This window comes from Dipodomys spectabilis, unplaced genomic scaffold, assembly GCF_019054845.1.
Source record: "Dipodomys spectabilis isolate Male_0828 unplaced genomic scaffold, ASM1905484v1 ptg000023l, whole genome shotgun sequence".
In the NCBI taxonomy this organism is placed as follows: Eukaryota; Metazoa; Chordata; class Mammalia; order Rodentia; family Heteromyidae; genus Dipodomys; species Dipodomys spectabilis.
Genome location: NW_024870700.1, coordinates 6,263,606 through 6,551,963, shown reverse-complemented (window position 1 = coordinate 6,551,963; position 288,358 = coordinate 6,263,606). Strand labels below are relative to the sequence as shown.

The 288,358-nt window shown below is 37.6% G+C and overlaps 2 protein-coding genes across 3 annotated transcripts; one reads left to right on the top strand and one right to left on the bottom strand.

Moving 5' to 3' along the window:
• The first annotated feature begins 118,742 nt into the window (after nucleotides 1-118,742).
• On the top strand, nucleotides 118,743-286,761 carry Pdgfd (platelet derived growth factor D). Of its 2 annotated transcripts, none has more exons than XM_042674946.1 (7): nucleotides 118,743-119,073; nucleotides 220,262-220,448; nucleotides 224,381-224,561; nucleotides 261,712-261,774; nucleotides 263,795-263,993; nucleotides 278,457-278,677; nucleotides 284,702-286,761. In XM_042674946.1, exons 1-7 carry the CDS (start codon nucleotides 118,950-118,952, stop codon nucleotides 284,825-284,827), a joined length of 1,101 nt encoding a protein of 366 aa, XP_042530880.1. In that variant the 5' UTR covers nucleotides 118,743-118,949; the 3' UTR covers nucleotides 284,828-286,761. The 2 variants fall into 2 exon arrangements, with proteins under 2 accessions (XP_042530880.1, XP_042530879.1); XM_042674945.1 differs by having other exon boundaries at nucleotides 220,244-220,448.
• Ddi1 (DNA damage inducible 1 homolog 1) lies at nucleotides 198,564-199,763 on the bottom strand. Its single transcript, XM_042674944.1, has one exon. The coding sequence runs from the start codon at nucleotides 199,761-199,763 to the stop codon at nucleotides 198,564-198,566; it is 1,200 nt and encodes a 399-aa protein (XP_042530878.1).
• Nucleotides 286,762-288,358: the final 1,597 nt, after the last annotated feature.

The following is a 288,358-nucleotide window of genomic DNA, read 5'->3' as shown; positions in this document are numbered from 1 at the left end:
ATGAACACTTGGAGTAACTTTAGTTAAGATGGAGCAGAAAGCTTCTTTTTCCCCTAGGTCTCCCCAAATGTTTCATTAAATATTCATTTTAGCACTCTTCTTGCACTGGGGATAGCCTAAAGTTAATCACTCAACAAAACAATTAGTCACACATCTGTGCCTTAAACAATGTTAAAAATATGACATAGACTCATGTGATTCAGAAAAACACATGTGTAAGTATATCATACTAATTATGTTACTAGCAATAAGGATCAATTATTAGACAAAAGGATATACTAAATTTTTATGCTTATAATAGGATCCTGTAGATGATGAGAATTTGAATTTGTAAGAAAAAGATTATTGCCAGAAGTGAAGACAGTATGATTCTCAGTATCAACAAAACATCATAGAACTTAGGGAAATCTACATACAGTGTTACAACACAAAGAGTAAGATTGGGTAATAAGTACTAGGACCAGGAAGCCTCAAATTATGTTTAGCTGAAGTACTCCGCAATGGCTTTGGTTAAAGCCGTAGCAAGAGAAAATAAAATTAGTAATATTTCTTAAATCAAAAGGGTATCTGTGGCCTCTGATGACTACTATTTTATTGAGATAACACAAGCTATAATTTTAAATCTTGTAATTCAATGATGTTTTTCTGTTTATTGAATTTGAGGTATGATAAGTAGCCTGCTAACAACAATTACAGTGGGTAATAACCTCCAGAAAGCTTGAAGCAAGGTTATATTATATGAGCACTTTGTACAATTTATTTCACTCAGGAATGCATGAGAAACCACAAGAATCCTGAAATCTGGTCGTGCAATACACTCCTAGTCCTCCATGAAATTCTTCCAGGTCACTGAGCATCTTCCTAAGTTCCTGAGATAGTCATTTTAGGACTGCTGATTGCTTATGACTATGCTCTGGAAATGCAAGCTCAGTCAGATATCAGACCAAACATGTGAAAGCTTACCAAACACTTGAAATAATGAAACGCAGTAGTGGAAAGATCTCTATGCTAAGTCAGCACAGTACATACTATAAGCTAGAAGCAGTATAACTGCAATGAACCAGAAAAGCAAACCAAGGCCAAGCAGTAGCTACATGGCAAAATTTCATCTTCAGCTCCTTATTGTGCATAGAGATCAGATGCTCTAATTAATTACTATTGAAAAAATGTTCCTAGATCTACTTTCTCTAATGAATTATCCTAGGATGTAACTTTTTTGTCAGTCCTAGGTCTTGGCACATTCCCTAAGCCTCTTTGTGCTCAAGGCTAGAACACTACCACTTGGGTCCCAGCAACACTTCCAGCTTTTTCTGAGAGGTTTATTGCCGATAAGAGTCTCACAAACTTTTCTGCCAGGAGTGGCTTTGAACCATGATCCTTAGACCTCAGGTTCCTGAGAAGTTAGCATTACAGGTATAAGCCACTGGTGGCCAGCAAATGTAACATCTTGATTAACCAATCTGTAAATGTGTCCCAAGTCATTTTTTACCAACTATACAATCTATGGCCCAACCAAAGTTATTTACTTACCAATAACCATCCCTTAGTTGTGAATATGAATGCATATCTACATGTACTAAATATACAAATACACAGAGTTCCCATCTACCACACTTTGATATGCTGCATATTTCATTTATTGGATAAATGAAAATACCAAAGCTTTACTCATGCTTTCCTTTTCTGTATGTGGATAAGGTTTGCTTTGTATTATATAAAGAATTGAAGTTAATCATGAGTTCCATTACTATTTCCACTCATATTGCTTGGATGATGGGAACTCTATTTAAACAAAAGGAGGGCTAGCCTTGAGCTGAAGATCTGAGGGACAGCACCCAGGGCCAGGCCAGGAAGGGATGGTAGGGGAAAAACAAAGGAGAAGGCAACAATGCTTGATAAGAAATGTACTCACTACCTTGCTCATGTAACTGTAACCCCTCTGTACAGTATTTTCACAATAAAAAACTTATTTAAAAAAACAAAAGGAGGATTTTTAGAAGGATTAAGTGAGTGAACAAGTGAGAAATGAAGTAACCATTGGCCTTAGAACATAACAAATATTCCATAAATAGTATGTGAATAAGAATGCGTTATCCTATACAAATCTTGCTTTCATTCAATTAATAAGCAATTGCTGAGCTTATCTATTCTATGTTGATAGGTGCTGTGGTAGGTGCTAGAGATGATTAAATAAATGTATTGATATAAACTGGGTACTGCTGGCTCATGCCTATAATCCTGGCTACTCAGGAGACTTAGATCTGAGAATCATGGTTCAAAGGCAGGCCAGGCAAGAAAGTTTATAAAACTCTTATTTCCAACTAACCACCAGAAAACCAGAATTAGAGCTATGGCTCAAAGTGGTAGAGCACTAGCCTTGAGCAAAAATGTTCAAGGATAGCTCCCTGGCTCCAAGTTCAAGCCTCACAATCAAGAGGAAAAAATACTACAAACACACACATAAATATATGCAATTTTTAAAAATCCAAACCCATGTATGATAGGAAGGAATGGAGGGAAGAAGGGAATTTTTAAACTTCAATATTCTCAATTCTGACTCATCATTACTAGGACAAATAGTGTAAACAGAGTACAATCAAGGAGAGAAAACTCTTATAACATAATAGTTTACATTTCTGAAATTGTTCTGTGAGAAAATATTTGTTATTATTGACACAAACTGCAAGCTATTAGAAATTACAAGTCAACATAAATCTCATCTATTGCTCTGTTCACCCTGTTTCACCCTATTCCAACGGCTACCAGGAATAACATCAAAGAATCTTCTTCCTAGTAGACCATGGAATTAAAGCTCAGCAAACTGAAACATCCAGCGGGTCTCTTTGTTGGACAAAGCCCAATCTGTGAAGTCAGTAAAAATTTCAATGGCTAAAGCTAATGTCTGTGGAAAGTGTGTAAACCTTGAAATCAGGAGAACTTAATGTTAGGGAAAGGCTTCAGATTTCACCCTAAGATTTTGAACAGAGTATGTAGAAAAAAATCATACCAAGACATTTTCTTTAATCATATAATTTTCAAAAAATAGAAAGCTGCTTTTTCTGAGGAGATCAAGATGAGATGGGATCTTTTTAAAAAGAAATCATTAGCAGGTGCCAGCGCCTCATGTCTGTAATCCTAGCTACTCAGTAGGCTGAGATCTGAGGATTGTGGTTCAAAGTCAGACCAATCAGGAATGCCCCTAAGACTCTTATCTCCAATAAACCATTAGAAAACTGGAAGTGGTGCTGTGGCTCAAGTGGTAGATCACTCACCTTGAGCTGAAGAGTGCAGGGACAGCCTGCAGACCCAGAGTTCAAGCCCTACCACCACCAACAACAAAAAAAAAAAAGGAGTCACTACATTTCTCATTATAGGTAAATCTTTTCTGAGTCATCCCATGACAGATGGAACTCAAAACTTTCTATATTTGTGCACAAAAGCAAGCCACTGCTTACTATTCTCCTTTATGGATTCAATTTTTAACAGAACATTGTGTTTAAAAATGTAGTATTTATTAAGATCACATCAAAGCTCAGGTCCTATTATTATCACTGCATATATACATTAACTTATTATATTTACTTTATTTACATAATCTTTTAGTAAAAAAAAAAGGGGGTTCAATTCAATATGTCAATTTATGAGTACAAGGCATCTTGATTAACAATACCCCTTTACTTGTGTAGCTTAAAGTAGTAGATCGTCAGTCATGAGCAAAAGAGCCAAGTAAGACCATTAGGCCCTGTACTGGCATAGAAAGAAAAGAAGTGTTCTGGATTCCAGATTGCTTATATGCTTCAACTAGAAGTATCATCCATCACCTAACTAGGGTCATTTTGCTCTACCCAGATAGGAATCATGGGCAGGCAAAAAGCTCTTCCAGTGTTGAAGATTCTTGGCTCTTAAGTGCCTAAATCACAGGGGCTGCACTGGTATAGCCAGAAGCTTATAGCCCTAGGCTAAGAGCCTACAGTTCCAGCTTTAGATGCAAGCAGCTGTAGTTGTCATGTACCTTTCTCAAAGGGCCACCGGGTGCTGGCTTGAGTAAAATCCATCTGCCTGCTTGGCTGAGGGTCCTTTACTCAAGGCAGCCAGGCTACTAAGGAAGGCTCTAACAGCTGTCAATAGAGTCAAGATATCCCTGGCTACCAATCCTAAGACTAATGAATGGAAAAAAAAGACCTAAAGGGGTGCTTACCAGAAAGATATAACATTAACATTATTTAACAGCATTTGACAGTATTCTAACAGTGCTTAACAGCTGCTTCACTGTCCAAGAAAAAGGTGGGTTCTGCTAATCAATCTCAAAAGCAGTATCTTTGAATCATTCAAAATCTTTGTAGTCCCAATATGTGATGTCTATTAACAGAGTTTATTTTCAATAGATCAGATCTGATGCTATAGTACAGCAATGTGAAAGGAGCTAGAAAATAGTTAAGAAACAAAATGTTTCTACAGATAGCAATAGAAATTATAACTAAAGAAATTCACTAAAATATTATAAATCTCTATGTGTATATATGAAGCAATTACATAAGGGAAAAGAAGAAACCTCAGGCAAAAGTTACTTATCAATAATGTAAGAAATAGTCTAACTGGAATATGTTGTATTTAACCATTCTCACTCCCACGTCTAGTAGTAGTACTAAGTAAATGACTATAATCCACAGAATTCTAAATTTTCATCAACTTCATTCAATTTAAAGAGCTGACCCTATAGAGAAAATATAACACAATAAACAAATAAATAATGCAATCTTCAAAAAGCAGAAACTCCTGCCTTTTCAAATCTCAGTAGCAAATGTGATAACCAGGACTAGAGTCAGGTCTCAGTACTATTACTTGTGAGTTTCATTTTAAAAAGAGCTGTGTGGAATGACCCCCAACAGGATCTCAGTGGAGAGGTCAAACAACAAATTTTCAGTACCACCTCAATATTTCCTCTTCCCACTGATATAACACACACAAACACACACACACGCACACACACACACACACACACACACACAAGCACACACACACACATGCATACACATGCATGCACGCACACAAGACAATGTTTGGAAAACATCACCCAGCCTTCTCCTGCCACTGAAAATGAGGGTGATAAAATACATCGCAGTGCAGATGGGAATGGTGTCAAGGAGAATCTGCCCATAATTTTATCAGAGGAAACAGATGATCCAGAGATAGAGCAGCTAGCTTTTGAACAGCAAAATAAAAATAAATGGGAGGGCAATTATATGTAAGCAAAGGCATCAAGAACTAATAAATCAAAATAAAAGTCAAAAGACAAATGAGGAATCAATCTGGAAGAAAATACAATTCAAACAAGAGTAATCTAATTTTGGCAACTGCTTCATTTAGATAATACTCAAAATATGAATTTTTAAAAATATCACAAAAGAAGAAAGGCAATGTGGAAATAACAAGAGTTGTGAGCAAAAGAAAAAGAAAAAGACTCAGGAAAGAAAACAATATTAGTTCCCATCTAATAAGTTATATATAAAAAGGGAAAACTGAACACTTCCAAAAGTCAAATTACTGATGTGGAAAACACGCTAATCTCAGCAATTTCAGATGCAAACAGAAACTGGGATGATAGCTAAAACAGGATTAAGGATTAAGGATGACTTAAATAATTATTATAGTTTAGAAAATCATGCTGGCATTGTGCTCTACATCTGTAATCCCAGCTACATAGGGGGAAGATTATCAGGATTATAGTTTAAGGCAAGCCTGGGCAAAAAGTTAGTAACATCTCAAATCAACAAAAAAGCCTAATGTGGTGACCTGCACCTGTAATCTAAGCAATTTCAGGAGGCCAAAGGAGAAGGATCTCAGTCTGAAGAGCAGTACTTAAAAAATAACTAAATCAACAAAGGGCTCATTCATAGCTCAAATGGTTCCTGAGTTCAAATCCCATAATCACTAATATGCTTACAGGAAAAATTATCAGAGATGCCCACGGTAACAGTGAAAAATGAAAAGTGAAAAATAAAAGTTAAGAGGACAAGAACATACCAGTTATCGCCACACAATTAGTCCACTTCAGCACAATTTCTAGTTGTTATTAAAATGCAATAATTACATTTTTGGAGAGGAAGTAAAAAAATGTATGATTGCTAACCACTTTTTGTAGCAGGAAGTCTAAATGAGATTAGGCTGAAGTTCAACCAACTTAATGATTTTGATCATCTTTTCTTAAATGCAAGAAGATTCCTTAGAAACATTAAGTTATGTTGGGAGAATTTTGTAAATGAGATTTGCTAGTTCCTTGAGCTTCCTTTTCATTCATAAAATTCCAAAAAGTAGTTTTGGGAGAATCAAAGGATTAACTAACAGAAGCTTCCTCTCCATTTCTCCATCTTTTTCTCTCTACAGTCTCACCTGTGATGGCTTTGAAACTAAAGCTGTATTTCTGGATGGAGGGAAACAGGAAAGAGGACAACCAAAGAAAAGAACCAGAGCAGCTGAGTCACTGTGAGAGAATGGGAATGGAAAGGATCTGCCCTAACACTGTAATCTCAAGTGGAGCCTTACTTTCTTTACCCCCAAGTCAAGAGCTGGGAGCCCTCACTCAGAATGATCTCTATGCTGATGCTGTAAGTAAGGAGGTATATTACCAAGGGCAGTCCTATTGAGGACAAATTGCTTTATGAAATTTTGCAAGCTCTATGAAAAAAATTGCACAATTCTGAGCTCTCCAGAATTTAGGGTTCTATACTGTAGAGATCTGATCATATTTAGCCTACCTTTCCATTTAAATTTGTTTGTTATATCCTGCTATGGTTCCCATTCTTGGAAATCATACTCATTCTTCCCTTGTAGCTTTGACTTTGAAATAGCCTGTCAGTGCTTAGTTATTGCTTCTTCAAGCTGTGTTTACTTAGCTCTGTTTCTTCTAAGTCACTCTCATTATTTCCTTAATCAGGGCTCTAGTGCTTCTGTGAATCACCTTCCTACCAATGTCACCACTGGTAGTAAAATGCCAGAACTCAGGGATAATTATTGTTTTGCATTTATATTCTTATTACTTTGCATTTATATAGCCTCCTTCTTCATATAATGTTTTATTCACAGCAAGTCTTTCCTGGGGATTCTTGTTAAGCATATTAAAGAAATCAGAAAACTGCATAAAGAAATACAGTAAAAAGATCTCATGAATTATTTGATTTTTTAAAATTTTTAGATGAAGAAACAGTCCAAGAAAGGTTGACTGACTGACCTAAAGGGAGAGCCAATAATAAAGAATTATTTTCCTGACTTAGGCACTAAATTAATTTTTGAAGTGAGAAAATGTAAATGCATTAACAAGGGAATTAATTAGTATAACTCACAAACTACAGTAATATCTGTGCGAGTGTGGCTATAATGTGAGGATTAAGATATTCAAATGACATCTGAGGCTAGCCTTTACCTGAATGTATCTACTCTGGGAAGGAGAAGCTTGACAAAAGCCTTCTCCCAGAGAGAGAGAGATATATTCATAGCTCAGGATGGGCAGTCAATGAGAAACTTTCAATCTGAGGATATTCTGAATACAACACTACGGCCTGGGCTGCATATCCTACAGTCTTCAAATTTTGGTTTTACAGACTTCTTTCATATGTTCTATAGAAATAATTGCTATGTACTTTAGTTGCTTAAAAAGCCAAGAGATTTTCATCCACTCTTTGTGCAATTTTCTGAGACATTTTCCTATGGGACAAGCTTGTATTTCCAAATAAAATTACTGAAAGGATAAATTTCTTATTGGAGCTCTGAAGCTGTAAAGATTTTATCCTTGGTATAGAAACATGATGCCAATATAAACATTGACTTTTATGCCCTCCTGTTGTTAAAACCCTTAAACTTTTTCTTGGTTGCCACTTGTAAGATAGAACAGTCCATTTCATTTCTGTATGTAAAAAGCTATTTTGGTCTGTTAAGGCTGTTGTGATCAAATATCAGCACCTAGGAAAGCTATAGACAATATAAATTTATTTCTTACCATCTGGAAACAAAGTTCAAGACCAAGGCATTTGGTGTTAAGAGTTCAGTTTTTCTGTGACACATGACATTAATGTTACATGTCCTCACCTGGTTGAGGGGGTGAGGATATCTGTGCAACCTCTTCTGTAAGACTAATGCCAATAAAAAGGCTACACTTCAATGACCTAATCAACTCTCTCCAGGAAAACCCTATTGCTCACACTTCTGATTCTAATTGTTCTCCACACTACCTTGCTACAATCAAGGATACATCACAGACTACAATTATTACCTGTTCTGGCAGTTTCGGTACTGTTCAAGATTTTAACAAGATTGCTATGAAATCGGATAGCTTCTTACTTGTGAGCATTTAAACTGGTGACAAGTTAAATAGGAGTCACTAGAAATGTTGAACATTTTTAAAATCAAAAGTACAAGCAAATTTTACCTAGGCACAACATGTTCTAAATTAAATTACTGAGATACTGCTTTAGTTTTTTTTTTACTTATTTTTCATTACATAGCTTTCCAGGGTTTATATATTTGAAGATATGTAACTTTCCGGTTTACTAATATAATTTCTATTCAGTGATATGATAGGCAGGCAACGTTAAATAAAACATCTGCAGAGCAGATGTCATCCTTGGCTGATGCTGTTTCACAATGATATGATAAAGGCAATGCACCTGCTGGAAATTCAAATAGCAGCATACATAAGATGGAGGCATGGAGGATTTTGAAAACTTTAAAATAGCACTCTTGCATTTTTATTTTCCTAAGCATACAGTCAACCATCATATTTATCTTGTTTTTACAAAGATGTACATGTTCTTCCAAAGCTGAGTGCATGGAGACAGATGCTCTGCAGTGAACGAATATCGAGGAAATAATAAATTGGAACTGACAAGTGCCTTCAGCCAAAAGTCCAAAGGGAATTCTCATCTTGAAATCATACATAGCAGAAGGAGCCAAAGAAAGAATGAAATGGCAAAAGTGCCAATGTTAATCCAAATATTAAGCTCAAGGGTTGTGTTAGGCCAATCTAATTGAACTAGCAATCGTCTTTCCTTCATTTTGAATTAAAGTATGTTCAAAAAGAGAGGAGATGCTGGAATATTCTCAACTGGATTAGCAGAAACAAGACAGATGAATCAGCAGCATAATGAAGAAATAATGTTGGAGTGACTGGCCTTTGTCCTTATAAGAATTGGCAAACTTATGGATCTTGAAAGGAAATAAACCAACAAAAACAATGTTTCAATAAACAGCATTATGATAGAAACAGTTTAGATAGCTCTGTGTAAAATGAAGGTCCTACTTTTGAGAAACTTGAAACCTAAAAAACACAACAATAACAATATTAAGCCAAGCATGGATGGCTCACACTTATCATCTTAATTTCTCGAAAAGATGAGATCTGAGGATCACACCTCCAAGGCAACCTGGGCAGAAAAGTCTGAGAGATTCTTATCTCCAATTATCAAACATAAACACTGGCCTGAGGCATGGTTCAGGTGGTAGAGTATCAGTTGTGAGGAGAAGCTGAGTAAGAACACAAGGTTCTCACCCCAGTGCCAGAACACGTATACATGATATGCATACATACAGACATGAACAAATTAAATAAGTAAATAAATAACAATAATAATAAACAGAAGTATTAAAAGTAACATGTAACATCATCATCATCAATATCACTGGTGTCATTTATTGGTGTTATTAAAAATTAATATACCAGGAGCTTTATATTCATTCTCTCCTTCAATCCTAGAAATTCTAAAAAATTGTTATTGTCTCTAGTTAACACTGAAGAACATTGAGTCTAGTCTTGTAGCTAGGTGAAATCAGAAAGATTCAATGCCTCTGGGTTATTACTCTGTGTGACTGTTTCTTAAGTTATTCACAATATATTGGGTTAAAATTAACTTACTAATTGTAACAGAAAATGGGTTGAATACATCAACTAACGGAACTGTCCATCAATTGAAATTATAGAAGTACAAAAATCCAGGCCCAACTGACCAGCTTTGCAAGACAGGCAAAATGTCTGTAAAAGATGCATGGAGCAACCATTGCTTGACCAATAATTAGTATTAGAATATTTTGTATAAAAACTGCTTAGCATTTCCTCAGACTCCTGTATTTCTGACCCTGCAATGCTGAATGTTACCACAGCTCATAGAAAGAGTTTATACTATTTGTTCTGACAAAATAAATATCAGCTAAAAATCTTAACTGTCACATAGAAATTACACACAGTGGCATGAATAGATAAATGAACATGTGTTTTGTCAAGAAAGCAGTGGTTAGGGGATGCAATAAATAGTTACTAAAAACCAACCACTTACCTGGAAACTAAAAAATGTTCAATCTGATCTATAATAACTTAGGGTATAAGAACCCTAATTATACAAGCTGAGTTCTATTTTCACTTAGCATATAGAAAACCACAAGAGAACATCAAGAATGATGTCAGTGAGAACAAAACAAAAACATACATTTAATGCACATTACATAGCTGATATCTCAGGAAAAACTGGCAAATACAATATACAATAAACAAATACAAACAAATACAAATACAGCAAGCAAGAAGCCTAGGATTCAAGGACTGATAAACCATTGGCCAAGTATAGAAGGAGCCATTGTAGATGCAGATACAAAACTGAAATTTTCAATCAGCTCTTAAAAGGCTCAAGTATACCCTATGGTGACCCTATGTTTATTATCCCTAGGAGCCTCAAACAAAATGACAATGAACAATTCTCCCACCACTTCTCATATGTACTCTACTAAGTATGCATGAGGATAATCAGAAGCACAGTATGAGACAAATTAAACACATCCCTTCTGTGGACCATTTTTGTACTCATCTAGACTTGACTTGATATATTCTATCTTTTCTTTGTTCTTTTATTTCCATACCTTTATCTAGATGAAGCAAAATCTTTTAATTTTATGTTAAAATAATTTTAAGTGCATTTCCAAATCCTACCAGAAAAACATCATGAAATTCGTTGTAAACTCTTCCGAAATAATGCAATACAGTAGGAAACACATCCTTCTTCATTCTATGAAGTCACTATTACCAAAGTAAATTCTTCACAAGAGATTAAACAGACTACAAATGCCCCTTATGACTATTAGTGTAAAAAATACCTCACAAAAGATAGAAGACCAACCCAGGCTCTAGTGGCTCACTCCTGTAATCCTAGCTACTTAGGAGGTTGAGATCTGAGGATCATGATTCAAAGCCAGCCCAGGCAAAAAAAGTCCCTATGAGACACTTATCCCCTAGTAACCACTCAAAATCCAGAAGTGGTTCTGTGGCTCAAAGTGATAATGCACCAGCCTTAAGCAAAAGATCTCAGGGACAGCATCCAGGCCCTGAGTTCAAGCCCCACAACTGACCAAAAAAAAAAAAAAAAAGATAGGATATCAAATATAACAGGTTCACAGGTAATATACACCATCACTAAATGGTACTGATCACAGGAATGTTTAAATTTAATTTATTGACATAAACTATATTAAAAACATCATATTCATGAAACAAAGTATATAATATCGATTTTCTCAACAGATTCACCAAAAGCAGTTGAAAAATAAGTCAGTTTTATCATTTACAATGTCTACAAGTATGAAAGAAACCTAAATCTGATAAAGATTACTTGTGAAAAAACATACAATAAATGTTACAGTTTATAGTAAAGTTGGAATATTTCTCCCCTAAGATTAGAAACTTGATGAGGATAATGAATTTCTTTAGTATTATAGTGGAGGTTCAGTCCAGTGCAGTGAGGTAAGAAAAACAAAAGGCATATGAAAAAGGGGAATAAAACATTAAAAGTATGGTTATTTCCAAAGAGCATCCTTTCACATTCAGAAATTCCTAAAAAAATCTCCCTGAATTATTATAAGTATTCACAATCCTGTTGTAACTTCAACTTTGTTCTTCATTATGTTGCATTTTAAATCCTTGAGCAAAATGCAATAAAAGTTCTTACCTGCTAAATCCAGAGCTCCTATTATTTCTAGTTTGCTTCTAGTGAAGGATAATTTTCCAGGCCTTGGATCACATATTTCTGCCTTATAAATTTCTAGGTTTTGTTTATAGGATGGTATACATTGTAAATTTTGTAATCATAAGTGTTTTCTGTTCTGTTCTCTTTATAAACTTTTTTGTAATTGAGCATAAATTAATTGCACAAAAGGATTTCATTATGGTATTTGCTCCAATGAATTTTGTTATGGCAGGCAATTCAGTTACTTCTAGACCTACTTGACCAAACCAAAGATTACTTTTAGGATTTGGTACCAGTGGTTCCAGAATATTTTCATTCTAAAATAATCTCACAACTTGGGCATGACCTATTTGGGAGTCTCTTGCTGAAATCCATGTGTTCAGTGGCATCTGCTTACTCTGGCTGTTAGGAACTTAAGTAGTCCTAAGCCTTCTATAAACTTAGAGAGTACTTTTTTTTTTATACCTTTTCAATTATTTTTCTTTTGCCTGTATATTTTTCTTTGCCTGCCTCAGAGGTTTTTCTTCCATTCCTTTTCCTTTTAAAAAACATTATTTTAAGATATTGCAGTCTCACTGTGTTGCTCTGTTACCTGAACTAATTCCTGATTACTGCACTTGAGCCATCATTCTGCATTCCACCCCTCCTCCTGCCTCATCCTCTAGAGTAGCTGAGATTACAGCCCACCCACTAGGCCTGAATGGATTATGCATGCACAGATTGGCAGCAGGCCAGGGATATGAGGGGACTGCAGTTTTGCTCAGTTGTAAAAGGAGTGTTAAAGCTTTGGAGACCTTGAGTTCAAGCCACAGCATCAAAAGCAAACAATTAGAAACGGGTCTACACTGGGTGCCAGTGGCTCACACCTGTAATTCTAGCTACTCAGGAGGCTGGGATCTGAGAATCTCTGTTGGAAGCCAGCCCAGAAAGGAAAGTCCATGAGATCTTTATCTCCAATTAATTACCAAAAAGCTGAATGAAAGTGGAAGTGTGGCTCAAGTGATATAACCTTGAGCAAAAAAACCAGGGATAGTGCCCAGGCCCTGAGTTAAATCTTCATGGCTAACAAAAGGAAAAGGAAAGGCGGGGAAGAGGAAAAGGAGGAGGTGGGGGGGGGGGGGAACAGGAGAGGAGGAAAGGAACCTACAGTCGCTATCCTTCAGCTAAACTGAGATTCTAGAAAAACAGAAAACAATGATGACACTGACCAAGACAAGACGACATTGACCAAGATATATTCTACTCATAAAATACCTTTGTTGAATGGTAATAGCTTTGTATAAGATAAAACAACAACAACAACAACAAACAAAAACAACTTTTAGCCACATTAAAAGAAGAAACAGAGGCCAGTTTTCCAAGGCTGTTCACTCTGCCCTCTCATGGCCATGTCTTTCACCTGTGAAATGAACTAAGACTTAACTGACTGTCCAAATCGAGGAGAGGTCACTCTCCTGAGGGAAGCATCCATGCCTGCAGAGGCTCCCTAACGTCTGTCTGTTGGTTGGTTGGTTCTGTTGTCTGTCTGTCTGTTGGTTGGTTGGTTGGTTCTGTTGTCTGTTGGTTGGTTGGTTGTGTTGTCTGTCTGTCGGTTGGTTGGTTCTGTTGTCTGTCTGTCTGTCGGTTGGTTGGTTGTGTTGTCTGTCTGTCTGTTGGTTGGTTGGTTCTGTTGTCTGTCTGTCTGTTGGTTGGTTGGTTGGTTCTGTTGTCTGTTGGTTGGTTGGTTGTGTTGTCTGTCTGTCTGTTGGTTGGTTGGTTCTGTTGTCTGTCTGTTGGTTGGTTGGTTGTGTTGTCTGTCTGTCTGTTGGTTGGTTGGTTGGTTCTGTTGTCTGTTGGTTGGTTGGTTGTGTTGTCTGTCTGTCTGTTGGTTGGTTGGGTCTGTTGTCTGTCTGTCGGTTGGTTGGTTCTGTTGTCTGTCTGTCTGTTGGTTGGTTGGTTCTGTTGTCTGTCTGTCTGTCGGTTGGTTGGTTGTGTTGTCTGTCTGTCTGTTGGTTGGTTGGTTCTGTTGGTTTTGTGCTTGTGTTTCTGGCCTGGCCTCTGCTTACTTGTGCTAACTTGGCATCTTCAGTCCGGCCTGGCCTTGTCCTTAGCCAGCTGGAATGCCAGCCTGCTGAGGCCATTCCTTCAGACTGCAGACGCAAGGCCCACGGAACAGGAAAAAGGGGTCAAAAACTTACAGTTCCGGGGCAGGGAGCACAGGGTGCGTCAGGAGGTCAAGCAGGGAATGAAACGTTGTCGGGAGTCTCGCGTGGTGTGTCTTCTCGGGCCATGTCTCCTGAGGCGTCAAGTCTCACGAGGGCGTCAAGTCTCGCGAGGCGCAGTCTTGCGTAGTTGGCGCCCAGTAACGGTACCTAGCCAGGAGCACCCGCGGAGAGTGTGTGGGGTCTTGAGTTCTAGACAATGGTAGAATGTTCTGGAAGCCCAGGCAGCAGGGCCAAGAAATGCCCCTAGGTTCGTTATCGCCGTAGCGATGGCACGAGCCGTTTGGGTACTGAACAAAGGTGGAAACACTCTGCTTCTCCCGCGAGGAAGTTAAACTTGTATTCAAAATGGGTGCCGAGGCGAGGGGGGAAGACAAGCTTTTTCTGTTTGTCCGTGCTGCAAGAACCCTCGCTCCCAGGTAGCTCCCTTACTTCCAGACTGCTCATGCCCTCCATATAGAGAGCTAAGCTGTGTGTGTGTGTGTGTGTGTGTGTGTGTGTGTGTGTGTGTGTGTGTGTGTAGGTCCTGGGGCTTTAACTCAAGACCTGGACACTGTCCCTGAGTGGTTTGTCCCCCCCCCCCTTTGGGTTCTTCTGTTTTCGTTTCTGTTTTTGTTTTCTCAAGACTCTACCAGTTGAGCCACAGCCTTGCTTCTGGCTTTCAGGTGGTTCATTGGAGATCAGCATTTCCACAGACTCTTTGTGCCCATAAACTGCTTTGTTGAATGGCAACTTCTGTATACTACTACTTAAAAATAATAAAAGTATTTTTAAGAAAATACAGAGACGCTAGAAGAAAGTATAAGAGTCTTAAAGACTTTCCTATCTGGGTTGGCTTAAAACGGCCATCCTCAGAACTCAGCACTCCTTAGTAGCTAGGATTATAGGCGTGAGCTATTGGTGCCCAACTTTAGAGTTAAGTTTTATATTTTCCTTTCTCATAGGAACATGCATTGCTAGTTGTTGAAGATCTGAGAGAAAAAAAAAAAGAGCAGTTTACTGGATCCAGTTTACTGGATCTTCTATTTAAGTTGCATAAAACTGAGACACTCCCATAGGTGTTGTTCATAGGTAAGTCTTTCATTTTGAGGATTGCTGTGATATATAGAGATTTGTATAAGTGAACATTTTTAAAATACTGTTTTCCAGTGGGCACCAGTGGTTCACACCTGTAATCCTAGCTACTCAGGAGCCTGAGATCTGTGGGCCATGGTTCAAAGTCAGCTCAGATAGAAAAAGTACATGCAGCGTTTATCTCCTGTTAGCTACCAAAAAAACCAGAAATGTAGCTGTGGCTCAAGTGGCAGAGAATTTGCTTTGAGCAAAAAATGCTAAGGGAGAGTCTCAGGCCCTGAGTTCAATCCTTATACCAACACACACACACACACACACACACACAAATATAAATAATATCCACTTAAGATTTTCCATGATTAGTAAGAACATTTTTGTTTTTGTTTTTGTTTTGTAAATAAGCCAGGTAATTACTCTCTGATAAGTAAGACAATAAGATCCAGTGGCCAGTTACTGAGATTCTACAACAGTGGCACACTGAACTTTCTTTTGGGCACTGTCCCTGCACTCTTCAGCTAAAAGCGAGTACACTACCACTTGAGCCACAGTGCCACTTCAGGTTTTCTAGTGGTTTATTGGAGATAAGAGCCTCATGGGCTGGGCGCCCGTGGCTTATGCCTGCAATCCTAGCTACTCAGAAAGCTTAGATCTGAGGATCATGATTCAAAGCCAGCCAGGGCAGGAAAGTCTGTGAGACTCTTATCTCCAATAAACCACTAGAAAACTAGAAGTGGCACTGTGGCTTAGAGCGCTCACCTTGAGCTGAAGAGAAAAAAAAAAAAAAGTCTCACGGACTTTCCTGCCTGGGCTGGCTTTGAACCGAGATCCTAAGGTCTCAACCTCCTGAGTAGCTAGGATTACAGGTGTGAGCCACCCACGCCTGGCTGAACTTTCTTTCAATATGTAAAGAACAGCACTTGTCTTTTAGCTAATGTGGTAAAATATTGCAAGGGAGTCTCTTCTGGAATAGCTGTTTTAATTTATGGCTAATTTCAGGTAAACATGTCCTGTCATCTATAGAATTGAGAAATTTTGGACTGAAACCGTCTGACTGTGCATTCATTTTCTAAACCTCATAAACTGCATTCCAGTACCTAGAAAGAATCTCTTCCTTTTGGCCTTCTAGGCAGTCATCAGTCAGGACCCTTAATTATCGATTTCTTTCTACAATTCCCTTCACTTTGACACATTATTTGAGCCTCACCTGTCATTGGGTGGTCCTGCTACCTCAAAGGCTGTCAAATCTTGAGTAGTTGATATTCCATACCTGTCATACATCTGGGTTTGGATTAGAGCAGATGACCCTTCATTCCTTATTAATATGGTCACAGAGTACCTCTTCTTATCCTTGAACCTGCTATCCTACCACATTACTATTATGGTATTCATTTTTATGATTTCTCCATGGATTTTGAATGTCTTTTGGCACAAGGATTAATTTTTCTTTGGGATACTTATAATAATCAGGTATAATTTTTGAAGAATTGAACCATGATAATCAGTGGTCTGAAAAAGATCTCTAAAGTATTTCCTTTCCCTTATTCTGCCTTCTCTCCCTTCTCTGCACACTAAAAACTTCACATTTTGGTATTTTTGTTTCAATCCATCTCTTTCTTTTGCCAGTATTGGAGTTTAAACTTAGGTCCTAATTTTTACTCACCTGGTGCTCTACCACGTAAGCCACATTTACATCCTGGCTTTTGTCTAGTTACTTTTGGAAATAGAGTCTAACAGCATTCTGTCCAGGATGACTTTGGACCTCAGTCCTCTGGATCACAGCCAGTAGAGGAGCTAAAACTGTATCAGCACCATCAGTGCCTAGCTCTTAGGAGATCTTTAAAAATTGTACAAACATTTTTAAACATCTCAGTAAAACCTAACTAGCCTGCCTTTAAATTCTGGATATTGTACACTCAGAACTATTCATTGTTTTCTATGTATTATCTCATTTTATCTTTACCTGTGTCTTCACATAATTTTCTCACCACATAGGAAATGCACATATAGGGCCAGTGAGTGTCTAACACACTTTTATATGTGTCTCCTTTTAATAAATGGCTAATGATGGATTAACTCATAAAACAAGCCAAAAGAAAGATGAAGAGTATACATGTCATAGAGAAATTAAGTTATATATATATATATATGATATCTTTAGTATAGTGTAAAATACATATATATATATATATAACATATATACATACTCAATGAGTAGTAACAGGATTTGTCAAATGGCATATAGTCATACAATGTCACAAATGAAAGGACCTTATTCTAGTTGTTATCTTTCATTGTACAAATGTGACTATGAAGGTTGTGCCATTGTAAATGACACAACCTTTTGTGTCATTCAGAAAGATATTTCTGAAAAAGCTATAAATCTGGAAATAAAATTCAGGTCTTTTACTTTCTTATTATTTCTTGAACCATACTATTCTGTTTAACAAGTATTATAGTGATCACTAGCATTATTATACTTAACTGTGTATAAAACCCACCAGTGTGTTTTATTAGAACCCTTAAATATCTTCACATAGTCTAGGCATTGCTTTTGCCACTCACTTCACATTAGTTCCTGCTCATAAATGGACAGGTTCTTCAATGTGCATTCCCTATCCAAAAGCAAGATCCACATTCGAAAGTGTTCAAATATATTTGCTGGAAAATCTCACTCAGGAGAATATATTAGCCCAAAATTTACCAGAAGATATTCTTTTTTAAAAAGTTTTTATTTTATTGTAAAGATGCTGTACAGAGGGGTTACAGTTACAAGATTAAGATAATGAGTACATTTGTTGTCGAACATTGTTACACACTCCTTTGTGCTTTCTTCTTATTTTATTTCATGTTTCCCTTCCATTGGTATCGTTCTTATTATACAATGAAAACACAGTATGGGGCATGGTCTGGCTTCTAAATAAAAAGACATTGAAATATTATGCAATCATTTCATTCATATTGATTTCTTTTTCTGAATATTGTCTTTTGTCTGAATTTCATTCTTTAATCTGTCAACTTTCTGAGATCCTTAGTTTTCCAAGTGCCAAATTCAATCTTTTATAGCTGCCAAATTGAACTCAAGCTTTTATAGGTTCTTGCAAACAATTGAGTCCCTGGGTCACATATTTAGTGATAATGTTGATAAGGCTTATGGTTATCTTTGATTGAGTTTCTATATATTGTGTAGTGATTTTGTTGTACACTCTGGAAGAAACATAGCTTATGGCCTTGCTACTCAAATTGTAATACAGACATCAACTATGACAAAAAATAAATCTTATTTAAAATGCAGTGTCAGACTATCTTCCCAGACCTCTTCAATCAAAATTTGTACTTTAAGAAGATCTACTGAGAACTCCTATGCAAACTGAAAGCTGTTACTACTGTAGCAGGGGTTTCTTCCCATAGGCACAAATGTTAACATGCTTGCATTTGCATGTTGTTGAAATGAAAACAATGGAATGATTACAGAAAGAAGGATAGTTTTATGATGTGGTAAATTGAAAATGGTTCAGATTCATTAAATGTGGAAATCACTACTATTAATAGTCATTGTAGTAGCTGGGGGCAGAATAATATTGAAATATCTGGAGATTCTGAATTTAAATTGCTTCCTATATGGCTTTAAATATGCTCATTCATTTGCATATATCATGAGAAAGAGACAGACAGACAGAGACAAAGAACAGTTTAGGAACCATGAGAACCATTTAGGAACCATAGATTGGAACAACTTGATCTGTGCAATAAGTTTATTGAACGAAGTTCTTCCCTGTGGCTTACATAATGCACTCAATGTGGCGAGATTTTAGAGACGCTTTAGGCAAAAAACAGCCAAATATTTATCCCAATCTTGCTTATGTAATTTTTATACAGGCATAGCAGGTAGTAAGTAGAGACATGAAATTGATATAGACTAATGGAAAAAGTTTAGGCACAGTTTTCTGTAATATTTTCATTCAACTAATTGATCTGGAAAATCTTCCAGAGATTAATGGGTTCTGAAAATACAGTGTGAGCATAACAGATAAAACATTTGTGATGACAGAGCTCATCTGACAGGAACTAAAACCTAGTCAAATTTGTTGCTTTCTGTGGTTAGGGTTACTCCTCCGTTGAGACAATTTTATCTATACCATAGAGTTTTAGTGCAGGTTTAGTGGGATTCTGTTAAGTGTTTAGAAATTCAATAAATCTAATTCCAATTACCTTTGTTCTTAAATAAGCAATGGAAGCCACTGAAATTTTATTCATAGGGAAGACTTCTAAGATCAACACCAATATTTGTATTTGTCATCCTCTTCTTACGTATGTAGTTAGTAGGAAACAAATACATTTGTTTCAATTAAACCAAATTTCCTTATCTTCTGCTGCTATGATACACAAAGTTAAGTCTAAATACTCCATTTGCTTACATATCCAGTTTTTTCTTATAAGCAGAGATTCAATCACAGTGGAAATGGTAATAAAATGTGACATATAATTTTGAAGTTTTTATTTTCAAAATAAATTTTGATGTATTTTATAGGTTTACATTTTAGAAAGTTTAATAACAATAAATTGGAAACTATGATCTTGAGAGATTGCTAGTGGCTAGTGGCTCACTCTTATAATGGTATCTACTCAGGAAGACTAGATCCAGAGTATCTTGGTTTGAATCCATCCCAGACAGAGTGTCCATGAAATTCCATCTTCAAATTAATCAGCAAAAGTAGGACTGGAGGCATGGCAAAAGTAGTATAGTGCTGGTCAAGTAAATGTAAGATCCTATGTTCAAACTCTAAGAAAAAAAAGTAGGTTTATGGGTTTATGACCATGCTTCAACACTTGCTAGTTTCATACTCTTTGAATTTAGATTTAGTGTCTTCAGAGATTTTCCAATATTACAGAATTCTTACCAAATTTAAATGTAAAACCTGAATGCTATAGCACAAAACAATAAATGTGTGTGAAGAGGCAATGTAGATTGTTTTCACAAGTTGATAGATATTTTCTTCTGAGTAAAATTGAGTTTTGTTCACCGTACCACATGTGTGCTATTATTTTTATCTATTTCACTCATATATATATTTTTTTATCAAAGCTTTTCACTCATTCTGTGAGTCAATGAACTTGTTGTGTATAAAATAATTGCTTTTTTCTGCATGTAAAGTGATTATATATGACCAGAGGAAAAAAATTACCCATTTGTATATGAAACCTGAAAATTTATTTTCTGCTTGTATTCTCATTGTTGCTCAATGATTTGGAAACCATTTCAGAATGATGATTTAGCTAACAGTTCTCAGAATTGTGAAATTTTTTAAACTAATATTAGCCCACCCTTTCTGAAAATTTTTTTAATTCTAGAAAGGTTCAATTCAACTTGTAAAACATGTGGCAGCATCCCCTGCCAAGTTATGCTATGCTTATAATTTTGTAAATCCTTGAGCCCCATGGCTTTTATGCACTCCTTGAATTCAGCCAGTTTTTGAAATGTTCATGACATCCTGTGGTTCATCTAAGTGTTTTCTTACCTTGCTCTCCATGCTGGCCTCAGAGCTAATATAAGATTGATATTAACCTCCAGTTCTGAAGGAATCAGTAGGATGAGAGACTAGATCAATTCAAAAGCATTCTCTTAGTAGTATATTAAATATAATTATAAGTCAAATTATAAAATATTGATACAAGTGTTACATGAAGAAAGGAAGCTATCTTTGCAGAATATTCCTATATGACAGTTCTATATATGGTTCTAGTCTTACCAAAAATTAAATCTGACTGGCAGGGGGAAAATCACTGAAGCCTTCTATACTTTAGCAAAAATAGCACTCTTGGTGGCTATCACAAAGCACTCACTGAAGATTCTCCTGGGTAATTCCAGATGCCATGTTGGTTGCAAATAAGCAACACTTGTGATTTAAAATATTTTCAACTGTGAACTTAGTATACTCATTTTTATCTTTTAGTTGAATCTGAATTGTTGGAAGAAGAAAGAGGTGAGTTTTCATCTTGTCAGCACAGGGTCAAGCCCAGTAGATTTCCCCTGTGCCTCTCTGCTTTCCTCATTTATTCATTTCCCAACTTTGTTCATTTATAAAATATTTGAGCACCTGTTAAACAGTTAGCACTGAGCTTGTTGCCATCTGCCACATCATAAAGTAGGGACATTTTCCTTTAGTATATTTCCTGAACACTTGCTAAATGAAATAGTATGGTCCTGAGAGGAGAAGTTTTTTGTCCAGTTCATTTATGAACACATATCCATTGACAAAGTTTACCTTAGAGGGGATAGAGAACACTAAATATATGTGCAATATGAGATTATTTACTTTAGGAAATTTGTATTATCCTTCCCTAGAAAAGCCAAAAACAATTACTACATGGAAAATATTTGGCACAGGGTGGTAACAGATGATAGGATAAATGTTACTGACAGTAAAATTTTTCTGTAGGTCCCAAGGGAGGTTCAACTATTGACAGATGTGACAAACAAAATAATGAAAGATTTCTCCTACATTCTCTTCAAACAGTCATCTGATAAGAATGAGAACTATGTCACAAATTAAATATTAAAACTATTAAGTAGACATTTAATGAAAGCTATTGCTTCATGTGGTAAATATGAAGCAAAACAACTATTTCTGGTTTAAATTAGTTTTTGTCAGGATTATTTTCCAGTTAAAAATTGTAAACTCTACAAAATCAAAAATTGCATACATACAACATATGGATCCTTTAGCTAAATAAAATTAACTTCCTAAAGGAAAGGCACAAACCAGGCAATTCTCTGAGATTTAAGAAATCGTCTTAAACTCCTTTCGCATAATTTTTGTTCAATTCTGTTATGAATATGGTGCTATTAAAACAGTAAATGTTTTAAAATTCAGCTCAATGCTTGAATCTGCACGTGTCATGTATTCATTCCCCACTTGATAGCAAATCATTCAAGTGAAAATACATCACCAAAATCCTGAGCAATTTGAATGCAAATTAAATCAATACAATAACTGAGAAGAATTTGCCCTTGGAAATAGTGCAAGTTCAGGCAGTTGTTTAGGATCTTTATTTTGTTTTAGTTTATCTCTACTAGTGTAACTATTCTTAAGGCATTCATTGCAAACTCTATTTTGAAGTGTGAAAAAGCTGGCAGCAAAAAAATAAGTACTTTTAGTCAAGAGATGAATGTAATCAAAAAGATAGGCAATGGATATCAGTTCTCATTCTAAACCAAGCCACGTAGGCTCTCACATTAAAATCATGAAATTCAGTTGTGAAAATAAATGTGAAATACTATTATCTGTGCTCATCATGTATTCATATACCTAAAAATAACTACTGAGTATTATTATAGTTTTAGGAAGTATGTATGGTAGTTACAGAAGTTTTTCAGAATAGTAAGATAGATAATTTTTTAAAAGATGCTATTCTTCAAGTTTGTATCCAAGAGCTGTTGATAAACATTTTCTACAACCAAAATAAACATCTGCAAAGGCCTGGCACTAAGAAATCAAATTCCAAATGTGAGTAGTAACTAAACATTCTTTGAAAAATATTTTACTGGCCTCTACTTTTTAGTATACTAAATACTAAGAATAGCAATTACACTAAAAAATTAAATTTTTGCCTTAGAAGCTTTGAGAATGAGTGACTATTATTGAGACCTGCCATTTACCAGGCAAGTAAACCAGGTAGGCTCGGAAAAGAAAAGAAAGAAAATGGGCAAAACATTTTGGCCATCCAGAACATTCTGGAATCATAGCCAATGGTTAATGTTCTTATGCTGTCACATATTAATAATGCTCCCCATGTATGTATTGCTTTCTGGTCTCCCTTCTCCTCTCTCCCATCTCTTCTCTCTCCCCTCTTTCCCACTGTTCTTCCTATTATCTCCATTTCTTCTGGCTTCATTGACCTCAGATATCTCCTAAAACTAAGTCTAAGATGTGGAAGAATGAAATCTTCCTTGCTATAGTTTTTTCTGTAGTTTTTCTTTCTATCATTGTAGAAATGGTATAAAAAACCAAGGTCATAAAATAAGTTGAAATGTTCTTAGAAAATAGGCTTTCAGGACAATTTTGTTGGAGAGACAAGGAAAAAAAATGAGCCGAGGAAAGAGCCACTCAGACAGTTTAGGGTAATCAAAATCAGAGTCAACACTGATACAGAGAACTTTATCAGAAAAAAAAGAACCTGAGTATATGTGAGATTTACAGAGACTAAAGCATGAACCCAGTCTCCCTGATAAACAAAGCTAACTTACTGAGTTTAGAAAGAATGCAATCTTTCTAGTTTCTTTTGACTAATCTGATAAAAAAAAATACTGTTGTGTTAGTACAATATTTTTTCTTAGAAATATATTCAAGTGCCTTCTATGTAATGTCCACTACAATAATTTCAGACACTAAAGCAGCAGATGGTGTACCAAATTTTAGGTAAATGAGACTTCCCACAGATGTCTTAGAAATCATATTGGTTATAGAGTAATAGCTCTTGAGATCAATTTCCCCTATACTAATTCATTACATAGGTGTTGGGGCTGGGAGAAAGAATACTGCACAGTAACTGCACAGTAACACTTGCTTACTTAAGACCACAGTAAATAAATTGATTTATCTTAGAGAAGCACAAGAATTCTATATAGATCACATAAAAACCATTTTTCTTTCCTGGTTCTTTTTTGACCTGTCCAAAGTTTACTTCAGTTGATAAATTACATTAATTGATAATGAGAAGCAACTGTTGGTTGGAAATATGATCCTATTTATGTAAGTGATAACATATCTATTCATGTTTATACCATCTACATAGATTCTGAGTTCCAGGTAAGTTGAATGTAAGTTTAATATTCTATTTGATATGTATATCCAAAAAAGGAGTTCTATGGAAACAACACATTTCAAAAGTATTGAACAAGCTGAGCACAGGTGACTTACACCTAAAATCCTAGCTATGCAGGGAACTGAAATCTAGAAAGTTGTGATTCAAAGCCAGGCCAGGTAGAAAAGGTCATTTAGACTCTGTCTCTGTAATAACCAGCAAATAACATGAGCTAGAAGCATGGCTCAAGTAGAAAATGAGAGACGCAAGTGTGAGCGCCAGTATACCACCCCCCCCCCCCACACACACACCAGCAAAAAAGTACTTAGCAATATTCCCCAACTTGTTATATTTGGTTAAAAGTAATTCAAATTATGACTTCTATAGATAATTTTCATTTTTGTTTTTCTTTTTTCCAGTCCTCAGGCCTGAACTCAGGGCCTAAGTGCTGTCCAGAGCCTCTCTGTGCTCAAGCTAGTGCTGTCCAGAGCCTCTCTGTGCTCAAGCTAGTGCTGTCCAGAGCCTCTCTGTGCTCAAGCTAGTGCTGTCCAGAGCCTCTCTGTGCTCAAGCTAGTGCTGTCCAGAGCCTCTCTGTGCTCAAGCTAGTGCTGTCCAGAGCCTCTCTGTGCTCAAGCTAGTGCTGTCCAGAGCCTCTCTGTGCTCAAGCTAGTGCTGTCCAGAGCCTCTCTGTGCTCAAGCTAGTGCTCTTCCACTTGAGCTACAGTGAGACAGCTTTTTCTGAGTCATTTATTGGAGATAAGAGCCTCACAGTCATTCCTATCCAGATGATTTCTAACCATAATACTAAGATCTCAGCCTCCTGAGGCTAGGATTACAGACATAAGCTAGGATTACAGTAGCTTGACAGACATAAGCCACCAGTGCCTAGCGGTAGATGTTTCTTCATAAAAATTTCTGCGCAACATAGTAATCATACAAGATGCCCTATATAGGATCAATGGCATACTGGACTCTGGTTGTATTTCCCCTTTCAGCCTTAATACGTAGCTTATTAGAAGGTGATAAGGATTAAGAACAATACTCACTGATATATTTTTTTCATTTATATGGTATATATTTAAGGAGTAAAAGAATCTCAGGCTGTACAAAACTTGAAAAGAGAGGTCAGCCCTGGAATAATACTACATGCTATCTTCCTGTGTCACACCAACCACAAACATCTCCATGTACATTTTTACAAGAAAAAGGTCATACTAAAAGAAAACCCCTAGGGGCTGGGAAGGTGGCTCAGTAGTAGAGTGCTTGCCTTGCATACATGAGGCCCTGAGTTCGATTCCTCAGTGCCACATAAGCAGAAAAAGCCAGAAGTGGCTCTGTGGTTCTAGCGGTAGAGCACTAGCCTTGAGCGGAAGAGCTGAGGCACAGCACCCAGGTCCAGAGTTCAGGCCCCACGACTGACAAAAAGAAAAAAAACCCTTCAGAGTTATATTTCATTTTCTGGATGGAAGGTAGAAATTTTTCACCATCAAATTTTACTTTTAAAACAATACGTGAAACCAGGTGCTGGTGGCTCATGCCTGTAATCATAGCTATTCAGGAGGCTGAAATATGAGGATTGCTGTTTGACGCCATCCAGGGCAGAAAAGTCCCCAGGAGACTCTCATCTCCAATTAACCACTCAAAAATCAGAAGTGGAGCTTGTGGCTCAAATAGTAGAGTGCTAGCCTTATGCATAAAGAGCTTCGGAACAGCTCTTTGGCCTTGAGCTCAAGCCCCATGACCTACAAAAAGTAAAATAAAAAGTATGTGAAACTTCTTAGCAGTAGATTTTTTTCTCTACTTAGTTGTCTCCCAGATCACAGCTATTTGCTGGGCTGTATAGCAGAAAACTTTCCACTTTCATAAGGAAAGGAAGGTTAGTCAACTTCCATTATGGTGACAAAATACCTTAAAATTTATCTTAAAAGGAGAAGTAATTGAGTTTGGCTACAGTTACAGAATTTTCAGTCCATTGTCTCTTGGCCTGTAGATTGTGACATCATGACAGAGTATGTGTGGTTTTCTCCTCAGTGTGTCTAGGCAGAGAGAGAGAGAGAGAGAGAGAGAGAGAGAGAGAGAGAGAGAGAGAGAGAGGGAGAGAGGGAGAGAGAGAGAGGAGAGAAAAGAAAGAAAAAGAAAGAAAGAGAGAGAGAGAGAGAATTGGAAGTCAGACCTACAGGTCCCCATGTCTCCTTGAGGGACACAGCCTCATGACCTAACTCCCATCTACCAGGCTCAACTTCCTAAAGGTTCTGCTATGTCTCAACATTGCCTCACATCAAGCCTTCAGCACATGTATCTTTGGGGTCATTTAAAATAATTACACTTAGACATGATTAATTAAACAGTACTCCAAGCATTCACACAGTGAGGACAAAGGAGTACATTTTTAGGAGAGGATCACAATGGCTCAATAGCTATGTGCAAATGACCATTTAAAATGATGCTATTGAAATGAACTCCAAAATGGAAACAAGGTGGTTTTTTTGTACTATTTACAGTTTTTTTTCTTTTTTCCCTTTGGTTTATTACCTTTTGTTCATTTTTTATTTCTGTACCTTTTGTCTTATATATAGGTATATCTGACTTGGGGGTGGGAAGGGGAATCACAGAAACAGTGGTACAAAGGGTGAAATAATTCAGCAGTAATACTCCCTAGACATTATGTTGGAAATGAACTTTATAACCTAGGAGTAGGGGGTTTGGGAGGAGAAAAAGTAGGAGAAAATGAGGCAGGGGGTAATAAAACTGTTGAAAAAGAAATAGACTCATTATCTGAGTCTATCTCTATATCACTTTTACAGTAAAATTTAAATTAAAAAAGATTAAACTCTTAACATTTTGTATCTACTCATATCTACTGAAGATAATTAACATCTGAAATGAGTCAGGACTTAAGTCAGATTCCTACCTAGGAAAGTAACACAATAAGAATGGATAATAATAAGGAATATGCAGAGAAATAGCTTTTGATTTTTTAGGGCCTCCTAAGGAAGTATGCCCAAAGGTAATATGTCTGAGAAGCTGAATTCCAGGACATCTCCCTGAGCAAACAGAAACATATTTCCTTGGGTTATGCCTGGTAGAATAAAAGACCTTGTCAGCAGGACTCCAGAAGAGGAGGCCTCTTCAATTCTTCATTGAGTTATGTTTCAATTTAGAACCTATCAAAGAAGTTCCATTTTTCAACACCCAGGTAAAAGATTGATGGATCTAGCATTAGAGCTGTTCTGTCTCACCTTTTCCCAAGGTGATTCATTAATTTTATAGGATGTACCAATATTTGTGGCAATTCATAATGTGGCAAGTTGTACCTGAGTAATGTAAGGGAAACTGAGATTCCTGGCATAAAGACAGTGTAGCAAAGAAACCATAAATTAGGGAAGACGATTGGAGAAAACCTATCTTTCCAAAGCATGTAAAGATTCCAGTTGCTGCCTGGTAAATTGTACTAAAATATCCTCACTCATGGCTTGCCAGGAACACAAAAAACAGGTATTTTTGCTACATATCTGTTTTTACTCCTGAATAAATATATGCATGTTGTATCATATGATTGGTTTATCTAATTATTACCATTCTGTTTAATAATGTACTCTTATTTATCATTTTAATTTTTTACCAGTTAATTCTTTCATTTTCTAACTTCAATTAAGAGAGAGAATATATATTACACTATATAATTACTTAAAAATAAAAACAATGATTTTTTTCATCAATACCATTTATGTTAAGAGCAGCATTTAAAAATCATATAGGTACATAGCCACATAAAAGTTTAATGTTTATGAGGAATGTACTATGTCATAAAGCTATAGATTGTATTGGACTTAAAGACAATACAAATTGGGTAAAATTTTAGGAAACAAAGTAAATTTATTTTTTAAATATAAAGGATATAAATGCATACAGATTTAGAAAATAAGAGCACTAAGTACTTATGTTTCAAAACTGATAACTATGTATAAATTCCTCAAAATACCAGCGTTTTTATTTATGTCTGTACTCTATAGTACTCTTATCTTCCCTATAGCCTTGTGGCTGAATACTTGATCTTTTTTTATATATGGCAATGATATATTAATATTTTCTACTAGAAAACTAGGTACCTCAGTTATTTCTCTAGTGTGTCTGTTCTTTGCTTATAAATATTTATCATTTATAAAATTAATCTGAAATTAAAGCATGGATGGGAACAATTTAAAAATATCTTAGGTTACTGCTATGTTGTACTCAACTATGTAATATACCAAAACTTGCTCTTCTATATTGATTTGTTGATGAGTATATGTAAGTAAATATAACTCTTGGTTCATCAGGAAGAAGAATCTATTAGATATACTAGGATTAAATCCAGTATGTTGGGATACAAAACATTAGTAACTTTACACAAGGTATACAAGATAACTATAAAATTGCATCAAACAATAGATTTCTCAAAAGATATTTATCAAAAAGCATGCTAATAATGCTAATAATCACAAATACTGTTAGACTAAGTTCATTAGTAAAAGTAGAAAAGAAGGGGTGGGGAGGATGATGGGAGAGGTAACCCTGTTCAAGATGGGTTATACTCATAGTTGACATGGTTAATTGAAACCATTTGTACAACTACTTAAAGATAATATAAATCAATTATTTAAAGAGTTGTGCAAAATTATTGGGCAATATTAATCAAGCTTTAATCTATCCTGGATTATACTTTAGTTTGTTTTAAGAATATTCATTGTCCGCTTTGTGTTCTTCCTTTACTTAATGGCTTTACTACAATGTTGAATGAAGTTTAGTCTCTCTATACATAAGTTCTTCCTCCTTTACTTAAATTATTAATGCATGCAAAATAACTCATGCATACTCAAGTGTTTCCCAGCATTAGGAACAGTGTCAGTCACTATTGCTGCTATGATTGACAGTTCAGCAATAGTACTTATATTATATAGCTCAAGATTAATTGGCCTTCTTTTTTCCCTTTTGCTTCTTTATCCAAGTTGACTTCACTAGAATTGGCTTCTGCCATTTAATAGGGCTCCAAGCTTTATTCAGATTTTCTCAACCTCCTCTAGCACTAACCAAAGCTCCTTTTAACTTTCAACTGTAATGTTTGCCCTGTGACTTCTTCCTTCCAAGATATCTTGCAAAATATCTGCTTCTAATTACTCATTGTGTTTAAAATAGCTTCCTTGCATGCACTTGGATCTCAATTACCCAGTTTCACGAGGTTTGCTTTTTCTTATGCACATTTAATGGTGGGCAATTATTTTTTGTAAGCAAAAAGTAACTTCCTAATTCTAGTCTGAGGTGAAAGAAATTCATGAATTTCTCTCTTGAGAGAAAAGAAACAAATAAACATAATTAAGCATACTCTGATTGGTGCAGCACAAGAGCATTATACTTTTTAGAAGGCATCAATATTTTGCTATCTTCTCTTGGAGACACAGGAAATCAGTACTCTAAGGCTTTCCTGAAAACTAGGTCGTGAATTTCTACCATTGCCTGGCTTTTCTTTCTTCTAGATCTTGCTTATTTTCTACTACATCTGTTCATTTTGGTGTAATTATGAATATTGCAACCTCTTTGTGAAAGATTTCTATTTGTTATCTTTGCAGCTATTTTGAGGAATAGGGCAGCACAGACTCAGTTTCATTCCATTCAGCCAGATGTTCTGTTGCCTTGGTGATCTGGGACATGCCTAATTTTTTTTTTATCTTATGGCTATGGTTTCATAGAAAAACTGAAAAACATTTCTAAAAGTGTTCATGGAAAAAATTTCAAATCCTTTAGCAAGTTAAAAATGTTATTGCTTTAGAACCTTCAATGACTTAACACTTTTACTGAGATTTTTTTTAAAAAATCATCTTAGGTTAATGCAGAAAAATAAATTTTCAAAAGCTATGCCTAACCATTTGAATCTATGTGGCCCTGAATTTACATAAAGCAAGCTTGAATGTGAGGAAGACTGATTTCAGAAGTGAAAACAAAAACCTGAGGACTCCTTTTCTCTGCAAATACTCGTCTCAAAATAACTAAAATTACTGGGCAACTGAGATTATAAAAGAAGAGAATCCTTTATCTTTCTAAGTGAGAAATCAAGAGGCTACCTAAGTTTTCTCTTTTTTGGGGGGGTGGGGTCTGGTCATGGGGCTTAAACTCTGGGCCTGGGCACTATCCCTCAGCTCTTCAGCTCAAGCCTAGTGCTCTACCAGTTGAGTGTCAGCCCCACTTCCGGCCTTTTTCTTTTTGCTTATGTGGTGCTGAGGAATCGAACCCAGGGCCTCAAGCATGCAAGGCAAGTGCTCTATTACTGAGTCACCTTCCCAGCCCTACATAAGTTTTCTTCTAACTCCATGATTTCTGAATATTCTCAAATGCTAATGTTAAAATTAAATTCACATTGGACTACAAGTATGACTTAAGTGGTAGAGCACCTGCCTTATAAGCTTGAAGTCCTCAGTTCAAACCTCAATACCCTCTCCTAAAACATTAAAGTTAATCAGGCACTCATAACTCATGTCTAAAATCCTAGCTACTCAGGAAGCTGAGATCTAAGGGTCACAGTTCATAGCTAGCCTGGGCAAGAAAGTCTGTGAGACTCTCATCTCCAATAGACTACTCAGAAAAGGCCAGAAATGGTGCTGTGGCTCAGGTGGTAGAGTGCTAACCTTGAGCAAAAAGAAGCTCCAGGACAGTTCCCAGGCTCACAGTTCAATGCCCAGGAACAGCAAAAAACAGTTATAGATTATACCACAGCATGATTTTTTTTTTTTAATTTTTGTCTTGAAAGAAGAGTGGGCTTTCCTTTCAGTGATATTTTCCATGGACATTAAATGTATGTCTAGATTTACACACCTTCCCCAAATCATCCATGAGTGCAGGAAAGGGGAGTAAACCCACTTGCTGTCAGAAATGATAAGCAAACACACAATCCCAAGAACATTCAGTTCTCTAAGTAGACTTGACTACTTTCTGTTTCATCCACAGCTACTAAAAGATTGTGGACTAACAAAAAAGATAAGCTACTCTACAGAAATAAATCTAATTTTTTATAGAATAATGATTGAGCAATAAACTTTCTCAGGTGAAGTAGATGTAACACAACAGAAATTAGTACCATATTGGCCTTTAATACCATATTGGCCTTTACACATTTCTCCTACCCCGTGTGCATCATTCTGCATTTCACTATCAAGATGACCTGATGGGAACACCTGTTTAGATATCCCTTCCCCTGAGAAAAGAAGGAGGAGGTTCAACTTCCTAGATTTATAGTGTAGACCCTAGCTGTGATTTTGGTCCAGTGCTTACTAATTGTTTTTCCTAGTCCATACATCTCATTTACCAAATTCTGTCTTCCATTTCCATTTTTCTATTTGCTAAATCTTACTTTTTTCACTTAGTAGAGGGACATATATCAAAGTCCCACCTTCTTTCCATTAACATAAAAACATTGTTATTTTTATCTTGAAAATTAAAATTAGGGCCAGGCATGATGGGTAATAATTGATTTATATTATCTTTAAGTAGTTGTACAAATGGTTTCAATTCACCATGTCAACTATGTCAAATACAGGGTTACCTGTATTTGTGATTATTAGCATTATTAGCATGCTTTTTGATAAATATCTTTTGAGAAATCTATTGTTTGATGCAATTTTATAGTTATCTTGTATACCTTGTGTAAAGTTACTAATGTTTTGTATCCCAACATACTGTTATCTTTCTTCTGAGATTAATAAATTAGAGGAGCAAAATTTTAATAATAAAACATCTTTCTCTTTGAAGGAGAAACTGGAATTAAAGACAAGTCTGAATTGCAACATGAAATAAGATGGAATATTCAAATAAAAGCAATGGCAATATAAAATATAGACATGAGAAAAATTCATCTTTAATAAGGGAAGTTTCATGCTGTTACCTATCACTCAAAACTAAGCAGACACATGGTTGAGCTGAGCAGTGTAACATGGGCTCCTTTTTTCAATGGGCAATGACTCTAGCATCATCAGGATAAAGTCTACATTATTACCTGTTCTCCAACATTATGACCACTGCTCTAAGATGAAATCTTGGAATATATATATATATATATATATATATATATATATATATATATATATATATCCATTATTCTGTGCACTGAAAAGATAAGCAGACAAGCAATTTGGCTAAAGTGGGTAGAAGGTGAGACAAAAAGCAATGGGAGCATGTAATTGTTTAAGAAAGAATTTCTCTGTGACTTGCCAGTGGGAATAATCTGGGTGAGCCCAGCCACCTGCAGTAAATGCTCATAGTAATATCAAATCAATCTTCATTACACATGCTTTAAGCCTCTGTAGGCTCTTTACTACTGTCACAACAGATGGGCAAGGCAATTTGCTGTTTTAAGGCATGCATGCTTGCATGTTCATATACATGTACATGTAGAGACATGGGTACATTCATACCTACTACAAACAAGGCACCATATGGTGGTGCCTAGTGACATTTGAAATGTTAGGGTATTAACATGCGATATACTTATTTTAGGTATAAAACTCAGCTTTTTGACTTCTAATGAAGACTATTACCATTCTGAAAGTCTGTTTTAGGTGCTGGGAAGGTGGCTCAGTGGTAGAGTGCTTGCCTTGCATGCATGAGGCGCTAGGTTCGATTCCTCAGCATCACATAAGCAGAAAAAGCTGGAAGTGGCGCTGTGGCTCAAGTGGTAGAGCGCTAGCCTTGAGCTGAAGAGCTGAGGGACAGCACCCAGGTCCAGAGTTCAGGCCCACGACTGACAAAAAAAAAACTTTTTCCATAGAAGATACATGCTTACATCTAGTGAGGCAGTATAACACGGCTCCAATGCTAGTCTCTCTTCTATCCCTCAAGCACATCCTTCTTCAAGTTAGGCAAAGGGAACTTACTGAGCCCTCCTAGTAACCATTTGGTAGATAATTTTGTCAGACTAAGGTATGCAGGAGAAGGGAAAATGATAGATTGGCAATTTTGATTACTTTTGCCATGTCTAGGTCATCATAGCAATATGGAACTGGATTCGAACAAGATATTATTTCTTCATAAAATCCTTGTGTTGGCTTAGTATAAATTCACACCATGTTATCAAAATATCTGTCTTCTAACCAATCCAATGCAATTAGGAAAATAATTCCTATTATTCTAGTTTATATGAAAAGTCTTAAATTCTGTGTATTTGGTATTATTTTGGGGCAAAAAGATTCTGGAGCTTGAATTTATCCATATAAATTAATAATGGATTGAAATACAAAAGGCAGGGGCAATTTGTTGCTATAAATATAGCTAATTAGCAGCCTATTTTAGGCTGACTTGAGTCCTCCTTGATGCTGTTCCTAGGAAATTTTCAGATAAAAGGTAAAAAATAATCCAGGGGGGTTCAAGTGCTTTCTGCATGATGCTGAAAATGAATCTGTCTTTGAAGACAAGAATTAAGAGTACAAAGTTAACCTACTTTTGTTCTTTACTACCCCCATGTGACTTATTATTTTTTGTCAGTCATGGGGCTTGAACTCAGTGCCTGGGTACTGTCCCTGAGTGGAGTGGTGACTTTACTACTTTCTGCCACAGATCCCCTTCCAGTTTTTTGATGGTTAATTGGAGATGAGTCTCATGGATATTCTTGTCTATGCTGGCTGTGAACTGTGATCCTTAGATCTCAGAATGTTGAGTAGCTAGGATCATAGACATGAGCCACAGGCACCCAGCATGATTTATCATTTTTATACTGGGGAAAATAGAGGACAAGGCTTTGCATTGTATAATTTAGAATATTTCTAGTGTTTACTGCCTTTTCTCTGACTAGGCTTCTACTTAAGATATGAGGAACAATAGAAAGCTCTATTTTCGAAACTCAGTTTCATGACATTGAGCCAATGAAAATCTGAACCAAAAGGTAGGTAGATTTTTAAGCCATGCTATCCATTGGTTACAACTAATTCCATATCTAATTTCAGATATTCAGCAAATGTGTACAGAAAATTTAGTAAGGATTAACAGAAAACTCACTCATCACCAGTGTTATCCTTTGTCTAGAGTTTGCAAGAACTCTTAGATACTTTCTGGCAAGCAAGGTTTGCTCTAGGCTTATCTTGGTTATCCATATGGCACTTAATTTCAAGAGGTTCATGGCCTGAGGGGACAAGACCTGTACACAGGGCATAGGCACTGTGTGAATTCACAGATGCTACAGTAGGAGGAACAAGGGGTTGTGAGTTGGAGTTGACAATGGTACCATCTGGCCTGGGCTTGGGTAGCCATAGCCTACAGACACTCTCGGTAGGGGAATAGAAACACATAGCATTCTGAATCTAAGACACCATCCCTCTCAAATACGATTTTAGTGTAAAAAGAGGACAGAGGAAAGAAAACAGCCAGGTAAGTTGAATCTTATTATTAACAGATAAAAACCAAATAACTCTTCTGTGGACAAAGACTGGTGTATATTCTGGGAAACTACAGAAAATGGAATAATGTCCCTGTTTCCATGAACCTTATATTCTAGGAAAAAGTGGTAGGAGGCAACCTATAGAATGGTTCTCATGATCTCCACTTCCTGAGATTAATGAGTTTGTGTAATTCCTACCTTCTTGAGTATATGATAGACCCCATCATTTCTAGTAGTAGAATATGGCAAAAGTGATGAGATGTTACTTTAGAGATCAGGTGAATTAAAGCTTGTGAATTCCACTTTCCTTGCTGTCACATTTAATTTCTTTCTTAATCTCTGTGAGAAAAACCAGCTTCTATGTGGTAAGCTGCCCATGTGGCAAGCAACTGGCCAGAGGTCAACCAGAAGTCTTTTGAGTGAGCTTACAATGATTCATCTCCAAGTTATGCTTTGAAATAATCAAAGCTGAACTGCTGGACTCATGATTATAGGCCAGAGACTGATGAATTAGAGCCATCCAGAGCAAAGCCTTGATCCTAACCCACAGAGACATTGGCGATAGTGTTAACTTGCTAAGTTTTGGTGTTATTTGTTACACAAGCATATGTAACTAAAATGAAAGAAAAATTAATCCTTTTCTCTGCTATATATACGTGTGATAACTTGGAAAAACAATTATGATAAAGAGGACCATTTAGTCCACTATTACACATATCACTACACATAATACTTTTTCATGATGTTTGCTATAAAGAAGAATAAGGAGTAGTTGTGAAAACAACATCAGAAGTATATTATGTGTTTCTGATTTTAATTTAGTTTTGGTGTTTAAATTCAGGTCTTCACACTTGCTAGGCACGTGCTTGACCTACATTTTTTGCCCCTTTGTCTTTAATTTTTGGATAGAATATCCAATTTTTGCCAGTTGTGGAAAATGATATTCCTACCTTTATCTCTCATATGTCTGGGATGATAGACTTGTATTACTCTCCCAACTTCTTTGTGAAGATGTTGATTCACTACTTTTGTACCTGGATTTATCTTGTACTAGTTTTCTGCATCTCTGGTTGTTGTAGAGCTGGGATTACAGACATGTGTTTATCCATCAGCTCAACCATGTGTCTGCTTAGTTTTGAGTGATAGGTAACAGCATGAAACTTCTCTTAATAAAGATGAATTTTTCTCATGTCTATATTTTATATTGCCATTGCTTTTATTTGAATATTCCATCTTATTTCATGTTGCAATTCAGACTTGTCTTTAATTCCAGTTTCTCCTTCAAAGAGAAAGATGTTTTATTATTAAAATTTTGCTCCTCTAATTTATTAATCTCAGAAGAAAGATAACAAATAAATTAATCACTAATTTGAATTTTAGCACTTATAAGATCTATGTGAAGAAGAAAACTCATGGCAGCAATGCAGTCTCAACAGTCTTCCTTAGACCATATCTTCCTGAGAGTATTGTATTAAAAATACATATTTTGAATATTAAGAATATGTTTGAATAATCTTGGAAATCTTTAGATACTTGAAAAGTCACATCTAATGTTAACATGCCTTCTAGAGATAATTAATAATACAAAAAGACTATAGGTAAGCTTTTCATTTTAACATATTCCTGTAATGCTCACTAATTGCTAGGCAGAAGCCAGAATATCTGAAGTTCAAGGCCAGCCTGGGCAAAATTACTGAAACATTGTCTCAAAAATAAAACAAAGAGCTGAGAGTTGCTAAAGTGATACCAAAACCCTAGGTTCCATCCTTAGCAGTAGCAAAATAAAAAGCATGCTATTAAAGTTATTTTATTGTTATTTAGTTATTATTTAGGAGCAAAGAATAAATTGACCTGCAACCCCAGTTAAGTGTAAAGAAAACTAGAACTGAATAAACAGGTAAGATCTGAATATATTAGCAAATAAGACCAGCTTTTAGATATTAAATTTCCTTTAGGAAGAGTAGATAGAATAAGAATAGTTCCCAAGTCTGGTGATTTAAGCTAAATACAAAGTCACCTTGACTCACTGTCAAGCATATTGAACAGATCCGTGCCAGCCTGACCTTATCCAGTTGGAAGTCTTTCAAAACTATGCTATTCAAACTATAGCTACAGCATTCCAGAGAAACAAATGAACACATAGAAAGCCGACCAATCCTGCCTTAGATTGATAATGATAGATCATATACATACAACATATCCTGTTCCAGATGAAAGTGCATGCATTTTGATATGAAAGTAGAATGACTGGTGTGATAAAAATATAAGATTAATGCCTAAGCAATTATTTCACAAAGAGATGATAAAAGATCCATTCAAATGGGAAGAATGCTAACCATGAGATATAAGCATCTTTGAGACACATATAAATTACAACTAAAAGTAAAAACTTTCCTGTCCAGAGTTAACATTTATAATGTGATTATTTTGTAGATAGACAGGTAGATGGTTAGATAGGCACAGACACCTATACAGAGAGGTGCTTGATGGTATATTTGTTTCAAACTAGAAAAAGTCTTCCACATGGCTGTTGACATGATGTCTTGATTATTCTCCTTGTTCTTACTCTCTTAGTAGTCCTCAAACAAACTAAGTGTATCTTGTGTGTTTCAAAGCATGTGCACTTCACTTCCTGGAAGTCAGGAAGTTAGACCTGCCTCGGTCTAACCTTTCTAATGTACTGCTCCCCAGCCTTCATCCTGATTCTTACCAGGGCTAAACACATTTTTATCTTTGTGTATTTGCACTAGCATTTCCCTCTGCTTTAAATGTTCTCTCTGATTTATGTGGCTAGCCTTCTGCTCAATCAAATCACAGTTAAACATCTTTAAATAAACATGAACAATAATAGTAGCAAATACTTTGGTAGCATATCTAGCACCATTCTAAATACTTTGTATATATTAACTCATTAAATATTATTAGCATCCCCACAAGTGGATTATATGGTTACAAGCTCAATTTTTACAGATAGTAAGCCCCAAAGGTGCTAAGAAAACTGCTCAAGGTCAAATACTATTAACTAATGGAGATAAATTTAACCTCATGCCTGTAGTCCATTATTTTAGCCACTTCCCTTAAAAAAATGCCACCTAGTTACGCTTTGCCATGTCACTCTATTTAATTTTCTTGGGAACACCAATCACTACCTGATATTTTTCATATCTTTATATTTTATCTATCTCTATTTCTGTACTTTTTTCAAGTTTTTCTTTCTTTCCCTAACTATATGTTCTCTGAAGCAAAGTGCACTTCTCACTTTTGCAGAGGATCTGGGGCTGGGAGCAGTGTCTGGCATGTAGAAAGTTCCATCAAGCATTTGCTGAGGAATTAATTTGTGACCTAATGGGCATGTTCTTATCTGGATGTCAGATCCGCTCTCCATTCACCTCAGGGGGTTCAGAGTCCTCTTCCATTAGTTCACACAGAAGGGATCAAGTCTGATGATTCATCCTGACCCAGCTGAGGAGAGGCCAATTTATACATTGGAATGACAATTTCTTAATTCACTATGAGGAATGTTCCTGTCAGCCAGAGTGAACCTTCACTGCTTGTTAGGAAAGCTTCTGCAGGAAAGCAAATTAAGATGAGAAGGTTGCTTAGCTAATATGAAATCAAAACAAAGGAAATCTGAAGACTTCACAAGGTGTTTTAATCAAGCAATGGAAGCTTGATGAACCACACTACCCAAAGAGTAGGCATTCTTATCTCTACTCAAGACCACAGCAGCTCTTTTTTTTTTTGGCCGTTCCTGGGGCCTGAACTCTGGGCCTGGGCACTGTCCCTCAGCTGTTCAGCTCAAGGCTAGTGCTCTACCACTTGAGCCACAGAACCACTTCCAGCTTTTTCTGCTTATGTGGTGCTGAGGAATCGAACCCAGGGCCTCATGCATGCAAGGCAAGCACTCTACCACTGAGCCACCTTCCCAGCCCCACAGCAACTCTTAACCCTTCCAGAGGACCTATATATTCTCACTACCTTTATGGAAATTTGTATTTATTATCTGACTCCAAGACTCCTTTAAATTTAAGCATGAAGAGGAAACCTACTTCCAATGCCATTTCCAAAAGATACCATCTTATCCCCTATGGTCCTTGTACAAGGCTGACTTGGTCCCAAATGTGTGCATTCAGTCTCAGTAAATAAATAGTGTTTTGTTAAATCTCAGCATCTTCATGAGTATAGTATTTATCTCATAAGCACTGTTATTAGGATTAAATGTAATAATTCTTATAAAGTACTTTCCCACAGTAATGGACATTTTTAAACATTCATAAAATATTAAACATTATTAATTATTATTTCTCCAATGGCCAAACGCTGTGTCCATATAATATAAATGCTTCTAAATACACTAAATATCATAATTATATGATACTTTTATCACCTACTTTTGAAAGAAAATGTAAACTTTTAAAGGGGATTGTAGATAACACATTTTTTTAATGACCAGAATAGAACCTCATTACAAATCTGCCTCCCAAGCAGTGGGAAAGTTTCTCAATTCTACTGGCCAAATGTCTTAGTATCATGCAAGTACTGAGACTATTACTCCTAAAAGTTATTTTATATTTTTTCAGCAAATAAAAATGAAATTCCTATAATCAAATATAATTATGATAAATATACTATCCTCTCCTTTTGGAAAATCACAAGGCATATTGACACATTGGGGGAAGGAAAAATTTTTTTGTCAAGAAATCAAATTGAATCTATCTTGTTTACTAATATTATTTGACAAAGGTTATGGGCCCAACATACACATTTATTTTTAATTTCATGTCTATTATCTTACAAAAATACCGTGCTGTACTTGTACTGAACAGTATGTTCTATAAACATTCTTCTAGGGAAAGAGCTTAGAATAGCTTCTTTCCACATTGAAATATATACAGAAATTGATAAATGTCTCTGCCATGATTTCTGATGATTAAATCTTACCCTTGGCCCCAGTTGTACAGTAGATGGAGGCAAGTAGAATAATGACCGTTCCTCCTCAATAATAATTATCACTGAACAGCCTTTAGAACCTGTGACTGTTATTTAATTTTGCAGAGGAACTTTGAGTCTCTAATTAAGCATAAGGACTTTACAACAAAGGAGATACTTGTTATAGATTATCTAGTTGGACCCAATCTAATCACTTGAAACTTTAAATGAAGGACCTGCCCTGGGTGGATTCACAGCCATGAAGGATGTCACACAAAGAAGACTTGGCCTCCTCTGTTGGCTTTGAAGCTGGTAAAGGAGGTCATGAGTCAAGGAATGCAGCAGCTTTTAGAAGCTGGAAACAGCCCTCTGCAGACTGCCAGGAGGAGCACAGAGGTTTAGATCATAAGCCACAAGAAGTGAGTTTTGCCAACAACTCAAATGAACAAAGAAACAGATCCTCCCTGGAATCTATATGGAAGGCAATGCAGCCAAACAACACCTCATTCACCTTATTTGAACCTCCTGAAGCCTGTGTCAACATCATAAACTACAGAACTCAGATCATAAAATTGGCTATTTTAAGCATGTGGATTTGTAATAATTTGTTGAAGGAACAATAAGAAATGTGTGTAGTTATCAACAAATAATCTTTCTGAGAATTTAATTCATGGCTGAGTCTTCCCTGTGCACTTGGCACATGCACGTATAGATCCATGTAGTTCTTACAACTAATGTAAGTGCTCTTAATATCCCCATTTGTGAACCGGAAACTGCGGCACAGAGAGGTTTGTCAATCAGCCCAGGATCACATATAGTGAATACGGTGCAGAGCTGAAATTCAAATGTAGGCCCTGCCTCAACTCAGGGCTCTGGTTCAAAGTGACCAGTAAGGGTCACTTAGAGAACTTGCAGCAGCCTAGACTTCTTCAATACTGTTGACTATTCCATTAAATTAAATTGTAAGTCTCTTATGTATTCTCCCACTTAACTAAAATGAAATCTTCTGTTGAACTTTGGTGATGCAAGTTTGCAGATGAAGATGAACATACATTGTACTAATTTTACTAGCCTAATTTTAATTTTATGCACAAATAAATTTATGTATCAAAATGGCAGAACCTGGATACCTAAGAAATATTCTTTGCAATGTTTTAAGACCTTCATTCATCATTCATAAAATATAGAACCTGTTTAGTCCTCTAGTTATATAATATTTCTGTACTGTTAACTCAGACAACTTATTGACTAATTAATTGCAGGCTTGTTGTGTACTCAGTATTTTGGTAAAGGAAAGGGAAATACAAAAATATGTAAGACATAGCTCTCACACCTATATGAGTTTCAAAAGATAAAACTTATTAAATACATTTTTATGAAATTCTCAACTTGTAGCAATCCACTGCTGAACAAGAGCACTTGAGTATTTTATAGCTCATAATTGAATTAATTAGAAGACCATTTAACTCTATTTTTTCAACTTTGGAAGTGAATGCAGTAAATAAAGTTTATATTAACAAAGACTAAAAGACGGAGGTACATACTGAATGTGTATGTGCTCATTTGCACATATTTATACATATTTAAATATCACACATCCATACATATGCCAATAATTCACACACACACACACACACACACACACACACACATACACACACACACATATTTCCTTTCTTTTCAGCTCATGTCACAATATGCCTTCTGATCCTTAAATGGCCACCAAATACATACAACACAACCTATTCAAACTAAATACACACATAAACAATTCAAAGTGTGGTTCCTTCCAAATATTTAGGATGGCAAGTCTTAAAATGCCTGCATGACTAGCCCTTTATAACCAGGAAATAAGCTTACTTTAATATATAAACAAACCTTTTAAAAATGATCTCAGGAAACATAAGAAACGAGTATGCTGTTGACAAAGCCCTTTCTCTTTCCCTTTGACATGACTCGGCCAGTAGTTTATGAGCCAGCAAGGCACCACCTTTCTTCTCTACCAGCCTGCCATTCTTGAGCTTTATGGGTCTGCCTATCCCCTCTAGCCTTTAGCATCAACAGTTTTGTTTTGTTTGTTTGGAATTCCAATTTATAGTCCAGTAAGAGTTCCCCTCCACAAAATTAAGGAGTGTATGGAAACTTTCCTACTTCCCCAAGCTCTCTGAGCTGGTTTCAGCAAAATCATTTTCTGAAAAATTAAATAAATTTGCAACACAAAAGGAAGAAAAATCAAGGATTATCACACAAAAATAAGACTGTGAACCCTCATAAGAAATTTCTCTGATGATGTTTATTTGATTCCTGATCTAGCACCTCTTAACCAAGTTCACATACCCCTCTCTTCCCCACTCCAATCTCAATTAGCAAGACTTCTACAGTCCCTCACCTTACCTATCCCACCCCACTCTACATTCTGTGGACTTATTGAGAGATCGTAAATACATTGTTTAGTGAAGTAAACTTGGTTCCATTCTTGCTCCATCCAGAGCCCTTAGATTTACAGAGACCTATATTTGTTTCAAAGGACCTGTTTCTCACTTAGGGAACTAATCTATAATTAAAGATACTTGTTCAAATCAAATCTTCTTCCACTAAAGATAAGATTACAGCATTTAGGTACTACATAGAGATACAGTCTTATCTTTGGCTGTTTTTTTTCAACAAATTATTTTTAGTGTCTAATTATTGTTGCAAATGGACTTGCAGAATGGCAACAATTTCCATCTTCCTCTAGAATTATAAGCCTTTCCAGTTGCTGGCTGTCTTCTCCTGCAGACTGTGTTGACAATTTCCAATAAATAAAGACCTGTTGTCTTTCTGACTGGCAGCTTTCCATTTGCACAAAACTCCATAATAGACTACACAAAGGAATTTGTAGTCTTGAAAGTCAGGATCCAAGCGTCATCCTCTCAGGTTCATTTTGAGAGTACCCTTCTTGGTTTCTTTTTCTTGCCTCAGGAGTGTAAACAATTGCATGAGAAGGAGTCAAGAGACATTGGCACTAAGACAGAAGAAGGCACCCACGTTTGATATTCCATATCCCTATAAGAATCCTATGTTCTTCTTGGAGAGCTGACTTTTTTATCATCATATTATTATTGTTACTTTGCCACCAGCAATATGCCTTGTCCTAATGCTTGTCTGATTTTATTACAGTTTCTCCAACTTTTGTTAGGTTGATGGTTTTGTTGTGCATTTTTATAACATGACTTTTAGCCTATTATTGTGTTTCATGTAGATTCCTTATGGGTCTTGATTTTACTACATTGCAAAACACAACAGTTAAAACTCTGTTTAAAAAGTGGAGAATTTTAATTGGTGTGTTTTACATTGCTTAGATTACTCACAAAGTCTGTCTACTGATTTTACTCATACTTTGTTATATGTACACCAAAATATTTCATTTATTTTGGTATTGTTGTAAAAGATGAAGTTTTACATTTTTAAGTTCCAATTTCTTCTTTGTGCACAACCGTCAGTGAGCTAATGATCTAAGGACAGATACTGATCAAGTTGGTTTCGTTGTGACCTCAGCTTTTGATGGATTCATGAATACTCACAAATTTGTTCTTTTGGTTATTGATTCATTTTGTCTGTTTTGTTTTATTACACTAAAAGCTAATTATTTGTTTTCTAAGGCTTCCAAAATAAAATGCTACAATTGAAGTAGCTGAAAAAATCAGAAGTTCAAGACATAGGTGTTGGCAGATGTAATGTCTCTTGAAACCTTCCTAAATGGCTTGCAGATACTAACCCACTGAGTCTTCACGGACTCTTCTCTGTGCTTGAATACATACCTGCTCTCTGTCCATGCATCCAGATTTCCCCCTGTTTAAGGACATTGGTCAAATTGGATTAAGGCCAGTTATGTCTCCTCATTCTAAACTTAATCACCACTCTAACTGCCTTATCTCCACATATAGGCCTGAGATGCTTCAAATGAGGAGTTCAACATAATGAGACAATTTGATTCAGTTCTCACTGGTAGGGGTGCGCTGGTTCCAGGTTTCTACATATCCAAGTAAAAACTGAATGTAGATAACAGTTTAATTTTCTTGATGCATGAAGCCAGATTTCTGCAGAAATTTGCTGCATGCATTTTACTTCCATCACCAGCACGAGATAGTGGTGGCCATTTTACAGTTTAGTATTTATTAGTTTTAATTTTGTTTCCTTAGATTTGAAAAGATATCCTTTAAAAGTAAAAGCTGTCATGCAGAATATTGAATGACTTGAACCTGGTTTGTATAGGTAAACAGATGAGAAATGTTTTTGTTTTATTACATCTATGGGATTAAACTGAATTTTTTTTAGTTTACTCAGAAAATATGCATGTTTTTAATTGCAAACAGAATGTTGTTGTTTTATGAAGCAAATTGGAAAACAAATGCCAATGGGAAATGGAATATTCTGTGGCTTTCCTTACAAAATTCTAAGTTGAACTAGACAAAGATACCTTGAGTAGTAAACACAGTGGCAGACTGTTTTTCATCTTCATTTTCAGAATAATTTATCACCAATCACATAAAAGCCATTTAGGAAGGCTTTATAACTTGATTAAATCTGATCCTATTCTCATTTATCCTGATATGTATACTAAGTCAGGTCCAAATTTATCAGACAGGAGGTTAATCACAGTGACTCATGACCATTTGGGAGAAAATATCATACAACCATTTAGGTTTATATACTCTTTAAGTTAATTCTGTAATAAGTGGAATTTTAGGAATTCATAAGAAGACACTAAAAATATTTGTATGTTTACTATCCAAGTAAAAATGGTCAAGCTTGAGAGTGAGGGGAAAAATTTAAGAGGAAAATTAATCAAAGAAATTACAAATGTGAAATGGATATTCATAATAAAACTGTGACAGCTGAAAACAGAAAGAAAGCCAAAGAGAATTGTCTTGTTTCTAACATATTTATAAGATGATTTCTTTTCTTTTTTGGGGGGAGGAGGGGGGTCCGATCGTGGGGCTTGAACTCTGGGCTTGGGCGCTGTCCCTCAGCTCTTCAGCCCAAGGCGAGCGCTCTACCACTTAAGCTACAGCACCATTTCCGGCTTTTTGGTGGTTTATTGGAGATAGGGTCTCAAGGTCTTTCCTGCCCAGGCTGGCTTTGAACCTCGATCCTCACATCTCAGCCTCCTGAGTAGCTAGGATTACAGGAGTGAGCTGCCAGCACCCGACTTTATAAGATGATTTCTTTGTTGCTTTGTATGTCCCTCCTCCACGGTATAACCCCTGTTTTCACTGTATTTGATGTTGGTATATGTGGAGGGGAAGGGGAAAAAATCGTTTAAATAGAGATACAGGTGGACCCATTGCAACAATGAGATGTACAAGTTGTTATGTCGAAACGAACTTTACAAATTTGTTGAGGGGGGAATGGGGGAGAAGGACTGGGGAGGGAGGCGGGAGAGGATGGGAAGGGATGGGAAGGAGAAACAAAGGAGGAGGCTACAATGCTTGATAAGAAATGTATTCACTACCTTGCCCATGTAATTGTAACCCCTCTGTATGGTATTTTCACAATTAAAAAAAAAATTCAAAGCATCTAAAAAAAAAGAGAATTGTCTGTGCTGTGTGTCAGAAAGGAAAGTTTATGAGACTGAGAATGAAGGACAATGTCAAAAAAATAAAATTTGGGTTTTGTGCAAATTTGAAAAAGAAATAAATAATAAAGAATTTTTAGTACTTTTTCTGAGGATTGATCATTGTTTCTCAACTGTATTCTAGAGGGGACCTTAAGTAGAGCTTTTAGGAGTTTTTCACTTGTTCTTATTTGTTTGATATTTACTGTAGCTTCAAGCAGATATTGAATCATTATTCTCATTGATTGTAAGCCTGTTATTGTAATTATCATTATTATATTTTACCTTCTTGCATTGTTTTCTGGGAATAAACCATTCCCTAGAGACAGCTGTAGCATAAATTTCTTGGCAATAGGAATCACTTTAGTGTCTAGTATAATAACAAATACAAATAATTTCTCCCAAAATATATGATATTAAATTGAACTAGCCATCAACTCACAATTTTAGAATGTCAAGGGGCCTCTCAGGCCACAGTTGATAATTTTATTTTATGCAAGACTTTTTTTTTTGGGGGGGGGTGTCATTCCTAGGACTTGAACTCAGGGCCTGGGCCCCAAGCCTCTCTGTGCTCAAGGCTAGCACTCTACCACTTGAACCACAGCACCACTTCCTACAATTTTATTTTATTCTTGAGAATATAGCTGCAGTTCTTCAAATCAAGCAGATATTTCTCATGCCTTGTCTTTATAATCTAAAGCAATTGTAAGTACATGCAAAAAAAATGCTTTTTTACACATAATGGTATCTGGTTGGTTCAATAAATAGCCTTGTGAAATTGGCTGAACCATAATAGGTATTATTTCTATTTTATTTTAAGAAAAGTTAGGCTCTGAAAGCAGAGCCATTTTTGATCACATAGCTGAACTGGATTAGCACCCCGGTGCTTGAGTTCATGACTCTCTTATTTCTCATACAGTATACTGCTTGAATATTAAGTAATGAATAATTAACACTCATTCTTTAACATTAAAAGCCTAAAATTCAGTAAAATGTTCTATTTAATGAACAGGATAACAATTTAAGTCACTTGAGACAGATTAAGAATATGTTACATATTAAAATGTGATCCACTTTACCACCATATAAACAAATCTTACTATGCAGATTTTTTATTTACTTAGCCTATTTAGTGTTAAAGTATACTTCGTCTCTTGGCAAAAATCAAAATATTATATATCCATCAGTAGTAGATTAAGATGGACTAATTAAGAAAGCTACAAATTTCTGAACAATATCAGTTTTTTACATAATAATATTCAAGGAGTTAAAGCCTAAAATATATAAAGCCTAAAATTTATTTTTAACTTAGTTCAGCTAATATTTTACATTTGTTTAAGCTCAGTGTTCCCCAGTTGAAAAGAATATAACAAGAATCTAGGACAAGTAAAAAGGTGACAGGAAGAAAGCTGTTCAACCAGCTATCTTTAAAAAAGTCTCAGAGTTCACCATCTATAAAAGATGAACTCATTCTTTAGCAGCTACACTACACTCTTAGAGTGACATGTGTTAAGCACCCATGTATAACAATGTATAAGAAATATTTTATTACATCATTCTTGGAGCTCATTTTCATCTTGTTTCCCTGAGTTTCTTTACCACAACTGTAAGACCATGAAGAAATATTGAAATTTCATAATTTTTAAGGGAAAGATAATTTTGTGTATTATATGCCTGTGTGTGTATTTTAATTTCCCAGTCATCTGTCAATATCAGAATTGTTCAAGCATCACAATAGCCTCCTTATATGTTGACACTAGCAGGAATTTTTGCATGAAGTAGAAGGGATTCAAAATACCAATAGTAAGGCCATACCTGAGCGCTCACACAGAGAGTCCGGGACGAAGGAGCCAGACGCAGCGGGCGAGCGGATTCTACTCAACACCAGCAGGAACCGACAAGGAGCGGACAACTTCATCCTGCACTTTGCAGACCAGAGACGACCCAGGATCCAAGACTCGGCGTGAGTAGAAGCCCCACTTCCTCACTCCTTCCCAGGGAGCAGAGGAGGGAAGGCCACCCCTCCCCCCACCCAGCACCGGTGATCTCCATCTTGGATACCGACAAAGCTCGGAGGAGCGGCTAGCTCCAGCTCAGGCCTTGGAATAAAACGAGTCATTTAGCAGGTCACAAGAACTTAACGGCGAAGTGACCTCACAGACTCAGTTCCATCCAGGGAAAAGTCACCCAGCTCAGGCGCCAGCCATTGGAGTGGCTCTCCTCACCGGGTAACCAGAGCCAGAGGCTGCCCCTCCCTCTAGCAGCCACCACAATCAATTGAAAAACAGAAACGCTGAGAATGGCTCCAGGCTGGGTGCTGTGAGTTTTTTTTTACAAAATAGCCCCAGGGAAAAGCTACTGTTTGTTGAAAGGCCTCAACTCTACCCAGAACCTAGCCTCATCACTGCATCCCCCTCTTTTGTGATTCTCAAAGCAGATCACCCTCCCAGTAAACTAACCTGGGAGGGGAATCTCAAAATCTTGGGTAAAGCAGAGCATTTTTCTGCCTGTTCCAACAAACTGACTTAAGAAACCAATCAAGCCACAGGACCTCAAGCTGACCAGAGACTCCAACCACACTCTGGTTACAGACAAAAGGGAGATACAGGACTCTTCCCACCCCTCCCACCCCCCCCCAAAAAAAAATCAAAGACCTTTTTTTTTCTTCTTCTTCTTCTTTTCTTTTTTTTTGTTTTGTTTTTTTTTTTCGTTTTTTGTTACCTTATATATATAAAAATTTTTTTTTGCTTTTCTAAAACTTTTATTAATCTTTAATTTTTGCCTCTTCTGAAAAAATAATTGTTTTCCATTAACTTTTTTTTTCTTTCTTTTCTCCTCTTATAATTTTTATTTTAGGAGTACGTGAATGTGTGTTTTCCTTTCTTTTCTTGTCTTCTTTCTCTTTTTCTTTCATTCTTAATTATCTTTTTGTTTTTTGTCTAGCTCTACTGAACTTCTGATCTTTTCTTCTCACTTTCCTATCCATTCCATCTTTTCCTCTTTGTTCTTCTTTATGTGACTTAACTCTTGCCCTGCACATCCTCAGATAAACCCGTAGTTAACCAGTAGACCCTACCCCCCATTGTGTACACACTTAATCCACAAACTTATTACTCAAATCAAAACCTCTGAGACTTAAATTCATTAATAGCAGTACTACCTCTTTATACCTATATAATATTTTAAGCATTTTTTTTAAGTTTTTCACATCTCCTCTATGTCCCTTCCTTTCTCTCAACATATTAATATTCCTCTATAAATAGATGGTCTTTTAATCTCTAAAATAACATTAATTTTTACTTTTCTATTTTTTTTTCTGGTCTCTTTTCATTCCCCTTTCCCTTTCTTCTTTTTCTCTCTCTCTCTACTTGCATCCTACCCAACCTATTTCCTGCACTGTGATTAGGACATAGTTAACTCTCCCTGTGCCTCCCCACACCAATCTATTCCTATTTTTTACCCACATCTCTCCCTAACCCTAATAATTTCTGGTTTTCCAAATTCTTCTCTGCGGTTCGAAGTCCTTTAACATATAGTTGTTTGATGTCGAATAGATGTATCTGTTGAACTAGATTGTATCTGTAGACTATTGACTGTACAAATGCAAACGTTGGTTGATGGTTGCCTTAAGATAGTGTTCTAGCACAAAACTGGTGCTATCTTCATCTCAAATGGGCAGAGTAAGCCGGAAAAACACAAGAAAAATGGCAAATTCGGGTATCTCAATTCCCAATCTTGATAATCAAGGGTTAGAACAGATAATGAATAATCCAGAGGAGAGTTCCCAAACAGCTCTACAAACACTGCTGGCAAACATGATAAATGAAAAGTTTGACAATGTACAAAGGACTCTGTATGAGCGTGACAGGGAGGGAGAGGAGGCATCCCAGAAGTTTATACAGGAATATCATAAGCGTGAGGAAGCTACTCAAAAACTGATACAGGATTTGCGTGAACAACTTGAGAATACTCAAAGAGAAAGGGAGGAATGGCATGAGCAGGCTGAGAACACTCAAAGAGATCTGCAGGAATCCCACGAACGGGAGGAAGCTAATCAAAGAGTAATACAGGAATTGAGAGACCAGGTAGAGAACACACAAAGATCACTAAAGGCATTCATGGAATCCATTAGCAAAGAGCTGAAGGAAGTCAGGGAGACCACAAAAGGAATGCTGAATGGAACCCAACAGAAGGAATGGGAGCCCAAAGAAACCATAACCAATCAACTAAGTGATTTGAGGACAAACACTGAACACCAAATTAAGGAAGTAAAGAAATTCATACAAGACCTAAAACAGAGCTTCAACAAAGAACTTGAAGCCATCAAAGCTGACCAACTAGAAGGAAAAGAGATAAAAAACAAAGTAGAGAGTCTTGACAGCAGGTTAGACCATGCAGAAGATCGAATCTCAGGGATTGAAGACAGCCTAGATATTATAGAGAAAGAACATACAACCATCCAAGACAAGTCCAAGAAATATGATAGATCTATCCAACACCTGGAAGACACCATCAGAAGGCCTAATCTAAGGATAATGGGTGTAGAGGAGCACCTAGAAACAGAAGTTAATGGTCTAGGAAATTTGTTTAACAGGATCCTAGCAGAGAACTTCCCAAACATGCAAAAAGATAGGCCTGTCCAGATACAAGAAGCCTTTAGAACCCCAAATAGACCAGACCAGAATAGGACATCCCACCGCCACATTATAATCCACACAGGATCAACTCAGAACAAGGAAAAGATCCTTAAAGCTGTCAGAGAGAAAAGGGTAATCACTTATAAAGGGAAACCAATTAGAATCACCTCAGATTTCTCAGCAGAGACAATCAAAGCAAGAAGAGCCTGGAACGATGTATGCCATGCCCTAAAAACAAACAACTATCAACCAAGAATACTGTACCCAGCTAAACTCTCCTTCATAACCGAAGGCCAAATAAAAACCTTCCACAGCAAAGAAAAATTGAAACAATACGTCTCCACCAAACCAGCCCTACAAAAGATTCTTAAAGATGTCCTACACATAGAAAACCAACAAGACCGCAATAAAGGCCAAGAAACTGCACCCAAACTGAGAATCCAAGAACCATAGGAAGAACCCAGTTTTCGCAGCCCCCAAGAAGGTAGATAACATGGCAGGAACTCCCAAATACCTCTCAGTCCTATCTCTTAATGTTAACGGACTGAACTCTCCAATTAAGCGACATAGACTGTCTAGTTGGATTAAAAAACAAGACCCTTCTATCTGCTGCCTTCAGGAGTCACATCTTGCCCGTAAAAACAAACACATTTTCAATGTTAAAGGCTGGAACAAAATCTACCAAGCAAACGGACCGCATAAACAGGCGGGAGTTGCAATCCTAATATCAGATAAAATAGACTTCAAATTAAAATTCGTGAAAAGAGATAAAGAAGGTCACTACATACTAATTAAAGGAACTCTCCTTCAGGAGGATATTACAATTCTAAATATCTATTCGCCAAACAATGGAGCACCCAAATTTATCAAAGAAACACTACTTTCCCTCAAATCCCATATAGATCCAAAGACATTAATTGTTGGGGATTTTAACACACCACTCTCCCCACTAGATAGATCAACTCGGCAAAAACTCAACAGAGAAACCGCAGATCTAAACAGCTGCATAGATCAACTAGACTTAACAGACATTTACCGAACATTTCATCCAGCAGCATCAGAATACACGTTTTTCTAAGCAGCACATGGAACGTTTTCTAAAATAGACCACATTTTAGGCCACAAAGCAAACTTGTCTAAATTCAGAAACATTGAAGTTATACCTTGCATTCTCTCTGACCACAAGGGAATAAAATTAGAACTCAACACCAAAAGCCACCAAAGAAAGTCCGGTATCACATGGAGGCTGAACAACACACTGCTGAATCATGAGTGGGTCATGGAAGAGATTAGAAAGGAAATTCAAATGTTCATGCTATTCAACAAAAATGAACACACAAAATACCAGCTCCTCTGGGACACAGCAAAGGCAGTACTCAGAGGCAAGTTTATAGCTCTGAGCTCCTACATCAACAAATTGGAGAGATCTGAAACTAGCAATTTAATGACGCATCTAAACCTCCTTGAAAAAGAGCAGCAAGATAAACCCCAATCCAGTAGACGGAAAGAAATAATCAAAATTAAATCAGAATTAAATGAATTAGAATCAAAAAAAACTATAGAAAGAATCAACAAAACAAAGAGTTGGTTCTTCGAAAAACTTAACAAAATTGACAGACCCTTAGCAAATCTTATCAGAAAAAGAAGAGAACACACCCAAATTAATAAACTCAGAGATGAGAATGGAAACATCACCACGGAAACAACCAAAATTCAGAACATTATAAGGGAATACTTCTCAAAACTGTATGCTAATAAGTTTGAGAACTTGACAGAAATGGACCTCTTCCTAGCAAATATTGACATGCCAAAACTAAATCAAGATGAGTTAAACTATCTTAACAGGCCCATATCAAGCATTGAAATAGAAACAGCAATAAGAGACCTCCCAGCTAAGAAAAGTCCAGGACCAGATGGTTTTACAGCAGAATTTTACAAGGCCTTCAAAGCAGAGCTCACACCAATTCTCCTCCAACTCTTCAATGAAATTGAAAGAGAAAGCTCACTACCGAACACATTCTATGAAGCCATCATAACCCTCATCCCAAAACCAGGCAGGGACTCATCAAAGAAAGAGAACTATAGACCCATTTCTTTGATGAACATTGATGCAAAACTTCTCAACAAAATTTTGGCCAACCGACTTCAACAATTCATCCAAAAAATCATACACCACGATCAAACAGGATTCATTTCAGGGATGCAAAGCTGGTTCAATATACGCAAATCAATTAATATTATTCATCACATCAACAGGAGCAAGAATAAGAACCACATGGTTATCTCAATAGACGCAGAAAAAGCATTCGACAAGATCCAACACCCCTTCCTGATGAAGGTTTTGGAAAAATTAGGAATCCATGGAACATTCCTCAATACAATAAAGGCTGTATATGACAAACCTACAGCCAGCATTATACTCAATGGTGAAAAACTAAAGCCATTTCCTCTTAACTCAGGAACAAGACAAGGATGCCCACTCTCTCCACTTCTCTTCAATCTAGTATTAGAATGCCTAGCCACAGCAATAAGACAAGATGCAGACATAAAGGGGATCCAAATAGGGAAAGAAGAAATAAAACTCTCCCTCTTTGCAGATGACATGATCTTGTATTTAAAGAATCCCATAGACTCCACTCCCAAATTACTCAAGCTGATTCAAAACTTTGGCAAAGTAGCAGGTTATAAAATTAACCCCCAAAAATCCATGGCTTTTCTGTATGCCAACAATGAGAAAAGTGTGGCTGAAATTAGGAAAGCAACTCCATTTGTAATAGCCCCACAAAAAATAAAATACCTAGGAATTAACTTAACTAAAGAAGTGAAGGACCTCTATGATGAAAACTTTAAAATCTTGAAAAAGGAAATCAACACAGAACTTAAAAAATGGCAAAACCTCCCATGCTCCTGGATTGGAAAGATTAACATCGTGAAAATGGCAATACTTCCCAAGGCTATCTACAAATTCAACGCAATACCTATCAAAATTCCACCCTCATTCTTCAAGGAAATAGAAGAGGCAATCCAAAAATTCATATGGAACAATAAAAGACCCCGAATAGCAAAAACGCTCCTCAACGGAAAGAACACTGCTGGAGGAATATCACTACCAAATTTCAAACTCTACTATAAAGCCATAGTAATCAAAACAGCTTGGTATTGGCATAAGAACAGACCTCAGGACCAATGGAATAGAATTGAAAACCCAGAAATGAACCTACAGACCTATAGCCATCTAATCTTCGATAAGGGAGCTAAAACAATAGAATGGAAGACAGACAGCCTCTTCAGTAAATGGTGCTGGCAAAACTGGTTAACTACATGTAGAAAACTAAAGCTAGATCCTTATATATCACCCTGCACCAGAATCAACTCCAAATGGATCAAAGACCTTGAACTCAAAGCAGACACTCTGAAAACATTACAGGATGGAATAGGAGAAACCTTGGGTCTCCTCGGCTCAGGCCGAAATTTTCTGAATAGAGACCCGGAAACACAACAAATCAAAGAAAGGTTGGACAAATGGGATTGTATAAGGTTGCAGAGCTTCTGCAGGGCAAATGACATAGCTAGCAAGATCAATAGAAAGCCCACGGATTGGGAGAAGATCTTTACTAGCCATACAACGGACAAGGGTCTCATATCTAAAATATACTTGGAACTCAAAAAATTAAACCACCCAACAACAAATCCTCAAAGAAACAACTGCCCAATAAGTAAGTGGGCGAAAGACCTAAAGAGAAGCTTCTCTGAAGAAGAAAGAAGGATGGCCAATAGACACATGAAGAAATGTTCAACATCCCTAGCCATAAAAGAAATGCAAATCAAAACAACATTGAGATATCACCTCACTCCAGTTAGAACAGCAAAAATCAAGAACTCTAACAACAACAGATGCTGGAGGGGATGTGGACAGAAAGGAACCTTACTTCATTGTTGGTGGGAATGTAAACTTGCTCAACCACTTTGGAAAGCAGTATGGAGGTTCCTCAAAAGACTCCTTATAGAGCTCCCCTATGACCCAGCAATCCCACTTTTGGGCATTTACCCAAATGACCACAAACAAGGCCACACTAAAGCTACCAGCACAACTGCAGCATTATTTACCATAGCTAAGATATGGAACCAACCCAGATGCCCCTCAGTAGATGAATGGATCAAGAAGATGTGGTATATATACACAATGGAATTCTATGCCTCCATCAGAAAGAATGACATTGCCCCATTTGTTAGGAAATGGAAAGGCTTGGAAAAAATTATATTAAGTGAAGTAAGCCAGGCCCAAAGAAACATAGGTCCCATGGTTTCCCTTATTTGCAATATCTAGTATAGGTATGAGGCAAGCGGAAAAAGTCAGAGAATGTGATGTTAGGAAAACGAACCCTCAAATATGTATTTTAATGTTTTTGTTTCTTTCATGCATGTGTTTCTAACGCATTTATAATATTATTTCTTTGTTGCTTTGTATGTCCCTCCCCCACAGTGTAACCCCCGCTTTCACTATATTTGATGTCAGTATAACATGTGGAGGAGACGGGGACAAACAAGTCGTTTAAGGATTCAGGTGGACCTGTTGCAACAATGAGAAGTACAAAATGTCATGTTAAAACCAGCTTTACAATGTCGGTGGGGGGGGGGAGGGGGGGTATGATTGGGTGGGGGGGAGGGGGGAGGCTGGGAAGGGAGGTGAAGGGTAAACAAAGGAGGAGGCTGCAATGCTTGGTAAGAAATGTATGCATTTTCCTGCCCATGTAATTGTAACCCCTCTGTACAGTATGTTCTCAATTAAAATAAAATAAAATTAAAAAAAAATACCAATAGTAATTTCTAACACTCCATATATATTTTTTTTTATGTCTGGTAAGCTTTTTTTTATTGTGAAAATACTGTACAGAGGGGTTATAATTACATGGGCAAGATAATGAGTACATTTCTTATCAAGCATTGTAGCCTCCTCCTTTGTTTCCCCTTCCCATCTCTTCCTATCCTCCCCCCCCAATACTCCCCCCCCCCAAAGTTGTAAAGTTCGTTTTCGACATAACGACTTGTACATCTCATTGTTGCAATGAGTCCACCTGTATCCCTATTTAAACGATTTGTTTTTCCCCTTCCCCTCCACAAATTATACTGACATCAAATACAGTGAAAGCAGGGGTTATACTGCGGGGGAGGGACATACAAAGCAACAAAGAAATAATCTTATGAATAATAATCTTATTAGGTTAATGAGATTTCCTTAGGTTTGTCTTAGGGTTTCCAAATTTAAAAGAGATGAAGAGGGAAAACAAAGAAATACAGAAGAAGGAAGGGAATATTCCTTAAGAAATATTTTTATGATTGGAAAAGAGGAAAGTCAAAAGTATTTTTGACTTTATAACAGTAATCCAGTCTTTCAGAGGACTTGATTCCATTAGATTCCATTAGTTAGGGTGGGAATACAGTTAGGAGCCAGGCACCAGTGTATCATGCCTATAATCTTAAGTTACTCAGGAGGCTGAGATCTGAGAATCACAGTTTGGAGCCAGCCTGGGCAGGAAGGTTCAAGAGACTCTTATCTCCAATAAACTACATAGAAAAAAAAATACAGATAGTGGCTCTGTGGCTCAAGTGTTAGAGAGCTAGCCTTGAGCACAAAAAGACTCAGGGACAGTGCCAAGGCCCTCAGTTCAAGCCCCAGGACCAGCAAAAAAGTAATTACACATTTTATTTCTTCACTGTTCCTTTTGAGCTCTTCAGTGCATTTGAATTATTATGAAACAACCTATCTTGTGTTCTGCTATACTTTCTTAGTCTAGACTAATGGAATGATTGCTTCCCTTTTCCACCTCAGGTTAATATTATAGATGTTTTCTGTTATTTTTTTTAAATGTAGATGCTTCAAGTTCCTGAAGAGAATCTAGCAGCATGAAAAAGCAATTACTGTACTTCACTTCATGTTTTCCAGTAAATATGTGTCTTTATAAGCCTTAAGAATGAGGCATTCACCTAACAGCTAGTGGCCCACCACAGAGCAAGATTAGTACACTGAGAAGAAAATGTCTCTAGTAATCCGAGCTACTCAAGAGACTGAGATTTGAAGGTAGTGGTTCCAAGCAATCCTGAGAGAAATGTGGGCCTTGGAGACTACAAGCTTGATTGAGGTTGTAGATAAGAACAAAGACTCTATCAGGAATTAGACTAGAGACCATTCATGTTCCAATCTAGTAAAGAACTGGTCGACATTTTCTCCACATTCTAAGATTTAGAAAGAGGCAAACTCTTTCCAACTATGGAATAGTTCATCTGACAGGAAATTCCAAGGCAATCTAGCATTCAGGTTGTGGCATGGATCTTTGCTGGTGCTTTTAGCCAAGTTTACGTTGAGGATTTGAAACAGAATTTGAGCAGAAAGACTTGAAAACCTTGGAGTTTCATCAGAAAATGTTGAATGAAGTCAGGGCTAGAAAAAGAGTAGTTGTAGAAGAGATTAGAACCTTTGAAAGGAATCCAGGTACTTGAAGAAATTATTATTTTTAAGTAAGTAGTTATGCAAAAGAGATGACATTTAACAAAGCAGTTTATTAATACAATGCATCTTGATCAGTGTTACCCCTTCAACATTCTCATCACCCTTCAATCCACCTTTTCCTTATTTTCATTAATTTTATGGTATATACAATAAATTCTTGACTGCATTCTCCTCCCCTTCCATTCCCCTGCTCATTCGTCTACCCTTCTCTCTTGGTCCCCCCCCCCCACCTCTAGTATATACCTACCCGTTTCTTCATACTATTTTGTTGGGCTTTGACCTAGTCTTTCCAAAAGATTATACTATTTGAGTCTGTTATACTTCAGTTAATTCATTTGTAACAACTTGCATACCATCCAATGTGTTTACTTAGAGATTTATAGGTACATTCTGCCACCACAAATGGGGGAAACCAAGCAAGCCCTGTTTCTCTGAGTCTGGCTTACTTCACTTAATATATACTTTTTTCAGGTCTCCCCATTTCCTTATGAATGGTACAAGATCATTCTAATGATGAGTAAGGTTCCATGGTTTATCTATACCTCATTTTCTTGATTCATCATCCATTGGGAGCATTTGAGCTAATTTCATATCTTAGCTATGGTGAATAGTGCTGTGATGAACATGGTTTGCAGATGGCCCTACTGTAACCTTCTTTGTGTTCTATTGGATAAATGCCCAGGTGTAGTATTACTGGGTAATTGGTTAAGAAAGATGCCTTTTTGACATTTTAGGAATTGGCCAGGTCCCTCTCTTCTAGAAGTTCAAAAGTATGAAAGAGTACATTCATTTGGAAGATTTCCTTTTAATAGAACCAGCCCTATTAACACTATGTCTTTAGATTAGTGAAATTGACTTGGGACTTCTAACCTTAAGGATTGTGTTAAGTTCCCATTGTTTTCAGTCACAAAATGCATTTTAATTTGTTATAGCGACAAAAGAAATTAATACAACCATTTATACCTGTTTCTTTCACCATCCTGTATCCTAATTTTAAGAAAATAATTCTATGAACACTTAGTTGTATATAAATAAACTAATGGACATCAGTGATATCTTTTTACAGATGCAAATAATTTTATATAAAGGGAAATCTCCTCTTAAATAGCTCAGCTTAGAATATCAGCTTAGAAAGTCCTATACTTACAAACATACCACTGAACTCTAATTGACATTTTTCATACCTTATGATTTGGATAAGTTAACTTTCCTTAAAGCAAAACATATGCCTGAGCTTCTTCAAATCTCACAGGCACGACCTCTGCTTCCTGCCACCTGCCCAGCTTCCCATCCTTAACTGGATGATAAATTCTTGGTGAGCATATGTCTATAGTACATTGGAACCAATCTAGGGATTAAACAGCTGGTGTCAGTTCCTGGTTGTACTGCCACAAGGCTCATAGTTCTGAGATCATCTACAATCACATCTAGTACAAGACTGACAATAGCTACTGTAGGAATATCTGAAAATTAAATGAGATGATGGGGGATTAAATATCATGCAATCAATGCTCTTAATAATAATCAGTAATTGTACCTACATAATACCATGTCTTTGTCTAGGTTCACATTTCACACTCGTATATATCTATAATTGTATCTTCACAAGACCTCTGCAATATAAGCAAATAGATTGAACTACTTCCCTCACTTAGCAGTTAAAGAAACTGACGTTTAAGATAGTATTTTATCTAAGAGCTGATGAATAGCAACACAGGGACTTGACTTGAGATCCTGACTCTAGATGCCATGATGTCTCATTTTAGGGCTGGCAGAGAGCCCATTTTTACAAGTGAAGAAGAGCAGAAAATCTTTCTATAGTTTAGTACATCATGTGATAATAGAACCACATTAATAATTAAGGCTACAATATCAGATCTACAGTTACTACTTTCTTAGAGAATATGGGTCATGAGGAGACAAGGAAACACATGGAACAGGAGACATGACTCCCAGTTGCATAGACAATGAAAAGACACATTGAGTAGCAGGAATACATAAAGATGTGTCCAAACATGTATCTGCTGTACTGAAGCATCTGCTCTGGCAAGCATTTCATGGTCATATTTCCACAACACTATTTTTGCTTTTACAGTATTGTAGTCATTCTAGGTTTTAATTTTAAATGGTTTTTAATTTAGCTTAACTAGGTACTCAACACTAAATTAATACTTAAGGCACTTCTGTTGGAATCACAATGGAGCTACCTACGAATAATATTTAATTATTTTTATGGCAGTATTTCAAAAGTGAGCTAATGGGTTTACATAAATATTTGACTGATCTTCATTATCTTGACAAATATGAAAGGAAACTTAAGAGGTATTTGTATTTCCCAGGAGGTATTCCTATCTGATATGTGAATGGCTAAATAGAATACATTTGGAAAACAGGCTTTCATGCTCTTACTAATACATTTGCCATTTTTGCTAATTCATTGGCGATTAGCCACTTCAGCAGAACATGCACTGTATCTTTCTCTGTACTATTTGTCTCTGACTTTTATGTATGTACAGAAGGTAGCAGGGTCAGATGTACACTTTCATATATTAACATGGAAATTGGCTGCCTCAGGACCTAACTCAAATGCCATCACTTCCATTGTTGTCAGCAATCAAGTATTTTTAATGTTCAATTATTCAGATATAATTACACATACTTGTATAAATAAGATAGAATGAGGACTGGAGGCATAGCTCAATGATAAGAAGAGCCTGCATAGCTAGTGTGATCCAGTACTGTCAAAAACAAAACTTTTTAATCAACTCTAGCTGGGTACCAGGGATCATGCTTATATATTGATAGTTATATTTCTTGTCACTGAAGAAGGCTTCAGTAATAAGTAGTCATCTGGCCAAAGCTCAAGAATTGTACTTAAGCTAATAAAACAGTGAAGCCAAGCCTGAGCTTCAGGATCCTTCACTTGGACGATTTTCTTTCATGGCCTTGGGAAAGCCCCACAAGATACTCACATTGCGAGTAGTTTGTAAAGATTTTCCAAAGTATGATATTTGTCAGGGACCAGTCTCTTTTTGTAATGTCATTTCCTTTCCATCAGACCTTCCCTTGTATCCAGAGGCCTTGGAGTGGCAGTGGCAATTTTATGACATGGATAAGAGAAAGTCAAGATAGTGAGAGATTTAATTATGATAAGAGAGATAAAAATGTGAATTTCAGCCAGATGCAGCAGAAACCTTATCACCTATGCTCAGTTGGAATTCTGATACAAAGATAAGGAAGGAACAAGGCTGTTTCAACAAAGGTTTTCAAAACTGGACAATTATCCTAAAAATTATATTACCTCACCAGTAATGAGCTCTGAGGAGGAAAAATGTTTTCAAATTATTAATAGTTCAATTCACCTAGTGCCAAATTTTATTGCTTATCATCTATCAAACATGATATTATAATACTGTTGTCAATTATCTTTTACAGAATACAGATCTAAGTAACAAGAAAAATATTAAATTGCTGTGAAATTAAAATTAAAATTGCTATGAAAATTAAAATATATATGATACATATCATATTTATAACAAGTTTAAAATCCCATGACTTCATTGTGACATTTGTGTTGTGTTATCACTGTTGTCATTTTTAATTTCTTTATGATATTAAATATTCATTTCTGTACTTTAATAAGATAGGGGTAGAATGGGAGCTGGTGGCATCTATAGCTGAGTAGAAATAACCCTGGTTTGAATGATCAGTACAATGAGTAAATGAATCATTTTAAAGAGCTGGTAAATAGAGGCAGAAATAGAGAATAAGACAATTTTCTAGTCTATCAAGGGCCTATGCCTCAGGGAAATTCCAATGAGATATCAATCAGGTCATCATCGGAAGCCTGTATGTCACCCTTCCATTTATTTTATGAGTCTATTTAGTGAATTAAAATTTCCTGCTAAATGTGGAGTTTAGGTCAATAGAAACCATGCTGTTTTCTAAAAATAGTACTTTAAGAACTTTTTTTTAATAGAATCCACAAACGAAGGCCTAGAAGGTTTAAAATAATATTCAGAGAGAGTACACGGGATAACTTTCCACATAAAGATATGCCTTCTAAGAACTGATGTTTTATGTAACCTAAAAAAAGGAATTTGTACTAGGGAGAGCACTCCATGTTAATCAAGTGATGCATAGTAAGGTTTCATTGTCAAATGTAAATCAAGAGCTTTCTAAGCCCCTCTCAGCATAGTATTACATGAAAGCATGATCTAATCTTTTGTGCACATAACATGTGTCATGAGGATGAGAAGAGATGAGCTTAAATCCAAAGGAAGCCCTTAAAAAACAGTACATTAATTTTAAGGAATCAAAACAATTATATAGGCAAATATTATGTCAAGTATTTTACAGAATTTGTGCTAACTCCAGGAAAGCAAAATGTTCCTTTAATTTTCATAAAAGTCATTCAATATTTCACTTAGGTAGGCAATACAGGCATGAAATCTAATATTTTAATGCAAACTCTGGGAAGTTTCTTTGCACTGCTTTAGGCAAAGTTTCACAATTTATGAATTAGATTGTATTTGATAAAAAATCACTGTTTTAATGCCTAAATATTCAGACTGAACATTTTTAGACTATCATCCTAATAACCAGACTATACTACAAAATTTCCCATTTGTATTGGTTGACCTCTGTGTACCAAGTATAGTAGTACATTTTATATTTATAATCTCATAATTTCTTCCATGTATTATTTTTACCAATTTTACAAATGACAATATAAACCTGTAAATATTAAATAATGAGGCCAAAGACACATAAGCAATATTGAATAGAGCCGGGATTCAAGACAAGGCTGTTTGTTCTTTACCAAAACCTACTTTGGGTAGCTGCAGTACGGTGATGGGCACATCTTTGTCCTGACAGACAGAGGAATCAGTCTTGAGCCTGCACTTAGCCTTTTAGTACATGTCAACATAACCTCTTACAGACCATGTGACTCCAGATGAGAAAAGGTAAGCAAGTTATCGAGAGTGCATCTGCATAACCAGATAAAAGTAACTACAAACTAAAACACATTCATGCGGATAACCTGTATGAAAACTGGACTGGAAAAAGAACTGGACTTCTTGTAAAAGTTCAAATACATCTTAGAACACTTCCAAAAGCTAAATCTCCAATCCTGGTCTCTCTCCTCAAGTTTAGAATCCCATTTTTCAACTTTTCTCTAGATATCTTCCTCTGAATATTCAAAAGCACACTGTAATATAACTTGCTTATTCATACTTATAGGAACTTTTATTTTAACATTCAGACATACAAACCTGAGTGGAACTCATTATTCTGGAGGAATTGTGTATTTTTTACAGACAAATTTGCATAAAATATCATGATCTTAAAAATATAGCCCTTATTGTTACTTTCTATTTTAATTTGTTAAATATGTATTCATTCCTTGATAAGGATTTTATGTTTTATTTTCAAATATGACTTTCCTCATAGAGCAGACTGTATTGAACAGAGGTAGCAAAGATGCCATCTTTCATTCTCTGTGTTCTTTTTATAATTTTGCCCTATCTCTAGAAATCTGGAACAGTCTTAACTCACTTAAAAATCTATTAGTCATCCAGGTGCTGGTGACTCATTCTTGTAATTCTAGTTACTCCAGAGGCTGAAATCTGAGGATCACAGTTCAAAGCCAGTCCAGAAAGAAGAGCCCATGAAAGTCTTTTCTCCAATTTACCTCTGGAAAACTGGAAATGATGGTGTGGCTCAAAGTGGTAGAGTACTAGCCTTGAGCAAAAGAGCTCAGGGACAGTATTCAGGCCCTGAGTTCAAGCCCCACAACTGACAAAACAAAGAAATCTATTAGTGACTAAAGTCACTAAGTGACATTATAGGTTATATTAGAAAAGATGACACAGCTTCCATTGTTCTCAGTAAAACACTTGGAAAGGAGCCTAAGCCACTAGGCAAACAGTAGACTCCTAAAGCTGCCATTCCATGAGGAAGCCAGCGACCCCTGTATCAGGATGCCCATCATGCTGAAGCCCTGGGACTGGAGGCTGGGGTTGCCAGTTGATACAGCTCCCTGTTATCTATGCCTACTCCTATCTAGATGCAAAATGATGAGTAAGCCCAGCAGTACCACTCAACCAAGTCTTTCCAAATACTGATTCACACAAACTGTCAGAGACAATGAAATGATTGTTTATAGCTCTGCTTTGTATATGTGCCAACAATTTGTATTTCTAGATGTTCCAGAAGTGAAAAGCAAAAACACCTGGGACATGGGATGTGACTAAACTTTGGGAAGAATTTTACTTATCTAAACAGCATTCTTTTCCTTCCCTTATTCCCTTTTCCTCCTTCTTTTCTATTGTTGTTATTGGTCATGAGGTTTGAGGCTGTCCCTGCGCTCTTCAGCTCAAGGCGAACGCTCTACCACTTGAGCCACAGAGCCACTTCCGGTTTTCTGGTGGTTTTTTGGAGATAAGAGTCTCAGGGACTTTCCTGCCCAGTCTGGCTTTGAACCTCGATCCTCATATCTCTGCCTCCTGAGTAGCTAGGATTACAGTCGTGAGTCACTGGGGCCCAGCTCTTCTTTTCTATTTTCTGTTCTCTTTTTTTCTCAAAAATGTGGCTTTTTTGCACAGACATCTTGTTTACACAGAGCAATAAATTATTTTATTAATAAAATCTTAATTATGTCATTGTATCTTTATTAATGAATTTTATTAATATTTGTATTGTTTATTGCCTATTGATTGCAATAATGAAAAGGGAAGATGAAGCTTGGTAGCATTTCCTGGGCAGCTACAAAGAGCCTAGGAAAAACAAATAATCATTGACTTCTCTTCCTTTCGTGTGAATTTTCAGATGAAGAATCAGAGACCATGACAGATAATTAGTTCTCCAAATTCTCACAATGACAGAATGACCAGTATCTACACAACTCTCCATATCTTGCTCTTTGCCTCTCCATCAAGTCTACAACAAAGTAGGTGACTCATTGCAAATGTGCCTTAACTCTCTCACATGAAAAACTATCTGATGTATTAACTGCCTGAATTTTATACTGTTTCTTATATGGTATACTTCAGGTATATTTGTCTCACTAAATTATGTCTACAAGGATAAAAGATTATGCACATTACATTTTCTGTCTATTATCTCATAAACTTTTGAAAACTATATTCATTCATCCATTCAGTATATGTTTGATGGTATGAAAATAATTCTGAAATGCTGTCAGAAAATTAGTATTCTTAATCATAAAGACATTTTCTTAAGGTTTTGAGTTTGGTTATACCTCATTTCTTTCTGAACTTTTGGATTAAATTCAGTTATGCAATACTGAGAATATAATTGGTGATTTTTGGATATGGACAAAATGAAAAGGCCATGCTTACTTCTGGACTAAGAAGAATGAGCAATGAACCCACATAGCATACACTAACTGACAAAACAGATGAAATAGGGCTGGGGACTTGGCTCAAGTACTAAAGCATTTCTGCCTAACAAAATACATGAGCTAGCAGACCAGATTAGGATGGATGCCACAAGCTAAATGCAGACTCTCTGAATTTCAGCTGCTCTGTCCCTCCCTACACTTGAGTGTTGCTCTCTTTTCTTTCTCTCTCATCCAACTCTTGTTGCCAAGCACCTTGTTTCGAACTTAGCAAGATGCAGAGATTTGCTGGGGTTCTTTCCAGTGTCCTATTCTCCAGTGCAGACTCTGAATATCAGCTCAATCAGACCATTTTATTCAAGGATAATATCACAAGTTGATCTAGCATCAACTTTATACACACAAAATTTAAAGACTACTGCTTGTTCTGGTAAATCTGTGGCTTACAAATTCCACCCATCTTATAACTAACTTCAGCCCATCTAATTCTTCCTTCTTTTTTCCCCAGACAGGCACATAACTGCTGTAAGTAGATTTAATTATTAGTTTTTAAACCTGCTTGGAAATTTCAATATATATTATTTTTTACCATGAAAGAAAGATCTATAAATATAGTTACCTTTCACAGACAATAACTAGATGATTTGATTTAACATGTCTGTGCCCAGTTCTGAAGAGGATGTATGAGTCTGTGTAAATTGCTCAAGCAAACTATGTTCAGAGCAGCTATTATCTCTATTGAAAAGACCTATCCTAAGTAAAGAGAAGTAATGTTCTCTTAGGGTCAAAGAAAGGGAAAGTAAGGGACTCATAAGACTAGAAATGTAAATGAGCTTGGAAAAAGTGTTTCAAGATAGAACCCGAACAATCCATTTTAAAACTTGCTTTTTCCTTCTCCTGTTATCCATGATGAACTGTGCTCAACTATAAACAACTATAAAACTGAACCAAGTTTATGAAGTAAATGTTTCCAGTTGTTTTATAGCCTGGCGTATGGAATGGTAACCTAGAAAGAATAAAAAAATTAAAAAGTCACTTTCAAAATAGCTTCTACTTTTGCCTGCAGCCACGTGCTGGACGGATATACAGGGAGAGTGTTCAAACATAATAGAGTCACTGCAGTGAGTTCAAAAGAGAAATCAGAGTTCTGGGCTTCTAAGGAACTGGAATTTATGGAGCACAGTGGCTGAGAAATTACAAAATGGTTTCAGAAAACTTTCATAGGAGTGCTCCTGGAGTTTTCAGCCAAACACTGAAATACATATCCTTAGGGAAATATTTAATCAGGAAAAGAATGTACAGGAGGGAGAAATAGGATCACAGTTCAAGGATAGCCTGGGGTAAAAGGTAACAAGATCCTATCTGAAAGACCAAGCTAAGATTTGTGAGTCAAATCTCTAATCCTAGCCAAGGGGGAATGTTGGTAGTCAAGTACAGTATAAATGCATGAGACTCTATCCAAAAAATAACTAAAGCCAAAAGCATTGGGGACACTGTTTGTGTGGTAGAACACTTGCCCAGTAAGCACAAGGTCTTGAGTTGAAACACTAGTGCTGTGAAAATGCATGCGCATACATATTTATATAAAGCAAAATAATGTACATTAGAAATAAATACAGATATGATAAGCTGTGTGGAAAAGGGTCTTTATATCCAAGGAGCATATCATCATAATAAATCTACATGCAGCTCAAACTTTCTCGTATTCTATCCAGTATGTTCTTGAATTCATCTCAATGTAATATGTTATCACATTTTTTCTGAAAGGATGAACTGAACTGAACTGAACTTTCCAGGTATATCTGCTTCCTTGTGTCATCAAAGAGAAGTAGTAGCCATTAGCAGGTTGTGAGAGATGGGAAAAGGACAATTTGTGCCTGGCTGTATGTAACTCATGGTCAGTCTAAACAATGACATAATTCTTCAGAACTTCAATTTTTCTCCTTTCTTAAAAGCAGAAGATTCTAATACAAATAATCTTGCACAGTTTTGATAAACAAAAAATAAATAAATTATTTGCAAAAAAGTGTGTTGATAGAGGAAGAGTATATTTCTATGAACAGATAAGGAAAATTTATTGTATTAACAAGGCTACTGAAGGAAAAAATGGAAACTAAAATTAATGTTAATTTCTCTAGTAAAACAAACTCTTTTGGAGGGGATGGGTGTCAGCAAGAGGGGCAGCCAAGAGAGAGGGTAAAAGAGGGTGAAGAGGATTGAGGGTACATTGTATGCAAGTATGAAAATAGAGCATGGAAACCTTGAAACTGTCCTAAGAAGAGGATGTGAAGGAGACTAATGGAGGGCTGAGATTGAACAGGGCATATTCTTGTGTGTATTCTTGTGTGAAGTGTCATCTTCTAACTTGGGTCCTTTCCCCTGTTGAATTCCATTCTGGCTAGATCCATCTCAATCTCTTACACCTTCCTATTACAACACTGTGTTGTCTTTTGATCCATCATAAACAAACATTATCTAGTATATTTCAATTATGCAATAGTAAGGAAACACTATCCTAGACAGAAGAAAAGTGATTGGTATTCTTGCCATCATATTTGCTAACCTGATTCAACTTCATTAGGTCAGACTATTCTAAAGATAAATGCAAATTCATTTTTACTTGCCTCACAATTTAAAAATCTGTCTGTGATATAATCAAATAAGCTCTGATCAAGACAGAGTTTTAGATATTCAACTTGATTTTATTTCAGAAAATAGAGATCCATGAATACTATAAGCAGATATTCAGTGCTTGTGTTTTAATACTTTGCGGAGAAAACTACTTAACTTTATTGATGAAAATGTGCAGATTTTACAAAATGAAGAGAAAAAGAGAAAAAATCAAGTGATTTTCAGTGGGTCAATTTTACATCAAATTGCTTAAAGGACAGTAAACAATCTATTTCAGTTACTTCAAGCAGTAAATAAAGGCACACCTGGTGCTGTCTCTAAGCCAATTCATTCTAGTTAACAGGTGTGAATTAACATTTGCTGTTATTGATTTCCCAATGGGAGTCCTTATTCCCCATTTTCCAGCTTTCCAACCAAATGATGGAAATTTACTATTTCTGTAAAGGTAATAAGCATTTCTTTGTATATTGCACCTTCTTCAACTGAAATGCATATAGTCCTATCATAGGTTCTCCCTAAAACCTATGCTAGTTCTAAAAAGCACTGAATTGCAAGTCTTCCTTTAATTTAGAAAAACCTACTACAATGTTATATAATGCTCTTGACCAATTACCGACTTCATCAGAATAAAACTTAACAATATACTGTTCAAAATTACTTTTTTTTAACTTTTCGTAGTATAAATGTCAGCAAGAATCAATTCATCGAATGTTGACTTAAAAGCATTATATAATTTAGTTGAGTGTTGAGTTGCCTTTGGGGATGACGAACGATTTTAAATTCACTAATTAGTAGCATGGGAATATCAAAGATGCATTTAAGCCTGTTCTTTTTTCAGTAAGTAAAGAAAGGTGGTGTGTGTGTGTGTGTGTGTGTGTGTGTGTGTGTGTGTGTGTGTGTGTGTGTGTGTTAAGAAGCAACAGAAAAAGAGAACCACAAAGATACAAAATTTATAACTAGAGCTATAGCTATAACCCTTGTCTTCACAGTATATGATTATGGAAAGAAGAGCTTTTCATTCTTTTATTATAAACAGCAAAGTCTTCATCTTCCATAGGCCATAATTATGTATGGTAGCTAGTATTAGATTAGAAACAAGATGTCACAATCTCAAGATTGAGATCTCTTAAAATAAAGATTTAATTTCTATACACAATTCCTCACATAGTGCAAAGTGTGACTTTTTCTTACATACATTCACTGACAAAGTATGGCTTAATGTCTTAAAGCAAGATAGATACCAAGTTAATACCTCGAGTTTTATCAATCAAGTTTTTACTTCATCAGTTCTGCATTCTATGATGAGAGAAAAATTTGCTCAAACAAATCAAAGTTTTATACTGAGAAAAGAAATACATCACATAGACAGTTTGATAATTCAACACAATATATCTTCTCAGAGAGTTAAACATGGAAGTGTCAGATGATCTAGCAATTCATTTTCTAGCTGTTTACCCAAATGAATTGAAGCTAAGGCTCAAACAGAAAATTTTAAACCTATGCCCATAGCAACACTACTCACAATAACTAAAAGCAGAAATGATGCAACTGCCTATGAAATTATGACTGGATTAACAAAAATTGGTAAACACATATAATTAAGAGTGTTACTCAGAGCTGGGTGGTGATGGCTCATGCCTATAATCCTAGCTACTCAGGAGGCTGAGATCTGAAGATCGCGGTTCAAAGCCAGCCCGGGCAGGAAAGTCTGTGAGACTCTTATCTCCAATAAACCACTCGAAAACTGGAAGTGGCCTTGTGACTCAAGCGGTTGAACGCTCGCCTTGAGCTGAAGAGCACAGGGACAGCGCCCAAGCCCCACGACTGATTTAAAAAAAAAAAAAGAAGAGTGTTACTCAGCCTTAAAAAGTTAAAAATCAGATACATGCTCCGATATATATGAACTATGAAATCACAATAACTGACATGAGCTAGGCACAAAAGTATTGTAAATACATTGACTAATACCACTTGTATGGAGTACCTTGAAAAACCAAAATTCACAGAGACCTATTGTTGTAAAAAGTAATTCTGAGAACTGGAATTGGAAAGAATATAAGTTATAATTCAATAGATGCAGATTTTCTATTTAGGAAAGTGAAAGAGTTCTGGAAATGGGTATTTGAAATGATTGCACAACAATATGAAAATAACAATATGAATATAATTAATTCTACTTAGTTGCATATTTGACATAATTAAAATGGTAAATTTTGTTTTATATATATTGACATAATAAAGAAAAACTCAAAATCATTTTAAGAAGTCATATATAGTGAGTGTGATTTATTTCAAATAAAACCTTTAAGTAAGAGACCAACTTTAATCTCAAATCAAATCAGATAAATGACGTCTACATTTTGAGTAGCACCCTGAAACTACTATATCTAGAAGTCAAGGAAATGAATAACAATCCAGAGGAAATTCTATTCAAGGACAAAGGAATTAGTTTTAGTTGGAAAGTCCCATTAGAGACCAAAATATGTCCGATAAATGTGACATGCCATGAATTGGGTCAGTAATATTGTCACTACATTTTCATAAAAACAACTGGTTTCAATCCTGTTTTTTAAAATCTGATCCAATCTGATCAAATATAATCGCTTCTTCTGAGTTTTTAACATTAATATTCTCCCTGTTTTCTCTTAATATTTTATTATACCTCGTAATTTTAGACAGAAGTTTTAGAGGGATAGTCTTACAAAAAGATATTGGCCACATTATTATTCTTAAAGTCTAATTTTGTTGGAATAACATAATGAAGATGTCCGCAGAATCCTCAGGTATGCAAGGTGGTAATGGGGAGAATTCAGATAGTAAGACAGGTGGAGGTAACTTCTAGAGAACTGTCATTTTCCTAACATAGGACTATTCCTTTTTCCTTTTGGTCTCTTCAGTTTTCGCCTGAGTGTTGATGGTAAGACACGAAGTCAGTATTCCAATTTCTTGCCATAGGCAATGAGGTGAACAAATCTACACACTAAGCCTAGCAGAGGGAGAATAGAGAGAAAGGGAGTCTGAAAAAGGATATACTATCCCAAAGCACCAACTTTGGCCTGTGTACCTCTAGATTTCTTTTTATAGTTGAGTCATGGTTGGATTTGTGTAACATATACTCAAACCCAGTCCTAAGCCAGTTCCGGATCCTTTAAATTAGAATTTTAAATTCCACTAAGATTTTGGCAGGTTTTTAAAAATGCAATTCCAGATCAAGAAAAGGGACTGTAAAACAAAGCTTTTGGTGAAAGGCCAAAATTAAAGACTCTAGACACTTTAAAAATAAGCTAATGAAGACTCAGTAATGTAAGATTATTACAATGAAGAACTCAAAACACCATAACAAAAGTAACAGATTATCAAAACTTGTACAAATAATGGTGCCCAGGGCAGGAGGGGACAGGAAGAAAAACCAGAACCTCTAGAATCAGATGACTACCATCTACATGACCAACCTCACACCTAGAGGGGGCTTGGTCCCCCTTGCCCACTTGGTGTCCCTTCAGTGTCCTGTGAGCACTTGAGGCTGACTGGGAGTGTCTGCTGTTGGCTTACTTCCAAGTCCCTTATCTGAGAAACTTCACCTAACTGCTCCACGTGGAAAGGAAGATTCAAGCGGACAGTGGTGTGTAACGGAATGCCTTCAGAATGAGTGATTTCCTGAAATAACAGCGATGGAATAAGCACTGGGATTCTCTTTGGCAGGCAGCCCATCATCTTCCTCTGGCTGGACAGGCCAGGCTTTTATTGCCTCCACTAAGGAGGTCCACTGAGAAGGAAACATAATGACCAAAAGAAACTTACACTACTTTTGGTAGAATAAATATTGTACATCCACATAAACACATATCCTCTGGTCTAGGATAAAACTTTAGGGGAACATAATTTTCTCTAGTTAATCTATTCTTTAGTTAAAACATAGCATTTACTAGGTAAGAAGGCAGTCTCCAGAAAATCCAAAGATTGTTAAAGTATACAATGTAGTATTGCACTCTGCAATCAATTACTAATAATGTCATGCTCTTTAATTGAAGGGGAGTTCAAGAAATGTTTGAATCTCTCATTACAGTCAGGAATGTTTCCCTGATTAGTGTAAAGGCCTACTGCTAGTCATAATCGTAAAGGCATACCAAGCTCTACAGCAGACATATATAACTTGTTTAGAATGGTTGGGACTTTTGGTGACAAAGCTTTGATGACCAAGGAAAGACTGTATTGAGTGTACTGATACACTACTGAGGTTGCACTTTCAAGCACCTTGAAGACATCCTTAGCAGTCACAAGGCTTTTTGCTAAAGAGTTTCTGATAGAACCATTGTTGGAATTCCGTTTCCTAAAGAAGGCTCTGTTGTGGAATTTCAAGGAATGCATCTAATTTTAAAGTCTTTCCAGGTGTCATTTTCCTGAGCAACATAATATGGTTGGATCTTACAGACATAGTTGATTAGGTTTATATTCTTAGAACATTCTGGTTTTCTGTCTCTATCTCTATCATTCACTCTGTCATTCTTTCTCTCCCTCTTTTCTTCTCCCTCTTTTCTTCTCTCTCTCTGTTTTTCTCTTTCACTCACTCTCTCTCTCTGTCTCCTCATCCCTCCCTCTTCATCTCTCTCTCTCTTTTCTGTGCACACTGATGTGCATGTTCAAACATGGATGCTCTTTCTTACTCTTGTTCAATATTGGAAGAACATAAGAGGAACACAGAAAATGTTCTCCAAACAAATAAATCATTAAAAATAAACTTGCCAGGATGGATATAACCTTCCTTCTTGATTCAGAAAAATGCTTGGGGCAGAATTTATTTCTCTCTTCACAAATGTTCTATTCTGGACTCATATCTCAGCCCTTACTTAAACCCTTGCATTGGTACTTTTTCATAACAAAATATTTACTATCATATATCTATCTTTTTCTGGACATATCCAGATTGTTTCTATCTTAGAAGCATCTTCCATTGGTGTTAGAAACTAGCTAGAGAAAAGTTTTTCTCTGGCTGCTCTGACTTTTTATGCTCCAGATTCTTGTAAGATCAGCTCTTCTTCCAGCTTTTGAGTCTTCATTACCCAATAAAAACCTAATCCCTTGCAATCTGGTTTTCACCTCCACATGTGCTAAAACTATGTTTTCAAATGTCACCAAATGAAACAGCTGGTCTCAAATCTCAACATAAACCCTTCTCCTCCCTCAGCTCCACTAACAGCACACCGTCCTTCTCTCCTGTTCCAAGACTGATAATCTCACTGCAATCTCTAACTCCACTTTCTCTTCTAAGTCCTTAGGCATATGTATTTTCCAAGTTTAAACACCACTTCTCTTTTATATGGCTTTCTCTTGGTGATTTTATAGTCTGTGAAGATTCTAGTCATTCCCTGGACATGGAAGATACCAGCACAACTTTATGTATCTTCATCCCTCTCCAAGGCTCAGGGTATACATGACTGGCTCTATCTAGAAAACTTCATAATGAATATTTCAAATTTAGTGTGTCCCCAACTTTATCAACAGCTCTTTCAATGTCCTTAAAATACCCCTCAAATACATGTTTCTGTGACTTCTATCTTAATGAAATTAGGCATGCTTTTTATCAGCAGCTTAAAATCTTGCAGGTATAATTACAACTCTCACTGTTTGAGGGAGCCATGAATGCCAATAAATTGATTGCTTCTCAAGCATAATCATATATGTACCTGCTTTATAAAATCTCATTCCTATCATTTTTCACCTGCTTTATAAAATCTCATTCCTATCATTTTTCATGTTTTCAACTTCTCCTTACTCCCTTGCAATACAACAAAACAACCTACACCCAGATCAGAGATTGGCTTGCATAGGGCACCCCCAAAAAGCATAATTCTAGAAAGTATTGGAGCATATTCCATCTAACCACAGTGACTATAAGAGTTTAAGATTATATAAAATAACACTTACTGAAAAATTTTGTAACTTACTCATCTGCTCAGGGTATCAACTAAAGCATGAGTAGGAAAGAATTGATATAAACTATTATCAATTAAAGGAAACTACCTACTTCAGACGATAAACAGGACTTAACACTCTAAAGTATATGAGAACAGAAAATACAAAGAATAGTCAGTAGAGATGAATCAGAGCACCCAGAAGAGTGATCCATCTGGAAGAGCCCTCCAACAGCAAACATCCAGGCATTGGTGGGAAGAAGTCAGGTGTGGCCCATTAGATGGTGCAGGCATTTAAGAAGGTGCTGCATGGTAGACCTCACTGGAAATTCACTCTCTGGTGTTTCAAGAAGTAGTGTACTGGAAGATTCCAGTCTCTCTTTAAGAGGCCTGCTGGTATTGAGCTTAACTTGAACCATAAAGAGCCCTGTCTCTCCTCTGGTGTCTTTACAGCACCCTCTGCTGATGAAGCAGGACAGGGAGGGGTACTATGGAGCTGAGAGGGATGAGTTATTCCTGACATACACAGCAATAGAAAGATTAGATTCAGACCAACTTAGTACCAGAGTGTGGACACCTTAATTAGTTTAACTTGTGCATAAATAAGACAGTCCCCAAGCTGATTCTGAACAAGAGAGATGCTGAGTATGCTATATATGCTAGGCTCCTAACACAATCATGATAGGTATTAGTCTTTATAAAACGTTTTTGTTTGGGTGGACTATGGAAGAGAAATTCAGAAATGTGAAGTCACTTGATGGTCATACAGGAAGTGACACCAAAGCCATTAATCATCTGATTATAGCACATTATGGAAAAATCTTCACTAGGCAAAGATGTAAAATTCTTTAATTAACATTTTAAATGTAACTGATGAATATTGTGTTTTAGTGATTCACGTCAAATGAATTGATTAATGTTTTAGGCGTTTGAAAAAATATAAGGCATAACACAAACAGGCCACAAAAGCCTAGCAAAACTTGTTTAAATGCTAAAACACAAAATCTATGGAATTATGTAAAGGAATAAAGATTTTAGTAAATGAATATATTGGTTATCAACTGGATTATATAATTTGCTTCTGTCTTTTTCAGAGCATTACAACTCTCAGTGAATAGCTAGTTGATTCCAAAGAGTAAAATTAGTTCTATTGAGGGCATTATTCGTATGCATATGTCAAATTTCCAAATTTCCAAAGAGTATAATTGAAACAAATGAGTATTTGTATCTAGCTTTTTAGTAATTCTAGTAAGGTATTTTACTACTGTTTAGGCAGAAATTGTTTCCTAGATCAGTTTGAAAAGTTTATGTGTAGCTAGTTAAAAGCCACCGTTGAAATTATTTCATTATTTTCTGTAAATTAGAATCAATAATTAAGGTGAGTGTTGCCTTTTGATAAAATGAGTTATCAAAGAAATTCTATTGATTAAAATATTAAGCTGAAATCCATTGCTACTTACATAAAATATGCTGAGAACCTCATTGAGAATATAAGGAACATGTTGCTCCCATATTTTCCATTAATAAGCCTGAACATGTGGGAACTACAAGGAGGATACATACACACACACACACACACACACACACACACACACACACACACACAATCTTTATGCTCTGGAACATTCGTGAAAAAATAATCTATAATTTGAAAAAATCAAAGGAATTGTGGTAAATGTTAGATATATGAATAAGCAGACAAAACAAATCATCAATGTTTTATTTTCTCATGTCATTTTATATTGAAATACAATCTTCAGTGAAAGAATCGAAATCTAAGAATTATCATGTTACTCTTTTCCATTTATGGTTGCAGAATATAAGTAGAATTTAATAAAATAGAATTTGAATATTTCTGAATTCAAAGACACAGTTCTGTCACATAGCCCCATTTTTGTTTGTAATATATTTGTGTGTATGCATTTCTTCAAGGCAAACCACGTGTATTTTAAGTTACATGATCAAGACATGTTAACAAGTTACTTTAGGAGATAGGAAATAATTGACAAGCTTTTATGAAGGTCAAAACAAAAGCAAGTTATAGAGTGATACCGTGTGTATAAACTATCTTAGATTTCAAACAAGCAAATAACATTAACATAAGGTAATAACATATTTCACATGCTTTACTTTATTTAATAATCAATTGCTTTTGATATATCTCATATTTCCTCTTCATCTCATTACTTAATTTTTAAAACCTAATTGCATCTCTAAAAATATCAATTTTGCACTCTTTTCAAGTTAAATTAACTGTGTATCACTGGTTATATTTTCAGAAATGCAAAACACAGTTGTAATTATTGCTGTGGTGTGTGTGGTGGTAATTTATTTTGTCAAGACTTTTAATCTTAACTTTTAGCCTATATTTCTCTAAGAATTTTGTCAATTTCCTCTATAATTCTCTTTCAATAGCACATATATATGAACATATATATTTCATATACACAATACATATGTCATATATACATCCAATACATTGCATTATACATATACATTATTATTTTGGGGGGGGGTCTGGTCGTGGGGCCTAAACTCTGGGCCTGGGCGCTGTCGCTCTACCACTTGAGCCACAGGACCACCTCCAGCTTTTTTCTTTTTGCTTATGTGGTGCTGGGGAATTAAACCCAGGGCCTCATGCATGCAAGGCAAACTCTCTACCACCTTCCCAGCCCTTATACATATATATTATATGCATATGTAATGACCATGTAGTGGATATATATGTAAATATGTACACACACAAATAGACATATACATGGAGAAAGAGAGAAAAATGGATTATATGACTTACAAAAATCTTTTATTAGCTGGGCACCAATGGCTCAATGCAATCCAAGCTACTCAGGATCGTGGTTTAGAGACAACCCAAGGAGAAAAGTCTGTGAGACTCTTATGACCAATAAACTATTCAGAAAAAGTCGGAAAGTCTATGAGACTCTTTTGTCCAATAAACTACTCAGAAAAAGCTGGAAGTGGTGCTGTAGCTCAAGTGGTAGAGAGGTAGCCTTGAGCCAAAGAAGCTCAGGGACAGCACACCGGCTCAGAGTTCAAGCCCCAGGACTAGCTAATAAAAAAAGTCTTTAATTGATGTCTATCCATAGAATTTTCAGCATTGTTAAGTTACATTTTTATTCAGAAGATCTTTCAAAAGTGAAAAAACCTGATAGAAAATAACCAAGTTGGAATAAGGATAATTAAACTGGTAAAAGAATTAAGTGGGAAAAAAGGCTATTTATGGCTGGGCGATGCTGCCTCACACCTGTAATCCTAGCTACTCAGGAGGCTGAGATCTGAGGATCGCAGTTCAAAGCCAGCCCAGGCAGGAAAGTCTGTGAAACTCTTATCTCCAATAAACCACCAGAAAACTGAAGTGGTGCTGTGGCTCAAGTGGTAGAGCACTCACCTTGAGCTGAAGAGCTAAGGGACAGCGCCCAGGCCCAGAATTCAAGCCCCAGGACAAAAAAAAAAGGCTATTTATACATTTTAAATTTAATCTTCTATTTTCTTATTCAATTTAATAGCTGGATGTCAAATTAAAAGATACAATTCCTTCTTCCAAAAGTATAGTTGCAGTAAAAATTGCATCAATAGCAGCAATCTGGAAACAATTGCTGCAGTGTGGTACATTAGGACCCTGAGGACCGCAGCTTGTGGGTGTGTAATTGAGAATTGGCATAAGCTCTTCCTTCTTTTTTTTTTTTGTCCAGTCGTGGGGCCTGAACTCTGGGCCTGAACACTTTCCCTCAGCTCCTCAGCTCAAGGCTAGCGCTCTACCACTTGAGTCACAGCGCCACTTCCGGTTTTTTTCTTTTTTTTGCTTATGTGGTGCTGAGGAATCAAACCCAGGGCCTCAAGCATGCAAGGCAAGCGCTTTACCACTGAGCCACCTTCCCAGCCCCAAAGCTCTTCCTTCTTAGGTAGACATCAAGGCATAATCCACAGAGGAGTAAAGGCAACAAGGCATACTATCACATATTTTGTTACTGTGCTTATGTGTTCTTTGGATGCTTAGAAGAAAGGCTTCAGTTGCGGATTTGTAGAGGAGAAGGAAAAGGACTACAGAGGCCAGATTATGAAGTCTAAGGCACCAAGCTTCATAGTTTGCACTTTGTGTTTTGTTATGATTAACTATCATATAGTTTAGATAGTTGAGATGAACATTTTATTTTCAGTTAGTTATTTATTGCCAGTTGTATTTTTAATTCTTATACCAAAAAATGGTTAGTGAATGAAAGAATTTTCTCAGTGACTGATGTTTCATTAGCCAGGCGTTACTCTGAAAGTGGTCTCATAGCTATGATTTGTTCACTGTGGTGGACATACTTTAGTTTTACAAGGCGTATTTGTTCATGGTGGCATTTCCATACATGCAAACAACTCATCCTCTCTATTACTCTCTCTGGCCACTCTCCCCCTTAAAATAATTTCAGCAGTTCCCATTGTTCTATTTTCACACATACAAATAAACTATTGATATAGTATTTTATCACAAAGTGTATACTGTAATGCACATTATAAAATTATGAGCAGCCAAGTAATTTATAACAATAAAAGAGAAACATCTTACTTTCCTATTTTCCAAGGATAATTGGTCAACATTGCTTCTCTCAAATTTATCCTGTAGATGTGGGTGAGTCTGCTTATCTATGTCTCTATCTACTTCTCATTAATATAAATTGGCCACAGTTTTTTTTACATAATTTATTAAGGATACATTTTTATACTTTACTCTGAGTCCAAAGGATAGTTATACTATACTAGAATAGAACACTATAATAGTATCATTTCCTCTACCCCAAATATGAATACTTTATTTCTGCCTTTTCTATTTTAAAACTATTTAAATAAACATCACATGCATTAGTATTCACCTACATCTATAAGTTTATAGAAGTTAATTCTGGCTTCCAGCCTACTAAGTTGAAAGTTCTACCTAATTAAAAGTGAGTAGATTGAATTACTGATTGGAATAATGTCTCATGGCTCATAATTATCTGTATTAATTTTAACCTATGTTGATATTTCAAAGTTTAAATAAATCTATTACCATCCAAGTTCAGACCCAACCATTGAATATGCTCTAATTAAGGCAATAATAGGTGACATTGTTACAGCACTTCTGTGCTTATAGATTTTTTTCACACATAAATTTATAAATAGTATCAGAACCAAACAAAAATTTCTTTCAAAAGAAGATTTAAAACATTTTGTGGGTGTTTCTTCTTTTCTTTTAGCAGAGACTAAAAAGCTCATTTTCTCAACTACAGTTGAGTTCATTACAATGAAAGCTCTTACCTCAAATATAAACAAATAGATGCACTGTGGGTTTCATCTACTTTCTTACACAACCACTGGAAAACTGTTGTCTATCATTGTTTAAAAGGTACTCTGTCCGAACTAGAGGAATCAGGGAAAAACATACAATAGCGGGACCCATCAGCTGCACTAGACATTGACCAAAATGAACTAAGCAACTCAATGGCAGCGATGGGAGGGAGGGAACAAGTGGGAAAGAGGGAACAGCTGATGCTATGCCAAACAAAAGAAATGTACATATCACCCAGTGTGGAAGAAATAACTGTATCGCAAAGCTCATAGAACTCATAAATGTTATATACCGTGATAGACAATTTGCTACATGAAAGTTAGAATGTGTTTGTGACTTTAATTAAGCATCACTATCCCCCAATACTGGGAAATGTGGTAAATTATGTAACCACTTAATCACAATAAAAAATTTGAAAAAAAAAGTTACTCTGTCCATAAAGACTTATGAAAGAAGAAAACAAGGAACCTAGCCTTAAAGGTCAGCTATCTGGAAGTAAAATTTGACTTGATCTTGAAGCAGTTGTTCCATTTTGTTTTTGCCCCATTAAAAATATGATTAATTCCGCCTAACTATTCATTAGAATCTAAGTGATTGGAGAACAGGATTTACAAATAATGTATTTCAGTAAAAACAGGCCTGATCTTAATTAGCTATGAAGTATCCAGAAAGCGGGGTGAGCAGCCTGCTGCTATATTATCTTAAATTCAGAGATAAGAACAATGACAGATGAAGTGAAGTGTTAGAGACTTCTGTATGAAACTGTGCTTTCTTACCCTGAAGAAAGCCAGAGCTGGTAAAACCAGAGTTCAAGCTAAGAAAGCAATTGAAGGTATAAAAATGAAGTAGGCTTGCAATAGCATCATTGGTTCAAGTCAGAGTTGTATCCCAAGCACTAAGAATGCAAATCTAAAGTTTACTGCCAAAAGCTTCCTGGCCAAGAGCTGGAGGGCAGTGATGGCAGTTAAGTATAAGAAGAGGGCTAAGAATGTGGCTTACTGGTAGAGTGCTTGCCTTGCATGCATGAAGCCCTGGGTTTGATTCCTTAGTACCACATAAACAGAAAAGGCCAGAAGTGGTGCTGTGGCTCAAGTAGTAGAGTGGTAGCCTTGAGCAAAAGCAGCTCAGGGACAGCACCCAGGCCCTGAGTTCAAGCCCCAGGACTGGCCAAAAAAATGGATAAAAAGATATCTGAAGGCAACAGGAGGCATTAGAATTTAAGTTTACAGTTCAGAAGAAATTCCCCAAATTCTACTCCCATAGCTGAGGAGTCATCCACATAGAGGTCAGGAGAAGACTGGTGGGTTTATGTTTTGTTTTTATATCTGTAACAAATTAAAGGTGAGAGGGGATGGAAGAGTGAGAGATGCTAAAGGAGCAGGGCACAGACCAAATTCAATCATAAGTACACATGATACCAGGACAAAAACTAAAACAAGGGTTAGCAGAAGAAATTCAAGGGAGTCACAGATTTGATGGTCAGGAGATTCAACAGATCATCTTAGAATTCATTATATCAGATAGGGCATCTTAAAGGAGAGTAACTCTAAATATGTTTACATTGAATTCTTTAAATTACATCTCATTGTTTATAATTTTCTAATGAAGGAGGGAAACTTAGATAAAACTTGAAAAGTATTGTCTTCCCAAGGCAGATTACATGCAGGACTTCACTAGGAGATACCAGGAAAAACCTCTCATCCCAAGAAGTTAAGATTGAGTGTGAGATAGTGCAGTGAAAAGTGTTGTGAAGACGAAGGAAGAGAAAAAACAGTGTCTAGGGCTGGGAAGGTGGCTCAGTGGTAGAGCGCTTGCCTTGCATGCCTGAGGCCCTGGGTTCGATTCCTCAGCACCACATAAGCAGAAAAAAGAAAGCCAGAAGTAGCCCTGTGGCTCAAGTGGTAGAGCGCTAGCCTTGAGCTGAAGAGCTGAGGGACAGTGCCCAGGCCCAGAGTTCAGGCACCACGACCAGACCCCCCCCCCCAAAAAAAAAAAAAAACAGTGTCTAGACTTGGGATACTGTATGGTCTTTTTGTTTATTCTGAAAGCAAGGTGATTCCTCTCATACTTTCATTATCTTCTGTGGTTTGTAAAATTTCCACTAAGGGCAGCAAACAGTTTAATTTTCATAATAAGATTAGTTATAAACAAGTATGGAAATAAATATTACCAAATGCAATACATGTTTTAATGAACATGAAATGCACATACATGTATTTTATTTGAACATTTCAATAAGTTGTGATAAATTCCCATTTCATTGTCCTCACTATAGTCCCAATACACAACACTTTGATCACCTCAAATTCCTTATGTCCCTTTCTACCCTTAACTCCTAACAATCATCAATTTGCCTCTGTCACTATAGTCTGGTGCCTGGTTGTGCAGTTTAATTAAGTGCCATCATACCACCAAATAGGAGATAACCTTTCATTTACATGTTGTTTTGTTTGCACCCAACATAATGTTTCTAAGATGTATTCATATAATTGCGAGTATCCGTAGGTTAGAACAGAGTGTGCTGAATGAAACTAGCAGAGATCAATTCAACAAATAGCAAACAATTTATACCAGTGTGTGATTTCATAATTAATGAATATGCTTTGGCTGGAGTGCATATCAGCTACTTCAACTTGAACAAGAAATCTTGACAGTTTATTCCTATAATTCTACCCAAATAAAGCAGTATGTATGTATATGAGAAGGTAATTGAACTTCAGAGGAGAACTTGCTTTTTCTAGGTGAAGACTTTAATAGACTGAGAGTCGTTTGTAACCTTTCAAAATAATAACATTTATATGATACAAGTGGAATAGAAACATATTTCATAAAATATTTTGAATACTATATGATATTTTTATATTTGATATTATTTTTATTATTTCTGATACTTTGAAGTTATATGTAAACATAAGTGTACATTGACAATATAAAGAAATTCTATAACACACATATAGAAATTGGTTCTCTAGTCCCCAGACATTTCCTCTGTATAACACAGAGCAACTGTGACTTCACAGTGTCAGACATTTGGGAAGAGGGCATTATTTGTTGAAATCATAGGTAAACTTGAGTCATCAAATAACCCTTCAGAAATTTGTACCATAACATTCTGAAAGAAATAATTATGCCATACATACTCACTGAATTAACTTCCAGTCATTGACAAGACATTTGTAAAAGACAGCACTGTGAAGCCTGTATCCACTCTGGATATGTAAACGGTGACTGGGTGTGTGACAAACACTTGAGTCACTATGCACTTACTCCACCTGCTTCCCCCGAGTGAAGCATTGACATTCTCTGTGCTTCTGTACATATTTAGAATCTACATAGACACAGATGTGCACGTAGATTCCAAATATATGTATGTGTGTCTATGTATAGTTTAAATATATACAGATATTTTTGAATGAAATGAATATTTCAAGGAAACTGAGCTTGGTTAGTTTTGTACCTAAACAAACAATCCCACACTTTCACATTAGTCAAGGCTACATAATTGGCCTAAGGAAGAAAAACAAAATTTGTAGAGTTCAAATAATTACCCTGATAAAATGTCAAGGAATGGGCTTTTACTGAAGGTAACTTCCAAACCAAAACCAAAACTAAACAAGTTTAGATAGGAAGTTGCAAGGTGATATATGATCGCTGAATGGTTCATTAGTGCTGCCTAACTCAGTCAAACATTTATGGCTAATTTTCACTGGAAACCTGCCTCTTGACATTGAAAATATGTTTCCTAGAGGAAAGAGTGAAAGTCAAATTATGCTATAAATTATTATAAAAATGGCTTATAATGGCTTATATATTCTCCTGTGCAACAGGAGAATGCCCAAAGAAATGAAAGGAATGGTTCAAAGCTAAGCTGATCTGCATTCCAAATGAAGCAGACTCCTATGATCCTTGGATTTTGGTGGAATAATGAAATAAGAAAGCCCACTGCACATTTCACCTTCTCACTGTTTTGTCTGACATGCCAGTTCTCTAATCCCTGCCATCCTATACTGGCTTCATTATACATTGGCTCTTTAGGATAGAAACTACATTATTCGAATGCTACAGCTTTACTTTCAGATCAAAGTATATTCAAAATATACTAAGAACACTTCTTTGGGTATTATTGCTTAAATCTGGACAAAGGTCAACATATCAAAAGGAGAAAGAAAGAGAGATTACATTTCTGAAAATGTTATCTTGTACTTTCAGCAAAATAGAAATTTCTCTAGAAATGCTTATTGCACAAATTACTCTTTTCACTATAGTAGTATCTGAATAAAATTCCCTAAGGTATGGAAGAAGCATAGTGTTTTCACTTCTATTCATTTACCAGCAGCAAGCATCAACTTTAAGTACCTTCCAAATTTATGTAATTACAATACCAAAATTTCATAATCTGTTCCCATCTCTGAAGAAAATACAGTTAATGAATGGTATAGATTGAGAGTCTCCTGCCTCATTTGAAAATGGCATATCAAAAAAATAAATTATCAACTATTTCTTACTGAAATCAGAGAAATGAAGGCGAAGGTTCTATAATTCAAGCCTTACTAATCAAATTGCTAGAAACATGCAAGTTTTCTTTTTTAGTTGTTTGGCTATATCAGGCTTTTTTCTAGAAAGTTCTCACAGTATTAACAATCTGTTCTTGGTTTTTCATATCTATATGAATTGATATTTTTATTCCTATAGGTTTATTTTGATTACACCATTATAATTAAATAATAATTTTATTATCTTTACCTAGTTGTACAAAGGAATTTCGACTCAACATGCCAATTCATGAATACAGTACATTTTTATCAGTGTCATTCTTTGTATCATTTCCCCTCCTCATCTATCTCAAACCTACGTATCCCATAAAGCTTCTTATCACTATCAGTTAAGAATATATTTTTTTAATTTTTTTTTTAAATACTGAGTTTATTTCCCATGTATATTTTGTACCCCACCATCTTCACATCTGACCATCACTTCTACTAGGCCCACCATAGCATTCCACACATACTTAAGTCCAAGCACAGGGTGGAGCTCCGTCTTTAAAAACTAAACAGGCATTTTGGACAACAGGTTCTTGGCAGTGGGAGCCTGAACAACATTTACAGTTAAGAATTTAAAATAAAATTAGTATCTTTGTATATGAGTTCAGAAATAGCAAGGTAAGAGATGAAAATGTGCTCCACCTACACAAATGTATGACATGTTGATATAGACAAATGAAAGTTATTTTTCCAGAGGGTACATGAAAAACATAGATACTTTAATATTATCAACATAGAATGAGAAGTGAAACAATGAGAATGCATTTGACAGATTAAACTAGAACTTTGAGAAATATATGCTAAATAATTGTTTCACTATGTAAGTTAATTGCCTCAGATATTTCACTATAGTTACGTAAAACTGATGGATACAGTTGTCTTACATGTTACTATTCATTGTTTTTTTTCTATTCATCCTAGGAGGAACATCTTAGGAATTATCATTTCAGAGGTCGTGATTTCCTTTATATATAAATGATTAAAATAAGACGATGTGTACAGAGCAATTCTCCGGGTGTCCGTGGGACAACCCTTCCTATTCCTCTAACTATAAAAATATACTGGTGATAACATCCCGAGACAAGAGGAACAGGACAGAGTAGCTTCGGCAAGCCCGTGGTTGTCATTTAGCTCAGCAATTATGGTTCCTCTGGGTAACTAGTTTATAGGGTCCCTCCATTGCAGTTTTAAGTGGGATATAGGCAGTAGAGTCTCCACCCTGAGCACTTTTCGGGGTCTGAAGGTCAGTTTACAATAAACCTTAGACGACTTTTGTCCCCTGCTGCCTATCTAATTTACAGATGCATTTCATGTAGCTGTGCGTGTAATACCACATCTTACCAAACTCATCCAGTGTACTATGGATCTACTCTTCTCTCTCTCTCTCTTTCTCCCTTCTCTGGGGAAATCAGGCTTCCTATATTGTGAGCAACTGTGCACATGGGCCAACAGAAAAGATACTATGTAAGTGTATCACCGAATCTTCAGATGAATACATTCCTAACCTGCTTTACAGGTCTGCAATGAGATTTAGTAGATAGCACACTGTCTACAAAAAATTTTTACATGGAATGAAATTGTTTTTATTGTAATACAAGGAGAATAAAAGGAATAATATGATATAATATATATGCATTTCAATATGTAAACACTTTTCTATGGCTTCATTGGACCTACTGAAGTAGTCAAAAATTTGACTTTACCTGTGACTTCAAATTTATACTGTTTCAATTGTGTCCTCAAATACTACCAAAAGCATTTTCATCGATGTTGTGACTTTCCAAAATTACAATTTATAGGACAATAATACAAAGACACAATTTCTTTTTATTGTGATTAAGTGATTACATAAATTTCACAAATTTCATAATCATGAGATAGTGATACTTAGTTAAAGTCACAAATACATTCTAACCTTCATGGGGCAAATTGCCTTTAACATGGTCTATAAAGTTGGGGAATTCTATGAGCTTTAGCAACACAGCCATTTCTTCCACATTGGGTGATATGTACATTTCTTTCCTTTTGCTTGGTGTTACCTGTCCCCCTATCCCTCTCATTCCCTCCCTCCCATCGCTGCCTTGAGTTGCTTAGTTCATTTTGATCAGTGTCCAGTACAGCTGATGGGTCCCACTGTTCTATGTTTTCCCCTGTTTCCCTCTGTTTCTTTTGAAATACATAATAACTGTATCTCTGGAATATATTTGTGACATAAGATTGTTTTAATTCTTGCAGAATTGTAATGCAGGCATAAAAAAGTAACTGTTATAAAAAGAGGGTATTAAGTCTAGAAAGACCAAACACTGATCTAGAGAATTATTACAAAAAGAGGACATTGAGTCTAATGGAATCTGAGCACTAGTCTAGAGAAAAGTCTGAAAGCTACACAGAATGTTGAGTCAACTAGATTGGATATTAAGCTCAGCAATTCTCCGCTAAAATGAGGAAAATCTAGCTATGTATCAGGAAAAGCTAAGAAATTCCTGCCAGTAATGTAAGTTCCTTTTAACATAGTAACCTTACACATTATATCTTGATTTCTGTAGTCTCTGACATGAAATATCATTACTGTCCTTCAATATTTTTAAATGTTGTTTTCGTTCTTTCTTTGTCTCACTACGTAGTCAACAATTGGCCTACAACTTGCTATGTAGCTCAGACTGGCTTCAAATTCATGATCCTCCTGCTTCTGTCTCCTAAATGCTAAAATTATAATTATAAACCACCATGCCTGGTTCTTTATTACTTTTTAATTACTGAAGCTCAATATATAATAAATGTTAACTCTACCTTTTCTCTGTCCATGTCCATCAGATAATCTAGCAATCCATAGAAAAATGAAAAAGAAGTCATATGACATTAATTCTTAAGACATTCTGAAAGAATGTGATTCGGGTCTGGGAAAGTTTCTTCATTTTCCTTAGATGAAAACCTGTCAATGTACTTTGCAGTCATCCCAGTGGAACTGACTTCAATACAATCGTATAAACCAGTACTTTAATCCCATTTATTTTCTACCTTATTATTTAGACAATATATGAATGTCAATGTCTAGTGTTACTATGTTTTATTAAACAATGCAATTACATGTGTCACAATAATTATATTGACATTAACTAGTAAAGTAAGAAATTGTAATCCCCACAATTGTTACGATAGCATTACTAAAATGTGCACAGACTTTTGGTCTGTATTAACAATAGCAAAACCACAGGAAGGAAAGAGATGAGAAGGGAAGATATGTTATTTAATGCAAAGCCAATTATTTTGAAAGGATGATGACTCTGGTGGTTTTTGGCTGGTCAATAGTGCTGAGTATTAAAAACCCTGGGGTCATTTGCTGAAAAGCCTCCTTATTTTTAGAGTCATATTATGTGGAGGTTAAAACTCTAAAACTCGAACCTGTAAAACTTGCACCCTGTAAAACTTGCACCCTGTATTCAAAAGCAGAAAATTCAAAGCCATCTCTCATTATACCAGATTGGCGTCACAGGATAGTAACAGTTTCCATTCTTCTTTTCTTTTAAATAACTTTTCTTTCCTGCAGTGTTTTTACAGATGAGAATATTGAACTTACCCTACTGCCTTGAGCTGCTCCACACCCTCACACATTATCAAGATTTTATTTTCTTTTATGATCATTCTAGTAAAAGCAGTATTCATGGAACTCTGTTAGCTTTTCCTCTGTAGTTGGAATTGTGAAAGTTGACATTTGCATATCTTAGTTGAACCAGAACTTTGCTCAGGCCCATACTATCCCTTTCTTTCCCAATGTTAGCAAATGTTTTATTCACTGATGTGTTCTCATAGATGGTGGATAAGATATTTGCTGAATTAATTTAAGATTAAACTATGTTCAAACTTTCCTTCTTTTTTATTTTGCCAGTCATGGGGCCAGAACTCAGGACCTGGGCGCTGTCCCTCAGCTCTTCAGTTCAAGGCTAGCGCTCTACCACTTGAGCCACAGTGTCACTTCTGGCTTTTTCTGCTTATGTGGTGCTGAGGAATTGAACCCAGAGCCTCATGCATGCAAGGCAAACGCTCTACCACTGAGCCACCTTCCCAGCCCCCTTTAGTTTCTCTCTCTCTCCCTCCCTCCCTCCCTTCCTTCCTCCTTCCTTCCTTTTTCTTTCCTTCTTTCTTCCTTTCTTGGAGTTAGATTCAGGGCCTGGGCACTCTCCCTGACCTTATTTTTTTTTTTTGCTCAAGGCTATCACTCTACTATTTGAGCCACGACTTCACTTCTGGCTTGATAGCTAATTAGTGATAAGCGTCTCATGGACTTAAGTGACTGGTTTGGCTTCAAACCACAATCCTCAGATTTCAGCCTTCTGATTATAGGCATTTTTCTTGGTAATTAAGGAAAGAGACTACAATTTTTATGGAGTTTTTCCAAGGCCATTTGCAAATCAGTAAATAGGTCAAGATATATTCCAGGTCTGTTCAGCTCAAATCCATTTTTTAGCTCTTCTATCTTACTGGACATATCCATTCCAGTCCTATGCCTCTGTATACTATGCTGTTGTGTCACTACAGAGAAGCCATCAGAATCCACTTCCAAAAGCTGGCAAGCCTTCTTCCTTCAATTACTTACAGGTTGTTTTTATTTCTGGTTGAGGGAGTATGCTTGTCTTGCACGCACAGAAAGCTAGAAGTGCCAGAAAATTAATATTCTTGGAAGTAACCATCAAATTAATGATATGTGAGGAGCTGAAGAAAAAGAAATATACTGACATTTCTACCCTTTCATAAATAACTCTGGAGTATATTTCATCCCATCTTCTAGTTGTCCCCTGTGAGATTGACTGAGCATAGAGTAACCTAGCAGATAATACTCAACCCACTTATTGACCTTATCCTCTTCTCTGACAATTTGTGCAGCCACTATCTGATATTTCCAGGAATTGTATCCCAAATTCACTACTCATACCAAACTTTTCTCAGAACCTACTGGTGGAGAATTTAACTTGAGACAATCATAGTGACCCCTTGGATTTCTCATGGTCATAGCTCAGTAACTGGTCCTTGGACTTGCTGAGTTTAAGTCAAATCTGGATTAATAGCTGTGGATTCTTCCACCATGATCCATCAGGATGTGTTTTTTCTTTACCACTTTTGTTATCAATATCTCCCATTAGCTATGGAGAGCTCTTAAGTGCTTCAGGTATCTCAAGATCTACTCATGTCACAATGCAATAATGGTATTCATTAAGAGGCAAAAGTATGCTCATTCTTTTGGTTGTTGTTGATTGTGGGGCTTGAACTCAGGGTCCAAGTGTTGTCCCTGAGCCTCTTTGTGCTTAAGGCTAACACTCTATGACTTGAGCCACAACATCACTTCCAGTTTCTGAGTGGTTAATTGGAGATAATAGTCTGACAGGGTCTTTTCTGCCCAAGCTGGCTTTGAACCACAATCCTTAGATCTCAGCCTCCTGGGTAGCTAGGACTACAGATGTGAGCCACCAGCCCCTGGCTATATTCTAATTTTTCTTTTCTTTTTTTTGGCTGGTCGTGGGGCTTGAATTCAGCTTGGGCGATGTCCCTGCACTCTTCAGCAAAAGGCAAGAGCTCTACTGCTTGAGCCAGAGTGCCACTTCCGGGTTTCTAGTGGGTTTTTTACTGGAGATAAGAGTCTCTCAGCTTTCCTGGCAAGGATGGCTTTGAACCAAGATCCTCAGATCTCAGCCTTCTGAGTAGCTAGGATTACAGGCCTGAGCCACCAGTGCCCAGCTTATTCTAATTTTTAACTGCAACAAAATACTCTGGAACAATTTATCTAAGTATCAAACCTTGAATGCTGTCTGTCAATACAAGCTAATAATGCTCACCTACAAGTGCACTCTCTGAAAACTCCTGCAGCTTATACATTTTAGTACAAATATTATATTTTCATTCACATTTGCAGCACTAATGAAATTTCTAGAGTGTTTTATTTTCTGCTTTGTCATTACCATTCATCTTTCTTGAACTTTATTATTGACCCATAAGAAAGTAATTCTGCTTTTTGGTAGAGCTTATAGATCAGAGAGAGAAATAAACATGAGTAAAATTCAGGGTACATTCAGTTTAATTTTGTGTTGAGGTTTGGGAAATTCAACCCTGCCCTGTTAGGTTCATCTCATGAGTAGCTTGTATATTTTTTAAACAGCCTTTTTATAAGCAATTTTGTTGATAGACAATGAATGTTAAAACAAATAATGTAAAAACTGGAATTTAGAAAAAAAAACCTTTTAATGGGAAAAGGGGTATATTAAATGCAAGTATGAGTCTGTGAATAACCTAAGACAATCATGTTTAATCAGGTTACAGCTGATTTAATTCCTGCAGAGCAGCAGGTCTATTTGTTGGCTGCCTGATCTTAGGAGCTGGCTCAGTGCCTGTACCAAAGGAAGCCCTAAAGTATTTGTTAAACTAATTAATGAATGACCGACAAAAATGTATATATTTTAGTTAAAAACACCATTCTGTTTTAAAAAACACATCCATGTTGACTAGAAGCTGAGGGTAGCAGTGTAGTAGGGTGGCATGGAAACTCAGTGTGTTAATGTCTTATTACATATATATTATTTCTAAAAGGTTTCAAGAAGTAATATACCTTTCTTTTGTGAGAAAAAAAGTGTTCCCATTAATTTTTGACAAAAGGTTTTCAAAAAGATGCAATAAGTGGTCCAACTGTCAACTCAATGACTGCTTTAAATAGGGTCAAGCTCACTGCACACTAAAAGGAAGATCACCAATAAAATTCAACAAACTTAGCCCCACAGCATCTGTCCTGAATGATTTTCTTTACCCTGTTCTTGACTTTGTGCCTCACTCCATCTCCATTTGGCTTTTAACCTGCCTGACCTGGCTACTAGACACTGGAATTGATTCACCCTGGGTTTTCTAATACTCACTAATGCATAAAATGCAGCCCAGAAGTTAAGAGGATGAGAATACAGAGACTGTAGTTACTAATGAAGAAATAAAAATGGCACAGGCCTAGGCATTTTTACTTCAATTCACAGTATATTCAATTCTGCTTTCTTGACGAAGAAATATTGGAACAGATTTTCCAGTCTATCGTAGTTTAAAAGCAATCAAACAAACACCATACCTAAGAAAAGTTGTTATTTATGGCACTAATATTGTTGCTTTTGTTACATTGTTCTATCACTAAAGTTATCTACAGTAGTTTTGAATTTTTCCATGAACTTCAATAGTAAGTTCAACTTCTCAGTGTCTTGCCTGAATTTGTAAAGCTGTGAAGACTTGGAACCCTTAAAACCAAATAATCTAAATAAATGGTAGAGGCAAGTGAAGATGTGAGTGCAGTGCTGAGAAAATAATGCATATTCAATGTATAATTTGAATTAATTTGCTTGAAGTGCTGTCTTTGGGTTTGCATTTTTTCTGAATTCTTTGCCTTGAAAGATAATATTTTTAACAACCTGAATATTTCTATCTATCCAAATCATTTATATATTCCTTTTCCTCCTAGACAAAAATTGTTTTGACAATATCATATTTCCATAAGCCTATTTTGTATATACTCCTTTTGATCTTTTTTTAAAGTAACACCATTTGGAAATAAATTTTCTTCTGTTTAATTAGTAGAAAAAGATTATTAGAACTCATGATTCAAATATAGACAGTGGCAGTCATTTGAATATTTTATTCCAGTTGTCTATTACTAATGAGTTGTGCAGCACTAAAAATAATTAGAGCAAAAGCCCTCCTTGCGTATATTATTGGTGTCTGGTATTGTTCACTGTTAGTAATGATTTAAATAAATAATAATCTTGCTTTTATACTTTTTCTTATATTTATGTGGTTTCTGATTTAGCTTACCTCTTTCTTTAAGACCAAGAAATAATTTTTAAGCAGGGAGTAGAGTATATGTCTCTGATATATAGATTGATTGCCACATGAGGTGGTAATCAAACCTGGTATGGAATTCCCATCTGCTACAATTCATTTTCAGTGTCTTCCATAGACAATATATGTAGGGAAAATATGGGCCAGGTTAGTACAAAAATGCTATCTTGTTGGTGTTTATGCAATAACTTTGGAGAGTTTTGATGGCCCTGACATACCCTATACCATCACTATAAAATCTCAAACTAGATGATATAACCTGAGGAGAGAATGCAAAAAGAAAGATCAGACACACATGTAAGCTGTCTGTTGATATCTTTTCATTATCCTGCAGCTTGCTACTGCCAGCCTGGATCTCCTCAAGGGAGATTTGAAATACTCCTGAGGAAATGGATCATGGCATAGGCAGCAGGCTGCCTTTTCCATGTGTTTTGTGGTAAACATAGAATTTCATTATGGTCCAAGTCATTGCCTGACAAACTTATCCACTTAAGTGAACTTCAGTTTAAATTGTCTCCATGGATCCTCTCTGAAAATGACACTTTGTGGTAAATCGTTTTGATGCTCAAACACATAAAAATCTTTTCTACATTTAGTACTGAATATGAATGTATTTGTACTGAGTACTAGGCACTGTGGGCTCACTTCCAGTCCCAGCTGCTTGGTAGGAGGAGGCAGGAGGATCCCTTGAGTCCGTGAGTTTAAGCACATGCCAGACAACATAGCAATACCTCAGCTCTTCAACTAAAATAATTAACAGGTGTTCAGTATTATCACCTAGGAATTAAAATACTTTTTAAAAACTAGGTCTTCATTATTCATCAGCCTTGAATTACACCTGATTTTAGAATTAACCTCATTGAACTCACAAGTTGTTGTTAGCTGAGTTTAGTAAAATTTCAGTACAAAATGGGATATTTCCCTCATTAATTATTAGTTCTTTTTTTTACTTTTTTATATATTTTTATTGTTAAGATTTTTACAGAGGGGTTACAGTTACATGAGTAAAGTAATGAGTACATTGTCTATTGTGCATTGTTACCCCTCCTTTGTTTTTCCCTACCATCCCATCCCTTGCACCTCTCCAACTCCTCCCCCCCCCCTCGAATTATTAGTTCTTTAACATGGAAATGCTGGTATTTTCATCATTATTCTATTGCCAGATTGCTTTCAGAATCTATTTTCTTAATGATAAATTTCATTTATTTTTGGTTCTGTTTTATTTTCACTGTCTCTTTCCTAAACTATGTTAGGTCTAAAAGCCTCTTAAGATTCTTCAGAAATGGATTAGAAATGGTAGAGTCCTGTCAAGGCTGTTGTTTGAATTGACTTGTACTTACAACAATCACACTGTATGTCACTCAGGCCAGTGGAAGTGCAGAAAGTAGCAGAGCAAATCCCTCACCCAACACCCCATTTTGCATATTGAGACAGAATACAATGACTCAATAAAGCTGGAATCCATAGAGGCAGACTGCTGGCTACACAGTCTGATTCCTCTCATTTTCTATTACCTGCCTCATGCAAGCCATGCTTTTCCTTTTGCTCTCTTCATGATGACTTAGCCTTTAGTGCTTTCATATTTCCCTATTAGCATTCTCTATAGCTATAAATCAGGCTGTTATCTGACAAACTACTGCTCTACACCAAAAAAGCCAAATGCCAGAATTTGCAATACCTCTTCTTATGGATCTATGTAGCTACCTGCTGTTTATCCAGGGCCAGGACTATTATGCTTCCTGGAGTGCATATTGTATCCTCCCTTCAGAGCTCAGATTTCACCTACCTGAGTTCTCCCCATTCCAGGGTACCATATAATTACTAATTTCATCAGAATATTGCATTTTGAGACCATCTAGGTCATCAGTTTGTTGATTTACTGCTGACTTCTTGTTTGAGAAAGCTTTTGACTTTGTCCCAATCCCTTATTTCCTTAAAGATTGCTCAAGCTTGATGCTCAGGAGATGCTGAATTCAAATAGAATGGCTGTGGCAATAAGTCCAAGTCTTGTATCCACAAGGAAACTGGGCACCATTAGTATGGCGACCTGAAAATGAACTAAGGCAAATGAATGGAGTTTTAAGAAGAGTTTTAACTCTTGTAAGAACTAGCACACTGGGATACAACATTTGTTTTTTTTTATGGACTTTGATTTGAAGTCATCTTTAGCTCTGTGATAATTGTGTGACTTTGATAAAAGTCATTTGTTCTGTCAGAGACTCAGTGTTCTTCTTTCTAAAATGAGACAGTTGTCAGTATTTACTTCACCTGGCTAAGGTGAGAATTAAATAGTGATGTCAAATTCCTTGTAAAGTGTTGACACACAGGAAAGACCATTAAAAAAGCATTATGATTACCAGGAAGTGCAACATGTTCTAGCCATCAGCTCTGTACAGTGTTATAGTTAAACAAACACAACTCTCTAGTTCATTGCTGCTGCTAGAACTATCTAGATACTACAAAAACAAATAGAAGGCAATCTGGCATTAGACCATAAATGTCAGACTGATGGTTATCCAGAAACAAGAAGATAAGCAAGTACTCAAAAACGGGAAATAATTATAACTGCTTGAGAATTACTAGGTTATGTTCAACAACCTCATATAAACATAACCCAGACTTGGCAATTGAAACCTGGGAATAAAAGAGCTGGCTTTTCTTAATTCTCAACACATTTTGTTTTGTAGTCATAAGGTCGCTTTTCTTGACGTGCCAAACTTTCTAGAAAAGACTGTCACTTGTCCTAATTTCTAAAGTAGAGGTACATTTCTTTAAGAAACAATTGTAATTTGAGTCACACATTTTTATTAAAACTTCTCTTAGTTATTTTTAATGCTGTACTTTTTCTCTCTCCTTGATTGGTTTATTTAAGTCCTTTCGGAAGAACACATTACCACTGATTTCCTTCAGGGTTCACATCCAAGGATTTCAGCCTCATGAAGTCTTCCCAGGTCTCCTCAACACTTGAGCCTCCTTTATACTCCCATAGTATTTGATCTGTGCTGGCCTTGTGATGAATAACACTTTTGACTGTATGGACCACTGATTTACATGCTTGCTTTAATTCTCTTATCATATGTTATTTGGTGACAGGTTTGTCTTTTCATGCTACATTCAATTTTAAGGCCCCAAACTTTTAGTGAATGCTTTAAATCATGTAAACACTCCAAAAATATTTATTGGATGCATAAAGTTACCAGACTATATATCATCTACATTTTATTTTCTATTAAGGAAGGATTAATCTACTTTCGCCAGTGACGGGACATATACAATACAAGCAGGTACTCAATAAGATAGTTGTTTAATGAGGTTGTACATCCATTGATCAAGAGGGATATATTAGAGGAAGCATCACTTAGGTATGGAGAGAAGAGTCAAAGAATCTAGATGACACATTCTGACAGGCCTTCAAGCAATTGGAGGGCATGCTGAAAGCATCAGTGTGCACAAATTACACATCACTGTGAAACCTAATGAAATGTGTGATAAAATTCTTTCTTAATTTAGTAATGTTTCATTTTGCTCCCTGTTCATTACACATTTACCATTTACCTTCTTAATAAACTTTAACTTACATGCATATTAACTACTGAAATTTTAAATGAAAGTGATTATTCAGAATCATATTAAATTTTACATGCTCTAAAATGCACCATAAAAGTTTATAAGTCAGTGGCTATCAGATTATAAATGTGAGATGTTTACAAGTCAGGCATAATTACAGCAAAAGCTTTTGATGTTTATTTTGCATGAGGTCCTTCAATAATTGAAAAGGAACATATGGCATGACAAATGTATCATGTATGTACAATAAAGTTGCAATTTCCTATAGTGCTCTGAAAATATGTTCATCTCATTAGCCGAGTTATATGGATAACAGAATTAAGCAGAAAACAATTTTGTAGAACCATTGAGCATTATTATTATAACTTACTGAAATACTGGTCCATTTATCCAGCAGTTACCCCATACCTACTATATGGCCTCACAGCAACAAGTGATCCTTTGAAGACATGGGGCGGACAATGTTGGTTCCCAGCGGATTAAAGTTAAAATTCAAAGTTTTTACCATCTGATTCATAAGTGTATGTTATGCTAAATTTTGTTTAGCCTGGGTTGTGTCTTGGAATCACTTGAGTCTAGGTTGGAGCTTACACACGAACATCTCAGCTTCTCAGCTGATACAGATGTGCAGCTATTGCTCAGAATGGTTCTGCTAAAGAGCTTGGCCATCATTCTGACAGGGAATGAGCAACCACTATGAGTTTTTAAACTGCAAGGTGAAGTTCTTATTTGATAAAGTTACAAGTCCTCCATGTTATATATTAATTATTGAGGTTTCAACCCCTTTTAATAAAGAATAACAACTCATGTAGAGTTTGTCAGATTTAATGAAGCAGTTTAGTAAACACTTCAGCCTCCATTCCATATGTATTCCTCAGATACCACAGTCCCACAGCATGCTCCCAAGTACAAATCATTCATTTATGCAGCACTGTTTGTGTGTTCACAATGTGCCAAGCACTATTATATGTGGAATAAAGATGAAAATGAGCCATTACAATTCTACTTGTCAAAGATGTTCTCCATTTATCAGGGAGTAGACACATATGCAGCTGATCAGTGGGAGAAAAAGAAATTCTATATGAACAAAGACAAGAATAACCTACTTTTGGAGGCCAGGGGAGAGTCAGTGATAGAAACTTTAGAGAAAGAAGTTCATTTGCCCCAGGCCTGAAAAGGTGATTGGGGATTGAAGGAACAGAGAGGAGAGGAAGCTTCTTCCAACTTGGAGGAATGGCAAGAAGGACCGTGGGGTGGGGGGAGAGGACAAGGAAGAGGCATGAGAAGATACAGATATTTGAATACATGATGATCTACTAGGAACACAGTGCAGGGTGTGCAGAGTGTAGAGAGTGCAGAAGCAGTGTAGCCTGATTTAAAACAAATAGAAACATATGAATAAGGAGGATTTGGGTAATTGGATTTGAATAGAACGATGACCATAGTTCTCGATAACCTATCTACTTTCTGAAGAGGTAGAATAGTTAAGTGAAAGGCTCCAAGAAAGAGTGATAAGAAAGGAGAAAGCTAATTACCCTGATGTGATCAGGGCTAAGTGCTGAAATATTGTACTATACCATTGAAACATTCAATATAGAATATAGGATGCACTTAAAAATAGAAAAGTATTACTCGGAACGGATGGCTCATGCCAGTAACTCTAACTACTCAGGAAGCTGCGATCTGAGGATCACAGTTCAAAACTAGCCCAGAAAGTCCATGAGACTCTCATATCCCATTAACTACCAGAAATCAGAAGTGAAGTTGTAGCTCAAAACATTAGCTCACTAGGCTATTACCATAAAGAAATAATGCCAGGTGCTGGTAGCTCACACCTATAATCCTAGCTACTCAGATGGCTGAGGTTTGAGGATCGCTATTCAAAGCTAGCTCAGGTAAGAAAGTCCAAGAGACTCTTATCGCCAATAAACTACACAGAAAAAGCCAAAAGTAGCACTGTGGCTCAAATGGTAGAGTGCTAGCCTTGATCACAGAAAGACTCAAAGACAGTGCCCATGCCCTGACTTCAAGCCCCAGGACCAGTAAAAAAGAAAGATAATTGTTTTTGAGGACACAGATATGTTTACTCTGATTTAAATATTATGCAATGTATATGTATGTAAAACATCACATGGTACCCCACAAATTCCACATGTTATATTTTTATAAATCATTAAAAAATAAATTTAAAGTAAAAAAGAAAACAGCCAGGAGCTTGGGAAGGTAGCTCAGTGGTAGAGTGCTTGCCTTGGCATGCATGAGGCCCTGGGTTCAATTCCTCAGCCCCACATAAGCAGAAAAAGCCAGAAGTGGCGCTGTGGCTCAAGTGGTAGAACACTAGCCTGAGCTGAAGAGCTGAGGGATAGCGCCCAGGCCCAGAGTTTAGGCCCCACAACCGACAAAAAAACAAAACAAAACAAAACAAAAACAGCCAGACATGGCTGCACATACCTTTAATCCAGCAATCAAGAGACTAAAGCTGGAGAAGAAGTTTGAGTTCTAGGCCAGGCTGAATCACAGAGGAAAATCCATCTTACTCCTGCCCCTAAAAAGAAAGACAATCCACACCATTTCAGACTCTTAGAATTTTTAATCTCATGCATGAATTAGTTTATATTTAGTTATTCTTGGTATTTAGAAGAAACCTGAACAGATTATTGTGTGGTTATGTTTAAAATCTGAAAATCAAGTTTAAAATTTAGAGTTATGTTCTTTGGGTATGCAGTAGAATGACTCAAGGCAGCAGTTAACATGTCAGTCTACAGTTCCAATTACTATAGATGTTTGCCATAAATCCAGATGGTACACATGCAAATGAAAAATCATTTGTGTTTCACATGAAAAATGAAGAAAATATCAACCTATCCTAATATATACAGTATTGACTTAAAATTAGTATCTAATCTGGAATCAGTAGTTTGTCCCAGCACCAATAAAGTTTTATTGGAACACACTTATTCTCATTCTTTTACATATTGCCAATGATACTTTCATTCTACAGTTGTCAATGATACTCACATGCTAGTGTTGAATATTTGTGGCAGATCATATGAGATACAAACAAAATATTCAGTCTGGTTTTTTTTAATTGTGAAAATACCATTCAGAGGGGTTACAATTACATGGGCAAGGTAATGAGTACATTTCTTATCCAGCATTGTTGCCTCCTCCTTTGTTTCCCCTTCCCATCCCTTCCCATCTCCCCCCACCCCCCCCCGCCCCCCTCCCACCCCGCCAAAGTTGTAAAGTTCGTTTTTTGACATAAGGTCTTGTACATCTCATTGTTGCAATGGGTCCACCTGGATCCCTATTTAAGCAATTTGTTTTTTTCCTTCCCCTCCACAAATTATACCAACACCAAATAAGTGAAAACAGGGGTTATACCGTGGGGGAGGGTCATACAAAACAGCAAAAAAATCATCTTATAAATATATTCGAAAAAATAGCAAGAAAAAAATTTGAGTCCTTATCTTGGGGTTCATTTTGCCTAACATCAACTTATCTGACCGTTTCTGCTTGTCTCAGACATATACTTGTAATTGCAAATAAGGGAAACCATGGGACCTATGTTTCTTTGGGCCTGGATTACTTCACTTAATATAATTTTTTCCAAGTCTTTCCATTTCCTAACATATGGGGTAATGTCATTCTTTCTGATGGAGGCATAGAATTCTATTGTGTATATATACCACATTTTCTTGATCCATTCATCTACTGAGGGGCACAACAAATTCTCAAAAAAACAACTGCCCAATAAATAAGTGGGCTAAAGAGTAACTTCTCTGAAGAGGAAAGAAGGATGGCCAATAGACACATGAAGAAATGCTCAACCTCCCTAGCCATAAAAGAAATGCAAATCAAAACAACATTGAGATACCACCTCACCCCAGTTAGAAGGGACAGCATCAAGAAATCTAATAACAACATATACTGGAGGGCATGTGGACAGAAGGGAACCTTAATGCATTGTTGATGGAAGTGTAAACTTGTTCAACCACTTTGGAAAGTAGTATGGAGGTTCCTCAAAAGACTCCACATAGAGCTCCCCTATGACCCAGCAATTCCACTTTTGGGCATTTACCCAAATGATCACAAACAAGGCCATACTAAAGCTACCAGCACAACGATGTTTATTGCAACATTACTTACCATAGCTAAGATATGGAACCAACACAGTCTGTTTTTTGTTTTGGTTTTGGTTGGTTATGGGGCTTGAACTCTGGGCTTGGGCGCTTTCCCTGAGCTCTTCAGCTCAAGGTGAGCGCTCTACCGCTTGAGAGATAGCACCACTTTCAAGTCTGTTTTTTTAAACAGGGGGAAATAACCTGGCAATTCTTGATCTAACTGCAAGCAATTTTCTTTATAAAGTCTCAATTTAAAAATTCATTAGCTGAGAGAGGTAATGCATTAAGCTATAGTCACTGTTTAAAACATACACATGCAATTTAATGTGACAAGGGCACAAGTTAGGACATCACACATGTGGTCTCAAATCCCAGCTCTGTCACTTATCTGTTGTGCAGGTAACTTGGAAGACTCATATTATTCGCATTAATAAATCCTGCACAGTGTCAGACATTTAGTTGTGAAACTCATTCATCGCACAACTCCAGGGGCAACTTTCATTACACAGTGCATATGAAAGATGACCGTGGAATTATGCAAAGCACAACCTGTGTGGCTCATGTGGTTTTTGCATCTGCTAAGTCAAGCCAGTGATAACATCCTCTTTATTGAAGCGCTGAAAAGAACAAATTATGTAATATAATAAAGTAATTAGCATAGGACCTGACACAGAGTAGGCACTGAGTAAATGAAGTTACCATGGCTGGCGTCTTTTGTAGTACAACTTCAGTTGGACACAAAAGTATCTGGTGGTGGTCTATGTGTTCTAGTTTTTATGCAGTCAGGTGTTGGCTACATGATTAAATTTGGGGAAAGGGTTATAAATGAAAGTAAGTGCAACTTTCATATCATCATATCCATCACCTCTGAAGCTTGAATTTTTCTGTCTTATGGAATAAGGAAGGATGCTCAGGAAAATGCAGAAACCCAAATTTACTATGCAGATGAAGATAACGTGTTTTCAAGGTAACAATGAAGAAACAAAAAGATACACAAAATGTGGGTCGTTGGACAATCTGAAGAATGGGATTTGTAAGCCATAATACATAGAGGAAACCTATACGTGGGAGAAAAATAAACATCTGTTTGTTTAAGCCACTATATTCTATCAGGGTTATTGATACATGCATGTGAAATCAACGCCACGATCACAACAATGAATGACTCCATCATTCCCAAAAGTTTTCTTATGCCTCTTGGAAATCCTCCTCCTATGCCTCCTCTCCTCTCCTCTCACCCCCATTGACAAGTCACAGCTATATTGTATTCTCTTTTGATAAGAGTATTTAAACCATTCATCTACACTAATATAGACTTTCTTATTCATACCAAGAATTAGTACCAGGAATGTTAGTTCATACAGTGGAAGAGGCGAAAATTGAAAGAATGATAATAAATATCGAAGCATAAGTACTGACAGATTAAAGCAGTGTTTTGAGGTACCTGTTTTTAAGTTGTTAAGTGAAACTATTTGGTTAATTATGAACTCATGACGGTAGGATCCATGAATCCCCTGAATTTACAATAGTGCCTTACCTTTTTGGTACATGTATAATACAGTATCATCCAAAGGAAAAAAAGTCGGCAATTTCAGTTATTTCCTAATTATTCACTGAGTTTGGCATGATTGCTAAGGCACTAAGAGACAAAACCAACATCATACTTTAGAAAAGATTGCTTCAAAGAAAGCAAAAAAGTGTTTCCAAGTATAGCAATTTTGAGAGAAGAAAACATCTTTGATCCTCTAAAATATCTGGTGAAGGAGAACAAAAGTAAGAAAGTACTCAAATATTATGAAAACTCTCAGGAGAGGAACATTTTTATTTGACATTGAAGAGCTATCTCTGTTATATCATTTTCAGCTTGAAATCTCCAGCTTAAGAGCAAATAACAAAACAAAATAATGAAGAATGAGCAGAATGAATAATGTGCCAGAGAGAGGGGAAGGGCAAAAGAATGATGGGCAGAAACTAATGAAACCTTATCAGCCTGATTCATGGGGTACCTGATCCCCTGAAGTTCTTGTTCTCATTTTGTTGTGAGTTATAGATTCAACTGAATGCATGTATCATTTGGCCAATGAGAGGCTATGCTAGGAATTGGGGGTAGAATGATAAATATAGCACCATCTGTTAGGATATTTATAGGAGAATTAAGCCATGTAAACACATGAGTAAGAGTCAAAATGAGAAGCACGCACTCCAAGTTCTCAGGACAATTCTAATCTAAGCCAGTTGGATCAATGTAGTTTCCCCTAGTATCCTTTTGTTTTCAAACGTGTCCTTAGGTTGAATGATAAATAGTGTTATGATAGAAGTCTTAGTGGAAACTCTTTTAAAGGACAGAGTATTTAAGTCTACCTGAGGAGTTTGAGAAAGATTTCATACAGAGGAAGCATTTAAGCTGAATATGAAAAGTAACCATGAGCTAGCAAGGTAAGAGCAGGAGTGAGCACTTCAGACAGAAGAATTACTGTGAGCAGAGTTTCAGGGCTGTGAGCAAGTATAACTTATTCAAAGCAGAAAAGAGAGAGGGTGACAGAAAAGGAGGCTTCTAAATGTAATCTTTGCATTAAAATGTTAAGTACATTTAAGGATGCATACAAAAATACTTCATAGAATCCAGGTGAGCTGTTGACTACAGCTTATTAGTAAATTCCATCCTCCCTGGTGACAATCCCATAAACAACATTCTGAGATGAGGTATAGAAACAGGACAAGGCTGGTGACATTGAACCAGTAATTTACAAGAGGATGCCACAAAAGGATGAAGGCTAGAATGTTGAAACACTGGTGACAAGCGAGTTTCAATACAATGACACAGTCGGTCAAAAGCTGGGTAAACAAGGAATTGGAATCATATCGGATAGAAGAGCAGGCTATACCAGAAAGGAAAGGAAGAAACCAAATAAATGGAGCAAGGGAACTCAAACTATAGTCCATGTTAGAATCAGCAAATGTTTACTAAAAGTACAGCCTCTGGAGCTTCATGTCTTGAATTATTATATAGGAAAAATGGTCTGAGTCTCAAGAACCATCTCCATGAGTGGTTGATGTGAAATGAGGAAAAAGCACCACCCATAGTAATGAAACTCAAAGCCCTGTTCAGCCTCTGTGAAGATTCACTTACATTGCTCTTTTCTTATTGTAAGTGCCTTAATTCATATCTTTATTCCTTCCTTTCTCATTCACCTCTTATTCAGAAACGTAGACTTTAAAGGATGCAATACACATACTAGTTTAGCAGATTCCTTAGTCCATTTCTTAGTTTTGTCATGTTACATGGAGAAAAGCCTCTTTATTGTCACAGTGTCATATTTAATGATATCATATGTGCCAGGGCCTCTAAATAGACACCAAAATATAATCAACTAAAGCTGAATGTGGGGAAATTGATAACAGCCTGTGAAAGGTGCTACGTAAGGAAGAGCTTGAGACATTCACTCTTAGCAAAGGAAACCAGTATGGCTAGAACGTTGAGAACATTAGAGGAAATGCTTAAGTGGAGTAGGAAGACAGGATCCAAATGGCATAATATGTTGGACACATTACCAGACTTCAATTTCATTATAAGCAAGAAGGGAAGTCACTGAAGCATTTTAAGCTAAAAGCATGATTCCTGTGCTCTTTACTTCCGTTGCCTTTCTTTTTCCCTTCTAGTTCACTCTGTATGTTTAATTTTGAATAAAATTAGAGTTAAATTGACTATTTTGACAATATTAATTGAGAACATTTTTTCCATTTTGGTTGCTGCTTTGTTACCAAGGAGGCACAGGTCACGTAGAAATAATAAGCCACAATATAGTGCTAAACATATCTTAGAACTTTGTCAGTTTTTACGCCAATAAAAATATGACTCCACCACCCACACCACCACCCACATATTTGAATAACTAACCAACAATGATGCTATTTAAAATCAAAAGGTCAGCCATAGGTCCATATTTTTAGAAATCCCCAGGCTAAATGAAAAAAAAAACAAAAAGTACTTTTCTCTTCAGCCCATAGATTCTATGCTTAGGTTTTACAGAGTTGAATTATTTCTGCCTTTAAATGTAATATGCTCTTGGGAGGGAGAAGTATTTCTTTTGCGATCTATCTTAAACAGAAAGTTCATATTAGAACAAAACAACAGTAGAATCACCTCTATCACAGAGAACTGTTGGAAGCAGGGGAGGAATGGGATGGAAGGAAAATATTTCCAGGAATTCTTTGCATGCTTTCATTAGAAGAATAAACCTTAAGAGACTCTATTATACCAGACGAGAGTCTGAGCCACCAGAACGAGGAGGATAAAAATGAAAATTTGGACTTTGCTCAAGGTTTACTCCCAAGGCTGCTAATAAGTCATCCTGAGAAAGTTTCCAAGACACAGATAAGAGTGGAGAAATATGAGCCCTGCTGCCCTCTTGTAAGAGGCAGCAGAGCACCCGACCCCTGTGGTCATGATGGGCCTCACAACGCCGCCGTCCTCTGTGCCAAAGGGACCATGCCAAGCGTGGGATTTCTGCTCTGTACAGTCCTGGGTCATCGTAGCATTAGAAATACAATGTTAAGTATTTTAAAGAATGCTGCTTTTAATCACTCACCAAATCAGTCACTATTCGCCGAATGGTCAAATCATGGGTCTTAAAAGTATTTTTAAGCTGTGGGCAATAATGCCATAAATATATACATTTGTGTATCTAGGTTTACTTAAACATCAAACATCTATAGTAAAAATACCAGGTGACAGAAATTCTTCAGCTCCATTGTAATCTTATGAGAACATAATTTTATAAGTGGCTCAACTTATTGCTTCTTTTTCTTTATGATTTTTTTCTTATTGGGAGCTTTACGAAGAGGTTACTATTCCATATGTCACGTTATGATTACAGTGCATCTTGCTCAGTGCCATTCCTTCCACCATTCTCCCTCACTTTCTACCCTCATTTGTTCACCCTTTCTCCTTGATTTCCTGTGGCTCCTTTATTGCCCTTCTCCACTCCCCACCCCCCAAACATGTTGCTGCTTAAAAAGCCCTAGAATGCTTTGCCCTGCTGGGACTTGAGCAATCTCTCTTTAAACCTTGACTACAAAATGTAAGTGTTACATTTAAACTCAACTTATAAAGAAAGAGATCATCAGAGTAGGGATATTATTGTCTTCAGTATTAGAATATAAAGATTTCTAGCTGAAAATATTCCCACTCATGTTTAAATAATAGTTGACGTGTGTATATAAATTACAAAAAGTACACTATGGGTTTGAACTTCCTAGGCTGCTGTGGAGTCAAGATTAAATCTATGCGAACCAACCAAAGCACTGTATGTTTAGCACTTAACCAGCTCCACTAACCTAGCAAGAAACACTTTTGACCTTGAGAACACAAAGAACTAGACTAGAGGAAACACCTCCCTGGATATTCTTGTTCTCATAGAACAATTTCATTAACTTTGGAAAATGAGCTCAAGATTTTAAATCCCTTCTGTTGAACAACACAAGATTAAATGCTGCAATAAATGAGTTCACAGCAAGTCATAGGTATAATTATGGTGTTCGATCCTTCTAATGATTTAAAGACAACAGGTTATCCATTATAGATGATGTCTGCATAAGAGCATTGGAATGGGACCAGACAGTCTCCTTCACCACTGTTCTTTTAGCTGGATCCCGAAAGGGAGGAGTATTAATATTTTACTAGAGCTTTGTAGTTCTCAAACTGCTTACACATGCCTAATTATTTGGCGCAGCACAGAAATTTTTACCTAGAATGACTCTTGGACATGGGCAACATACTCAGCTAACGAGTTAAAGGGAAAAAAAGTCAAAACTAGAGCTTATTTCCACAATTCCAACTTTCCAGTTCCTTGGCTCAGATGCTTAGGAATCAACGCATCAGTAGGCTGGTGCTTGGGGGCAGCCTGCCAATACTTGAATGAGTATTGCCTCTGACATCAGGTTCAATTACAGTGTTCATGAACATAAACCAAAAAAATATTCAATCTCACACTGCATTACACTGTCTTCACATGATCTATTTGTAAATCAACACATTTAAAATATATCATTTTTCTGAAATAAACATATAGAAATGATATTGCTCTCCTGTTCTTCATCTCTAAGAAGGACAATGTTCCTCTTCTCCAGAGATGCACAGAATGTTCTGGAAGCTTAAAGTCAGTTCTCACCAGACAACAACTCTATTGGCCCCTTCGGCCTTCACATTTGTGAGCACTAGGTCTTTGTTCTTTGTGAATCAGTCTCAGTCTCTTGTAGCAGGACAGACAGACTAAGGAAGGGAGAGATAACAGGGATCGTGAAAGGTTAATCCTTTCCACACATTTAATTCATATTTGAAATGAGACACAAGACCCTCCATGCATACCCCAGAGTCGATATTGTGTACTGTTAACATTCATACTACACATAAGAATGGATGGATGGAGGGAAATACCAAATCTGAATCTGAGCCCAACTGGTGACAAAAGAGTAAACCAAACATGAGCAAGGAAACTGGGCCTCAAATTTTGCATTTCGTCAAGAAACCTCAGTTACTGTTTTATATGGTTGGCCCGTGAGTCTCTCTTAGGATGAAAATTACATTTACAATAGGACTCATGGCATGAATTATGGGCCTCTTGTTCCATTTAGCACTCTCAGTTTTACTCCTCATACATCTGTCAAAATGAATAGCTTTGCCCAGTGCTGCCCATGTTGAAGAGTTTTAGCTATCTAAGATAAAAAGAGACAAGATGATTTCTGAGAACCCATTCATTTATTGAGAAATTGATTCCATAAAGAAATGACTTGAGCAGAAGTATGGCTGTGATTATTGTTTGTTGGGAATCTTGATGTGGGCAAGTACTTAATGCACTTTCCAGGGACCATCTTCAAAGAACTTTCATTGACAATTTGTTGATTCAGTAACTAAGAATCAATTTATTCTAATCTGTTCCTGATTTACATTAGAATTACAGGCAGCTGAATATAATAGCAGGAAAGAAGTCAAGATATCTTCATAATACACATTTTGATAATCAACATATTTCTATGAACTTAAGTGATTTATAACTTGTGAGATTTGAACTTATCAAAAGCCTGGTGCTTTGTTTCTATGATTTGATTTGGAAGAATGAACTTATCTGAAGCAAATAGCAGTTGCTCCCTTTCATGCCCCTCAACTTCATAGTAAGTTCTAGAAGACTGCACAATTACCTCAGAGTATAATACTAGAATTGTTTATGCAAACTACAGACATGAAGTCTATTAGAAAATACTGTGAGATACATAGCCTTGAAGCTGATATACTTTTTTCCCATTCTGAGAAACTACAGTTTTTAAGATGAAGCTTGTAGTTAGGCAACTCTAACTGAGTTAGGCATAAATAATTTATATTCATCTAAGTTGAATGCCTGATTCTCTGGTATGTTAAGTGCCGCAATTATCAGGACCAGACAAGTGCTTCATTTTCATTTTCTGGAGTGATATTTTTTATGGTTGAATATATATGTGGATATTTCTGCATGATTGCTTACAATGGGCTTACTTGTTCTTCATTTAAATGTGCTAAAAGAAGTTAGCTTAATGCTTTGCTTATTGAAATTTATATAAGTCCTGATGGTGATACTGAATTATGTTGATGTGCTTTATGATTGTTTTATCCTTAATATACTATGGGGAGGAGAATTCAGGTCTTAAGGAAATTCAATTTTGTATAATTAAGTGTTCTTTTTCCCTTTTCCTTTCTTTTATTCAACTGTTTTTCTGACCACCAGAAACATCTTCTTTGAGAAGAAACCTTATAATTGATTTTTTAAAGGAAATAATATGGCTGTGATGAATGGCAAAAACAAAGTTTCCTACTACTTTGGATTTATGTTTTTTGGTTTTTTTTTTAGTGGGTAGTATATTGTGTGCCTTATATTTACTAGATAAGTACTCTATCACTTGAGTCACTTCCAAGTTCTTTTGCTGTTAGTTTATTTTTCTGATAAGATCTCATGATTTTGCCATAAATGCATCTATCTCACAGATATTTGCTAACACATGAGTGGTACACCACACAACATTGTAAATCAAGATCTATTGTACAATACAATTCCAGGTAACAGTGAATTGCAAATTAGCTTGAATAGTACAGTAAATATAAACATAGAAATCACCATCTGACATGGAAATTCTAATTTTGCCATGTATTTGTCTTGGTCAAATCAACTTTAAAATGTCTTCATGTTCAAGGCTGGGAATAGAACTTAGGTATGGAATTATGTAGACATAATCATCTAACAAATAGAAAACACTAAAGACAGTATTTGGAATAAGAAAATTCAAAATAAGCATTTAAGTTTCCATATTCCTTATTTTCTAATGTGTACATTGACCTACTTTATCCCTTCCATTTTTTCAATTCACCAAACTAAAACCGTTATGGTTTTAATGCTCCTCTGTATAATTGCTTTTGTGTGGATATTCAGTGCTTCTTGACCAACACTATAAAATCAAGATCACTCCCAACATTAAGACTAAAGTAAAAGTTCATTGGATATGTGAGCAGTTGAAATTTCCCAAGGAGGATTGCAATGGAAAACCGCAAGCTCCACATGAAATCTTAGGGTTTTTATAGCTACCCGAAATGGGGCAGGGGAAGTACCAGAAGAAAGGTGGATTCTTCTGGCAAGAAGAAAATCACTGCATCAGTGGAATAATGAGCAAGGTAATGATGGTTTCTGCTATGTATTGGCTAAGTGTACCTCAGAGGCAGTGGCAAACCTGTGGGAGGCCTTGCAAATTTCAATTTGCAACTCTTCCTCCACAGAGTATGTAGGAGAAATGGAAAAATAAATGTCATCCATTTGAGCTTTCTAATATGTTTGGCAGGAAGGGATATTAAGTTTGAAAGTAAAGCAATCCATTCCTTCTCTGCATGGCTGTAATCTAATCTCATTCTTTGATCAGCCACATGTGCTGAATTGACCTCATACTCACAAGCCTGCAGTTGCACTCTTATACATCTGAGAATCTCGTTCCATGTTTTACTTTAATATAGTAATTTTCAAAAGAATCATGTTTGGAGCTTTGAAAAACATAAATTCCCCAAACTGCATGCTATTCTGATGCAGAAAGTATCAGAAACTACTAAGGTCCATGGTCTTTCTGTCTTTTGCTTCTAAGGAAGATGCCATTCATGTCTCCCTTTTTATCTAACATTTTCTTTTTAAAAAATTTTTATTGTAAAGATGATGTACAGCGGAGTTACAGTTAAGTAAGTCAAGTTTTGAGAACAGTTCTTTTTGAACCTCTTCCCTCATTTTCTCCCAGTTTTTTCCTTCTTGACTCCCTCCCCTACACGTTGTATAGTTCATTTTCAACTTAGTGTCCCGTGAGTATGAGTGGCCGCATTAGTTCACCCTTTGTCCCAACGTTCTCTAATCTTTTCTCTTAAATTTATCATTCTCCTTTATTTGTAAAAGGCACTATGTGTTCCCTGCCACTCTGCTTTTCTTTTTTTTTTTTTTTTTTTTTTGGGGGGGGGGGTCCGGTCGTGGGGCCTGAACTCTGGGCTTGGGCGCTGTCCAACTGAGGCTCTTCAGTTCAAGGCTAACGCTCTACCACTTGAGTCACAGCGCCACTTCCGGCTTTTTTCTTTTTGCTTATGTGGTGCTGAGGAATTGAACCCAGGACCTCATGCATGCAAGGCAAGCGCTCTACCACTGAGCCACCCTCCCAGCACCTATGCTTTTTTTTATTCTCATAGTTTATGCTAAAAACCTCTTCGTTCAGCTTCTAGAACCACTCTTCCCTGGTTTTCCTCTTGTATTTCAGGCTGCTTCTCAGGCTCTGTTAGTCCTACTTTATCTTCCCAGATTTTTTGGTGTTGACACATACACAATGCTCAATCCTTGGATACCAGTCATTTGCTTTATTTAAAAAATCAATCTCTAAGTGGTCTTACTCATTTAATGGCTCGTGTATCCAACTGCCTACTTTACATCTCCACATTGCTGTCTTAAAAGCATCTCAAACTTTCCCTTCCCTGAACTGTGAATCCAATCCCCCCTCAAAACCCAGTTCTCCTCCATTTCTCTAGTCATTTAGGACAAAATCCTTAGAATTATCTTCTTCTTTTTCTATTGCATTCTCCATCCAAATACCATTGGCATTACTTAATTTTTTATTTCTTTTTTTTTGTTTGGGTTTTTTTTAAACTGTATTTTTTTGTCTTTTCTTTTTTGAACTGGGGATCGAACCCAGGACGTTGCACTTGCTAGGCAAGTGCTTTGCCACTGAGCTATATCCCAGCCCTTAATTTTTTATTTCCAATAGGAACACATGTGTATATACTCAACCACTCTAGTCCAAATCCCCACCCTGTGTCACCTAGATGATCTGCTGTCTTGCATTCATCCCTACAATCCCCACACACTTCTTAAATACTCTCATTGCAGCATCTGGAATGAGCTTGTTAACGTATTTCAATAACAGTCACTCTTCAAAATCAGTGGTTCCTCATTGCACAGCAAAAGCCTAAGTACCATGGGATTCAGGCGCCTCCGAGGATCTGCCCAGCAGTGACCTCTTCCTATTTCTACTACTATTCCATTTATTCCTCCAGTTCCAGCCTCCCCCTCTCTCCCTCTCCCTCTCTCTCTCTCTCCCTCCTCTCTCTCTCTCTATCACACACACACACACACACACACACACACACACACACACACACACACACACGCTGCCTACACCATTACCTGACCATGTTGACATGTTCCCAGAACAGCCACTACCTGGAAAATTATTCTATCTAGTATTTGTATGATTTGTTTCCTTACTTCCTTCAGTTTTCTTAATTTCCCATTTGTCCTATTATTCTCTTTATTCTAAGTTGTAGGCATTATATCAGTGTCAACCTTTATTTTTTAATTTTTTTGTCGGTCGTGGGACTTGAACTCTGGGCCTGGGCGCTGTCCCTCAGCTCTTCAGCTCAAGGTGAGCACTCTACCACTTGAGCCACAGCGCCACTTCCGGTTTTCTGAGTGGTTTATTGAGATAAGAGTTTCCCAGACTTTCCTGCCCAGGCTGGCTTTGAACTGCGATCCTCAGGTATCATCCTCCTGAGTTGCTAAGATTACAGGCCTGAGCCTCTCGCGCCCGGCAACCATTTTTTGAATGCTTGTTTACTAAGTGTTTTGTTTTGCTATGTCTCTAGCATCCAGAGCAGTATCTGACATAGCAAATATATAAATTATGGTTGAATGATTAAATGAACAATCTTTTAATTCCACTCAGTTTACTTACAGTATTTACTTTGTTGTCTCCTTTACATTTCCCAATCTCTTTTTCCCCTAAATAAAAATATCAGATAGTATTAAATGACCAAATAAAATACTCTATTTTCTATTCTGATAAAATTTTACAATAAAAATGGTTCCCTTTATTATTTGTTTTGTGTGACCACATGGTATTTTTCCTATTTTATATATGAAGAAAGTAATATTTGAGCAAGTTGCCTGAAATGATTTACATGAAGTTTTCTCATTCTTAAACATTCTCAGATCCTACTTGTGATGCACCAACCTCCCAAGATTCACTTCATGTACATCTACCTGTGTTGTCAGTAGTGGGTTTAAAAATGTAACCTTATATTTATACTTCACTTAAAGCTTTCTTGAGAATAGGAAGACTGTAAGTACTTCCTATGCCATTTAACTTTAGAGGGCTCTCCATTTCTTTCTTGCATTCATTCTATTTTAGTAGTTAAGCAAATCTCAAATTCCAACTTCATTAAAAACAGTAGCAGATAATCGTGAAAGTCAGCAGAAAATTGGAGAATCTCATTGTTTCAAAATGGACTTATTGGCTTATTAATCTGGCAAGCTTATTTGCATAGTGAAAAGGCACTAACAGCTGTGCCAGGCTTTCCACTGTAAATTTTTGTTGGGTAGATATCTATTGGATAATATAATAAAGATGAAATTTTAAGATGAAACAGACTCAAAAAGACACTGACATCCGTATCTTGATTATATCTTTGTTTTACTTTTAATCATAAATGGGGACATTAATGGGGAAAGTGCTAGAAAATAATGAAAATATCATGATGACTTAATATTTAATAAATTAATGATGTTCTTGCTGAGGCTGAATTCTGACATTGCTCAAATGTCTAATTGTCAATAAATATTTTAATGTTCATGATTCTAAAATAAATATCTTTTTTCCACCATAATTCACCAACAAATCTGCTGAGGATCAATTTTATAAAGCCCTGCCTTCTTCAGAGTCAGCTTGAGCATCACAATATTCTCTCTAAATTTTTATTAGAAAAGGGAGGAGGGTGAGAGACTGGATTATGAAGCACTAAAATTAATTCATTACCTTCCCTAGAGATGAAGATGGATTTTACAGTAATATTGTACTGAAGCCTAACGTCTTTAATATATGATAAGATTTTCATTTTTAATAACTCCCTGTGAAAAGGAAAAAGGTTAAAATTGCCGATTTGTAAAAGAAGAAAATATATAATAATTTTGAAAATAACATATGCATATTCTTGAGGCCATAATTTTTCTAGTATTGAATGTAAAATTTACTGAACTGTAATGCAACTGACAGTGATAAGAAAGAATGAGAAAATGAAAAGTCTAAAAGCAGCTTTAATCATCCAGTGCTCCAAAATAGAAAGAAATCTCATCAGAGTATAAGAAAGAAAATCATGTGCCCAATTTCAAACAAGAGTGTATCATGTAAATTCAGCTTCATATAGCAATAATTCTTTAATGTATTTTGTCAGTTTTACTGTCTTCACCAGCAGTAGCATCATCCAACATACTGAAAAAAATCAATTAAATTATAGATACTTTAGACAAAGCATCAGTACTTTAATCATGAATCTTTCAGTCTCTTCTATGTCTTTATGAAGTCCTGCAAATGGTCAGTTTGAACATACATACCTGTGTGCTGGTAAATAAAAGCTATATAGATAGTAAAGCTGTTGAATCCCTTGAGAAATGATGTCAGTGGTGATATATTAAAAGCTAGCGTCCAATGGATATTAACATAGTTATACATAGCAAAAAAATAGTATTAGGAAATGTCATTAGTTTTCCTTCTTAAAGCATAGTTTATCAGTGTTTTCTCCAAATTCTGATTATAGAATTCTAAGATTCTAGTTTGAGTTCTTTCTAGTTTAGTACCTCTCAAGTTAATACTGACTAAACAGAGATGCTTGAATAAGAAAAGTAACAAGATTTTTTAATATAATGTCCCTGAACCATGAAGTATGTTGATATATATTACAGGTGTCAAATAACAACAAATTATGTAGCATATTTCTTTGAATCACTTGATCACAGAAAAATTTTAAGTATAAAATTTGCATTTTGAAGAATACCCTTTGAGAAACAACCTTTGCAATTAGCTTATTTTTCTTAGTTTCTCCCTTTGCTATGTGTTATTCTAAGTTTATGATATTTTAATACAGATAGCTTGTATGTATCCAACAATGTTGATCTTAAGCTAATAGAATTTTATTTAAGCACAAAGTTATTTGCCTTTTATTATGCAGTGCCATTACACATAGATTTGTGCCATGAGTTGGCAAAGCAGATGAGGCTACAAGGCACATGCTAAATTTGGGGGTAAATATTAGCAGTCAATAACAGCAAAGGTAGAAAAAGGCTAAATGATATTTCTCGCATATTTCTCCTTTATATTGTTATAATACAATGGAAGAGTACATAAACAAAAACTATGAATATTATTAGTGAAAAAGATCAAAACAACCAGTTTTTATAGTTGTAGAACTTATTATAAGCTTAACAGCCTTATGTAATGCCTCTCTCTCTCTTCTCTCTCTCTCTTTCTCTCTCTCTCTCTCACTCTCTTACTCTCTCTCTCCCTCTCTCTCTCTGTCTGTGGTAGGGCTTGAAGCCTGGTCACTGTCCCTGAGCTCTTGGAGATAAGAGTCTCACGGATTTTCCTTTCCAGGTTGGCTTTGAACGGCGAGCCTCAGATCTAAGCCTGAGTAGCTAGGAGTGCAGGCATGAGCCACCAGTGCAGGGCCCATATGTAACCGCACAGTACCAGTTTGACTTTTTATTTCTTCTTTTTACACATTTTTAAATGTATCTCTGCATCACTTATTACAACACCCTAAATTTACTATTTAACAGAGGAACCAGATATTTCATTTGGTTATGTGCAAAGTGATTGAATTGACTAGGAAATATCACTTACAAGTTTCCCAGAGAACAAAATGTATGACTTTACAGAATAACCTTGGAATCTACTCTGGCTGCTCAGAAATTGTTCCTCAGTTTTGTTATAGTGTCAGCAAGTTAGAAAATAAATTATTTTTGAAACAGTATTTTGAAAAGCGATACCAGATATCATTGGGCTTACTATTTCCATATTTTCTGGATAAAATATCACATTTTTATTGACTTCAAAATGAACTTAATAACTTTCATGAGCTTTTAAAAATTAATATTGTGTTAGAAATAATTCCATAAACTTAAATGGATTAGGGGAAATGTATGCATAATCATATCCAATTATGTTGGCCAAATTAAGAAGAAATTTATTTTAGATATTTATTTATATTCTCAACTTTTCACTATCCTTTGTATAGAATTAGGACCAAGTAAGAATGTTTCTGAGCCCTTATGGTTCTACACAGCACTTCTAATAACTGAACACTTGGAAAGATCTAAGAAGTATTTCAAATTCCAAGTTTTGCAACAATAGTCCAAGTCCAAGTTTTGACCATTGTTCCAAAACTAAACAATATTAGTGAGATCCGATTATAGACTCATATAATCCCAAAATTAGGAAGAAATTTTTATGGCCTTTCAAAATTTTCCCTCAATGGAAGGATTTCATTCTGAGGAGTCTTGATATGAATGCAGTTCCTATTATAGCAGTTTTAGAAATTAAAACACAAAGCAGGTCTACCTAAAATGCAATTCTCAGTGTTAAACAGCTTAGGTGTAATTTTTAAGTGTATGTAATTAGAATGTATCTTCTAACAAATCCCTCCCAGTAGTGCTGTATGCACGACAGAGGCAGAGTACATTGCTTACTCTTATCTATGACAGTTTTCAATCTTCAAGTTCTTAATATGATTTTAGTGTCTCCCATCACTAACCCTTCTGTCACTGTCACTCATCACAAGTTCTTAAAACATTGTTATTATAAAGATGATATACAGAGGGGTTACAGTTACGTAAGTCAGGTAAAGAGTACATTTCTGTTTGGACAATGCCACCTCTTCCCTCTTCCAGTTTTTCCCTCCCATCCCCATCCACAAGTTGTATAATTCATTTTCAAAACAGTGTCTAGTGAGTACCTCTGCTGCATTTGTTCACCCTTTGTCTCTCCATTTCTGTGCCCTCCCTTACCCTTCTCAAAACAGATAAACTTGTCTTCACAAGTTCTTAAGGCATGTTGCTGTACAGGTACTTCACTATTCCTGTGCCTTCTTTAGTGTGCACGCTAGCCTTTCCACATTCTCCTTTATGTGGTATCCAGCTAGATTTTAAAGATATGTTGCTTAAGATACTGTCTCTGAAGACACTTAATGACAGATGAATTTAACTTCATTAACTTGAAATAACCTAATTATTTCTTATAATTCTTTCCCACTTAATTTCTTTACCACATTTTAATTGTTTTCCTTTTTTCTGGTCCACTCTTAAGATGTCATCTCCTTGATTATTATACCTGAAGTCAATAAGTTTACATATTTCTTCTTTCAGGCTTCCTGAGAGCTACAAGAATGAGGCTATTGGGTTCATAAATGGCAACTGTTTGAATCAGAGATAGCTTTTCATAGCTTTGAAAGTAGTCTATGCTGAATCATTAAGCACATGATCATAAAATAAATTACAATATTTGAAAGATACTGTATTATACTTTAGAGTTACATGAAAATTATGTAATCATTCAGTATGTAATCCTGAAAAACACGTGTTTTAGTTGACGTATCTAGTCAATATGATCTATCATTTCTGTGCAAATTTATAATTATTAAATGAGAGACTTCTCCTGTTTTAAGAAAGAAATAGCTTGTCACCCTAAAAAGAAAAAAGGTCTAAGAAAGGAATCAGAGCTAACATCTGATGATGTAATCATTCCTACCAGAGGTTTGCTCATTAAAGGTCAAACTGTATTATTCACTTTGTACAACATTTTCAATACTTAGTTTTCTTATACAAACACAATTTGTTCTTTTTAAAGACTTCATACAAGGCTGGGAGTCAAGAAATAAAACAATATTTGGAACACAGAAAATGGATCCAATCTCCAACTATAAAGGTACTCAGTGATAGAAGAGAAATATCACAGGAGTTGAATTCGTTGGAGAGAACTCAAGGATCAGAAATTAATATGGGCTAAATACCCGCTCAAGTTTTAAATAGTGTCTTACTATAAAGTCACTATCAGCTCAAATAAAAAGGAGAATAAATATGTATTGTATAATTCCAAAGAATATAAATATAAGACAAGATTTTCTTTAATGAATTAAAATCTTTCCTCAAAGAAAAGAACATTGTGAAAGACCTGCATATCAATTTCTTGTTTGAGAAAATGGTGAGGTAAAAAAGAACTTGAAATGTAAAAGTGGCTGGCCATAGGCCAATCTTATAAAGATAAAACTGCAGAACTCTGAAGAAGACTGGCTGATGTCCCAGATCAATTAAGGAAGAAACCCTGCAGAATAGGCAACATATTCATCTTTGAAATCCCAAATTTAGATCATGCAGCTCAAGAATGGGTAAATGGAAACAAAAAATACAAGTGAAGAAAAAGTATATAGAGAGATATTCTTTAACACAATGTAAACTTAGAACTCAATCATCTGAATCATCGATTCATTCTAAGATAGGAATGGAAAACTCATGATTTACTGAACTGCTACCTGATTAGCTGATTGGGCCTAATTATTTGTCAAAAGACCAAGCTGATAGTCTCAACTGTAACCAATTCCAAATGATCAGAAGTTGCTGCTCAAAATTTGTGTCACAGTATAGCTTGATGAATTTGAAATTGCTGTGTAGGATTGCAGTATTAATAATAATGGAATAAAAGGATAAATGTGACATGTGCTAAGGCAGTCAATTAAAATATGTAAGATTTAATACAAGAGTATCTGATTATTAAAAGAAAATCATTGGGTGAGTTATTAAAATTGCTATTCAGTTTGTGGATAAGACAATTTAATAATGTATTTTGTAGAAACATCCAATGAAATATTCCATAATAATGACAGTATTGTAAGACTTTCAAGTCTTGTGAAGGTGTTTAGAAAAGTTACAATAATCAGACACCTTATGAATATTCAGTTTTATTATTTGGCATCCAGAATATTCATATATTCTTTCCCTTAATTTTCAAACCAAATTTAATCCAATTCTTTGAAACCAAGTCATTGATTAGACCTAAATCAGTTGATGCTTTGTCTTAAAGAATCAGTTATAATTTTCTTTGTCTAAGTTTACATCACTTTGGTTAATTATATTTAATTTATCTATTTATACCATTAAGACATCTTACCTAGGTTTTTGCATACTTGCTGAATTGCTTTCTTAAAATAAAGAAAAATGAAAGTCAAAGTGTTAGATGGAGTCTGATATTTGAGTGACCACTTCATTATATATTAGATGACTGAGATTTCAAAAATACCTTTTGTTTAAATGTATGCTCAGACTTTCTAACCAACAATGATTTAAAATGTACTTGGTTCTGATTTTAAAAATCATACATGTAGTACATGATGAAGATTATGACTAAAGGAAGGCATGATTTTGAAAGTAAAACGATTCAGAATTCTGAAGATTTAATATAATGCCTCCATTTTATAGAGAAGGATTGAAAATCTACACAAGTTCATCATTGAACAAGCTCAGTAGTCTGGTGGGAGAGTAGTATAGTAGTCTAGTCAGGGAGTCCTGCACAGTGCTCTTATTTCTTAAGCTATATTGCATAGAGATGAACAGCGAGAAATGAAAGAAGCAGGTTTCATGAAATGACAATCGTTTGTCAAGACATATAAGTGAATGATTAGTGCAAGTTTAGCTTTAGAATTAATATTGGAGCCAGGTGCCGGTGGCTCATGCCTGTAATCCTAGCTAGTCAGGAGGCTGAGATCTGAGGATCAAGGTTCAAAGCCAGCCGGGGCAGGAAAGTCCATGAGACTCTTATCTCCAATAAACCACTAGAAAACTGGAAGTGGCCCTATGGCTCAAGTGGTGGAGTGCTGGCCTTGAGCTGAAGAGCTGAGGGGCAGTGCCCAGGCCCTACAACCAACAAAAAAAGAAAAGAAAAAAGAATATTAATATAATAATAATTATTATAATAATGATAATATTGGGGTGAATCACTTGGAGAGAAAGCTGAGGTAGTGAAAGAAGTCAAGGTTATATGAAAATGTAATGAAATACACTTTTCTTGGACTATATTAATATAAGGAAAAGAGAATGTGATAAAGGAAGTTTCATACCCTAATATACACTTTTATCAAATCCTTACTGCAAAATATTTGTTTGGGATAAATGCCATTCATATGTGTACCTTACTATAATTGCTATCACTTCTTTTATTTTTCTAAACAATAGCACTTTTTAAAGTTCTCTAAGTGGTTAAATAAACACTAGTTGATTTGTATTAAATGAAATAGTAATAATATTGTGTTCATGTTCTTCTAACTGACCCATAAATATTTAAAATAAAGAGGCTAACTCGATGTTTTGGTAAGAGATACATATGAAAACTAAACCAGAAAAAAATCCTTCTGTCTTTGTACTAGGTCTTTAACTCACTCAATATATTTTTCTTAAAAGCCTATTATGAGCTGATAGAGTTGACCTACTTTGTAAGTATTATTAATTAATATTGAAAACAAAGTACAGAATAATTAGGCTCGGGTGCCTGATATTTTACTTTATTGTTGAATTTGGATTTCCCTGACACTAAAGGTCAATACTATGTTGATTATATGTGACATATTTTAATTATTCCCTGTTTGAATATTTGATATCATGAATTCACAATGCCTTGAGGGTGCCCAGTATTAATATCTTGAATAATACTACTTTAATATTTTATATAAGAATTAAGATAGTGAAAACAATTTTAACAGTTTGACACTGTTCTAATTATCCAAGATGTGCATATTGTCTGATTTTTTTCTTATAGTTACGTTTCAGAAGGTAGGTATAAAATGTAATGAGCATTTGCAAACTTCTTCAAAATGGTAACATATATTTCAATTACCTTGTACACTGACTCCTCCTACCCCATTTATCTCTGCCTTATCTTGTCTTACTAATATAGTCATGCATTTATTTACTGTGGTCTCTAGTAGACTGTAAACCTCAAGCAATTAAGTTCTGTCTTGGGTAGGGACTAGTAGGAGTGGGGGAGAAAAGGGAGATTATGATCAAAATTCTTCCTATACACATATGGAAGTGGAATAATGAAGCTTGTTGAGAATGTTTGGGAATAAGGAGAGGGGGTGTAGGAGAATGATGGAGGCGAGTCTCATTGAAGTTCTCTGTAAGCATTACGGACAAGTACAAATCCCCCTGTATAACCAAGTGATGCTAATGAAAATGTAAAGAAACGCTCAAAAAGAACCTTTCTCTCTTCTGTCTTATTTTATCCTCAAGATTTTTTAAGAGAAAGGAACAAAAGGAAAGACTCATGCTTAATTAATACTTGCTGAATGAATAAGGGATTAAACACAAACCTAGATTTTCCTCTCCTGCCTCTCTTTGGAGTTGGCAATGTTTTGAAACAATATGATGAATCTGTTTTTTACAGTGGGTTTTTTTCTCAAAATTTTCATTGTAGACTACAGAACTCTCTTATTTTGCCATGTGTGTGCATGCACCTGAAACAATACGCATGAAACTATTTTACTACTGTCAATGAACTCTGATGCTTGAATTTCCAAGCTAGTGGTTTTCATTGTAGTCAGAAAATAGTGCTGGTATTGGAATTGACTCTATGATCCCAAAATATGCATTTCATAAAGCAATTTTAGTCTGTGAGCTCTATGTAGAGATGAGACATATTAATTTTTTAGTGTGTTGATGAAACACATGTCCTACTCAGGGTGGGTGTATAATCAACTTATCAAGGGTATATTTTCCTGAACCCCCCTGCCTGTTCAGCCTGTGGATAGATACCACTTGCCTTTTATATCCTGGACTTTCAGTAGCTCGAAGCCTTTAAAAGGGGTCTGAAATTTTACCTTCTAGATACCATTGGTAAGAAGTAGAGAAATTATGTGAGTTTGTATTTTGATTCAGCTACAGGGCGAACAATGTAATTATTCCACGTACTTCTCACTGCGACCATACAAATTAAAGTCAATGGTCTTAAGTAAAAAGAGTGAGTCTGAAGAGGTCCGAGTTGTGTCCAGAGTGACTCATCTCGAGAGCAGGATTGACTCACTCCTCTTTGCAGATGCAGCTCCTTGTCCCGGGGCGACAGAGGCCTAGAGGTCCTGGAATGCAGGGCCGGCTCTTCTGCTGCGAGAAGGGAGGATCCTAAAAGTGCTGCCCTCTTCCTGTGGGACGGGGAGGTAAGGGAACTCCCGGTTCTCACCCAACTTCTTCACCTGGCCGGACACCCCGCCCCGCCCGGCATTCAAGCCCCTCGGTGCAGGGTGGCGGGTGGAACAGGGAAACCACCCGCGGCTATTGATTATTGGCCTTATCCTACTCATCCTCTCGCCGGCGGTTGGCCGCTACAGCTGTGGGAAGTAGCAAGAAATGCTAGCTTCTCTCTCTCTCAGAAATTACCCTTGGCTCAGCCCAGAGCCCAAAGGAGAGCCCAGAACCAGCTCCTTTGGCCTTGGCATTTGCGATTGCCTTTCTCCATGGTAGGTACAGAGAAACCTTGGCTCGGTCGACTCCGAGGCTCCTCGGGGTACAGTAAACGCGCTCAGCTCCAGACCCCCTCCCAAGCCCCATCCCCACCCAGGCCGGGGCACCTCCCGGGGAGGGCTGGGTTTCGCCCATCTCCCACTGCTCCCGGCCAGCGGGTTCCCTGCTCTCTTTCTGGTCCCACCAGTAGAGCAAAACCCAGGGTGCCGGACGAGTCCTGGCCCGCTGTGCCACTGGGCATGCTCAGTGGCGGAGTAGGTCCCGGGGCCTCGGCCCGCAGGATGCAGAGGTGGCTGCTCCGGGGTGGGAGCGCGGCGCAGCCCCGGGGCCCGCGGCGGCTGGGGCGCTGCCAGCCGCCTCTGCAGCTGTGCTGCGGCGGCCGGCCACCGGAGGGGGCGACCCGACGTCAACCTGTTGTTTGTCCCGTCCCCGTTTATCAGCGCGGCGCCACAAGGAAGTGCGGCACGCACACGCGCTGGAAAGTTCAGCATGCAGGAAGTTCGGAGCGGGCTCGGCGTGTAACCGGGCGGCGGGGCGAGCGCGCGGCGGCGGCGGGCCAGCAGCGGACCCGCGTGTTTTCCCGACAGCCACGCGGTCCCCAGGTCGCTCATCCCAAATGCACCGGCTCATCCTCCTCTGCGCTCTGGTGTGCGCCAACTTCTGCAGCCAGCGGGACGCTGGGGCCACCGCGCAGAGCGCATCCCTCAAGGCTCTGCGCAAGGCCAACCTCCAGCGAGACGGTAAGACAGCCGCCCTTACTTTGTCCCCCAATTAAAAAAACAGCACCTTGGTGGTTGTCACTGCACTTTTCCTCCTCCTTCCTGCCCCCCCCCCTCCTCTTTTCAGTCTTTCACACAAACTCAGACTGAACGCGCTGGGTTGGGGAGGGGAGGTTTTCTGCTGGTCCCCAGTCCTGAGAGTCCCCTCCTTCCAGGGGGACTGAAGCTTAGAGAACCCTCTGCACAATAGGTTGGACGCCAGGACCCCAGCTTCTACGGTTGGCGAAGGTTGCCGCTGCGCCACCCTTTGGTCAGGCTTTTAACCTTTTGGAGGAGCAACTGGCAGAGACCAGGTTGGGGTTAGGTGCCGGAGTTGATAGAGTGATTTATTGTTTAAAATGTATTTTGGCAGGAGTGGGGGAGGAGAATGCTGAGTTTTGGCAATGCAGTTGTATTTGAGCGAGTATATATATTAATAGTTTTAGATGAGTGTGTTGCCTTTTAAGTCTCTTAAGTGACTTTTCCCCATTGGAGTGCTGTAGGGCTTAGACACTCAGGAATCTAGACCAGGCTTCTGGGCTGTTCTCTGTACTGTGGAAGGACCTTCATGGAAGGTTTTTGCAACTGCTTGCCAAGAATACACCTCCTGACACCTCCAGACAGCCTAAGCAAGGTCTCAGGCAGGCTTGTTTGTGTTCCTTTAATCTGGAGGACATCTGGGTCATTGGGTCCAAACACTCAATTGCTTAATTTGCTTCTGGGGCCTCTATCAACATCTGGAGTTGTTTTGGTCTTCATTCCCTGCTGGTCTCCTCAGCAACTGCAACTCTTACTGCAGTGTACCTGGACTTCCCACAGTTTGTGGGTTTGGGGTTTTGCTTTTGTTTTTCTACATTAGATCCTTCTCTCCTGCTTGATTAAAGTTCTAACAGATTCTTCAAGGAGCTCATTAAGCTGTACTTAATGGTTTCACAGTCAAAACTGATAATGTTGGACTGTTGTATGTCTTTCTTGATAGGTTCTTAATTTAGACTTCACTGAAAGACTTTCAGTGTTGGAAGAAATAAATAGAAACTTTGTTATATTTTCTGATGACAGGTAGAGGTTGGATTTCAGCCTGTTCTTGTAATTTGAAATGGTAAACTATGTAGCAGGATAATTCACAGAAACTTTAGAACTGTGTTTTTATATAAAATAGTCCAGCAGTGAATTTTTGATGACCTTCCATGTTAGTTGAAGCATAGATACTTCTTACTAAACTTCAAAAAGGTTTTGGGCTCAAGATCAAACTTTTATTTGTTTTGCTCTATAATGTTTCTTATAGGTACAGATCTTCTCCTGGTAGATTTTCTAAGCTTGTACTTTATATGCCCTTTTTGCTGCATAGAGTAAAATACCCTTCGTGATTTGCATGACTTCACAACCATAATTTTGTAATCCTTAGCCTGCCAAGTATCAGTTACAAGAAGTCAAGGACAGAAAATGCAACCATTGGCCATTAACCCAGGCTTCTGACTTAAACCAAGTAATAACATTTCTGGATTTTTCCCAGTTTTGTCTTTGGGACATATCACCCATTTTAGTTTGTATTGTTAAATCTCTATACATCTACCTAGTATATGTGATAAATGGTTTGTTTCATCAATTTTTTTTAACATACTTCTAGATTTCTTATTTCTTCATATTGTAGATAAAGTTGTTTTGAACTTGCTCAATACACACACATTTTGGTGGGATTGCTCAATATTTTACTGAGTAGAAATCTCCTCTTACACACTAGACTGGGAAGGACAGAAAGGTAGATGCAAAAATCATTTTCCATATAGTAATAATAAATGCTCATAATGGTGGTAGTTTTAGAAAAATTGAAATGACATGGTTTTTCTTAAAGCATGTGCATTCCAAAAGACAGGACAGTCAATGATGTACCCACAGAGGTAAGATTGAGTCCCAGATTTTCCTAAAGAGCTCAGCGACAGTGCCCAGGTCCTCAGTTCAAGTCCAATAATACACATATATACATGCATACATGTTTACATACTACCTTCATATGTACATACATACAAAACAAGATAATTAAAAGAAAGAATGAGGTAAACATGTGTAAGGAATAGTTTCAAGGGTAAGATGAAAAATGAAAATCTCTAAACATTAAGTTGGGACTGTTAGAAGATTTGGTTCTCAGACGTTAAGACAAGATGCCAGTGGTTCACACCTATCCTCCTAGCTACTCAAGAGGCTGAGATGTGAGAGCCTGGAGTTGAAGCCAGCCTGGGTAGACAACTCCTTGAGGTTCTTATCTCCAGATTACCAGCAAAAAAGCCAGAAGTGAAAGTATGTCTCAAGTGGTAGAGAACCACCTGTGGGGGGGGGGGGGAAGCAGGGGAGCCAAGTGAGAGTTGTAAGGCCCCAAGTTCAAGTTCCACTCTAGCCACCAAAAAAGAAGAATGTAGGAGGTGACAACAAAGCATTCTTTGTGTAATACAGTTGCTCCTGATAGCCAGGTTGGTTGTTACCCACTGTTGGGTTGTAGTCAAGAATGGAACAGTATTGGCAGGTGTTCAGTAAAAAGAGCATGAGGGTGAGTGTGTGGGATTCTGTGTAGTCTGACACTAAACACTATGCTTAATGGCTCCAGATCCCCAGAGTAGCTAAGAGATGACATGATATGAAAGCAGTGTTACTGATGTAAATGGAATACCTACTGTCATAGGAGGGTATATGGTGTCATCTCCTACTCTTCTAAAATTTTCCATCATGATGTGTCCTTGCTACAAACTGACATCTCCCAAGAGACCTTTTCATCTGGCAGAATAGCTGAAGGCAGCCCAATAGAGCAAAGTAGTTGAATTTTGCCCTTGCTTCCAGGAGGAAATGAGATCTTCTATAGCTAAGAAAGCTTAAAATATAATAATTTTCAGTAATTAAGTGTTCATCATCATTCTTGTTTCATACTGGTTTTACTTTCTGTCTCTGAGAGAAAAATCTTGATTTAGCAGTAACAGCTACATCTTCTTATTTTAATGCCTTTGCAGTTGTGCTTTGGTGACACTAATTGGCCACAGCAGATGTTACTATTCAGAGTGTGGGTCCAGAAGTGTAAAGGTAGCAACTCAGTGACACTACTATTTACTTATTTTAAATACAATATGGCCAATGTAGGTGATAATATTTAATGGAGGTTCTGTTTTTGGTTGATCCTAGGGATTGAACTCGGGGTCTGTTTCTGAGCTCTTTCACTCAAGGCTAACATTCTACCACTTTGAGCCACAGCTCCACTTCCAGTTTTCTGGTGGTTAATTGGAGATTAACAGATTTTTCCTGCCTGGGCTGGCTTTGAACCACAATCCTCAGATCTCCTGAGTAGCTAGGATTACATGCATGAGCCATCATTATCCATTATTCATCCAGGTTCATTTTGAAGAGAGGGTTTTACCAGGTGTCGGAATGCTGTGTATTACAGGAAACCGTTAGTTTCTGAATTAATGAATGTCATTGAATGACAGTGAGATTTGTCTACAAGATTTTAGCCTTCATTAAATGAAAGTGAAACCACATTATTTCAGAGCAATAAGAGTCAGAGGATGAACAGAACCCCGGAGCCAGTCATCAGTTCTGGCCAGCAAGAACTTAAGCATGCTGTCATACAGGTCTCTGGCTTCACAGCCCACAATTCCAACCTGGGAAGGACATGTGGATCTCTTTCTGCCTTTGTCCTTGAGAGCTGAGTCATAGTGCAAATCATCTCCTTTCTGGAAAATACTCTTGACTCTCCATTGTGAAATTGATCTAGTTAGTGTCAGAAGGCAGTTCTTGAATAATGGGATAAAAGCATTTCTTTTTGTTTAAAATTGGAAAACCTTTTAGTAAAACCAGTTACAAGCTGTTTCCAGCTCATCTGTGCTGACCATTTAAGTGTGACATTGACCTTTCACAAAAGGTCTATCTTACAAACATGAAAGGTAACATAGCAGTTCTTTATCCTGAACTCTGAAACTGAGCTCTAGTGTAGTGGTTATTTATTTATTATTTCCTTCTTCTGTAGTGTCCACCATGTCTTTTGCTAGATGCTTAGTCACCTGGTACAATAGAAAGTTCTGCCATCTTGGAAGATATAGTCCAGTGGACAATATAGAGATAGTTGTCTACAACTATGTAGACCAATGTGATCATTAACAAGAATTGCACTTGACTTCTTGGGTGCTTTGCATAGTGTGAAAATTCTAGACAATATGTCTGTCATCTAGCTACAAGGGAGGCTTAGATCAGAAATACGGTGGTTCCAAGCAAACCCAGGCAAATAGTATCTATCACCCCATCTATGACAGGAAGTATACTTCATGGAACATGGTCCAGGCTACCCCTGAAAAAGTTCAAGACTCTATCTCAAAAATAACCAGAGCAAAAAGTGCTGGAGTTGTGGCGCAAATGGAAGAGCATCTGCATAGCAGGCATGAATATCTGAGGGCAAGCTAAAAAAAAAAAAAAGTAATCTTCTAACTCAGTACACTAGTACCAAGGCTGCTAAACATGTAACTCTAGTTTTCCACCTCTTTGTCAGGAGAACATCCTCATACATTTGTCTGGACTTGTGTTTTAGATACTATGTTGGAGTTCATCACAAGATTTTTCTTTTCTCTTTCTGTGTTGAGGACAGAAGCTAGATCTTTGCCTGTGCTAGGCAACCACTCTACCACTGAGCTATACTCCCAACCCCAATAACAAGGTTTTTCTTTGAAAAAAAAAAATTCTCAGTTGAAGTTGTGAAAGCACAGTGTAGTTTCATGGAGGAAAGATAGTGAGTTACAGGACTCCCAAGGAGCTCCTAACACAGACTAGAGAAACTATCTCCCTGAAGGCAAAAGCCTCTAAACTGAGGCATGACGTTAGAGACCCAGGGAAGAGGAAGTGGAGTTTTCCAGTCGAGATAACAGCAGAGACAACAATAGAGATAACTTGTCAGGATCCGGAGGAGAGAATTCAGGTAAACCAGTTTGCTTAGTGAGCAGCCCAGGAAGAAAAGTGAGGGAATTTATTTTTTTTATTTTTATTTTTTATTGTGAAAAAACTGTACAGAGAGGTTACAATTACATGGGCCAGATAATGAGTACATTTCTTATCAAGCATTGTACCCTCCTCCTTTGTTTCCCCTTCCCATCCCTTCCAAGCCTCCCCTCCTTCCAAACCTCCCCCAACTCCCCCACCAAAGTTGTAAAGTTCATTTTCGACATGACAACTTGTACTTCTCATTGTTGCAACGGGTCCACCTGTATCCTTATTTAAACGACTTGTTTTTCCCCTTCCCCTCCACAAATTATACTGAGATCAAATACAGTGAAAGCAGGGGTTATACTTTGGGGGAGGGACATATAAAGCAACAAAGAAATAATCATATAAATGCGTTAGAAACAAATGCATGAAAGAAAAAAAACATTTAAATACATATCTTAGGGAAAAGTGAGGGAATTTAGTTCTAAATTGTTGGACACAGTGGGAAGCCACTGAAAGATGACATTAGGATGCTGACGTGTCCATTCTGTTTGAAGGCTCAGTGCTGTTGTTCCTGAGGAGAAAGCCAGGCCTGTACTGTTTTATGTCCACTGTGTGAGGAATTTGTGCACAGAGTCATTTCATTTGCAATTTGATAGTGGAGGACTTGAGTAGCTTCCTTAGTGTAGAATTTCCAAACACCCATGTCCAGTGCATCTTGATACTTTTGTGTCTCCTCATCCCAGATGCCTATCTGAAGCTCAGTGTGGTAGACATGCTGTCCTAAGCAGGAGCTGAGCTCACAGTCAAAAGTGTAAAAGGAACCTGTCTAGCGTTAGACAAATATTTTAAATCATGTCACATACCCCCACTACACCATTAATGACATCTAAAAGGGAGGGAGCATTAACTTTTGTAGAGGCACAATTTGAGCAGAAAAACTAAAGACACCGGGGGGGGGGGGGCGGGGGTGGTTAATATATAATAACAAAAGGGGCGAATACAAGATAAACATGAACTAAGAATGGTCTGTCTCCTCATACAATGTTTTAGGGCCAAATGTGAGTCATAAATAAATGAATAAGCCCACAGAATACTTTTCTTTTGAAGAATTTTTTTCTCCCAGAACAAGAATGCCAAATGCTTTTTTTTTTACAAGGTCTGATGATATATGTAATGATCTATCTGACTCACTGTCCTTACCTGGTATACTGATATCAGATGCTAGTATCTGTGTAAGAGGTTAATTCTGATAGATTAATATAGTACTTTGTTATAATTTATAGGTTTGCAGTTTAGAGGGTTTTGTTTAATTAGCAGGTGGGAAATGTTTGGAAGCACAAGTGTGTGAGCTTCTTCTCATCTTCAAGAGTGGTCCTTTCTTACATGTTAAGTTTTTTCACTTGAGTACTATTTTATAGCATATATTTATGAAGAGTGATAGGTTTGAATGTAGTGCTTTGTCTATGTAATGAAGTCAAACATGAATTGAAATCTTATTTATTAGAAATTAATTTATTTATTTTTAATGAACAGAATTATGTACAATGTGTTGAAATAGCTATACATTGTTAGGATTGCTAAGCCAAACTAATGAGCATGTACATTACCTTAAACACTTTTTTAAAACAATGAGAACACTTAAAATGTACTCACTTGGCAATTTTCTTTTTTAAATTTTATTTATTCATTTTTTTTTTTGTCAGTTGTAGGGCTTAAACTCAGTGCCTGGGCACTGTCTCTGTGCTCTTTTTACTCAAGGCTAGTGCTCCACCACTTGGAGGCACAGCCCTACTTTTGGTTTTTGAGTGGTTAATTGGAGATAAGAGTCTCAAGGGGACTTTTCTGCCTAGACTGGTTTCTAAACAAACCGTATTTCTCAGATCTCAGCCTCCTGAGTAGCTAGAATCACAGGTGTGAGCCACTGGTGGCCATATCTTTCAAGACTATGATACCTTGTTATTAACTATAATGATCCTCTTCTGTATATCAAGGTTTTGGTTTTTTTTTCTTTCCTGTTTTTGTTTTATGGCAGTATTGGGGCTTGAACTTAGGGGCTAGGCTCCCTCCCTTAGTTTGTTTTTTGTTTTTGTTTCTTTCACACAAGTCTAGCACTTGTTCACTTGAGCAACAGGTCCACTTTTGGCTTTTTGGTAATTAATTGGAGATAAGAATCTCACTGACTTTCTACTCAGGCTGGCCTTGAACCACGATTCTCAGATCTCAGCCTCATGAGTAGGCAGGGTTACAGACACAAGCCCAGCCCAGGATTCTTGATTATTTTTTAAAATTGAAATCCACGAATTCTCTGAACTCATGGTACTTAGAGAAATTTGCTGGCTGCAAGCTGTGAGTACGGGTGGATTGTACTATGCTGGTTCTGAGAAAGTCTTTTCAGACCAAAAGTGCAAAGATGCTGAAAGATTCTGCGTTCCACTGAAATAATTAACAGGCAATAAAGCAACATCCAGTGTTTCTGGAATTTAGCCGAAGCAACCTCACTATGGAAAGCAATCTAAATAGGCAATAAATTCACTTAAAAGGGAAAATCAGTGTCACGGTGTGTCATGAGCGTCTGGCGGTAGATATAAAAAGACCATGTGTCTTTACTTTCTTTTTGTCATTATTTTTGTATAATCTCATCATATTTGTTTTATGTTTTCTATACCTTAACCAGACTAGAAGCATGAAGACTAGTTCTAGTTTTTCACACCATTCATGTGCTATGAACAGTCAGTTCATGACTTTCCTACCTACTCTTGTACTTCTTGTCCGTGAAAAGCTCAACTAAGATCTAAGCAAGCTGCTAGCTTAGGTTTTTCATTGCGTAAGGTAAAAATAATTCCAATCTATCTCTCTGTGTTGCCAATAAAGTACTATATTACAACCCAGTAAAGAAAGTAATTCATATGTATGTATGTATATGTATATATCCATATATCTATTCTTGCTGGGCACCAAAAGCTCATGCCTATAATCCTACTTAGGAGGTTGATATTTGAAGATCATGGTTTGAAGCCAGCCCAGGAAGGGTCAACTGGTAGAGCACTAGCCTTGAGCACAGAGAGGCTCAGGGACAGCACCCAGGCCCTGAGTTCAAGCCCCAAGACTAGCAAAAAAAAAAAAAATGGTCTTGAGCCATAAAGGAAAGTTTTTATTATATTTCTGATGGATTTAGCCAGGATTAATTTAAGAATGTATGGAGCTATGCCAGAAAATTGGCAATGTTTATAATCCTGTGGAACAACAATTTTAGCCTGAATGGAAAAATAAAAAAAAACTATTATCACCTTTTCAGTAATAACTAATTTGTATTAGTCAAAAGAGTGGTGTACAAAGTTTATATTGGCATTTTGGTTTAGACCCTGTTGGGTTCAAATTCTTTAATAACTTAAATGAAAGCACAGAAAATACTTCAACCAAACCTGCATATTTTAATTGGAAAGAATGGTTAATAGGCTGGTTTAGATACATGAGTTGGTAGACTATTTTATGGAGGGCCAGTATGTATTTTAGGTTTTCAGGACAGATGGTCTCTGTTGTAATTACTCAATTGCACCACTGTAGCATAAAACTACCCACATAAATTGTATAAATTATTTGGATGGTTGTAAGACTTTTTAAAAGCTAATAAAACTTTAATGAAGTCTCTAAGTTTTATTTATACCAACAGACCGTGGACCTGTAGAGCACATTTCACAGAGAATCCACATGTTCTGAAGTTGCAATGCTGGGTTGATTATACCAAGATCAAATTCAGCAGTGACAAGTACGAAGTCTACTTTTTGGCTAGAAGAGCTGCCTAATCATAGCCTCAAGCTCTGTGTTATGATTGATAGGAGAGAGAGAAAGGGGGGGGGGGAGGTAGGTAGGTAAGTAGGTAGGTAGGTAGGTAGGTAGGTAGATAATATGTGTACCTATCATTATCTTCTAGCTGGATTCATCAGGGAGTGATGTGGCTAAATGTTAATAACAAAGTAGCATACACCTGGTATTACCTTTACTTTGTCATAGTCAAGGAAGCAGCAGTGTTCTTGCACTCAAGCATACTGCATACTGGCCAGTCTGTGTTTGAGTATATTGTCCTTTGCATGATTTTGTCTTTCTGTCTTTGTTAGTCTCATGAAGTGATTTCTAAGGTCCACTGCTCTTCTGTCTTCAAACATTTGTCTCCATCCTCTCAGCCAACATTTGAAGATGAAAATGTTAAATTATGCTGGGCACTGTAGCTTATGTCTGAGTGATTGCAGTTTGAAGCCAGCCCAAGCAGGAAAATCTTTAAGATTCCTGTCTCCAATAATCTACCCAAAAAGCTGGAAGTGAAGCTGAGGCTCAAGTGATAGAGTGCCAGCCTTAAGCAAAAAGAAGCTCAGGCATAGTATCTGGGCCCTAAGTTCAAGTCCTAGGACTGGCAAAAGAAAAAAAAAAGATAACTTACCAACTTCTACAAATGAAACATTTTTGGACCAAATAGTATGTTCTAAAAGTAGATATTGAACAGAGAGAAATATTTTCCTTATTTTATTGAGGCTTGTTTATTTTTGTTTCTTTGGCTGGATCCTGTTGGGTCTTCCTGACTGCCTTAGAAATACTGGTATGTTTCCTTAGGCTTGAACTTCCATCTTTCTTCTTAGTCATCTCACTGATCCTCTCTGGAGTACTAATTACTGCTTGTGTACAAATGACACATAAGTCTGAATTTTCTACTCCTGCTCTTGACTGAGTTCTAGACTTATCTTTTCATTGTAGTACTTCTAGTTTGTCATGAGTGGTTCCGCTGGAACAGAGATTCTCCAATATAGTAAATGTAAATGGGAAATTGTTTTATAAATGTTGGGTTTTTACTCACTGGTGAATTCCTTAGTAGTGTTAATCCTTTTCTTCTTGTTGTTTCAGATGCATCATGTTTTTTTTGTTTGTTTGTTTAGTGAATGTTCAGTGAACGTACTGATCAGGCGGTTTCATCCCTGAGTAGGAAATATGCAGCCCGTGAGCTGTATGGGGCAGGTGAAATCATTTGGCACATTACAAGGACAGACCTGTATCTTTCTTATATGCTTCTCATCAGCTGTCCACAGATGTCTGTTTTTATTGATAATCTTGTATGGCCCACTTGAGAATCATGTTATAAATATCCAAATGGTCCTTGGTAGAAAAAAAAAGATTCCCAGTCCCTGCAGGGAATGCTGTATACCCTGCTGCTTATCCCTAGGTGTTGATCCCCATTTTTATCAGGACGCCGATGGTGGGACTTCATCTGTGTAGCTGATATCTTCAGACATATGTATGCTAACCAGTATAGATGATCTGACTGATTTATGGTGGCTAAGCATCCTGCCTATTTCCTTGGCTAGCACAAAGCAGCTCAATAAGGATTCATGAATCAGAAGATCAGTCAGTGTCTTTTTACAACAGATCTTTTGGCCACCAGCACTCTCTCTTGATCAGATTGTAAAGGAAAGGGAGTTGAAACTCTGAGTCTAGAGTGACGGATTTCTGCCTTAACTGTCTGGGTTGTTGTTACATCATTGACAAGATAGGAAATAAAAGAAAAAGAATGAAAAGATTATAGAGATGGAAAATCAGTTTGTGACCCGTTAGGATATGCTGCAATGGCTGTGGAGCAATAAGAGCCCAGAGGTAAAAAGGCATGAGAAACTATGTAGTTATGGAATGCTTTCACAGGAGCATGAAGCAGTCAACTATGTATCCTCATGTTTTTAAAGGAAATAGTATTCGTGATTGTGAGTATACATAATCACTTCTCATATCTCTCCTCTACTTTTAGCATGGCAAAGGGATTTCATATCTATTGGAAACAGTGGCTGGGATGAAAAGATTGGTTATATTTTCTAAAAGTCTTCATTACACAATCCTAAAATGGCACTACCATTTAGACTGTTACCTTAGGCATCAGCGTATCTAATTTCAAATTTATGAGAATGAAATGTGCAGGATTTTTAACTAGCATATAAAAGCAATAGCAAAAGTACTCTTCACATAATACGGATTAAAATGGATCCTTTTAGTATAGTATTTGAATGCTTTCATGAAGTTTTTGCTACTTAATGAAAGGATCCAAAAGAAAGAAGTAAAACTAAATTAAGAACAAGCCTTAAAATGTGAGTCTGAACTTTGGATGAGTAAAGAAAGATTTGTAGATTTTCCTTCTGTTTATGGTTATAAAGAAGCTTGTTACACTGTGTTATTTACACAATACTAAACAAGAGAGTTCTTATTTAATGCAATGAAATTAGTATATATTTTCCTTAATGACTAAACTACACTGGCAAAGTGAATAAACATACAATTAAAAGATCTTAAAGCATTTGTTAATTTTCAAAAAAAGAACTGAGCTAGAATGGAGTAAGAGCTACTTGGAATTTCTATATAATATGTCATGAGGTTATCTAAATAGCTCAAAAAGCCTCAAAAGTCTTTCTATTCTATCTTTTATTTAGATTTTTTTTTTTTTTACCAAACCAAGCTGCAGTAAACATGTATGCTATTCATTCAGCAAGTGTTTATAAAATACTGACTACATGCAGAGAAAGAGCTATAGAGCAGCAACGATTACTGTAAAGGCACAGTCTTCACTCAGTGGAAGCTTTTTAATTTGAACAGAGAAGATAAACTTGTGAATCAACACAACCTAAGCCAGTATCATATAGTGTCACAATTATGTGACCTACGGTTTATGTTTTAGATTGTTTTATTTTTAGACTCTCAATATTAAGATTCTTAGTATCAAGATTATAACCATAAATCATGGGTCCTAATATTTAGTTCAGAAAAAATAAAATGGTATTTGTTGGGCTATGTTCAGCGCAGTCTTTTTGAAGAGGAGAAGCAAATTTATCATTACTATTATTACTTTAACTAAAACCTGAACAGAATGCCCTTATGTGTCCTTATCTCCTCTTATGTATGCTCAGATCTTAAACTAGATATTACTGAAATATACATTATCAGTATGTTCACTCAATTCCCACCTCAATAGGACTTAACTTTCTAATTGATTTTTTTTTGGCCAGTCCTGGGGCTTGAAATCAGGACCTGGACACTGTCGCTGAGCTTCTTTTTCTCAAGGCTAGCACCCTACCACTTGAACCACAATAACCACTTCCAGCCTTTTCCATTTATATGGTACTGAGGAATCTATCCCAGGGCTTCCTGCATGCCGGGCAAATACTACCACCAAGCCACATTCATAGCCCCTAGAACTTACCTTTCTAATGCGTGATATGTAGTATGATTACTTGACCGCTGGATGGCAGTAGGCAAAGACAGCTTTCAGAACTATATATATTTTTCCTCCTCTTGTCATGGAAGTAAAATAAACTAAGGGACTCTCGTGTATTCTAAATACAGTTTATTTTTTTTTTAAAACTCAAAAATGGAAATCTCTCATTAATATTCAACTATCCCATTATGTATGATATCAATAAAGTTAGAGATGATTAAAACGTGGACATAACTATTTTACAGCTATCAGTTTACTGATAACTATTTTAGACCTTTTAACATGTCTACTTTTGTGCATATGAAAAGTACATTAAAATCCACTTTAGAAACATGGACTAGTTATAAGTAATTTTCAAAATGGTGAATGCATGTTTTCAGCCATGGGTTAACAAATTTTCTTTGGATATGTGATCAAGTAGCCATGTGCTCAAGGCCATTGCTATTACTAGCTAGGCTAATGAATTTATCAAAAACGAGTTATTTGGGGGAACAAAAGCACAATTATAATATCATAGGTGGGAAATCATCTGCTGAGAACTTTGTGACTTTTGTGGTCCTGGGGCAACTTGGCACAGAATGTGGGCATGTAAAAGAAATTGTACAGCCATGACAGCTAGTTCCGGTCACTTACTACTAGGATGCTGAATGGCATCCTCCCATAGTCAGAAAAATTTGAAAATTGTAGAACCATATCTAATTATTGGTACACATAAACAATGTGTTTGTCTTTGACAAGCATTTTAAAGTAGTGTATAAAACTGACCATTTCAAGAGACTGTTTTAGAGAGGGCTGCAAAAGCACATACCAATGACTATACTAGGTGAATAAAGAATCTCAAAGATCTCTACTTTCATCCAGGAGCCATTAAAATTCATTCTATATAGCAAAGAGTGTGTGGATGTGATTTCGTTAAGAATTATGAGAGGTGATAACACTGGATTGTATAGATAGGACCTACGTTGAATCATATGTGCCCTTCTAGAAGAGGTACAGAGGAGATATCAGCGTGACTACAGAGGCAGAGATTTGAGTAATGTAGCCACAATCCAAGGGATGCTGGCAGTCACCAGGAGCTGAGACACAGGCCAGGCTCTTCCATGGAGGCTGCAGAGGGAGCAAAGCTCCACAAATAGGGCCTGATTTTGGTTCACTGAAGTCTATCACAGATTCCCTAACCTCCTGAACTATTAAAGAATAAGTGAGTTGTCTTATACCAGTAAGTTTGTGATATTTTGTTTCAGCAGCCACAGGAAACTAATACAAGATCTTTGTTATGAAAGTTGAATAATTGAATGGCCCAATTGGTTGAGCCAACCTTCCCAACCATTTATAAAATTTCTCGGCCTTGTAAAGATATTTGCTATTTTATATTTTGTTTAATAGTGGGTTTATTCTCTGCCTTTGAGAAATTTATATGATAAGCCACATTTCTATTCTACCTCCTGATCAGAAAAAAATGAAAATATTAGATCCAAATATTTACTTTTCTGATTATGCTAGGAGCAAGCAATGATCCTGCTTTATTATAATTGATTCTTAAAACTTTCCTCTTAACCCAATGTGTCATTCATTTTTGGCACATCTGTTTATTCATTTGTTATTCCATGAAGTTCTGTTGTGAGTTCATTATGTGTTCATTTCAGAGTGAAATGTGCTGATGATGCACTAATTATTTTGCTAATCAATCAGTGATAATCATGTAACAATAGCTACCATGATATAGTACCCATTGGTACACAGGATTTGCTGATAGAATATATGGTATATACACTGATAGAAACATGCTCAATGATGTTCTCATCCTTGTATCTCATCCAAGGAAGAAATAGATGTAGATGAAATGTTTGTGTATGTTAATATTACTGGTAATCTTGTGGATAGGATAGAATTCAAGAATTCCAGTTGAATTTCTGAGCTTAGGTCTTAGCTGAAATTGAATCCAATGTAGTGAACTTTATCTTAATGTTTCTATTAGCCACACAGGAAAAGCAAAAAGGAATGAATGATGCCGATGAATGAAGGATGACTTGGGATTTGCTAAGATTAAAATCTGCTCTATGAAAAACATTGCCAAGAGAAGTCTAAGTCAAAATACAAACTGTGAGCCAGGCACAGGTAGCTAATACCTGCAATCCTAGCTATTCAAGAGGCTGAGATCTGAGATCAAGGTTTGAAGCTAGCTGGCGCAGCAAAGTCCATGAGATTCTTATCTCCATTTAAACCACAGACACAACACACACACACACACACACACACACACACACACACACACACACTCACTCACACACACACTCACACACATACACACACACACACACACACACACACACAGTAGAGTTGTGGCTATAATGGTAGATCACTAGCCTTGAACCCAAAACTCAAAGACAATGCTCAGGCCCTAAGTTCAAGCCCAAGGCCCAGCACAGAAAGCAAACAAAAAATAGGAGTGCATGGAATTAATTTTAATGTATTTTATTTAACTTAATCTGTATTCAGGTATTTTTGAATGTCCAATAACTTTAAAAAATGTTGAGATTTCTTTTAAAATTCTTTTTTATCATACTAAACCTTCAAAGGCTGCCATACATTTTATACTTAAAACACACTTGATTTCAAATATTTAATATTGTATGTGGCTAGTCATGACCAATTTAGACAGCAAAGCTCTTGGATAATAAAGTCATTTACTTAGACCGATCCAAATTAGTATTGGTCTATTTCCAACAGAAAAACTTAATTTATAAAAGCTCTGTTTCCCTTTCCTTGTTTCAGTCTTGCAATCAATAGGGTCACTTTTTAAGAAGAGTAATAACAGCACAGGCAAGTTTTATGTGAGGTATATTTTGTCTAGTTATTATCCCAACATTGGTAGAGTTGATATTTCTAGTTACGTTCATGTATTCCTTTAAAGAAAAAGAAAAGCTTACAGACACCTAATAAATTCAAACTATTTGGTCTTTATGCCAAGTGCATTTTTTTCCTATTTGAGAACTGTCTTATGAAAACAACTGCTGGCACTCCATTCCTTTGCCCTGAATGTGTAAAGCTGTTAAACCAGCATGGCATTCCTTGTTATTCCCAAGTTAATTTGTCTTAGTCAACAATAATGTTCTTTTTGGTGAAACATTTGACCATTTTATAAAATTATTCTTTCTGACTAGCCAGTAAAATATCTGTGAAAAGCAGAATCCTGCCATCTGAATTGTTTTTGGAGAGTGATAACCTATTATTTATTTAATACAATTTTTTTACAGAACAGTACATCTCTGGATTTAGAGCTCTAGTCTGCATTAATTCAGACTTGCTATTTCCTATTTGCTTGCTATTTTTAGGAAAATTAAATGTTATAAAAACTATTACACTTTTAGGTTTTCAGATCTTGTACTTGATTTGTTGCCCAAAATTTAAAGGTAATAATGATTCACATAGAAGTATAAATTATTTACATTTTTGCTAAGAATCTCAGTACAACTCCTACCCCTCTTGGTTCATTCTTTGTTGACAAGACATTTATTTTACTTATAGGCAAGCAAAAATATTATTTTATCTAGCAAAATGTCTTTTAACGATGTCTTTTTAACTGAGTTTTGAAACATCTTATTAGATTCTGCTTCCAGAAGATCCCCACATATAATGGTGCCCTATAAAACTTTCATTGCTATAAAATTCATTTCTTTTATTTGCTAAGAACTCAAACTAAGTTGCCTATTTTGATGTCTCATTGCATGAAGATCCACATACAATGTGCCTCATTCTCAAAACAACTGTTAAATCTAAAAGTCCTGTCCAAAGGAAGAAACTCCTTTAGAATCCCTTCAACAATTCTGTGTCAGTACACAGCATGACTCTTATGTTGCTGGAAACATTTTATTCAAAAGGCATTTTCTATTGTTTAGCAAGGACATGCATTTTAAGGAACAGTCACATTTTTAGTACACACTGGTACCTGGTATACATCATTCTCATTTAGCTCTTCTTAGAATTGTATCATTTATTTGTATTTGCATGTATTCTGTCTTCCCTGGAGGATATCAGCTATGAAAGGATACGCCTACTTGAATAATGGCTAGGGGAGAGGATGTACTCAGTACATATGTGCTGCCTGATGGAATGAACATCAGTGGAGTGTCTCCAGAGGAAGTTCAGACTCCTACAGGAGGGAGATGACAGTGCCAGCTTAAGTTGGTTGCTTAGTAAGGTTTAAACTTCAGGTCTCTTGATTGGCCCCCTACAAAACCCTACTACTTAATGCAGCATTTATAATTTGGTGTTCTTTGTCTTTAATAGACATTTAATAGACATGTGTCAGACTCTACAAAGTCAACATAATTCTTTGATTTTAAGGTACCTATCTTGTCGCCTGAGCTTTGCTCTGAAATACTATGGAAAGAAGTGAAAATGCACTTTATGAACAAATTAGTGCAGCAGGAAACCTATCATTTCCAGAGCTGGATTAACCACACTGAAATGGAACAGGAAAGATCCTCAGAGACCGGAGCCTCAGTGCTTGTGATGCTCCTGTATTGTTTCCCTGGTCCACATTTGTGCTCCTACTAAGGAGACATACATATGTGTTTACTCTCAAACATATGTCTTCTAGTTTAACCATTACATAACTCAATTAAATATTTTGTGATACAGCAAAGTATGGAGGAAATAGAGTTTTTGACTTTATCGCTATTTAGTTCAATGCATTGTTCAAACTTTAATGGTGAATTGCTTAAAAATGTTATTGAACTAATATATAATAAACTATAATAGTCTGCTTAGGCTCCTGCAACAGAGCACCTCAGACTTAGTGGCTTAAACAATAGATACTTATTTCTCCCCATTATGAAGAGGTTAGGAGGGAGGCTGGGATGTCCAAGATCACAGGGCATGTAAACTCAGGTTCTGGTGAGGTACTATTTCTGGTGATCAGATGGTTGTCTTCCTGCTGTGAACTCATGTGGTTGTTCCTCTCTGGATATGCAGACAAGGACATTTCTGGTGCCTTGTTTATACAGGGACACTCACCCTATTGAATAGGAGAGTTACCATTATGAACCTCTTTTAACCTTAACTACCTCTCCAAAGTTCCTGTCTCCAAATATAATCACACTGGAGGTCAGGGATTCAACACATGAATTGTGGGCTTATAGAATGGAAGGGATATGACTCAGACCCTAACACTTAAGGTATGAGTGAGGAAACTAAGCTGTTCTGTCGAGGGTAAAAATAAAGTTAAGTAAATCTTTAAAGTCTGAAGGGCTCCATGTATAAATGTCTGAAGTGTCTTTGTGTTTTTCTGTGCTTTCAAGAAAGTACGATTGGATAAGTTATGCATGGGGGTTAGTTAAGTGATTACAAAGCATTTTATCAGCATGAAGCATGCTCAGAGAAAAGGCCTTTGTACCTCATCAGAACTTGGTCACAGGAATGTACATTTGTATGTTTGAAGCTGAAATGAAACATAAAGCTCCCCACTTCAAGTGGTACTTTTAACAAACAATCCCAGGACAATTTCAAGAACATGAAATGAGAGGGTTTTCACCATGTACATGGGGAAAATAATATATTAAAGAGATGCATGTATTGTACCACGTACCATCCAGTTTAGATCAACAGAGGTTAATGGAATTCATTAACTTGAAAAAAAATTAGCCTGATGAAAGAACTGCATAGAATAATGATTGAGGGTAATAAGACCTTAGCTGAAGTCTTGCCCCCACAACTTGCTGGTAATGTATTGTTGGGAAGTTACTCAACGCTCTCAGGATTCAGAGAGTAAACAACATCAACAGCAAATCTTCCTATGTTATGAAGTGAATGTGAAGATCAAATAGTCTGTGTGAAGAATTTAGCACCATGTCTGGGAAACTGCAGCTTAGCACAGGATAGGGCATTTAAATACTTATACTAAGTTGACTATTGTATTGAGGGTATTTTGGTATATTTCTGAGTAAATTTAAATGGTGGAAGTTTGGGGCCTATCTTACTACAGGTAGTAATAACAGCTGTGACTTGGTGTGTTTGTGTAATGACTACTTAGGCTCAATAACTTGTGAGCTCTAGATGGCCACTGAGAAGTCCTGGCCATTTTCTTGCCTTATAGTTGATAAAGCCTGGGTCACAAAGTAGTTCAGGACAAATTTTAAATATGAGTTTTTATGTGTTTGTTTGTTGACTTTTTTTAATGTCTCCCGCACCGTAGTGCTGACTGACCTACAGTATTGCTCTTCCTACAGTGCAGTAAATGCCATTGTTGAATCACTGGTATGTCTGCTGTTTCCCCCCCAAAGGTGTATTCAGCTTGGACTTTTACATGCTATATGTATCTATTACTTTCAGCATATTAAATACCAAGTAGTGGTAAGAATTGTGAACTTGTAGGGATTTTCCCCTTTTATTGTTGTTTTTTCATCTGAACTCTGAAAATTTAGGTCAAGCCAATTCACAGACTGTTCATGGAATGCTTCACTTTTTCAGCTGTCTGTTTTCTGTGTATAAAAACATGAATCTAAATACAATTGAACACTGGAATGAAATCCATTCCTCATTTGCTATTCAAAGCTTTCATGTGTGAAAACAATAGAAACTGGTATTAAGGAAAAGGACAGAAACTTAATCTGTTTTAAATAACCTTAGCTGTATTTGAAAAGTAGACAAATCACTTTTATAATGGAATGGAGAGAAAAATAGAAATCATTTCCTGGCTTTTAGTAATGCATTGAAAGTGAATTTTGCTTGATTCACCCATTATTTACTGAGTCCCTACTGTGTGCTGTTATCTGATAGAGCTATGGTAGTATAAAAGAAACACAGTTCTTGGTGTAATAAAACCTATGTGGTCTTTAGATTACCAAGACTAGTAGATTATATGGACCACAGTTAAATGTGATGAGAACAAGGGGAAGCCTCTTTCCTAATGGGGAAATAGTAAGGCTTCCCAAAGAATTTTAGCTGCCCTCAGGTAGATATTGCCGCCCAGGACTGAAATAGGTTCAACAAGACTTTGACTGCCAGATTTTATAGTATGGAAGCCAAAGGCAAATAAGAATTCAAAAAGCACAGGGTTCCTACAAACACTGGCTCAAGCTCCATTTCTAATCATGTTGCTCCACATTAGCATGTGCAGAATTGTGTAGGTGAGACAATGGAATACTAGTATTGTTTTATCATGAAGCTTAATTTTTAACAAATGATTTTGTAAAGCAGGCTCACCAATAATTCCTAAGCTAAAAGCGTTCCTTGTACCAAGAAGGAAATTATAACTGCCCTTAAAAATCAAAGCAAACAAGAAATCCCCACATGTAGAACTTTATAAAGTTGAGTATTTAATAGAGAAACCTAATACTAGTCATATCCTATTCCTTGTATATCCTAAGATTACAAACCGTAAGGAAATCTTTACAGTTTCCTAAAAAGCAGCAGGCCATCATCTGTCTGTGAGCTTTCTGAGAAATACATGGAAAAGACATGAGAGGTGAAATGCATTTAGAAAACAGCCCTCTTGAGGAAGCATTCTGGCCTAGCTCAGGATAGAGTTCAGGTGGCTTCGAAACCACAAAGAAGATGCCGTCCAAGACTGCCTCAGCTTACCTATTTCATCTGTTTTTAAGGTGTAGATTTTCAAATAGTCGGCTGAGCTAAAGTGACATACCTGACATAGAGGCAAACCAGATTTTCCTTCGCTGACAAAGCACAACATGAGAGACCCCAGTGAGGCTTAGTGTCTGATGGGGGTGGGGGGGGAGAGTGACAAAGAGAAAAAAGAAAAGAAGATGTAGCCCACGGCCCCCTCCCAGTCCCTTGATGCATTATAACATTGAATCCCACTGAAGGCACTCTCCGCACTGGAGGGCCTAGGACAGGAACAGTCTGTATGTTCCAGGGGATTTTAGAGCAACCATTAATTCGTGGGAGTCATCTTCTTGTTCTAGTCACAGAGAAGTGCTAAGGACTTAGCTTTCTGGAAAGCATCATCAGTCACACCTCAAAGTCTCATTTAGCCAAATCAAAACCTGGAAGTTACACAAGACTTGAAGGCCAGTTGATTAGACAACTATTTGTTAAGCCTCTGCTGTTCATTAAGTCCTGCTGAGACATCACAAAAGCCTACCCATCTCACAGCTACGAGAGTAGAAAGGTAGGGAAGTTTACAGTGAACTCAGCAAACAGAAATTGACATTGATTGGCTGTGGACTTCACTGGAGATAATTCCAGGTGCCTTTGTCACTGAGGGAAAAACTGACACACGAACAGAAATTGACACACGAACAAAATAAACCAGAATGATCAATGTTTTTTTTTTTTTTCAATTTTATTATGAAGGTGGCGTACAGAGGGGTTACAGTTACATAAGTAAGGTAATGAGTTCACTTCTTTTTGAACAGTGTTACTTCCTCCATTTTCTCCCACTTTTTCCCCTCCAGTCTCCCTTCCCCCCAAGTTGTAAAGTTCATTTCCAACATAGTGTCTAGTGAGTATCACTATTGAATTGATTCACCCTTTGTCCCACTGTTTTGTTTCATTTGCTAGTGTAATGACCAGAGAAGGCCATGGAGAAGTAGAAATGTCAAGGTGACCTCCAAAAAGAACTTGCTGTTTGAGTTCTCTACATCAAAGGGTGAGGCTTCCTCAGGGAGGAAGAGAGGACAGAAACCACAATGTCTTCAAACTTACTTAAAATCTTGAGGACTTTTTCTTTTAGACATAAGGTAAAAGAAAAAGGGAAATGACATTCTTGTGTTATGTTTCAAAAACTGCATGCTTTAGCACTTTCTTACACAGAGAACTATTGGTAGGATAGACTATTACTGAATTTATAGGATTTTTTTCAGGCACTACATGAATGCATGTGAGCTGAATCTCTTTATGTTCTCTCAGCCCAAATACTGATGTGTGAATCCCGCTATGATTCTTTGCATTTTCTGCTAAACTAATTTCCTCTAATTATGACCTTATTAAAGTAACATGGTTATATTTGCTCTTTGTTTTATGGTAATGACTGATAAACAAAATGCTAATTGGCATTACAATTTAGTGCTATATTTATCATGATATTCAAACGGTTTAATTAGGATTTAATTTGCACACCAGCCTGAGGAGTTGTCTATTCTGATATATCCTTTTGCTCTTTTGGTTCAGAGAAAGCTCTCAAGATACGACAAGATCCCAAAACTTTGTCACCACATTTAGCATTAACAGTAGATTTCAATAGCGTTTTCTTTGTTAACTAAGAGGATATAAAGCTGATCCTAGTGCTATTACTAGGTATGAAGGTTTTGTCATTTATGGTGAAAAATCACTAGACTATCCTACATCCACTTGAAAATAAGGCTTATACATATAAATATTGGACTGATCTTTACTCTCCAGTGTTCAAGACTAGATTGTTATCTCAGAGCCATGTAAACCTGCTGTTTCACCACTTACTGAAGAGTCATTTCTCCCAGGACACAATTTTTCCAATTTATTGTCTGTTCCTTTTACTCTTTATGCCTTTTAGCCTTGTCTATCCCAGGTTGAATCCAGCCCCATCTCCCACTTACATGGTGTAAGAGTACTCTAAGGGACCCAGTGGTATGTAGGATCTCTCTGTAGTATTTCTTATAACTGCTTAGAAACCTTGCAATTATCTTAAACTAAAAAATCCAATTAAAACTTCGTCAATACTGTTAATATTTTATCTGGGCCATTTGGATACTATGCTTAGTGTTCAATAGGCCAGTAATGATTGGCAGGGTAGAGAAACTCTTGGTTGTCTGTGTACAGCTGCTTTTGTCTTCTTGAAAATTCTCTAGTATGTTAGACGTAGAACTAAGTACATCCTTATATCCTTTCTAGTTCTAAAATTATATGATATACAATTATAAGTGTGACTATAAATGTTTTAGGGGAAATGAGCCAAATGTTTGATGATTTCTTAAAAGTACATAGTCAGTGGGAAAGAACAACAGAAAGGGTAACATTATCCAAAAAGAAATGACTCCAACTCTACATCACCTTTATAATAACAACAAAATCTTTTTTACAGAGTACATAGTTTGGCAGGGAGGAAAATTTTGTGATGTCACCTGCATGAAGATGAATGGAATTGTAGATCATCATATCAAACAAAATAAGCCTGACTTTACATGCTTTCTCCTATATGCAGAATCTAGATTTTTTTTTGAGAAGAGAACATGAAAACAGCAGGAAGGATATTTGGAAAAAGGAGGAAACTAGTAAGAGGAGGACAGTATATGAGAGGACAATGGGACAATGCTAAAAGTACTGTTATATGTATATATGAAAATATCATAATGAAACCCAATAAAAGTGTACCCAAAATGATGACAATAATATTTTCATGTTATTTACTGTTGGCAAAGGCATATTTGTGAAAAGTTATGTTCAAACTGAATCTAATCCTTATTCATTGATGCTGTAATTTAGAAAAATGTAACATGTACCTAGTTTAAAAGTTGAAATCAGTGCCTCACCATCTATCATAGTGAACATTGGTTTTTCTGATTCTTTTGTATGTGAAAGTACCAGATCCCAATCTTCAAGTGGAATTTATTTTGTTATTTCTTCCTGTGTGTTATTATTGCTAGATTTGTCCATTTTAGATACTGCTTAAGGTTTTGCAATTAACCTGGTTTGTGGGTTTTGTGAGGCAAGAAAGGTAAACACGCTAGTCCATCTGTCAGGCTTTTAAGGAAAAGCCTACAAATGCGATTTTAGGAATGTTTCATTTTTCTTCTTAAGAAACTCTTTCGAGGGTGGTAACCAGATCATTAATAATCTTAGCTGTCTTGTCCATCCAAGGATTGAGTCACAAGGACAATGTCAGATCTTTTACTGCATACAGGAGAGCAGAGGGATGTCCACTACCCACCATTGTCAGATTCTAAACTAAGGCTTGCAGAGTGACAAGCACAGTTTTTAAGTTCTCATGATAGTTACAGCTTCTTTATTCAGGCACATGGAGCAAAGATGCCCAAAGGTATTTGTACACTTGGAGTTGTCTGGTACCAGTGATGGCTGGTCCACTGAGACATTATCTGTACTAAATGCTCTTTTCCTCAGAAAGTGCTGACCTCCATAATAATGCTCACCTTTCTCTTACTACTTTGTTAAACTGAGGTAGTATCAGTTTTGCTTCTAACAAATCCAAGCCCAGAGCTTGATGAACACTTAACTATTCCAAATAAAGCATTGAAGTGTTGAAGTGAAGATGTGTATGGTCTCTACTGACTAGCTGATTACTTTCTTTATGGAAAGGTTTTAGAAGCCCACTTTACTCATGTTAAAGGATATAATGGGTATGATAAAATTGAAAAATAAATAAAATGAATAGATACTGGGAAGAAATCACTATGAAGGCAGAGCCCTTGGATAAAGAGGTTGGGAAGAAGCTACAAGAAACCCAAACTCAGACAGAGCTTGAGCATTTTATATCTACATAGGAAAGCAGATGAGAGTATGATTAATGATTATATACAAGGCTTTTAAAACTCCAGCACTGAGATTCTCATAGGTTCCCAAAAATATATAGGGGACAAGATGGGTTCTACCTTAAAGCTGTTGCTTTGTCATCCAGAGTGATGTAAGAGGAGGCAGTACTTGTAAAAGCAATTTCTCTGTTGACTTGCTACAAGTTCCTTTTCTGATCTAGTAATTGTACCTTGAAGGTTTGCTGCCACCAATGAGGATAGATGCTCCCTAATCTCCTTAGACAGAGACATCCACATTGACCCAGTGTTTTTTGTTTTAAATATCTTGGATTGCTGTGAACTGCAAAAGCAGAAGCTCGGAAGGAGGAGCACTCAGATGCTTGGCGATCTCTCTGATTAGATAACATCTAGGTGAGATTCTCATTTGCTGGTGCCTTATCAAATGGAGATAAGTAGCTCTATGATGAATCTTTGAATGGATGCACCGAGAAAAAAAAAAAACTTAAAAAGTCATACAGCAATATCTGAAATTCATCCAGGTATGTCCCTGTTAAGAAAATGTTACTTGTGCAGAATTGGGTATTACTTGAATTTATAAGAACTTGGTTATGTATTCAAGTACAGTTTTCCCATGCTAATTATAACTAAGGATCACAGAGGAATGGGGATCAAAAGAGAGAGGGGGGTGGGGGAGGGAGGAAGAGAGAGAGAGAGAGAGAGAGGATAATGAGAAGCTGACTTAAGAGTGAGTGATAAGAATTTCAAACAGTTGCATTGAAAGATGAGATATTTACTTAATACCCCTGAATTCTGGATACTGTCCTTCCCTTTGTCATGCTCACCATGTCAGCAGGCACTTGTATCTCTAGACTGGTTGAACCTGAAGGGGAAACACTGGTTTTGTTTTGTTTTTTTTATTTTTATTTTTTAATGGAACTTCTCTGGTACATACAAAGATTCATCAGATTGTCACTTGCTAGTTTTATCTCTACTCCACCAGGTTTCTGCAAATGAGAATTTCAGCCTGGAGGTTATCTCCTCCAAGAGGAGAGCAGCAAGCATGCCTTTTTCCCCCCTAGTTCATTGCCATCCAGGATATTTAAAAGAAAACACTGGGTGGATGTCTCTGTCTACCGACATTAGATAGCATTTCTCCTCATTGGTGGCAGCAAACCTGCAAGGCACAATTACTAGAATGGAAAAGCCACTTGTTGTCAGTTGACAGAGAAATTGCCTTTAGAGCTGTTGTTCTCTTCTACATCATTCTGGATAGCAAATCAGCAACTTTAAGAGAGGGTTCATCTGCCTTTGGATAGATATTTTTTGAGTACTTCCTATGTTCTAGGTTCTAAGGATACACATTTTAATGATGGAAGAAAAGGTAGGGAGATGATAAAAAAATAATCAGCTGGTTGTACTAGTTCTAAGATACACAATTTTGCCATTTTGAATCCTGCTCCTCATAAAGCTGTGTTCAACCTCATCCATTGTCCAAGAATCAGCAGTGATATAAGTGTCATCTTTACCTTCTGCTCACACTTGTTGAAAGGTGGAAATATTTATTGCTGCCCTTTAGTGATATACATTTTGAGTACTGGGCAGATTCAGTTTAACTGACATATTTGAGGCGATTATGTTGTGATTGCACATTAAGCAAAAGTTATTTCCACTACAGATGGGACAGGACACAATAATGAGACCTAAGTTTGAAAGCTATGAAACTAATATTCATTTTTAAAGTATAAGTGACTGCAACTTCATATTTTACTGCAGAACAATAATGTGCCTCATTTATATTTTCCTACTGTGTATCATGAAGTGGTATGTAATGAACATCTCAGTGCCTATATGAGTCTACCAGAGCTCTTCTAATTAAATATAATCAAAATTCAAACTGGTAAGAAAATTTTGCATCATACTTGGTTAGTATGACACTGAATAATAGCACATTTTATAAACATGGCCTTGTAGATTCGATGAAATAAATTTAATGAAGAAAAATCAGATGTTTAGAAGGTCTAGAAAAAGAATAAAAGATGACAACGTTTTGGGAAATAGCTGGAGATTTGTAGGGTGACGCACTTAGGTTTAATGTGAGGTCTGTCTGGGGCTGTTGGAGCCAAAGCTGGAATGACAACAGTAATCCATGACCCAAGCAGAACGGTCAGGAAGAAGAGGAACAGCCAGGTCAAAGGCCCTAGGGGTATACACACAAAGTTTATTCAAAAAGGAAAAACTGCTGTAGCTGAATGTCTGAAGGCTGATGTTAGGAATTTTTTTAGCCTTCCTTTACATATTTCAGCAGCCAGAGAGATTAGCTGTGTAACTGGCTAAGATATCGTCTCAGGTTATTTGGAGAAGAGTGAACTAATAACCTCATGATACCTTGAGCCGCCTCTGACTTCTGTGTAGTACCCTCAGCATGGCTGCGACAATTATTCATTCACTTTGAGACAGGCCATTGTCCACACACCCAACCATCTACCCTGCTCTTTACACGGTCTGTTATTTCCTGGTGACATCAGTGCTGTCCCCTCTCAGAGATCTATGGAACTCCAAGGATAAGAACTTTAACTTCACTTGAAGTTTTGGTTCAAAAAATAAATGATTCAGCCAGGCCGTGGCTCACACCTGTAATCCTAGGTACTCAGGAGGCTGAGATCTGAGGATCGAGGTTCAGACAGCCCGGCCAGGAAAGTCCATGAGACTCTTACCTCCAATAAACCACTAGAAAACCTGAAGTGGCCCTGTGGCTCAAGCGGTAGAGCACTCGCCTTGAGCTGAAGAATGCAAGGACAGCGCCCAGGCCCAGAGTTCAAGCCCCATAACTGACCAAAAAATAAAATAAAAAATAAACGATTCAAAATGAATTGAGGATGTACATGGTCGTTTTGCTTCATGGTGTCTCTCCTGCGCGTCTACCCACGTGGATTCCCTCAGGCTCCTGCCCGGGAGCGCATGCCCTCCTAGCTCTCTGTGTTCTCATTCCTTATGGCTAAGCTCAGTTCTCACCCACAGCCTTTCTCTCCTGGTAGGCTGAGTGGTTGGATCACCTATTTTTTCTTCTTCTTATCTTTTTCTAACACTTACCTTCATGTCTCACCTTCCACCTCCAAGAAATGGATCAAGTTTACAGTTACGGTGAGGTTATATATAATCCTATTCAATCTTTCCTAAGCTGAAAATATCACAGGTCAAAAATGCCTTGCATCTAATATACTTACCCCAACTACGGAACATAGTAACATCCTGGCATACCTTACATATGCTCAAAACACTGTTAGCCAAACTGGAACAAACAAAAACTTAGCACAGGTCCTACTTTATCAGGAAGTTTTGGCTATCTCATGACAAAATAGAGGAATGAATACTGAGGTTTTCACTGAGGCTACATAGGTACTTTACAAGTTAAGTCACCTCCAGCTCCATTTTCTTTTCTTTTTTGGGGGGGGAGGGGTCCGGTCGTGGGGCCTGAACTCTGGGCCTGGGTGCTGTCCCTCAGCTATTCAGCTCAAGGCTAGCGCTCTACCACTTGAGCCACAGCACCACTTCTGGCTTTTTTCTGTTTGCTTATGTGGTGCTGAGGAATCGAACCCAGGGCCTTGGGCATGCAAGGCAAGCGCTCTACCACTGAGCCACCTTCCCAGCCTACCTACCCCCATTTCTTTTGTTATTTTTAGAATACAATCTTTTTGTTTGTTTGTTTTTTGTTTTTGTTTTTTTGGCCAGAGCCAGCCTTTATACTCCTCCTGTGTGGTTGGATGACAGGTATTAACTATTGTGCCTAGCTTCTTATTGACTAAGGTGGACTTTGTAAACTTTTTGCCTGGGCAGGCCTTGAACCACTATCCTTCAAATCTGACTCCCAAGTAGCTAGAATTATTTCATGAGCCACTGTACCCAGATTTCAATTTCAGTTGTACATATCTGTTAAAAAATATGTACAGTATTTGTACCTATTTGATTAAAACATGGTATTTAATATTTCTATCTCCTTATTTCTGTTGAGACTTCAAGCTCTTCTCTTTAAGTTATTTATAAAATGTGTAAACTGTAAGTACTCGGTTGTGTTGTGGAACATGAGTACTTACTGTGTTTTGGTACTTGTTATCTGAAGTCTCTCTATGTCCCATATTCTCACCTTTCCCAGCCTCTAGCAAAAGCCATTCAGATAAACGGTTATAGTTTCCGCATGTGAGAGAGAACGTGTAGTATTTGCCTTTCTGAGTCTGGCTGACTGAATCATTTTGGTCTATTTTGCCGAAAATGATAGGATTTCATTCTCTTTATGTCTGAATAATATTCCACTGTGTATGTATTTAGTGCCTACTTTTAAGATGATATTTCCATCATGCTGCCTCAAGAATGATCTGAAGATGCCATCAAGTGTTCCCTAAAATGCTCTTGGCAAGGTTTTATTCTTTAGTTTTTCCTGTCTCTTCTGTATTATTAGAAGAGAAAATCTCTTGGGAACATGACTAAGAAGGCACATAATTCATTTGCACGTGCCTACTCCTGATTCCAGATGATCACAGAGGAGACATTGCATTGCAGGTGAAGGGCAAAGTTCACCTAAGTGCTATGAAGTCTGCATTAGGTACATATACTTCCTTATCATTAAACTACTGTTCCATGCCTCTAAGTAGCTACCACACAGAGCTAGTATAATAAAAACATTTGAAATTTCAGAAAAGAGAAGGGAAAACAGAGATAAAAAAGAGGTGACAGTGATAAAGTAGGATTTTAGTTGCTGTGAACACCCACAGAGCTCCTGAACTGTATGCTGCATTGTGTTGGTATGCTGACAGGTTCCTTGCAGTTTTAGGTGTCTCTTCAAGTTTAGCTCTACGCAGGTTTTCTTCCAAAAAATTTCAAGATGTTCACATAAAACATTTACAGCACTTTTTGTAAGACTCGTGGCCACAGAATTAGTTTGGAATTCTGCTGAATCACTAGTGGTATGAATTTGGCAATTCTAGGTTACCATGAGGATAATTTAATTCTGAATGCAATATTGTAATTAAGATTTGTGAGCAGAAATGCTAGGCACAGCAGCAAAAATAATCACTGCCATTCATTGAAAACTTGCTAAGCACAAAGTGTCAAAAATTTTGTGTACATTGTCTACACATGTTATCCATTTGGAAGACATTCATATTCTCCTTGTATATGGACACAAACTTTAAATTTATGCAGCATTGTTATAGAGTAGTTTGTTTCTATGTAGATCACCATATTCAAGATGATGTATTCTTTTCTAAGATATGATCAAACCAGAAAACCTGAATCTACATCTTACCAATGGGCACAGGTAGAGCCCCATGACCCTTTATATCTTATTCTCTATCAGGTGACCTTGTGTGCATTTAACAATTACTAGGAATGGTAATGGATGACCATGGTAAGCCAGGATGCTGAGCTATAGGCTTTCCGTTTTTTAATTTGTAACAAAAATGAGGAGAAACCTAAAGAAATGTAGGGAAATATTAATACTACTGCAGAAAAGAAGTAGAAGGTAGTGCTGGTAACTAAAAGAAGGTCGATGATTTCTGTTCTGAAGTTTTCAGAGCTTTCCTTGCCTTGTTTTTAGCACTGATTGATTTCATATTTTTGCATTTTTTGAGCTCTGAGTCATAATCACACATTAACAGTTCCAAGTTTAAATTTAACATTGTTTTATTGCTCACAAAACCACCAAGCAATGCCTAGGCTAGTATATCAGTGTCCCAGGACTGAAAAGTGATATTAAAGTCTGTTTTGTGTAATTATATGTGTGTAGGTCAAAAGTTAATCAGAGTGTAATATAAAGTGTTAGAACCAGATTCGAATTCAGATTTTCCATACAACACAAATTCAAGACCTTCAAAATGTGAATCCAACTTTGTCCATATCACACCCATACTAATTAAATTAGAAGGTCTTTGGGCAGGATTAAGGTATCTGTGTTTCCAAAGACACTCAGACAATGCCATGTTCAGCAAAATTTAGGAACAATTTGCCTATTATTGAGCTGTATGTCCTGACCTGTGTGTCTATCCACTCATGGCCTTGCCATGACTCAGATTTAAATTCCTATATAGCAGACTCTTCTCTTTAACCTCTTTTCCTTTGAGAAACTCCTTCATAGGACACCAGAAATAGCAAAGTTATTCTGAATAGCTTGTTATTTCTGGAGGTGGACAAGGAGTTCCTGCTCTTAGAGGGTGCTGAGCCTTTGAGGGTCTTTATATCCTCTTCCTCTTCCCCAAACCTTCACAGAACAGAATTAAAACATGACTGCTCTGACACCAAAGTTTCCAGTGCAGTTGTGAGAACACACCTGATTTGTTACTCCAAGGGCATTATAATTTGCAAATGACTTCCCACCTAAATTAGAGTGTTCCCACGCGGATTCCTATAAATACTCCCTTCTCTTGCATGCAGTGCAGAAGAAGGCTGTGTGGCTGGTGCCTATGGACAGTGCATCTAATCCCCTGGTAGAGGGGAACTCTACACAAAATTGGCATGAGCATGCCAGTTGTGAGCATGTCACCTGTGCTGTGCTCTACATGGGCATCTCTCTCTTACAAACTGTAACCTTCTAAAACTATATCTCAATGATCTTTATATTTGTAGCATCCAGTAGCATGCGGCACTTAAGCACTCAACTAAGGTTGATTTACTCCTTAAAAATCAACTGAACAGCAAGTGAATCTCATCTGAGTTTAAGGAGACCCAATGAATCATATTGGTCTTCTCTGGCAAGGTTTTGAAACCACTGAGAAAAAAGCAGAAGAACCAGGCAAATAATATCAGTAAAACTGCTCTTGAGGGGGTGAGGCTTTTACATATATATATATATATATATATATATATATATATATATATATATATATATATATACTGCTTCCAGAATCCTAGTCTTAGATCCCAGTTGACTGACTAATCTGCCTTCCCAATGGTCTGCTCCAAGGAACTGCTAGCAGGGGGGAGTCCAGCTGAGTTCACACCTGCCACCTGCAGCCTTCCTGCTCCAAGAGCAAGGACCATAAGGATTCGGGAGCCTCAGCTTTTCATTTCAAACTCATTTAGTACAAGCCAGGTCACTGTTCTTTGGGAGTGAACAGGAAAACAGTGAGAGGCCAGTGTGGCGAAGCGGTTGAGCTATTTCCATGTGTAAAGAACCATGCGGATGGTGGGAACTGATTCCTCCGTGCTCTGCCTACCACCACTGTGACCACTTCAGGTCCATGTGTGCCACCATCTCCGTCTGAGCTTTCATCTTCCCGGTGTGATGTGTACATGTGAGATCCCGAACTCTCTCTCTCCACAGTGCTGTCAGTGTTGTTGGTCTAGTGTCCTGAAATGAGCACCTCGCATTCAAGCATACAGTGACAACATCGCAGCTGACAGTAGTACAGACAGTTCCATCAGCTACCTAACTTCAACATCATAAAGCTCCATGCTGTGAATTTGCTAGGAGGATTGTAGGCAGTATGATATTTGCAAATCACGTCGTAAGAGAAGTTTGTGCTCTTCTCCAAGCATATTGGTAAATATATATTAAAGTATTAGTATGTAATTTGAATCTTAAAATGTTCCTAATAGTTAGACATTCCTAAGAGTCTGTAAAGGAGCAATTTGGGGGGTGGGGTGGCGGGGGATGTCATAGGGTGTCCTTTGAACCTTGGCCTGAATACATATAATGGATAATTACTATTGCAGAAGAATCAGATTCCCTGATGATTTTCCTATAAACAATTTAAAAGTCTGAGATCTGTCAGAAGCTTTTTATTTAAAGTTGAAATTCTGTCAGCCATATTGCATGGAAAGAATAAAAAGTCCATGAGTGTTGTCTTTATGTAAAGCCTTTTCATTATTTCTTCTGGTATAAAAAAATAACCATATGAGGTCTATATTTAACCATATTACCAAAGAAGGACACTAAAATTGAGAGATGACAGTTACTATTTTACAGTCAGATCCCTGGTAAGCATAATGTTCAGTCCCCATCCCTGGCTTCCTGGCCTTCAAGGCATGCTGCAGAAGATACACCTGTTCCAACTGTCTGCGAGGCTCCTTACTAACCTACCAGCCTTATACCTATTTTTCTTTCCTCTGCTGCTTAAAAGAAGAAACAACTAAGTTACTGCTGTTCCTGATTTTCACAGTAAAGGAAGGCAAGTCTGAAAATTAGTACTTTTGACACATTTTCCTTAAAAGAAATGTTTTATTGTATTCTCCTTGAAGGTGAACCAAAAGCTATTTTATTGGCACATGTGGACTTCTTAAAATACTTTATTGTTAATACTTCAGCCGCTTGTGTGAATAGGGAAGATTGCTTATAAGATGCAAAAATTTTTGCAGAGTCCTTCAGCATTGGAGTAGAACCAGTGCTGACAATATTATAAAATAAACAGTTACATTTTCTTATCAAAATTATTCTTGGTAGGCAGGATGGCTCAAGTCTATCAGTCTAGCTACTTGGGAGGTAGATGTTGCTCAAGGATTAAGGTTCAAGGCCAGCCAAGGCATAAAAACCCAAGAGACTCCATCTCAACCAATAGCTGGGCTCAGTCACCCCTATTGAAAACGAGAAGCACAGGTAGGAGGATTGCAGCCCAGGTGTAAAGCAAGACCCTGTCATGCAAATAGGTAACCAATACAAAAGAAGACTGGATGCTTGGTTCAAGTGATAGATCGTCTGCTTACCAAGCACAAAGTCCTGAGTTCAGTCCCCAATACCACAAAAAAATAGGTTTTATTAAAAACTCTATCAAACATTAAGCATCTATGGAATCTTTCCTAGAAGCTCTGATGAGTAAAAATAAATCTGTGAACATAATCTGAACAAAACAAATGCAGATGATTTAATTAGTATGAGTATGTATAATATTTATATCTGCTGTGGAATCTGCTGCATACAGTAATCCCTTCTGAGTAGGGGCACCCTCCACCCATTGCCTAGCTCACTCACAGTTGGCCCCTGCAAAATAAGAAGGTCCCTTCTTGTATTGAGGTAGAATCTGGCACTTGAAAATGCTCTCGCTTTTGTTTCACCTGCTGCATATTCAAAATTTAACCTTTTTTCCCTCCTATCTGGGAACTCTTGAAATATGTTGGCATTTGTTTGGCTCTGTGCCTTTTATCCCTCTTGTGTCTGAATTAGAGGTGACTGGCACAGAAGTTTTCTGTGTTGCCTTGAGATGGGTGGGAAGAAGGAGGAAGGCAAGGACTTGGCTTCAGCCCATAAAAATAAACAAACTAGGGCTGGGGATATGGCTTAGTGGTAGAGTGCTTGCCTAGCATGCATGAAGCCCCAGGTTCAATTCCTAGTACGACATAAACAGAAAAAGCCAGAAGTAGCACTGTGGCTCAAGTGGTCAAGGGCTAGCCTTGAGCAAAAGAAGATCAGGGACAGTGCCCAGGCCCTGAGTACAAGCCCAGGACTGGCAAAAAACAAAAAAAAAAATCCATGATTGATAAACATAAGGCCGCCGCTTTCCAGGATTCTGTTTGGACCCTCTTCTCACTGGGTATGCCTGTAGAGGTGATGTTTATACTGATTTCCTGCTAGTAACACCCTTACACTCATTCCAGATACATTCCAGGTACCACTCCTGAGTTGAGCTTCTGTCTTAACTGCATCTTAGACATCTCTACTTCCACAATGCACTAGTGTTCATGGAAATCTCACCAAGTCTTATAAATTCAACATGACAGAATAATTGGTTCTTTCCTGCCTAATATTCTCTTCTTTCTGTGTCTTGTGAGTAACTACAGGACTATTGTAGCTGAGTCTGCAAATTATAAGCAAAATTTTTATTACTTTTCTCAATTATCTGCATTCAGCATCCAGTGATTACTCTAAAGATTAAAACAGAAAAGGCAAAAGAATACAAAAATCCATAAGGAGTTTAATACCAAAGGTTACACCTACTATCTATAACTAAAGAACATTTGAAAAACCTTTCAAAGTGAGCATTAAATTTGTAAGCATTGCTGACATGTTATTTATTTTTCTTTTGAATTTATGAATTCAGAATAAAGACAAAGGAATGCCACTTAAAACATATTTAATTAGTTGAACTCATGGCTTCAGGATAATATTGACTCAGAGTTTACTAGGTTTAAAAATTAATAGAATGCTTATTAATAATAGATGCATGCAATCATTATTTATTGCTCACTGGGCACCCATAGGTTTTGTCTGCACAGACTAATCAAGCAGTGATTTAAGACAATTAAATATACATTTGAAGAACCTTCTTTCTTGAATTGTCTAGACAGTTGCCCTGGCTACCTGTTTGCTTTACATATGTAGACCAAGATGCAAATGATAAAATTTTCTTCTTTTGAGATGCCATCTTATAGAGATAAAGACATCATTTTTCAATAGCAGTTCTGAGCCAAATGCTATATTGCTTGTCTCTTCCTTTGTCTTTTAAAATTTTATTTATTACTTATAATTTTTAGAAACAAAAGTCTCTAGTTTCCCAAGTAAGGCACAGTTTTTAATAAATATTCACTACCATAGAAGTTTCCAGGAAAAACTTCTTTTAATAAAAAGAGAAAAAGATGGGTATTGGTGGCTAATCCTAGATATTCAGGTAGCTGAGATATGAGGACAGTTTGAAACCAGCCAGGGCAGGAAAGCCAGAGTCGAGCTGTGGCCCAAGTGGTAGAGTGCTAGTCTTGAGCAAAAGAAGCCCAGAGACAATGCCCAGGCCCTGAATTCAAACCCTTGCTGGCATAAAAGGGGGGGGGGGAGTCTAGGGAGAATAACAAAACTCTTCACACTCCCTGGTGGTTTAAATTGTTGGAGTTAGAGCTTATTTTATTTATTTATATTTTTAAACAAAAGTTGCAAATTTCCCAAGTAAGACACAATATTTAATAAATGTTCACTACCATGGAAATTTCCAGGAAAAAAACTTCTTTGAAGAAAGAATACTAACAAAACTGTTCATACTCCCTGTTGGGTTAAATTGTTGGAGTTAACATCAGCAGGGATTAAATAAAATGTAAACACAGCTGGGAGCAGTAGGTAGGAGAGGCAGGGACCTGCATCAGGGTTCTAGCCCCCACATACGCAAATTTAGAGTAATGGCAATAGTCCTTGAGACTGCTTCCTTTCCACCTATAGACTTTGGTTCCACCTTCCTCTCATCTATACAGAATCATCAGGATCCAGGCAAGGCATACATGTTCCAGGATTTATAATCTAAGCACTGCAATTGAGCATTGGTTTACTTTTCCTTTTGTAAGACCTGATTAGCACAAATTGTACTGCAATTTGTAGTGTGTGTGTGTGTGTGTGTGTGTGTGTGTGTGTGTGTGTGTGCATTTGTGTACTAGTCCTGGGGTTTGAACTCAGGGTCTTGGTACTGTCCCTGAGCTTTTTTGCTAAAGGCTAGTGCTCTACCACTTGAGCCATAGCTCCACCTCCAGCTTTTTGGTGATTAATTGGAGATAAGACTCATGGATTTTCCTGCCCAGGCTGGCTTTGAACTGCCAACCTCAGATCTCAGCCTCCTGAGTAGCTAAAATTATACACATTAGCCACTGGCACCTGGCTGCAACTGGTATTTTAAGTATTGCATAGGACTAGAATAAAGATTCTTGGTTATCCCGGGTTTCATTATGCTATTCCAAGTATACTGTATTTTGTGTGCCTAAATCTCCTCAATGGTAGCATGAGAGTAGTGTCTATCTAAAAATGTATGCTTTGAGGTTTAATATAAATATGTGGAGTAGAAATCAATGCTTAGTACACAGTCTTATCTCAGAAAAAATATTATAGGTCTTACTGTGCTTATCTGAAAAACAAGTTACTATACAATGCTATTCAAACTATGATTTGCATAGTAAGGGTCCAAGAACTTAACTAGCCTATGACGAAATAAACCTTCTAGTGAAAGCTTGCTTTCAAAAAATTTGCATCATTTTCTAGAGAACTGCCCACCAAATTTAATGACTAAAAATGGAACTACATTCCTGTAGGTTTTGCATTTCATAGTAATTTATTTTTGCTGTTTTTCAGAATTATTGGTGTTGCTAAGGAACAGTTGTGATTCAAAGAGAAACCTTTCCAAATATCCCATAAAAGGAAAAAAAAAATGCCCACAAAATTTTGGTTTGCCATACTAGAAAGAAGACTGCACTATTAGATTGTTTTCTGTACAGAATATGAAAGACACAACCATGGACATAGGAAGAAATGACTCTAAGCAATACTGCCTAAGTTTTAAGATGGCTGCCAATTTTTATTCAATGTCATTCTAATTAAGCTTCCAGGTTTTGATGTTTCCATGGCCCTGTTGCTGGCTCCATGTATTGCAAACCTTACTTCTCCTCTACCTCTGTTCTTCCAATACCAGACTCAAGAGGACTTTGTGACATGTCTGTAGACTGGCTTGGAGCCCCTACATTCTGAGACCAGTGGTTGAGGACAGTGCAGTATGTTGTGGAAACATTTCTAGAAGCCATTCCTACATCAGGTCAAAATTTGACTCTGCCAAAAAGTGGCTAAACAAACAAACATAGAATTAAACCCATTTAACCCAAACTAAATGCATCCCCATGTCAAAGTAACCTTAGCAGAATTTTGTAGTGCCCGCCCACACTATCTCCACCCCCTCCCCCAGCCTTCCTTCCCTCCTACCCCCACTGACTTGTCACGTTAGGCCATAACAAGAAGAGAAACAGTCAGCAGTTTCGACTGGATTCAAAATACCCTACTTTCACAAATGTTACCAAAACATGACTATGTCATCTCATTACTAGGGTGTCTCTTGGGGCCTTGGAAAGAGCTCCAGCCAGGGAGGGGCTCTTACATATCATGGGCTTCTTAATACAAAGCACTCTGATAGCACATGAGTCCATCCACTGGCAGCATCTTGGAATTCTTTTGGTTTTAAAGTTTTGCAACCCATGATTCTGGAATTCCAAATATAGAAATAATTGAGAAACATGGATCACATCCTGTGGCCCAAACATTTATTCTCAAAGAGCTGCTATCCCTCACCTGGAAAGCCAGCTATTACGCAGCTTTCTGGCCTGTTTGTGTCTGAAGAACCTTTCCTAGGTGTTTTCTCTAGGTTTGACTGAAATATATATATCCTTAATGCAGATGTGTCCCTTTGCTTTCTTTACTTATTTTTTATTATACCCTGGGCTTCATTTGAAATGTGGCTTTTTACAAAAGAGATACTTATACCTACCTAGTCATTTGTCATTTAGTTGAGCTGACGGATCAGAACTTTTCCAAATGTGAAGGAAAAGTGGAGAACCCTGGTAAGCTGGAATGGGGGGAAAACAATGTTTCAGTCAGACTCCTTCTAAACAGGAATAGAACTGAGCTGTTTAGCCAAGAGCTAATAGCCAAGAGCTATTTAGTTCATGCTTGAAGAGGTCTTCTCACCTCTGAGTGCTTTTAAAAATCCTACCCTTTGCTTTCCATGCACCCTTTTCCCCATACTGCTTATTCAATGCTACCATCTTCTAAAGCCAGTCTTATGTTTTCCATTAGAACCAACAATGTATCTCCATTCCCTCTTTGAACTATTCTTTTTACACTTCGTTTTGTTTCATATTGGCTATTGGCTTCTAAGTTCCTTTATAGAAGGAATTGTTTCCTCTACTCCTGCCTTACTCTTAGTACTTGCTATAAATATAGGCTGCTCAGTTTTTGTTGTATTGGTTGATAGATTCATGAATTCAGCAAGTGGTAATTGAGGACTTCCTATTGGTTAGGCTTTGGAAACAGTAGTGTCTTTCCTAATGAAATGTAAATTAATTGAATCAATTTGTTTTTGTGTTGTACCTTAAATCTCTGGTGCACTCAACTTTTTAAAACAACAGTCTGATTGTGTAGTCTTTATCAACTTGCATTAATATTGGTGCATCTTGCAACTAGAGAATATAGTGCCATAATGCCTCTTACCCTGGGTTCTTTTCCTATATAGTATGTGTTTCTTTGTCATTTCTCCCAGGCTGCATGCTGAGGTCTCTGTGATGCAGGGTCACCTCTGTGTGGCCATGTCTAGCCAAAAAGATGCTCAATTCATTGTGTTTTATTAACGTTTGAAAAATAAGTTAGCAATACCATTGACTTCTAAAGAAGTTATATAATCTTTATATAGACACTTTCTCCCATGAAATTAATTTTTCAAATCACTCAGGCAGACTTTGATTTACTATGGATCTCACTGTTCTGTGTGGCCAGGCTTAGGGGAGTAAGCCACTGTTTCCTAACTCCTTTTATTACCTTTTAATATCAAATCACTGATTTAATCTTTCTAATTCTACTTCAGGTTACCTATTAATTGACATAGGAAATTAATCAATACCTTAATATTTATGACATTATCAAATGGTAGCATTTGATATCATTGGAAACGTTCTCTTCCTTTTTCTCATCTTCAACGTGTCTTCCTTTTAAAAAAAATTACCTAGTTTGAGTTTTTCTTCATGTAATACTGCCTAAATTACCCAGAACTTAGGACCTAGGTTTTAATTGTATATGGAAAAAGAATCACTACACAAATCATATATGATAGATGTGTTTCTCAAACTATTTAATTATAGAACTTCAGTTTCTGTGGAATGGAAAATTTGAGATCTGAGAAAGGTAGGAAATCAACTTTAAGTCTATCACAACTCCTGATGTTTGTGTAGTTATAAATACCTAAAATTCTTGTGTTTTGAAATAATAACCACTATGGGAATATTTTTCCTCCCGGAGAATTTTACTTATGAAAGAGGCAAAGTATTCCTTTAGTCAAAACTGTTTGCACTCAGATAAAGAAGCATTTTAAGTAATGCATATAATGATGGAAAACATTTATGTTTTATACCTTCTATTCTAGTTGCACTGATATTTTTGTTATTCTTGGGCTCTTTCCTAAAACTTTCACAGTCTCCTTATCATTGAGTAAACAACATATATTTCTCTTAATTAAATGAATAAAATTGCTAGTAATTGTACTAGTAACTAATGAATTATAGTACTTTGTAAAGCTTACTATATAACTTTGATCAGAAATCTGTTCCCTCACAAACACCTAATACCACCACCCATGACTAATTGATGAAACTGAGGTAAAAAGACAAATTTCAAACATTACACCACTAATAAATCTGGATCCAGAGCTTTTTACTTAGTGGTGATTTTTTTGTATGTGTATGCTGGTACTGGGGCTTGAACTCAGGGCCTGGGTGCTATCACTTAGCTTTTGCCTGCAAGGCTGGTACTCTACCACTTGGGCCACCACTTTACTTCTGGCTTTTTGGTGGTTAATTGGAGATAAGAATCTCACAGACTTTCTTGCCCAGTCTGGTTTTAAACCATGACCCTCAGATTTCAGCCTCCTGAATAGCTAGGATTCGAGGCATGAACCATCAGCACCCAGATGATAATGGTGAATTTTGTGAATTTGGAAAAAAAATTTTATTCTCTCAGAAACTCAGTATCCATCATTTTTCCTGTGAAATTTTAGCTTACAAAGACATATATTGGTTTAACTCTTGGCATGATGAATTATCACAAATATAGCAGCTTGAAGCAACTCGCTTAATTATCTCACTGTTTCAGTGGCTCAGAGCAGGCTTGGTTCCACCGGCAGACCAAGGTGTCACAGAGATTATAGGCTCAGCTGAGGCAGGAAGTTCTCCTCCATATCTCCCTGTTCGTTGGCAGAACTCTGCTGTTAAGATTGCTAACCACAGCAACCAGCCACCCACTCTTCCCTGCCCATAGCCTTCTCTTTCAGACCTTATCTGGTCTCTTAACTAGACATAGACCCTCTTTTAAGGATCTCATCTGATTTAGTCCATTTTTGATTACCTCAGTGCCAATGGAAAAGGGTACCTTAATTATATCTGCAAACTTATCTTTTTTTGAACTTTGCCATATTTTGTAACCTAAACGAGAGTCACATCTCCTTCTCTTCACAGGTCCTACTCACATTCAGGGGAAGGGATTGTATCATAAACACATGGGTATTGGAGGGGTATTTTAGCATTCTGGGTATAGTAAGTTAAAATGAGAGCTTGCTTTCTTTTACACTTCTATACCTCATGCTTGTGCAAGGGCTAGAACTAACTGCCTTTTCCACAGTATAGGACAAAATCCCTTGCACAGAATTGGTGGCCAATAGTTGCTGAATAGGCTTGTATCTTGCCCACAGTCCTAATAGGCATATGGTCTGTATTAGTATCACTTCCTATTTTTAGAAATAGGAACAGAGGTCTCTGCTCTCTCTCTTGAAAGTTATGCTGATTTTGTCTCTGTGGGGGGGGATAGTAATTTTATAAGTTATTTGTTGTGTGTTTGGCTATGCTTCTTGGTGACCACTCACATTCTTTTGAGGAAAAAAATGTGAGCATATGCTATCAATTAGCTTGCTCAATGAGGAATTATGTAAACAGTCAATGCCAAAGTGCTGAAAAATTGGAATTACCTCATCTTGTTTACAACTGGCTTGCCTGGAGATTATATAGTTTCCTAAGGCACATTGTCAGAATACTTTCAAATCATTTGCCAATGTTTGAGACTGCTTTGCAGCAAAAATGTGTGAGTCTAATACATGATAGGTATTATTTTAATTCCCTGGGGTGCTGATCTAATTTTTTAAGTGAAGTTTTCTCAGTACTTTCTAAAATAACTCTTCTTGTACACATCATAATGTATTTAAAGAATCAGTGTGTCAGGAAATTTTGACAACCAGAAAGAACTTTCTGAGCTTTTGTTTTGTTTTGTTTTGTAGTCCTGTCTCGAATTCAAGTTCTTTTTTTCTGCTTCATGATAATACTAACATCTATTTACATAGAGCCAACCTAAAGAGTTCACTTTTCCTTTGAAGAAGTGTGAAGTGTTTTTCTAGCAAAACTCAAAAATTTCTAGGAATTCTTTCACAAAGTAGTTTTTGAACCTCATTTGCTTTTACTGTCCATCTCCTGAATCTCCCTGGGATATGATTTTCCTCCTGTTATTTTAGAAATTATGGGCTATCACAGCTGAATAATATGAGCCATCACCTTGCTACAGAGTATCACTGATTCCACACTGAGAAAAATGGTGTGTAAAGATGAATAAGCACTTGGAACATATGAAAGTATTTACCACTAGATAGTTTGTGGAGATACCACTAGATAGTTTGTGGAGATACAAGCAAGTTTTCTAAATTATACAGAAATAGTTTTATGTGATCTAACGCACTTGCCAGATCCTTTCTTTTGCATAGGCAAAAAAGGTTTATTTCTCTTCTTCCTATGACCTATTCCCTGCTATGATTCCTGAGTCTAAGTGACATGCCCTTATTCAACAGGCATTTATTTAGAAGCTGTCACTTGTCAGTTAACTCAAGTAATTTTTTAAATTTAATTTTATTGTAAAGGTGATGTACCCAGGGGTTACAGTTACATATGTAAGATAATGAGTACATTTCTTGTCGGACATTGTTACCCCTCCTTCCTTTTTCTCCCGTTTCCCCTCCCCCTGCCCGGCTCTCCCCCTGCAACTAGGAAAGTTCATTTCCAGCATAGTGTTTGGTGAGTATCACTGTTCATTGGTTCACCCTTTCTCCTTTGTCTCACCATTTTGTTATTCTCCTTCCCTTCCCCAAATCATATAAACATATGTACAAGACATAGGGTACTAAACTAAAAAGCAGTGACAACAGGGGATAAACCAACAGGGGGGAAAATGAAAGAAAGAAGAAATAACTTCACACCATACATTAAAAACAACAACAACAAAGATGTTTCCACATCTTGGAGTTCATTTCAATTAGCACATTTTATATGGTCATATGTACATAGCTATTGTAGCTTGTGTAATTTCATAAAGCTAGTTGCTGACCAAATATATTATCATAGCACTAGAATTTATACACATAATGCTAGCTTTTCCTCTTCCTTGCTGTAACTCCATGTGGAGAATAGACTTCAAATCAGAGACAAGGGCTCAGCTGCCCACCCAGCTAATAGCTCTGGATGATCCAAGGCAAGTGCCATTGTGGTGTTCTTAAGCCATGTTTTTATCCTTTGATTGATGACCCTGGAACTCCCCAAGGGAGGATGCTGGGTGGCTTCTATGCATCAGGTATGGAAAACGCTTAGCATAGTGACTGACACTTTAGATGATCTTAAATATCATCTATTATTATCTTGCATTTCAGCTTTTATGATAGGTAGTATTTGTGGCTAGCAGCTTGAGGAGTAAGATTCAGGAATTCAGTTAAGAACACAGTTCCTTCCTACTGTCAAGACTGCCTAGATTCAACTCCAGCTCCACTTGAACTCCTTGTGGTTCGGTTCTGTCAACTAGACAAGTTCATACATCCAGCTCCAGCGTTCCTGGGAAAACTAGCTTTGAGAAAACGCTGAGGGAACCTACAGAATTACTCTTTTACTTAACTTTAAGTGCATTCCTGTTGCTTTAAGATGATGGTTTTAAACAAATTACTCAATAATTTACATAAGAAGTTTCCTTCACATTTTTGGAAATAGGGCACAGATGGTCTTCAACAGATTTTATGATTTTTGTAGTCTGCCCATACTTCATACTTCATACTTCATCACCCCCCTTTTGCATTTAGTAAATAAAATAAAAATCACAAGGGTAAAACCTTTTTGTCCATCTATATGATTCATGGCCTCTTAGATTTACTTGATTGTGCTAATGTTTCTTATCACAGCAGCTAAAGGTAATTAAAAGAAACTGCCTTTACCTTGGGCACTGTGTAGAGATAGCTCTTCTTCCCTCTTCCTTTCTCTCCACCCTTTCTCAATGCCAAAACCTTGTGCTGTGGCATCTCCAACAGCCTCAAGGCCAGCAAAGAGGCCTGAGAATTGTACAAGTGTAGCCACCTTGTCTAATCTTTGATTTCCCCATACCAAACAAATGCCTAGCACAGGGCTGAACAAGTAAGAGGCACCAGGCAGATACTTTTGTGTGTATTGCACGTTCAGAAATCTTACTTTGCTCAAGTAGCTTGTTCTCCTTGCAGTTTGGTATGCATTTTGACAATGATAGAAATGTTTTCCTTCATGGGGCTATTTGTGGGGCTGTTTTAAGGAAGCCGTTGGATTCCCCAATGAAGGAGAATGATGTTTAAGCATGAAAAATGTATTCTAGGGGTTTGGGAGGGGATGGTTGTGATTTTTCTTCTAAATTGGCCCACTCTTGTAAATGACTGGAATTTACCCTAGAATTACAGTATGTCCCACTCAAGAATGTTCTGTCCGTAAGAGAGGCAGAACAATTCAGTTTACAGTAAGAACAGATTTAGACAAAACCGGTATAGGTTGACCTGTCAAACAAGGACGTGTAGAATTTTTCACTCATGGTGGAGTCCCATCAGAGCTCAAAAAGTTTCAACCTTTGGATCACATTCAATTTTGAATTTTCTTTCCTTCATTTAAAAAAGTTTTTGGCAGTAAAGGAGTTTAAACTTAATTCTCTAAGCTTGCTAGGCAAGTATTCTACCTCTTGAGCCATGCCCTCAGCCCTTTTCGCTTTAGTTATTTTCAGATACTGTCTCACAGCTTGTTTTAGATTATAATTATGTCTTTGCGAGGAACATACTATAGCAAATGTCACTCTACTAACAACAGGAGATTTAGAACTTAATACCAGGTTCTGCAATTGCCTAAGTAATGCCCTAGGGAATACATTTAGATATATCTGAAAAATGTATTAATTCCTTTGGACCACTCGGGGAGTATTAAATGACTTATGGCTTCAAAGAAGAGGCTGTGGAATCATCTCCAGAAGTAATAGAACTAACTCACAGTTTTATCTCATCATATATCAGTAGCACCAATTCCATTTCAAGTGTGAACTATGGGGAGATAAATACGATCCTGGAGTTGGGAGGATGTTTCCTTCTGCGGATTAGAGCTGTATATTTGGCCTTTCCAAATACTAACAGTAATGGAGATTGCATATGCATGTATTCATTACAGAGATGATGGGTTTTTCTGTAGAGGGTGTTTTATAGACCAAATTTTAAAGTGTAATGGTGAGAATATTTCTGACATACCAAATGTGCTTCAACTAAAAAATGTTCCTCTTTTTCTTCTTTTCCCTCCTTAGTCTCCCTTTCCTCCCTTTTCTTTTTGTTTTCTTTCCCTTTTTGTGTGCCTAAGGTAGCCAGTGGCAGTGTGACAGGAAACAGATGTTAAAGTAGGAATTTTAGGTATGAGTGGCAAAGTGTACTATGACTGAAAGCAGGAATTTGTGCTTCTCCCTCCTACCTCCTCCTTTACAGGTGAAGGTTGACAGGTCTGTACACTTGAGTAAGATGGACAAATCATCAAAATGCTTTTTCCAAGAAAATTATACATCATTTGGGGGTATTTCCTATTTGGACTGTGACAAGTACTGGGTATAAAGCATTGAGAAAATACAAATCTAACTCTTGTTATCATGGAAATGATACTATAATTAAGGGACACTAAAAGAAGAACAAGCATAAAATGAATGGTACTACAGGGGAAGAATTCTGAACTTTCTAGTTGGGATTAAGTTAGGTAACCAGGAACTGTCTGAAGATGTAATACTTCAACTGAAATAGAAATGAATGGAGTAAACAGCTCAGTGAAGGTCTCTCCAGCTGGGAGATCACTAGTCAGGAAATTCCATATAGAGAAAAGAACAATGAGGTTCAAAAGACAGCCATGTCTTGAGTAGCCATAGTTACACCAATCCAGTGAGCATGCTATGAACTTGGATGAAGGTTAGAGACCTAGGCAGTTAATTGATAATGCAGAGATTTATGGACATATTTAGAAGTTTTAATTGTGTTGTCAAATTAGTGAAAATCCATCCAAGGGCTTTAAAAAAGAGCACGGAAGATGGTGTAAATTATAAGAGTATCAGTGGCAGTGTACCACTTGGCATGGTAAAATGGGAATAAGGAATCCAGTTAGTAGACTATTAACACTTATCCATTTAAGAGATAATAGCATGGGGTTAGGCCTAGCTACTTGGGAGGTAGAGGTAGAAAAATCATGGTTTGAAGTCAGCTTGGACAAAATTTAATGAGATCCTATCTTAAAAATCAAACTAGGTATGGTTCACTTCTATAATACTAGATATATAGAAGGCAGAGACAAGTACATTGCCAGTGAGGCTGGCTGTAGGCAGGAATGTAAGATCCCATCTGAAAAACTACCGAAAAGGGCTGGAGACATGGCTTAAACAATAGGGTACTTGCTTGGCAAGTGCAGGGTCCTGGGTTTAAAACCCAGTACCACTTCCTCCAAAAAACTACAATGTCATGACTAAAATCTCAGCAGTACAGTTGGAGAAAAACTAAACAAAAACCTGGATATAGTAGTTATTTGTGGGAACTGGCAGGTAAATGGTTAATGAAGTTGCTAAAAGAGAAGCAGATCTTAAGGTTGAACCCTAGATTTTTGTCTTGTGCACCTTGATAAAGGACAATGTGATTTGCTAGGCAGGAAGAAAAGCTTTGGGGGGGGGGGAAGTAAAGATTTTAATTTTAGCAAAGGTAATTTGAGATGCAAACATCTTAAGTATGTCTATGAATATATGATTTTAATGCTCAGATGTAAATTTTGGAATTTTTTTAATCCAAAAGTTATATTGAATGAAACAACCTAGGGAGGTTATTACGCAGTGAAAAAGAAGGGGTCAGGACTTAGTCCCAAATAATTCCATTATTCACAATTGAGTTAGTGGAGGAAAAGCCAAGAGAGGCAACCGGAAGGGGAAGTGGGAGAAGGAGGGAGGTTATACGGCTGAAGGAAAATAAGCTCAAGAAAAAGGAGGTAGCTGCTGTTCTGGTATTGAAAAGGCTGATAACTTAGGAAGCAGACCACATCCAAGTAGATTTAACAGGTTTATGATACAAAGATGTGATGGAAGGAGGAAGATTGAAGCAGGACTAGAGTAAGGTGAAGAATGAGAGGAGACTAAGCATGGGTAAACTGTTCTTCATCTCAACCCCAGAGGAACGTTGAGGAGTTGGGCAGAAGCTGGAAGAGATTATGAGCTCAAAAGGAATATATATATTTTAAAGATGGGAAATGCTACAGCAGAAAGGGAGAAGAAATCTGTATCCTGGCTTCAGAACATGGGAGGCACCAGTTATTGCAAGAAAAGGAGGAGATGGGTGGAAACCCCTTATTGTTTGTAATTTGCTGATGTAAGTTGATGAGGTAAGTAAACTGTCATGGTTTCTTTTCTTTTCTTTTTTTTTTTGTCAGTTGCAGGGCTTGAACTCTGGGCCTGAGCACTGGCCCTCAGCTCTTCAGCTCAAGGCTAGCCATAGCGCTACTTCTGGTTTTCTGAGTGGTTTATTGAAGAGAAGAGTACAAGTCGTTAGGTCGAAAAATGAACTTTACAATTTTGGCGGGGAGGAGGGGGGGAGATGGGAAGGGATGGGAAGGGGAAACAAAGGAGGAGGCAACAATGCTTGATAAGAAATGTACTCATTACCTTGCCCATGTAATTGTAACCCCTTTGTATGGTATTTTCACAATTAAAAAAAATCATTAAAAAAAAAAAGTCTCATGGACTTTCCTTCCCAGGCTGGCTTTGAACCACAATCCTCAGATCTCAGCCTCTTGAGTAACTAGGATTTCAGGTGTGAGCCACCAGCACCCAGCTGGTTTCTATTTTTTTCAGTCAAGAGAGAAGTCATTGGCTGCAAGTAAGGGAATGTGGAAATTAGAGGAATTGAAAAGTTTGCAAAAGCAATCAGGAAACTTACTAGCTATAGTAAGTAGTAAACCACACTATTGATAACAAGTCCACAGAACCTTCACATGGAAAATTAAAGAAAACAGGTGAAAAAATGAAGATGGGAGAGGAAGAACAGTTTTGTCTAGTTGTGCTCACACTATTGCAGTAGATCCCAGAGGAATCAATCTTGCAACAAAGCACTTAGTTGTTTTAGCACCTAGGTAGGAGATATATGCCTGTCCTTTCAAGAGACTCCCAGACGAGGTAACTGTGTGTACATTTATGCCTGATTCTCCAGGCTGAGCTCTGTAGTATGATTCAAATTGTTCATCCCCACCAAGTAATTTTTCCCTAAAATTTTATCAGTGAAATTTATGTTTTTATCTTGAACACATCCAGAATTCACAATACACAGCCAAATTCTCTTAGAAGGACTACGAGCTTGTGAAACTTAGAAGGACGTAAGTGTAAGTGAGCTGAAAGTAAGATGAATGCAGGTACAAAGGACTTGGGGAGACAGTGTAGAAAACCCACTCACTCAGAAAGTAAGTGGGAAAAGATCTGCACCAAACCTAGTACATTACAATTCTATGCTGGAATGAGTTTGCTTTTTCTAGGCTATTGTCACAGGAAAGCATTAGTCATGTTCTCAGCCTACCTGTGGAATGACACATTCTTTGCTTGGGTCAATCAAAAAAATAAAGAGAGAGAATGAGAGTTCAGGATGTTTGTAGAAACGCAGTATTATTATATTCTATTATTCAACCCTTTTCCCTATTTTTGTACACGTTATCATACTGATGTGAATGTTAGGAAAGCCAACACCATAGATTCTGATCTTTTTTTATAAGAGGGATTATGTTTGTCATAATTACAATAATAATTCTTTATCTGTGCACTAGTATGTGTCTATATCATATGTTTTGTACACTATCATAATTTATTTCAAGAGGAATAGAAGTACGACTTTTCTTTTTTCTGAAGACATGTCTTCATTTTTTCAGCTTTGACTTAGGTACTTTCTAATCTGTAAGGAAAAGTTCTGTTGATCAGAATATCATTGGAGTTGACTTGGAAATCATCAAAGTTGTGTTTAATTCCAAGTCTGCTTTGCTGTCTTTGTACATAGAGCTCCAAAACAATGCAGAGGTTAAAGGATTGGCTCTGGAGTCTTCTCTGGTTGCGAAAACAACTCTTTAAAATAAGTGTAATAAAATTACCTCTTTCATGAGGCTGTCACAAGGATTTAGTGATTTGAGAAGACCGCAGTTTTTATGGATATTGCCTGGCAATCAGTAAGCAAACAACGATGAAGCATAGGAAGGAACTACAGAAACCAGGAGGAGGCCACATACAGAAGTTGGAAAATCCTTGTCTTTGGAGTCAGAGGTCCATTTCCGGCCCTGAAGTCAAATCCTTGTGTAATCTTAGGATGCCATCTTTCTCTCTAGGCCTTGGCTTCCTTAATCTTTTGAGCTTAGAAACTCTATTTTTTACTCTCAGCTTTAGTTTCTTCATCCTAACACAAAAATATTTATTCTTACTTCTTAGGTCTGGTGTTAAAATTATGTGGAATTATATGTAGAAACTACATAAAAAGACATTAGGTCTAAGGTCTGCTTAGCATCTGCTGGGGACACTTATGTAATGGCATATTGCCAGTCAGACTTGTTTCCTTCCTGATAGAACCCAGTGTAGTTATTGCTGACAGCGTACTCAGTCCCCATGGTCTGTTGCACCTACAAGTCCCTGAATATTTGATCACTTTCTCAATGAGGTGTACATTTTGGAATAAGCCAAGATCAAGCTTATGAAGTCATTAGTTATATAATAGTCATTATAGTTATTTATTGCACAAATAGTGGAGGCTGTGTTCTAAATATATGACACCTAACTCAATAAGTAAGTCTTGGTACCCACTGCAAGGCCTAACCTATCAGTACACTGTGAAGATGGACTCCCTAGGGACAGCTTGTCCACCTGTCCCCTGCGAACATGACAGGCATATCTCAGAGCATGCTGCTGCAGTGAACACAATGTGAATCAGGGTTGGAATGCACACCCTAGAGGCTGTTAGCTCCATCTCATTGAGTAAAATGTTTCCTGTAATGCTGGCTCAGTAGGGTTCAGACAGAAAAGCCGAAGCGCTACAGTGCACTGCATGGAGGGGTGATTCCTCTTCCTTGGATATAATTTAAGGACTTTATTTCTCCTATCCCATAAAATAAACCAAAGTCTTAATTGTCTGAAGAGGTTTCATGGTGATATTTCCATACACACATATAGAGTGCTTTTATCAAATTCACCCCCTCTGTTCCTCTTTCTCATTCTCCCTTTTTAGCACTTTTTAGCCAATTATACATGTTTTATTGTTATATTCTTGTGCATGTATATAAAATACTTTCAGCATCATCACCCTCATTCCTCTTTTCTCCCTTTCCTTCCTACACTGGTCCTGTTCTCTAAGCCATCATTGTTGTAAATCAGTTCTTATGCTCTAGATTTCCCATATGAGAGAGAGCATTTGACATTGTCTTTCTCAGTCTGACTTGTTTTTTTTTTTAACATTTTGATCTATTTAATACTGAATAATACACTACTCTCTCTCTCTCTCTCTCTCTCTCTCTCTCTCTCTCTCTCTCTCTCTCTATCTATCTATCTATCTGTCTGCCTGTCTACCTATACCCATTCATATGGTGCTGGCCACCTAGGCTGATTCAATAGTTTACTCCTGTGCATGGAACTGAAAGAATCATAGGTATGCAGGTATGTCTATTCTTTGCTGACTTACATTCTTTCAGAAATATGCACAGGAGTTGAAATAGCAGGACCATATTCTAATTCTATTTTTCTGTTCTTGTGGAATCTCCATCCTGATTTCCATGATGGCTGTACTAATTTACATTCTCACAAAATGAGGAATTTTATTTTTAAGAAGGGAAATATAGGTTATCAGAATGATTTTTTATATAGTCAGGCTAAAACACTGTAAAACTATTTCCACTGTGTGCTTATACAGTAAAAGCAAGCATAGTTTGGGCCAAAGACTGTCAGAGACAAATTTACAATGCCTCATTCTTTTTACACCTAAGGCATCAGCTACATAACTCTGTAAATTACCCTGACTTCCTGACTAGCTAGGAGGCCCTGGGGAAAGCTATAGGATTTCAACACTGGCCTGCTAGCTTGCCTGAAGGGCTTTAGAGAGACTAGGTGCAGGCCAAGTTGCTACAACTGTCCCAGAGCTGTAATGTAAACCGCATGGGGAACACAGTGAGTCCTGCAGCATCTGTGGGGACCACTCCTGTGAGAGACCCAAAAGATCCATATGGTCCATAAGTCATGTTCCACGCAGAGCTGGGGGTGGGCGTCTCTTAGCTGTTGTAGGAACACACGATGAATCGGCAGCAGCAACAACAGCAAACCAGAGTCCTTTAGGCCATTTTAATCATTTTCTCCATGGCAGGCAAATGTTTCTTGAGGAATTATATTTTTAAAAAGCACTGAGTTTCTTTGTCTTTTCAATTAATGGGAATTTCTCTATTCTCCCATATGCTGGTACCGAACATTTACCAAGCACAAAAAGTGATCTTACAACTGCAGAAATTGGCTTGTAAATTTCATGCAGTCATGAACACCACAAACCCAAATGTGAAAAATCAGTCTCTGTAAGATTCATTGCTTTTTCTTATTGCTATCTTAATGTGATGCCAAGAACAGTGTGCTGAAGAAAAGAAAGAGGAAGTGCCATGAATAAGATCTCTTTCCTGTCTTTCATAGCTGTCTGTTGAAGAAGAAAAGATACATTAACCTGTTTTCTGGAAATTATAAATTTCAGTGATAAGGACATGAATGGTTTTATGTTGTTGACTTTTGTTAATTAGCAAAAGGGAGTTGCAATGTTCTACTGTACTCTAGATCTAAGACAGGTCAATTGATAGATCTCTGTTTCTAGGGAGTAGTGGTCAATTCCCATATTTGTGTTTTCTTTTCTCTATTGTAATTGACATGCCACTGATGTGTTGTTATTATTATGACAAATTGATTATACTTCACCTATATATGGAAAGCTTTTATTTAAAGTAGTCTCTAAGTAAGTTCTCTCTTAATATTAAGAAAGTTGCGTTCCATGGAACGTCCATACACCTTTGAAACCTGGTGCTCTATGTGGTCTGGCCAGCCATGGACACACCTACGAACCTTCTGTGATCCACTTCCACAGCTCTGAGGGGAGGAAGGTAACTAGCCCAGCTAAAAGGGCTAGACAACTGATAAGATTCTTGCCATAGCACTTGATAAACACTGGAATTCTGACCTGATTGAAGTTCTCTATTTATGATTATTATTTTACTCTTACAATTGAATTTGTACTTTGTATTAACTTGCAGTTTCTAGTATTAAATCTATATTAAAAGATTCTAGTCTTCTGTATCTAGAAAGATGAGGGTGTTACAGCTAATTATTCATTGTTGCTTAACAGTGTTGCTGTGAATAATTTGGCTTTTTAGTGTAGTAGCTGCATGCTGGGTGTGGGAGCTCTGACTTTTCACAAGGGAGGCGAAGACACCCTAATCTCTTCTTTTCCTCATTTCTAATCATCCAAAGCTAGTTTAACTACTTCCCTAACTCTCAAGGGAGCCACAGCGTTTGTCATCTGTCTGAGTTGTTCTTATGCTGTGTTGCTTGGTGCGGAGGTAAAATATTTCACAAGTTTGTCCTTGAGAAATCTGAATCTGAGATCTGACCAAGCAGATATTTAGAAGAGAATGAAATAATGAGCAAACAGAAATCTGTGGGCAGTAGTTTGACTTTAGGTTCCCTATGGTCATAATAAGATAAATTAGAAATAGACTTTCTGTTGGCTACATAGAAAAGATGCTGAAAACAGCCTCCTTACAAAAGGGAATGGTTCTTTCTCAGTTAAAGGAATAATGGTCACTGCGTTATAAATAAAGACCATTATTCTACATCTGTGCTTATAATTTACTTTTGAAGGATTTAAGCACTATCTCCCCAGTGACCTGGAATCTGTTTTGTTTTTTTTTTCTGGAATCTGTTATAAGAACATTACCTGGCACACAGAAGGACGCTGTGGTTTGCTATTTCCAGTCCTGAGGCATCTCTGTTTACATCGGGTCTGAGCATATGCTTCAGTTTTGACTTCAGTGAAATAATTTTATGTGGTATTCTCTAAAGAGATTGAGCAAGATGAGTATCTAAAAAAAGTGAGTTTTAATACAGAGTTTGGGTGATATGTTTACCTGGCGTTCATATCCTTTGGTCTGAACTCTGCTCTATTGAGGCAATGTTTATTTCTGACTTAGAAACTATGACGTGGAGAGGAAAATTAGAGCCATTAAGCATTTGTGCATTCCCACCTATAAAACTGCTATCAAAATCTATACATAGTAATATTCTGATTTTGATCTTTATTGAAATAGAGAAGGAATTAGTCCCTTACATGTCAGATGTCATTGATTATAACATAGACTATCAATTTAAGAGCATCTCTGGAAGAAGCAGGGGGAAAAAACAAGGAAATCATACTGTTTTGTTTTTGTCTGCTATCCTCTGAAAGTTAATGTTCCTCTATGTTTTCCCCATAAGAAACAGACTGTGGGTAAAATATATAAATTGTCCATGCCTCCCCTCTTTCCTTTATCTCCTATGTCTGCTTCAATCAATAGGCAGTATTTAGACTTTATTTACCAAAGATGTATTCCCTCAATGCCATTTTCACCACCACCCTTTTGTCCAAACTACCAGTCTTTCCAGGACAGCATTAATAACTTCCTGGTCAAACCATCCCCTGTCCATTGACTCTCTCACTGTATTTTTTACTGTCACCACCCACCACAGACATTTATTATCCCGAGGAGTGATCTTTCCAAAGGTATGAATCAAATCATGTCATTTCCAGTTTATGATCCTACAATGGACCCTCTTTCCTTTAAAATCTAACTTAATATCTAAGCAATTGAAGTAAGCCAGAGTCAGAAAGACAATCATACATTTTCTCTCACATGCCAGATCTAGATTTAAGAGGAAGACAAGAAAATGGAAAGGGTCCAGAGTGGGAGGAGATATTGGGAGGAGGAGGAGCAACATAGGTTGAGGAGGAGAGCATGACTGAAATACATTGCGATGTGCAAGTATGAGCTGTTCATAAATAATGAAATCCACAATTCTTTAAAGTTAATGTAATAAAAAGTGATTCTTAGTTTTTTAATGGGATTATTAACAATATTCATATTTTATTAAATCAAGTTTTTCAAATAACTAGGTCACTTTATGTGAATGCTAATGAATTGTCAAGTTAATTAAAAAGCTTATTTATGGAATACAAACATTGAGGTAAGAGAAATGGTTAAGATGCTTAAGCTTAGATAGAATCTATTATATTCCTTTAACAAGGACACTATATCCTGTATCAGGAGAAAAAGCAAAAAAAAAAAAAAACTGTGCTAATGGCTGATCTCGCTGTTCTTATAAACTTGGTTAGGTCTGCAGATTTTTCATAGCTGAATATCCTTACCCACAGCTGCAATTGCCAAACCAAACTGTTTTTTTTTTTTTTTTACTGTTTATGTCAACATTACAGCAATAAACATGAAATTTTATAGTTGGACGATGAGACTTGATCATAGAGACTATGTATTCTTTGTGATTCTTAGCTCATTTTGAGTTGATAAAAAATTATGGTTTCTTCGTGAAAGAAGAATAACTTTTGATGATTTGTTTTTCCAAGACATTAAATAACAAACTGAGCAGGGATTCAGAGAATTTTTCAATCTGTCAGGTAAAACAAGCAACCTCATCTCTCACCAAGAAGATTAACAGTGAATTTTCCACCAACAGTAGCTTGAAGATATAACTCTATCAATGTATCATTATGATTATGCCAGTGTTTGCTTAAGTGTTGTTTTGGTGTTGCTCATAAAGTAGTAAAATAGACTTGGTCACCTATATCAACTTCTATATCGTACATCTATTGTGTACAATGTATTATCCTAAAATATAGTGGCTTAAGAAAATTAGAAATCCCTTGGTAATTACCCAAAGGAGTTGAAAATTCATGCCAACGAAAAAAACTGGAGATGAATGTTTACAGATTTAATCATAATTGTGAAAACTTGGAAGCCACCAAGATGACCTTCAGTAGGTGAAAAAGGTTATAGTACATCCAGACAATGACATTTAGCAGTAGTGAATATTAAATGAAATGACCAGGCAACTTATAAAAAGGCATGATATGAATTTAAATGTTTATTACTTACTGGAAAAAAAGGAATCCTAAAAGGCTATGAACTATGGAATTCTACCTGACTGACATGCTAGAACTTCTGAAGGTAAAAAGAAGATCAGTGGATGACGGGGCTCAGCAGGAGAAGAGATCAATAGGTAGACCCCAAAGAATGTTCTAGGACAGTGCACATATCCTGTGTGTTACTATAATTATGATTACATATTATTAGGCACTTATCTAGACTCATATTCATTAAAGTGAACGCTAACTGCAAACTATAATCTTGGCCCAATATCTTCAACTTAGTCTTATTTTCTAGACATTTTGAACCCAATGCAAGCGTATCTTCTGTATTATCCAAAATTACATCTGAACTTCTATTTGTTTCTTGGAAGATATTTTAAGCGATTACCTTAATATTAAAATATTACTTTTTAAATACCAAATTGAAGTTTTCAATGAACGTTCTAAGAAAGTTTGGAAGGAAATCATATTTAGTTCAGACTGAAAATTGGAAAGGTCAAATTAAGAAGGCAATTCTAGCTGGGGCACTGGTGGCTCACACCTGTAATCCTAGCTACTCAGGAGGCTGAGATCTGAGGATCACAGTTCAAAGCCAGCCCAGGCAGGAATGTCTGTGGGACTCTTATCTCCAATAAACCACTCAGAAGACCTGAAGTGGTGCTATGGTTCAAGTGGTAGAGTGCTAGACTTGAGCTGAAGAGCTCAAGGACAGTGCCCAGGCCCAGAGTTCAAGCCCCACGATGACCAAAAAAAAATATAAATAGCATTTAACTTTAAAAACTCTTTTAGAAAAGTTGGTAGCCTAATTCTAAATATCTGAAGTTAAGTCCAGCAGAACTCTATGTTTAAAAGTCCTGAATATGTTCCCTATATTTATTCTTTGTTTTTTTTTTTTGAAATATATAATCTAGTATTTTTTTCATTCACCTGAAATGACTCCCATCCACCTGTGTCTTTCCATGTTTCAAAATCAAGATTGAATGCTTTGTTGCATAGATCTCCATGTGGCTTCTGTACCTCCCTTGCTGATCTGTGTGCCACCTTGAGTTGAGTGAAGGCATGGGGTATGGAGAGATTTGTGATATGTCAGCAGTAATAGCAGACTTGTCTGAAATATCCATAGCATTGACTTAACTTTTTTCAGTCCTAATCTCCACTTTGTGGTGTCACTATTCTACATAAAAGGGCCACTGATATTTTCTTGAGTATATGTAGTGAATGAATCAGTGAATGAGTCTATATTCAGTAATGTACATCATTTTTTGCTTATGATTTGAAAAGCAGAATTTCATAGCCATGCTTGCTTGTATTTTCTATCAGGGAAGGCAAAACTCACAAAATGAAAAGTTCAACTCCGCAATTTGTTGCTCATTGATCTTAGTTTAGAGTGTAATTGGTTTTAATACATTAAAGATTTGCTACTTTGGTTCTTCATACTCATATAATCCTTGGCATTATTGCTTTTATTGACAGAAGTATTAGTCATAATGTTGCACTTATTATGGAAAAAGCACACCAGTGATCACTCTTTCTGTTGTTTTCTATAGTGCTTTACTGCTTATACTACCCACTTATCAATTACATCGAATCTTGCCTTGAATAATTCTTGGTTTCCTAATTAAACAATAAAGTGTCATAAGACAAGGTTATGCTTTGAATTCTTCTTTTTATTTTTTTTTTTGGGGGGGGGTCCGGTCGTGGGGCCTGAACTCTGGGCCTGGGCACTGTCCCTCAGCTCTTCAGCTCAAGGCTAGCGCTCTACCACTTGAACCATAGCGCCACTTCCGGCTTTTTTCTTTTTGCTTATGTGGTGCTGGGGAATCGAACCCAGGGCCTCAGGCATGCAAGGCAAGCGCTCTACCACTGAGCCACCTTCCCAGCCCCATGCTTTGAATTCTTATAGCACCAAGTTCAGTACATTATTGTTGGGTAATGTGATTGCAGAGATTGTGAATGAGTCAGAATATTTTACCTTGATTACTAGAGATTTGCTTTTATTTTGATCAGTTGGCTTTATTCAGTCTACCTTCTCTTTCTCCACTCCCTTCTTTCCTCCTTCCTTCTTAAAGATGAACAACAAAACTTTCTTCAGTTTTGCAGGCCCTCTGGTCTCTAAGACTGTGTCAGTATGATATTCCTAGCAATGTCTGACTAGAGAGAACACTTTAAAATGTCCAATGAAGTAGTGAGTTGTATCAGGCTTAATAACTAAATTACTGAATGATATAGGGTTTTAGCCTCTAGTTCCGTTAGAGGATGATTATTACTTAAAGGTTGTTCTGAAATGTTGCCTTACTTTTTTCTGGTGAATACATCTTACCCTGCATGGCCTGTGTTATTATGTAATGTTTATTTTTGTTGGACCTAAAAGATAACAGATGTAAAAGATAAAAGTGATAATGAACCTATAATCTTTGGAAATGCTGCCTTGAGATCATGACAGTGCTAACAACAGAGTTTAATGATTCAGACAAGAAAAGGCCCTCTTTTCCATACAGGGCACCCTAGAACAATTTTCTTTCACTTTATCCCCCATTACTGTAGGATTAGAAGGTAGTATTCATTCATCAGACTCTTCTGCCACATGGTTTCTGCACAGGTGATGATACTGACAGCACCATTGATTTGAATTGAGAGTATTACTTCTATTTCAGAGCCTGTGCAAAGCAGATAGAGGGTCCCAACTTCACCGTATGCCTAAATGCCATTAAATCATATTTTACCCTTCTACATACCTTTGCCATTAATAATTGGCCTGTGGATATAATAATATGTACATTTTCATGTGAAGATTAAATTTTCAGATTGCAAGTGCTCTGTTACTCTGCATGTGTTGGGTGGCACTGGACAGAGTATTTATACAGGGATTAACCAATAGAGAGCAAAATTGTCTTAGTCCTGAAGTAGTATTTCTGTTCAAGAAATTGAAGATGCTGACAATTTTATCATTATTTTAGAAGTCGACTGAGGTGAACGAATGGCATAGTACATCTTTCTTGTGGTGCTGAGGTGACAGGGACCCTTGCCTGGGGAGTGGAGCCTGGCTTATTAAGCAAACATGTCTATACTGCTTTGCACTCATGATTGAGTCTGTTTCGGATATCCCAATCTGTTCCTGCTATTGCCATAATTGGGAATGATTAAATTACACTATCTATTGGAGTGAAAACAGCAACTTAGCCAATTATTTTTAGAGCCACATTCAAAGAAAATTTTAATGAGCATAATAAGGAGAAGTGCATTTCTTTTTTTCTTTTTTTTTATTGTGAAAATACTATACAGAGGGGTTACAATTACATGGGCAAGATAATGAGTATATTTCTTATCAAGCCTTGTAGCCTCCTCCTTTGTTTCCCCTTCCCATCCTTTCCCATCCTTCCCCCGCTCCCCTACCCAATCCTCCCCTCTCCCCCAGAAGTTCATTTCTTAACCTGCCAATTGTTCAATGGAAGCTTTAAGTACAACTAGACCTGTATAATGTTAAATCCCGGGCCTGTATTATTTTTGGTACTGATATTTAGGATTTAAATATGGATAAGACATGCAAAGTGAATAAATTACATGGAATAATATTTCTTCCCTCCTTGGTAAACAGCTAAATGCCTAAACATCAAGTAATTTATTCAATGAGAAGTGATATTTTAGAGACTGTGTGTGTATGTGTGTGGAAATAGCATTAGAAAAATGAAATAATATTTGAGCGGAATGCTTTCCAAGTCAACATTAATTATATACTGACATTAACAAGCATTTTGAGTGAGATCTTACTTTCAGGTTGAGAAGCTAAGACACATAAGCTACACAGTAAATTATTCAGCGAAAAGGAAGAATATATACTTAGGGGCTGGAGATTTAGCTCAGTGGTAGAGTGGAATTGGCATGCATGTGGGCCTGAGTTGAAGAAACAACTACAAAAGAAATAGACGTGTTAAATGGTGGTCAATAGAGCAAAAGGAGAGCTCACGCTCACTCCACTGCTCAGACCATAGGCACTGGCCATCTCTACTGTGTGCATAGCCAACAGCAGGTTGTGTGAGAGGGGCAGTTGCAAGTGGGGAATAAAATCCTCCTGAAGCTGTAACATTTTCTTCTGCTGTATATATGGTTCAGATAAGAGCCATGATCTACATTGCCTGCTATGTCTCACCCCAGTGGCCCACCAAACGCAGCGAAAAGCAGAGGAAATAAATCACTTTCATTTTCAATGGTGTTGGGACCTTGTATTTGCCAGGCTGCTGTACTACCACTGAACCATGCTTATGCTTTGAGCCCTTTTCCCACTACTTACTTTCGAGACAAGGTATGGCTTCCTGCCAGGGAAGGAAGTGCCTGGACTAAAACCTACTTCCTTTTTACATTTCCCATGTAGCTAGGATGGCAGGTGCATGGTGTATCACATCCAGTTATTGTATAGGTCAAGGAGTGTCATAAACTTTTTGTTTGTCTGGTCTGGCCATGAACATAATTCCCCGCTACCTCAGCCTTCCAAGAAGCAAGGATTATATGTATGAACCTCCACATTAGTGCCTGGATCACATTGGACAGCCTCCACATCTGATCACATGTCTGGTACTGCTGTGCAAGAGTGGGAAGTTCCTAAGCCCCGGTGAGGCTCACCTGGAAAGAGGAAGCAAAGCACTTACAAAGTTATTCTTAGGATGATAAAGATATTTAAAGTTTTAAAATACCTCCTGAGCTATCTGCCTTTATGGGCAAGTTGGTTTTACCTTCTATACTTCCTGTACAATATGGGGAAAAAACACCTAGGGAGGAGGAAAATATGTACTGCACTTATGGAAGATGTAAGGGAAGAGGAAAAGAAAGTTTAGTTCATGGAAAGAGGGAGAGAGTGATGGAGGAAGAAAATAAGAGAATAAGCAAGCATAGATAGGGGACTAGCAGGTTAGATATAGCCAGCCCTGGAGAAGGACTAATCTGAGAGACAAGTTGCTCATAAACCTTCTAGAGAGAGCTTGTCCATGGCAAACATTAGAAACACTAAAATTATGGTTATTTTATGTAATAATTGGCCTGTAGTCTTCAAAGATGTCAATGTGATGAAAAAGGCATGAATGATTTCAAATTAAGAGGATCTAAAAAGACATGACAATTGAAGGCATGATCTTGGATTTTTTTGTCTGTTCTTAAGGATATTATTGGAACAATGTAGACACTGAAAATGGTTTGTACATGTCAATGTCAGTTTCTTGATTTTAATGATTGCACTATGTTATATAAGAGTATTCTTTGTTTCCCCAAATCACTTGAAGGTAAAAGGATGACATGTATGCAGCTTACTGACAAGTTGTTCAGGAAATACACACATACACACACACACACACACACAGAGGCCAGAAACAGAACAGGATGAAGCAAATAGAACAAAAAAATAAAACAGTAACAGCACTTCAGCAGCTGCTTTCTGATCTATGTTGAGAACAGTTCTGAGGGAGAGAAACTGACTCTCGAGTGTGTTTACATTTAAGTGTATGGTAGCACACTATTCTCTTTCATTTAGCTGAAATGTTCACGGCAGTTTCACACACATAATTCTGTCTTCCCTGCAATCTTATTAGCATTTATTCCCATGAAACAACCAAAGAATGGAAGAGGAAGCATTTTAATTAACGCAGGTTTAATACATTTCCTTATCTGCTCTGGCTGCAGATACCAGATGCTCTGTTTCTAAAACCATCTTCTTGATCAAGACAGGCAGCTGCAAAGAAGTCAAGGCTTAGAAATTCATCTAGTTCTAGTTAGAACATGGGCATGACCAGAGGCCATTTAAGCTTCAAAATATCTAAAGAATTTTGATTTTCTGTTTGAATCTCATGTTCTTTAAAATTTCCCTGACTTGCTAAAGGAATAGAGTCACCTGGTTGATCTCCTTGTTTTCTTCCAGGCTTGAATCTTACTAATGGGAGATCAGGAGATTCTTATAGTATATTTGTAATGCTTTGAATAGAATTTAAAAGCCTTTGTGTGTACTAGTGTTTAATTTGATTGTAATCCAATAGAAAGTACCTTTGTTTCTTTCTTTATATATCTAGAAAAAGAAAAAAGTGCTAAGTACATTTTGAGTGGCTGTTTAATATTATCAGAACAATTATGTATTAATAAAGATTTAGCAGATACCACCAATTTGAAAAGAAGTTTCCAAGTATACTTGAGAAACACAAACTATGTTTGATTCTGTTGAAAAAAATCTGTCATATTCTCTAAAAATATCTACAACAGAAATATTTTCTTTAAGCTATTTGTTTCTAGACAGATGTTTAAAAATGTGTATATGGTTAAAGAGCTGCCATGGTACTAACATACACATAGCATTTCATTTATGATATATTCATGTAAGCAGCATATACTTTAAGTAAATGAAATATAATCTTTGCCCTACAAGGCTTGAGCTGAGATCTGCCAGCTTATACCACTCTCATCTTTGTTTATCAGCATCTAGCACAAGGCATGGGCCATATTTGGTCCCCAGAACTATGAGAAGTCAATTATATGACTTGGTGTGGAAGATGTATTTGAAGATGTACTTGAAATATTTGAAGATGTACAACTCAAATTATCTTGGTAATTATATCATTGATTTCAGGTGGGTAGAGTCCAGGTTTGCATGTGGACAGACTCAGTGGGTTCAGAATGAAGACTTTGAAGCACAGGAGGCTAGGCCCCAAATTCTTGCTGTACCCCTTACCATAAAACCTTGTCCTAGGATTTGAACTTAGGACCTCTACACTTGCTAGGTATGCACACTATCATTTCAGCTACACCACAATCCACTTTGTCTTGTTTCTTACTTTGTTCCTTTCCTTCCATTAGTCCTCCATCCTCATCCTCTTCTATAGGGTCAGATTTAGTGATGAAAACAATATCCATTCTAATTATAAAGATGAAGAGCCTGTCAGGTTTTGCACCTGTCTCTTGCACAACCCAGACTTATTTACTTCTTCCCCTCTATTTAGCTATCAATCTAGAGCTCTCTCTCCCTTCTCCTTCTCTCCTCCCTTTTCCTTCTCTTCCTCTCCCTTTCTGCTATTTTTATTTTTCTTTCTCTCCACATACTTAAATCAGAATGAGAGAAAGGAAAATGATGTGCTGGCACTGGTGGTTCACACCTGTAATCCTTGCTACTCAAGAGGCTGAGATCTGAGGATCACAGTTCAAAGCCAGCCCAGGAAGGAAAGTCCACGAGACTCTTATCTCCAGTTAACCACCAGAAAACCAGAAGTGGCGCTGTAGCTCAAATGGTAGAGCACTCGCCTTGAGCTGAAGAGCTGAGGGACAGCACTCCAGCCCAGAGTTCAAGTACCACAAACAACAACAACAAAAAGAAAGAAAGAAAGAAAGAAAGCAAGAAAGAAAGAAAGAAAGAAAGAAAGAAAGGAAGAAAGAAAGATGATGAATCACAAAAGGACTGTTTCATTTTCACAATGATGGTGATATAGATTTTTATTGCCTGAGTACCTGCATTTGTAGAAAGGCCTCAAGATCTTTTGCTTTTTCTTGTTTACAGCCAGAAGTCTGTTTTTATTCTGTAATACGAAGCAACATAATTGAATGCATATCTGTTAGTCCCTTCTAACGCATGGAACAATTGCCCTATTTTACTTAGTCTCAGGGGAAGCACCTGAAGGAATTATATAACCTCAAAAATATGAATGTTCAAAGCTAAAGGCTTTTGTTGTTGTTGATCAGAGAAGAAAGAGATTCACAAAGTATCATTTTGTGTCTGTAAATGAGACTGGATGTCTGATCAGGGAATTCATTAACAAAACTGTTGTGGGTAATGGTGATTAATCTGATTGGAGACATTTTGTGTTCTACCCTTAACTTGCATTTTCAAGCATGGCTGTTGATAGCAGGAAGCTGCTTTGAAAATACCTTTTGTTTTCTCCATTAAGAAACAATTTACTGCAGACATTGAGAAAGTGTTTGTAGCCACATAATAATCTATTCTTTTTGTATATCAATTCTCAACTAGTTCTGTAGTCGATTGAGGATATAACAGTAGGTGGATATGCTTATTTAATTAATATAAGTAATTCTTTCTAAAATATCCTTGGGTCGTCACCTGCCAATCTGTATGTTTTTGCAGGCTAACAAAGAGAATTAATTCCAAACCAAAATGGGCCATTTCATATCAAATTGATAACGTTTCTGTGTAGTTCCATGTATTTTATTTGTATAGTGAAAAATCTTGAATAGCTAGAGGAAGGAAGGAAACAAAGCCAGGCCACACGGTAGACTGTAAGGAACAGATGGAGGGGTTGGCCTTTTTTGTGACCACAAAAACAGCAATGAGCCATGCTCCAGGAAGAACTGGTCCAGGACTGTTACCTGGACACCTGGGACCAAATCCAGATCTAAAAGATTCCAGGATATAGTCAGAATGTAATTTAGAACATAATGTCTGTAGTATTCTTGCTGAAAGCCATGTGCTTTTGATTCAAGTCTCCACTAGTTGTCTGTGAGCACATGTTGTCATTAGGAAGAAACACAAGGTGGCAAGTACCTTCCTATTTCTTGCTTCCCAGTGTAGCCAGGATGACAACACACACATACTTTTGTGGTCCTTATTTTTCATATGTGTAATGTTACTTAATTATGTCACCTATGTACTTGCTGGTGTTGCTTTAGTTCTCTTAAATGACCACCTATGTGAAGGGGAAAAAATGATGATCTCATCACTCTTTGACTACCAACGGTCAGAATTAATTGACTGGCAGAGGTCAACAACCCAACTCTGAAGGATACCGTATAAGCGTGCAGCTGTCATTCGTATTTCCTAGCAACGTGAAACTCGCCTTCTTTGCAGAAACCATTTCCCAGTCATCAGAATCCAGTTAAGTACACATGTGCTGTGTTTCTTCCAGCATTCACTGCTGCAGTATTCGCACTGGAGCTCTTTGGACAATGACCTGTGTGTCTCTTGGTGGTGTGTTGGAATGATGCAGGCTGTGGGCTTCTGGCAAAACCCTGCTGTGAAAAATGCCATACCTCCTCCTTTGCTGTGCCTCCAGATTTTTCTATAATTTATGAGTCTTCTGCCTTCATAAATGTCTTTGTTCTGCCTTTTGCTAAACTATAAATCTTTTTTATACCTACTTTGTGGCAAAGTAACATCATAACCAAGACTGCCCTGAAATTTGGAAGCCTGCATATGATTTTGTAGATTTGTCAAACTTTACAGTGAGCATGTGTTCTTTTGTATCTCAGCATTATATCTGATTTGATGTCTCTCAATTATGAAAGTGTTTATTCCCACTGAGTATACTTACTTGTTGCTCTGAACCTTCTGGAACAGATATAGTGAACTATGTTCCAGACAACCAAGTGGGCCACCAAATGGTGAATGCAATTCAGTTTTATAGATGACCACAATTACACTAAAGGATATAAATAATTTGTCATTTGAAGCTCTTACAGCTGTATACTACATTTTTATAGGAACATCGTATCTCTGTATCCTTTTTCTGTTGTTAAAAAGATAATATTACAGATTGGGTAAGTTTGAAAAGAAACTGGTTTATTTTGGCTCACAGTTTTGAAGGTTCAAGATTAAGAAACCATGTCAAGTGATTACCTTCCTCTTAGAAGGGACTGCAGGGCACTGCATGCTAAGAGATAAGGAACACACGTGTGTGTGTGTGTGTGTGTGTGTGTGTGTGTGTGTCTAGTCTCTGTCCCTCCTCTTAAAACCTCTAGCTTTTGATCATGAGGGCTGAAGCCTAAGGATTTACCTAATCTCAATCACGTCCCAAAAGCCTCATCCATAAATATACTAATATATATTGACATTGGAGTTGACATTTAATCCTGAATACCTCACACGTAAAGCCTTCAGAGACTCGGCTTAAGCTGTATCCAAACCATGGCAGTATACCAAGTGGAGTTGCTACAATGGAGAAGGTCTTCAGGAAATCATTCATTTCAGGGGAAGTAATTACCATCTCCCATGAAATATGACCACGGTATTTTTCTCAATTCATGCTTTGAAAGGACAAGCACACTGAAGATTTGAGTTTCAGTTACTTTGCATAGGATTTTGCCCGATCATCTAAAACACAAGAGGAAAAGGTAATACCTCTTTAGAGGAGAATTTGTACATTGTAAATGGATTCTCAGATTTTTTAGTATTCATGTTTAGTATTCTAACTCTTGTACTGTGAAATGTGCCTGTTTTGTCCTCTCAAATATGTCCTCAAGAAACCAGATGAGATTGCTGGCTTACTTCAGTGTCATAGACTAGGTCTTTTCAGAGAGGTACAGTTACCAGAAGGTATCTGTTCATTAAATCTTTAGTATTTAGGCCAATAATAGAGGAAATCTAACTTTAAAATCACAGGTCAAAGGTTAAGCCAGGTGCTGGTGGCTCATACCTGTAATCGTAGCTACTCAGGAGGTTGAGATCTGAGGATAGTGGTTCAAAGCCAGCCCGGGCAGGACAGTCCATGAGACTCTTATCTCCAATTAAACCACCAGAAAACCAGAAGTGGTGCTGTGGCTCAAGTGGAGAGCACTTCCCTTGAGCTGAAGCACTGAGGGACAGGACGCAGGTCCAGAGTTCAAGCCCCATGACCAACAAATAAAAAGTTAAGTCCAAAACTTTACCATAAATGATTTCATTCTTTTTCTGGCAATGAATAAAAACATAAAAATTCTTAAAAAGCTACAGTTTAAAAAAAAACCACAAAACAGGGTCTTTGTAGTAATGAACTATCAGGGAAGGAAGGAGATTATGTTAGAGATTTTAAAAAGGGAGATGGAAGATCTTTTCTGATTTTCTTCAGTCTGCTCTGGGAATTTCATACAAAGCAACCACTGTTGACTCTACTTAGATGAAGACTAGAGGATATTCATTTAAAACAGATTCATGGTAACTGAGAATCAACAAAATTGATGCTAAAAGTAGAAAGAATTGTCAATCATATATGCCCAATTAGACAAAAACCTTGACAGTCCCTCTTATCTACTGAAACTCATTCAATGAATGAGACTTATTTACTGAGCATCTTCAACATCATAGGTAGCATGCATGGGAATTCTGAACCTTCCATCTCATCAGCAATCAATAAATGTTTATTGTGTTTCATCAGTAAAAATATAAATGTCATATGAAAGTAAAGAAAGGGCTTTCCTTCAGTTCCATAAAGTATTTCTGGTAGTAAAATTATTTAAATAAGCCCATTTCTATCGTTCTTTTCTTACAAGTTTTATCTGTTAGCATAGACTAGATTTTTATGGGTCATTAGTCAGAACTAAGAGCTCAGTTCATGTCATGCTTTGAAAACTCATTGGCTTTAACTCCAAGAAGGAGCAAAGTACTGACATTTGCTTCAGTGGAGAGGAGTCTTACAAGCATGTTAAGTGAAAAAAGCCAAACACTAAAGGTGACAAATTGTATGATTCTATTTTTATGAAATATCCAAAATGCATGAATCTGAAAAGATTGGTGGTCAGGAGGGGAAAGAATATAAAACAGTTGCTAAGCAGGTTCAGAATGTTTTGAAACTAGACAGATACATTGGTCATGAAATGTCATGAATAAATTAATTGCTGATGAATTGTGCACTTTCAAGTGGTCCAGTTTATAATACATAAATTTTAAACTTTAAGAATTTGTACCAAAAATATTTTTAAAGGCCCAAAGGAAACACATTGACTATTTGTGTGCTTTGTTTACATCATATACATGAAGTTATACTGCTTGTAATATCTGGCAAACATCCTTTACCAATAAAGACTATTTGAGAATTGTGAAATCATGGAGGTACTTTTCAGGGATTACCATCCTACTACTAAAACCTTTCACCTACAATTTTCCCCATCTGTCTGTTATCTCAGGAGACATTTGCCTGCCTAGAATTTTAACTCTTCACAGGACCCTATGTGTTCATTTCTAGTTAAGTGATTGCTGTCCAACTGGGAGCTTCCATTTGGAACAATTACCAGGGAAGAGTAATCTTTGAAAACCATTCACATGCTGCTCTTCCTCTCACACATCATTAATGAAGGTGTCAGCCGGAAAGGTTACTGCAGCAATTGCTGCTGAACCCCACTGATCATTTGAATAGAAGTTGATATATTACGTTTAATAATTGCCCTGTCCTTGTCAACTAATTCTCAGTTCATGTGGGAGGCTGTGTGGTCAACGCAATTAAAATTAATTTTTCTCAGTTTATTGTCCTGAGATGTTATCAAATACCGCAGTGGTGACACCTGGGACCCAAACTTTCTTTGTGACCCTTGGGCACTGTTGCTGGCAGTACTTAGCCTTAATTATTATGATAGATAATGCCAATAGTTCCCATAATCATAGAGAGCTAATTTTTCATTTCTGGATTACTCGTGTCACTCTTCCTTTCCTTGGCCATAATCTGCAAATTGTTTCACTGTTCATTAGTACCTCTGAGGCCTAAAGAAATAACAAGGGCAACATCGATTTTGGTTCATTTTGCCTGGCTAGTGACCTGTTTTCAGCCTAAAAACATGTTGGCATAAAAGAATGAGGATTGACAGTGGTGAATTAGGTGGAGTTGTGCTTTGATCCTACAGTGTGAGTTGGTTCCCCAAAAGATAGATATCCGAGGTTGAAAGTAGAGTCTTAGACTTCAGAGGCCTCCGGCATGAACCTTTCACCGTGGCTCTCCGATTGAGTTGGTACAGCTGAGTATTTATTTGTTATTTGTTCAGCAGGAAGCTTCCATACTCTAAACATGGATGATCCCTCGACCTGATGTGCCAGTAGTCACCAGGCCAGCTTGTGGTTCCCCAGTATGGGTGACCCATGACCTTCTCACTCCACGCGAACAAACTGAGGCCCAGAGAAGTCTGTGGCCTTGCGTATGGTCACCTGGCAAGTCAGTAGGAAAATCCGTGTCAAAACAGGCTAGTGGTCTTTCTATCAGTACAGCTACTTCTCTGTGGCCTTACCTATGGTCACGTGCCAAGTAAGGAGGAAAATCCATGTCAAAACCTGGCTAGTGGTCTTTGTATCGGTACAGCTAGTTTCACTTAATTTTGCTTCCTAGAATCTCAAATGAGCCCTCAAACTAGTCTCAGGTTCCAGTATCTTTCCTACAGGGCTTACTCTCGTGTGCTCCACATGGTTATTTGAGACCTCCTTCCTCAGCCCTTCAATTCGCCTTACTTTTCTCCACTTCTTGCTCTTCTTTGACCAAGAAAGACATAGATAGATAACACTGTCTTTGTCTTCATACCATCAAGCATCCCAGAGACCTGCATTTATACCCAAATCTTCTGCATCCCTTCTGCTCACAAGCCATGGACTCTCCCTCCTTTCCGAAGCCCAGTGCTTCCTCCCTGTGGACAAGGACTTTGCTGCTTGAATTCCTTTCCCTGGTCCTCTCTTATGTCTCACTTTTCCCTCCCACGAGATCATTGACATGAACCCAGAATGAATTACCTTGGTAGTAAAAGAAATGTTCTCATGCTCCTTCATCTACTATGATATTTCTCTGCTTCCCTCTCTGCTTCCTGAGAGTTATTTGTGCTTTCTCTCCTACCCCCTGCATTCCAGTTGGTTCCTTAGCTCCCTTCAGGCCAGGTGGGATTCTTGGCCAAGATCCTCACAAAGACATTCATGTTAAAAGTTATCTTCCCATCAATGCTCAACCCCCAGTCCTGTCCTAATCTCCCAGCCATGTTTGACCTGGTGACTGCATGTGGTAACCACCCATTGCTCATGAAATATTTTCTTCTTTGGCTTCTCAGGTATGCTTTTATAATTCCTTTCTGTGTTATCAGTTGATTTTTGTTTTAGGCTGCTTTTCTACATCCTCCTTCTCTGCACAATCCAGAGACTAGATTTCTTAAGGACTCAGTTCTTGGCCCTTCCACTTTTATCTGGAAGCAACCAGAGACAACTTTAAGAATTAAGTTGACTTCCTTCTTTCTTGCTTTGAGTTTCTCAAATAGCTTTCCAGAGCACTTATGAACTCCAATCCCCTTACTTAAAACTGCAAGTCTTTATGCAATCTAGCCTCCTTGCTCTTCCTTGATACTCCTGTTTATTCTCACTGCTGGGTTTTTATTTCTTTTTCTTGAAAGGCTCTTTTATCTAAATTGAAATCCTTCTTCCCATTTCCATCTTACTGCATCCATAACAACTGTACACACCACACCTTTACCTAGTGTTACATATCCTTTTATGTGCCATCAGTGAGAGATCATACTAAGTAGCTAAATATGTAGCCTCTGATGCCAAATTCCTAAGTGCAGACCACTTGTTTGGTGACTTTGGACAGGCCACTTCCTCCGAATCCTAATACTTAAGTGTTGTTTAACATTTATGGAGGTTTAGATATGTCCCAGAATTCAAGCCCCATCACTGAATGTAAAACGTGCTGAATGTAAAACGTGCTGAATACATGAAACATCCAGTAAACGATGATATGTAAATGATAGATATTATTGCATCCTTTCAATTATTTGAAGATTTCACTTGAACTTGAAGATGATCACTCTGTCATCCTTCAAGTATCACTATTTTTGTTGTCCCTGAAGGAAAGTGAACAAATGAGTTACTTGCCACTAATGAGACTCAGAATTCAGCACACTCTCAAATTGTACTGTGGCCTGAAGAGAGGATAGGTTTGGGAAATACAAAGGTCTGTCAGGAAAGAGAAGTTGCTGAGAACACTTGTAAAATAACACACCCACATCTATTGGAGCTATCAGCAGGGTTTGAGTCACCTGGCAATTATACTGGGTTATATTAAGACCTTCTCAGTTACAGGAATTCCATAGAGAGAATAAGAAGCTATAGAAAGTGTAAGATGAACCATGGTGAGCTCAGAGAACAAGCTTTGTGGTTCATAGAATAAAATAGCAGGAAAATGAATGAATGGCAGTCTTAGAATTTTGATCCTAGTGAATTCCTTTGGTTATCCTTCTGGAATAATTCAAATTTTCTTTTCTATATAGAATTGAATTTTCATTTCTATCTAATTGGTCAAATGAATCTGGGTTAGTAAGTTACCTTCAAGCTAAAGACTTAGTCTGTTAAGAATAAAGCTTTGGAGTTGGGTGCCAGTGGCTCACAACTTCAATCCTAGGTACTCAGGAGGCTGAGATCTGAGGATCGCAGTTCAAAGCCAGCCTGGGCAGGAAAGTCCCTGAGACTCTTATCTCCAATACTCCACTCAGGAAACCAGAAATGGCTCTGTGGCTCAAGTGGTAGAGCCCTAGCTTGGAGCTGAAGAGCTGAGGGACAGCGCCCAGGCCCAGAGTTCACGCCCCATGACTGACAAAAAATAAAGAATAAAGCTCTGGAATGCCTGTGCTTTTTAGAGCACCAGGAAAAGCTACTAAAATAAAATGAAATAGAATACAGAAGATCTTCCCATGCGAGAACTAGTACAAGATGTCAGTGAGGTTACATATGGAGTCTAGGAATATTCAGTCCTTTCAAAACTATGTACTCTGCATTTGCATTTTAGCAGACTGAAATAAATCAATGACTTCCTTAATCACCATCAAAGACATAGCAGATTTACCTTAGCTCTGTGCAGTAATCATTCGACCAACTGTGACGGAATGTAATGTGGTTCGTTCCATCCATCACCCCACCCACTCTCCAGGGCATCACCACTGAAGGACACTGAGTCACTAACTTGCTGAAGGACTTTAACACATCCATTTTGTTGCTGCCAAGTTTTTAAACCTTCAGAAAAGTGTGGAAAGTTATACTGCAGTGGAAAACTGAAACGTCTGCATGACTCTTTTATAGCACTTCACCACACCTGAACTTTGCTTAAATGTCTTTCCAAAGGGTGGGGAGAACATTAAAGTGTATCATCATGGTTCTTGCCTTGGATTTTTTCCTTATTGTTTGATATAATTTAGCCTGAATTCTTGAGAATGGTTTAGGTAGCCAAAATGGTTTGGGTATTTTTTTTTCACAAAATTTCAAGAGATCCCTTGATTAATAACTACTTACTGTGAAAGCACTAGTACTGTTGATTCTTGTACTGATGAAGATATTTTTAGACCAGACACCTAGGAGCCATCATCTCATGTGAGTTGACAAGACAGACCACGCCATATGGGACCATAAATTCCTATAGCCATGGACTATCAATGAGATCGCTTTCTGTCGATTACTGAGAACCCAAGTGATGGCAGTTGGCAATGTTTGAACAGAGGGTATCTTTGCTTCTGTTTTGCTCTAACTGCCCATCTGTTGTTTTAACTTTATGAGATTATTTCTGATAGATGCCTATAAGTCTGGCTCCAACATATTTCTATAAAATTCTTGTAATATCATTTAATTTTAAACTCTTGAATGAGGTATGCTAGAAGTAATGTTATGAAGCAGTGAACTGCAGAGCTGGCTCAACTGGCAACAAAAATGTCCTCTGTATGTTTGTGTTCCATAGATGTCAGTAGTGTGAGTGCTCCCCTTGACATAGGTTTTACTTCCTTCTGGGAAAAGGCAAAGGTCCCGCTTTGCCAGTTTGCTTTCTCCTCGTTATTAACTATGCCAGTGTCAGTAGCTGACCTACTTTCCTTAGGATCTTCTTGGACCTCTTTGTCATGACAACATGACAGTTTGTTCACAACTTCCTCTTCTTGCCTCCTGGTCCATGAATTTCTTACACATATCACAGAGATATCAAAGATCTTGGGCCTCCAGGCTTCTTCTTTCCCAACCAGACACCTTGCAAACCTAGGATTTCTAGATTATCACCTGCTCTCTATTGGCTCATCTCTTTCTGGAAAGGATGAGTCTTTTCATGTCACTCCTTTGTTTTGCTCTTCTTTGTATTCTGTTGATTACATCTCAGCCTTCCTTCATTCCATGACTTCTTCATATGAATACAATGGGAAGTAGGCATCATTTGTGGTCTGTAGACTGATTTCTTTCTGAAAAACTGTGAGTCTTTTACATCTCTCCTTTGCGTCATTATACCTTACTTTCTGTGCATTACATCTCAGCTCCATGGATACAAGAGAAGGGAGCAATATTTGTGCTGCTTCTGAAATTTCTGCTTATATGTTCAAATATTTCCTTAAAATCCCCAAATCAAGGATTTAAGATGAATTCAGTATATCATTACCAACTGAGATGTATATATATACCATATATATGTATCATATGCATAGTATATATATATATATATATATATATGTGATATATATATGGTATATACCATGTTTTTGCATGATAACCCAAATTCATAGGTGATTTAAGTATTATATTTGAGTATCTTCTGTCCCCATTATCTGATGCCCATTTTTACAGGTTTAAATTTTCAGCTGTATATATAATTTCCAAGAAGACTGGAAAAATCCAGCTATAGTATGAATTTTCTAGAAAAAACTTATAGACTGCTTTTCAAAAAATTTGTATACGTAATAGTTTTCTTCATGACATTCACGTGTATACAATGTACTTTGATCACATATAACCCCATTACCTTTCTTATTCTCCAAGTTTTTTAAAATATTTCTTTAAAAATATTTTCTTACAATTTTTAAAATGAGTAACTATTCTAGAAATAGTTTGTGGGTGAATTTTAAATACCTATATTTATTGTATACAAATAAATCAGGACATTCTACTTTGAGTATTTGAACATGGTTGGTCGTGTGGGTCATTGATCATTGAGGCATTTTAAATGTCCATCTTGTTTGGAGGTATACGGCATACCTAAGAGCATAACATTTTAAATCTACATTTAAATCTATTTTTTATTTAATTTTATTGTCAAGGTGATGTACAGAGGGGTTACAGTTATATATGTAAGATAGTGAGTACATTTCTTGTCAAACATTGTTACCCCCCCTCCTTTTCTCCTACGTTCCCTCCCCTGCAATGGCCCCCCAAGGTTTTAAAGTTCATTTCCCACATATTGTCTTTTGAGTATTACTATTGCATTGGTTCACCTTTTGTCTAATACTGTTTTCAACTGTTCTCATTCACCCAGGATTGAAGAGTTAACCAGGATGAGAGATAATCAGTTTTAAAAACAAGAACAATCTCAGAAATTGTGATATTGGCCCATGCAAATCCTAGTTATATTGTCCTTACTGGGAATATTTGGCAACTTTATTATATTAAAAAACATTTTAAGGGGTTATTTTGCTTATATTTAAATCAACACATATAAGTACCAGTCATGTTGTTAACCCAGAATATATTTATCCTAATTTGACAAAGAGAATCCTGTCTACATCTGAATCTATTTCATGTTTTGATATTAAAGTCAAATCAAACTTTGGGGAGGTTGTAGATGGTTCAGTATGTCTGTTGAGAGTTCACAACAACAGAAGAGTACCAGAAATCAGCTGCACTGGGGAAACCCAGAGCCTGAACTGGGACCTGCCATATAACAGGTGGTCATTAAGGTTTGGGAAAACACATCCTGCCATGCTCTGGTGTCTCCCATGAGGAACAGCAATGTTTTCCCAACCCCATATTCAGCACTAAATTATATATATATGATTTAATATATATATCACATATGTATGTGTATATATACATATATATGTATATGTGTAGGTATATATGTATTATATGTATATGTGTATGTGTATTATATACATATATAGTGTATATATATATATAGTGTAGTGTGTTTGTGTGTGTGTGTGTGTGTGTGTGTGTGTGTGTGTGTGCATTTCATGTGTGTGCTGGTCCTGGGGCTTGAACTCAGGATATAGACAACGTCTCTAGGATTTCTTTTCTCTTTTTTTTTCTTTTTCCTTGTTTGCTCAAACCTAGGTCTCCATTTCTAGCTTTTTGGTGATAAATTGGAGAAGAATTTCATGGACTGTCCTGCCCAGGCTGACTTCAGTCCTCAGCTCTCAGTCTCCTGATTAGCTCACATTACAGGTGTGATCCATCCAGTGCTCAACAGGATTACAGATATACTTTTTCTTTTTGATTAATATTATTTTTAGTATTTAATTCATTTTTATTGTAAAGGTGAAGTGCAGAGGGGTTGCAGTTATGTAAAAGTCAGGTAATGAATACATTTCTTTTTGAGCAGTGTCACCTCTTCCCTCGTTTTCTCCCAGTTTTTCCCTCCCAACCCTTCCCCTACAACTTACAAGTTGTATAGTTCATTTTTAACAAAGTGTCTAGTGAACTCACACAGTGAGACCAAAGGAGGATATTCTTAGGAAAGGATCACAAAGGCCTAATAGCTATGTGCATATGATCATAGAATATGATTTTTATTGAAATGAACTCCATGGAGACAAGATTTTTTTGCTATTTTACTTTTTGTTTTGTTTTTGTTTTTTCTCTTTTGTTGCTATTTTTATTTTTTACTTTTTGTCAGTCCTGGGGCTTGAACTCTGGGTCTGGGCCCTGTCCCTCAGCTGTTCAGCTCAAGGCTAGCACTCTAACACTTGAGCCACAGTGCCACTTCTGGTTTTCTGAGTGGTTTATTGGAGGTAACAGTCTCATGGTCTTTCCTGCCCGGGCTGGCTTCTGAACCATGATCCTCAGATCTCAGCCTCCTGAGTAGCAAGGATTACAGGCATGAGCCACATGCACCCGGCATTTTTAACGATTTAATTTTGCGTTTCTCCCAGTTCTTCTAATTGGGCTTTCAGGTTTTGTAAAAGTTAAGACTATAGCCTACATTTCCTTGTTTCTCTATATAACAAAAGACAGGAACAAAACTCTTAAAAAAGTTAACTCTTTTAGCAATACCTAGTTATTCAAAACACTGGTACTTTATATATTTCTATATATCTCTATATAAAGTATATGAGAATATCATTTTAAATTATTATCTTTATTGTCAGAAATCTTTGTTGAAAAGCTCTGGTAGAATACAATTTCAGAGTGAATATTGATGTTATGGTATGACATTGGTGAATTTTAAATGATGATTTGCCTGGAATATGGCCATAAATTATAATAAATTACTGTGGATTCATAACTAATCCATTATCTTAGCTCTATCCTTACCTGCCATCTAAAAGAGTACTTAAAGGGTGAACCATTTCATATCAACCCAAATACGTTGTTGTTGCTTTCTTCCTTTTCTACTTCTCTTTGACTTTCTTCCTCTGACTTGGTTATCTGGGCTTTTGATAATCTCAGAGAATAAATAGGAGAATAACCAGGAAATGTTATCATTGATTAATACCTTCACAACAGTTTCCTGGTATGAGTCCTAGATCACTCAGTTCACATCATTTACTCACATTTTTTTTATGGGATGTTGAGAGAGCCACAGAGACCTTTTTATAATTGGTTTCCAAAATAAGCACAATGTTCTTGTAACTAAAACGGTAACATTTTATACCTGTGGTGAAGATGAATTTATACATGTAAACATCCATTTGTCTTTTCTCTTTGGGGTGCAGATATCTCCCCAGAAACAGGAGAAATTTTATGGAAGAGGTTAAGCTTGTATGTTCTATTTAGTGTGAGCATTATCACTCTTATACATTACAGCAGAATGTATTACTGTAGTCTAGAAATGCAGCATTTATTATTATAGTATTTATTTTCTTTTAGGTAAAATGGGTATTGAAATGAGAATTAGGTGACATGAATAACCTCGTGGACTTGTTAAATAGCTTATTTTAAACAGTTTAAATATTTAATACAAATAAAGAAAATGGAGAGTTGTTCATTTTCTAGAGAGTAAATCCCCATTGGTAGATATTTATAAGCTATATAGTAGCAAACTGAATTTTAAAGAGAGTTTTGTTCAATGTCAGTGATGAACCCTTTATGCTTATTGAAAATGAATTTACTGTCTTGCTTTACTTTTAAAAACCTCTAAGTTAAAATTCATTCTTTTGTACCAGTATATTAATAATTTCATGCCTATCCTGTTTGTTCTCAGTTTTTTAAGTCTGTCCTCGTCCTACTTCAAGTTTATAATCATCTTGGATACTAGACTCATTTCCAAATTTATAAAATCGTAATTTAGTGCCTATTTCATGAGCATTCAGTGAATAAATATTGAGAGTATTATTTCTGCTACTCTATTGTCATTGTTATAGAGGTATTTTGGTAGTTTCCAATATACTATTTCTCAAATAGAGGATGCAGTAGGTCAGTCAGGGTTTTATGAACAGAGGAGCAGGATACATGTCTGGAATATTTTAAATAACAATATAATTTTAAAAGAACTAGATTAGGAAAGGCTAAAACATTTCCTGATATTCATAGACTCATATATTGTTGCAGATCTTTTTATGTAAATGTATATGTATATATTTTTTATATATACTTTTACATATAATATTGCATATTGTATATTATATATTTGAACATTTGTATAAAAGTAAGTCCCAATGTAAACTTCAGTGTTGTAAATAAAAGAAATATTCAGCTTTGAAAATTGAATGATTTGAAGTCAAATTTGAGGCCCAGAATTATTCAAACCATTCAAATTTACAAATCTCCATTAAAATGGAAATTTGATAATTATTGATAACTATTTGAAATTTTATTCAGAGGATTAATGGTTCTAATATACCCAAATGTTCTTATATCATGACTTATTTACATAGAATACAAGCAAAAGATGTTACTTTTCATCAAAACTGATACACCTAAAATTTAATTCATTAGGAACCTTTGAGAAGCATATATAAGGTTGCATTAAGATTTTTAAATCCAATGAACTAATTTTAAAAATATGTTTATCTATAAGGCAGTGATTTCAAAGACCAATAAAAACATGGCTTCATTCACTGTTTATTGATTTTTCTTCTTTGAGATCATTCCTTTTTTGTTCAATAAATATGCACTTAATTTAACTATCCATTTACTCAAGCAAAATTTTTAGAAGTTGGAATATGTCCCAAAGAACATGTCCAACTTTTAGAAGAGTTTACCTCGTCCTATGCAGAAAGTTGAAGAACCAAGTGAAAGCCTACAAAAAAAGAATTATTATTTAGGATAGCACTGATCTCCTATAAAAAAAGATATCCTCATGCCAAAAGGATTGTGTTCTTGGCAGGAGAAAGAATGAAGATGAAGTTATTCAATGTTATGAGATAGTAGATTTCAGTTCAAAATAAGACAGAAATATACCCAAAACTTGTCACAAAACACCAAGGCTACTCAGAAATGTGAGTACAGATCACATTTGATATCAAGTGAACTGTCTTTTATCTGAAGGATTTTGAGACTTTTTTTAGACTAACTTTTATAGACTATACATCCTGAAAGTACTACTAGATGATGTTCAGGAATCCTATGTGACGTATGCAAATGTTTTAAAAAATATGATGCTAAGAATTTTGTGTATTTTTCTAAAAACCAGTCATGAGTTTTTCCAAGTCAGAATTTCTATATATTCATAGGTGATTTTCTTATCCCTAGCTTTCCTCTGTATGTTTTCCATTTATTCCTTGCATTTGTCTTGAGTGCTTATTGAGATAACAAAGTAGTGGAAAAAGTCTGGCCATTTGGCCATTTCAGCACCTCTATTGTATATCAACCTTGAAACAAATGTACAAAAGACTTGGGAGGGTGAATATGAGAATAACTGTAAGGAAGAGGAACCCAGAAATGGTGAGACAAAGGTTGAACTACTTCAGTAGTGGTACTCACTAGACACTGTGTTGAAAATAAACTATATAGGTTGTGGGTAGGGATGGGAGGGAAAAACCGGGGGGGTTAGGGGGGAAGGAGGGATGGGGTGACATTGTCCAAAAAGAAATGTACTCTTTACCTGACTTATGGAACTGTAATGTCTTTGTACTTCACCTTTACAGTAATTAAAAAAATAAAGAAAGAAAGAAGGAAGGAAAGAAGGAAGGGTGGAAGGAGGGAGAAAGGGAGGGAGGGAGGGAGGAAAGAAAGAAAGGAAGAAAGGAGGAAAGAAAGAAGGAAAGAAAGAAAAGGAAAAGAGGATGGAAGGGAGGAAGGGAGGAAAGAAGGAAGGGAGGGAGGAAGGAAAGGAAGAAAGGAAGAGAAAGAAAGAAAGAAGAAAGAAAGAGAAAGAAAGAAAGAAAGAAGAAAGAGAGAAAGAAAGAAAAGGAAGAGAGGATGGAAGGGAGGAAGGGAGGAAAGAAAGAAGGAAGAAGGGAGGGAGAAAGGGAGGGAGGGAGGAAAGGAAGAGAAAGAAAGAAAGAAAGAGAAAGAAAAAGAAAGAAGAAAGAAAGAAAGAAGGAAGGAAGGAAGGAAAGAAAGAAAGAGAAGAAAAGCAAAGCAAGCAAGCAGGCAGGCAGGCAGGCAAGTGGAAGGTGAACCAATGGAGTCTGGACTGAAAGAAATGGCTCTCTTTAGAATGTGGGTGGGAGTGTCATGAGGAATCAAAACAAATTAGAGGTTAGAAAAGAGGACTCCCCCCCCCACACACACACACACACAGTGGTCCTGGGGCTTGAACTCAGGGTCTGGGCTCTGTTCCTGAGCCTCTTTGTACTCAAGGCTAGTGCTCTACTACTTATGAAGATAAGAGTCTCACAGACTTTCCTGACTAGGCTGGCTTTGAACCTTGATCTTCAAAATTTAGCCTTCTGAGTAGCTAAGATTACAGGCATGAGCCACCAGCACCTGGCTCAAAAGAGGACTTTTTGTTGTTAGTTTTTAGGAATTCCTCAAGTGGCTTTGGATATTGTTTGGAATTAGAGTAACTTAAAGTATGTCCTTGATCATAATATAGTTTTAGCACTTGAAAACTGGTTTCCTGCTTTGAAACAATTCATCAATGATTCATCTAAGTAATAAAGATCTAAGATCAGAGCATCTGTTTCTTTTTTAAGTTTTTTTTTATTGTAAAGATACTGTACAGAGGAGTTACAGTTACATGAGTAAAGTAATGAGTACATTACCTATCGAGCATTGTTACCTCCTCCTTTGTTTTCCCCCTACCTTCCTTCCCCACCTCCCCAACTCCTCCCCAGCCCCAAGTTGTAAAGTTTGTTTTCAACATAGTGTCTTGTACATCTCCTTGTTACAGTGGGTCAACCTGTATCCATGTTTCAACATTTTGTTATTTCCCTTCCCCTTTCCAAATTAGAAAGAATGTATATACAGGAAGCAGTGTATATATAAATATGGTGTAAACAGGGGTTATACCATGAGGGAAGAACCTACAAAATAAACCAAAAATCACATAGTACATTAAAAACAACAGCGACAAAGATATAACCTCTTGTGTCCCTATCTTGGGATTCTTTCACTTAGTATCGTCTTATATGGGCATATGTACATAGCTTTTGACCTTTTCTACTTGTCTGGTAAAAATATCCAAGACATATACTAGTTATTGCAAATAAGGGAAACCATGAGACCTATGTTTCTTTGGGTCTGGCTTACTTCACTTAATATAATTTTTTTCAAGTCTTTCCATTTCCTAACAAATGGGGCAGTATCATTCTTTCTGATGCAGGCATAGAATTCATATATATATACATCTATTTTTATATATATCACATTTTCTTGATCCAGTCATCTACTGAGGGGCATCTGGGTTGGTTCCATATCTTGGTTATGAAATGCAAATCAAAACAACGTAGAGATTCCACTTCACCCTAGTTAGAATGGCTGTAATCAAGAACTCTAATAACAACAGATGCTGGAGGGGATGTAGCCAAAAGGGAACCCTACTGCATTATTAATTGGTGGGAGTGTAAACTTGTTCAACCACTTTGGAAAGCAGTATGGAGGTTCCTCAAAAGACTCCACATAGAGCTTCCTTATGACCCTGCAATCCCACTTTTGGGCATTTACCCGAACGATCACAAACAAGGCCCTACTAAAGCTACGAGAACAACTTTGTTTAACAACATTATTCACCAGAGCATCTTTTTCTTAACTTTAAATCTGGTTGTTTAGTAAAGTCTTGATGAGTTACTGTCCTGAAAGATTTTTTTCCCCTGTTTCTGATGGTCTCAGGCACTTGACCGTTTTTATTAGGTATTTTAACTGGGGGCTATTACTCATCATTTCGGTTCCCAGAATGGATCACATTTCTGAATGAGGCCTTATAGCTATTCCTATTATGAAGTTTTCAAATTTATTTTGCCAATGAACACTTTTGTATTAAGCATGAACTGAAATGTCAAAATAGGTATGAGTGTCTGGGATTGCTGCTGCCCCACCTGCCACTCTCATAAAATCACTAAGCTACCAAAGGGTGCCATAATTTAAGAAAGTCTAATTCACTGCTTGTTTTATAACTGTTTTCTTTAAGTTCAGGAAACAGAATAACAATGGAGGAGAAAACTACTCTCAACTATGTCAAAAATGACCGTTAGGGAGGGGTTGTAGTGAGCATGACTATAAGAGAAAGAAAGACCTAAAATATGAGGAAATGAACCCTCATGCTGCCCCAAATAGATATTTGTAAGTATTAATCAGTTTGAGACTATAATTGCCCCGCCATTTTTCATGCTTATCCCAAAGAAAATACAATCTGTGAAAATAGGCATATAAAATAAAACCTATTACCCGGGCATGGTGCACATGTTCGTAATCCTAGCACTCAGGAGACAGAGACAGGAAAATGAGTTTGAGGATGTACTGGGTCACACAGCAAGATCCTTACTTAACTAACTTACAAATAGGTTAGTGCTTTTGTAAAACTGTTTTCTATAGATGCCTTTATAAAGTCTGCAGCAGTGGCTTTCACCATTTTGTTGCAAAACGGCAATTACTTGGGCGGGCCTCCCTATAATCTTACAGAAGAGGCTGGCTTTCCTCCTCAAGGGGTATCTGGAAACCCACGGGTCTCCAGAGCCTTCCCATTGAGGGTCAGTGATTTCTGAATGGGAGTAGATAAGGGACCCACAAGAACCATCTGATTTACACACTGACCCATCTGAGAACTCAGCTGTTACAGATGTGTTTAATGATTACACTGCCAGTGAGTTCGTGTCTAATAATTTCCTGGGACCTGATGGTGACATATCTGTAATCCTGCTTCAGTGCTTTTTCCGTCCTGAATCCATGACTGAATGTTTAATCTTTTCTGCTACTTCCTTGTGTGAAGACTCTTCTTCCTCATTAGTACTTAACATACCACACACTGGTACCTCTGCCTCGGGAAGGAAGGAAGTCTGTGTGCCAGTGGTGCCAATTACCAGCACATTTTTCTTCAAATCTATGGAACACTGATGTCTCCTGAGCATATCTAGCCCTAAAAGGATGTCCATGGGCTGCTCTTCAAGTATAGAGAAAGAACATTGTAAGAAATCGCCTTCTATTTGAATCTGAGCTAGATGAATGCGGCCCATAATCCTCTGTATGCCCACCCCCTTGGCAACTCCAGCCCAGCGTCGGTCCATCAGCCTTATGATGTTGCATCTCTCAGCACACGCCTGGCTCATGATGGTCATCTGAGCACCCGAGTCAACAAATGCCTTCAGAGGGAGCCCGTTCACTTTGCAGTGGATGTAGAGCATCGCCACCTGTCCAAAGCTCTCGGGGGCCTCCTCCATGGCGATGGTCATGTTTTCTTCGATATTCTGCTGCCGAATCTCTTCTTCTATTTTGGCCTGAGCTTCCCGATCAAAGGGATCAGCCGTGTAGAGCCGAAGCCTCTCTTGCTCCCTCAAGGCTATCTCCCTTTGCTGCTCCCTCAAGACCCGAGCAAAGGTGTCCAGGTTGCCGCTGAGCAGAGCATCTGCCAGGACGGGGTTGCGCTCCTTCAGCAGGGACAGGTCGTGGGGATTGGAGAGCAACATGCTGCGAATCAAGGCAGGGCTGTTTAGACCTGAAACAGAACCTACCTTCTCCCCAGACGCCAAGCCGTGCGACAGCTGGGCGGATGGCGCCCGCTGCCGGGCCGTGGAGGGCCCAGGTGTGGCAAACCCACCGAACTCCATGTGATGATGATGATGGTGATGGTGGTGATTTGGAGCCCTTCCCAGAGGCCGGTGTCCCATATTATCCTTCTGAAGTAATACGACAACGTCTCCATCTTTGAGGCCATAGGAGCCCAGGGAGCAGTGGTCATCCACAAGGAGTCTCTCCAGGTAGATGATCTGGCTCTCTTCAGCAGGGACTCCAGACTCGATCTCACAGAGGACTCGGAAGTTGCAGAGCTCAAAGTCAGGGGCGACATGGAGGGAGAAAGTTCGCTCAGAGAGGTCCCTCCGTACGCAGTACACCGTGATCAGCATGGCACGGGCCCCGGAAAGCCAGGTGGGCCGGGAGCATGGGTGTGGTTCACTGGCTGACTGGGCTGGTTGCTCCTGATAGCCTGGCTGTTCCTCCCCCACGGGGTTATGTCCTGCAGGGTTGATCTCAGAGGGCCTTAGCTGCTCACCAGTCCCGAGGCTTTCTCCCAGCCTCAGTGCCAGCCACAGGGCACATGGAACTTGGAGGTCATAGGCTCTTTTTTATGTGTGCTGTTGGAACTTAGAAGGTTGTTCCCATGAAAACAGACTGTTAGATTCCAAGGCAAGCCATGCAAGACCCACTTGACACCAGATCTGAAAAATATCATTCAAGTCCTCCTCAACAACATGTCAAAATTCATTTTGTTCATTTTGGGGTTGTATGCTGTGTACTTTTACTTATTCATGAAACAAGAAGAGCTTATATCCACCATGGCAAGTGCTATGCTAGGTTCTTATTAGGAAAGATTTGTTGAACTTGATGCCAGCCCTTGGGGATTTCACATTCTGTGAAAGGATTAACGTGTATATAGAACAAGCACAATGCTGAAGCTCAGTACGTGTACAGACCCTGTTTGATAAGATACTTCTCCAAAGAGGAGACCAGTTGTGCGATGAAGGATGAATTTTTCTGGATGAGCAGTGGTGAGACTCATTCAGGCAAATGGAGTTGTATATTCAAAGACAACCTTTCTAGACAAGGCCAGAAAGATGAAATGTTCAATGCAATAGGAAACACTTACATGTGAATTTTAGTTGTGGTGCAGAAAGAAGAAGAAAGCTATTTGAATCCATTTATAAAATGTCACTTAGGAATCTAAGGAGTTTATGTATGGTGAGTAAGAATTTAAGAAACAGGAAGACGAGAGTTGGGGGAAGAAAGGAAAGGGGGAAATGAGAAGGGAAAAGAAATGGAAGAGATTTCGGGCAGGTATTTGTTTTGGCTTTAATTTTCATTTAACTAACTTAAAGGAAAATCCTTAAGTTCCCATTGTTTTTCCTATATTTCATAAAGTGATTGCTCTGGACAGAGCCCACAGTCCCTGGCTCACTGACTCCTCCCAGATGTGAACCAAAAAGATAGTCATGAACCAAGAGATCAACAATGTTCTCTGCCAGAACCTCCTCCATAATTAGAGGGGCTTTCATTGTGGATTAGGTTTAGTGTTTTGGAAGGGCTACACATTTGCCTAGAGGAGGATAGGATATGGCATCTGTCTACAGTTATTCTGACTCCTGCTTCTCATGTGTCTTTCTCAAATGAAAAATTATGTCTCACTTACTGCTTTATCACCTGGTTGCCATATCCCCATTATTTTTGTTAGAAATGTTATCTGAATGCCAAGTACATGTGAAGCATGTGCTGGGTTCTAGGGATTCAGAGATGACTAATGTTAAATGCAGTCTGTGCTGTTAAAAGTGCTATGATCTGTTAAAAGTGCATGCACACGCGCACGCACACACAAACACACACATTGGGGAGATTTTTTAACTGCACCACACTAGCAGGCTGCACAGCATGGGAGAAATTAGAAGGTGGTAAGTAGGTTGTGGGGCAGTAAAAAGCTTCCAGAAAGAACTGGACTTAGAATGTAACGTGGAGTTTGCCATGTCTGAGTGTGGTGGTGTTTTAGAAACCAAAGCTCAAGATGGTTAAAGCTTGGAAAGGCCAGTTTGTAATACTGAAGATTTTATTTAAAATGGGGGATGTGGCCCAGAATTTTCCTATAGACAAGCAGTAATTATTTCAAGCTATTTTCACTAGTTACAGAGATATAAATCAGTCTTTGGTTGAACAATTAAGTCCTACAGTTGTTTCTGTGGTTCTTAGCATCCTAGTCATCATTTCCTCAGAGATCAATAATTGTTTCTCCTGAGTTTGAAAACAACTGTGACGTCAGACATCACACTCAAACTACTCTGCTAAAGAACAGCTGGGAACCCAGTATTTCTCTCTCTAATTTTCCAAGGAGTTTTGCACAGTTTGTTCCTAAAACCACATTAAGTTAGGGAGATAATACTAGGGTTTTTGTTTTGTTGTTTCACTATGAGATGAAATTGTTTTTGTGGCATAAGCTTTTTTTCTGGCAAACCAAAAATTGAGGGCTTTTATTAAGAAAAATAAACATCTCTTTTCCATATTCCTATTGCCTGAATACTGAACATAATCAAACTTCATGTGATACTTTTTATCTTTCTGTAATTATTTCTCTATTTTTGTGGCAGTTTATGTTTATATACTTTTTACTATTTTACTTGTTTTTTTTTTTTTACTATGAGCAAATGCTGGAAATCAAAACTCCTCAGGATCTGGCCAATTTATTCTCATCACTCTATAAAGCATAGTATAGCAGAACTGTCAGGACTCCTTCAGACCCTGTGATCAAGCTATCCACCCAGGCCTTCAACCTCTGTTGAAAAACAGCTAAGGTCTGAAAAGACAGACAGTCTCCTGGGGCTGTTCCGTACTTCTGTTTTGTGTATTGTTTGATTCTTTCATTTCCTCAACACTGCTAGTATTTCAAATGCCACAAGTATAATTCATAAGTATAATTCTCTTAACTCACAATTTTAATTGAGCACTTACCTGAGGATGTAATAGACCAGGGGATCATTGGTAGCACCTACAAATATTGCTTAAATAAGCATTGTGTTAGGCCATTAATCCCTATAGCACAGGAAATTGATGGAAGGGGGTTAGGAATGGTCCGGGTGGGTTAATCTAGGTAACCGAAGGTTGTGGAAAGTTCTCTTGAGGAGTTCTTTAAATATATTCCCAGACTTTCCCTCCTGGGTAAGTGCAATATGAGAACATAATTGAATCTTTCTTTGATAAGTGAGATTCCTGGAAGGTCTCAGGGCTATCACTTAGAAAATCGATTCTCATTGTATAGCCTAAATACCCAGAAAATAGAAGAGTTGGCAGTGATTTCACACTAGCTAAGTAAGTAACTCTAAAGTTATTTTGTGGAGTAAACCTTCAGTAATACCTTTTATAATTTATCTCATTCTAAAAACTTAATGTAACAACAAAAAAGAATAAGATCATTGCTGATCCCACTTAGAGTCAGTTGGTATTTAAAATGCTGCCTATTGCTTTATGAAACAATAAATTTGGAGTTTATTTTGTGAAAAACATGTAAATAAATATCATTATGAAATATATTCAATAATTACATGTTAGGCATAGATATTTTTGTTGTCCTGTTGAGATTCTTTCCTTTAAATATGGCTTCACGTCACTTTTCAAGTGTGATCAATATTTACTATACAATTAAGCTATCACTTGAGATTTTTCAGAATTTTTCAAATTGCACTTTTAGGTTAAACAAGTATTTTCCATGTTTATTTCTTTATAGTCATAAAATAAGTGGTGCCACAGCATTCATAAATGAGTATGTACTTCAATATAGTTGTTTAATTGATAAATTAATGGATATATTAAAAATGAAAAGGCTTGTTATCACCAGACTTTGAAGTTTAAACACCCTAGTAACACTAGCAAAATAAATATATAAATGTATGTATATAATTGACCTGAGAATTTAGTTCATATTGGTCTGCTATGTTTATTTCCAATGATTGAAATACAGCAACATTTTGTAGGGTCCTGAATTGAAATGTGGGTAGCTTTTTCTCAGTTCACTGTCACTGCTTTAGCAACATGAAGATTTCCTAACAGTGCCCTTCCATTGTAGCTTCTGCTATTCTCCAACCTGTGGGAACATTTTAATGGAAAATAGAAAAAGGCTCTAGCTAGGATCCTTACAAATCCTTTTGGATACTCAATATGAATGTAAATATTTACTGGCTGTCATATGTTAATTTAAAATGCTAAGGGTGCTACATATTCTCAATGATATAATAGAACAGTCTCTTAAAGCAATCAGTTTTCATGTTGTCCACAAACCTCACCTTCTGTTGCATTAGGGCATGGAGAAATGGCATGCATCTGCCCCAAACAGGAAGGGCCCTGTGCCTCCAGCCGTGGGCCTCTGCTTCAATAGGTAGTGTATGGTAATATATGGAAATACATCTTCTTTGTTTTCATTTCATGGCAGGACTGAGGTAAATTGAAAGATCTCAAATAAACAAAAAAAGCTCATTATACCACGAGAACATGGTCATTTGGATATTTTAGGAATTATAAGCATGATAGATGATATTTCTACAACTGTCTCATAAAAGATAAAATTTCCAGATTGTTGTTTATATAGCTTTCTCTATTCTAAATAGCATCTGAGTTAACTGATTGTTGTGGTAATTAGTGTGGCTTTAGCCCATCTGTCTATAGAATTTAATTATATTCCAACCGTGAAAATGAAAAACAAAGCCTGATAAACAAAAGTTTCATTTTTTTAGATCATAATTAAAAGATGAGTTAATTCACCTTCTATTTTTCTCAGAAAAATTAAATGTAGTAGTCTACATATCAAGAGAATGCTTAGACCATCCAACTTACACGGGTCCACAGCGTTTCCTTTATGTGATTAGAATGGCTGTAGAAAGTTTTCGTGGATTGTCTCTGTTCTTGGAGATGTAGAACTCTCTCACTTGATGTAGAACTGTCTTACCCATCTATGTTCCATTATCCTTTCCATTCCACTTAGGAATGTTCTGTTTCACCCAGCTCAGAACATGTGCTTAACCAATGACAGGCTCTTGTTTACTTTAGATTGGTAAAAATCATTCACTGAAGCTTATTCATTGACGTCTCTCTTTGAAGCCCCCCCGAGTAAAAGAACTAATCAGAGTCACCGCGTATGCTGGCTTTCAAAATCAGAGACCCAATTTATGACATTGAGGGAGAAAAAGATAACATTATTGATTTTTTTTCTTTACAAACTATAAATGAAATGGAACAAAATGTCTCAGGCAACCGTAACAAAACTGTTTTTGAGTTTTATGCCTCTGCAGTGCCTTTTAAAAAAAAAAAACCTTCAAAACACTATAACTTTAAACAAAGCCTTGATTTTATTTCAGGCACTCCCAGCAGTGTTTTTATCCAGAATGCAGAGCTGTTGTGGGTCCCTGTGCCTGTGGCTAAGAGACATTGGACCTGATGTTCTAAGCATAATCGTAAATTACTATTTATACTACATGAAATACACAAGTACTAGATTGACATCAAAAAGTAAAGCTCTACCAAAGTTAGCATAGTTGATATTAGAATTGGGCTCAGGAGCTATTTTTTATAGAAAGTTTAAAGCAAGCAGGAATATCCACGTTATCGGGAACCATTTTGAAAACAAAGAAACAGTGACCAAATCAAGTAGGAGTGATGAGTATTTGCAGAAGTTGAAATGTAGCAAATTTATTCATCAGTCTCTCAGGTTTCTGCCCTGCTTCTTATTGGAAAGATCTTTCTTTATTGAATAGAATTTTTCATCTTAAATAACTAGAGCCATTCTAGAGATAAGGTAGCTCCCTTAGGGGGAAAAAAAACAGATTCATAATGCTATGCTTTCAATATAATAGGTTCTGTAGTAATCAGTGCTCACCCCCAAAACATGAGATTCATTCTTCAAAAGTCCCAATCTGCCCTTGTGACCAAAAAATAGTCAACAAAATACAGGAATCTTTAAAGATGAGTGGAAAAAAACGCAACAAATATGTGTTATTCTCTCCTTGTATAAAATGGCAATATTCTATCAAAATATTCTGGAAATGGTGTTCTCAGCACACCCCAGTAGATTGACCAAAACTGGACACAGATAAATGATAAAGCCTATTGTGTCTTTAAAGTCAGAAAGGTATAGCTTAAATTCTGTGGATTTGTTTCTGACCTGAATGCCCTTGGACAAAGCATCAATTCTCTGAGCTTCATTATCCTCTTATGTGAAATGGTGATGATGACAACAATTTATTTTCCATAGGATTTAGTTGTAGATCCAGTCAGTACTTTGTGGTCTTGTAAGTAGCAAGGCACTCTAACAAAATCAGTTATTTTTCTTTTATGGGTAAAAACCATTAATAAGAAGAAAGACTGGGATTGGCAAATCTTAAATGAAACATGTAGATTAAATTGTAAACTCCTAGGTGACTTGGAGTAGATGCAGTTGTGCTTAGAGCTGTCACTCCACCTTCATCTTTGCTTTCCAGGATGCTCTGGACAGTAGGTAGCAAGACTTGCTTACCAAATCAAAACCAGAATGACATGTCCTTCAAAAGTGGTGAAGCAGTCTTCTTGAAAATTAAAGAGAAAATAGCCAGGTCCCTGTTAATAAGATGCTTATAGCTATTGAGAAATGGAAAAAGAACATAGCAAGAAGACTTATTCCCAGCAATGAAAAAGTGTTTCCTGTTAAGTCAGATTAGAGCTGCTATTACTGTTGGAGCTGATATGTCACAATCACCTGCAGAAGATTGTTAGAACAAAGAGCCTCATTCCATACGGCACTGCGAAGAAAGTGACAGAGATGAGCACATACAATACTGAGAGTGGAGCTCAATACTGAGAGTGGAGCTCAGACTCTTTAGGAACGAGTGGTTTAATGAGGATGCCATAGGATTTTCCTCTAGATAGTCTGGCAGCCATCTACCTATACAGTCCCTCAAAGAACTGGGACTTTGATCAAGGTCACTGGTCCTATGACCCTGAGAAAACAGTTGGAGTCTCTTAGACAGGAACCTCAATCTTTTTTGATCATATTCCTTATTAATTTATTTTTCAAACTCAAACTCAATTTGTATGTACTTAAACTGTGTATATTAAGGCATAACTTACTTTAAAATGACAGATAGTCTATAAATGAGTCAGTTTAAAAAGTCCGAAGAGAATTTCAAGTATTTTTTCTGCCTTTCTCAATGCATACATATATGTATATATATATATATATATATATATATATACATATATGTATATATATATATATACATATATGTATGGTTCATACTGGTGTGTATGTGTGTGTGTGTATATATATATATATATATATATATATATATATATATATATATGAGAACCATACTTCTGAGACTATTAGTCTCTGATCCTTTGAAAGCATAGCCACAGAGCAGACTTCCTTCATATTGGCAAGGATTATGGAAAAAGCAAAGCAATAGCAGGAAAATCAGGAACACAACTCCACTTACCCCAGCCTCATCACATGCTGTCTATGCACACAGAGCGTATGGGAGCCGCCCTGCTGCTATCAGGTGATATGAGCAAGTCCAAGAGGAAAGGGAAGAATAGAAAAACCAATTTAATAGACTTGACTGCTGTTCTCCATTGTCTGGGAGAGAGTACCAGTGAATGAACAGCACTACAACTTTGTGAGCAGACACTACAGCTCTGCTGGGCCAAGTCTCTCGAGGCCCACATTTATGTTCTATAAATGCTGACAACTTCTCGCCTCTTCCTCGGGAGGGCTGTGGGGGAGGGCTGTCTTTGTGTCTTGGTTTCAGCACCCTAGGGAGTTCTCTCAGACATCCTCACTCACTGGTTGTTCCATACCACACTCCAGGGACAGCTCTCAAGTCTTACTTTTGTCTCAATACCAGAGAAAGGCAAGCTACATCCATATCCCTCTCTCAGATCCGCTTCTGAGGAAGAATAAGAATTTCTTATGCTATTTGGCAGAGTGGAGGGAGTTACATTGTATTGTGTTTGGTTTTCTTAAATAATTTCTTCTAGAATTTCAAATAATGCATGTAAATGTTTACTGACCATCACAGTGGATTTGCACCTTCCACCATCTTGCCAAAAATCTTGGTTCTTGGATCAAGGTTTCCTAACTCTACATGTTTCGCAATTCAACCATTGCCATAGATGGGCAATATTAGTATAATCATACATATAAGTATACATATATAAAATTAGAATGTATAATAAATTTGGAATCGATTTTTTAAGGATATGTACTTTGTGTATACTTAGGTTCCATTTCCCACAATAAACTTTTATTTCTTTTCTATATAGGCTCACATTTTAAAATATCCTCGTGGTGGGATCTTGTTTATGTCTGAGAAATTCACCTGCTACGGATTTGGGGACTTAACTTAAAGCACCAGTCACTTAGGCTCCTAAGTGACTATACTCAGTCACAAATTCTTGTGGTCAGTACTTCAATAGGGGTTATATAAATTTGACACTTATGTGTGCATATAGATAATTTGTATGCACATTTTTGACAGTCCTGTGTTTCTCCTTATTTTGAACATAGCAAATATTAGAGAGAGTTAGTGCACACAATTCTGTCAATGTACTGTGATGCCACGAAGAAACATTCATACAGACCATGTGCAAAATGACTAGAAATGCAATAATCACAGAACAAAAGTATCAAGTTCATTGAACTATATCACCTTCAGATGTATTCTTGAAGCATTTAGCTGAAGATATTAATGTTTTACCAGCCTTAATAGTTGTGCAAGAAGAATTCACTCTGAAATGTTCACCTGTACATAAAATGTACCTTGATCAAGTCTCACCTTCTCTATCACTCTCCTTCATCTCTTTCCCCAACCAAATCCCCACAGGTATCATTGTTCCATTTTTATAGATGTACATGAGGCATGCTGACCATTTCATGCTTCTCTACCCTGTTTACCCTCATCCTTCACCCTAGTTTATACACTAACTCATTTTTCCCATTCAATCATCTTTTTCTGTGGTATGAAGTGAAAACATCTTGTTGACAATAAATGTCCAAATGTGTATTTTATAGAACCATAATGCTCGGTGGAATGACAGAAAGCCACTCTTCAGTCAGATGACTTCTTCCCTTGGAGCCATTACATGGCACACAAGTTTAAGCTTACAAAAGGTTGTGAAGAGCAAAAGATTTGGGGGGAATGTTTAGAGTCCATGTGAAGTCATTGTTTCTCACATTGGTATACCATTTTAATTAAATGAACAATGTTCATATATTAAAATGTAGCTAATGATGGAGACACAGGTTGTGGTAAATTCATTTGGAATTTGGCTTTTAGACATAACAGGAAAATTATGCTTCATAAAAAATTCAAGAGTACAGATGAGATGCAGTTGGCTTTTTAACCACACTGTAACTTCCTCTTGAAAATAAATAGATGCAATAGGAGTTTATTGGCAGAGAAAAATCTGAACATATGGGTCTGTACCTGCTACTTACATAAACTTAATAGTTACATAATATGTTTTTTTGAAAAAGATGTGCAGTTTCTTAAAAATAAATCAATAATATACTTTTATATTCAAAAGTAGGAAACATGGCCCTCTACCTCTCCCCCCACACACACATGCACAAAACCAACAGTTCTTAAATGTTGCATAGAAATAGCAGGTCTAGGTTGATTCTGTGTATTTGGTAAATACAGTGAAAGAGAAACTTCACTTGAATTACAAAACCAATAACAGAAATTACTGCAGCCTTTGAGATCAGCAGCTCCTTGCAAAGACAGGCTGGCTGACATTCTGTTTGACATGCATCAGAGACAAGATGTTTCTAGTTCAGAAAGATGTAAATAAAACACTGCTCAGAAAGCACTTTTGTTGCTTGTCTTGCAGCTGTTATCTTACTAGAGATTTGGGTTATTTAATTATACCTTTTTCCAAAAGACACTCAAGGTCATAGTTAGAGCAGATTTTTAATTGTATACCAAACTATAAGCAGTGGAACATTTTACCCAAGAGACCCTGCTACCCCATAAACTGTAGCCATTTTATTCAGTGAGCTACCACAGACTTTGGCTACAGTTGCCAAATCTAAGGATTGTGTATATTTTTTCCCCTTTGGGCAGTAGTTGTTCTATAGTTTTCATGTTTGGATATCTGGAAGAAGAAAGCCCTAAACCTTGGAGAAAAAAAGCTTAATGTTTTACATTCTATGTGGTTATAACCACATAGTATGTTGGAAGGTTTTGAGACAGCAACCAACATACCCAGAGACCTTTGCCTGGCAGTGTCTGGCATGAACCAACCCCAGAAATGTCTATCTCTGACTTCCTGTGGTGCATGTTTTTCCATGTGGCTTAAGTCACTTTTCAGCTTGGTTCTCTTCCTTGACTGCCAAAATTACCCTACAAGATCAGTGGGCTCATTAAACATAGAGTGCTGCACAGATAAATGGAAAGGCCCCTCGGTGCAGAATTGTGGTAAGACTTAGGTAGCAAGTAGTTCTTGACAGTTCCCCTTCAAGAATTGATCAATGGAGAAAGAATGTGCTTCTATGGAGATTTTGGACTCTGTAGTTCAGACATAAAATTGGTAGTAAAAATGGAGGATTCTAGATGAATGACATGTGTTTGTTCAACTTGAGTTGCTTAAAAGTAGGCCATAGATTGAGCACTGGTAAATGCTGTTTGGAGAAAGTTAATGTGAGCTATTGGAAAACTAGTTTTTGCAGGGAATGTATTAGTTGCAATCCAAAAATTCTTTTTTTAATTGTCATTATATAGGTAATGTACAGAAAGGTTACAATTTCATAAGTAATGACTACATTTCTTTTTGAACACTATTACCCTTTCCCACACTTTCAGTTTTTCCCTCCTGACTCTCCTTCCCAAGTTATATAGTTAAATTTCAACATAGTGTTTAGTGAGGGTCATTACTGCATTTGTTCACCCTTTGTTCTACCATTTCTGTGCTCCCCCCATCCTTCTCCCAAACAGTATACTTACCTATAAGACAAAAGGCACAGAAGACAAAAACATCGACAAGGGAGAAAAAAAACAAAAACAAACAGCAAAATAACAATAAAAAAATTGCTTCCATTTCTTGGAGTTCATTTCAGTAAACTTTATTTTATATGATCAGAGACACATAGCTGTTGAGCTTTGGTGATTTTCTCCTATGAATATCCTCCTTTGGCTCACTGTTTGAATGCCTAGAGCCCTGTATAATTTATGATTGTCCAAGGGATTTTTTTTGTCTTTTGCCACCCAGTGTGTTTACTTGTAGATTTATAGACACATTCTACTTACAACAAATGAGGGAAACCATGCATCCTATGTTTCCTTGGGTCTGGCTTACTTGATTTAATATAATTTTTTCCAAGTCTTTCCATTTTCTTACAAATGGTACAATATCATTCTTTCTGATGGACGTGTAGAATTCCAATGTGTGTATATATACCACATTTTCTAGATCCATTCGTCCTTCAACAATTCCACATCTTGGTTATGCAAACAGTGCTGCAAGTAACATGGTAAACGAAGATTGTCCCATTTAGTCGTCACAAAAGGAATTTAGTGCACTGATTGCAAGCTTCAGAGTCTTAGCAAACACTGAAGAAGAAAAATGTCAAATGAGTTTTCATGCTGATCTTTAAACTAACATTATTAAATTCTAATTTTTACTGGTACCAGTTCACATGGTGCGACCACAACCTTGTACTTTTTAAGTTAGGAGATAATTCATATAAAATTACCTAATTAAATTCAATTTAGAGTATTTTAGGCACCATTTCACAAACTGACCTATTCATTTTGAAATTAGGGATTTCTTGTCCTACTTTCTTTTTGTTCGACAACTATTTCAAGTTTCTTTTGTGTCTGTTCAACAATACACTACAGCATGTCTCACCACTTGACGTACTGTTTTTCATCCTAGGATACTCTTCTATACAATACTTTATTTGTTGAAGGAGAGTACAAAAGTCATTGGAAAGGTGAATGATAATAATAATATGAAATCAACAACAATCATAATGGTAGATGCATTTGCAAAGTAGAGAACTAAGCTTCCTCAGATTTCTAGTCTCAGATATTTGCCTAAGTTGAGAACATGTGGGCAGTTAATCACCTGATTTCAAGTGTTGCTCAATAATAATCAATTATAATAAACCTGAGAACAGACTTCAAACACAATAGCAAATTCTCCTGCTCTTATTGTAGTCTTGTTCATATATTTCTTTCTGGGACATTTGCTTAATTAGCATAGATTAATAGTACAAGGGAGTTTTGTTGTGTTTCTACAGAGAGATAGTGTCCTTGAACAAGTTCAGAACACTATTGTATATTCCCTAACTTTCCACCTTTCTCCCCTGCTTTGGTGGGTTTTCTTACTTGTATCTTAATATATTTCTTTGTATATTAAGTGCTCTGCCTTCTTAATTCCCCCAGTACCCTATGTTTCTTCCCACCTGCTGTTCTACCTCTAGATAGTTCTCCTTTTATACTGTTGTTCCATTATTTATTATTTGATTATTATATCCTTACTAATTATCACCATCATCATTTTAAGTCTATGTTCTGCATATGAGGGAACAACAGATCACATATTGCCTCTTGAGCCTGGCTTTTTCATCTCAATATGATAACCAGTTCCATACATTTTCTTGCAGATGACATAATTTCATTCTGATTTGTGGCTGAATAATACTCCATAGTGTGTGTATGTGTTTGTGTGTGAGTGTTTGTGTGTGAGTGTATGTGTGTGTATTACATTTTATTTACCCATTTAATGGCTGATAGGCACCTACACTGATGCTACAGCTTACCTATTATGAATGGAGCTGGATAAACAAGGATTTCATGGTATCTCTCTTGTATTTTGTTTTTAATCTTTCAGGTATATGTCCATGAATGGTATGGCAGGGTCATAAGGTAGGTCTGTTTTTTAGGTTTTAATGAATATCTGTACCTAATTTCCATAGTAGTTGCACTTGAACATTTCTACCAACAATGGTACAAGCATTCCTTTTTCCCACAACCTCACCATCTCTTACTGTTGTTTCCTTCTTTGTCTTTCAAACCCAGGCCCTTGCACTTGCTTGGCAAGCCTTTTGCCACTGAGCTACATCCCAGCCCAACTTGTTTTCTTGATAACTATTGTAACTGGGAACCTCGGGGCAGTTTTGATTTGTATTTCCTTCATGGTAGATGGTAGCTGTTTAATTTTTTTTGAGCTCTTCATGTTTTCTAGATATATTTTATTTGGTGAATGGCTAATAGAGTTTTTCCCATTATATGTGACTTTATCCTGGTAATGTTTTTTTCTATTAGTCATGGGGCTTGAACTCTGGGCCTGGGCGCTGTTCCTGAGCTCTTCAGCTCAAGGCGAGTGCTCTACCACATAAGCTACATAGCCATTATGGGTTTTGGTGGTTAAGAGTCTCACAGACTTTCCTGCTTGGGCTGGTTTTGAACCACAATCCTCAGATCTCAGCCTCCTGATTAGTTAGGATTACAGGCGTGAGCCACCGCCACCTGGCTAATAATTGTTTTTTGATGTACAGAAGCTTTTAGTTTGATTGACTATAGTTTGTCCATGTTTTGCTCTTACTTCATGAGCAGTTAGAATCTTCTTTAACAAATAATTGCCCATGACTATATTTTCCAGTGCTTCTCCTATGTTTGCCTATTGTAGTTTTCAATTTTCAGATCTTACATTAAGATCTTTGATACACTTTGAATTTATTTTTCTATTGAGAATATTTGCATCTGTATTCATCAAGGAGATGGTCTGCACTTTTGTTTTTTGTTATTTTCATATTTGGTTTAGTTATCAGAGCAACAGAATGAGTTTGGCATGTTTTCTTCTCTTTCTATTTTTGTGGAATACTTCAAGGCACATTTATATTGATTCTTCATTTATGATCTCATGGAATTCTGTTATGAATTCACACAGTCGTAGGTTTTGCTTTGTTGGGAGCGTCTTTATTACTGCTTCACTCTCCATGCTTCTTATAAACTTAGGTAAGTGGTTTATATCTTCTTGGTTCAACTTTCATAGGACAAATATGTCTAGAAATTTATCCATCTTCTGCATTTCCAGGTTATTTGAACATAAGTTTTTAAGGTATTCCCTAATGCTCTCCTGTATTTTATTGCTTGTGATATCCCCTTGTCTATCTCTAATTGTATTGATTTGGGTCTTTTCTTGCCTTCTTTTAATCAGTTTGCTAAAGATTTATCAATCCTACTTATTTTTTTATAGAACAAGCTTTTGTTTCAGTAATTTTTGCATTGTTTTTAATTTCCATTTTCTTGATTTATCTCCTACTCTATTATTTCTTTTTACCTGCTAATTCGGGGTTTGGCTTGCTTTTGTTTTTCTAGGAGCTTGAGGTACATCTTTAGGCTAGTTATTTGAAATACCTCTGCTTTCTTGGTATAGGCAGCCATAGCTCTAAACTTTCCTCTTAGCAATACCTTTGCTGTATCCTGGAGGTTCCTGTAAAGTGTGTTTTCATTTTCAATTGATTCGAAGAATCTCTCCCTCTTATTTTTTTAGAGGAGCCACTGGTCATTTGACAATGAATTGTTCAGTCTTCGTGTGTTTGATTATGTTCTGTATTTTCGTTTGTTATCGATTACTTCTTTTATTGTGGTTTGATAGAATACAAGAGATTATTTCAATGTTCTTGTATTTGCTAGGGCTGGCTTTGTGTCCTAAAATATGACCTATTTTAGAAAAAGTTCCATGGACTTCTGAAAAGAATTTATGTTGTTCAGCTCTTAGATGAAATATTCTGTAGATGTTGGTTAAATCCACTTCATCGATAGTACTAATTTATGAAGTTTCCTTTTTTATTTTTTAATTTTTGAAGTGGAGCATTGAAATCCCATACCATTATTGTGTTGAGATCTATCTGTGCTTGTAAGTCTAGTAGTGCTTGTTTAATGAAATTGAATGTGCCGATACTTGGTGTACTTACATTAACAACCATTCTTTTCTGTTAACACATTGTTATCTTTAATATGAAGTAGACTTGTACGTTTTTACTAATTTTAATTTGAAGTATGTTTAATCACATCTGAGTGTAGCTTTTGGGGTCCATATGCTTAGAAAATATTTCCCATCCTTCTTTCATCCCCAGCAGCCAATGTTTGACTTTGTCAAGGAAATCTTTTTTTTTTTTTTTTTTTTTTGCCAGTCCTGGGCTTGAACTCAGTGCCTGAGCATTGTGCCTGGGTGCTCAAGGCTAGCACTCTACCTCTTGAGCCACAGCTTCACCTCCAGCTTTTTGGTGATTAATTGGAGCTAAGAGTCTCACAGACTTTCCTGTCCAGATTGGCTTTGAACCATAATCCTCAGAACTCAGCCTCCCTAGTAGGTAGGATTAAAGGTGAGAATCATCCACACCTGGATGAAATGCCTTTTCAATAAACAACAGCTGGTCAAGTATTGATTTTTAATCTAAATGCCACTTTCTGTCTTTTGATTCGAGAATTAAGAACATTAAAATTCAATGTTAATATTGAAAGATGTGTTTGAAAATATGTAGTATTTCCTCTCATTGTGATGGGTTGTTTTGTTTATTTCTTTTCAAATCTGTATTTATTAATCCCATCTGGTGATTTTTTTCTGAATTTCTTCATTGCATTTCTCTTACTCTTCTGTGTATATAGGATTCTTTTAACTATCTTCTGCTGTATTGGTTTGATAGTCATGAATTCTTTCATTTCCATTTATCATAGAAGGTTTTTATTTCTCTTTAAATTATGCAGGATAACTTTGCTGGAAATATTAATCTAAGTGGGCAGTTCTTTTCTTTCATAACCTGGAATGTATAATTCTATGGCATCACAGCTTTTTAAAGTGTGGTGGGGCCTGGTCATGGTAGAACTCATAGATTACTGGATAGAGATAACTCATATAAAAGATAGTCATTTGAGAATTTGAGAATATCTAAACCAGACATCAAGCAGGATCGTTTTGATGGAACTCTCAAAAAATAATTCTTTAATGTTCATATTAAATTTGTGTTTGCACAAATGTCATGCCCACTGGCTACAGTGGAATTGAGTTTCTTCAAAATAAATATCTGAGGCCTTTTACAACTTTATTTTTTATTAAGTTGTCTTTTGTTACCTTGCTTTCTTCTTTCTGCTTTTCAGTTAAACTGGCAAAAGACTGCATTACATAAACAAGACATAAACTTTTCTCTCAGGAATTTAATATTCTGTGCTATCATTTCTTCTCCTACTTTTCTATTAAACTTTTGAAGAAATTTCTTTTTATCTCTTACATATAACCACCCTCAGAGAGAAGTGTTTAGTTTACAAAATAGAAGCATATTATGAAGTGCATTGTGTCTAAATTCGAAGACTTAATTACTCCCTAGCATCTCCAATACAAATGAATATGCTAGGTGGATAGTTATGTGAGGTAATAATTTTCCAATTGGTGAGAAATATTTTCCTAAACAATGTGTTTGACCATTTTAATAAAATCATCCTATAGATAACAGCACGCAAGTATTCACTATGTCATTTTTCTAGATAAACTTCTCAAGCCATTGTTCCCAGGGAAAACCCTAAACTTCAGATTTTATTGTTCCACTGCTGTTTCCTTTTGCCTCTTTCCCATGGTCAAACCACTGGCAGTCATCTAGGAAAACAAAACAAAACAAAACACCTGTTACATAATCTTGTACCTAGGGAAAAAAAACCCTGAACTGCTACAATTCCCATACTACTAAAGTTTTAGGTAACAGATACCAGCAAGATGGCATGGTATATCTAATGCTGTTCTCTGTAATGATGGGCAAAGTTACTAGGATGGGAAAAATGTAGTGCCTGAATTCAAGTCTTGGCCTTCACATGTATTCTACCAGCCTTTTATTCTTTTGATTTGCATAAAATTATTTTAATTCCTCTACGCTGGTTTTTTTTTTTTACCTGTTTAAGTAACACAAAAATTAATGCTTTTAAAAATCAGAAGGAAACCCATATTATTTACTTCCCATTTTTGTCAACTTTTTTATGGTGGACTTGTGGGATAGATATGTATAACTTGCATTTCATCTTGCAGGAACTGAGCTTACCTGTGATCATTTAGCAGCAGAAGTGGGAGTAATAGTTGACTTAAAATTCAGCTTTATTCTGTGATACATTTGGTGAATGAGGAAACAGCCATTTGCAAATGAAACCTAGTCATAATCTCTTTGCAAGTCAGGAAAGTTCTGATTGAATGACTCGTCTTTGCTTTTGGCTTCTAGAAGAAAGTTATGGTATTTGAGACTTCCGTTTGCTTGTTTCTAGATGTCTTGTGGAGACACTGGGAAAAGTGGGTGTGTACTGCCACACTGAGTTTCTGTGAGGTGACAGGCCTATAACTCGCATCATTATGCATATGGCAGCATGGATCATATGGTTTTTTATCCTTACTTGAACAGATCAGCATTTACCCTTTACATTTCGTGATGATGTTGTAGGTAATATCATAGTCTAGCAGGGAAAAAAGAATAAAATACTGCCATTATTAAGCACTTCATTTCACCATAAGCATTCTTTTGTGTGTGTGTGTGTGTTGGATTACTAAATACATTGGGACCAATGATGACTTCTCCATGAATGAAGACAGCTAAACTGAGGGGTGAGACCCATCTGTCTAATGCCATGGGTTCAGAAACAGGCAGCTCCTTATTGTAGGCCCTTGCGCACTATCAATGATACTCTACAGTTGGTTCCAAAGTCAACAGTGGGAAAATCAATCCCAAGACAGGTCACCCACTGGTCTAGGGGGTGAAATAGAAAACCAGATATGAGGAACAGAGTTAAAGCAAGGAAGTGACAGAACCAAGGAAGATGAGGATAAAAAAACAAGATAGCAGCAAATATATGTAGTTAGGGTTCCTAAGATTTAGGCTGCATCAGGATTGCTTGGACAGCCTGTTAACACAGGTGGCATTGTACTCCATCTTTAAATTTCTATTGAGTAAGTATGGGACAGGACTTAGAAATTTGCATTTTGATCAGACTCCTGTTCATGCCAATGCTGCTGTCACTGTGGGAAGCATTGGGTCTAATTTCAGAGATGAGTGAGTGAGTGATTCTTAAAAGCTTCTGGAAAAATTTTATTGGATGAATGGAGGTTTTAAAAGCATTGGGAGCACAATAGGTAAATATATTTTAGCTTCTTTATATTTTAGTCTTTTGAAGTCAAATGCATAGTTCAGAGTTTATGAGGCTAAGCACCTCTATATCTTGCAATATAAACATGCATAGAAACTATTCTCTTTCAATGGGAACTGATTCATTTACTTTTTTGTAGCCCTCAGCCTAATCAGTGCTCTGGTTAAGTTGTGTACTCTGAAAATAGCCTAGGGTAGTAGACTGCGTTGGCTCCATTGTGGCTTTGTACCATGAGCCACAAGTGTCTCAAACTCCCAGAACTTCATTTGTAGGAACGTATTGGCAACTGAATACTGTCATTGCAAGAGTTAAGTGACATAGTTCCTTTAAGATACGTTTTCCGTGTCTGGCACATAATCATTGTTCCACGAATCTTAGCTATTATTGGAACACTAAAGTAAATGCTTTTATTCAGGAATGTGACTTTGTGTATAATACTGTTATTTATCTCAGGTTTAACCTGATAGGATGTAGCTCTGTATAATTCTTCTGCTAAGAATAGCCCTGAATTGGCATTAAGTTATAAATTATATTGAAACAATGTAATCTCACAGTTAAAATGTACTCCAGATAGCCTAGAGTCTAAAACAATCTCCAGAAAATTCAAACTAAAAAGGAAGAACACTGTGTAGAGCATTAGCTGTGGGACTAGATTGCCCAGGTGTGTGTTTTGCCCTTAGTATAATTGTAGTTCACATTGGTCAACCTAGTAAACATCCATCAGACACTTTTCCTAAGACTCCCTTATGACACAATGAGCAGACAAGTAACTTTCCCTGCTACATTTTCAGTGAAAGATCAAGGGAGAAGAGTACAAGGTCAAATGGCAAACACTGTTTTCCAGTAGCTGTGAGGTTGTCTGGTTGCTGAGCTTGGTACAGGTGACATTACTACCTTGCCAGTGTTATGATCCTGAGGTGGGGATCAGGGATATGAGCTCATCAGTTTACCCCTTCCCCCGTTTTCTACCTATGATTCTCCTACACCAAGTCTCACTGATCAAATTGCAACACATTACATACTGAGTTCAAAGAAAAGAATCTTACATTTCCTTATCCACAGCAACATGGAAAAGAAGAGGGTTTGTATCACATGCCAGTTTCTGTCTAACCTCCCTCTCTCATTTTAGAAGTCTTAAGAGCCACCCTTTGCAGCCCTACCCCACAAAGCTTTCCACCCACCAGTTCCGCCTGCTTGCCAGGCTCACTGAATTATAGGTCTCTCAGTAAATTCTTCGTGGGAGCGCACAAATAGACTATGGCTTGAGGTCTGTTTATGGTGGAGCCTTAAAAAACGAACATGTAAAATGCAAAGAACAAATACGGGAGATAGGAAAAGATAGTATTTTGTATAATGCATGCTAATTTAAACTCAGTCAGATTTGATAGGTTAAGGACACAGGCCTCACACACTGCCCCCATTTTAGACTTTAGTTGCACGTTTGAGGGTCCTCAACTGACTAAAAACCAAATTCAAAAGTTTTCCAAACACTTCAAGTTCAATATTTGCCAGAGCAACTGACAGGACTCAGGAAAGCACTATCCTTATCAATAAAACTGTATTAAAAAGGAAAGAAATCAGGACCAATGAAATGAAGAACACCGGGAGTAATACCTGGTTTCATGTATCCTCAGGATACATCGCCTTCCTGGTACATCTATCTCAAACCAGGTAGCTTTTCTAGGCCTTATGTCTAGGGTTTTTGATGGATTCTCCTATGTAGGTATGATTGACTGGAACACTGGCAATAAGATGGAGCCCATACTCAATCCCACTCACCTCCCAGTGTTGGGCAGATCAGTGATTTCATATGGCTGGAAGCCCTAACTCTAGCCATATTCTGTTTTTTCTGGCATGAATAGCCCCTATGCTGGAACTATCTAGGGATGTAGTAAACCACCACATTAGCATAAACTGAGGTGAGATCCTAAGGAATCTCCAATTACAACAGATATTCTTACCACTAGAGAAATCTCAGTGGCATGGAGCATCTTCCCAAGAACCCAGGACAAAGATCTAATGAGCTCTTTATTCCACAACAACCAGAAAATGCAAATGAAATGGGCCTGTTTAAGAAAGAAAAACATAGAAAAAATATCATTTTTGTGGTAAAGAAACTAGCTAAAAATGCCATTTGAGTATCACACAGATGGCCATTGAACACTATTCCTCTTTTCATTTGCTTCCCAATCATTCATTCATTTAACATTATTGATTACCTTCAGTGCTAGTCACTAGAAATATAGTTTTACACATTCTGAGTAATAAATTGCTTCCTTTATTAACATTACACAGAAAAGTGGATGGACCATTTGAAATTCTTTGCTGATTTTAATTCCCATCTAAGGTTCCTGCTTATTAAGAGTGATTGAGAGGGCTGGGGATATGGCTCAGTAGACATCATACCTAGCATGGTTAAACCCTGGGGTCCATCCTAGCTCTAGAGTGATAGGAAATTCTTCAAAACAGGAAATTTTATACATGGAAAGTTGTAAGGGAGGCCAGCCTGAAATTCTTGGGGAAGGGATGGAAACAAGTACAAATTGTTTATTACCACGAAGGGCTGCCGCTTGTTCTTCAATTTGTAAACCAAAGTCAAGAAAAGTCCTTTGTGATGTGATGTGTTATAAATTGTTCTTTTTTTGCTTTCCTGTAATTGGAGCAACATACTAATTTCTACAAGTTGTGACTACTAACAGAGGGCAATCACCTCACAGACTTGTACCGAAGAGATGAGACCATCCAGGTGACAGGCAACGGCCATGTGCAGAGCCCCCGCTTCCCCAGCAGCTACCCCAGGAACCTGCTTCTGACCTGGCGGCTCCACTCCCAGGAGAAAACCAGGATACAGCTCACTTTTGACCATCAGTTTGGATTAGAGGAGGCAGAAAATGATATCTGTAGGTAAGTGAGGAAAAAATTCCATTAAAGGATATTGTTCAAAGTTGAACAAAAGAGATGAATTTAAAGCATCCCATCCAACATTCCTTTTAATCCCTTTGGCCTACCCAAGATGTGTCCCTTCTTTATCAAAAACCCTTGTGTGCACCCTAGCAGACAAATGGACTGCACTGCATAGGGCCTGGTTACCTTGCTGGACTCCATAGGCCGGGTGGAATGTCAACATCTGTGACTTTTCCAAGCCCAGAGCAGCTTTTGAGAGCAGATGGACAGATATATTCCCATCACACTGAGCTGCACCTCACCACACTGGCCAAAGCCTGCCATGGGCCAAGGGAACACAGAACCCAGCTCAGCTACAGGGCCTGTGTAACTAGTGCTGGAGATGGCTGAGGACCATTTTAGCTTTATGCCTCCAGTATGTAGTGGAAGAAAGGGGAGGCGCGCCCACAGTGTGTGTGCTGCTTCGGTGTCTATTTCCTGTCATTTCTGGGTCATGGTAGAAGATGAAAGCTGGGCCTGCTAATCCTATCCCTTAGCACATTTCTCAGAGAAAGTCCAAGCTGCTCCTCTTTGAATTGTCCAGGCCCAGCATTTTACGTGCCTAATTATCATGTATAAGACTCGAGGAGGATTTTTTTTCCCCTTTTTATATTTTACTGCATGTGCTTGTTCTGCATTGCCAATGAACTACTGAACTGCTAAATCCTTCCAGCAGGTTTATTTTCCCTTGAATAATAAAAAGTGCCTCAAATTTGATCGTCCTTTGTTGCATGTGTATTATGCTGACAGTTTTTATTATGTTGCTATTTTTTGGAGAATAACAGCAGTGACTATTACTTTCTAGGACCATAGAGGGTAATGTATGCCAGAAAGCAAAGACAAACACATGCACGGAGAGCCAGTTAATATTTACAAAGAGAATAAACTAAAGCTGATCTTATGTCTTTTCAACCTTGAAAAGGAGAACTAATTTTCTGTGCTAAAAAAAAAAAAACAACAAACAATAGTTTAGAAGAAAAACCCTATTAAAGACTGTTTAAGATGATGACATGAAAAACACCAGTGTCAGTACCTCACAGAATATTCTGACACCTAGTGGTAGGGATCAGGTCTCCCTGCATCAACCAATTCAGCAACACCTGCTGGGCACCTTACTGTTGGATTTAATTCTGAGACCATCTACTTGGATGGTGTTAGCATCTGATCCCCTTAAGGGCTCAATCCCTCAAAACTCCCTACATAAACTATCAATTTCAAGTCCCAAGCTTTCCCTAAGACCCACAACCTCTTCTTTGTCTTCAGTGATTTTCTGTAACAATGCATGAAACTCAAGGCAACATATAACTTACTACAACCAGTTTTATTATAGAGGTTGCAACTCTGAATGAGCCAAACAGAAGAGCTAAGTAAAGCAAAGTGAGTAGGAAGGGCACATTTCTCCAGATGTATCACAGGCCAAGAGCCTTGATGCATTCTCTAACCCAGAACTTCTCTGATCCTCATAGTTAGGGGGACTTACAGAGGTTTTATTATGTAAGCATTATTGATGTAATCATTCAATCTCCAGACCCTTCCTTCTCCCCAGAAGCTCAGGGGTGGGGTTGGAAATCCCAACCCTCTACTCATACCTTGAGCGATGACCTGATGCCATTCTGAAGTTATGTAGGACCTACCAAGAATCAATCATAGCAACATAAATTGTGTATTAGGAATAACAAAAGAAGCATGTCTTATCTCATCTCGCAGAAATTCAGACAGACTTAGGAAAAGACCAAAGATAAACACCAAATATATTATTATGTTTTTCTTGCTATATGCAGAATCACAGGAGGGAATGCATTGCTGCACTAGGATTCTGATCAGGTGTTAGGATAGTATCATTTCTGGTTTACTCCTTGAATGTAATTGGTTCCCAAAATTTATGCAATGAGGTAGAAGAATAGGAGGAAGAAGAGAAACAGATCCAAGACCTGCCTTAAACTCCCCAAGAAGAAGGGCAGGAGAAGATAATAGTGTGCTCTTTTTTTTTATTGTCAGCCATGGGTCATGGAGCTTGAACTCGGGGCCTGAGTGTTGTCCCTGAGCTTTTTCCACCCAAATCTAGCACTCGACCACTTTGAGCCACAGCACCACTTCCAGTTTACTGGTGGTTAATTGGAGATAACAAGTCTCACAATCTTTCCTGCCCTTTACACAATACCAAGATCTCAGCCTCTTGAGAAGCTAGGATAACAGGTGTGAGCCAGAAGTACCCAGCTAAAACTATTTGGTTTTGGGTGGGTGGGGGGGCAGTCCTGGGGCTTGAACTCAGGTCCTGGGTGCTATCTGTGAACCTCTTTGTGCTCAAGGCTAGCACCCTACCATTTGAGCCACAAAGCCACTTTCTGGTGTGTCCTTGACTTTGGACTCAAGAATTAAAATTACACTGATGTGTAGTTTTAAATAAAAATAGTTTATTGTTTATTAGCAAAGTTTCAAGTATATTCAGCTTTGTGCAGTAAACATGATTTATACATATTATGTATAAAATGAAATGTAATTGATTTGCTACCATCTGTTCCAAAGCCTCCTTGATGTTTACATTGTAATATTTTATTGCTTGAATAATGATTCTTTGTTAGGGCTTTTCACCTTCCAAGCACCATATAAATATAAAGTAATTTACATGGCACACGAGAGATATCCAGCTGGCAAAATTATATAAACCTTCTTATTTCACCCATAAGGAAACTGAGGCATAAGACACGAGAGTCACATAAATCACTGTCAAAGAAATTTAGTCACAATGTCTTTATTTCTCACCTACTCTTTATTCTTCATAATGCAATAAGGACTGTGGGGCACCTGGATAAAGTTACCCAATTCAAAGTGGCCCATCTCCCTATTCAGACTTGATATTTCTTATGCTGATTCTTTATGGTAATTTTGACAGAAAATGATAAGATAGGAGATTTCTGTCACTTTTCATCCAGCATGCCCACTGTTCACCTAGAATGCTTGTGACTTTAATATTTAAAGTCATTTAGGGAAAGTTAGAGAGGAACAGTGAGATACTGATGACTATAACAGAATGACAGGTAGTAAAATGTTCCAAGACCTGAGGAGTCTGAAAATAGAATCAATGATTCCTGAGAGATGTAAATAGCTGTCATTGACGATGCCTTACTAGATGAAGGGGTGATGGGATGTGGTGGGATGGAATAGGTTTGGGTGGAATGGGTAGGGGAACTTGAGTATTAAATGGTCACACAGAATAAATTAAATAAATAAATAAAAGACATCTTTGCTGCTTTCCTCCTTGCTGGGTACTGACTGTGAGTTGAGGATCTTGAGCATATTCACACCCCTTGTAACTACCCCAAGACATTTTGGATATTGGTTAGCAGATAACTTTCCTTAAAGGTTGTATAGTTTGCTTTATGAAAACTATCATATTTTATGATGTGATACTTCCAAATATAGTTACCAAAAAGAATAAAATAAATCATGTCCATAGACAGGTATGCCCTGTAATGAGAATTTTTATCCTTATTATAAAGCTAAATAGATATCAATCATGTTTGTCCCAAGAAAGCCTGAATATGCTGTATTAACTCAAAGTGGGATTTTGTTTGAAAACTTTATGAAGTATATGTTTGGGTATATAGCTTGTGCCATATCTGAAATATGCCAGACAGATTGTAGTTGCTAAATTTTCTATGATAACTTCCTATGCCAGATGCTCAAAAAGCCACCCACTTTGATTATTAATCATCTGGGAATAGTCATAATTGAGGGTATATAAGGGCTTTCCCAGAATAGATGATTGACAATCAAGTTTGGATACCTAACTGGGAAACTCCTCCCAACGTTTCTGTAGTTTTCAGTTGACAAGTCATGAGAAATCACATTTTAATTTTTCAGCAAAATTTAATTATCCAAACTTATTCTAGGTATGATTTTGTGGAAGTTGAAGATGTATCAGAAACCAGTACAGTTGTTAGAGGCCGGTGGTGTGGACACAAAGAAGTTCCTCCAAGGATCACATCAAGGACAAACCAAATTAAAATAACATTCAAGTCAGATGACTACTTTGTGGCAAAACCTGGATTCAAGATTTATTATTCTTTTGTGGTAAGTAGCAAAACCACCCTGTGATTAAAAGCAGACTCTGGTTCTATGAAACAAAGAGGTTATTTTCTAGGATTAAATTCAGTGGTGTGAGGGTAAATGAACTTTATTAATTCTTTTGTTCCTACCCTATGGGCAATATATTCAAGCCTTTATTTGTAATGAATACCACTGTGGATCTAGTAAGTCAATCTCTGGCCATGCATCTTGAACACGAGAATATTAAATAGAAAAAGGGAAATGATTTATAGTGAGTCATTTATAAAATTACTTTAATCCAACTGAAGCCAGCTATAGTGAATAGAAGGTATATGAGTGAAAAACAGGCTGTTAGAATTGAAGCTAAAAATGAATAGTCCTCATTTTGTTTGAAAAAGTTGCTCATAAATTTCATCACAGGAAACCATCCTGATGGTTTTAATGTAAATAGTGACAGAAGTTAGGAAAGGATTTCTCTTGCAGTCCTAGAGCTCTACAATTAACAAGTATCTTTAAGATAAGAAGAACCCACACAGGACCCAGGAGCCTGCTTCCGGTTTGCTACATCCATTTCTTAGCTTTATTTCTCCTTACGTAAGGCTCATTCATTCATTTAGTGTCAAGCATCACTGCCAAGATCAAGCACAGAACTGTAAATGGCATATATCTCTTGCTTTGTTGTGTTTTACCTTCCTCTTAAGAATTCAATGTAGAGCAGGAAAAATCTTGCTTCTTTTTTATTTTATTATCTTTTGCATTATGTGGAGCTATTAAACACTAAGTGGATTCTGCACCAGAACATTACAAATGAAAACAAAATAGTATATGGTAACACTGGTTCCAGTTCTAATTTGAAAATAATCCATCAGGTATGATTGACATTATTGCAAACTCACACTTTGATGCTCAATACTAAAATTGAAGTGTGAACATTTGCTTTTCACATTTCTTTCCCTTTCAGTGTGTTCAGTGATGCATCTGTTCTCAATTGTTCATGAACAAAGCAGTCTTGACATCTTAGAATGGTGATGAATGGCTTAGTGAAAGATCTTTTCCCTTAAAATATCAAACACTGTTGGTATGAGTGTATATGTTTTCTGTGATGCTTTGGTTATGACTAAGTGGAGTGGCCCATAAATCCATTAGAAGCAATAACAATAACACAATGTCTTTAAAACAAAATACCTCCTTTGGCAGAAGACTTCAGGCATTGGAGCTTATAGCGCACTCATAGCAGTGATCTGCTCATTGATGTGTTGGACAATTCCTGCAGTCTGGTTGTAAACTATTTGGTCTTACCACCCCTTCCCAAACAGACACACTTACCTCTACTTGTACATTTCATTGTGCCTTAAAGAAATGTCATATTCATAATAATTTTTAAATAAGTTTTTATTGTGAAAATACTGTACAGAGGGGTTACAGTTACATGAGTAAGGTAATGAATACATTTCTTATCAAGCATTGTTGCCTCTCATTTGATTTTCCTCTACCATCCCTTCCTTCCCACCTCCCCCCACCACCTCTACCCTCTACCTAAATTGTAAAGTTCATTTTTCAACATAGCATCTTATACATCTCATTGTTGCAATGGGTCCACCTGTATCCCTATTTAAACAATTTGTTTTTTCCCTTTCCCTCCCCAAATTATACCAACATCAAATACAGCGAAAATGGGATTTTGTATGTTTTCCTACTGGTCTCTCACTCTGTTCCATCAAAGGACATTGCGTCCACCCCCTACCATCACCCTTAGGTTCTGGCATTAACTGTGATCAACAAGGACCAAAGGGCTTTGGTAGCTGGATTTCAAGAGGTAAAATGAGGTATATATAGACTGTGGTTTGGGGACAAAATTATGGCTCTTGCTTAATAGTTATAGATTATCATATATGTCTTGGCCATGGTGTTTAAAAAGTTACTTTGCTCATGTCTCCACTTTATGTGGAGACTTTAATGAAGGATTTATAAACTCAGCAGATTCAGCTTGAAACTAAAAGTAGGATAGATAAATTGGCAGGAAGACAAAGGTATTAAAATGGTAAGCCCTGATAAAGTATACTTAAATAGCGATTTTGAGAAGGCCACTAATTTATGGGGGACAGATGCAGCTGTTTTCTAACCCTCTTATTAAAGGAATGGTGGCTTCTGGGGAAACTTGAGCTGAAGAATAGTTTCCAGAGAGTCAAGGCGCCCTTGCAAAACAGCATTTTGACCAGTTCGGAGAGGTCAGGTTCACCTCCTTTCTTCACTTCTGTATATCTATTGAATATCCCTGCTCTTCCATCCTCAGTGACTGTCAGGTGTCCAAGACCGATGGAGTAGGCATGCAGGAACATAAGATCTCACTTCACTGGAATTAAATCTGCATGTCCATGGTCATATGCTTTTAGAAATGCACGGTGTTTATTTTCAGTTGATTTTTACACTAACAGACTGTGGGCACCTAGTGGGTAACATTAAGATAGTTCATTTTGGCTAGGAATGACTCTTATACTCCAACCTGGTATGGTGAGCTTGAGATGTAGTCCTCTACCTTCTTCCAGCACCTATCATGACCTCTTCCCAGAACAGGCAGCATTGGCACATTAGGCAGACCTATACTTCATATTAGACACAGGTTTCACCAGCCACTGATGCTATCATACTGACAAATCTCTTCTTTGCTTTTACAGTTTTGCAATTCGAATTGGTGGCTATTTTTATAAGACAGAAGTACTTAGCATAGTGCCTAGGACATGGTTAAACCTCAATTAATAATGGTGAAGATCCTCCTTATGCTGTCAGAAATCATGTCTGTGTCTGTCTCCTCTAGATAAATGGTGGTAACTTTCTTGAGGGCAGGTGTAAGGCAAGTATCTCGCTCCTCTACACAGTCTACAGGAGCCTTGCCCCTGACTGTTAAATCAACCCTTAAAATATAACTATTAAGAAGAATTGCCTAAATTCATTTTCTTACGCCCCTGCTAAGCCTTCTTTTCTAATTTCACATTATTGAGGAAATAGATAGCTTCAGGATGCATAATTAAGCAGAATGGATAATGTTATCAAACACTGGCTAGATGTGATTATCTAAATAAATTAGTTCTTACTATTGCAGATCGTGTTTGTTGGGGAATAAAAGAATGATTGCATTAGAAATCATTTCTTCTTTGTTTTTTTTAAGACCACTAACTATGTTATTGGGAAAATGTCTACCTGGTGGCTAGTGTGCAGAGAAGAACAGCTTTCACTATGCATTTTAGTCATGCATTTTACTGTCTGTTTCCTTTCTATGAAATGAGGACAGTACTACCTGACAAGGCAGTTATGAGGATTAAACTAGATACATTTTATAAACTATTAAGCCTAAAATATACTGATTACTAAGATACTTTCTGCTATTATTGTTTTCATTTTCACTGGTATGATTGTTAACATATCGAGTAACAGGAAAGTTTGGTGGGTTTCTAAAAGTAGCCCAGTTTTTGTTATTTCTGGGTGTATAAGCACATGTGTGTGTGTACTCTGCCCATATTTCGACATTTCTTCAGGTAAGAGCATTTTATTTTACAACCTAATAATCACAAGAACTTCTGTTTTACAGAGCAGTACTTAGGTCTGTTGTATGTACTTAACAGGTAAGTATTATAAAATATAAAAATAAACCAATTTACTTGAAAAATATCCTTGTTTTATTAATAAGATCAGGTTTATTTTGCAAATTGAAGTTTGCCAATACCTAGTATTAAGACTTTCCAGTTTTTGCTTAGGGAAAAAAAAACAATTTACAGCTTGCTTAACTAGGTGTGCAGAATTAACTTAAAATAGTACAAGTAAGATTTCCATTGAGATTAAAACTCACATATATGGTTAGGTATAAATATAGCTACTTAAGATAGAAAAAGGAGAAAGTAGAAAAGAAGAGGAAGAAGATGGAGGGAGAAAGAAGAGGAGAATGGACATAGGACATCCTAGGAGCTGGGCATCGTAAGGTTCTTAATTAAAATAATATTTCAGATTCTAATTCTGCTCACCTAACACTTCCATTAGGGGGAGAACAAAAGTATCACTCACCAAGTAAATGTGGGCAATTCAATCTCATTCTCCCAGCTGAGTTCTCAGCATACTATAGCAAATAAGAACTCCTGCACTTTTCTCTGAGATGTGTGAAAACTCGATCCTGATTTTCACAATCACCTGAAAGTTATTGAACATTCTGAATGCTCCCTAGTTTTCTGGCCACTTCAGCCAGAACTGTATAAAGAACCAAGACTGTCAAAGTGTGTGTGCTGATTCCAACTACAGATTCTCCTAGGGAGCTAGGGAGTTATACGAGCTGTTTCATAAACACCTCTTGTCTACCAGACAAGGCATGTCCATCACTCCAAAGATACAACGCTGAAGAAGACAGGCTGAAGGTAGACAGATCTGCCCTCGGAAATCCTCATGGTAATGCAAGGAAACAGAAACATGCAAGCAGGGATGTACAGTGTTTGCACCAACATAGATTGTGTGGACCTCAATAATGGCTGATAAAAGAGAGCAAATGATGGAGAGTGACCAGAACACTTCCACTGCAGTCCCTAAAAGAAGAAAGATTAGCAGATACAAAATTACAACTGAGGCCTGAAATACCAGAAGGAACCTACCATGCAAACTGAGAAGAGTACATTAAGCAAAAAATGAGAAAATGCTGAGAAACAGAAAAGGCTATAACAGAAAAAGCTAAAACAGAAGATACCTTCTCTGTATTAGTGTTGCTCTTGCCTTGGCATTCCGGCTGCTGAAGAGGGAGACAGAAGGGCGGAAACAGAACCGTAGCTGACTCTTAAGTGTGAGGAAGTTTGCTTACCCTTATCTCAGTACCTTATTTCTTAAGTTTCTTAATACTTAGGTAAACTAACATAGTTATAATTAGTCTTGATGCTATGTGTATGTGTATATACACATATGTATATATACATATATATATATATGTGTGTGTGTGTATAATATATATATATATATATGTATATATCAAGAAGACACTAAACAGTGGATTCATAGAGAGAAAACCAGGGGCACAGAGAAAAACCCAGCCATACAGTGGGGCTGCAGAACAAGATGGGGAGGGGTAAGTTGCAATATCCCCGAGTGGATGGTGTGGCAGCCAAGCAAGCCTGGAAACTTTGATGGATACTATTAAAAGCATGCGTTCTTATCATCAGTCTTGTCTTATAGCATTTTATAAGAAAGATGGTCTAAAATGTGACCAATTGCAAAGACTAGCTTGATTGATTAGTACTCTCTTTGGGGAGATTGAGTGAATCAGTTTTTTTTTTTTTTTATCAGATTGTTCCTTTTCAAACACAGGTGTGTGTGTGTGTGTGTGTGTGTGTGTGTGTGTGTGTGTGTGTGTGTGTGTGTGTGTGTGTGTGTGTGTGCGCGCGCGCGCGTGCATATTCGAAGTAGCTAGGTTTCCAAGCAAATGAGTGAAGGGAATAAAGAAATTCTGCTTCTCTGGTGAGGAAAGGAGAGTGTAGGTAAATTGTTAAGAGAATAGGGAGAAACCAAAATTTACGTGGGTTGAGCCTGATGACGCATGCTTGTAATCCCAGTAACTCAGGAGGCTGAGGCAGGAGGATTGCAAGTTGAAGCCAGTCTAAATGAAGGCAGCAAGACCCTGTCTCAGACAAAAATGAAACTGAAAGGGCTGGAGCTACAGCTTGAGTTGTAGAATACTAACCTAGTATATACAAGGCCCAGGGCTCAATAATCTACACTTACAAAAAAATTATATAGATGAAATACACTGATAATATTGCTTGGCTCTGCCCAGTCATGCATTCGTGTCAGTGTATCATGCAACATCCTTTTACTTTGCACCTGCTGCATGCCATGAACTAAGGGAAACATTATACAAAGAGGAGCAAACATCCATTATAGAACTTAGGATTTGTTGTAGGTGCAGTCTTGAAAGCAATGATCATTTAAACCCAGCATAAAGGAACAATGGTGAAGGAATCATAAGAGAATATAATGCTCTGAATCAGTGTCAGGATTAGATTATGAGGCACGATGTGCAAGGTATTTAATGTAGGCCTAATGTAGCTCAATCATCTGCTACTGAGCTACGCAGGAGGTAAGTGTCCCATGGAGACTGGCAGAAGGAAAATAGAGAATCGAGAGCTATGCCATTGTAGGCATCCAGTCGCTATGCCAACCCTCTTATTTTCAAAGGGAGGCAATGAATTTCAGGTCAGGTAACTTTTTAAAGGGGACACAGAGCCACAGCCTGTGGCCACAGAGCTTATGCACGTGTGCCATCCCTGACAATGAAAAGCTGCATGCCAGCTTCAAAGAAAACTAAGACCATCCAGATGGCAATAACATTTCAAGAAATGCCCATCCCCAATCTCATCCAAGGTATCTATGCGTCCATAGGTGGAGTCAGAACCACACAAACTTTCCCTATGTATGGGAATGTCTCCTTGCATGTAGACTTAGTCCTTTCTAAAACAGCAGTGTTTGGAATAGTACTTTACTATTGTAATTAATTTTCCTCATAAACCCCATTTGCTAACCACATGAGCAAATAACTCCCCATGTGCTGAGTAAACACATTTCCAGCTTTGAGAGGGATGTGTTTAGTGACACTTGGAAAGTCCAGTATCCTGTTTATCTTGTGTTTAATTATATAGGCATGTGACAAGTAAACTTTTATCCTTGAGAAGCAGAATGATGTGATGATGTTAGATGACATAATATAACCTCCACATAACCTCTTCTCTCTACCTGTGCTTTTGGGGGATTAATCTTTTGGAAGATGAAGCCAGTGAGAACGATGAAGGAGATTAAAGCTGCTTAACTGTATTAGAAAATGGCTTGTGTGTGGAAGATAGGCCTGTGACAACTAGTACTTCAACAATTCTCTCTCCCTAATGCTATGAATTGGACAAATGTTGCTGACAATTAATATACTAGAAAGAATTGGCAGGTGGAGGAAGATAGGTCCACAATTACAAAATTCTTGTGTAGTATTTGTAGCATAAGGAAGAAAGGCATCTAACCTCATTAAGAAGGGGGCTGCTGGGCCGAGTCAGGGAAAGAAGAGCATTCCACAAGGGGTGTAGCCTAAATAAAGACAAAATGCAAGAATATCCCATGTACTAATTCATTGCAGGCTGAGGGTGCTAACCAGTCACCATCTTTTTTATCCTAACCTGTAGAAGAGAGTTGTAACAAGCCAAAAGAATTCCAGAATAGTTATTGAAATGGGTATGGTTGTGCATACCTCTAATCCCAGCCTTTGGGAGGCTGATGTAGGAGAATCATGAGCTCAGGGCCAGCCTGCATTCTATGGCAATACTGATTATAAAATACTGATTATAAAACAGGATTATAAAGGGAGAAAAAATAGTTCTATCAAGGTGGTCCAAGAAATGTCAAAGCTCAGGAGTCCCTAGCAAGACTAGAGATGAAATTTAGCTGGAACAAAAAGCCAAAATGAATAGGGATATGCTAACTGTAATGCAAATTCAGACCAAAGGATTTGAGGCCATGGGCACACTGCTTTTCTACTGCCTGCATGGGAGATCACAGATTTGATTGCAAATCGCCACACAAGGTCACAAACAGGCAGGAGAGCTGGCAAGGTGGTAGGTGCCAAGCAGTGTAGTGCTTAGCAGGTGAACCCAGGAAGTGGGAGAGAGCTGTGACCCTTCCCACAGTCAGTGCCAAAAGCTGGCAGCCCAAGAAAAACATGGAAAAGAGGACAAGAATCAAGGAAGACAGGAGAATGGAGAAATAGCAAAAGGGAAGAAATACATAAAGAAGGATTCCCAAATTATTTTCCCATATTGCTCTACTTATGGGTTGAGGAACTCATACAGAAATAAGAGTTTTCTGACTGGGAATGCAAACACGGGGCTTGGTGCCCACATGGGACCAGGATATAGTGATCCTGTATCTTAGTTTTCAAGCAGTCGCATTTGGTAACATTCTTTGGCAGCTCAATCGTATCTACTCTGGTTCTACGGAGACCTAGCTGACCTGCTGTGTACTCTGGAGTAATCACCTGTTTTGACTGGAAGTTAAAGATCCCTTGAACTTTGGAGAGATGCCAGTCAGGAAGCAGAAATCAATCCCGTAGATGAAACTCCTCCAGCCTCGAAAACAACTGTCCTTAATGTTCTCTTTATCAGAAAGAATGTGACAGATTAAAGCTGGCCCCTGTTCAAGATTCTTGCTTTCACCTATGAGAAAATGGAGCTACAAAGTGACTCTTTCCTTGTGATTGAAAATTGGACCCAGACAGCCACATATATATATAATACAATACAACACACACATGTATATGTCAAAAAAGTGAGAGTAAAAGGGATGGAATCGTGTGTGTGTGTGTGTGTGTGTGTGTGTGTGTGTGTGTGTGAATGTGTGTATAGGGGTGAAACTACATGAATGAATAACCAAGTTATCATCACTGCTTGACTGGACCCTGTTAATCATCTAATCATGTCCTGTGGTCTACCTCCTATCTCCCTTACCTTTATTTCAGTCTGCCCTACACATGGCTGTCAACTAAAGTTAGAGCAGCAGTTACATTTTCCAGCTGAAAAAAATGGTGAATGACTTCTATTTTCCTAAGGAAATCTCTTCAGATATCTTACTCTAACACTCAGAACTTTTCATGTTGTGACCCCAGACTAGTATTCTATCTGCAAGCCTGCCTTCTTTGTGAGTATATTCTTCAGTCCAGCCTTCTCCTCCACAGCCCCACCACCTCAGGATTCCACACCTAAAGTCCCTGGAAGATCCCAAACATACTTCCTCAAGAACCCAAGTCCTCCTCTGCATGCCGATGTCATATTTGCTCCAGAAATACTGTTGTACTTAAGACTTAAAATATATAAACACTTTTCTGTTGAGCATCCAGATTGTTATCCCTCATAAATATAAAGAGTTTTCAAAGCAAAAATAATATATGCATATGCAAGATGATTTCTAAAAAAATACAGAAAAGGAGCAGGGGGGAAATTACCTCCATAATTCCCCTCTTGAATATTCCCACATATTTCTTCATTTGTGAAGGATTCCCTCATACCATCAAGCTGCTTGAGAATTGCCTATAAACTATATGGCTTCAGTACATAATCTGTGTGTGAAAGATGGAACTATTATCACAGGTAACGTTAAAGGTTTCGGATGACTAGAATCAAGTTAAGTATCTGTCTTCGTTCTGGCCACTGTAACAAAGTACCATAGAACGAGTGGCTTGTAAATGATCAAAATGTATTATACAAGTTCTGGAGTCTGGAAATCTGAGATCTAGTTCTGAGCACGGCTCTGGTGAGGACTCTCTTCTGAGTTACCAAAGGCAGACTTCATGAGGGAAAGAGGGTGAGAGTTCTTCCTGGCATGGCTCTCACAAGGGCCCTAATCCCATTCACAAAAAACTCTATTTGCATGACTTAATTAGCAACCTATCACCCTGTGTCCTCACACTATCCCATTAAGGGTAAGATTGCAATGTATCTATCTAAGATCCTTCAAAAACTGCATGGAACCAGCTAAATAAACACTGGGGAGACCCTCAGAGTAAGATCCTCTATTTAACAGCTGTTATTCAAGGTAAATCCAGTTTCCAAGTCAGAAGCACAGAACCCCGAGGCAGTGCTGGGCAGACCAGAGACTAAAATCCTAACTAGATATACTCACCCAGCTCTGCTACCTTACATGTGCTGTGCCTCCATGAGCCCTTTTTGAACTGCTAATGAGTATTTCTTGAATTGAACCTTTCATATTAAGATTCCAATGTTCATAGTTAAGTTTGTATTTGAAAATTTCCTTGGTGTCACTGCTGTAAAAAGGTGTTCAGTGTCCATATCCTTCTTTTAAAAAACCTGTGCAAATAGTCCTTAATAAACTCCTTTGGCTCAAAGATAAACTAGATCTCTGATGTGAATAGTTGTTCTAGGTCCCAAGGACTCCCATGATATTCTGGTATTTTCTTTTTTTTTTTCCCTGAATGAATAACCCTGGTATTTTTACAAAGAAAAAAGAAAACTTCTTAGGATCTTAATCCATACAATAAGAATGTTTATAAAAGTAAAAGGGAAATATGAATATAATTAACATGGATGATTTCGTTTAGCCAAGAGAAGTCATTGGGGGGCCGGGGGGCCGGTCGTGGGGCCTGAACTCTGGGCCTGGGCGCTGTCCCTCAGCTCTTCAGTTCAAGGCTAGTGCTTTACCACTTGAGCCATAGCGCCACTTCCGGCTTTTTTCTTTTTGCTTATGTGGTGCTGAGGAATCGAACCCAGGGCTTCAGGCATGCAAGGCAAGTGCTCTACCGCTGAGCTACCTTCCCAGCCCAAGAGAGGTCATTTTTAATTGCTAAAAAAATATGTAAATATGAAGTGCTAGCCAAGAAATTTCTGAAGGCCAGCACCTAATTTTGATTTAAAGTTACAATGAGCAACTGTATTAATTGTATTTTCTTTTGAGCTTTTTCTAAGAGTAGTCCCTGTGTCCTTGTGTAAGAAATAGATGTGTAAATGTGGGTCTGTGGGTGCATGGAATCGATATGAAAATCAATTGCAGGCAAAACAGCAAGGTAGATTGGATTTCCATGGCCTGTTTTCTCTGGCCGTCATCTGCAGACCTGCCCACCACACCTGTACATCACTCCACCCAAAAGTTCCTCACTCAGCAATCAAAAGGACAGCAGATCTTGTGTGTCCATTGGACTATGAATTTCTTCTCTAATAATCCAGTCACTTACTACTCTGTAAACTTTTTTTTTTGTTAGTCGTGGGACTTCATGTCTGGGCCTGGGCACTGTCCCTCAGCTCTTCAGCTCAAGGCTAGTGCTCTACCACTTGAACCACAGCGCCACTTCCAGCTTTTTGTAGGTCTGTCTCTAGACCAGGTTCCAACCTAGGTCCTGAGCATACAGATAAGACTTAAAACCTAACCTCTAGACAGTCAAGGAGACAGAGGAGGGATCAGCTAGATTGGAAAAGCAAAGGGAGTTTGTGAAAGGAGTGAAAAGGAAGGACATTTGTACTCAGGAAAAGATGACATCGTCTGAGGATGATTAACAGAAAAAGCAATACTGACCCAATGGATTTGTGGGTAAATCCTTCATTCCAAGTGAAGAGAACAAAATGTCATTGGCTGATACCACACTCATCCCGGCCTACTTGCATTTCAAAGCAATAAAACCTGGAAGAAAGTTGCCCAAAGGCAGTTCAGGCTCCAACTGTAGAGTAAAATTGACATCAGATGGCAACACAATTCCAGGAAAATGATGTGTTAACCAAAGGGATTCCTTTTTTTTTTTTTTTTACCCACGTAAGATATATTTTTAATTCTACATGCCAGAACTGAGCCTAGATGACTGAATCAGACTCTCTTAGGAGAAAGAGCATGCAAAATTCTATTGTATGCCAACATTAAGAGTGTTCTTCCTTAATAGGAATTCTTTATACAGAAGCCCTTGCCCCTGAGTTCGTCCGCTCCTCTGACAGTTCTATCTCAAGTTTATATTTGCTACACGCTTCATGGCTTCCATGACACTTAAACTCACAAGACCTGTTTTTATGACAGTTAGATTTTTGTCACTAGACTAGGCTCGCTTCAAAAACAATGACATCAGTTAGGATGGGAGCAAGGAGACAGTTACTCAGTCTAAATTTCCTACATGACTTCATGTGTTTGTTCCAACAGCCTTTGTGAACACCCTGTTCACAGGGTGTTTCCTAATTCCCTAAACATCTCAGTAACCTGGAGGGTTAAGGACAATGGATACTTCCACATCTATTATGCATATTTACGTCCTGTGGAAACAGACCTCTTAATTAACGCTCTTCATTCTGCAACATCTTCACATCAAGCAGTGGCTTATTTCATGTATTCTGTTAATTGAATACCTATGTAGGGCCATCAGTAGAGGAAATACCCAGGTGGTCCACTGTGAAAGACAATATTCATGCTTTGCTATGTCCAGGGAATAGGAAAAACAAAGCAGCAGCATCCTTACAGCTTGTCCATTTTCTTCCCTCCCTTTAATGAATTAATTTTCATTATTTAGAAAAGGCTCTCTTTCAGTGCCATCTCCAAGACCCTCCCTTCAGGGAGGTGGGGTGAGTTTTAGAATTTTTCCCCAAGCTCCTTTCCCAAACTGGAATAACTGAATAACCTTTGTGTTAATGGCTCCTCAGCACTCAGTTTGGGTGATGACTTCCTTCTATTGTTTGGACTGGGCCTTAGTTAGCCACAGTGAGTGGGGGGTGGGGAAGGGTTGTGGGTGTGGGTGTAGGTGTGCATGACAGCAACAATCCTGGGGTTGGAACTAAGGCCCGGGCTCTGTTTTTGAGCTTTCTCCAATTCAGGCTAGCACTCTAGCACCTGAGCCTCAGCGCTACTTCTAGGTTTTGGGTGGTTAATTGGAGATAAAAGTCTCATGGACCACTGGTGATTTTCTCCCTCCTCAGCCCAAGATACTGAATCATATCGAGAAACATCCTTTTGGCTGTGACAATAGAAAGAGGGATGCTTTGGCATCCCGTAGGTGGAGATCAGGAACTGTAGCCAACATTCAGAGTGTTCAGGTGACTGCTGCCCCACCTCAGCAAAGAAACTGTGCCACGGAACGTGTCAATATTGCAGAGTTTGAAAAACCCTGCTCTCAGCCATTTGTACACGTTTAACTGCTCAAAGGTAGCCTTGTGACTTCCTAGAGTGTTTTAGAGACAGAAGCTGAAGGGGAAATGTAGATCAGGAATGAATAGATGAATGGAATGACCTACTAGGATTTAAACAATGAAGGCAGGGACCCAGATTTTATAATGTAGGGCAATATAGAGAGAAATCTGAACAACCCACAACCCTTCCCCCATTCCACCACTGTCTCTTCTTTTAGCCCTTTCTCAGGATCCACTGTCAACATGTTCTGTGCTTGTTATCATCTTGTTAATATTCGCTAAGTGGGTCATGTGAAGTTGATAGGATTAAACAAGTATCTGGCATGTGGTCCATATTGCAACTAAAGTGTTGATATGGTCGTTTCGGAGTAGGAAGCAGCTTACCATGGGCTGAAATATTAACGTTTACACAGAGATAATGTGCAAGGTTCTTGTGCTTTGGCAGTGGTTGAAATCTAAAAAATTTTTATCTAGCTATTTTATTTCATATATGTGTATCATTTTTAAATTTTATGTAAATAATCAAGCAGCTGTTTTCAGTGTATGGAGTCTCAAATATATCTTCCCTTTATGAATATTGTTTTTAATTCATTTCTCATAAAACTGTTATATAAAAGGAAAATTGCTATTAATAAATGCTCATAAGTAAAATACCGGGTTTCAATAAAATATGGAGAAATTGCATAATGGTGAGAGGCTAAAAGGAAAGATTCCTAGCAAAAACAAATTTATAGCAAAATAAAGTCCTAATTCATAGCAGAAATAAAATCTGAAAGTTTCGTTCTTCCCATCACCATCCAAAGGCCACCAGTTTGAGATGGATGTTTACATTTTAAGAAATGTTATAAAGAAGATGAAAACATGAACTCTGTTCTTTGCCTTTTTCTCAGAACAGTTATCTTCCGAGCTCAGTATACAAACTAGAAATGTGATCTGCCTAAAATATATTTTAGGCAAAGATCAAAAGATTTATAAACTTGTAGAGTTCATTTCCAACTCAGCATCTTGTGAGTATGGCTGCTGCATTGGTTCACCCTTCATCCTTTGCTTCACCATTTTGTTATTCCCCTTCCCTTCCCCAAATCAGATAAATGTATATTCAAGAGACAGGCTACCAGAATCCAGCACGGTGACTATGGGAGATAATAAGCCAAAAGAAGGAAGGGAGGGAGGGAGGGGGAAGGGAGGGAGGAAGGAAGGAAGGAAGGAAGGAAGAAAGGAAGGAAGGAAGAAAGGAAGGAAGGAAGGGGAAGGAAGGAAGGGAGGGAGGGAGGGGGAAGGGAGGAAGGAAGGAAGGAAGGAAAGAAGGAAGGAAGGAAGGAAGGAAGGAAGGAAGGAAGGAAGGAAGGAAGGAAGGAAGGAAGAAAGAAGGAAGGAAGGAAGGAAGGGGAAGGGAGGGAGGGAGGGAGGGAGGAAGGAAGGAAGGAAGAAAGGAAGGAAAGAAGGAAGGAAAAGAAAAAATCATCAGTATATTAAAAACAGTATCATCATCAACAACAAAAATCCTCTTGTTTCCATATGTTGAAGATCATTTCAATTAGCATCATTTTATATGGTCATATGAGCCATTGTGATCCTCTGCTAGGACTATCTTTCACATATATTAATTGTTACAAATCAGGGAAACCATGGACCCTATGTTTCTTTGGGTCTGGCTTACTTCACTTAATACGATTTTTTTTCCAAGTCTTCCCATTTTCTTATGAATGGAGCAATGTCATTCTTTCTGATAGAAGCATAGAATTCTATTGTCTAAACATACCACATTTTCTTGATCCATTCTTGTACTGAAGGATATCTGGGTCAGTTCCATATCTTAGCCTTGGTAAATAATGCTGCAATGCACATAGTTGTGCTGGTAGCTTTACTGTGGCCTTATATGTGATCATTTTGGTAAATGCCCAAGAGCAGGGTTGGTGAATGGTAGGGGAGTTTTATGAGGAACCTCCAAACTGCTTTCCAGAGTAGCTGAACAAGTTTGCTTTCCCACCAACAGTGTAGTAGCCATCCCTTTTGGCCACATCCCCTGCCAGCATCTATTATTTGTTTTCTTGATAATTGCCATTCTAACTAGGATAAGGTGGAATCTCAATGAGGTTTTGATTTGCATTTCTTTTATGGCCAGAGATATTGAACATTTCTTCATGTATCCACTGGCTATTCTTATTTCTTCTCCAGAGAAGTCTCCTTTTAATTCTTTAGCCTACTTATTCATGAGGTGGTTTCAAGCATTTGTTTCATTGGAAGTTCATTTTTTGAGCTCTAGATATATAGATAGATAGATAGACATAGATATATATAGATATCTATCTATCTATATATATATATATATATATATAGCACCACGATATATATAGCACCATATATATATATATATATATATATATATATATATAGCACCACTATATATATATAGCACCATATATATATATAGCACCACTATATATATATAGTATACCATATATATATATATATATATAGCACCACTTCCGGTTTTCTGGTAGTTTATTGGAGATAAGAGTCTCAGGGACTTTCCTGCTCAAGCTGACTTTGAACCACGATCCTCAGATCTCAGCTTCCCAACTAGCTAGGATTACAGGAGTGAGCCACCGGTGCCTGGCTCTAGGTATATTTTTGATATAAGGCTCTTGTCTGTTTTATGGCTAGTGAAGATCTCCCAATCTTTCTATTTATCTTTCTAGCTATGTCCTTTGCCATAAAGAAGCTCTGCAGTTTAATGTGATCCCATTTATCCAGTCTTTCTTTGATGTGTTATGTTTCTGGGTCTTTATTTAGGAAGTTCTGACCTGTGCAAAGGAGCCCTAGTGCATCCCTTATCCCTTCCTGTAGTATTTTCAGGGTATCCCCTCTTACCTCGAAGTCTTTGATCCATTTGGGGTTGATTCTGGTACAGGGTGTTATATAAGGATCTAATTTTAGTTTTCTACATGTGTACAGCCAATTCCGTGAGCACCGCTTTTTGAAGAGGCTGTCTTTCTTTCATCTGATAATTGTGGCTCCCTTATCAAAGATTTCACAAGTCTGTGGAATCATGTCTGGGTCTTCAATTCTATTCCATTGGTCCTCAGGCCTGTTTATGTGCCATTACCAAGCAGTTCTTTATAACTCCAGCTCAGAGCTCGGTGTCCTTCTGTGGCCTGCAGGATGAGGGTTTCTCTCCCAGTTATCCAGTTCATGCTGAGGTGAGTGGAAAGCCATGTGCTCTGTGCCAGGAACGTTGGTGCTTGCTCCTTCTAGCCAGCGACACTGATACCAGCGTGTGCTCAATCTGTCTTCTTAAGCAGGCTGCCTGAATTTTTCCTCTCCAGGCAGAATCTCTGTACCTTTACGGCTCAGCTGGTATGATTCTCCAGCCGTGGACTTTTCACTGGAATGCAAAAACTGGTTTCTTGGAGGGATCTTAGTTAAACCCCAGCTGCACCTCCGCCATCTTCCTTAATACCCCTGTATTTCTTTTTATTGGATATGGTCATCATTAGTGTTTTATAACTGGTTTCTTCCTCACTTTAAAATAGATGCATTTATTTGCAAAATTATTTTAACCTGTTGGATACATATGTTAATGTCCTTCATCTCCCATTTTGGACTTGCAATTCAAATTATGCTTTTTGTTGTTGGTGGTGGTAGTCATAGGGCTTGAACTTAGGGCCTGGGCACTGTCCTTGAGCTCTTTTGTTCAAGGCTAGCACTCTACTGCTTTGAGCCGCAGCTCCCTTCCCATTTTTGAGTGGGTAATCAGAGAGAAGAGTCTCCCAGGGACTTTTCTGCCCAGGCTGGGTTCGAACCATGATCCTCAAATCTCAGCCTCCTGAGTTGTTAGGATTTCTACAGGGTGAGCCACTGGTGCCTAGCAAACTGATTTTGTTTTGTTTTGTTTTGTGGATGTTCTGGGTCTTCAACTCTTGGCCTAGGCACCGTCCCCGAGCTTCTCCTTTTTTTAATTGTGATTGTAAAGGTGATGTACAGAGAAGTTGCAGTTACATAAGTCAGATAGTGAATACATTTCTTGTTGAACAGTGTCACTCCTTCCCACACTTTCTAAAAGACTTGCACAAAATAAAAAGAAAGATTGAAGTGATTACCTCACAGACAAAATGGTGACATGACTGTGTGCGCACAGTAAAGATGGGTGCTAACGGCAGACACCAAAAGCTCCGCTGGGTCATTCATCATGCTCGTCATCCGGGCAGCTATGCTGGTTTCTTTCCACAGGTATATCTTTGAATACTTTGTTCACTCTTGTGTGAAATGACTTAGAGGATGACTTTTCCACTTCTTTCCTTGCGAGGCTATTCCAAAGTTTAATAGATATCACTCTTGGGAAAACTTTGTAGATATGGAACCTACATTTTCTCTTATTCAATTTCATGCCCTGACTCCTAGTTATGCCCCCAGGGAGCATAGTAAACAATTCTCTCCCTTCATGGTGATGTATTTTGAAATCTGAGCAATTTGTATCATATAACCTAAGTCACATTCTAAAAAAAAATGTTACATAGACTTGTACACCAAGTATCTAATATTTTAGTCAATGAGCTTTTAGGATCTTATCTCCGAAGTCATTTCTACCAAGCCTGTTAATCGATCAGCTTTTCTGTAGCTTCTCTTCATCTGTCAACATCTTATATTGTACTTGCAGGATGATTTGATCATCTGGTTCCCATCTTATCAATGTACTTCACAGGTCAACAATTGATTTCTACTTTCAAACTACAGTGACTTTTTTGATGCCTTTGAGATGTTTTAACATTTCCCTTGTAGTTCTTAATCACTTGCTATATTTCAAAGCAGAACTTTTTTCTTTTGAAATTTCTAATAGAGCAGTTACATATCTACGTTCAATGATACTAAGGAAGCTAAGACATCTTTTTTGTAAGATTCATTTGCTTTCAACCGTGGTATAGCTGATATGCTATAATAGCCACTTTATATCTATTATTCATCCTTACAGAAGCTGTTTCACTAATTTCTATGATCTCTCAACTCTCAAATGGTCTATATCTACTGTAATACCAACATTTCCATATAAAGAATATCTAAAATATTCCAGTAAATCTACTCCCACAAGTACTCCATACGTGTGCAGTACACAAATTATTGAAGCTACTGAAAAACTTCATAAGGCAAATATTTTATTCTTTCTGAAGTTTAATGTGTATATACTTAGCATAAACATCTCTGTATCTTCCCATTGATTGAACATGATCATCTATGTCAGGGAAACTCTACTTTCCAATTCGTAAGACTTTGTTTCATTATCTTTAAGTAGCTGTACAAAGGAGTTTCCATTTAACAAAGCAGCTTATAAATAGAATATATCTTGATCAGTTTCACCCCCTTTACATTCTCACCCATCCCTCCCTATTCACCTTTCCTTTCTTCTTAGTTTTATGGGATACACATTGGATTCTTGACTGCATTTCCTACCTCTTTTCTTCATTTGTCCTAAGTCTTTATTTATAAATATAAATTTCTTCTATCTGCTAAGATGATCTTTTATTTTAGTATCATTTAAACTTTAGTTTTCTTTACCCCTAGAACTAGTATGATTATAAACAGCATGTCATTTTGTCAGGAGATTTTATTTCTATTAGAGTCTATATTTTTTCATCATAAACCAAAAGACATTGATTCTGTTAATAGAGCTGAGCTAAAGAGAATCATTGTAGCATCTAAATTTTAATACTGTATTCCCCTGAAGGAATAAATATGAGATAGCAATGAACATGATCGTAGAGAAAATATCTTTTCACACAGGCTTAAAATAATGGAATTACTAACCTGCTACATGACCCTCTTAGCATTCATGTTAGGGTGACATCTCAGCAGTTTACCAAGAGGTAAAACATTTTTGAGATAAAACTAAATGCTAACTGTGGGGGTAGGGGTCGACAAGAAAGTGGTTTCGCAGAACCTTCATTGTCACATATTTAGAAATGATATTAACACATAGTCCAACCTTTAACTTCAAGCCAATGATAGGAAATGAATTGAGTTAACCACATGGAAATATGATATTTAAATTTACTAATTGTATTTTCAGATAATAATGGTTTTTGTTTTTATTTTTGCCAGTCCTGGGGCTTGAACTCAGGGCCTGGGTACTGTCCTTTAGCCTCTTTGTGCTCAAGTCTGCTGCTTTACCACTTAAGCTACAGACCCATTTTTGGCTTTTTCTGAGTAGATTGTTGAAGATAAATGTCACACAGACTTTTCTGCTCGGGCTGGCTTTGAACCATGATCCTCAGATCTCAGCCTCCTGAGTAGCTAGGATTACAGGCATGAGCCACTGGCACCTGGTGATCATGGGTTTTTATTAAGAATTTGAGGATGGCAAGTGTCACAGTGTTCCCTCAGAGCCCATTTATTCTTGAAGGCATTATTGAGAATCTGTTATATCCCAGATATTGTATTGGTGTCTATGTGTTAAACACCATGGTACAACCCATTATCTAGTTAATATGCACTAAAGATATTGAATGACAGGAAAGTACAACAGGCTCTTTGGGGAGACTGGGTATCAGTGGGAGGGAGGAAGAACAATAGAGAAGGAAAATGAAGCACATATGGTCAGATATTCTATACGTGTTCGAAGTATATGTATAAAATCAACATTGTTTTAAGAATTAATGGTGGCGAATGAGGAAAAGTAATAGTAGGACTGAATTTGATCAGGATAAATTGCATGCTTATAAGAAAATATCACAATGAATCCTCCCATACAGCTAGTTCATACTAACAAAAGTATTGTCAAAAAAAATGTAGCCTGAAAGTTAATGAAGAGTTATAAAAGTCTTGTCTGGGCACCTGTGGCTCATACTTAGTTCCATATTCTTAGGAGGCTAAGAGATGAGAATCATGGTTCCAAGCCAGGCACCAAAGCTCATAAGGCCTAAATCAACAGGAAAATATGACCTCTGTGCCACAGAGTTTTCATCCCAGCTATGTAAGAAGCTTAAATAAGGGATTGAGCACAAACTGGCCCAGGCCAAAACATAAAATAAAATAAAACTTCACCTTAAAATTAATCAGAACAAAAGTGGCTTGAGGTGTAACTGAAATAGTAGAGCACCTGCCTTGTAAGCACAATGCCCTGAGTTCAGACCAGGGTATTGTCCTTTCTTCCCTCTGTAAAAAGTATAAAAAATCTCAATGTCCCATAGAGGAAGGGAACATCTTTATCATACCTAATGATGCTCATCAAAGGAAGTGATTGCATTTGTGTTCTAACTAATGAAAAAGAGTTAGTAGCAGAATGGGAAAGAGCTAGGAGAAAGTGCCCTGCAAAAGAAAACAGCCTGTATAAATTTAAGAATGCTATTAACTTATGAAATCATTCTGAAATACTGTGGACTAAGTGTCTGCATGGACATGGTATTAGGGAACAAGACAAGAGCCAGATTATGGAGATTTTAATGCATTTATCAAAGGACTAAGACAGTTCAAATCCTTTGAGGAATTTGGGCTGTAGATGGATAGTTTATTGCTTTCTGCTTCACTTTGGCTTTTGAAGATCAATAATAGCCAGTCAATGGAGAAGAGATAGCAATGAGCCAAGAATGAACATAGACCACTTAGCAAACTTTCAGAGCAATCCAGAAGAGATGTGATAAACTTGGGTCAAGACGTAGGTTTGAGGACATGGGTTTTAAGGATTAAGAAAGTATAATGGGATGGATTTAGTGACCAATTGGAGGATGTTTCTGGGTGACTGCTGGTGTATCCCACACCCACAGATGAATGTGATGGTATTTCTCTAGGAAAGGGGACAGGTTTTGGACAAGGGAAGGAGCAGGTTTTGTTGGAAAATTGATAAGTAACATGTTGGACACTTTGGGTTTTGGGAGCTTGTAAGACATCCAGTGGGAAAAAGCAGCCAGAGGGAATTTGGCAGAATAATCTGCTTCTCAAAAAACATTTCCTGGCCTAGAATGTAGAGTCAGCATTCACTCATGTATAAATAATTGTACAAGCCAAAGTACTCAATGAATCGACTCAGGTGCCAAGTATGGAGCCTCAGAATTCCTTGTAGACATTACTTGAAAATGCATTAAAAGAAATGAATACAGAGAAGAAATAGTTGAAGAGGTAATGGGGGGTAGGGAGGGGGAAAGAGAGAAAGATCAGCAGAACATAATATCACAAAAGCCAAATGGAGAGATGGTCAACCAGGGAGTCATCAAGGATGTTAAGTATGAGACAAAGGTCACATAAAGCAATGTCTAGGAGGGATTCACTGGCTTTGGCCATTCAGAGGCTGTTACAGATCTTAATGAGTTTTTCCATCAACCTAGGGGAGTAAAAACCATGCGGCTAGGGGATAAAGACTGACTCAGGATTGCAGCCAACAAGAAGGGTGAAGTACTTCAAAATGCAAACACAAAGGGGCTACCATTTCTTTTTCTTTTTGAAACACTGCCTGGAGAGTAGATTAGAATCAAGGATATACTTTTGAAGGTCTAGATGTAAACATTTTTCTAAAACTGGAAGAGACAAGCAAAAGTAGAGGCAAAGACTCGGGAAAGAAAGGCAACATAGTGTGCTGGGCTTGTAACTTCCTTCTCAGGAGTTGAGGTGAGCTGTCCACGTGCTGGGGATGACTTCTGCAGGGTGGCCACAACAGCAGAGCGAGACACCTGGAGAACAGTGGTAAGAGAAGCCTCTCATGACGGACTGCGAGCTCTCCAAGCATGGAGCCCAGTGGGATTGGTGACGGGTTTGGTGGGGTGGAGGGGAGGAGTGGCAGAGCAGAATTCACAAGCATACAGGCACATGCAAGGCTTGATCTAGAGTGGACTGCATTTAAGATCTCAGGTCAAGAGCGAGTTGCTAGAGTATGTGAAGAATCACATTCGAGTCAAAAGAGAACCTGCAAACCAAAGGCATGGACCCTAACACCATCCAGATTAACGGCAGCAAGAGACAGAAAGAAATATAAGAGCCCAGATGCCATAATGTTTAGTGAATACAGGGAAGAAATCTGGACTTTGGTAGCTGCAACTACACGAAGTGCATGCATGCACGGTAGGTGGGTGGCCTCCCTTTCCGAAGAAATGACTACCTATGAGATTACCTGTGATGCCTGCAATATCTCTAAAAGAATGCATATGAAATGGTAGTGTTGGCCACCTTTGAGTGGCATTCCTTTCATAACTCTTGGATGAATACACCACCTATTACAAATTTCCAAGGTTTATAAGTACCAGAATGCAGCTGGAAGAAGGTTGCTCACTTCCATGTTTGCTCTGCCTAGCAGAGAAGAGGCTCTCATTCGCTATCTTGGAGAGAGAGGTCTTACTTTCCTGTTTTCTGATGGGAGTGAAGCCTTAGTTCTACCAGAAAAATGGAGAGCCATCCATCAGTGAAGGCTCCAAGGATGTTGGGGTTATGACTGCAATGATTCAGGGGGGGTGAAAAGGCATCACAAAACAAATCAGTAGCATCTCAGAAGTAATATTGTGGTTATGGTGCCCCATTTTAAAATTAATCTACTTAATAGATTTCAGACTGAAAACACTCAAGCACTGTCAGAAATCCAATTTAAAGTTTCCTGTTTATTTTTGTGGAGAATATGGAGTCCAGGATAAAAGAGCTCCCAAAAGCAATATTCTTTACCATTTACAATAAATCATCAGCTTCAGATTCCATCAGTAAACTACCAAGTTGGCAGAAGATAACGCAGTGTTCTCTTGAGAGCAGAGATTCTTGTTACCTTATATTCTTATCTTCTTTTAAAGTTTATGGTGTTTTGTTGCTGCTGTGGCTCTTAAAATAAGATAGTATCTTCCACTGTCCACACAGGATTATTGGGGGTGTTTTTCTTTTATTTATGCTGATAAAATCCAATATATGCATCAGGCTGAACATATCTGTAGTGGTTGTCTAGACCTATTTGAGGAAAAATGAGCAAAAACAAATAAAAACCACAGGAAGTACCAAGTGTCTACCTACCCTAACTCAGCATCACTTAACACTGGTTAAATCCACTATTACTTTTTTGAACTATCTTTCTTCTCTCCTTTTCCATTTGGTCCTTTATCCTCTCCTCTATAACACATCAGGAGGCTTCCCACACAGAGCTGGAGACAAAGTGATTCTAATTAGAGGGCTTTGAGCTGAGCTAACTAGTTTTTGGCTTTGTTTTAACACTAAATGTTATGGCCTAGTTGTCTGTGTCATTTATGATGAGATAGCTCATGATGTTTTCCTGCTTCGCTCTGAGGATGGGTGAATGCTCCTGGCGAGGGCACTCAGGGTATCAGCTTGCTGAGGAACTGAGAGCAGCTGGGCATGTGGCCACCACTTCCTGGGCAGTCTGCTCAGTGAAGGAACTTTCCAGTCCCTGAGCTGGACATCAAGAATTCAGTGAAGGGTCATGCTTTTCTATTTTGCTCAATGCAGGTGTTTCTTTGGCTGAAAAGTACTCCTATGAGCCTGTCAATCATTCTGACAGGAGTTCACTGAAGACCTCTCCAGGGCAAGGACTGTCACATTAAGACTGAGAGGCCTGAGGTTAGAATTTGAGCACAGAGGGGTAGGAACTGGGCCATTGACTTTATCCAGCCTCTACCTTACAGCTGCTGAATTCTTGTCGGTATGGAGACAAGGGTTTCAACTCCAATTACATTATTATAACTGTACATAAGTATTCCATTTATATGGAAGTACATAGCAAGCTGTGCAAAACTTGGCATCTAATTTGAATGCAATTCAAGAGAGGAGTATACACAGCAGTTGGATTTAAGACAGTTTCGAGTGCCACCTTGCTGACCACTTCTGATGATAGTAAAACATTGCTGTGTGAACTGTAACTTAGTCTTCTATGGAAAAGGAAAGATAATGTAGTAATGCAGTATATGTTCATTATTGCTTTAAAATAATGCTTTGAACATGGCTGGTAAAGAGGCATCTTAATTGTTAGGACGTTCCCCTGGCTTCTCACAGATGAATGTAGACAGAGCTTGTGGACTGGAATTCAGTGTCTGGATTGAGGCCTCTGGTATTGGTTTGGTTTGGTTTGGTTTTAGCAGTATGGTGTTGGAGGGTCTTATGATTGTTAGCCAGGCAATCAGTTGCTCAGTTTCTTCCCTTAGATGGAGTATTGTGGGCTTTTCTACTGGGCTGGACTAGAATTGCAACCCTCCCAATTCCAGCCTCCCACAGAGTTTAGAATAATAGGCATAGATACACACCGTTACGTGAAGCCACCTGTTGAGAAGTGGTCTTGAGGATTTTTCTGGGTTAGTTTCACAAGTTACCTGATCTTCAAATCTGTTGGGAAGAAAACTGTTTTCTCCATTTACACACCAGAAATCTCAAGCATCGAGTTATCCTTGTCTAAAGTCACAGTCAATAGAATTTGTTTCTGAATGTTCTGCCCCCCAAAAGCCACTTAAAAAAAATGCTTTAACTCCTTTGTTATCAGTGTCTCCTACCAACCAAAGCTGAGGCGGTCCTTATTCAGCCAGGTGAGTGACAGTGAGTGCTTCTATCTTCTCTGCTCCTCATTTAAAGGCATGGGATTTGCTTTTGTTGGCTTGTACTTAGAGATCTTCTGATGAAAACTATCCAGGGCCTTATGTATTCAAGCATCTTTATGATTCCTGCTAGGCTGAGCTATAGCTTCTAGTAATCCTACCAATTCAGTTCCTGCTGACCAACCTCAGGGGTCATCATAAAGTACTTAAGGAATTCTCATCTACTGCATTCTCTGATCAGGCAAACCTTCGCACTCTTCTTTGAAGAAAAAAGGTAATTTTGTACCCTGCTGAGGGATAGAAAGGACTAAATGTACTCGAGTGGAAAACGCTATTATCATTTCAAGGGTTTGATTACCAAAATAAAGACTGACTCCTAAATCTAGATTGCCTGAGATTATGGACATTTCAAAAACATTTTCTTAAACCAAGGGCACTGCATTTGTTGTCTTCAGCTTTTTCTCCTTCTCTCAGGCCTCAGAATAACTGTCTGTGGTTTACTGTTTGTATTCTAGGAAATCCATTATCTGATTTAAGTTCACCACAATCAAAATGATAAAGATGTCAGTCCTTAGTTTTCATTCCTTCCTTACTCTTTCTTCCCTCCCTCCCATCCTCCCTTTCTCTTTCTCCCCCTCCTTCTCTCCTTCCCTTCCTCTGTCCATTCCTCCCTCCCTTCCATCCTCCAGTCATTTTTGGTGGTGTATTTTAACGCAACAAATGAATGCATAAGTGGACAATGCAGCTGTATTAAATAACTAGTTCCCTAATGTGAACATGCTCTGCAGTGTTGTATTTCGGAGACCTGGGCTACAGGCCCTGGATCTTCCAGTGACACAGACAACACTTGAGAACAGTTGGCTTCCTCTGTGCAGCAAAGGATGGTCAGGAAGAGGGTCCATGACATCAGTGACCTGGAGATTATTTCTTTTGTCCTCAGCACCTTCAAACATATAGTTAGAAATAATACAATTCCATAAATATGTTAAATGAGTGGAAAGAAATAGGAACAACTCTCTTCTCTTTTTTTTTTTTTTTTGGGGTCCGGTCATGGGGCCTGAACTCTGGGCCTGGGCGCTGTCCCTCAGCTCTTCAGCTCAAGGCTAGCGCTCTACCGCTTGAGCCACAGCGCCACTTCCGGCTTTTTTCTTTTTGCTTATGTGGTGCTGAGGAATTGAACCCAGGGCCTCAGGCATGCAAGGCAAGCGCTCTACCACTGAGCCACCTTCCCAGCCCACAACTCTCTTCTCTTAACTAGCTCTCTCTTTCCCATCTTTCCCAGATGCTCTCTCTGCTCTTTTCTAGCTCTTTCTCAGCTCTTTCCTTCTCTTCTCTTTCCCAGCTCTCCTCTCTTTCCAAGCTCTTTCTCTTTCCCAGCTGCAAAAAGAAAAAAGCCGGAAGTGGCGCTGTGGCTCAAGTGGTAGAGCACTAGCCTTGAGCTAAAGAGCTGAGGGACAGCGCCCAGACCCCACAACCAGACCCAAAAAGAAAAAAAAAGAAAAGAAAAAAAAAAAGAAATAGGAACAACTGTAGTAGGAAGACCCCTACTCAGGCAGGCGTGTCCAGAGTGACAGAGCCCACCGCAACAAAGTTGTTAACAAAGAAGCAACTTTATTGAGAAGGTTCCTCCACTGACTGGTCAGGGCCACAGCACAGGCTCGGGAGCTGATACTGCGACCTGGAGCTGCCCATGTACATTGGTTTTTAAAGGCAAAATCCGTGAGGTTGAGCCCGGTGATGCGCAGGTGACCAATGGGATGGTAACACACACAAAGGATTGTCCAGTTATGCCAGAACACACCCAAGTGGCCAATGAGGTTACAGTTTGTCTGTAATGGCTGTTTAAACCAGCCTATCACCTTGGTTTAAAATGGCATGCAAATTGAGCGGGTAAGGTGGAGTCTACCTCTTGGTGGGCAAAAGGCGGAGTTTACCATAAACACGTGCAAAAGGCAGGGTTTACTGTAAGCATGTGGTATTACCAGTGTGAGCCAGATTACAACTTTAACAGCAATCAAGGGTGTGTTAGGTTGTTAGGGGGAGGGGGACCAGATGCATTTTTTTTCATTCAGGGAACTAGGCCTGTCGAGTCTAAAATCCCTAAAACCAAAGCAAAGCTCAAAATGGAATCATACCAGCTTGGGCCCCATCTCGGGGTCCACTTCACAACAAAGCCAAGCCTAGTAGAGAGTTCAAGACCCTCTAATCTGCCCTATTCCTGGCTTGTCAGCCTCAGTTTCTTCTTTGTCCTTTGAGCACATGACACACATATGCACATTCTCCTCTTCACCTTCCTGCTCTCCAAACTGCTAAAATCCCTGAATATCATTCAGCAGTCAATACCAGCCTCTGTTAACGGGTTAAAGTCATTATTTCCTGAGTAGATCTATAGTACTTTGCTTATGGGCCCAAAAGAGTGCTTATTTCTATAAGTTTGGATTATTTATTTATTTTTTCACAGATGTTTATTCACACCAACAGTATCACAGTTAATGAGCTATGGCTTCAAATGAAGTCATCTCATTTGGTCTTCACAGTAATCCAATGAGTCCTCTTTATATCACTGACTGGTACTTAATTGAATTTTTGGTAGCAGATCCTGTTGTAGCTGTGAGAAAGCTAAAAACACCCCATTCTCAAAGAGCTTACATTCTAATGAACTGACACACACGTGGAAACAAGTTCAGAAATGAATGAATCTTATGGTATTTACCAATGGGGCCTTATGGCATGAGGAGGGAGCCCCTTTTAGGATGTACCTGTGAGAAAAGGCCCAGAGAAAGGATGCCTCTCTGCCATGGCCAGCTGTCTATTCACAAACCAGGAAGAGAATCCTCAACCAAACTCAATTGTACGGACATTCTGATCTTCAACTTCAGTCACCAGAACTGTAAAAATAAATTTCAACTTTTTTTATAGGTACACAAGGTCGTTGAGATAATGATAAACCATTAAGGACATAAAATTTGTGCAGGTAAAAGAGAATGGTGAGTGGGGAAACAGAACTAACTTAAGATACTGCATTCCTCCAGGAACCTCTCCTTCCTATGTATTTATGCATCATCCATTGCCTTGGTCAAGAGACATACTTTGGTCACTCAAGAATCTTAAATAGTGAACAGAACTTTTTAACTGATTATTTGCATGATCTCTTCCAGCTACTAGACTATACTGAACATATAGAAATGGATAAAAGCGAAGTGCCAGTGATCATGCCTATAATCCTAGCTACTCAAGAGGCTGAGATCATGAATAATGATCACAGAATCATGGTTCAAAGCCAGTTAGAAGAGAAAAGTCCATGAGATTTCATCTCTAAACAATAAGCAAAAACCCAGGCTGGAGGCATGGCTTAAGGGAAAGAGTATAAACCAAGCAAACCAGCTGAGCAAGTGAGACCCTATTCTTAAAAAAGGATCACCAGAAAAAGAAATGTTTACATGCCAGACATGAGGCTGTCAAGGAGAAGGAAAAAGAGAACAAGAAAAAGGAAAGAAGAAGAAGACAATAAAAACTGTCCAAGAAACATCTCAGCCAATCCATGGGCCTTTGAAACAACACAGTCCACTCTGGAAGGTCCTGATCTAGTACAGAGAAGCAATAGTTTGGTCCAACCCTAGAGTATTTTCCTACTGCATTTGAGATGCATTCTACTTTTTTGTTGGCAGCAAAATTATCTTTGTAATTATATTGGGCTTAGATGAATACAGCAGTGAATTTGCATTCTCTAAGTTCATAGCATGGGATGGGATGAAAAAAGTGTAGGAAGAAGCAAAGAAGAACCAAACGAGGGTTTTAATTTTTGCTATGCAAAGCCTAGTGTCTTAACACATATACCTGCTGATAAAAATCACTAATACAATGACAGGCAAAAGAACAGGAAGCTACTGGTACCTGATGATAACTAAAAGTAAAAGGGAATTTTCAACACCCCAAAACACGTACTATTAGGATTCCAAGTATAGACTCACTCACTTACCAGCCCTTTAGCCTATTCAGAAGCAGATTTTTGAGTTGTTTATCCATGAGAGATGAGGAAGTTACGTGGGTTGAGTCACTTTTGCTCCCTGGAGGTTTCTGTCACTGGTCTTAACCATAGAGTTTGGTAACAGTGCCAAGATAAACCAGCTCTTATCAGAATAAGACCTGAGCTGTGCTTTGTTCTCATCTCCAACAAGCTCAAGCTAATGGACCAAACTCCAAGCCTGCTTTTGAGATCTGAAACTGGGCAAGGGCTTGGATTCCTTGCTAGTTGAGTGGGAAATGGACCCAAGAACATTGAGGTCACAAACAGTCTCACCTGTGACCAGAGGAGTGAGTTCCAAGGTTCTGAATGTTATATGTTCCTTTTGAACTTTATATTCACTATGTCGCTAATTTAACCACATCTAGAAATCTCCTAAGGAAAATGACCAGATCAAGCGAAGGTACTTTAAATGAACTGCTGATGTCATTTAGGTGGTTCTAGCATATTCACAGGGCTGTTGAGTATTCCACGTTCAGTTCAGCCTGTAGTGCCAATGACAGTTGTGCTGGGTGCCAGCTCTGATGGATGTATGTGAGGGTAGGAATGCACATGTAGAGGACACAGTGCTCCGCTTTTTCAGCATTCATTTGTATAAAGAACGAAATTGTACTGGAATGCTTTGTGGTTGGCTCCCCTCACGATTCCCTTACAAGGCTTTCCCTTTTACCTTAGGAACGTTTCACTTAGCCTGAGTAACATTTAATAAATCCTTTTCTTCTGGGGACTATGCATGCTATGTTTATTAGGTTTTTGTTGTTTTTGGACTTCAAGTGGTATTTTCTCTTTAAAGTCAAATCTTACAAGTTTTAATTAACAATGGAATAACTGGAGTTCATGGAGATAATGATTTTAGCTAAGGGATTTTGGTAACTGGCCTTAATCTTCATACTGTTTATAATTTCCATTTTCTCTAATGTTAGTTTTAATAATGTAACTAGCTTTTGGCCACAGCAAGGGTAATCTGTTTATATAATGTCACTCAAGTATGAAGAAATTTAACTGTTCTTAGGAGTATGAATTTCAGCACAGTCATGACAGGGTTTGCTGAATTCTGGTCATGAAACGGGATTTCCTGGGGCTAGGAGTATAGCTCAGTGGCATAGCACTTGCCTAGCATGAACAAGGCCCTGAGTTCAATCCCTAGCATTGTATCCCTACCCATACCCCGCCAAAAAAAGAAAAGGTTTCTTTTCTCAAATTCAGTAATAAAAATTAAGCATGCAAAGCGAAAAGAGTGCTTATTAAGTACCAGGCATTATGCTTAGGAAATAAAATTTCAAGGAAATGAAAACATGAGTAATCCAGGCTCGTATTTCATCTTCTTTCCATTATAAACTTGTAATTTTCCTAAGTTAGCAGAATAATTTCCTCGCCCATCCATTTTAGCTTGGTCGGGTAAATAGGCTCTAAGAGTAGCTTCTTCTTATCAAAAGTACAATCTTTAATCATTTTCAGGCTTCTGGTGAACTGAACTACATGTTCATTTTGAAATTCAGCTAAGAAATTTAGGAAAGCATGTACTTAACACAAATCAAGGGGGATTTGTTTGTCCTATAAAATAGATTCCTTACTAATGACAAGGAGAAGAGTTGAGCAAAGCTGACAGAGTAGAATCAGCCTCAGGCACTGCTATCTGTGGAGATTTTTAATAACCAGGCTCACTTTCATGAGGAAAAATCATTTAAGCATTCTCTCTCTCCACCTTCTTGTCTTTTAAAGCTACTATAGAGAATGATGAGTGAGAAAACATACAGAAAGGGTTTTCTACATAGCCCAACAAAAATTCCATGTCCACATGTAGAACCCACTGCTGCAAAATAATCAGAGTTCTCTCAATTCTAGGTAACTGACCAACCATTTCAATATTGTAGAGATGTGTGATTGCACGTGTGATCGAAGATGTTAGGGTGGTTGTCTTTTGCTAATTTCCCTGCACAACCCATAATAGGACTTCATCATATGGCAAAGGTAGATGTTAACCAAACTTCATGTCCATCCATCTCTCCTCACTAGGACCTTTATTTTCTTCTGTGGCACATAAGCAATAACTACATAGCATTTTTATTTTCTCATTTAAATAGCTACCCTCTCTCTACCTGAAAACACTCCTTTAGCCTTCAAGTATTGTTCCTGTGGCCCCTTCTAATGACCTCTTCTCAGCTTTGTGGAGGAAAATTTCTTCTTTATACAAGGAGCTAGCATTTGCCATAATCTTAGCTAATGACTAAGTTCAGTCTCAAGCAACAAGAAACTACCAGATATCAAATGTCTCCCCAAAGCTGTAGTGACAAATTTCCAACAATAGCTTAGGCTAGGCGCAGTGACTCATGTCTGTATCCCAGCTACCCAGGAGGCAGCAGTCAGGAAAATCATTGTTTGAGCCAGCCTAAGGAAAAAAAAAATTCTGGAGATCCTATCTCAACCAAGAAAAGCTGACCCTTGTGGTCAAGTTAGTAATCTCCGCTAAATGAGAAAGACATATAGGGTGACCACAGTACTGGCTGACTTAGACATGAACTATGGCCTGTGTGAATAATAACTAAAGAAAAAGGGCTGGGGGAGGGATGGCTGAAGGTGTAGAGAGCCTGCTTGGTAAGCACAAAGACCTAAATTCAAACCCCAGTACCACAAAAAATAAATCAAGGGCTGGGAAGGTGGCTCAGTGGTAGAGCACTTGCCTTGCATACATGAGACCCTGGGTTCGATTCCTCAGCACCACATAAGCACAAAGAAAAGTGGTACTGTGTCTCAAGTATCAGAATGCTAGCCTTGAGCTGAAGAGCTGAGGGACAGCGCCCAGGCCCAGAGTTCAGGCCCCATGACCGGACCCTAAATAAATAAATAAATCAGCATTAGCATCAAGATTATGATTAGTGATCAATCCTAGAAGTTGTAGGTTAAAATATTGTACTTTATTGTTAGTAATTATACATGATAAAATTATACATATGATAAAAATTAACTCAAACCAGTGAAAATCTATAAGCATGCCTTATTTATGAAAGAAATTATCATTAAAGATACTTATTTAATGATATTTTCCCAATAACATGACTCATACCTAAGTTTCTAGGCTAAGAATGACAATTTATTACATTTTACTGGCAGATTCTTTAAATTTGAATATGACTTTGAGTTTGGTTACTCAGATTAACTTGGACTCTTATTATCTTTGCATTAAATATTTTGGCAAAACTATTCGGCCTCCTGCCAAGACCATTCTCATATTATTAATAGAAGAGCTTGATTGATGATGTAGCAGTAACAAAATAAGAGTTTGGTTAAATCAGAGTCTGATCTTGTGTTTCTAAGCACTGGCTTTATTCTACCCATATAGACAGTAGGACAGTTCAGAGACTAAGCCTTGTTCTAATGAATCTCCTCTAAGAAATGACCAGAGCACAGGCTCACACACATAGTTACTTGAATTTCCTTGAATGGGTCATGAACAGGCCAAGAGATCACTGAAGAATAGTGTTAACAGTGTATTTGTTAAATATTGTCTTATGAATCCAAACAACCTTTATATTTCAAATTGCAAAAGAAACACCTCTAAGCATGAGCTTAGATTGTTTTGGTTGAAGGTTTAAACAGTTTTTCAAGTAATGTCTATGTTTTAAGTGATGATAGAATACATCCCTCTAGCAATGAATAGTTTATGGCTCATCTACTCAAATGCAGCATAATCACCTAGGATAAAAATGAACAGCCACCCTCTGTGAGACCCACGAACAGGTGGTACAGCTAATCATCCCAGATGTTCTGGATGTTGCCCCTGTAACAGCTGTCTCCAAAGACAGGAGCCCCTGGCTCTGCTGTCAAAGAACAAGGGAGGGATCCCCTTGGACATCCGTTGAGGCACTCATGGTTACACGTGTGCTGACTTGCTCCGGTGGGTTTTTTTGGGTCTGTTCCACCTGTTCCCTCTCAGATAGGCCCAAGGAACCAACGGCAAGGAAGGGATGTCTGGAGATTTCCTTTATGAAAATGAACATTTTCATTTGCATCTGAATCTTTACTAGCAGAGTTGATTATTGAAAACATTCATTACCAATATACTAAAATGCTACCTATTTTATCATCTCTCAGTCTGTGGGAATAAATTGTAGTCAAATAGAGCCTGACAAACTGGTACCTGTCTAACCTTGAGTTCAGGGTGGTTTTTAAAGACATTAAAAAACATTGGTGCTTTAGATGGAGCCAAGGGTCATTGTTCTAGAATATTTTATATTCTCTCTTTGGGTAATTGATGACTAGCATTTTTATGAGGAGGCTTTTATTTTCCAATAGGTAATACATGAGTGACATCATTTAATACATAATATAATAACAAAAGGCTCTAAATGTGATAACATACACTTTTAATTGCTGCTTTAAAATTTTACCATTTTCATATTAAAATATATTCATTATGACACTTTTAGGACATAGAAACAAAAAGATAATAAAATTATCATTCAGGGTTAACATCAATTTTGACAGACAGATTGATAGATACATTTTCCTAGTAAAACTATATAATATAGAACATTTCCATTGCCTTTTGATCTATAGGCGCTCATTTTATTTTAGCCATGTTATTTATTTCCTGTTATATCTGTTGCAGGGTATTTTTACATTTTGGTTTTGGTATCATTAAGATTTATACAACATGTTTATATATGCAAGATGTTTTGACTTTTTTATTTTCTGACATAGCATTTGTGCTTAAGAAGGCTCTTCACTAGACTCATATATTTATCTTTATTTTCATGTACTACTTCAAGATTTTATTTTTAGATACCTCCCTAATTTTCTAGTACATCAGACTTTTCTCATATAAACCAAACTATGCATCCTGAGACTCATATGTATAGGTTCAAAACTATTCCAAATAGTAAAATACAGAGAATGAGAGAGTGGATTTCATTCTAACATACCAAATAGGGATTCTAATTGCCAAAAATATAGTTAACTAGTTTAATGTGAACGTATAAGTTAAGAAATTACTTAGTGATTCAAATTAGTTCTTATTAGAGTAAGGCAATGTGGGTTAAGATGCCTACAATTATATAATGTTATATAACATTATTTGCTGGATTGAAAAAAAAATCATAGGACTATAAGATGTCCAGAAGCTAGGAGCTCTAGTCCTGATCCTAGTGATAATTACTTTGGACAATTCATGTGCCTCTCAGCTTCAGATGGCTCATCTGTCTAGGAAAATCACTCAACTCCCAGGGTGCCATCTATAAAGTGCAGTAAGATACACAATACCACAGTTTTAAAGATCCCCTAAATGCAAGTGTCAGTTCCTTTATCTTAGGATGGAAGGTTCTGTAGTACTAGAGCATCAGATAAGGGAATCAATAACTAGGCACACACCAAATTCTTAGCCAAGAGTTCTCTCCTCCAAAAAATTGGACATGATTTACAGAGCATGTGAGTTTCCTTTAACAGCAAATGTGTTCTTTATATGCTGGAATGTTTTCACTTATTTGAAATGATTATTCATTGTTCATTGTTTGTCTTAAAGCAGTGGTAAGGACACTGGTTTGTTAAAAGCACCCATGAAAAAGGAAATATTGTCTTTCAGTAACATGGAGCTTGAAAAAGTAAGCAGTCTAACCAGGGTGATATTTAAATTACATAACACAATAGGATATAGGCATCAATCGATCAGAATGGACTCGGACCATTTTTGTGTATACACTGGAAACTAGAGAATTTAGAGTGTGTACCAAAAGCCCAGCTAGGAACTTGAGTTACAGAAGAAAACAAGGAACAATGTCTGTGCCTCCTCAATGGGGAAAGAAATAAAGAAACAAAAGATCCTTTCAGAGAATAACTTTATAAAATTAAGCAGTTAAGTAGATAAAGTGATCAACTATGTGGCTATTTTAAGTGGAATGCTCAAGGGAAATTCTCTAGATATTTGAAGAAAAATTAGGAGGAGCTAATCCTTGGAACATTTGAGGAAAGGAATAGCATGGGGTTAACCCTAAGGTGAGCAAAAGCAGAGCACAATATTTGAGGGAAGGCGGCCAGTCCAGCCATATGGAATTGGTGGAAATGCAGAATGTCAAATCAAAGCCTGATACCAGAAGATGAAGCTGCAGAAGCAGGTAGTAGTCAGCCCTTACAAGGAGAGACGCAGAACAATGGAAAGGTATTGGAGACTTTTAAGGAGAAGACAGAAATGATTTCATTTAAGGTTACAAAAGATGATTCTAGCTGCCGTGAGGAATGTGGACTTTAGGGTAAAAGCTAATAGGGAACTGGAGAAAATGCTGCTATTTTTGGACTTGGAAAGCTACAGTAGAAAGAGTGAGAGGTGATCACACTGAAGATATATTTAGAATTAAATTGTTATATTTCCTTCCTATGTTGAGTTTCTTTTAGAGCTAAAACCTTGGTGTCATAAGGAATCTTATTTCTATAAGATCCTTTAAAATATGTCATTTATAAAGAATGGCGAGATGTGAAGTAACATAAAAGAAAGACAGCTTCTTTTAAAAGTCTAATATTCATGCTACTAAGAGAAGATAAAGTTATATTTTTACTTGGGATTTAATGACACCCTTCATCATTTGTTTCTATCAAAGTTTCTGGCTAGTATTGTGGTAGTCAATCAGTGAAGAAACTAGAATTGCTTTGTGTGACATTTGTCTGGGTACTTACACCTGAGTTTTTAATACTCAAAATACATATTTTTGCCACATGTCATGGCTTATAGTGAGTATTGCAGTAACAATGTCCTTTAGAGGACATTGTTCTCACAGCGTTTTCATTAAGACTTGTCTCCATGCCTTGTCTATGGTTGGGTTGACTCCCACCTTGAACATGGTTCCATCTTTACTTCCCTAGGCAAACATTCTCCAAGCCAGCTACAGTGATATGAGGACCACAGTTCCAATCTTGCTCATGAGGTCCATTCTCACATAGGAGAATGTTTAACAGGATTCACAGTCATCTCTGGGAACTTGTTTTTTCTCACATTTTCTAAACAACTTTCTTTTCCTCCACTTTTCCCATGATTAAACATGTGCTTCCAAGTCTTTACTCAAAAACAAAATTTTTAAAGCATCTTTACAATAAAATAAAATAAAAAGATTTTTTTAACAAATCACAAAGATTTCCCAACCCCACCCCTTCCCCAGGTACAGTTGTATACCAACTTCCATTATACTGATAAGGCTGGTATCTGGGCATCTGCATGGGTTTATTGAGTCTGCTTTTTAATAATTGGTTTACGTTTTGAATTCCTTGAAGAAGAAGTAGCTTCTGATTTCCTTGTGATTCAACCTCAGCTTAGAAAGTAGACTCTGAAATTGAAAGTAATTAACAAATAGTATATGAACAAGTGAAATGAAAATTGTATGACCTAGGAGTTTCTTGTGCCATTATGGTACCTGGTACAGTGATTTGTGTGTATACTGTATGAAACACAATGGCTCAAATGTTTGATGTTTGACCCTCCATGTGGCAGCATTAATAGAACCTTCAAACGACGGGGCCTAGTGTACGGTCATTAGGACACTAGGGTAATGTAGTTCTTCTAGGATCCCAACCCTGTGGCTTCTGGTGTCATGATAATGAGATCTCTCCCTCTCACTCACCGTCAGGTGTTTTATCACCGTGATGGGAAATGCACTAATACACCTGCCCTGTATCCTCCCACTGATGCTTAGACAAGGAAAAGCACTGGCTCCTTTGCCTCCACCCCAGTCTCACCTGCTTATCCTCCTTTTGAAGATACACAAATGCCAGCCTGTATTGTTCACTCACACCCTCCAGTGTGGGACTCATAGCCCTTTTCATACACTCCTTCTTGCAGAGTACAAAGACGGTATTTCCCTGAGGTTGAGTGAGAATCATGGTGGATAGCTGGTTTTGAATACAGGTTCATTCCATGAACCCCACTCTGTTCTCTCTTGGCAAACAGCTCAAATTTTCTTCAAATCAGGCATTTATATATAAACCGGTCTCATCATGAGCAATTAACGAATGCTCTTCTAGCTCCTCAAAATGGTAATGAAATTTAGAGCTGATACGTAGCTCATATTTCATGAGTATACTTGGGTAAATAAGCTGTCAGATTTGAGTGCTCATTATTTCTCTGTATCATCACAAAATAGCTACAACTCACTGGCCAGGCTGTGAGAAATTGACCAAGGTAATTTATGTTAGCAAGGACAAGAAGCCATCTGTGACCTGTTTTTTAAAAAAGGTAGAATCAGCTCTCCTCCTCATTAAGTTTTTTAACTGGAGCGATTATCATGAAAGTCACATACATAATGGAGACAGGTTTGCCTTTAGGAAGAAATTTCTTTCTGTGAGGTCTACGGCTATCTCAAATCCTTTCAGCTCTCAGCTAGTCTGAGATGACTTTGCCAGCTCTATTCTTCACTGGATGCATCAAATGGCTAGACTTTTTCACCACCACAGGCACTTTCTTCCTCCTGCCAGTCTTCCTGACATCGTTTGATAGAATCAGGAACAGCCTTCGGAAGTTAGTTTTATCTTTGAAAAGATTACCCATATTGTGGAGTAACAGAAGGCAGCATTGAACATGATATAAAATCTACTTGAAACCAAAAGAACATCAATAATGATAATTGTTATTATTACTCTGTACGAAGTTCTGTATTAAGTGCCAGTTATAATGACATAATTAGTGCATTCGGTTCTTGAAACAGCCCTGTAATTTAAACATCCCAGCATGTGACAGATGAGGCAGGCAATGACTTTGAACAGATAAGGAGGTCGCCCGAGGTCACACATCAGTAGATGGCCAAGTTAAATTTTAAACAGCTCTCTTAGCCTGCAGTGGTCCAGGTCTGGAATGAAGTGAGCATGGTTGTTAGAGAGAGATGCTTAAGACAACTGGTAACCTGTTCAGAAAGAATGTTAGCCCAATTTCTGCTATCACTTATTTGAAAGAATCTGCATGATGAGTTGAACAGATGATTGACTAACTTCCATGTTTCTTTTCCTTCTAGAAAGATTTCCAACCAGTAGCAGCCTCAGAGAACAACTGGGAATCAGTCACAAGCCCTATCTCAGTAAGTAATTTATGATCCCATTACCAGTGAATCAAACTGACAGGATAGCCAAGATCAGCCTCTGAAGGACCAGAGCTCAAACATGATGAATCTGTCCATTTCTTTCAGGTTATGGGGGATTATATGACACAGCCTGTGTTTCAGAATAATTTTAAGGAATTACCAGTATCCCATTGTAGGAACTTGGGCTAGACAGAGGTTTATGTATTTGTCAGTTACACAGCAGAGCATTCCCACAAAAGGACTTTGCAACATAGGGAACTGATTCCTTGGTTCTAGTTCAAGTGAGCAAATTGAAAATCACTTCCTGAATATCCCACAAAAAGCTGTTCACTTGTGCATTTTCAAAGGACTTCCACAACTTGAAAAACCTCAGAGTTTAGAGGAAGATAGCATGAGTGAGAGAGACAGATCACAGAGCTGGCCTATCAAGAACAAAAAGAACAAATATGGCTGCAGCTATGTCATTATCACCAAGGACTGTAGAGGATGACGCATTTATCATGGCTTGTACTATAATTAAATTCCTAAACTCTTCAGAAATACCTGACATAGAACACATGGCCAGATAAATAATTATCTGGTTACAACTGTGCAGAATATAACATAGATTCATGTTGGTAATGTAGATGGCATCAAAGAAAAGTTAAGTCAGGATGAGGTGTTTACTTATTCTGACAAGGTTGGCTGAAAATTAGATGTATGATTTCTAGGGGAAGGGAGGAGAGGGAAGGGAAAGGCACCTGGATAGACGCATTAATCATTCTACCATGCCTCCCATCCTGTTCCCCAACTTCCATCTTTTCTTACTTCCCTCCCCTACAAAACCTATATGAAAACTATCCCTTATGTTATACCAGTGGTAGATTAAATTAATGCTTTTGGGCTTTGGGGCTGAAAAGGGAACATCCCTGTAAGAACAAATGATCATGGAATCGCTTACTTATCTCTGGACTTTGGTTGGTTAAATTGAGAAAGCACAGTCCAGGAGTGACATTCTCACTCGTGAGCTTTGCAATCTGAGGCTCTATAAATGTATATTATTTCTCAATAGGATTCTGCAGTTAGGTTTTGGAAAAGTAAGTTTTCATTAATTTCCATTCTTTTCTTAGTGATAGGAGATATTTGCCCTTGGGGGGGGATCTTATTTGTTTGGCAGTTCCTTTAATGACATTTAGAAATCATTTGAGACTATGTGCTCTCTATTTCTTTCTTAATGGGTCATGAATTTTTACAGAGATGTTTGAATCATGGCTCATTTACTTCTAGATTGTGCAAGGGTTAGTGAGGTAAGTGCTTGGAAACCTTACTGGGGTTTATTTCCATGGCAAAATATATAATCCTTTCCACTATTTCAATGGTGCCATGCTCCCCACTGAAAGAATATTCTAAGACTGTTTTAATGGCAACTGGGATCACTAGCAACAGGCAAGCTTTTTTCTTTTAATATGCTTCCCATGTGAATCATGCACTCTTAAGTCAAGAGAGCCAGCTTCATGGCTAATTATCCTTGTTGACAGTAAATAAGTTGGTTAAAGTGCCAAATTTTATCAAAATGTCTCCAGAGTAGAGTTAAACGCTGTTCAAACAACATCTGCAATGTGAGGTGACCTATAAATGGGAACACAGAGGCTATGTGAGAGAATGGATTGAATTCTCAAAACATGCTTGGAAGAAGTTCAGAATTTTAATTCTCACCATTATTAGTTGATATATGAATGATCTGGGACCTTAAGCCAGGAAATGAGAGGAGTTCATTTTCATATTTCCACTCAGCTTATATCTTTTTTAATGATTTCAGTTCAGATGGACTGAAAGTTTGATGGTCTGCATGGCTTTGACTTCCAAAATAGGTTGTCTAATCTTTTATTAATTAATTACTCCTATTTAGGAATATGGCCAGACAATGTCAGATTGCTTTTGCATGGTACTTACCCGGGTGATGTCTTGTAATCAGAAGTCTGCGTATAGTTGTTTGACTTGCTTTTTCTGAGTACACTGAGCTGTATGTCACTCTTAGGGGGTATCCTATAACTCCCCATCAGTAACGGACCCCAATCTCACTGCGGATGCTCTGGACAAAACAGTCGCACAGTTTGATACTGTGGAAGATGTGCTCAAGTACTTCAACCCAGAGTCGTGGCAAGAAGATCTTGAGAACTTATATGTGGACCTTCCTCAATATCGAGGCAGGCTCTACTACGGCCGGAAGTCAAAAGGTAAGAAACGGAGGCTCGGTGGTTCTGTGTAAGTAGTGTCAACAGTAATAATAAAGATTGGCAGTATGATATGTTTGATTCACTCAAATCAGATCATTACTGTCAATCTGTTACCACAATATGTTCCACAGCACTTTCAAATTCATCTCTATATGGAACCCAGGCTTTGTCATTTGCATATGACAAAGGAAGATTTGGTCCAATCTGTCACAGTATGTGTGGAGAGGTCATGAAAGCACCTGGACCAGCTCTTTACCTTCTTGGCAAACAAAGCATTATTAGCCCCGATAACAGAGGGAACCAAAGTCAGAGGATAACTAACTTGTTCAAAGCTGCCTGGCTAGTTAGCAGTGGGAGAAATGAGCGTCTAGGTTCTTGGCCTACAGCCCTTGTGCTTGTGCAGTGTTGACTGTACCTGTCTAATAGACATGACAGTCGGCTGAGTCCATGACTGTCAGTATTGACCTTGGTTAGAAGTTACAAGACTCTGGCAAGGGTTCAGATTTTCCCATTTGTTGTTCATTTTACATTATCTTTTAATCCAAATCTTTTATGCACTTGGTTTCTGGGTGGTTCCTGGGCTTGGGAGGCACACGTCCCAGTGGAGAGGAAAGTTAAGGCATGGCACAGTTTGGAGCGTACAAGAGTGTGTGTGTAACTGAAAGTTTGGGAGAAAATAAAATGAGAGGAAAATACCAGCCAGAAAACATCGTGATGGGAAACAGTAAGACTGAAACTCTTAAGGACTCAAATTTTTTTTTTTTCTTGCTATTGTTTGTAACATATTTATAAGATGATTTCTTTATTGCTTTGTATGTCTCTCCCCCACGGTATAACCCTGCTTTCACTGTATTTGATGTTGGTATAATTTGTGGAGGGGAAGGGAAAAAACATTTGTTTAAATAGGGATACAGGTGGACCCATTGCAATAATGAGAAGTACAAGACGTTATGTTGAAAAACGAACTTTACAACTTTGGCGCGTGGTGGGGGGGTGGGGAGAAGAAGGGGCAGGGGAGGGAGGGGGAGATGGGAAGGGGAAACAAAGACAGAGGCAACCATGCTTGATAAGAACCATACTCATTACCTTGGTCAAGTAATTGTAACCCCTCTGTATGGTATTGTCACAATAAAAATAAATAAATAGCCGGGGAATGCATCAGGATGATACATTCTTAGGCTGAGAGTATCTGTTTGAATGCAGACCTCAAATCACTGGCTAAGCTTCGTTACTAACCTTTTCTCCAGCAAGCCTCCAAGGCTGGCTCTCCTCCGCAGGTGGGAAGGCAGTTAGCTAAGTTATGCCCATTTCCCACATTTCATAATATCAAGAGTGCTTTACAAATAACTGAATGCAGGCTGCTTTAGCACAACCAGTGGAAATGTTTGAGTTCAAATGACTAATTAATAGACTTCTCCCTGGGCCGTCCGCTTGTGGCGTAGGTCATAAATTTTGTACACTTAGTATGTACAGCTGAGGGAGGACAAAGGGGTCACAGAGGCCCTGACATTACTGAGACCAGCCATCTCCAGGTCACCAGCGCTCAAAATCAACCTCCTCAGGGCTCAAGTTGGATTTGGTTCAAAGAAGAAATTGCTTTCCTGTAAGGCATTGCTGAATTTAGGTCTCTACCAGGTCAACTTGAAAGGAAGTCAAATATTCACATTTTGTCAACTCCAGGAAAAAACTAAAATTGATACTAGACAAATAAGCAACAAATTCTAAACCCTCAAGTTAGCATTAGTCATGACAGTGGCTTTCCTTGGCATCTCTTTTCTGGAAATATTAAAACTTAAAAATTACTGAAGTCAATTTTCCCCATGTTGTGGTAGAAACAGGAAGCCCATATTCAAAACTTAACCTTCAAGTTTTGTGTTTTGAAAGTCAGTTGATCCTAAGTCTTTGTCTCCTCATTGTGTGTGTGTGTGTGTGTGTGTGTGTGTGTGTGTGTGTGTGTGTGTATGTGTGTAGCAGTACTCACTCTGGGGGTTGTTCATGGAACTCCCAAGAGCACCTGCCATATGATCTGTGTAAGAATCTTTAGCAATCTGTGACCGTCTGCAGTTCTGAAATAGCCCAGCACGGATGCTGTGCTGGAACCTCCTCATGCCTTGTCCTGTCTCTGTGGTACACCCATACCTCAGGCAGAGTTCGGAGCACCCTAGGCCCAGCTGTACTGTTATTCTACCCCTGTGCTTTCTCTTAGGGAATATGTGCTCCAGGATGTTCTAAGTTGGGTCTTAATTCCAACTAAATATTTAATGACATGAGAACATTGGAAATCTACAGACACCTAGATACTTTGATTCGGGATCTTTGGGAAGTAGGGCTGAGACATTAATGGTATTTACATTTTTACTTTTTGAAGTAGCCTCTGGCTTAGATTGTTCATTCTGTATCTCTAGCATTAGACACTGTTTCAAATATATTTTGAATGTTCAGCTAATATTTATAGCATGAAAGGTATTATTCCTGCAACTGTAAAGTTTCAGTCAGTCTGTCTGCCTGTCTTACAGTGCGCAGGATCAAACCCAGGGTCTTGCATATGCCACTGAGCTAACCACCCTCTAAGCTTGGTATATCTCTAAAGTTTACAGAAGCCCACTGAGTGACCAAGGAAAATGGCTATATTAAGAATGTCTTTGGCAGGGCACTGAAGGTTCATACCTATAATCCTAGCTACTCAGGAGGCTGAGGTCTCAGAATCTCAGTTTGAAGCCAGCGCAAGCAGGAAAGTCCATGAGACTCTTATCTCCAAATAATCACCAGAAAACCAGAAGTGGAGCTGTGGCTCGATGTGGTAGGATGCTAGACTTGAGCTGGAAAGCTCGAGAAAAGCGTTCCTGAATTCAAGCTTCACAACCAACAAAAGAGAGAGGAAAAAGAATAGCATTGGTTTCTGAAATAACCTTTGAAGAGCATTCCAGGTGACATTCTACTTGATGTTTGTAACAAAGTAAACATCATCTCTCCCCTCTGTTGGCTTAGGTTCTATTTCTTAATCTCAGAAACAGATTTGTACCATTTCTACTCACTGCCAAGTCCCTATAGTCCTGTACTTGTATAAATGCACTGGTTTAATTGTTTGTCTCTCTACTCCGGGTAAGCCACCCGGATGTTTCACAAAGGCAAGATAAAGCAGGTTTGATATTTCAGCCGCTGTTTTCTCTTTTGGAACTTGAAAACATGGACATATGGCTTGTAGCCCGATGTTTGAAGAAGGTAACAGCGACTAAAGACTGAAAAGAGAAAATCAGGGCTAATGGAAACTGTTAGGCATCAGATAAGCATAAACTTTAAAAGATCTCTAAATAAATTATCTCTAACACATCATCTGCATGCTGATAGATGAATGAGTCTGTATAGAAAAATTATTTTCATTTGTTAATCTATTGAACATACTTTCCTCTGGTTTGTCCAGACAGATCAAAAGGGGGTATTTTTCCAAGGATCAAGAATCAAAAGAATATGGTTAAATATGAATAGATAAGGCACATGATTTTATGAACCCTAAAGCACAGATAAACTGGCTGAAGAGCTTACATCGCAAGCCAGAAATCGTTGAAATGCTTCTGCTTTTTCCTTGGTGCAAGGGAGAATAGGAGGTGTGAGTTTTTAGTTCTCCTCAAGAGGAGAGTTAAAAATGAGAAGCAAGGGAACAGTAGAAGTTGAGAAGATGAGAGAAAGACAGATTATTCAAGGACTAGAGATGGTCTTTTTTAAAATTCAGAAGTAGCAGAGAAGCTCAAATTTGTCTGTAAAAGCTTCTGAGTTAAAGATAATATGACAAATAAGTATATCCAGCTATCAGTTTCCTGGAGAGTAGGGGAGAAGGGGAGTGTATACAATTGAAGTCTGTAGATAACAATAGTTCCTAAACTCAGTTTCTATATTCATTTGAGCTTCATGCTTTCAACATCAAAGGTTCATAATAAAAGGAAAAAAATCCTTTAAGTTCAATTTTTATTTATTTTTCTAAGGAGTATAATATTGAATATGACAAATTTGTACAAAATTATGTAAAAGTATATGGATGTTCTTGCTAGAAGTTGCGTAATTACCACCCAACTCATGGTATGACCACTGTAATTTAACTAAGTTTAAACTATAACTCTTTGAAAGTATATAGTATGAACTTGAGGAAGAACATATAGTTCATCCAGTTCATAACACGTAACTCAACATTTATAATGAAGTAATCACCCCTGAGTCAACCATACTGAACATTAGCTGAGAGATTTATGGAGAATAACAATGTAACGGAAATTTAGTACTTTGCTTCTTCCAAGAGAACTTGACTATAGATGATAACACATTTGCCATAGAAAAATCCAACACTAATGGGGAGAAAGGCTGATTTCACAGTTTAAGTTTTGTGATTAAATATGAGCAAAATCACTGGATGCCTGTGGCTCATGCCTGTCATCTTTGCTACTCAGGAGGCTGAGGTCTGAGGATCACAGTTTGAAGCCGGTGGGGGCAGAAAAAGTCTGTGAGACTCTTATCTCCAGTAAACTACCCAGAAAAAGCCAGAAGATGTTCTGTGCCTCAAATGGTAGAGTACTAGCTTTGAGCACAAAGAGATTCTGGGACATTGCCCAGGCCCTGAGTTCAAGCCCTAGGACTGGCAGGAAAAATAAAAGAGCAAAATTACTGAGTCACACTAATCACTTTAAACTGCTAATAAAAATATGTATGTGATCCTTGCTTGTTCGGAGGCTGAGACTGAGCGGCTTGCAGTTTTGAGATGAGCCTAGGGGCTGAAAGTTTGTGAGGTCTTATTTCAATCAATAAAAAGCTGGAGTGTGTGAGTGCATGCCTGTCATTCCAGACATGCAGAAAGGGTAAACAGGAGGACTGCAGTCCAGTCCAGGCCAGCCAGGGCATAAATGTGAGGCTGTACTTTAAAATAATAACTAAAAGGGGCTGGGAAGGTGACTCCGTGGTAGAGTGCTTGCCTTGCATGCATGAGGCCCTGGGTTCGATTCCCCAGAACCACATAAGCAGAAAAATCTGGAAGTGGTGCTGTGACTCAAGTGGTAGAGCATTAGCCTTGAGCTGAAGAGCTGAGGGACAGCACCCAAGCCCAGAGTCAGACCCACAACTGACAAAATAATAATAATAACAACAACAACAACAACTAAGGCCAAAAAGATTGACAAAGGCTCAAGTGGTAGGGAACCTCTCTAGCAAGTGTGAGGCCTTGAGTTCAGACCCCAGTTCTACAAAACAAACAAGACCCCACAAAATTTTCCAAGAATTGTCCTTGAAGCTATATAATGCCCAAAATAACACGTACTTCTCTTTTTAAAAAAATTCAACATTCTACAACTGGATGTAATAAATATTTTGACACTAATTACCAACAATAAGGTTTGAAATTAATTAATAGTAATGTGTAGCCTCTAAATGGTTAGATGGTGTAACTCTAAGGCAGTCATTCATCCAATTTTGAGGCTCTCATGCCAATCTTCTTTATTTCCAGTTTTGCTCCAGGAGCTTAACCATTTATCTCTGGCTTGCCAATTATTTATAGGTAAATACATGACATAAGAAACTGAAGAATAAATGAAGTGATTTTTATTTCCCTTAGTTCAGGATACCTTCTTTTAAAAGTTAGTCATGCATTACTGTTTCTTTCTCATGCCACTGCATTGTGTACTTTTCCTTTTATGAAAATGATTTAGAATTCAGGAAATAATATCTGAATGTATTAAGGCATGAACATTATTTGGAAACTGAGGGCTTGCAAACTTTCTCTGTCTGCTTATTTGATACATTGGTGAGAATTTTTAAAAAGCTCTTGACTGACACCAGCACTGAATTAGGTCAGTCTTATGCTATCAGCCCTCTGCAGCTACCTCTCAGTAAATTAAACAAACAGTAGTATTGGGGACATCAAATCACAGTGGATTTGCTTCTCTAATTTCTATTATTAGAAGAGAATCAGCTTCATTGGGTTTCCTGAACCATGCAATATGCACTAAAGTTTTAGCAGTATTAAAATTGTTGCCATAAACTGGATAAGGAAAAAAAAAATCAAAGAAAGAAGAATGTAACTGGGTGCCTCTAATCTGAACTAGCTGTGAGGCAGTGATTCAGAGACAGTTGTTTGGGTATGAAAGTTCATGAGAATATATCTTAATGGCTGAGCACAGTGATGCCACACACCTATCACGCCAGCTACAGTGGAAAGCACAATGGTCAGCTACAGTATACACTCCTGCCATCCATCCCCAGCAACATAGAGAAGCACAGTTAGAAGATTGCAGCCTAAGCTGGCCAAGGCATAAAGAATAACTGGAAAATAGCAAATGTAAACAACGATTGATGGTGTGGCTCAAGTGGTAGAGTGGCAAGCCTTGAGTTCAAGCCCTGAGTTCAGCAGTATTGCTGCAAGGGAGGGAGGAAGGGAGAAGGAGAGGAAAGGAGGGAGGAAGGAAGGAAGGAAAGAAAGAAGGGAGGGAGGGAGGAAGGAAAAGAGAGAGAAAGGAAAAAAAGCAAGAAAGAAACTATTGGGGAAAGAGCATAAACTATTTGTAGTCAAACAAACGTGATAAAATTAGGGCTCAAATCCTAGAACAGGAGCTTTGGAGATTTCACTTACATACCCTTGATCTTTATTAATGCATTCTGTAAAATGCCTGTAATTATATCAATATTGCATAGATGTGTTAGGATTAGATGGTAGAACTTCTAATACCTGGTCAACCTTTAATGAGTGATAGCTACTATTATTTCTTGAGTTGCCTACAAAGATCTGCACAAAGCTAGGATACTTCCCGGAGTTCCTTTGCCCTCCTCCCTATGAGGTTCTGAGACAGCCATCAGCAATCTGGAGAGCTTCATACACAGTATCCAAATACTGTCACATTTAAGTATCTGCATAATCAGTACACTCATTAACAGTTTACAAAGTAACTGCCAAGTTCTAAACTTCTCCAGGATCCTGTTCACCCTTAAACTGTATGCACCATCTTGCTCACTGGATGTTCCCGCAACTAAGCCTTGGGTTTTTTTCTTAAGATGTTAGCCACTGTTTAAGACCTATATGGTTTGTAATTCTCTAGATTTCCCCTCTAACTCTGTCTGCAAGCAGGTATTACTGAAAACCCATTTCCATGAGGACACAAGCAACATTTGGAGAAACAAGAACACATTCAGTTACTGCTATTTTTGTTGTTGTTCTCCAAGTGTTGATGGCACCTCTACTCTCCTAGATGAGGTTGGAGATGTGCAAAACCCCCTCTCTGCCTCAGAGTGATTCCTCCCATCCAGGTCTAGGCCTCTCACGCAAACATAAATCAACAGGAAAAATCCATTTGGCCATGGAAAGACACAGATTGCTATTAGTATCTAGGTGAGAAAACATGTATTTTCCACAGCTTGGAATGGGGTGTGTGCTTCCTGTGTCTTCTGCCCCATTGGGGTTAAGGAGACAGTGCCCTGGTCCAAGAGCATGCATCCATGCAGGAACTGCAGGTGCTGAGATGTCTTTACTTGCAAAGGATGATGTTATGTCCCATGAAATTACACTGAGCACTCATAGCCCTTTACCTTACATCAAGAAGGCTCTGAGGGGCTGGGAAGGTGGCTCAGTGGTAGAGTGCTTGCCTTGCAAGCATGAGGCCCTGGGTTCGATTCCTCAGCACCACATAAGAAAAAAGAAAAAAGCCGGAAGTGGTGCTGTGGCTCAAGTGGTAGAGTGCTAGCCTTGAGCTGAAGAGCTGAGGGACAGTGCCCAAGCCCAGAGTTCAGGCCCCACAACCGGAGGCAAAAAAAAAAAAAAGAAGGCTCTGACCTCTCATTCCTTGATGATGACCCATTGTAGAATTTCAGCGTCTTCTTCTAGGCTCTCCTCATTCATCTTTCTTACTTGGGGCAACAATAATCTGGAGCATACCTACTGAGAGCCAGGATTTGGACCTGTGTTTCAAATACTCTTAACCTCATTCAAGCTTGATCAATTTCTTGGCAGGAGAGCACTCTACTTCTCATTTTTACAGAAAAAGAAGCAAATTCTGAATTCATTTCAGGAGGAGAGAACCATGGCCTACACCTGGCTTTGTTCTTTGCAAGCCCACATGGAGGGAACTCAGTGCTCAAACACTAGTCTTAAAGGAGAGAGGTAAAAGCCTTGCCCCTGACTGGTTTTCTTCCTTTCTTTCATACTTGACTTCCCACAGTCCCCTGGGACTCGAGTCCCAAGAGTTCTTGGCACTCTCGTCATGTGATGGTGTCACTTCCCTTCAGTTCTGATCCTCCTCCAGTTACTCATTCAGTCATTCAGTCGTTTCCAGCATGTACTTGCTGAGTGTCTACTGCGTGTCAAGTGACTTAGTTATCTAACCCTTGGTCTCTCAGTTTTCACATTTGCAACACTAGAATAGTAATAGCTAAGAGGAAGGTTTGTTATAAGACCAACAAGACTTGATTTTTCTGAAAACACTGCACCACAGTTCTGGGTGCATAGTAGGTACTCAGAAAATTTCCATATCTCCATTGTTTCACATTGTTTTTTGTTTTTTTTTAAAAAAAAACCACATTTGTTTAAAATTGTATTTTATTTTGTTGTAAAGGTGTTGTACAGAGGGTTACAGTTACATAGGTAAGGTAATGAGTACACTTCTTGTCAAACATGGTTGCCCACTCCATTTTTCTCCCACCATCCCTCCCCCCCATAATTTTTTTAATTTACTTATTTTTTTGTATTATCTTTAAGTAGTTGTACAAAGGGGTTTCAGTGTAACCAGTCAGTTTGTGAGTGCAAAACAGCTTGGTCAGTGTCACCCTGTCACCATTCTCTCCCAACTAACACCACCCCCCTCCTCAGTTTACCTAATTCCATTTTCACATATGTACATTGAATCTTATAACCACATTTTTTGGGGGGTCCGGACTTGGGACCTGAACTCTGGGCCTGGGCGCTGTCCCTCAGCTCTTCAGCTCAAGGCTAGCTCTCTACCACTTGAGCCACAGTGTCACTTCCGGCTTTTTCTTTTTGCTTATGTGATGCTGAGAAATCGAATCCAGGGTCTCATGCATGCAAGGCAAGTGCTCTACCACTGAGCCACCTTCCCAGCCCCATAACTGCATTTTCTAACCCTACCTTTCCCCATCTAGCTACTCCCCTCCCAACAACACATGCTCCAGCTTCCTAATATCATTTGTTAAACGCTAAGTTACTTGTTTAAAGGAGTTACACTATTGGAACCTTCTCCTGAATATACTATGCTTTAGTTAATGTGCTTCACAATCTTTTTTTAACCTTTGAAAATTAGCACTCTGTTCATGAGCGTTCACTGTGACTTAGCTTAATTTTCATAAATTCAAGTGGCAAATATTTCCATTTGGGGATATATGGAGTTAGGAAATTTAAGGTATTTCATTATTTTTAAAGTTAAAATATCCTAACATTCCCACCTTAACAGCTATAAAATAATTGCTATTTCCAGATTTATTTGAACCTCCAAATTGAAGTTGAATTGCAGAAATATTTTCTCTGGGATTTAGAGAAGAAGGGACCTAAAAAAATCACACTGAGATTATAAAGCCCACAAAGATGAACAGACTCTTCCTGGAAATTTATGAACCTTGAAAACATCAGAGATCCCCTAGTAGCTTGGTATAAAAATACAATCATTCATAAATTCCTCACCTCCCACCCCTTCAAGTGTCATAAATCTAGTATTTCACACTGCAGTACTTAGCACTTCCATCACAGATTATGGGGCCAAGTTCCCCAGATGACCAGGACACTTCCCCTCATACCCTGAGATACCTATGTGAGACGCGGCCTTCTTGAAGTCAGGCCGCCCACTCCAAGGCCCTCTTCTAGCTCCCCGGGGTCTTCATGCCGGTCATCTTTGTGAACCATAGTCCATCTTTGATAGAGCTGGTTCTAGAACCCGAGTTTCCCACTGTTACCATTTTTTTATTTATTTATTTTGAAAATACTGTACAGAAGGTTTGCAATTACATGAGCAAGGTAATTAGTACATTTCTTTTTTTTAATTTAATTTTATTTTATTTGTGAACATACTGTACAGAGGGGTTACAATTACATGGGCAGGATAATGCGTACATTTCTTACCAAGCATTGCAGCCTCCTCCTTTGGTTTACCCTTCACATCCCTTCCCAGCCTCCCCCCTCCCCCCCAATCCCAATCCTTCTCCTTACCCCCCTTCCCCCCCCCCCCCCGCACCGACGTTGTAAAGCTCATTTTGGACATGACAACTTGTACTTCTGTTATCATTTTTGTTCTACACTATACCCCAGGGAAGGCTGGAGATAAGAGCACATTCTGAATACTATTCAGAATTACTTCTCCCTCCTTATGCTGTGAAAACCTAAACTGAAAAATTGGTCATTTTCTTTGATGCAATCAGGTTGAATTCTTACTCCTTTCAAAGAAATCGGACACAGATCTGTCTTTATTTTTGGCAACATCTGCCTCTAATTATTAAAAACCAATGGTTTTAGTAGAAAGGATCTTTTTTTGGGGGGGGCCCGGTCGTGGGGCCTGAATTCTGGGCCTGGGCGCTGTCCCTCAGCTCTTCAGCTCAAGACTAGTGCTCTACCACTTGAGCCACAGTGCCACTTCCGGCTTTTTTCTTTTTGCTTATGTGGTGCTGAGGAATCGAACCCAGGGCCTCGAGCATGCGAGGCAAGCGCTCTACCACTGAGCCACCTTCCCAGCCCCAATAGAAAGGATCTTAAGTTTCATTCAGCCCTCTATTGGGAGGAGGGGCGGTTAGGTACTATGTAAGGAGAGATAAAGATGATTAAGACTGCACTGCTACCAAGAACTGTACAGATTAGTGAGTGAGAAGCTGTGGACCAGTTTTTCCCTAAACTTCTCAAAGGCCAGTGTAAAAGTCAGGGCAGCTCATAGCACTTATGAGATTTCATGCAGTCTTATAGGAGAAGAACTTTCCACTGTTCCAGTTCTGGTAATCTCATAGAGAGGATCAAGAAGACCAAGCTGACTGTCCCTCCCAGAACCTAAGACCTAAACTATTAGAAAGTGAGCCAGGGTGCCCACTCAGGTCCCCGCCCTGTGCTCTCATCCTAGATTTTTAAAAACTCAGATCCCTGGTTCTTCAATCCCAGAATTCCTAGCACAGACCAAACAGCCTGAGGTTGGGCTTGCATGCCAGGGGTGGAGCCACAGAAGAAATGATGTTTCCTGTGCACGGTGTGCCAACTCACCCTGGACCATTGTGACCAGAAGAAGTGGTTTCTCCACAGAACATTCTCCATACAACCAAAGGTCTAGGAAAAGAAACGAGACTTAAATCCAAAAGGACAGCGAAGATGATAGTGTACTATAATGTTCTGTCCACCTGGGTGTGATGAAGGGAAATGAAATGAAATTAATGGGCCTTTGAGTCAAACTTGGAACACCCTTTTCTGGTCTGTAATGCTCAGCCACGGAGACTGAAGCAGGGATGTAAAGTGCAGCCTTTCTCCCTGGACGTGGCTGCCTCCCTCCCCAAAGCCTCACACCAGACAGAGACCTTCCAACCGGAGCAACACCGGAAGCCTTAATTGCTGCTCAGCCCCCTGTCTGGCTCCCCGCTCTGCTGAGCTGTCTAGTCATTCTTCTCTGACTGGAAATTCAAAGGCCCTTGCAGAACATCTGCACTCGTGCTTTGAATTCATTTGCATCCAGTCTGAGGAACCTTTTAGTTCAAGTTCTAAGTTGGGTACCTTGGTGGTTTCAATCCCCTGATCAGCAGGGCAGCTGGAATCCACAGGCATCCTTCATCCCCCTAGTGAATCGATGCAGAAAACTGACAGCATTGTGAATCTCTTTGTCGGGGCTAAGAAGTAGAAGTAACCAGAGCTTGTCAGTAAGACAGTTACACAGTGTGAGGAGCTTGGTTTCAAGGAGACTAGTCATGTTTGCCTTGTTTGGTTTGTTGGGGGACTTGGTAGTTTAACTTGGTTCCTGTAGGAAAGACATATTATAATTTGGCTGGGATACATCCTGAAGATAAGGAGGCAGACATTCAACATTTAGCTTCAGTTTAACACCCTGTAGCAAAGCCAACGGCACTGGGTGATATTGGTGCAGTGGGAGACCCACCACCCCTCCGTTCTGTTTGATGGAGGGGGAAAGACTTTAATCCTTGTTTTGCTATTTACTCGTCTTCTGGGTTAGTCTCTTAAAAGGTTGAGGAACAACCAACTGTAGTCACAAATGAAAATGCCTAGCAGAGGACCGACCAGAAGCAGAAACTTACTACTGGTACTTCCTTCTGGTCCCTCTGCCTCCACATGCATGCACCATTGTCCTTTCTTGCTAATTGTACCTCTTTACACCCCCGAGTTAAACAAATGCATTCTCATTATCACAAGCAGCAGATTTGGCCTGCTGCATCAGCCCTGTCCACCAGCCCAGTAATGCACAGGCCAGCATCAGTATTTATCTCAAGGTGACACTTGTAATAGATGACGGCTGCACTTCTTAATCCATTTATGTAATCCTTCCTGCTTGGCTTGCAGTTATTTTCCAGAGCTTTAGCAGCAATAAAATGGTTCCTTTCCCAAGACAGAGTTCATTCAATTTAAATCTGGATTGATTGTAGCTAAACTTATGACGTGCCTTGACAAAGGAAGAAAAAAACAGCAATAAATTATGCACAGTGATTATTTAGCATTTACTCAGTCTGTTCAGCGTCCTGGGCTCAGCATATAACAGATAGGGACAAACCCCTGCCCTTGAGAATCAAAACACAACCACAGTTGGGAAGTGGCGCCTGGAACTGCTGCTATTGAGTGGATGCTCTGCTGCAGGGGTCACCTGGCCCCCTGGTCGTTCTCTTTCTTACTCTCAATGGTATTTTCTTATTATCAGAGCTTAATGGACTCAGACCACACTTGTGCCTTTCCCTTCCATTTTTTTCTCCGTGCATTTTACTGACAGGATTTTTGGCCTTTGACCGGTGTCAACAGAGTCCACGCCTTCCTGCTCCTGAAGAAGCTTTGGTTTAAGACTAAGGCACTTACTGGGGCCAGAGTAAATGTGATCATAATTACCTGGTATCTGTGGTAGTCCTCCTGGAGTGGCCGAGATTGGTATGGCGAGAATTACTTGGTGGCAAAACCTGTGCCGGCCACGGGCTTTCTTGTAACTGCAGTCTAGTGAGAACATAGTCCTGTGAGTGGGCACCAGTCGGTGGCTTTCCAGGCCAAATAGATTGATGGTTGGGTAGATTTGATAACGTTATTTTAAAACATAATTTATATAACAACAATACAAATTTCACTCAAGCATATTCGTGTTAGCTCTGCCGTTTGAGTAGAACATCCTTAACTCATAATAGTCTCATTAACCACATTCCTTGATAATCTTTTATGTAAGACATAGCCAAAAGAGAAAAGAACTAACTATAGATTAACAATTAAAAGGAAAGAAAACGAAGGTGGAGGGACCCAAGAGTCAAGATGAGTGAAAGTAACCAGCATTAATTGAGTTCCACACACACTTGTTTCAACACTTCAAATATTTATGTTATACATGAGGACACAGAGGGTCAGAGCTGTTAAATAACTTTGCAGCTGAAAGTAGACAGACAGAGCCATGATGAGAAAGATATAGCTTTCAGCAGAGTTCAAGCACCTAGCCACCGTGAAGCACGGCTACCTAGGACCTGACACACTAATGTGCACCGTGCTCACAGCACTGCCATTTCCGGTAAGACTTTGGTGGCCTTTGGAGTTAAATGAAACTAACACTTTTGCCTTCTTCATATTTACCATTGTCACTGAGTGCTGGTGGCTCATGCCTGTAGTAATCCTAGCTACTCAGGAGGCTGAGATCTGAGGATTGCAGTTCGAAGCCAGCCTAGACATTAAAAGTCCCTGTGAGACTCTGATCTCCAATTAACTACTCAAAACCTATAAGTGAAACTGTGGCTAAAAGTGGTAGAGCCCTAGGCCTGAGCAAAAGAGCTCAGGACAACGCCCAAGCCCTGAGTTCAAAAAACCAAATCCCATTGTCAAGTATGTTCATTAGAGCGATTGTCTCTAATTTAGCTCTGATATAATCCAAGTTGTACTTCAGTAATGGCTTAGATTCAGAATTAATTTAAAACCAAGCAGCAATTTGTGTGATATTTTAAGATAAAAGACAATTATTTTACATTACCAAATGTTTCCATTTCCTGTCTAAAGTCATTTTCCCCCCATGGAAAAATAAAAATAGGTACCAGGAAATTTAAGCAAAGACACTAATTTTAACCAAAGATTGTTATTGTTATTTTTGAAGGGCAGGTAGGATTTAAAGAGAAATTAGGTTTCCCACCTTTGGGGCCCCGTCACAAGATGCCAGATTATAACTCTTGGGCTGAGTTTGTCCCAACAAACTCTTCCCACTGCATCCCAGAGGTCACATGCTGGGCATCTCTGCTCACACTTGCATCTGCTTACACAGCTATGTGTGCATTTGTCCACAGTGGACCTGGACAGACTCAACGATGACGTCAAGCGTTACAGCTGCACCCCCAGGAATTACTCCGTCAACCTCAGAGAGGAGCTGAAGCTGTCCAGCGTGGTCTTCTTCCCACGCTGCCTGCTCGTGCAGCGCTGCGGAGGAAACTGTGGCTGTGGAACGGGCGCCAATAACTGGAAATCCTGCACATGCAATTCAGGGAAGACGGTGAAGAAGTATCATGAGGTACGTCGCCCGGGGATCCTGTGTCCCAGGGCTGCAGTCAGCCCTCCTGAGCGGGCAGCTCGACTGTCTATGTCAAAGTCTGTAGAAGAGGTCATCCATATCACGAGGACATCCAACCAGGGGGGGGTGACTGGGAGACTAGAACTCTCCCCAAGCTCAATGTCCTGGGGAAAGGGTAATTCCATCCTGAAGAAAGAGCTCCTTGTTTTCATCCTCACAGTATACCACATGAGACAAGAGTTTTATTACAATATAGAACCTCATGAACGATACAATAGTTTTTTAGTTTAGTTGACCTCTTTATAGAAAGTGTGTGTGTGTGTGTGTGTGTGTGTGTGTGTGTGTGTGTGTGTGTGTGTGTGTGTGTGTGTGTGTGTGTGTTTAATTGGAGATAAGAGTCTCAGGGACTTTCCTGCCTGGGCTGGCTTTGAACTGAGCCACAATCCTCACATCTCAGCCTTCTGAGTAGCTAGGATTATAAGTATGAGCCACCAGTACCCAGCAATAGGATTTATGAGTGCAAGTTTATATTACTTTAAGATGTTATTAAGGGCCAAATTTTAATTCACTGAAATCATTTTTTAAAAGTAAACATAGTAAAGATATCAGAATCAAAACTGTCAGAGACCTTTAAATATTCTCTAAAATGTGTAGGTAGATTTTTGTTTGTTTTCATTTGGGTTTTTGGAATTTACTTTTCCTAAATAATGCTACCTGAATAATTAGCTCCGGTGTTATCAAAAAATGAATAAAATACATATAAAAGTTGAGGGACAAAACTTAAGAACAGCCTTGAAGAATAAAGAAAGCAGACTTTGTGTGAGTGTTTACTAGGTGCTACACTGTACGGTAAGTACCATTAGCTCACTTAGCAGTGCTCTTAGCTTACTCTTCTGCTTCTCTCTGTAGATGAGTCGATTAGTTCCTGGAACAATCAACAAGGTGACAGCAAGACATTGTCAGTACATTACAGAGCCAGGGCCTGAAGTTGCTGCTGCTCCTTCCAGAATCTGTGTTCTAATCCCTAGACATCCTATGCTCTTTCTGTTGACATATATACCAACTTACTGAGCATCTAAGACAGTACAGGATTTAGAGGAGTTGGCGCTGCTCCTGACATTGCCATTCCTTGCTGATTGTAGGAAGTAGCAACTCATTTTTTTGTTAGCAACTCATGTTAGAGACTCAGTTTTCAAATATACCAAACGAGGCTAAGGTATTATACCAGGTAACCCCTTCCAGGGATGCCCTGAATATCATCACACAGAATAATCCCAATGAAGTGTGCCTTGTAAGGAATGTCATATATAGAAATATCTTTTAAAATGTATGTTATAACTTGAAGCAGACATTATTATTAGGAACTATTGTTCAAGTTGCTTTTCCATCAAGACCAAGTAGAACAAAGGAGAAGTCAGATCGTTCTAAATTAAGTCCTCCACTTCTGTAAAACTGACCTTTGGGAAAGGCTTTTGGATTATGGCAAAAACCTAAAAAGAGACAAAAATGTCTCTTTTATTCCTGAAAACAATACATTAGTAAGAGGTAACTTGGGGGCTATACAAAAATGGTCCATCAGAACTGATGTTTTCAATCTGGAAAATGCAGAAGGTCATGACACAAATTCCAGGCCCACCTTAGATGGGGGCATAGTCTTCAAACCTCCCTGAAATGTTATTTTCTTTTCATAAGAATTGCTTACACTGGCCCACTGTTTTCAAAGGAAGAAAGCTGTTTCCATATCTAGAGAATGCTATCATCTGTGTTCATTGTGTTTTATTTTTGCATGAACTGATGAACTCTAGATTGGAAGAACCTCAGTTTTGTCATGTTGAACGGGTACTCCAAGGATAAACGCAGAATGAAATAATCAGGAAGTGACAAGATCTCAACCCAGTAATAACTGGGGAACGACCTCCAAGCTCGAGCCTTTGATGTATTTGTGGAGTGTTTTATTTTTATCTTGACTCTGTGCTCAGACAGAAGTTTCAGCATGTTTTTAAATTCCTTATAGTAGAAAGAGAAAAGTTCATCCTATGCCCCAAAAGATGCTTGCCTCCCAGTTTCCCAGTTACCTCTGATGAAGGTTGAAGGACCCAACCACCTTCCTTCTCTAAGCTCCTTTCTTGTCTCTGTACACAATAGGTTTCTGTTCATAATTAGTATCTAGAGGAAAAAAATCTTTTGTTTCTTTGTTCAGTCATGAGTGGTATAAAATGTTGCCATCCTCTGGAAAGTGCACCCTAAAGCATCTCTTTAAAACATGTGCTCATAATGTTTTTACTCTTAGGCCTATGCGAAGCTTTATACAAAATCATTCTGCCGAATGCCAGACACAAGACAGAGCAGCATGGATCACTTAGTCAGTCATTGCACACCTGCCACAAGCACTCCAGCCAGAGTTCCCTAGACTCCTGAAACTCCCTTGAAATGTGTCAACTTATCACTGTCCGCTGACACCAACCCCCTCCATGGATACAGCAGAAGGGTTAGCCCATCTCTAGCATCGGGGGTGTTGCTTGAGCTTAATCTCACAAGGAAAAAAATTCTAGTGCTTTATTCTCTTCTTCCTATTTCTGTCTCCTTACCTCTGAAAGATGAAAAAGCAGCTTTCCAGCCCCCGGGTTGCAGTTGATGATATGTGAAATGAGTTTCTAGGAGAGATGACACCCTTAAGGGAATAACAAGAACTTGTCGCATAACAAGCCTGCGTGCTTCGCCACACATATTTCTCTGTGAGGGGAGGGAACTAAAAGCTGGCAAATCAGAGCACTCCTAATGAAGCTAACACCCTGCTCTTCCACAGGTCAGGCATCTTCTGCCAGCGACTGACACAATAATGCAGTAGCACTATGCATTATTATTTCTTGCTCTCAAAAGGTTGTAAGTTCCCTCTTAACCTATTTTCAACCATTGTTCTATCGAAGTAAAATATCTGAGGCCCCCATAACAAAAGTCAGACGACTAAGAGAAAAGTCTGAGTTTGTTTATACACTTTCTGTGGCACAAGACCTTTCCTTGGGAAATGAAGTTCATCCTGAGTGTTTTCTCTGTAGTGGCTTTGATGATGGTAGATAGAAATATGAGCAGGCAGAGTGTGAGCTCCAGCTAAGTCAGGAGAAATACCACAAGGCCCTTGTGTGTTCAGCCGGCTCTCCTGTCCCAGGATCCTCCAAGACACTAGGGCACAGGCAGGGCACCATCATAGGAAGTCTAGTTTATCCTGCTTCAGGGGAAAGTGAGAAAATCCTACAACCTTGGAGGAGAAGGGTGATTGATAGATGGCAAGAGAAATCTATGGAGCAGCTTCTACCGTTCTGAAAGATTCTTTGGTTTATGGTTGTTTTTTTAGACAGGCTTCAGAAAATGTATTGTGTAGACTATTCATGGGTACTATTAGTTTGGGTCTCGTCTTCCCTTGGCAATGCATAGTGGACAGGGAAATGGATATCCCCTAGAAGTATGGTAACCTTTTAACATAATATCTATTTTTCCTTTAGTCCCCAGGCTACAGACATAGTCTTAGTTAACAGTTAACCCATTAGGAGGCAGCAGAGAGAGAATGATAGGAGTGAATCTTCCCTGGCCTTCCTTCCAGGAATTTTGTCACAACGTTTTAGCCACCTGCATCATCCAGTGGAACTTCTTGCAGTAACAGAATGAATGCTGCCTACCTGCACTGTCTCGATTGGCATTTGTTAGCAACCTGTGACTATGGATTGAGGGAAATATACATGATGCAAGGAAAAACTGAACCTTTTCATTTTATTTAATTTCAACCAATGGGGATGGACATTCCCACGCAAGACTAGTAGCTACTTTATTGAGTGTTGTATCTTAAGACTCCCATTGGCTCACAGAGCTCAGCCTCTGTTTAGACTGCCACCTGCAGGCTGGGTTGTTACCCAGGGAGATAACAGGTTATCCCTTCTCCAAATGCGTTTACTTGCAGTAACCATCGCTTAAAAATCTTGACTCTGTTTAGGGATTTCTCTTTTTTTGCACATGAGAGAAATCAGAATAGAAGCAAAACTAAGAATCATGTTTCTTTTTTTTATGTGTATGTAATGAATGCCGCCTGTTTTAGAGTTTGGACAGCATCTTAAATAAACACGTAGTGATTCAGGTTTATACAGTGCGTTTTCCCTGAAATGCCTGCTTGTGTTCCTATGTCAGCCATTAATTTGGAAACTGTTACAAGGCCTTAACAACCTTTTTTATATTCCCAATAAACAAGAGCCCAACTCAGCAGATAGCTTTTCTGCTTGGTATTGTTTTATTAGTATAACAGCTTATGTCAATGATTCATTCAGTGGTTTATTGGCAACAAGGCAAGTAACTGTAGTTAAATATCTTTGGTGATATGGTAATTTGCAAAACTGAGCATCTCTGGTTTTGTACAGTGGTGTGTATAAAAGACACCAGTGGCCCAGTCACTCCCTGTAATAGAGGTCAACTTTGCCTAGCTTTACATGACTTTTCCAGGGTGGGGAGTGAATTCCATTTTCACCCATAGGTGCTAAGAATTGGCTGACTGCCCCTCAGTGCTTTTATCTTTCCATGTGTATTTGCAGCTGTGAATCATAGCTTGGCAAATAAGCAAGGATTTTTTGATGGTACATATTAGCAAGTTTCCTTCAGCTGTTATAATTAATTCAATGGTTCCTTCCCTTTAAAGCTGACCAGATAACCCATAAACCACTAGTTTGCTTCCTCTGATGAAAAGCTTTTCATTTTTCTTTTAACTTTCCATGCTCCCTCAAACCAGCCCTGCTTTCTTCCTCTTTTCAATGCTGTGTACCTGAACCTAAGACTATTACATGGTCTGAAAGCTTTGAACATCAGTGCTGTGATCAACCAGCAAAGCAGTCCAATTTCCACTTCGTCCAAATAGTGCTTTCCTGTCTTGTCTGGGAAAAGTGTCTGCGAATTCATTTTTCTCTTCTTATCAGCAAAACACATATATACTGTGCTCACGTTGCTTAATATAAAACATAGGGAAAATCCCTGAACAATCAAGCCGGTTACAAAAACCTGCTCAGGCTTTTGCTTTCACCCCCAAAGCACTCGCTTTTGTTTGCCGTCAAATGTGAAAGCAAATCCACTGAGTGCTGATTTTACAGATGCCAGTCATGAAAATGGCTAGGCCTTGATGATGGACTTATTTAAACAAAGCAGATTTATCACATGCTCAGCTTCTTAGAAATCATTCTCCTTTCTTGCATCCTCCATCACCTAAATCTGGTTACATGCAGGTTGCTTTGGACAATAGTGGCTAATTTATTTTTGGAAAATTTCTTAGCAAAGCTTTAGGTAGGGAATCCACTCCCTATCTTTTCTAAAACACTCATAGCAAATGTGGTAGAGTAGGGATGTTATATCTGCCATGAGCAAGGTTATTTGAAATCCCTAATTGCAATACATTGTTTATTTAGTGAGTTGGTTACTTAGGTCTTCATTGAAAAATACCCGTTATTGTTTTCTATAGGTGGGCAGCAGGAGAGAATAGAGGAGCCAGAAGAATCAAATGTCACACTGCTCTCAGTACTTTAAATTTAAGAAATGATGTTGGTAAACTAAGTAAAAAATTAAGGATATATTTACTGACCAAAGAAATGGTGTGTTGACACAGAGTTATTATGAGCAAAGATTTTAATGAAGCTTGATCTCTTTCGAATTGCCAAAGGTATTATATGCCTTCACAGGCAAACAAGAACAGGAATATATTGTCATTTATTTATGGCCACTAAAGACCTCTCAGGGCAAAATTCTTTACCATGATCCAGTTTGCTGAGTTCATACTGATAAAATTGCCTTGTCTAAGGCGATAATGTGCTTTCTAAACCCATGCTTTGATCAGAAGAGGAATAATATATGTAGAACAGCACTTAGTGAAAATCAAGCGGAGATACCAGAGTTTATCAAAGGGTTAAGAAACAGTTATCAGGGAAGGGATGACTAGATGTCATCTAACTGAATTACATTCCAAGAGTTTTCTAACAGGAATTCTACTTCTTGTCTTAGGTTTTGAGGTTTGAGCCTGGCCTTTTCAAGAGGAGGGGCAGAGCTAAGAACATGGCTCTGGTGGACATCCAGTTGGATCACCATGAACGATGTGATTGCATCTGCAGCTCAAGACCGCCTCGATAAAAGAAACAACATCCTTACGTTAAGCATGGAAGAAACTTTAGTTTGAAGAGGATGTGGTAAAGGGACCCCTTTTCCCCCAACAGCCAAACTTGCTAGCTGTCTGCAATGCAATGAAATACAAGTGGTTGCCAAGGCAACCTAGCTTTGTTAGTGCCATGGCAAGTAGAAAGGTGTATTAATGTCTGTATCCAAGAATATAGCGTTGCATTTAATGATAGTATATGAGGATATATAAGTATATGCAATACCACTATATATCCATGCCTGCGTGTAAATAGATCAAATGGTTTATTTAGTATGTATGACCATATAGTCGAATTATTTACATCCTTGATAATTTGCCAAAATAAGGGATGTGTTAAATACACCAAACTAATCTTAAGGAAATTCAGAAGGTAAATTTTCAAACTGCATTTTTGTTCTTGATCTCTTAAAGAGAGTATCTTGCACATAAGGAATCAAAAGATGAGCTTTTCTTATATATATATATATATATATGCCTTAATTATAAGAAAGGAAAAGCATGGTTTCTGGGAAAAGGTAAATATACAACCATTTTTCCCATAAGATACACTACATACCTACCAGCATGGACCACAATTGCCTGTCTCTAAAATGGTGCCACAATAACATGATAAGAGTTTTAAAGTCATTTAAGTTTTCTTTCTATGCATCCTAATTCATTTAATAGTCATCTCTAAAAGAAACCTCAGAAGGTTCATTATTATGATCCATCAAGAGATGATATATAAGTTGGAACAGAATTGTGGATGTTAGTTTTTGCTTTCCAAAATTTTCTCCACAAAAGCAAATCCTTTCAAGAATGTCCTGGGGATTATGGATATATCTTTTAAACTGATATTGATTGCAAGTTTTGGACAGTAAAAATAAAACAAAAAATAAAGCATTAAAATATCAACATAACTGGAAATTAGACGAGATATTTGGTAGAATCCATATTTAATAATGGGTTTAAACTCTTCTAAACTGTGCTGGTAATTTCATGCATTTTTGCCTTTGTGTTCCTGTCTCCTCTGTACGTACACATGGACTTACAATAGCATTTTTTGTTGGCAAGCCACAATGGATTATTTATAGCCTGAAAGCTTCTGTGCAGTAATAGAACCACCAAATTTTATTGATGTAAAATCCCTAATCACAGACTCACTCACCATTCAGAATTCCTGTTTCTAAAGCAGGTGAAATCAGATCAGGGGGGCTCTTTTTCAAATCTGTGGTGCTTTCAGCTCTCCAAGGTAGAAGCCCAAGCAAGACCCTGGTCTCCTGCTAGTAAACTGCTTTGCATTAATTATTGATATTTAGAGGAAATTTTCCTCTCTGGCTCCTTCATGTCTATTGTAAAGAGACTGATTCCTGAAGTAGGAAGTGCTTCATCATTCTGTGTAGTAAGAAGCGTAAGGGGAAACACTGAAACCAACAGAGCCAGGAGCTTACTGAGAACTACATTTTTGCCTTCTTTGTGAGTCCAGGATTCTACTGACCACAACACGCTTGTTTGCCTGATATATACACCTGGGCTGGTTAAATCTTTGATGTCCAGGTGAACGGCCCCCAAACCACTTAAATGGCTAGGTTTGATGTTCTCACCTCCAAAACTAACTATACTTGAGTAGCTTATTTCTTCTCAGCTCTTAGGGATGAGAGACTTGTGTTTATTGATATAGACCTTATAAAGCTTCTCTAAAAGTGTCTGGTGATTTTACTCAGGGCATGAGTGTTCAAATTAAATACTCCATTGTTTTAATTCTCTAGAATCACAGAGCACACTCAGAAATAGCCCAGGCAGACACTAGTAATCAGGAACCACTCTTCCCCTTCCTGGCCACTTGTAAGTTTCCTGTGAAAATATCAGTTTCCTGAACATCCTCGTCACTCACTGGTTTGTACAGCTCACATCACAGCTCTAACTATGACAAACTAGTGTTCTACTCAACTTTCAATAAGCCTTCCAGACTGCAATAACCAGAATGGTTCTCAGTTGAAGCCCTCTCTTTACTTTGTATTTATTAGCCGAAATATAAACAGACATCATCCACTCACTTTTGTGTTCCTTTTCTGAGTGTTTTATTAAAACTTCTCCCTTGGTTATCAGTTATCTATCATACTTCTAACACGTAGCCAATAAATCTGTTTTCGTTGCCATCAAAGGCATAAAAAAAGCCATTGTACAAATTTCATTTCAAAACAAACCCTATTAAATCCACATTAGTGCACAGCTCAGTCACATGGAATAATGCCTTTATGCAATATCTCCTTACAGGGAAGAACACTTTCAGAAGTGAAGTTTTTATGGTTTTTTTTTTTTTTTTTGTCGTATCAGTAACATGCAGCCTTTTCCTCTCATGGCTTTTTCTATAGCAAATGTAATATGTCTCTTATCTTCATGAAAAATAAATATTGCTTTTGAACAAAATGACTCTATTTTTAGTACTCAATTGTAGTTGTAAAAGGTGTACAATATTATAAAAGTACTTTCACAGATACATCCGAGTCTTTGAGAATGCCAAGATCTGATGATTTCTGAGCCTCATTTCCTAAGAGCTGGAATGCTGAGCACCTGATCCCCGGTCACAGGCTTCTGCCTCTTCCCACCTTGCAGGCATGCGGTGAGATAGGACTTGGGTTTTGTGATTTTGCTGCTGCTGTTGACTTTGCCTTTGTATTTTTTCCCACAGGACTTAGAATGAATTACATTCACCTCTGATGTTGCCCATGTCAGAGTGTTGCCTCGCTCTCCCTTCCTTGGGATCTGAAATCAACATTAGACTCATTTCCATTTGTCCCTCCTCCCTCCTCTCCCTTCCAGATTGACACCCCCCCATCCCCCCGCTAACACTAGGTCAGGGAGACTATTATGGGATCACATTTACTCTCTACCGTTTGACTTACCTTTTTGTGAGTGAGCACAGAGCGCAAGAGAGGTCTTCTAGCTGCAAGAAATGTTGCTGTTGCTTTTAGTTTAATCATTATTATCATCCTACTAGAGATATTGATGTATCTGAATGACTATTTTTAATGTATGCATTTTATTGACATTTGCTCAAATTGTGTTGTTTCTAAAGATCAAGAATAATGACTGTTTGAAAGACGGGGTATACAAATGAAAAGAGGAAAGGGGTTGCATGCAGTCATAATACTCAATGCATCTCCTTATGACAGTAAGAAAATTGAGAGAAGGAATTGGGTTGTGAGGGCTGGGAACATTGATGATGGGGTGCATCATTCAGGATGCATTGTGTTCAGAAACTGATTTGTTAAAGGCTAATTCCTGTGACAAATACTTAAAAATCATTTAATATATTTTAAACAAAGAATAACTACTACATGGGCTTTTAGAACTTAGCATAGCACATCAAGATACCTCAGATAGAAAGGTTAGACGTTAATAATAACAGTAAAGTATTGAGTGAATTACTGCCATTTGAACCTAGCAGTTCAGGAAACAGGAGTAGAGTTATCTGTGTTCTGTGACAAGAATCAGGTTAGCCATGAGAAATACTCACTAATGTG

Bases quoted from the DNA above. Each gene is read 5' to 3' on its own strand.
- Ddi1 (XM_042674944.1), bottom strand. From the start codon at position 199,763: ATGCTGATCACGGTGTACTGCGTACGGAGGGACCTCTCTGAGCGAACT.
- Pdgfd (XM_042674945.1), top strand. From the start codon at position 118,950: ATGCACCGGCTCATCCTCCTCTGCGCTCTGGTGTGCGCCAACTTCTGC. The intron at 119,074-220,243 runs GTAAGACAGCCG...GACTACTAACAG, and splicing joins GGCCAACCTCCAGCGAGACG to AGGGCAATCACCTCACAGAC. The intron at 261,775-263,794 runs GTAAGTAATTTA...TGTCACTCTTAG, and splicing joins CAGTCACAAGCCCTATCTCA to GGGGTATCCTATAACTCCCC.